This window comes from Hyperolius riggenbachi, chromosome 5, assembly GCF_040937935.1.
Source record: "Hyperolius riggenbachi isolate aHypRig1 chromosome 5, aHypRig1.pri, whole genome shotgun sequence".
Taxonomy (NCBI): Eukaryota; Metazoa; Chordata; class Amphibia; order Anura; family Hyperoliidae; genus Hyperolius; species Hyperolius riggenbachi.
In genome coordinates this window covers 373,958,438-374,171,481 of record NC_090650.1, presented here as the reverse complement: position 1 = coordinate 374,171,481, position 213,044 = coordinate 373,958,438, and the positions used below count along the sequence as shown (strand labels likewise).

At 44.6% G+C, this 213,044-nt stretch overlaps 4 protein-coding genes and 1 long non-coding RNA gene across 6 annotated transcripts in view; 2 read left to right on the top strand and 3 right to left on the bottom strand.

Moving 5' to 3' along the window:
* Nucleotides 1-35,165: 35,165 nt before the first annotated feature.
* LOC137519017 (carbonic anhydrase 3-like) lies at nt 35,166-104,738 on the bottom strand. 2 transcript variants are annotated; one of them, XM_068237592.1, is made up of 8 exons: nt 104,724-104,738; nt 100,736-100,811; nt 61,097-61,294; nt 59,537-59,655; nt 44,378-44,470; nt 42,349-42,411; nt 37,070-37,225; nt 35,166-35,488 (listed from the first exon to the last, which is right to left on the bottom strand). In XM_068237592.1, the coding sequence occupies exons 3-8, from the start codon at nt 61,284-61,286 to the stop codon at nt 35,369-35,371; spliced, it is 741 nt and encodes a 246-aa protein (XP_068093693.1). In that variant the 5' UTR covers nt 61,287-61,294; nt 100,736-100,811; nt 104,724-104,738; the 3' UTR covers nt 35,166-35,368. The 2 variants fall into 2 exon arrangements, with proteins under 2 accessions (XP_068093693.1, XP_068093692.1); XM_068237591.1 differs by lacking the exons at nt 100,736-100,811; nt 104,724-104,738 and adding an exon at nt 63,582-63,779.
* Nucleotides 103,988-126,324, top strand: LOC137519018 (carbonic anhydrase 1-like). Its single transcript, XM_068237593.1, has 7 exons — nt 103,988-104,070; nt 108,821-109,018; nt 114,461-114,579; nt 118,312-118,407; nt 121,758-121,820; nt 123,816-123,971; nt 126,112-126,324. The coding sequence occupies exons 1-7, from the start codon at nt 104,034-104,036 to the stop codon at nt 126,226-126,228; spliced, it is 786 nt and encodes a 261-aa protein (XP_068093694.1). The 5' UTR covers nt 103,988-104,033; the 3' UTR covers nt 126,229-126,324.
* A 3,841-nt stretch (nt 126,325-130,165) lies between these two features.
* On the bottom strand, nt 130,166-182,863 carry LOC137519014 (carbonic anhydrase 13-like). Its single transcript, XM_068237588.1, has 7 exons — nt 182,627-182,863; nt 156,672-156,869; nt 142,490-142,608; nt 140,296-140,391; nt 137,575-137,637; nt 133,042-133,197; nt 130,166-130,671 (listed from the first exon to the last, which is right to left on the bottom strand). Exons 1-7 carry the CDS (start codon nt 182,655-182,657, stop codon nt 130,546-130,548), a joined length of 789 nt encoding a protein of 262 aa, XP_068093689.1. The 5' UTR covers nt 182,658-182,863; the 3' UTR covers nt 130,166-130,545.
* On the top strand, nt 162,697-169,488 carry LOC137519013 (uncharacterized). Its single transcript, XR_011020944.1, has 2 exons — nt 162,697-165,012; nt 167,107-169,488. It is a non-coding gene; the product is annotated as an uncharacterized lncRNA (long non-coding RNA).
* Nucleotides 182,864-199,741: 16,878 nt separating the features above from the next.
* The window catches only part of LOC137519012 (carbonic anhydrase 13-like), a 204,168-nt gene continuing 190,865 nt past the window's right edge, over nt 199,742-213,044 (bottom strand). Inside the window, exons 3-7 of the mRNA XM_068237584.1 lie at nt 212,131-212,249; nt 209,630-209,725; nt 207,304-207,366; nt 204,040-204,195; nt 199,742-201,345 (exon numbers count right to left, since the gene is read on the bottom strand). Coding sequence (XP_068093685.1) covers nt 201,208-201,345; nt 204,040-204,195; nt 207,304-207,366; nt 209,630-209,725; nt 212,131-212,249 — 572 coding nt within the window. The 3' untranslated portion in view covers nt 199,742-201,207. The remainder of the gene's footprint in view (nt 201,346-204,039; nt 204,196-207,303; nt 207,367-209,629; nt 209,726-212,130; nt 212,250-213,044) is intronic.

Here is a 213,044-nt window from a genome sequence, read left to right as displayed (position 1 = left end):
CTGCCACTCTGTGTACACCGCTCAGCCAGACTATATAGCATTGTTTACTGCCACTCTGTGTACACCGCTCAGCCAGACTATATAGCATTGTGTGTACTGCCACTCTGTGTACACGGCTCAGCCACACTATATAGCATTGTGTTTACTGCCACTCTGTGTACACGGCTCAGCCACACTATATAGCATTGTGTGTATTGCCACTCTGTGTACACCGCTCAGCCAGACTATATAGCATTGTTTACTGCCACTCTGTGTACACGGCTCAGCCACCCTATATAGCATTGTTTACTGCCACTCTGTGTACACCGCTCAGCCAGACTATATAGCATTGTGTGTACTGCCACTCTGTGTACACGGCTCAGCCACACTATATAGCATTGTGTGTACTGCCACTCTGTGTACACGGCTCAGCCACACTATATAGCATTGTGTGTACTGCCACTCTGTGTACACGGCTCAGCCACACTATATAGCATTGTGTGTACTGCCACTCTGTGTACACGGCTCAGCCACACTATATAGCATTGTGTGTACTGCCACTCTGTGTACACCGCTCAGCCAGACTAAATAGCATTGTGTGTACTGCCACTCTGTGTACACCGCTCAGCCAGACTATATAGCATTGTTTACTGCCACTCTGTGTCTGCTGGGAACAGTAGTACACCGCTCACCCGCCACTGTATAGCATTGTGCTCTGTGTCGCTGCTGGCAATAGTGGTACACCGCTCACCCACCACTGTATAGCATTTCTGTACTGCCACTGTACTGCTGCCAGTCAGCGTGTACTTTAATGATAAGTGAAATGAGGAAGAAATCCGGTGAAAGAGGGATGGGCAAGGGAAGAGGTGTTTCCCCTGACGGTTCACGTACAGGCCACAGGGGAGCACCCAAGAAAACCCACTCAATACCGCCCATGTTGTCCAGGACAACAACCCTCACAGATCCAAAAGAACAGGATCAGATAATTACTTGCAGGGGCGTAGCAATAGGGGGTGCAGCGGTAGCAACCGCATCAGGGCCCTTGGGCCAAAGGGGCCCCGAAGGGCCCTCCCTCAACTACAGAATTAGCTCTATATTGGTCCTGTGCTCATAATAATCACTTCTATAGATACTTTGAATAGTGGTAATTATTAACAAACTGTTCCCCATCCCCTTCTTGCACCTCTGACACTGTAGTTGCCATTGGCAGGTTTTGGTGCGCTGTATCAATTGCTATGTATAGAGTGCTTTGGGGGCCCCAATGTAAAACTTGCATCGGGGCCCACAGCTCCTTTGCTACGCCACTGACGCTGCACGTTCTGCCGAAAGTGCGGCATGCTACGGCGTTACAGCGGCTTAAGCCGCGTGAGACTGTTTGCACATGCTCAGTCATGTTGGGGAGGAGCGGAGAGCGGCCAGGCACATGGCTAATTAATATTCACTGCATGTTGTGACGTGCAGTGTTTACTTCCTGGTGCGGCCGCTCTGTGCGGCGATTGGCCGGCGGGACCACGTGATGCCGCATGCGTCCAAGAGTACGCATCACGGCATCACGGATGCCAGAGTGAGCTGCACAACGCGGCTCACTCTGACGTCCACATCGAAGAGCACCAGGCCTTGCATTAGGTGCACGTTATGCGACCTTAACGTAGCACCTAACGCAACGTCTTGGTGCGCAAGTAGCCTAAAGTCCACAGCTTTAATACAGATTTAAGATAATACAATCTAGAAAAACAATTAAATCAATCATGCATTAAGCAATAATAATAAGAATAACTTGTGTAAACCGCGCTCTGACAGGTCCCGTAACAATGCCTTTCCTCTTCGTCAGAGGCCAGAGACTTCTGCCAGGTGAGTAAATGCTTTCTTTTCCAGGTGAAATGTTTGCCCGCATTGCGTTTATTTTCTGGTGAAGTGTTTGCCCGCATTGCGTTAATTTTCTGGTGAAATGTTTGCCCGCATTGCGTTAATTTTCTGGTGAAATGTTTGCCCGCATTGCGATAATTTTCTGGTGAAATGTTTGCCTGCATTGCGTTAATTTTCTGGAGAAATGTTTGCCCGCATTGCGTTTATTTTCTGGTGAAATGTTTGCCCGCATTGCGTTTATTTTCTGGTGAAATGTTTTCCCGCATTGCGTTTATTTTCTGGTGAAATGTTTGCCCGCATTGCGTTAATTTTCTGGTGAAATGTTTGCCCGCATTGCGTTAATTTTCTGGAGAAATGTTTGCCCGCATTGCGTTTATTTTCTGGTGAAATGTTTGGCCGCATTGCGTTTATTTTCTGGTGAAATGTTTTCCCGCATTGCGTTTATTTTCTGGTGAAATGTTTGCCCGCATTGCGTTTATTTTCTGGTGAAATGTTTGCCCGCATTGCGTTAATTTTCTGGTGAAATGTTTGCCCGCATTGCGTTAATTTTCTGGTGAAATTTTTGCCCGCATTGCGTTAATTTTCTGGTGAAATGTTTGCCCGCATTGCGTTTATTTGCTGGTGAAATGTTTGCCCACATTGCGTTTATTTTCTGGTGAAATGTTTGCCCGCATTGCGTTTATTTTGAACTGACATGTTGCCCGCATTGCGTTTATTTTGTACTGACATGTTGGCCGCATTGCGTTTATTTTGTACTGACATGTTGCCCGCATTGCGTTTATTTTGAACTGACATGTTGCCCGCATTGCGTTTATTTTGTACTGACATGTTGCCCGCATTGCGTTTATTTTGTACTGACATGTTGCCCGCATTGCGTTTATTTTGTACTGACATGTTTGCTCGCATTGCGTTTATTTTGTACTGACATGTTGCTCGCATTGCGTTTATTTTATACTGACATGTTGCCCGCTTTGCGTTTATTTTGTGCTGACATGTTGCCCATTGCGTTTATTTTCTGGTGTCCGGGGTAACTGTTACTGCATTTATTATTTAATGGTCATAGATGGCTATGTTTGCTGCTTTGGGGTTACGGTATACTATTAGCATCACACAGTTTCTGCACACCCATGAAGCAAAGTCTCGTTTGACCACATCATGCCGTAAACACTGCTTTCTTATGCCTCTGCTGTTACATCATTACGTTAGCTCCGCCCATACGATGTCATGGCCATGCCCATTTTTTGCCGCCACCCCCAGTCTTCGTCACTGCGCACTCCTCAGTCCCCCCACTTTTCACCCCCTCCCCGTCCCAGGTTGGACCCACAGAAATCTGGTCACTCTATTTTAAGCCCTTTATCCCTTCCAGGTGGTTCTGGGACACCGTGAACTGTCTGGGTATTCCTCCATATTTTAATTATTTTATTCAAGAATTAGTACTAAAGTTGGCCTTAGCATACTAGTTGCTAAACAAGTCCAATAAATGATCAGCAATCTGCCAAGTGGTTCTAATCTCAAAAAATGTGACAGCAGGAACGCAAAGGGTCAGGACAGTGGCACCGCGCATTTTGTTCACATTGCGTTAGATACAGTGAAGCATACATAGCAGTGCAGTAAGCCGCATTACAAAGCGGCCATTACACCGCAACACACCACTGTGAACGTTGTCTCAGGATTTCAAAAGTCATTTAGCTGTATTCAAAATGTGCATTCCTTTGTGAGATCTGATTACAGCATAATCCTTTGATTTGTACCTGCACAGTAGCTCAGATTGTAAAATACTTCAGTGTTAAAAAGTTGAGTCCCACTTTAATAGCAATAAAATATGTTTGGCTTTACCAAGCTAACATTTTGAATATTTTAAACCAAAACCAACAAACTATACTGTGAAACAGGATTGTGTTTGCAAAAAATTAGACAGTTCTCAGCAGTGACAGTTTATAATGAAATAAGTGATGAGTGGTTTCTTGAGTATATGCAAGTAGCAGGGCAACCCCAAGTTTTTCAGGGGGGGGGGGGGATTCCTGAAAGGTCTCCCTCAGCCACACACAACACAATGCAGTATATTAATTTGGTAGGACATTATGCTGGGTGCACACAATGCAATTTCCTGTCCGACCGACAACAGGATCGATCAGGAGCAGTTTGGATACAGATAATGACAACTGATATTGATAATGAAGGGGAACGTAAAGCATTCACACAGCAGGGAACAGGGCTGTGCTCATACCTGACTCTGTTGAGTTCCCCAGAGCTGCTCCATGCTCTGCACACACACTGCTGCTCCATGCTCTTTACACACGCTGCTGCTACATTCAAAGTCAACTGTAGCTGGGAAAGAAGGGGGCAGTGCTGTGAGCTGCAGAATGTCTGTCTCAACTTGGTGTTTCAACTTGTGCTTGTCTCAACACACTGCACCAGCCCTGGTCTGAGGGGGGATTCTGGGCAGCTGTAATCCCCCCCCCCATGCGTTTGCCTATGAGTAGGGTCTCCTCTCTTCAAACAATATGGTACTTGTACCCCATCATCTCTCACAGAGTAGTTGTAATCTCTCTCACTAGAGAGACTAGTAGGCCTGACTGTATGCTTTATTAACAATCACTCCAACAGAGGAGTTTACAAAACATAGACACATGGCAAATTGGGAAATCTGTTTAGATAAAACACTAGAAGTGACACAGTGAGAAATTATAGTGATGAATGCAAGAAAGACCTCTATTGTACCTAAACTAAAGAAAATATTCACAAATTCTTCTTCCAATGGTATAGGACTCCAAACAGAATTATTCAAATATACTCCGGAACTTCCAGTAGATGCTGGAGAGAATGTGGACACAAGGTCACTATTGACAATATTTTCTGGCTCTATTCTGAGTTCCAGGCCATACTGTATATATATATATATATATATATATATATATATATATATATACACATACAAATACATATATAGGGCCGGTTGAAGCAAGGTTGAGGCACTGGGGAAAGTTTAATCTGGGGGTGCCCCTGAACCTGACCCCCACTCCCGACCCAGCACCCCCCTTTCCTGCTTCAAGAATGCTGTCCCAGGGGCCACTATAGTCTTATGAGCAATATCAACTCTCCGGTCCTGGGGTTGGTCCGTCAATGCTCCCATCTTATATCCATCCATGCTGGCTGCCCCTTCTTATCTCTATTACCCCCTTGTCACCCACGCTGTGGCTGGTTTTCCACAAAAAACATGGGAACCTACCATGGTGGGTCTCCACCTCATCAGCAATATTAGCAGACATGGACCAGAACATTTAGAGTATTCTTTTCAAGTAGCCCCACCTTTTGCAGCGCAGTTGTTAAATGAATAAGGAGCTCATTCCCAACTTGTGCTCAGGGACAAGAGGTAGAGGTAACTACACCCCTAGTCCTGCTTAGAGGTGTACCGAACGGTTCGCCGGCGAACGGTTCCAGGCGAACATTGGGGGTTCGCGTTCGCCTGCGCCAGGCGAACTTTTCCGGAAGTTCGATTCACCCCATAATGCACTATGAGGGTCAACTTTGACCCTCTGCATCACAGTCAGCAGGCACATTGTAGCCATTCAGGCTACAGTAAGCCCTGGAGCCCCACCCCCCCTTATATAAGGCAGCCTCCGGCGGCCATTACAGTCACTCGTGTGCCTGCTAGAGAGAGGAAAGGGACAGCTGCTGCAGACTTTTTCTCTTAGGGACAGATTAGTTAGGTTCTAGGCTGCTTTGCTTGTTCCTGACTGATTAATATTGCTTTTAAAGCACACAGCAACAGCTCTTTTCAGAGCTCAACCTGTACATTTTTTTTTCTGACACTTTTGTTGCATGCACAGCCTTGCTAATTGATAGTGTGTGTGCCACTGCCAGCAGCCCAGCACATTCAGTGACTGACTGCCTGTGTGTGTGACAGGGAGCTGCACATTGTACTACCCAGTACTGCATATACCCCAGTACCTGTTGTGTTTACTTAACCCACCTCATCACTGCATATACCTAGCTTTGTGTTGAGTGAACCCAGCTCACTGCATCTAACTACCCAGTACCTGTTGTGTTTACTTAACCCACCTCATCACTGCATATACCTAGCGTTGTGTTGAGTGAACCCAGCTCACTGCATCTAAGTCTAACTACCTGTTGTGTTGAGTGAGAACCCACCTCACTGCATCTTAAGTACCTTTACTGTATACTGTTCAGTGAACCCAGCTCACTGCATCTAACTACCCAGTACCTGTTGTGTTTACTTAACCCACATCATCACTGCATATACCTAGCGTGGTGTTGAGTGAACCCAGCTCACTGCATCTAACTACCTGTTGTGTTGAGTGTGAACCCACCTGGCCACCTCACTGCATCTAACTACCTGTTGTGTTGAGTGAGAACCCACCTCACTGCATCTTAAGTACCTTTACTGTTGAGTGAACCCAGCTCACTGCATCTAACTACCTGTTGTGTTGAGTGTGAACCAACCTGGCCACCTCACTGCATCTAACTACCTGTTGTGTTGAGTGAGAACCCACCTCACTGCATCTTAAGTACCTTTACTGTTGAGTGAACCCAGCTCACTGCATCTAACTACCCAGTACCTGTTGTGTTTACTTAACCCACCTCATCACTGCATATACCCAGCCTTGTGTTGAGTGAACCCACCTCACTGCATCTTAAGTACCTTTACTGTTGAGTGAACCCAGCTCACTGCATCTAACTACCCAGTACCTGTTGTGTTTACTTAACCCACCTCATCACTGCATATACCTAGCGTTGTGTTGAGTGAACCCAGCTCACTGCATCTAAGTCTAACTACCTGTTGTGTTGAGTGAGAACCCACCTCACTGCATCTTAAGTACCTTTACTGTATACTGTTCAGTGAACCCAGCTCACTGCATCTAACTACCCAGTACCTGTTGTGTTTACTTAACCCACATCATCACTGCATATACCTAGCGTGGTGTTGAGTGAACCCAGCTCACTGCATCTAACTACCTGTTGTGTTGAGTGTGAACCCACCTGGCCACCTCACTGCATCTAACTACCTGTTGTGTTGAGTGAGAACCCACCTCACTGCATCTTAAGTACCTTTACTGTTGAGTGAACCCAGCTCACTGCATCTAACTACCTGTTGTGTTGAGTGTGAACCCACCTGGCCACCTCACTGCATCTAACTACCTGTTGTGTTGAGTGAGAACCCACCTCACTGCATCTTAAGTACCTTTACTGTTGAGTGAACCCAGCTCACTGCATCTAACTACCTGTTGTGTTGAGTGAGAACCCACCTCACTGCATATAGCTAGCATACCCCCGAGATGGACAAAATGGACAAACCAGGTAGAGGAAGAGGTAGAGGCAGACCCAGAGGAAGGCCACCAGGCACCGGCAGGTCTGTGACTGTGCGAGGTGGTGTTGCTGTGATTTCATGCGGACCTGCCCCAAAATACAGTGCTCAGAAGAAGGCACGTGCCATCACTTCCCAAAATCGTGAGGAGGTGATTGAGTATTTAACACAGAACACCTCATCTCCCGCAGCCACCAGCGCTACAACAAGCACCACATCCGCTGCATTTGACACTTCGCAGGAGTTATTTGGTGGTGGTGGTGAAATCACTGATTCCCAGCCACTACTGCAACAACAACAAGAAGGCGCAGGTACACCACCTCATACGTCTGAGTTAGGTGGCGATAGTATGGACGTAACGTGTGTGGATGGGGATGATGGTGGACCACCTGAAGTTGGTGCACTTGAGGAGGTGTCTGAGGAAAGCGCAGCTGGCCAGGAGGATTATGATGACGATTATACGGATAGCACATATGTTCCCGGTAGAGGAGATGACCAGGGGGACAGTTCAGAGGAGGAGTCAGAGAGGAGTAGGAGGAGACGACTCCATGATAGAAGCAGAGGGAGCTCGTCCTCAGAAACAGCTGGGGGCAGTGTCCGGTGCCATGTATCGCCAGCTATGGCCAGGGAGCACACATGCCCTTCAACGTCAGCTGCTGCTGATGCCACCGTAGCGCCATCACCCCAGGGGGCCTCAGCGGTTTGGAAATTTTTTCACGTGTGTGTCTCAGATCGGAGCAAAGCCATCTGTTGTCTCTGCCAGCAAAAATTGAGCCGTGGAAAGGCCAACTCTCACGTAGGGACAAGTGCTTTACGAAGGCACCTGGAGAGAAGGCACAAACAGCTATGGCAAGAACACCTGAGGAAAAGAAGCATCCCTCAAAAGACAAGCAGCGGAGAACAACCGTGGCAGCCGTCACAGGGGGCTTCTGCTGCTCCACGTTCCCATGGTATTGTTCGTGGCTGGGGGGGAGGAAGAATGGATACACTTTTAAACAATTTAAAAATACAACCATCTAAACTTTCAAACAATTTAAAAATACAACCATCTAAACTTTCAATCAATTTAAAAATACAACCATCTATCATTTTCAAAAAATTTAAAAAAAGGGCAAAAAAACTTGCCCTCCGTAAAACATTCTTGGCAAATGCTTTCGACTTGGTTTGTCTTCCGCTGGCTCAAGGGTCCATCTGACCACAGATGCCTGGTCTGCAAAGCACGGTCAGGGCAGCTACAGCATGGGTCTCAGCAGGCTCCCACTTCGGGCCGCAATCCAACCTTCATTCCCCGCGGTGACAATGGCAGACTTGCCCTCCATAACGGATTCCCATTAAAAGATTTAAAGTTAATTCATTTCAAATACACAGCAGGGCCTCGAAAGTCCGCCTCCTGTATTGTTATTTTTGATCACTACCTCGGGGCGGGCGTGCATGCCTACCTGCTGCCCTCCTTGGATGTGTAGTGGTAGCCGTTTCTCAGGCTCCACACCGGATTCCATCTCTCATTTCCCGGCCATTACCCGGGGTCACAAATGACAGACTTGCCCGCCTCCATATGATTCTCGTGAAAGGAATGTGGTGTCATCTTTGCCCGCCATAACTGGTTCTCGTTAAAGGATTTAAAGTACATTCATTTCAAATACACAGCAGGGCCTCGAAAGTCCTCCTCCTGTATTGTTATTTTTGGTCACTACCTCGGGGCAGGCGGGCGTGCATGCCTGCCCGCTGCCCTCCTTGGATGTGTAGTGGTAGCCGTTGCTCAGGCTCCACACCGGATTCAAACCTCTCATTCCCCGGCCATTACCCGGGGTCACAATGGCAGACTTGCCCGCCTCCACAGGATTCTCATTGTAGCGGTACTGAACAAGTACACAGCAAGTAGAAAATGTAAATTAAAAACAAAACGTAAGCTTTTTAACAATGCCATGGAAAGTTGAGAAGGAGGTCACACATTACCTGACATCACTGAGTGAGGAAGAGCAATCACGCCATGTTGCGCAGTAGTCCAGCATGGCCGTCACTACACAAACAGCTGTTTGCGGTGCGTTACACAGTGAGTTTGGTGTGTCAGTGTGAAGCAGTACTCTAATTACACTCCCTGTTTGATGTATACACATGCAAGATGTTGTAAAGCACTTTATGCCTCCAATTTAGCATTCAATGTGATTTCTGCCCTTAAAACGCTGCTTTGCGTCACATCCAGATTTTTCACCGGGACTTTTGTCATGTATCCCACTCCGCCATGCCCCCCTCCAGGTGTTAGACCCCTTGAAACATCTTTTCCATCACTTTTGTGGCCAGCATAATTTTTTCTATTTTTCAAAGTTCGCCTCCCCATTGAAGTCTATTGCGGTTCGCGAATTTTTCCGCGAACCAAACCTTCTGCGGAAGTTCGCGAACCCGGTTCGCAAACCGAAAATCGGAGGTTCGCGACATCTCTAGTCCTGCTAGTAGCCTCTGGTGAGGACCTATGGTGAAATCTGAGAATAAGGGGACCTTAAGATGTCCATGCCCTTCATGTAAAATAAGTTTTCTTTTTTTAATCCGTATACTTCGATTTTCTTCAAGAATTTTCATCTGTATACTTCTCCACCTTCACTTTTTTTAACCTCCCTGGTGGTATGATTATTTCTGGATTTGGGGTCTAAAAACGGTGCATTTTTTTCACAAGTTCTGGACCCTAAAAACAGGGGGGAAAAAACAGCAAAGAGAGATCTGCAGCAGATCCTGCATATACCTCGCTCAGGCACTGGATTACAGCTCTGAGCAGCGGATTTCCGTCCCAAGCCTGACTCGGGATTACTGCTGAGCAATATTAGCAGACATGGACCAGAACATTTAGAGTATTCTTTTCAAGTAGCCCCACCTTTTGCAGCGCAGTTGTTAAATGAATAAGGAGCTCATTCCCAACTTGTGCTCAGGGACAAGAGGTAGAGGTAACTACACCCCTAGTCCTGCTAGTAGCCTCTGGTGAGTAGTGATGCTCAAATACCCCTATTTAAAATTCGAGTTTGGTCGAATTCGAATAGTAAATTATTCGAGGTCAGTCGAATATTCGAGTCGAATAATTTTTACTATTCGATTCGACCTCGGACTTCGAGCTCACTATTCGAGTCGGTATTCGAGCTCACTATTCGAGCTGACTATTCGAATTGGCCTTAAATAGCTTCCAACACTTGTTTTGAGGGTGAATGATGCAAGAAACATCTTTTTTTCCAAGTAACAACAGCAAGTGATTATGTGGGGATGTTCCTTTAAAAAAAAATGTGGAAAGAGAAGTTGTGTCCTAAATTTTGTTCAGTAGTGTTACTGTATATACTTGTTCTTCTTCTTCTTTATCTTTCTTCTTCTTCTAGATCTTCTTCTTCTATATCTTCTTCTTCTTCTTCTTCTTCTTCTTCATCATCTTCTTCTTCTTCTTCTTCTTCTTCATCATCTTCTTCTTCATCTTCTTCTTCATCTTCATCTTCATCTTCTTCTTCATCTTCATCTTCTTCATCTTCTTCTTCTTCATCTTCTTCTTCTTCTTCTTCTTCATCTTCTTCTTCTTCATCTTCTTCTTCTTCATCTTCTTCTTCTTCATCTTCTTCATCTTCTTCTTCTTCATCTTCTTCATCTTCTTCTTCTTCTTCTTCATCTTCTTCTTCTTCATCTTCTTCTTCTTCATCTTCTTCATCTTCTTCTTCTTTTTCATCTTCTTTTTCATCTTCTTCTTCATCTTCTTCTTCATCTTCTTCTTCATCTTCTTCTTCTTCATCTTCTTCATCTTCTTCTTCTTTATCTTCTTCTTCTTTTTCATCTTCTTCTTCATCATCTTCACGTATTTCTCTTTTCAATTTTTTTTTAAAGAAATGCAGCTATTTTTGAGCGTAACAAATAGCTGGTGGGCGCACGCATGTTGGAAGCGCCATTGTATGTGCTCCCTGGCAGTGGAAACACAAAGACAGCAGGAGGTAAATTCAGCAGCAGGAGGAGGAGGATGAGTGTGTGGCAGCAGGCAGTCAATGAGGCAGGCAGCTCGCCGTGACATAATAGCCCTGGTACCTAGCGGTGATACCAGGGCTGTAAATAAACACAACAGGAGGTCCCAGACAGCGGTCGTGCAGCCCACATTGTGTCCAATACACAACTGGGACAACACAGTTTTCAACCCGGGCACCTCAGAAAAATTAAACCTTTTTTTTTTTTTAATGGTTTTTTGGTTTTTGGTTTTACAACCAATATAGCTATTGTTTGACGTAATAGCTGGTGGCAGAGTGGCAGCAGAAGAAGGTAATGCTGTGTACCCTGGCAGTGGGAAACACAGACAGACAGCAGCAGCAGGAGGAGGAATGGAGGAGTAGGCGAGCAGCTATTGTTTGACGTAATAGCTGGTGGCAGAGTGGCAGCAGAAGGTAAATCATCTGTGTACCCTGGCAGTGGGAAACACAGACAGACAGCAGCAGCAGCAGCAGGAGGAGGTGTGGAGGAGCAGTGTGAGTGTGGCAGCAGGTAGGCAGCGTGACATAATAGCCCTGGTACCTAGCGGTGATACCAGGGCTGTAAATAAACACAACAGGAGGTCCCAGACAGCGGTCGTGCAGCCCACATTGTGTCCAATACACAACTGGGACAACACAGTTTTCAACCCGGGCACCTCAGAAAAATTAAACCTTTTTTTTTTTTTAATGGTTTTTTGGTTTTTGGTTTTACAACCAATATAGCTATTGTTTGACGTAATAGCTGGTGGCAGAGTGGCAGCAGAAGAAGGTAATGCTGTGTACCCTGGCAGTGGGAAACACAGACAGACAGCAGCAGCAGGAGGAGGAATGGAGGAGTAGGCGAGCAGCTATTGTTTGACGTAATAGCTGGTGGCAGAGTGGCAGCAGAAGGTAAATCATCTGTGTACCCTGGCAGTGGGAAACACAGACAGACAGCAGCAGCAGCAGCAGGAGGAGGTGTGGAGGAGCAGTGTGAGTGTGGCAGCAGGTAGGCAGCGTGACATAATAGCCCTGGTACCTAGCGGTGATACCAGGGCTGTAAATAAACACAACAGGAGGTCCCAGACAGCGGTCGTGCAGCCCACATTGTGTCCAATACACAACTGGGACAACACAGTTTTCAACCCGGGCACCTCAGAAAAATTAAACCTTTTTTTTTTTTTAATGGTTTTTTGGTTTTTGGTTTTACAACCAATATAGCTATTGTTTGACGTAATAGCTGGTGGCAGAGTGGCAGCAGAAGAAGGTAATGCTGTGTACCCTGGCAGTGGGAAACACAGACAGACAGCAGCAGCAGGAGGAGGAATGGAGGAGTAGGCGAGCAGCTATTGTTTGACGTAATAGCTGGTGGCAGAGTGGCAGCAGAAGGTAAATCATCTGTGTACCCTGGCAGTGGGAAACACAGACAGACAGCAGCAGCAGCAGCAGGAGGAGGTGTGGAGGAGCAGTGTGAGTGTGGCAGCAGGTAGGCAGCGTGACATAATAGCCCTGGTACCTAGCGGTGATACCAGGGCTGTAAATAAACACAACAGGAGGTCCCAGACAGCGGTCGTGCAGCCCACATTGTGTCCAATACACAACTGGGACAACACAGTTTTCAACCCGGGCACCTCAGAAAAATTAAACCTTTTTTTTTTTAAATGGTTTTTTGGTTTTTGGTTTTACAACCAATATAGCTATTGTTTGACGTAATAGCTGGTGGCAGAGTGGCAGCAGAAGAAGGTAATGCTGTGTACCCTGGCAGTGGGAAACACAGACAGACAGCAGCAGCAGGAGGAGGAATGGAGGAGTAGGCGAGCAGCTATTGTTTGACGTAATAGCTGGTGGCAGAGTGGCAGCAGAAGGTAAATCATCTGTGTACCCTGGCAGTGGGAAACACAGACAGACAGCAGCAGCAGCAGCAGGAGGAGGTGTGGAGGAGCAGTGTGAGTGTGGCAGCAGGTAGGCAGCGTGACATAATAGCCCTGGTACCTAGCGGTGATACCAGGGCTGTAAATAAACACAACAGGAGGTCCCAGACAGCGGTCGTGCAGCCCACATTGTGTCCAATACACAACTGGGACAACACAGTTTTCAACCCGGGCACCTCAGAAAAATTAAACCTTTTTTTTTTTTTAATGGTTTTTTGGTTTTGGTTTTGCAACCAATATAGCTATTGTTTGACGTAATAGCTGGTGGCAGAGTGGCAGCAGAAGAAGGTAATTCTGTGTACCCTGGCAGTGGGAAACACAGACAGACAGCAGAAGGGCAGTACACAGCAGCCCACTGTAGGTGTAAAATGTGTGGCTGCAGGCGACGTAATAGTCAAAGTGAACCAGGCTGGCTTAGTGAGCAGGAGCCAGGAGGTGGTAAAGGGTGGTAAGGCACATTAACGATGGTTCCGGCAGCCAGTTCATGTCCCCCTCTCGCCGACAACAGGGGCCAGGAACTCGCCTTCCACCCACGCCTGGTTCATCTTGAGAAACGTCAGTCTGTCCACAGACTTGTGAGACAGACGTGAGCGTTTCTCGGTGACCACGCCACCAGCTGCACTGAAGCAGCGCTCGGACAGCACGCTGGAAGGGGGGCAGGACAGCACTTCCAGGGCGTACTGCGCCAGCTCGCTCCAGATCTCCATGCGCTTGACCCAATACTCCATGGGATCAACAGGGGCATCGCTGTCAAGCCCGCTGTACGACCCCATGTAGTCAGCCACCATGCGGGTCAGGCGCTGGCTGTGACCGGAGGAGGATGCTGCTGCATGCATCTCCTCTCTAGTCACTGCTGCCGGAGCCTCTACAGTCCTGTAGAGCTCGTGGCTGAGAGACAGCAGGTCTGTGGGGCGCTTGCTGCTGCTGGATGCAGGCACCTGCTGCTGCCTCTGTGCTGGCTGCTGGACAGTGGGGGCGGAAGGCTGGGGGAAGGCTTCCTCCAAGCGCTCAACAAGGGCCTGCTGCAAGCTCCTTATTTGTTGCGCTGGGTCTCCTCCTGCAGGCGGCAGGAACTGGCTCAACTTCCCCTTGAGGCGTGGGTCCAACATCATGCTGATCCAGATCTCCTCCCTCTGCTTCATCTGGATCACCCTGGGGTCCCTGCGCAGGCACGTCAGCATGTGCGCTGCCATTGGGAAGAGGCGGGCCACGTCTGCTGGCACATCGACGTCAGTGCTGTCCTCATCCTCCTCCTCTGCCGCCTCATCCTCTCTCCACCCCCGCACCAACTCAGCTGCGCTGTGCTGATCCCCCTCATCAGCAGCCAGGTCAGGGACCTCCACCAAGTCCTCCTCCTCCTCCCCCTCAGAGGTGGACTGTGCAGCTGGTTGCCGCTCCTGCTGGTCCAAGGCTGCCGCTCCCTGTTCCAGCAAAGCATCGAGGGCCCTGTTCAGCAGAGAAACCAGGGGCACCCACTCGCAGACCATAGCATGGTCCCTGCTCACCATGTTTGTGGCCTGCAGGAAGGGAGCCAGCACAAAGCACACCTGCTGCATGTGCCTCCAGTCATCATCGGGGACGATGGACGGGATGTTGCTGGTCTTGTCCCTTCTCTGAGCTGCGGAAACAGTGGCCAGGGCAAGGTACTGTTTGACAGCGCGCCTCTGTTCAACCAGACGCTCCAACATCGCCAGGGTGGAGTTCCAGCGAGTCGGAACGTCAAGGATCAGCCGATGGCGTGGCAGATCCAGCTCCTTTTGCACGTCTTCCAGGCTCGCACAGGCTGCAGCCGAGCGCCGGAAGTGACGCACAACATTCCTTGCCGTTTCCAGCAGTTCGCCCATCCCCTGGTAGGTGCGCAGGAACTTCTGCACCACCAGGTTCAGCACGTGGGCAAGACAGGGGATGTGGGTCAGGTTTCCCCTGTCTATTGCGGCAACCAGATTGGCCCCATTGTCGGCCACCACCTCTCCGACTCTGAGGCCTCTGGGGGTCAGCCAAATCCTCTCCTGCTCCTGGAGTTTTGCCAACACATGGGTTGCCGTCAGCTTGGTCTTCCCAAGGCTGACCAAGTGCAGCAGCGCTTGGCAGTGGCGGGCCTTCACGCTGCTGCTGAGGCGGGGGGTTTGGCCAGGTGTGCCGGAGGATGGCAGAGGATCAGAGGAACCTGCTGCAGTTCCCCTGAGCCTGCGGGGTGGCACCACCCACTGTGTTGCTGCTGCTGCTGTGCCCGCTGCTGCTCTCCCATCCTCACCCCCTTCCACCAAGCTGACCCAGTGGACAGTGAAGGACAGGTAGCGGCCTGTCCCGAAGCGGCTGCTCCAGGAGTCCATGGTGACGTGGACCCTTTCACCAACCGCGTGCTCCAGCCCTCGCTCCACATTGGCCATCACAAAGCGGTGCAGTGCAGGAATGGCCTTGCGGGCAAAGAAGTGTCTGCTGGGGAGCTGCCAGTCTGGGGCTGCGCAAGCAAGCAGCGCACGAATGTCGCTCCCCTCCTGCACGAGCGTGTACGGCAGGAGTTGGGAGCACATGGCCCGTGCCAGCAAGCCGTTCAGCTGCCGCACGCGACGGCTGCTGGGAGGCAGAGCCCTAACCACCCCCTGGAAGGACTCGCTCAAAAGGCTCTGGCGTGGCCTTTTGCTGACACGGGAATCAGCAGACACAGCGGAGGAGGCCACTGAGGACTGGCTGCCAGAACAGGCCTCAGTGTCGGCGGCAGGAGTTGCAGAGGGGGGAGGAGCAGTGCGTTTCCGCACTCCTGCTGGTGCTGCTGGAGGAGCAGGAGGGCGGGTGGCTGCTGTTGCTGCTGCTGCTGCTGCTGAAGGCTGTGCAGTGATGGGTGTGGTGCCACTGCCAGCACCAGATGCCTTCAGCCTCTGGAACTCCTCATGCTGGTGGAAATGTTTAGCCGCAAGGTGGTTGATGAGCGAGCTGGTGCAGAACTTTAAGGGGTCTGCACCTCTGCTCAACTTCCGCTGACAGTGGTTGCAAGTGGCGTACTTGCTGTACACAGTGGGCATGGTGAAATATCGCCAGATTGGTGACTTAAACATCCCCCTACGGCATGGAAGCGCTGCTGCCTGTCTCCCTGTGGTGGTTGGGGGGGGGGGCTTGGGTGCGGCTGGTGGTGGTACTGGCAGATGCTGCTGCTGCTGAGCCTGAGACACCAGCAGGCTGTGGGACCTGCCTACTGCTGCTGCCAATGCTTGCAATGATGCGCCTCCTTGCAAGGCCCACAAGAGCATCCTCCTCCTCCTCCTCAGAGCTGCTGAGGACGACATCCCCTGGAGGTGGTGGCACCCAGTCTCTGTCTGTCACCGGGTCATCATCATCCTCCCCCTCCTGAAACATGTCCTGCTGGGATGAGGACCCCCCAAACTCCTCTCCTGATGCATGGATGGGCTGCTTGACTGTCGCCACAGTCTTGCTGTCCAATCCCTCATCCCCCAAAGTGCCCATCAGCATCTCCTCCTCAAGATCGCCAACAACAGCAGACAATTTACTCATGATGCCTGGGGTCAAAAGACTGCTGAATGACAGGTCGGCGAGTGACGGTGAACTGGCCTCCTCCCCAGACCCTGCTGGGCGGCTGCTGCGAACAGGGGTGGTGGTGGTGGTGAGGGTGGAGGCCTCGGATGCAGAGCTGATGGCGGGCTGCTCATCCTCCGTCATGAGTTGCACCACAGTGTCTGCATCCTTTTCCTCAATGGGACGTTTCCGACCCGGCTGGAGGAAAATGGGAGCAGGTGCTACACGCTGCTGCTGCTGTGTCTCTGCAGCGTGAGTTGCAGATGCTCCTGCTGGGCGGCGCCCAAGGCGTCCACGGCCAGTGGCTATGGGAGGAATGTTAGCCACTGACGCTGCTGCTGCTGCTGCGGAACTGTGCATGGTGGCGCGCCCGCGGCCGCGGCTTGCCACAATGCTGCTCCCTCTCCTCCTGATTCCCTTGCTGCCCTTCCCCTTGCCCAAACCGCGCTGGCTGCCACTTCCAGACATCTTAAATGTTTTGGGCGTATAGACAAAAGTTTTGTAAAAGGGCGGGTGAAAAGTGGGGTACTTTAATGGAGTGGGTTGGTTGGTGAGGTGACTGAGTGAGTGTCCCCTAGTACAGTAAGTAAGTAGTAACAGTCAGGAAGTACAACTAGCAGTTACAATAATCAGTAGTAATCACAAGTAAATTTAGTGTGTGTACACTCAGACAGTGAGTGCACGCACGCAGGAGCTAGTAGCCTATGAACACAGTGACTGAGTGTCCTAGACTCCTAGTACAGTAAGAGTAAGTAGTAACAGTAAGTACAACTAACTAATTACAATAATCAATCAGCGATCAGAAGGAAATGGAGTGTGGGTGGTGTGTGTACACTCAGACAGTGAGTGACCGCACGCAGGAGCTAGTAGCCTATGAACACAGTGACTGAGTGTCCTAGACTCCTAGTACAGTAAGAGTAAGTAGTAACAGTAAGTACAACTAACTAATTACAATAATCAATCAGCGATCAGAAGGAAATGGAGTGTGGGTGGTGTGTGTACACTCAGACAGTGAGTGACCGCACGCAGGAGCTAGTAGCCTATGAACACAGTGACTGAGTGTCCTAGACTCCTAGTACAGTAAGAGTAAGTAGTAACAGTAAGTAGAACTAACTAATTACAATAATCAATCAGCGATCAGAAGGAAATGGAGTGTGGGTGGTGTGTGTACACTCAGACAGTGAGTGACCGCACGCAGGAGCTAGTAGCCTATGAACACAGTGACTGAGTGTCCTAGACTCCTAGTACAGTAAGCGTAAGTAGTAACAGTAAGTACAACTAACTAATTACAATAATCAATCAGCGATCAGAAGGAAATGGAGTGTGGGTGGTGTGTGTACACTCAGACAGTGAGTGACCGCACGCAGGAGCTAGTAGCCTATGAACACAGTGACTGAGTGTCCTAGACTCCTAGTACAGTAAGAGTAAGTAGTAACAGTAAGTACAACTAACTAATTACAATAATCAATCAGCGATCAGAAGGAAATGGAGTGTGGGTGGTGTGTGTACACTCAGACAGTGAGTGACCGCACGCAGGAGCTAGTAGCCTATGAACACAGTGACTGAGTGTCCTAGACTCCTAGTACAGTAAGAGTAAGTAGTAACAGTAAGTAGAACTAACTAATTACAATAATCAATCAGCGATCAGAAGGAAATGGAGTGTGGGTGGTGTGTGTACACTCAGACAGTGAGTGACCGCACGCAGGAGCTAGTAGCCTATGAACACAGTGACTGAGTGTCCTAGACTCCTAGTACAGTAAGAGTGAGTAGTAACAGTAAGTACAACTAACTAATTACAATAATCAATCAGCGATCAGAAGGAAATGGAGTGTGGGTGGTGTGTGTACACTCAGACAGTGAGTGACCGCACGCAGGAGCTAGTAGCCTATGAACACAGTGACTGAGTGTCCTAGACTCCTAGTACAGTAAGAGTAAGTAGTAACAGTAAGTACAACTAACTAATTACAATAATCAATCAGCGATCAGAAGGAAATGGAGTGTGGGTGGTGTGTGTACACTCAGACAGTGAGTGACCGCACGCAGGAGCTAGTAGCCTATGAACACAGTGACTGAGTGTCCTAGACTCCTAGTACAGTAAGAGTAAGTAGTAACAGTAAGTAGAACTAACTAATTACAATAATCAATCAGCGATCAGAAGGAAATGGAGTGTGGGTGGTGTGTGTACACTCAGACAGTGAGTGACCGCACGCAGGAGCTAGTAGCCTATGAACACAGTGACTGAGTGTCCTAGACTCCTAGTACAGTAAGAGTAAGTAGTAACAGTAAGTAGAACTAACTAATTACAATAATCAATCAGCGATCAGAAGGAAATGGAGTGTGGGTGGTGTGTGTACACTCAGACAGTGAGTGACCGCACGCAGGAGCTAGTAGCCTATGAACACAGTGACTGAGTGTCCTAGACTCCTAGTACAGTAAGAGTAAGTAGTAACAGTAAGTACAACTAACTAATTACAATAATCAATCAGCGATCAGAAGGAAATGGAGTGTGGGTGGTGTGTGTACACTCAGACAGTGAGTGACCGCACGCAGGAGCTAGTAGCCTATGAACACAGTGACTGTCTGACTGAGTGTCCTAGACTCCTAGTACAGTAAGAGTAAGTAGTAACAGTAAGTACAACTAACTAACAATAATCTATCAGTAATCAGAAGGAAATAGAGTGTGTGTACACACAGACAGTGAGTGAGTGCACACACGCAGGAGCTAGCTAGTAGCCTATAAACAGTGACAGTCAGTGAGTGTCCTACTCCTAGTACAGTATAACTACAATACTATTAGTAAAGGACAGCAGAAATACTGGTATAGATGAGAGAAATAAACAGAGGACAGCTGCCCACAGAGGCAAGGCCCCCCTGAGGCCTAAACCTGTAAGCTTGCAGCAGCTGCCTGTCTCTAATGTAACACACAAGCTACTAACTAAAATACAATGTCTATCTAACTAACAACAATATAGGTGTATATGGCAGGTGTAGGTGAGCAAAAACGCTAGGTAAATGATCACAATAGAGCACTTGCTAAGCCAAAGCACAAAGGAGCAACTCTCTCTCTGTACAAGTCTCAGGCAAGCATGGAGAAACGGAACATGGCGGCCGCTATTTATAGGGTAGGGGCTGGCCAGGGTCCCCCTCTGTGATTGGCTGCCGTCAGAGGGCCTGGGAGCCCTCTGATTGGCTCTAAGGACATCAATCTGGGCTATGACGCTATTCGAGCTCGGTACCGAGCTCGAATAGCGCCGTTTGCTCGAATAGCTCGAATAGTGAATGGGCTATTCGAGTGTACTCGGATAGCCCATTCGAATAGCTACAGCTATTCGGAGCTCGAATACCGAGCTCGGATAGCTGAAAAAGAGCTCGAATATTCGAGCTACTCGAATATTCGAGCTCTGCTGAGCACCACTGCTGGTGAGGACCTATGGTGAAATCTGAGAATAAGGGGACCTTAAGATGTCCATGCCCTTCATGTAAAATAAGTTTTCTTTTTTTAATCCGTATACTTCGATTTTCTTCAAGAATTTTCATCTGTATACTTCTCCACCTTCACTTTTTTTAACCTCCCTGGTGGTATGATTATTTCTGGATTTGGGGTCTAAAAACGGTGCATTTTTTTCACAAGTTCGGGACCCTAAAAACAGGGGGGAAAAAACAGCAAAGAGAGATCTGCAGCAGATCCTGCATATACCTCGCTCAGGCACTGGATTACAGCTCTGAGCAGCGGATTTCCGTCCCAAGCCTGACTCGGGATTACTGCTGAGGAGGTTAAAGTCTCTTTAATTCTTCTTGTTTCTGTCTTCTTTGATCATCACTTTTTTTCTGTTCACCTTCTTTTCCTATTATCTTGACTGCAGTGCTGTCTGTTCTTGCCCCGTGTTGTTGCAATAATGATCAAGATATAATGATCAATTTGCACCTTATTTTAGCTTCTTCCCTCCAGGGTTACCTATTGGTTCAATCAGTTATGAATCAACTGGGATAAGATTCTGCAGGCAAAAAAACCCTAGCAGAAAATGTAGTTCTTGAATTTACTTCCAAGCATTCATGTTGGTTCATTCAGCTTGTTGGACATGTTTATTTCCTCTTCCAAAAGACATCAAGACCCCAGCCAGAAGCCCCAGCGTGTTGTCACCATCAGGGACGGATCAAGACCAAGTTGCACCTGGGGCAAGGTCAGGTTTTGGCGCCTAAAGGTCAGGTTTTGGCGCCTAAACTGCCATTCATTTTGCCGCCTTTTTAAGAATTCAACAAACTGCGCCTGGGGCAAGATACCCGCTTGCCCCTCCCTAGATCCGTCCCTGGTCACCATTGGGACCTCAGTGGCATCTAGAGAATATCTGGGGAGTGTAAACATTGGGGACTCCTTAATAGTGTTTTGTTCTGTTTGTTGGAGTAGATAAGTTCTGAAAATGTCCTTTAACTTGTTGAACTTGACTGATATTCTTAACTCTAAAATGTGCTGCATGGTTGGCACTATCTGCACAGCAAAGTCTGCTACAACAGCAAACTTTACAAAAGTAGCAGATCTCTGTGGGGCACCTAAAAGAGGAGCAGCGTGGAAATACGAAATAATAAATTACAGTAAATAAATAAAATATAAATATTTTTAATACACAGCATATGTTAAATGGGAAAAGGTAAACTTGTGGTAAAACTTGCTTAAGAAGCCACACAAGTTCTGAGGTGATGTCTGCTGATCTACTTCACTGAAAATTAGGTATGCAACTGATGGTCTGAGGACTACTGCAGCCAGAGGCCGAGCATACAAGTAACATAGGGGCTGATTCACAGAACCCCATGAATTATGTCACCTTCATGAGATAAGAAGATAACAGAAGTAGAAAATGTGGGTGCTTGCGGCTAATGGACAAATCGGGTGCCCCATAGACACTAGTGCAAATATCGGCTATTGAGTGCCTTTAGCAGAAATTTGGACACCCAACAAATAGAGGCTGCAAAGCCCATCTCACAGAAATGTTTCATTTTTTAAAATGAGAATGTTACAGTTTTTGAACTTTTTTGGCTTGTCTTTGTATTTACAAATTTTTCGTTTTTGAAAATTATCCTTTTGAAATGTATCGTTTTGAAAATGATACAGTTAGTAGGGGTTGTTGTAAGGTTAGGTATAGTTTTGAAATGTTTGATTTAAAAATTATATGGTTAGGAAGGAAGGTGGGTTTTAAGGTTAGGTGTCAGGAAGGTTGGTTTCAGGGTTAAGCATCAAGGGGGGGGGGGGGGGGTGAGTTCTGTGTGAGAGTAGGGTTAGGTAGAAAAATATTGGTAACATTTACCAGTGTTTTACTATTGTCATTACCACTGTAAATATGTGTTCATTTTGATTTGGCGCAAAATTTACAACAGTATTTATCATTTAGACTTATACCGGCTTCACCCGGGGTCCAATATATTTATTGTTTAGACTTATACCGGCGGCTTCACCGGGGGGCCAATATATTTATTGTTTAGACTTATACCGGCGGCTTCACCTGGGGGCCAATATATTTATTGTTTAGACTTATACCGGCTTCACCTGGCAGTCATTCATTTATCGTTTAGACTTATATCAGCTTCATCCCGTGCACATTTTCCTCACGCCTCTTTTTCATGCACACCAGATATCCCCTAGCAAAGGTTCTAAAAAGTAGGTAAAAATAATATCAAACTTATATTCATAGTTTGTCCTTGCTTTTCTAGGGGCTTTAAAGGGCCCCAGTTGTTAAAAATGAAATTGGTACTTACCTGGGGCTTCCTCCAGCCCACCGTAGGGCGCGAGGACCCTCAGCGTCCTCCTGGCTCCTCTCCCGGTCCCGATGGCATCTCTGTTAATGGCGACTATTGGGCTGAAAATAGTCCATATACTTCCTGGAAGTCCACGCTCCGCATCATCACGCTGCCTGCTACGCGTCATCACGACGGCCGACGTGACAGTCCTGCGCAAGTGCGGTTTTCTAACTCTGAACCGTGCATGTGCAGGACTGTCACGCCGGCCGGCATGATGATGCGTAGTAAGCGGCGTGATGACGCGGAGCGTTGACTTCCAGGAAGTATATGGACGACTTTCAGCCCAAAAGTTGCCGTTAACGGAGCTGCCAGCGGGACCAGGAGGACGCCGCGGGAGCTTGCAGCCTACGGTGGGCTGGAGAATCCCCAAGTAAGTACGAATTTCACTTTTAACGACTGCTCAGTGTTCCTTTGAGGTATTTTAATAATTGGGTGTGAAAATACTGCCTGTGAGGAAAAACTAATATATATATATATATATATATATATATATATATATATATATATATATACATATATATATATACATATATATATATATATATACTAGCTGGTCGCCCGGCGTTGCCCGGGTATGTAATTGGCTAATGTTACCTCTGCCCACTTTTTCTAATCCTAACACACAATTAATCAAGGATGACCTAGTTTGTGAGCTGTGCAGTCTTCGGCATCAATAATTGGCATTGAAATGAAATAAATCTAATTGGCTGTGGCTCCACTCCTTTGAAAATAAATAGGTGAATTTTGATTAGCTTTTGTAGGCTTCACCCACTTTTCTGAATATTAATCCCAGTCACCCAGTGACCAACTGTGCAAAGTTTAAGAAACCTGCCATTGACAGAGTAAGAAAAACAAAAGTTTGCTTTCTTAAAACAGAAAGAATTTGCGATACTTCAGGGTGGAGTGAGCTTAAAATGTCTCCCAGTGCATCACTGCTGAATATATGCAAATTAACCATTGTTACTCTTGAGAGCTAAACACACCTCCAGAACTGCTGGAATGAAATGATGTGTCAGCTTGTTAATTTGTACAGAGCCATAAAAATCCAACATGCATACAGACTGTTTTGGATTGTTTGATCCTCATCAGTGCATAGAATGGATTAATTTGGCTCTATGCAGTAGGGCTTGTAACACCGAGAGGTACAGACTAACCAGCAAGCTCATGGTGACCCAGAACTCATTGGAGTGTGTAAGGGACTACAATGGTCCTAAAAGCCCCCTTACTAAGATGTTAAGAAAAACAAAAGTTTGCTTTCTTAAAACAGAAAGAATTTGCGATAATTCAGGTTGGAGTGAGCTTGAGATGTCTCCCAGTGCATCACTGCTGAATATATGCAAATTAACCATTGTGCACATAGAAGCTAAACACACTTCCAGTGTAACAGTGTAAGAATGGCTGCAGTTTACATTTTCCAGTGAAATTTGTATTTGTCTCCACCCCCTTTTTGGTTATGGGAATAAAAAGTATCCTATACTTTTTCTCCACCCACTGATGTCCTAATGTTTCCCGGGTATGTATTTGGCTGCTGTTGGCTGTGGCCACTTTTTCTAACCCTAACACACAATTGTCAATAGTCAATGACCAAGTTTGTGAGATTTGTGGTCTTTGGCATGAATAATTTTCATTGAAATGAAACACATCTGATTCGCTGTTTGTGGCCCTACCCCTTTTCTAAATATTTAACCCCAGTCACCCAATGATCAACTGTACCAGGTTTGAGGCTTGTGCCATTAACAGTGCAAAAATGGCAGCAATTAAATATTTGCCTTGAAAATCAATAGGTGAATTGTGTTGGGTTTTTGTAGGCTCCACCCACTTTTCTGAATATTAATCTCAGTCGCCCAGTGACCAACTGTGCAAAGTTTGAGAACCCTACCATTAATAGTGTAAGAATTGCTGCAGTTTACAATTTCTCAGTGAAATTTGTATTTGTCTCCGCCTACTGATGTCCCGGCATTGCCCGATTATGTATTTGGCTGGTGTTGGCTGCGCCCACTTTTCCTAACCCTAACACACAATTACTCAATGACCAAGTTTGTGAGCTTTGCGGTCTTTGGCATCAATAACCAGCATTAAAGTGAAACAAATCAGATTGGCTGTTTGGGGCTCCACCCCCTTATATAAATGTAAACCCCAGTCACGCAATGATCAACTGTACCAGGTTTGAGGCTTGTGCCATTAACAGTGCAAGAATGGCAGCAATGAAATATTCCCCTGAAAAATCAATAGGTAATTTTTGATTGTTTTTTGTAGGCTCCACCCACTTTTCTGAATATTAATCCCAGTCACCCAGTAACCAACTGTGCAAAGTTTGAGAACCCTACCATTAACAGTGTAAGAATGGCTGCTGTTTACATTTTCCCAGTAAAATTTGTATTTGTCTCCGCCCACTTATGACCCTGCGTTGCCTGATTATGTATTTGGCTGGTGTTGGCTGTGCCCACTTTCCTAACCCTAACACAAAATTAATCAATTACTCAATTACCAAGTTTGTGAGCTTTGCGATGTTTGGCAACAATAATTTGCATTGGAATGAAACAAATCTGATTGGCTATCTGTGGCTCCACCCCCTTTCTGAAATTGAACCCCAGTCACCCAATGATCAACTATACCAGGTTTGAGGCTTGTGCCATTAACAGTGCAAGAATGGCAGGTTTGAGGCTTGTGCCATTAACAGTGCAAGAATGGCAGAAATATTCCCCTTGAAAATCAACCAACTGTGCAAAGTTTGAGAACCCTACCATTAACAGTGTAAGAAAAACAAAAGTTTGCTTTCTTAAAACAGAAAGAATTTGCGATAATTCAGGTTGGAGTGAGCTTAAAATGTCTCCCAGTGCATCACTGTTGAATATATGCAAATTAACCATTGTTACCGTTAAAAGCTAAACACACATCCAGAACTGCTGGAATGCAATGATGTGTCAGCTTGTTAATTTGTACAGCACCATAACAATCCAACATGCATACAGACTGTTTTGGATTGTTTGATACTCATCAGTACATGGCATGGATTAATTTGGCTCTATGCAGTAGGGCTTGTACACCGAGAGGTACAGACTAACCAGCAAGCTCATGGTGACCCAGAACTCATTGGAGTGTGTAAGGGACTACAATGGTCCTAAAAGCCCCCTTACTAAGATGTTAAGAAAATAAAAGTGTGCTTTCTTAAAACAGAAAGAATTTGCGATAATTCAGATTGGAGTGAGCTTGAGATGTCTCCCAGTGCATCACTGCTGAATATATGCAAATTAACCATTGTGCACATAGAAGCTAAACACACCTCCAGTGTAACAGTGTAAGAATGGCTGCAGTTTACATTTTCCAGTGAAATTTGTATTTGTCTCTTTTTGGTTATGAGAATAAAAAGTATCCTACACTTTATTCCAGGTACTGTACTATGTGTGTGCCAAATTTCATTCAAATCCGTTCAGCCGTTTTTGCGTGATCGAGTAACAAACATCCAAACATCCAAACATCCAAACTTTCCCATTTATTATATTAGTAGGATATACAGTATAGCTCACTAATATTATAAACGCAAAAGTCTGGATGTTTGTTACTCAATCACACAACAATGGCTGAACGGATTTGAATGAAATTTGGCACACACATAGTACATTACCTGGAATAACATATAGGATACTTTTTATCCCCATAACCAAAAAGTGGGCATAAACAAATACAAATTTCACTTGGAAAAAGTAAACTGCACTGTTAAACTGTTGGCAGGGTTCTCAAACTTTTCACAGTTGGTCAATGGGTGACTGGGCTTAATATTCAGAAAAGTGGGTGGAGCCTACAAAAGCCAATCAAAATTCACCTATTGATTTTTAAGGGGAATATTTAATTGCTGCCATTCTTGCACTGTTAATGGCACAAGCCTCAAACCTGGTACAGTAGGTCATTGGGTGACTGGGGTTCAAATTCAGAAAAGGCGGTGGAGCCACAGCCAATCAGATTTGTTTCGTTTGAATGCAAATTATTGATGCCAAAGACCGCAAAGCTCACAAACTAGGTCATTGAGTAATTGAGTAATTGTGTGTTAGGGTTAGAAAAAGTGGGCGGAGCCAACACCAGCCAAATACATAATCGGGCAATGCTGGGCCATCAGCTAGTATATAATATGCACAGATTCTTTTTTCTGCAATCTTTAATGAGGGAATTTTACATGTGTTTGTATAGGAAAATTTGTAAAGCCAATTCTGCATGAATTCCAATTAAGTTAATTTGTGTGTAAAACACATTTGTTTAAGTTATACAAATCACATGCCAAAAAAGCTGAACTGCCATCTAAATTTTAAACACAGAGGCCCATATGCAATTATTTTTTTCACCCAAGTTATCTCCAAGGAGATAATTTTCAGCTTCTCTTTAAACTAAATTTTCAGCATTTTACAAGTGAAAAAGTACCCAAAAGTTGGTGAAAAAGTGACATCAAATTTATATTGGGCATTTTCTTGCTTGCTGGTGGCTTATTATTATTATTATTATTATTTATTAGATTTATATAGCGCCAACATATTACGCAGCGCTGTACAATAAATAAGGTTACAGACAATGATAACAGGGGTGACAGAACAATACAGGTAATCGACAATAGATACAACAATACAGGTGATAGCAAAAAGATACACAACACAATGCAGACAGTAGTACAATGCCAGATCATACACTGGAGTGGTAGTGGTAACAAGTTCCAAATTCTGGGTAAAGTGCACACAGTCATGTATGATACACAAGGGGAGAGGGCCCTGCCAAAGGCTTACAATCTAGAGGGAGGGGGTGGTAGCTTAAAAGGCATTTTATGACAACTTGGGAAAATATCACCTAGGAGACAACTCGGGTGAAGAAGGGAATTGCATATGGGCCAGAGTGTCCGCTCATGCAGATTTGCCTGGAAACATTGGCCTCAATTCACTAAGATCATGTTGGAGATAATAAGGCAAGAGAAAACTTACCTCCACACAGTGAGAGAGTTATCTTATCTCTTCATTCCTTAAGTTACCTCCTCTGTAGTTATTTTACCTCCTCTGTAGTTAATTTACCTCCTCTGTAGTTATTTTCACACGCTTATCTTTAACTCTGGAGTTATTTTAAGGATTGGAAAGTTAACTTAAAGACAGAAGAGTTAACTTTAGGCTTGCCTGAGGTAAAATGTTTCCTGAATACTACATGCCTTATCACCATGGTAACAACTCTAGAAGAGTTATTAAAGACAGGAGATAAGCTTAGTGAATTGAGGCCTAAGAGAGTTATCTTATCTCTTCATTCCTTAAGTTACCTCCTCTGTAGTTATTTTCACACGCAGCAATTAACAGCCTGTCTTTAACTTAAGAATTCTGGAGTTATTTTAAGGATTGAAGAGTTACCTTTAGGTTTGCCTGAGGTATACTACATGCCTTATCACCATAATGATAACTCTAGAAACGTTATTAAAGACAGGAGATAAGCTTAGTGAATTGAGGCGAATGTGATGTTATTGCAGCACATTACATCTGCGATGAACATGTTTTCCACCTGCCTTAGGTAAAAGCCTGATTAATTAATAAGGACTAGCAAATCATTAAATTAACACATAATAATACATAATTAAAAAGCAAAGTGCTAAATAATAAATAATAGTCAATCTATTAACAATTCATTAGTGGGTTATTCATTATAATTTCTTCTTCCTGCAGTTGCACCATTAGGGTCCTATGTGTCATGCAGAAAAAGGTTGACATATCCATAAATCTATTGCAGCAAATTCCTAGTAATAGCCCTGATAAATATCCAGTAGAGAAACACGAATAAAAGAGTTGTTTTTTTCATAATCAAAGCTGACAAATCTTATCAGTGTTGCTACCAAATTTTAGGCAAAGGCATTTTCGCATCAAAAAAGCTATTTTTGATTTTGAGAAAAAATGTGCGAAAAATACACTGTATTTTTGCAAAATAGTCAAAGGAAATGAATTTGCATAAAATGCTACAAAACATTACATTATTGCAAAAAAAATCACAAAAAGTATTTTTTTAACATAAAAATTCATGAAAACTGCAAAAAAAAAATAAAAATAAAAAAAAAAACTTCTTACAAAATGATTTTCAATGGCATTTTCGCTCAAAAATCGAATTTAGCATTATTTTCGCAAAAATTTATGCAAAAAGAATATCGGCATTTTCGATCATCACTGAATCTTATCAATCGGTAGAATACTAAATATAAAATCTCAGCAAATAATGAGGGCATTAGCTGTAGTGGAACACCCATTATTTTGCTTAATACAGCCGCCCAGCTCTCCACTTGCTTGAGTGAGCTGCTCAACTCCTTTAAGCAAAATAACATTTTCCTTAAAGGAGTTGTCAGCCATAAAATGCTGCCCCCCTGATATACTTACCTGGGGCTTCTTCCAGCATCTCCCTTGCAGCCGACATGCCCCACGGCGCTTCTCTGCTCGCAACTGCCAGCCCGGGGTCTCCACCGGTGTAAAGGTCGACCTCCTCTAGTGCGCCTGAGCGAGCGCCACTGTCAATCAAGCTCATGTTGTCCACGGTGTACTGTGCTGGCGCAGTAGTTCTGCGCCTGCGCAGTACACCGTGGACAACGTGGGCTTGATTGGCAGTGGCACTCTCACAGGTGCAGTAAAGGACAACCTCGAGGGGACCCCAGGTCGTCGGCTGCGAGCGGAGATGCTGCGTGGGACATGTTGGCCGCAAGGGGCTAGAGGAAGCCCCAGGTATGTATATCAGGGGGCATCATTTTATGGCTGACAACTTATTTAAAAACCACATAACGACCGCCTAACGCCGATAGGCGGCGGCTGGTCGTTTGTGGTTTTACATAGAAACGGCAACTCGTTCGAGTGGCCGTTCCATGTCAGTTCACGGAGGGTGTCTCCGTGAACAGCCTGTGAGCCTCTGATCGCGGCTCGCAGGCTAAATGTAAACACGTGGGGAAGAAATCCCTTGTGTTTACCTCATACGGCGCTGCTGTTGGAGATCGGCGATCCCCGGCCTCTGATTGGCCAGGGATAGCCGGCATCTGATAGGCTGAAACCTATCAGAGGCGGCGCAGGACGGATCGCCGTCCTGTGCTGCCCATACGAAGGAGGGGAGGGAGGGAAGGAGAGGGAGGCTGGGAATTGCTGCAGAGGGGGGCTTTGAGGAGCCCCCTCCCCTCCCCACTCGGCCACACAGAGTGGCGGCGATCAGACACCCCCAGCAGGACATCCCACTAGTGGGGAAAAAAGGGGGGGGAAGTCTGATCGCCCTGCGTGCCTGCTGATCTGTGCTGAGGGCTAAAGAGCCCGCGCAGCACAGATCAGACATACAGTAAGCAGCCCGGTTGCTGCATTTATAATCTTAGTAAAAATGGAAGGAGACAAGTTGTCCAGGAATCACAGAGCTCTGCTTACTTAAAGAATACATCTGAGGATTGGAATTTTAAAAAATGAGAGCTATTTACATGGGGCTTCTTTCAGTCCCCTGGCAGCCGATCTGTCTCTCGCCGAAACTCCGGGAACCCGGGGTCCCAGGATCCCCTCCGTTGGCATTGGCTCGCCAGGTCGGGATCTTCTGTGGCTGCGCAAGATGTAAAATACATTTATACACACCTGAAACAAGCATATGGCTAATCCAGCCAGACTTCAGCCAGAGCATCTGATCTGCTGCATGCTTGTTTTAGGGTCTATACCTAAAAGTATTAGAGGCAGAGGATCAGCAGAGCAGCCAGGCAATGTGCACTGATGATTTAAAAGAAATACGGTACATTTGTCAGCCGCCATATCCATCTGCCTTCAGGTGTGCTTTAAAGGGAATTTTACAGAATATAGCGTAAGGAATACAATGAATTACTTTTTACAATATTTATATGGTTCTCCTGACACAAATTTAAAGAGGCACTGTAGCAAAAATAACACCATGAATAAAATTGCTTATTTTTTACATTCATTTATAGATTATTTAGTGTTTGCCCATTCTAAAATCTTTCCTCTCCCTGATTTACCTTCTGAAATGTATCACTGGTGGTGACAGCTTTAGTTCTGCCAGGTGATCTGTACGGAGTGTTCGTTACTTAGAGTTCTGTGCACAGAGGGAGATATTGCATACTTGGCATTTGGAAAATTTCCCACAATGCAATCAGGCCACTGTCAGGAACTTGGTCATGACATCACACTGTGGGAGGGGTTTTCACCACAATATCAGCCATATAAACCCCCCTGATGATCTATTTGAGAAAAGGTAAAACATTTTCTTGGGAAGTTAAATCCTGGGTTAAAGTTCCTCTTTAAACCTGGGGCCAACAGGACATTAGAATAGTAACAGATGTGAATGCCTTAATATTGTAAGTAAATCATTGCATTTTTAGTAACATAAATGTAAGATAAAGATACATCCATGTTATTCATCTTGCTTACCTCTTTTCTAATTACAAAGTCTTTCTGTAACAAAAATCAGTTGCTGCATGCCTAGGAGCAAATCCTGTAACATGATGTGACATTATTTAAAGTGACTATACATTTCCTTCAGATACATTATCCCACCAAGGTTCAGTAATACCATAATCCATGTCTCAGCGTTGCTGTATACAACAATGAAATTAGCTCAGCAGTCATTAAGCAAATCATACCTCAAACTTTCCTTTGCGTTCTCTGTAAATGCCACTTTATCCTTAAAAGAATTTAGAAAACTTGTAGGAATAAAGCATGTTGCTTAATTTTAGTACATGTGAAAAGGAGAAAACCAAACTAAGGTGTTCTGCTGCCATCTAGTGGTGACATTCAAACAAGCAAATGCCTCTTGTGTACACTGTGTTCTCATGGGCATATTGTAGTTTGCCTTCTTAAAACAGAAGGTATTTGTGATAATTCAGCTTTAAGTGAGTGACTGTGGACTCCCACAATGCATCACTGTTGATGTTGAATATGCAAATTATCTCTTTATGCCCATGGAGCCAGGCTTACACCCAGCACTGCTGATGTATAGCAAGCCTATAGCTTATACATTTTACAGAGCCACATCAACTCAACATGCAGACAGCCTGTTTTGGACTGTTGGTCCAGTACAACAGCGTAACAGCAGCTCAGGGTTACCCAAAACCACTAGGAAAGTATAGCGGACTAAACTAAACATGTCTGCATGTTGGGTTTATGTGGCTCTGTAATATTTTGCTGGTAAGTGACGGTAACTGATTGTTCAGCAGTAGTGATGAGCACACATTTAGGAAAGTCCTAATTTTGCATCATAATTCACGTAATTCATAATTACAATACAACACCATAGTGCAAATTTTTTAGAAAAAAAATTATAATTTCGTATGTAAACGTTATCAGGGACCGTAATTTCTCAATTTGGCTTACTGTATTTTTCGGACTATAAGACGCTCCTGACCATAGCATGCACCTAGGTTTAGAGGACAAAAACCAGGGGGAAAATATATACTAAATCTGGTGCATGGTTAAGGAGCATCTTGTATATTATGCCCCCTTTGTACTCCATGCTCCCTTGTACCTCTTGTGTCCCAGTGTCCTCCTCTGTCCCCCTTGTGTCCTCTTGTGTCCCCTATGTGTCTGCCTCTGACCTCCTTGTTTCCCCCTCTATGCCCCTTTGTGTCCCCCTCTGTACTCCTCTGTGTCCCCCTTGTGTCCTCCGTTTGTCCCCGTGTCCTCCTCTGCATGGGCACAGTACAGGGAGTCCCCAACATAGCAGCGAGTTGGAGGTTCATACTGCCAGGAGTTTACAAGTCAAGAAAACTCCCTGCATTTAGGCTATAAGACGCAGTGACTCCCCCCCCCCACACACACACTTTTGCGGGAGAAAAAGTGAGTCTTATAATTTTGCTATTGCAATACATGCTATTGTCACCAAATTTGCTATGTTTGTTAATGAAATAGTGTGAACAAGTCAAAAACACCTTGTAGCTTTTGAGATAATTGATATTGATTTTGAAAATGCATAGGAAAAATGTTTTTAAACTGTAATTTCTCTGAGTTTAAAAAACTTTATATTTTTAAAATTGATTTTCTTGAAAACAACAAGTTTTTTTTGAATTTTTTTGTAGATTTTTGAATTTTTTTGTAGATTTGTTTCAACTATTCCCCTTAACATATGTACAGTAGCTTGCAAAGGTATTCGGCCCCCTTGAAGTTTTCCACATTTTGTCATATTACTGCCACAAACATGAATCAATTGTATTGGAATTACACGTGAAAGACCAAATACAAAGTGGTGTACACATGAGAAGTGGAACGAAAATCATACATGATTCCAAACATTTTTTACAAATAAAGAACTGCAAAGTGGGGTGTGCGTAATTATTCAGCCCCCTGAATCAATACTTTCTAGAACCACCTTTTGCTGCAATTACAGCTGCCAGTCTTTTAGGGTATGTCTCTACCAGCTTTGCACATCTAGAAACTAAAATCCTTGCCCATTCTTCTTTGCAAAACAGCTCCAGCTCAGTCAGATTAGATGGACAGCGTTTGTGAACAGCAGTTTTCAGATCTTGCCACAGATTCTCGATTGGAGTTAGATCTGGCCTTTGACTGGGCCATTCTAACACATGGATATGTTTTGTTTTTAACCATTCCATTGTTGCCCTGGCTTTATGTTTAGGGTTGTTGTCCTGATAGAAGGTGAACCTCCGCCCCAGTCTCAAGTCTTTTGCAAACTCCAAGAGGTTTTCTTCCAAGATTGCCCTGTATTTGGCTCCGTCCATCTTCCCATCAACTCTTACCACCATCCCTGTCCCTGCTGAAGAGATGCACTCCCAGAGCATGATGCTGCCACCACCATATTTGACAGTGGGGATGGTGTGTTCAGAGTGATGTGCAATGCTTGTTTTCCGCCACACATAGCTTTTTGCATTTTGGCCAAAACGTTCTATTTTGGTGTCATCTGACCAGAGCACCTTCTTCCACATGTTTGCTGTGTGACTTGTGGCAAACTGCAAACGGGACTTCTTATGCTTTTTGTAACAGTGGCTTTCTTCTTGCCACTCTTCCATAAAGGCCAACTTTGTGCAATGCACGACTAATAGTTGTCCTATGGACAGATTCCCCCACCTGAGCTGTAGATCTCTGCAGCTCGTCCAGAGTCACCATTAGTGTTGGGCGAACAGTGTTCGCCACTGTTCGGGTTCTGCAGAACATCACCCTGTTCGGGTGATGTTCGAGTTCGGCCGAACACCTGGTGGTGTTCGGCCAAACTGTTCGCGTTCGCCCGAACGGCTCAATTCCTGGCCGAACCTGGCCGAACAGGGCCCCTGTTCGGCCGAACAGGGCCCTGTTCGGCCGAATACGGCCCCCCTATGGGGTCGCAGGCATAAGGGGGGAGCATGCCCCGATCGCGGAGGGGGGTGTCGGAAATTTCCCCCACCCCCTCCGCTAGCGCTCCCCCCTCTGCCCGCTTCCCCATACAAAAGTTTAAGGAAAGTACCGGTGGTAGTGGATGGCCTGGCAGTGGCACTGTGGAGTGAGGAGGAGGAGTCCGGAGAGTGACGCGTTGAGGGAGGCCGGGCAGCGGGCGTGAGGTCAGAGAAAGGGCGGAAGTACCACAAGGGTACTACCGCTGAACCGCCCGCTGCCCGGCCTCCCTCAACACGTCACTCTCCGGACTCCTCCTCCTCACTCCACAGTGCCACTGCCAGGCCATCCACTACCACCGGTACTTTCCTTAAATTTTTGTATGGGGAAGCGGGCAGAGGGGGGAGCGCTAGCGGAGGGGGTGGGGGGAATTTCCGACCCCCCCCCCCCCCGCGATCGGGGCATGCTCCCCCCTTATGCCTGCGACCCCATAGGGCCCCCAAAAGCGGGATGTTCGGGGAGTTCGGGGTTCGGCCCGAACATGCCGAACATCGCCGTCATGTTCGGCGAACTTTCCCGAACCCGAACATCCAGGTGTTCGCCCAACACTAGTCACCATGGGCCTCTTGACTGCATTTTTGATCAGCGCTATCCTTGTTCGGCCTGTGAGTTTAGGTGGACGGCCTTGTCTTGGTAGGTTTACAGTTGTGCCATACTCCTTCCATTTCTGAATGATCGTTTAAACAGTGCTCCGTGGGATGTTCAAGGCTTTGGAAATCTTTTTGTAGCCTAAGCCTGCTTTAAATTTCTCAATAACTTTATCTCTGACCTGTCTGGTGTGTTCTTTGAACTTCATGGTGTTGTTGCTCCCAAGATTATATTAGACAACCTCTGAGGCCGTCACAGAGCAGCTGAATGTGTACTGACATTAGATTACACACAGGTGCACCCCATTTAGTCATTAGCACTCATCAGGCAATGTCTATGGGCAACTGGCTGCACTCAGACCAAAGGGGGCTGAATAATTACGCACACCCCAATTTGCAGTTATTTATTTGTAAAAAATGTTTGGAATCATGTATGATTTTTTGTTCCACTTCTCACGTGTACACCACTTTGTATTGGTCTTTCATGTGGAATTCCGACAAAATTGATTCATGTTTGTGGCAGTAATGTGACAAAATGTGGAAAACTTCAAGGGGGCCGAATACTTTTGCAAGCCACTGTAGCAATTTTGGTGATGATAGCATGTATGGGGGCATGTATTAACCGCTAAAGTCGGCACAAAATTAAGCAAACTTTTGTGTAACTGTAAAACTACGATTGGATTACGCAAAATCAACTGAATTCTCTCCCAGAACCATTTGTCACATGACTGCAGAATGCTGGAATCTGTTTGTTTAGCGGCATTAACGTGTAGCCCCCACAATGATTGAATCATCCAACCCATAGGTAATGAGTGTGATTCTACAACAACAAGGGGATTGAAAACCTTGAAGAAAGATATATTCACATCTTTTATTTAAGAATTTAGTATGTCTCAAATACCATAAGCATAAACAATGTGACTACACGAGAACAGGCATATGGAAGAGGATGTAGTGCATTTTATTGCCTTTGTCCTTTAGCAGACATTTACAGAGCAGTGTATGTTCATTCTTGTATTGTTGTCATTTGTAGTGTGTCGGCCAGTACAGAAGTTTAGTCGAAAGACGCTCTGACTTCTCTCCCGTTCAGGGGTTGGGTGGGGCGGTAGTTGTCCGCCATACGTGTGGGAACTTCACATTCCATAGTGGAACAGATACTCCGGAATTTCTCCATCTGTCACAGAAGGATTGAGAAGCACACCCGTTAGACTTGTAACTTTGGCATAGTACTATGCTGTATGTATTTGGACACAAAAACCTTTTTTGAAATTACTTGTATACGCTGGTCTACCTGCTGTGTAAAATGCCATTATTGCCTATGAGATTGTGTTTTAGAGACACCTAATCCTGCACCTATGACCAACCATTTCCCATTCATTCCCAGTCTTTCTTACAATGTAATAATGAACACGATTAAAGCAGTTAAATTGAAACGTTGGCAACAGCCCATGTGATCTTATTGACTGCCTTAATTTCATTTTGTTGTATCATTTTTTGTTATGTTAAAGTACCAAATCTGTATAATAGCAGAGTAATATACTTAGAATGGATACTAGAAAGAATGGATACCTTAGGTAATCCCTTATCAGGGGCATTTTTAGGAAAAGGCATTCCAGGCCACTATCTGGAGTGCTATTGGTGCCTGGGGGGTGCCATGACCCTGATTAAGCCATGCCCCCCAAATGGAGCCCTACCCCGAACTAAGCCATGCCTCCAGATTGAAGCTACACCCCAAAGGGTGTGTTTGTGCCTCCTTCTGTCCCCTTGTGCCTTCTTCTTTCTCCTTATGCCAACTCTGCCTAGTGATGATTGTAATCAGCTAATTACGATTACATGAAATTTCGCGTACACCTATACAGAAATTACGATTTGTAAATTCAGTTGATTTTGTATAATGCTTTGCAATTTCGCATAAATTTCCACATAATTTTGGTGTAACTTTGTGCCGATTTTAGCAGTGAATAGCACCTCATGGAGCTAGAGGAAGCCCCAGCTAAGTATAAGTACACCATTAAAGGTTTCCTTTAAAGGAAACGAGTGCTGTTATGTATGCAAAAGTGGCAAGTCAAGCAGAAAGTCAAATTTAGTCCAATGTGCTGAAAAGTAAACAGTATAGCAATGGTTTTACACACATGGACTTGCTAACTACAGCAATACTTCCCTCTTGATTTAGTTATTATTAAAATTATAGAAAGGTGAAATGTGTGGGTGTGACAGTCCATGAAAATTGCAGGCAACTTAAAGTGTACTCGGGTTGACATGTGACTTGATGAGATAAACGTGTATGCACAGTATCAAACATATAAATAACTAGGCTGTGTTTCATTTTTATTTATTTTTTTTGCCTGAAAGAGTTAACCTTCAGGCATGCAAGTGACTGCTTCCCTCTTGTTGGACCCTTGTTGGATTATAGCGTAACCCTCACTGATAAGGAATCACAGCCCAAAAACTCTTTCCTAGCAGAGAAGAGCTGCTAACTGCAGGATAAAAAGGTCAATAGTTCATGTATTTTAGCTCTGGGACACTTCATAGATTACCATTGAGAAGAGACAATAAAACATATCTACTTCGTAAATGTTTAAACATAAAATAAAGACATGGGATATCTAAGAAAAATTCATTCTTAAGAGTATGAGCATAGATACCATTGTTTATATTATCGGTTTATTTTCACCCCTGGTTCACTTTAATAAATCTATCAATTCTGCTTTGACAAGGTTGACCGCAGTATTACTAGAAGCAGCATGACTTGTACCTGTTCTGGGCTGAGGGTGAGTGGCTCTCTCAGGAGTATCCAGGTGACACATTCTTCACATGGAGGGGTTGTGAAGGAGCCTTGATACGTCCAGTATTCATGGGAGATGGGAAACAGAACTGAAGGGTCAAAATCTGTGAAATGGGCTTTCTTCCCCTAGGAATGGTAAATCACATGAAACTCAGACAGTAGACTGCACTGCATGTTCCCTAATCTGTATCTGAAAAAGTACAGTTGTACTTACAACCAGTTATTTCTTTATTTGTTGTGACTTAGACGACCAATGAATTTTGTAAACAGAAGTATCTACCTCTGATAACCAGGTCAAGCTCCCCAGCAGCCTGTGTGGTAGCAGAGCAATACATATCATGGATCCCATGAAGAGAGAGTAAGGGAAAGGCAAATAGTACCACAGACAGGAGTGTAACTACAGGGGAGCAGCCACGGTGACCACAGGGGGTCCCAGTGCTGTAAGGGGTCAACTACTACACTACTACAGGTGTTTTTGTGGCTACACTTGTTATGGGTTTGAAGATCATGTTGACCACACTTGTTTTATGACCCTTGCGAGATGTGCCCCAAGGCTGTGAGGGTCACCAGGGGTAGGCAAGAGAAGGGGTTTGAACATTGGGGGCCCTATCAAAATTTTATGTAGCTACGTAATTTACGTAGCTTAACTACCTAACGACCGCGTCACACCAATGGGTGCGAACGTGGCAGCAGCCCCAGGACCGCCTAACGCCGATTGGCGTGAAGTCCTGGAGCTGCAGTTTAGCAGGGAATGCGCGCGCGATTGTTCCATGCTGGTTCATGGAGCTCCGCTTCCTGATCAGCCCACTAGCTGCGATCGCTGCTAGCAGGCCATTAGTAAATGAAAGGGGAAAGAAATCCCCTTTGTTTACATGCGTATAGCGCTGCTATCTAGTGCAGCACTGTACGGGGGACACGTGGCTGTCCCTCCAGAGCAGCTGGGAATCTAAGCCCTCCACTGATGCCTATGAGAGGCGGAGAAGAGGACGGATCGCCGTCCTAGTCAATTCAGGATGGGGGGGGGGGGGGAGAGGGGGGGGGGGAGGGAGGGAAAATCAGGCGCTGTAAGCCTGTTAAAAAAAAAAAAAAAGGATCGTAGGAGCGATCAGACACCTCCAAAACAATGCCCTGTAAAGGACAATAAAAGGAGGTAAGATTCATTTGTGTGCTTTAGTTGTAGGGCTGTGCAGCAACCTGACAAAGTTGCACAGCCCTGTTTTGTGAAAAATTGCCTAGTCACTAGAGGGGTGTAAGCCTGTGGTCCTGAAGTGGTTAAAGGACAACTGAAGTGAGATGAATATGGAGGCTTCAATATTTATTTCCTGTTAAACAATACCAGTTTCCTGGCATCCCTGCTGATCTATTTGGCTGCAGTAGTGTCTGAATCGCACCAGAAACAAGCATGCAGCTAACCTTGTCAGATCTGACAATAATGTCAGAAATACCTGATCTGCTGCGTGCTTGTTCAGAGTCTGTGACTAAAAGTATTAAAAGCAGAGGATCAGCAGGAATGCCATGCAGGCAGGCAACTGGTATTGCTTAAAAGGAAATAAATATGGCAGCCTCCACATCCCTCTGGTTTCAGTTGTCCTTAAAAAAATCTTGACTTGACTCTTGGAAAATTGTCTGCTATAAGTGGGTTCTACCTTCAACTGGTGGTTCGTATTGAAATATAGTGGGAGCTTGGAAGGCTTGGAAAATTTAGGGGTCACACAGGTATGAACTAAGCAACCTTTAAATCTTTACTTGAGAGCAGGTAAAAAGGCCTAAGTGAACTGTAAACTGTAAGGCACCATAAGTCCCGTTGTGACTCCTGTGACTGTCCCTGGTCCCATTATCAGTGCAAGTCTCTTCCTGTCAGTTCTGCAGCCAGCCAGCCACTGGAGTCCCCCTTATGCCATGGAGTGTCCCCAACACACTGCAATAAGTAAAAGTGTCCCTCTGTCGCTTAATACAGTATACTAAGGTGTCTCCATGTAGCATATAAAGGTTCCCCTGACCAGAGCTGGAACAATGCTCTCCAGACCAGCACCCAAGGCTGAGACACCAAAGTGGGCCCCTCTATCCCTCCTACCCCAACCGTCACACACTGATTGCTATTAGACTAAGAGGCTCTAGTTATCTGGCTTGCAGTCACTGCCATGTATCCTCTTTTTTTATTTCTCACCTGACCTGTGGTCCTCCACTTAATGCAGTTTAAAAGTGGAGTGGAGAATGGTGGTATAGCTACCAATCCTGCTTTCCACCAACTGTGTTTCTCTCTGTGGCCTCCCACATCTTCTTCCTCCCACATCTTCTGTCCACAGCCAATATGTCTACTGGGTGTTGTCTCTGCTGCTGGTGTGTTCCCTCCAAGTGGCAGACAGGTCATGTGTATGCTCAGTGTGTATTTTATCCCATAAGTGGGGCTTGCACTCTTTTGCAGGTAAGCATTCATCTGTTTTTAAGTAGCGCTGTTCATTTCTTTGCTATGTTATAATTTATTTCTGGTCAGCTGCTCCCACTTAACAGTTTTGCCTTTGGTGTATATGCAGAGCCTCTGTTTGGGTTCAAGGTGCATTTGTAGTTTCTGGGGGGGCTCAGCGCATCTCTGAGCTGAGGCCATTCAGAGGCGGCCTGGTGATGCGCTGATCCCACTTTTTTGCGCAATTTTCAATTTTACTTGGTAGCGCGCCCAGGCTGTGCATATGCATAGGTAGGATTTAGTTAGTGTTAGGTCCCCTCCCAAGGAGGAAAGACTTCTTCGACAGTGGGAGGGACGAGTACTTAACAAGTTGCATGCAAGCTGTTACAGGAAACTAACATCCTCCAAGTGGCAGACAGGTCATGTGTATGCTCAGTGTGTATTTTATCCCATAAGTGGGGCTTGCACTCTTTTGCAGGTAAGCATTCATCTGTTTTTAAGTAGCGCTGTTCATTTCTTTGCTATGTTATAATTTATTTCTGGTCAGCTGCTCCCACTTAACAGTTTTGCCTTTGGTGTATATGCAGAGCCTCTGTTTGGGTTCAAGGGGCTTGATTTACAAAACGGTGCTAACTGTAGCACTGGCCCTTAGCACGTCTAAACTCAATTGAAATGTCAGAAGTAGTGATCGTGCGCAAAGTATCGCGCGCAAAGTTTTGCGCGCGCACTGCACAGAGCGCAGGGCGCTCCGCACGAAGTGCCCACTAAAGCCTATGGGACTTAGCGCGCGCATAGGAGTTTGCGCGCGCAAAACTTTGCGCGCGGTACTTAGCGCACGATCTGATTGAGAAAACTGGTGCTAACCTACTTAGCACCCTGGTTAGCGCGCCTTAAGACTTTAGACGTGCTAAGTAGGTTAGCACCTCTTAGTAAATCAAGCCCAAGGTGCGTTTGTAGTTTCTGGGGGGGCTCAGCGCATCTCTGAGCAGAGGCCATTCAGAGGCGGCCTGGTGATGCGCTGATCCCACTTTTTTGCGCAATTTTCAATTTTACTTGGTAGCGCTCCCAGGCTGTGCATATGCATAGGTAGGATTTAGTTAGTGTTAGGTCCCCTCCCAAGGAGGAAAGACTTCTTCGACAGTGGGAGGGACGAGTACTTAACAAGTTGCATGCAAGCTGTTACAGGAAACTAACATCCTCCAAGTGACAGACAGGTCATGTGTATGCTCAGTGTGTATTTTATCCCATAAGTGGGGCTTGCACTCTTTTGCAGGTAAGCATTCATCTGTTTTTAAGTAGCGCTGTTCATTTCTTTGCTGGTGTGTTCCCGTCTAGTTCTGCATGCCGCTTTCCATTGCTGATTATCAGCAGAAGCACTAAAACTTTACCCAAGACAACTTTTTGCAAAACACACCCACAATTTGAAAACCAGTTCTGGCTGTTGTGGCTTAATGGAGTATGGCCTGCTGATTGGCTGTCTACATAACAGACAGTGGACTAGTTGCCATCACTACGGTGGGGGCTATTTTTCTCCCTATTTTAATACTACACAGGTGCATTGACATGAAGGCTTAATTAAAAACTGTGCTCACCTTGCATCCATGAACCATTTTTTTGTTATTATTCCATAATGTAAGTTTCCCGCTCAAAATGCAGTGCTATGCCATAGGCGATGGGTTATTTTCATTCGGATTGGGCTTTTGAAATGCAGAGAACCACGGTAACCTATACTTCTCTACTTCTAGATGCATGCCAGGCTGGAAGTGGCTGCTGAAAAAAGAAGAAAGCTCTTCTATGGTGCAATACTTTTAATTCAGTTTTCAAATTACAAAAGAAATGCATGTACAAGATTGCAAAAATTTACAAGTATATCTCACATGCCCAGTGTTCCACTCGTTGGATGTCGACCGTGGCCAACGTGGGGACATCAACAAGAGTATGTGGTAGGTCTGGAGTTCAGGCAAGCTCTGTGTGCCGTGTGATAATGACTTTCTTGACACACCAGTGTTTCTTTGTCAATTCAGGATTCACTTTCAAATTTTTGCGATCTTATATGTGCATTTCTTTTGCAATTTCCAAACTGAACTAAAGGTATTGCACCATAGAACTGCTCTCTTCTCTCTCTTTCTAACACAGACTCCTGTCAAATCCCACCACTGAGAGAGCTGCTCTGGACGCTACCTTTCCTCCTTTCATTGTCTTAATGGGGGGGGAGGCAGTAGCAGTGTTAGGGAGACTTGCCCAAGTTCTCCTACTGAATTGGTGCAGGCTTACTGAACAGGAAGAGCCAAGATTCGAACATTGGTTGCCTGTGTCAGAGGCAGAGCCCTTAACCAGTACACTATCCAGCCACTCCTGCTCCTAAGTAACGGCCACTCCACTGAACCCGCCCTGAGCCTTGGTGGGTCCAGTGGCTTTAATGGACGTGATCCCTGCACGATGATTGGCCCAACAGGCTGCCTGTCAAGTGACACACATATAATTGTCTATTGGAAGTGGTTGCTGCCTGACTAGCATGCAATCCCTGGGTGTGGCAAGCTGAATGATTTTAAATCATAATTTCGAGGCTTTAGTAAATCAGCCTCAATGTATTTATACATGTTTTTTTTACCTTAGAGATGAATTAAGATTTAATGGGGACCTAAGCAAGGTAGTAGATTTGGGCCAATCTTGTGGTCCTTTTGGTAAGCTGAAGTGGAAGAAGGTCAAAGAAGGTGTCAGATGTGCCCCTTTACAGCAACTGTTCCCCAAGCACCTGCCTAGGTTGCCTAGTGGATGATACTGCTATGAACATATAGACAACGTTGCTGAATTGTTTCCTATTAGACAGCATGTTGATTCTTACCTTTGCCTTGATACAGTCCAGTGCTTCTACAATCGATTTCAGATGAGGTCTGGCCTTTCCTATCTATTGGTAAATATGAAATACAAAATTAAATACCTAATTTATTTATGAAATAAAACCATTACATTCTTATTGCAAATCTCATTATTATTACTATTATTATTCAATTTATCCGCACATTTTTATTCCTGAATGAGTTCCCGCAGTAGATCTCTACTTCCTGCTCTTGTGACAGAAATCTTTTAGACAATGGATCAAGAACATATACAAGCGCTCCAATAAAGCTTCAGCAAAAAGATCGCCTGACGACGGTGCAACATTGAAACCGGTAGGGAAGAGAGACTGGGCATTGCCCCTCATGACGGCATTTCCCCTGACGACAGTGCAACACCAAAACTGGTAGGGAAGAGAGACTGGGCATTGCCCCTCATGACGGCATTTCCCCTGACGACAGTGCAATGCTGAAACTGGTAGGGAAGAGAGACTGGGCATTGCCCCTCATGACGGCATTTCCCCTGACGACAGTGCAATGCTGAAACTGGTAGGGAAGAGAGACTGGGCATTCTTTCAAGTAGACTACGGTGCGTATGTGTACTTTGGTCACGCTCAAGGCAATAATTTACATTCGGGTCCTTGCCACAGGGGCCCACAATGTGAGTGCTACACGTCATTTTTTTATCTATCATTTGTTTTAATAATAGCAGTAGGGTATTGTACCATGTTAGCCATCAGTAAAAGCAAGAAGTTTTAAACCAGGATGATAATTTACGGTTACAGCAGACTCTTATAAGATTATTCCGTATTCTCTCCGAGCTCCTCCTGCAGATTTCTTAAATTAGTGAGCATTCGTATAGAGCTGACAATTCTCTGTCTGGTGGTTTTGGGGATATTCACTTGCTTACTACTACTTGTTAGGCACTGGATGGCTACAGGTCATCCAGGAATGGTCTCAATATATATATATATATATATATATATATATATATATATATATATATATATATATATATATATATATATATATATATATATATATATATATATATATATATATATATACAGTGGCTTGCAGAAGTATTCGGCCCCCTTGAAGTTTTCCACATTTTGTCACATTACTGCCACAAACATGTATCAATTTTATTGGAATTTCACATGAAAGACCAATACAAAGTGCTGTACACGTGAGAAGTGGAATGAAAATCATACATGATTCCAAACATTTTTTACAAATAAATAACTGCAAAGTGAGGTGTGCGCAATTATTCAGCCCCTTTTGGTCTGAGTGCAGTCAGTTGCCTATAGACATTGCCTGATGAGTGCTAATGACTAAATAGAGTGCACCTGTGTGTGTGTGTGTATATATATATATATATATATATATATATATATATATATATATATATATATATATATATATATATATATATATATATATATATATATCTCAGGGTAATTGGAATGTTTTAGAACAGCTTGGACTATTTTGAATGATATATAGTAGAACTGTGGATTTTCCCACAGACTGTGACAGTGTGTGAAGGGTATGAATAATTTTGGACTGGACACTTTTTGCTCAAATGTAAATAAAAGCTGAAAAAGGTTTTTTTTCCCACAATAATGCCTCTTGTACACTGTCTTTTTATCTTTTGGGAGACACATATGTCATTTGCAATCAAAAAATTAGTTGCTGGTTGAATAAAAGTAACCTTAAGTCAAAATTTGCCAGAGGTATGAATAGTTATAGGAAGCACTGTGTATGTATATATATATATATATATATATATATATATATATATATATATATATCATAAAAAAATGAAAATTAGATGTCATCACTGCAATGTAGGCACAAACAGGAAATATAACAAAAAAAAATATGAAAAAAACTCTTTTATATTAGAGGGAAGGGTTGAACGATTGAATTGATTACCCCAGTGGTAATACAGACACCAATAAGACCTCCATACTTATTATCAGAATATAAAATGACATTTTTAGCCTGAATTTCACTTTTAGAAAGGACTCTTACTTTTAAGAACACTGCGACAATGGCCACTCCGTCAGGGTTTTTCTTCGCTTCTGTAATATTGTCATATTTTGAATTCCAGTGCAAAAAATGAATCTGTAATAATAAAAAGCATTAATTCATATTATGAAGCTATGACTGTGCGCCTGAGACTAGATTAGTAAATACTGGCACGCTGCTCCCTCCAGCTACATGCCTGGGTATTACAGATGAATTGTATAGTAACCGGGACCAACACACTTTTACAGTAAGAGAATCAAAATAAACTTCCAGTAAGACTATTATTATCTTCATTTCTTTCCTGGTTGGTGATACAGAAGAAGCCTGAAACAAGCATTTCTGCAGATAGCATCAGCACATAATATGTGTTTGGTAGTGGTGTAGCTACAGACAAAGGGCCACAAGTGTACACTCTTCATCTATATCTACTCTATATCCTAGGTTCTCAATGTGTGGTAGTATGCGTACCCCAGGGGGTACTTCTGATGGTTCCAGGAGGTACTTGGGCTTGATATACTTAACTAATAATAAAAAATGTAGAGTTTTAGAAAATGATAAATCTTATTTAACCACTTAAGGACTGCAGTCATAAAACCCCTTAAGGACCAGAGCCTTTTTTTCCATTCAGACCACTGCAGCTTTAACGGTTTATTGCTCGGTCATACAACCTACCATCTAAATGAATTTTACCTCCTTTTCTTGCCACTAATACAGCTTTCTTTTGGTGCTATTTGATTGCTGCTGTGAGTTTTAGTTTTTATTATATTCATCAAAAAAAGACATGAATTTTGTTAAAAAAAATATTTTTTTTTTTACTTTCTGTGCCGGCCTTTTTTCAAATAAAGTAAAATTTCTGTATACATGCAGCACGAAAAATGTGGACAAACATGTTTTTGTTAAAAAAAAAACCCATTCAGCCTATATTTATTGGTTTGGGTAAAAGTTATAGCGTTTACAAACTATGGTGCCAAAAGTGAATTTTCCCATTTTGAAGCATCTCTGACTTTTCTGACCACCTGTCATGTTTCATGAGGTGCTAAAATTCCAGGATGTTATAAATACCCCCCAAATGACCCCATTTTGGAAAGAAGACATCCCAAAGTATTCACTGAGAGGCATGGTGAGTTCATAGAAGATTTTATTTTTTTGTCACAAGTTAGCGGAAAATGACACTTTGTGACAAAAAAAGAAAAAAAAAGTATAAAAAAAGTTTCCATTTCTTCTAACTTGCGACAAAAAAAAATGAAATCTGCCACGGACTCACTATGCCCCTTTCTGAATACCTTGAAGTGTCTTCTTTACAAAATGGGGTCATTTGTGGGGTGTGTTTACTGTCCTGGCATTTTGGGGGGTGCTAAATTGTAAGCACCCCTGTAAAGCCTAAAGGTGCTCATTGGACTTTGGGCCCCTTAGCGCAGTTAGGCTGCAAAAAAGTGCCACACATGTGGTATTGCCGTACTCAGGAGAAGTAGTATAATGTGTTTTGGGGTGTATTTTTACACATACCCATTCTGGGTGGGAGAAATATGACAATTTTTTTATTTTTTTTTACACACAATTGTCCATTTACAGAGATATTTCTCCCACCCAGCATGGATATGTGTAAAAATACACCCCAAAACACATTATACTACTTCTCCTGAGTACGGCAATACCACATGTGTGGCACTTTTTTGCACCCTAACTGCGCTAAGGGGGCGTGGCTATGCACGCAGTCTGAGCGGACGCTAACCTTCAGAGCTCCCGTCTGAACCTCTCCCAACCGGCTCTAAATCCTGTACTTTTACCGGCCTTGAGCAACATAAAGCCGGCGGAACTATCCCTGATATCGGTGGAGAGACTATGACGAAAGGGGCGACCGGAGAGGTCCCGCTGGAGAAGAAAACCAAACCAGGCAAGTCACGAGGCATCCAGACCTGCGCCATCTTGCCTGCAGCCCGGGTGAAGGCCACACAGACCCCAGCACCAATGGCGGCGGAAGAGCAGCCGGATCTCATACAGCTCATGGCTGCTATAACAGCGTGCAAAGACCTGATCAGCTCCACAGGGGACACCCTTGGTACCAAAATCGACTACCTGCAGTCCCAAATGACAACGCTCCGTCAGGATGTTTCTACTATCCGCGAAAGAGTCACGCAGACCGAGCGGAGAATAAGCGACCTTGAGGACTCCTCTGCCAAAGCTTCAACAACCTCGACCGAACTAATACGTAAAGTCAAACGATTAGAAGAAAGGGCCGAGGACTCCGAGAACAGGAACAGACGCAGTAACGTCCGCATTATGGGCCTCCTGGAGGGAAGCGAAGGGGACAATCCGGTAACTTTCATCATGGCCTTACTCACACGCCTAATGCCTGACGCTAATTTCTCTACATGCTTTGTAGTGGAGAGGGCACACCGCATACCATCGAAACCTCTCCCTCCTGGCTCCCCCGCACGCCCATTTATCTTCAAGCTACTTAACTTCCACGACCGAGACACGGTCCTCCGAGAGGCCAGAAGACTCCAGGACATAACGTATGAGAATACCCGACTGATGTTCTTCCTGGACTTCTCCCCAGAGACCCAGAAAAAGAGGAAGACCTTCGAGAACGTTAAAACTCGTCTGCGCACCAAAGGCCTACCCTACGCCATGCTCTTTCCAGCACGCCTGAGAGTGCAGGACGGAGAAACGCTACGCTTCTTCCAGTCGCCTGATGCTGCCACTGCCTGGCTTGATACCTTGCAAGGTTGAGGATCTGGGCTTTTTCCTAACCGGCGGACTCTCCCCCCCCCCCCCCCCCGCAAATCCCACCTGCTTAAAGGTCACAGTGAGTACCCGCACATTCTCACTAAAGTAAAGCTAACCTGAGTTCGGCACTGCATAACCCCGGGCCCCCGACTTTGTAGCAGGAGAACATACTTTTAGTTGCCGTTACTGTAGGGTGGGGTGAACTTATACAAGCAACATTTCCCTCCACTACTGGAACTCTGCCCTGATCTTTGCGAACAATGCCTTCGGATCTTAGGCTTAACAGCAACAGGCCTGGGACTTGCCTATCTGATTACCCGGGCTTGGCCCTTAACAACACATGACAGTTGCGGACTCTCTGTGCACCCTGCAGGGAAAATCCTCCTGCACCGGTAAAACCTCTGTATGAGAGGGGAAGGCTGAGGTTCCTCCCAGCTGTTTAAGCTATTAATCACAGCTTATAGTTATAGTTAGTGGAGTGTATAGCCACCACAGTTTAGTAAGTTCAGGGACTAAGCTTCAGCTAGTTTTAGGGTTGAGGCAGGGTGGGTTAGGGAGCGAGGATATGAAGACGCAGACTCGGTCTTCATTGGGTGTAAATAGGTTGTATTGTATGCATGTAAGTATACTGTCTTTACTGCAGCAGTTCAAAGTACCCGGGGTTTTCCCACCCCACTTTAATAATCCTGTGTCTGAGATATTGCGATACCATGCTATAACATGTTTCTCTTCCTATCACTAATACCAAGGTAATTCTCTGGAATGTCAGAGGTCTCAATGACAAAATCAAGAGAGCTTTAGTATTTAATTATTTACGTGACTACCAACCTGACATAGCTGTCCTTCTGGAAACTCACCTTACGGGCAGCAGAGTCCTGTCACTAAAGAAGCCATATATATCAGCCTACTATTCCTCTACCTTATCTAACTATGCAAGAGGTGTGTCAATCCTTATCCACAAGAAGTGCCCTTTCCAACTCCTAGATCTAAAAATAGACACATTTGGCAGGTATGTCATAATCCATGCCAACATCCACGGCACTGAGGTAAATTTAGTAGGCCTATACCTGCCTCCTCCTGCGGACATTCAACTCCTGCGAGACATTATAGAACATACCAATAGATGGCCCGGTGGCAGGACCCTGCTGTGCGGAGACTTTAATATGGTGGTTTCCTCCCAGAGGGACAGGCTTACACCCTCTAATAAAGATTCACAAGTATTTAAACACTGGATTGACTCCTCAGGCTTGGTAGATATATGGAGGGAAAGATACCCTTCCACTAAGGGTTTTACATGCCATTCATCCTCATACCAGACCCTCTCCAGAATAGACATGTTCTTAACCTCTTCGGACTTGGCCCCTGGGGTGGCTGCTCTCAGGCTCCTCCCTCGAGGAGTCTCGGACCATGCCCCCCTGGAGCTAACTCTAAAGATTGGGGGTCCGGTGTCCCGCCCAATGTGGAAATTATCGCCTATCTGGCTGAATAATCATTTTGTAGAAGAAGTTATTAAGAAGCCTATAGCCCATTACTGGCAAGAAAATGAAAAGACAGCTGAATCGCAAGTGGTGTGGGATGCATACAAGGCCGTGGTAAGAGGTTCCTTTACCTCAGGCATAAAATATGCTAGAGACCAGACAAGAATGCTCCTTTCAAATGCAGAAACGGCGGCTAAAGCTGCAGAGGACAACTACATTAGTAAGCAAACTCCAGAATCCTACTCTGAATGGCAGACAGCTCTTTCTGTACTTGCAACAAAACAATCTAATATGGCTCACTCTAATCTTAAACTACAGAGAATTCGTATTTATGAGCAAGGTGATAATACTGGCCGCTTGCTAGCCCGCCTCATAGGTCAGGAAAGATTTATCCCACATATCTCTGTCATCACCGACCGACACAATACCCTTATCTATGACGCTCAAACAATTAACCAGGTTTTCAAGGAATACTATTCGGCCTTGTATGCATCCTCAATCCAATATACTGACTCCATGATGTCTGACTCTGATTATTTGAATGGTATCCATTTTCCCACGCTTACTCCCTCTGAGAGGGAATATCTAGAGGGGGACATCTCCAGAGAGGAACTAGACATTGCACTAGACCTTATGCCCACAAATAAGTCACCAGGTACGGATGGCCTCCCACTTGAATTCTTCAAAAAATATCGAAGCACTTTAGCTCCCCGTCTATTAAACCTCTACCATCTCCCTCAAAGGGACAAGCCACTACCCAAATCAATGGCAGAGGCACTCATAATAATAATCCCTAAGCCAGGGAAAGACCCTACTAGCTGTTCATCGTACAGACCAATCTCTCTCCTGAGCACAGACTACAAATTACTAGCCAAAATACTATCCATAAGAATTAACAAAGTCCTCCCTTCTTTAATCCATCCTGACCAATCAGGATTTGTCCCGGGGAAGGGAACTGATATCAACATTCGCCGATTAATGACCAACCTCAGTATCAAACACGATAACTCAGGAACCAGGGTAATCGCTTCCCTGGACGCTGAAAAAGCGTTTGATTCAGTAGAATGGAAATACCTCATAGAGTCGCTACGTCGGTTGGGGTTTGGGCCCAAATTTCTGAAATGGATCCAAGTGCTCTACTACCTACCTGTAGCTAGAGTCAAAACTGGTCTTCTAACCTCAGAGACCTTTCCACTGGGGAGAGGGACAAGGCAGGGGTGCCCCCTGTCTCCCTCCCTCTTCGCACTGGCAATAGAACCTCTGGCCATTAAGATTAGAGCTAACAGTATAATCAAAGGCCTGCAGATAGGGGAACTACAAGAAAAGATTTCGCTATATGCAGACGACCTGCTATTGTACCTCAGTGACCCGAGTCCCTCTCTGGAGATGTCCCTTAGGGTTATCCAAGAATTTGGCCTCTTCTCTGGCCTTAAAATAAACTGGTCCAAATCTTTGATCCTTCCAATTGACCCTGTCCCCCCTCCCTCCGGGGGTCAATCTCAACTACTATGGGTATCTGTAATAAAATATCTTGGAATTAAGTTTACTACAAACGTTTTAGACTTTCCAAAACTCAATGTAGAACCCGCTATGGAGACACTAAGGGACAAATGTAAGGCGTGGCGGAATCTCCCTCTCACTCTTTTAGGAAGGGCCAACGCCATCAAAATGAACCTCCTCCCCAAATTTAATTACATATTCCGTAATTCCCCGGTTGTAATCAAAAACCAAACTTTTAAAGAAATAGACTCCGCAATTACCTCGTGCCTCTGGGACGCCAAAACCCCTAAAATAGCATTAAAAACCCTCCAATTACCTAAAGAAGCAGGAGGGATTAGCCTTCCTGCATTTAAATACTACTACTGGGCTGCTATTTTAGTATCCGCCCGCTGGTGGTTCTCTCGCTCACCAGACAACCCCGCCACAGCTATCGAGGCAGCAGTTATGGGCTCCTATACGGCTCTGGCTAGCCTTCCATATAGGGGAATGAAATGCTCACCTAAATTAACACCATCTATGAAGACGGTAATTTCCGTCTGGGAGTCAGTCAAAAAAATTCAATGTCCTATTGGACAGGTATCTCCATACCTTTCCTTATGGAATAATACTTCCCTTCCTCAGTTTCTCTCAATCCCTGACCCTTCAATCTGGGCAGATAGGGGAATTTATAGACTTAAGGATATTGTGGAAGACAACCAATTAATGTCCTTTGACCAACTTAAATCTCATTACCAACTCACGAACAAATATTTCTTTAGATACCTGCAGGCGTGGCGCCTTCCAAGCTCAATTTTATTCCAATGACACCCCCCTCATGCTCTCTACCTTCCCCATAGAAACCAAAACAGCCCTTAAAGATCTCCCTAAAGCCCTCTCATCACTGTATAAAACAATCCTCCCGGTCACCAATCCCTCCATGTCCAAACTTTATGAAAAATGGAAAGCTGACATCCCAGACTTAGAACCTCTGGAATGGGAAGAAGCTTTGCAATACACCTATGCTTCATGTGTCTCGGCCAGAAACAAGATGATAGCCCTTAAGATGCTACACAGGGCATACCTCACCCCAGCCAAATTACACTGCTTTAGCCCACAAACCTCTAGCTCTTGCAATAGATGTGGGCAGCAAGATGCTGGTTTTATACATATCATATGGAGCTGTCCGCACCTTTCAACCTACTGGGCAGAAATCGAGCAATGGGTCCTTAAGCTATTCCCAAGAGCCTCCATTCCCTGCTCACCTAAGTACTACCTTCTCTGTGTTATAAACACAGATCTTGGCAGCCCCCAAGCAACTCCTATTCCGCAACCTGTTATTCTATGCCAAAAAACTAATTACTCTACACTGGAACCAGCCTAGCCCACCCAAGGAGTCAGAATGGGTCACCTATGTAAATAAAGAAGTCAGCACTCTTAAAGAAGTCTATGAAAGGCGAGGGGCAAATAAAAAATTTGAAAAAATCTGGTTCCGCTGGCTAAATGCAACTGACTTAGACCTCAGTTAAGTAAACAACAGCATTCAGGTATCTGAGATTCTCAGCTACTACATCCTAGACAATGTCCTGATTGGGGGGGGTATCTTTGTTCTGCTGCAGCAGTTTAAATGTTTTATGGTGTTAATGTGGTTGTAATGTTCAGGCGGACTGTTCCGTCCTGTGTTGTTCATTAAAATGGAAAACTCAATAAATACTGACTTTAAAAAAAAAAAAACTGCGCTAAGGGGCCCAAAGTCCAATGAGTACCTTTAGGATTTCACAGGTCATTTTGCGACATTTGGTTTCAAGACTACTCCTCACGGTTTAGGGCCCCTAAAATGCCAGGGCAGTATAGGAACCCCACAAATGACCCCATTTTAGAAAGAAGACACCCCAAGGTATTTGGTTAGGAGTATGGTGAGCTCATAGAAGATTTTATCTTTTGTCACAAGTAAGCGGAAATTGTATTTAATTGTTTTTTTTTTCACAAAGTGTCATTTTCCGCTAACTTGTGACAAAAAATAAAATCTTCTATGAACTCACCATACTCCTAACGGAATACCTTGGGGTGTCTTCTTTATAAAATGGGGTCATTTGTGGGGTTCCTATACTGCCCTGGCATTTTAGGTAGAGATGAGCATAATGGCGTAATTACGATTTCGCGAAATTTCGCGTAATTAGTGTAATTACGTTTATGGCCGTAAGTACATAATCGTAATGAAAAAGGATTTCGCGAAATTTCGCGTAAGCGTAATTTTCGCATTGCAACGGGTATTACGAAATTAATGCGTATGGCCATGCTCCCGAAGCGGAAAAGTTGACGCATGGATCAATGTTAGGTAGCCGCCGACTTTAAGGGTTAATAGCAAAGCCCCCTTAAATGCTAAGAGCCTCAAATTTGGAGAATATATTAAGGAGATCAGAAGGAATAAGAGGAAAAATTTTTTTTTCAAAAAGACCTTATAGTTTTTGAGAAAATCGATGTTAAAGTTTCAAAGGAAAAATGGAAACATTTAAAAACCCGCCGACTTTAACGGTTAATAGCAAAGTTATTAAAGTTTAGGAACACCAAATTCCCAGGGTATATTAAGGGGATCAGTGGGAATAAGAGGAAAACCATTTTTTTTCAAAAAGACCTTATAGTTTTTGAGAAAATCGATTTTTAAGTTTCAAGGGCGAAAATGTCTTTTAAATGCGGAAAATGTCAGTTTTTTTTGCACAGGTAACAATAGTGTATTATTTTCATAGATTCCCCCAAGTGGGAAGAGTTTTACTTACTTCGTTCTGAGTGTGGGAAATATAAAAAAAAACGACGTGGGGTCCCCCCTCCCAGACCTCTTTAACCCCTTGTCCCCCATGCAGGCTGGGATAGCCAGAATGCGGAGCACCGGACGCGTGGGGCAGCCAAGCTTTCCCCTCCCCCTCCGAGCCCTTGTCCAATCCAAGGACAAGGGGCTCTTCTCCACCTCCGATGGGCGGTGGAGGTGGAGGCCGCGATTTCCTGGGGGGGTTCATGGTGGAATCTGGGAGTCCCCTTTAAAAAGGGGTCCCCCAGATGCCCACCCCCCCTCCCAGGAGAAATGAGTATAGAGGTACTTGTACCCCTTACCCATTTCCTTTAAGAGTTAAAAGTAAATAAACACACAAACACTTAGAAAAAGTATTTTAATTGAACAAAAAACATAACCACGAAAAAAGTCCTTTAATATTCTTAATTAACCATTAATACTTACCTGTCCCTTTAAATAAATGATCCCTCGAAATAGCCTCGGAAATGTTCTATCAGTTACAATGTAACAACTTTGTTACATTGTAACTACGCCGCACCCGACGTCACTCGCCGCCGCCGCATACACGTCTGCGCTGCACAGACCCGACAGAGCTCTGAGCTATATAGCTCAGAGCTCTCTAAAGCATCTTTGTATTTTGGCTCCAAGGAGCCCCATTGGTCCTTAGCAGACCAATGAGGTTCCTTCTGATTTGAAGGAACCCCATTGGTCTGCTAAGGACCAATGGGGCTCCTTGGAGCCAAAATACAAAGATGCTTTAGAGAGCTCTGAGCTATATAGCTCAGAGCTCTGTCAGGTCTGTGCAGCGCAGACGCGTATGCGGCGGCGGCGAGTGACGTCGGGTGCGGCGTAGTTACAATGTAACAAAGTTGTTACATTGTAATAACTTTGTTACATTGTAACTGATAGAACATTTCCGAGGCTATTTCGAGGGATCATTTATTTAAAGGGACAGGTAAGTATTAATGGTTAATTAAGAATATTAAAGGACTTTTTTCATGGTTATGTTTTTTGTTCAATCAAAATACTTTTTCTAAGTGTTTGTGTGTTTATTTACTTTTAACTCTTAAAGGAAATGGGTAAGGGGTACAAGTACCTCTATACTCATCTCTCCTGGGAGGGGGGGTGGGCATCTGGGGGACCCCTTTTTAAAGGGGACTCCCAGATTCCACCATGAACCCCCCCCAGGAAATCGCGGCCTCCACGTCCACCGCCCATCGGAGGTGGAGAAGAGCCCCTTGTCCTTGGATTGGACAAGGGCTCGGAGGGGGAGGGGAAAGCTTGGCTGCCCCTCCCCTTCCGAGACCCCCCAATCCATGGACCATGCGGGCTGGTATAGTCAGGGTGCGGAGCCCCACGCGTCCGGTGCTCCGCATTCTGGCTATCCCAGCCTGCATGGGGGACAAGGGGTTAAAGAGGTCTGGGAGGGGGGACCCCACGTCGTTTTTTTTATATTTCCCACACTCAGAACGAAGTAAGTAAAACTCTTCCCACTTGGGGGAATCTATGAAAATATTACACTATTGTTACCTGTGCAAAAAAACCTGACATTTTCTGCATTTAAAAGACATTTTCGCCCTTGAAATTTAAAAATCAATTTTCTCAAAAACTATAAGGTCTTTTTGAAAAAAAAAAATTTCCTCTTATTCCCACTGATCCCCTTAATATACCCTGGGAATTTGGTGTTCCTAAACTTTAAGCAGGCTTTGCTAATTACCGTTAAATTCGGCGGGTTTTTAAATGTTTACATTTTTCCTTTGAAACTTTAACATCGATTTTCTCAAAAACTATAAGGTCTTTTTGAAAAAAAAAAATTCCCTTTTATTCCTCCTGATCTCCTTAATACATTCTCCAAATTTGAGGCTCTTAGCATTTAAGGGGGCTTTGCTATTAACCCTTAAAGTCGGCGGCTTTTTTATATTATACGGAGCGGTACGGTTTAATGCGAAATTACGGTAGCGTTTAATGCGAAATTACGGCATGAACGAAACGCGAAATTACACGTTGAAAATTACGCTTACGGTATTTTCAATTACAATTTTAATGGCAATTACGCTACTGTAATTTCGCATCGTAATCGCAAATTTCGCATGCGTAATTTTAGTAATGCGAAATTACGAAAATTTCAGCTCAACTCTAATTTTAGGGGCCCTAAACCGTGAGGAGTAGTCTTGAAACCAAATGTCGCAAAATGACGTGTGAAATCCTAAAGGTACTCATTGGACTTTGGGCCCCTTAGCGCACTTAGGGTGCAAAAAAGTGCCACACATGTTGTACCGCTGTACTCAGGAGAAGTAGTATAATGTGTTTTGTGATGTATTTTTACACATATCCATGCTGGGTGGGAGAAATATCTCTGTAAATGACAATTTTTTGATTTTTTTTTACACACAATTGTCCATTTACAGAGAGATTTCTCCCACCCAGCATGGGTATGTGTAAAAATATACCCCAAAACACATTATACTACTTCTTCTGAGTACGGCGATACCACATGTGTGACACTTTTTTGCAACCTAGGTGCGCTAAGGGGCCTAACGTCCTATTCACAGGTCATTTTGAGGCATTTGGATTCTAGACTACTCCTCACGGTTTAGGGCCCCTAAAATGCCAGGGCAGTATAGGAACCCCACAAGTGACCCCATTTTAGAAAGAAGACACCCCAAGATATTCTGTTAGGAGTATGGTGAGTTCATAGAAGATTTTTTTTTGTCACAAGTTAGCGGAAATTGACACTTGTGGAAAAAAAAAACAATACAAATCAATTTCCGCTAACTTGTGACAAAAAATAAAATCTTCTATGAACTCGTCATACACCTAACAGAATACCTTGGGGTGTCTTCTTTCTAAAATGGGGTCACTTGTGGGGTTCCTATACTGCCCTGGCATTTTAGGGGCCCTAAATCGTGAGGAGTAGTCTTGAACCCAAATGTCTCAAAATGACCTGTGAAATCCGAAAGGTACTCATTGGACTTCGGGGCCCTTAGCGCAGTTAGGCTGCAAAAAAGTGCCACACATGTGGTACTGCTGTGCTCAGAAGAAGTAGTATAATGTGTTTTGTGGTGTATTTTCACATATACCCATGCTGGGTGGGAGAAATATCTCTGTAAATGACAAATTTTAGATTTTTTTTACACAGAATTGTCCATTTACAGAGAGATTTCTACCACCCAGCATGGGTATGTGTAAAAATACACCCCAAAACACATTATACTACTTCTCCTGAGTACGGCGATATCACATGTGTGACACTTTTTTGCAGCCTAGGTGCGCTAAGGGGCCCAACGTCCTATTCACAGGTCATTTTGAGGCATTTGTTTTCTAGACTACTCCTCACGGTTTAGGGCCCCTAAAATTCCAGGGCAGTATAGGAACCCCACAACTGACCCAATTTTAGAAAGAAGACACCCCAAGGTATTCCGCTAGGTGTATGGTGAGTTCATAGAAAATTTTATTTTTTGTCACAAGTTAGTGAAAAATTAAACTTTGTGAAAAAACAAAAAAAATCAATTTCCGCTAACTTTTGCCAAAAAATAAAATCTTCTATGAACTCTTCATACACCTAACAGAATACCTTGGGGTGTCTTTTTTCTAAAAAGGGGTCACTTGTGGAGTTCCTATACTGCCCTTGCATTTTACGGGCCCAAAACCGTGAGTAGTCTTGAAATCAAATGTCTCAAAATGACTGTTCAGGGGTATAAGCATCTGCAAATTTTGATGGCAGGTGGTCTATGAGGGGGCGAATTTTGTGGAACCAGTCATAAGCAGGGTGGCCTCTTACATGACAGGTTGTATTGGGCCTGATCTGATGGATAGGAGTGTTAGGGGGGTGACAGGAGGTGATTGATGGGTGTCTCAGGTGGTGGTTAGAGGGGAAAATAGATGCAATCAATGCACTGGGGAGGTGATCGGAAGGGGGTCTGAGGGGGATCTGAGGGTTTGGCCGAGTGATCAGGAGCCCACACGGGGCAAATTAGGGCCTGATTTGATGGGTAGGTGTGCTAGGGGGTGACAGGTGGTGACAGGAGGTGATTGATGGGTGTCTCAAGGTGTGATTAGTGGGGGGAATAGATGCAAGCAATGCACTGGCGAGGTGATCAGGGCTGGGGTCTGAGGGCGTTCTGAGGGTGTGGGTGGGTGATTGGGTGCCCTAGGGGCAGATAGGGGTCTAATCTGATGGGTAGCAGTGACAGGTGGTGACAGGGGGTGATTGATGGGTAATTAGTGGGTGTTTAGAGGAGAGAACAGATGTAAACAATGCACTTGGGAGGTGATCTGATGGCAGGTCTGCAGGCGATCTGATGGTGTGGGTGGGTGATCAGATTGCCCCGCAAGGGGCTGATTAGGGGCTGATTGATGGGTGGCAGTGACAGGGGGTGATTGATGGGTGGCAGTGACAGGGCGTGATTGATGGGTGATTGATAGGTGATTGACAGGTGATCAGTGGGTTATTACAGGGAAGAACAGATGTAAATAATGCACTGGCGAATTGATAAGGGGGGGTCTGAGGGCAATCTGAGCGTGTGGGCGGGTGATTGGGTGCCCGCAAGGGGCAGATTAGGGTCTAATCTGATGGGTAACAGTGACAGGTGGTAAAAGAGGGTGATTGATGAGTAATTAGTGGGTGTTTAGAGGCGAGAACAGATGTAAACAGTGCACTTGGGAGGTGATCTGACGTCGGGTCTGCAGGCGATCTAATGGTGTGGGTGGGTGATCATATTGCCCACAAGGGGCAGGTTAGGGGCTGATTGATGGGTGGCAGTGACAGGGGGTGCTTGATGGGTGATTGACAGGTGATTGACAGGTGATCAGGGGGGATAGATGCTTACAGTACACAGGGGGGAGTCTGGGGGGGGGGGTCTGGGGAGAATCTGAGGGGTGGGGGTGATCAGGAGTCCCCAGGGGGCAGTTTAGGGACTGAAAAAAAAAATAGCGTTGACAGATAGTGACGGGGAGTGATTGATGGGTGATTAGGGGGGTGATTGGGTGCAAACAGTGGTCTGGGGGGTGGGCAGGGGGGGGTCTGAGGGGTGCTGTGGACGATCAGGGGGCAGGGGGGGCCAGATCAGTGTGTTTGGGTGCAGACTAGGGTGGCTGCAGCCTGCCCTGGTGGTCCCTCGGACACTGGGACCACCAGGGCAGGAGGCAGCCTGTATAATACACTTTGTAAACATTACAAAGCGTATTATACACTTCCTATGCGGCGATCGTCGGGTTAACAACCCGCCGGCGCTTCCGATTGGCCGGAGGGTTGACGACGCGGGTGGGCGGGGCCTATTGCTGGAGGATGCCCGGCAACACAGTGTCCCAGGACCCGACGCCAATGTGCGTTACATGGTCCTGGGGCTGCCACTTTTCTGCCGCCAATGTGCAGTGGGCGGTCGGCAAGTGGTTAAACAACACCAAATTAGTATTTTATTGAAATAGAAAGCAATAGTAAATGCTGGGAAATTGTTTAGAACCAATGATCATGCACTACGATTAAATATATATTTGTCAAGGGGGTGAAAATGTTTACTATGCTAGGGGATACTTGGTGAGTACAGGGTTTTCAAAAGGGGTACATACCAATAAAATGTTGAGAAACACTGCTCTATATCACACTCTTCATCTAAATTCATCTAAATCCCAAACATGTTATGTTCCAAGCGACATAAATATATGAGCATAGCCATGCAGCCAGTTAGCTGTGGCAGTATGTTGTCACACATTTACTGCTGAGCAGGTATCAAGCTTCCTGTGCCATATAGTCCTAAGCTTCTTGTTCACCCGGGCCTACAGGATAGAAAGTGAGCCGATAGACCATCAAGTAGCAAGGGTGTGCTCAGTGAGCCGCATACATCAACTGCCTGTGGGCTGCAGCGGCATGCACACTGTCTCACCACTCAAGCAACCAAGGGCACCGCAAGCACCACTGGCCAGTGTAGGGACGTGACCCCGCCCAGCACTCTGCATCTAACCTCACCCCATTCAAGTAGTGCCCTCCATTTCAGCTTGCTATTGAAGTTCCTCCAGAGGCCTCTTGAAGTTCCCTCTACAGCACCCTGTTTTGCTTCCATTGCTCCCTGTAGTGCCCAATTCCCCTTTGTAGCACTGCTGCCCCTGCCTCCTAATACTGAGTACAGCAGCACAGAGTATAAGCATTTGGTTATCTTACCTGTCCTATCGCTTTCCTCCTTGCCCTCCATTGACTGGCCAGCCTCCAAGTGGCATCCAACTGGAAAGCATCACTCATTCACCATGAAAGTCAATGGAAGGAAGCGCGTCAATGGGAGGTAGCATCATCAAATACTTCTGCCTGACATTTACCGTGGTACTATCTAGACTTGTTTCCACTATTTCCATCCATCAACATATTTCTGCTAGAAGTTATTCAATAATGCAACAGCTTACTTCACTTTAGTACTATCATTGAAGATTTATAAATACTACAGTATGATAAAGGCAAAGAGAAGTGGAGTAATATAACAGAAAATGTCAGTGGTAATTTACTCTTATTATCTTGGTTTTACAAACGTAGGAGCTCAGATAGTAGCAATGTTTGTACTGTATTATTTGGTGTTAGTGAGCTTTGGCGCTCTAAGGTTATAGTTTGTGATTGGCAAGCAAAATGGTGGACTGATCTCACATTCTACATAAGTTCCTGTGCTTCTTTACTCAACACTGAGCCGGGTATATTATATCCAGTACCTCTCCTGAGTATCTCAGGCCATCTATGACATGCTCAGACCCTTGGTCATCAGAAGAGCCCCAGTGAAACTGCACCTGTCGAAGTCTGTAGGTTCCATTAAGTGGGCCGCCTCGTATCACTAAGAGACAAAACAATGGAATCCAGAATTATTTCATAACCAGGGATACTACAAATGTTTGTTCGCACATTCACAAGTAGCCTTACTGATCAAATGAACATGTAAATGGTCAATATAGGTATACATGCTGCACCACAGGTTCTGACTCATCCTGTTCTGCTGCATGACAAGTGACCTCATGCGATACATACAACACTTGGCTGCAGGATGGAGGCAGAGGAGGACATATTGGACCCTGCTCTGAAGGAGGTAAGATACTACCGCATAGAGAGGATTACATGGTGTCTGGCTGATTTTTTTGTGGAGAACGGTGCACATATATGCCACGAGGATAAAAAGGACCACATATGTTATGGGGAAAAGAATAGCCGCGTATGTTATTGAGGGATGGCTGACTGCAGGTATTATTGGGGGAGTGGGGAGGGGGGGGGGGTGACGACATATTTTAATGGATGGATAGCATGTAGGCAGCCGCAGTAGGCATATGCACATGTTATGAGGGAAGGTAGCCACACATGTCACTCTGGTAAATTTGATAGTCAAACTTTATTGGTTGAAATGATCACTGGTGAATGGGCTCACTTTCATTGCTTTGCCCTCTAACAAGTTAAACCCTAGCTTTTCCAAAGTGGAATCTCCCCTTGCTTAGGATACCTGTGAAGATCAAGTCAGTCCAAGTCCTATAAAGAAGGTACAGTCAAGAGTGTCTTACCTTGTTCCCTTTTAGCGTTGTCTTATTATGTGGTTGAAGTTTTTGCCTAACATTGTTTTGGGAGGAAACTTTAGCCCACTGCCATTGAGTTACACTGTTGCATTACAGTTGGTCCCACCCCCATCCTGTTATGGCCATGTCAGTTTTTCGATGCAGCACACACTCTACATTTATTCCCCCGCCCCAGGGTGCCCCAGATCTTTCAGGATCCTAGCAACATCCCTGTAGATTTCAAAGACATAAAAATGTAGGTCTGCATTAACACATTTGGCAGCAGTGGGTTTGGCATAGGTTACTTGCAGCTTGGTTTTTCTAAGCAGATGTTCAACGTCATGGTGGCTGAGTAAACAAATATAAAGAGAGTCCCTTTTACATTTTGCTGTCCTTAAGAGCCATTCAATACAATGCAGTACAATGATTTGCACAAGGGCCACTTTAAATGATTGTATTCAGTCCCTTTAAAAAGTTCAATACTGTTTTCATGAGTTTGCCCAACAGAGGCAATATTTTAGGTTGGGATTCCTCACCAACCCACTCTAATTCCCACCTTTATGAACCCTGTCAAACAGTGCAGTGACGCCTTTTTCTGTAGGAATACCCCAAAAAGGGGCAGCAGTGTGAAACTGTTGGCACCCCTAGAGGTCTCTGTTGGTATTACAGCTTCCACCTCATCTTCATGATTTGAATGTCACTGTGCATAAAATTCCAGAGCATAATGTAAACAATCACCTGATTTGTCTGAAGAATCATCAAAGATCACCTTGACAACGTTGCCATCGTTGGCGATTGTTAAGGATGTGGAAGGGTTATAAGTGTGCTTCCATGGCTTCAGGCTACCATCATGCTTGATGTACCGTGTGTGGAGTTCAATAGGAGACTGACGATCTCCTTTGGAAGATGGGAAGTAGTCCGCCCACATGTCAGGACCTAAAACAATGCAAAATAAGTGTAAAATATAAACAATGTTACTGAAAGGTCTGTATACGCTCTTAAAGTGGACCTGAACTCTTGCACAGGACAGAAGGAAAACAAACGGAAATGCACCCTGTATGTATTTGGAGAGTTTAGCTTGTCTAATTCCCCCCTCATCTGTGACTAATCCTAATTGTAATTTTCTCTCCCAGCTGTGTCAGATGAGCAGCTAATTTGTAAACACAGGATGTTCACCCTATGTCTGCTTCCATGAAAGCAGGAAGTAGACACACTGCAGCTTTATTGCTGGATTTGTATCAGCTGTAACAAAGAAATGTTTTTCTTTAAAGGTTATTATGCTGTTGCTTCCATTTTAGAGCAGAGAGGAAGTTCTGAGTTCTGGTCCGATTTAAGCCATCAGAAAACCTACAAACCGCTAGAAGGCAAACATGTCGCAATTAAAGGTTAACCTCACTTATAATTAATCATTTATCTCTGTGTATTTGGCACATGTGCATGCATAACATCGATACTTACCCTCTTAGCAATTGTAGTGATTCCACTAATCTGGCTAATATGACTTTTTTTTGGAGGGGGGGGGGCATACAAAACAAAACACAAGATGCATTTTCCCGGCACCAGAGGGTGATGTGAGTATAAACAAATTGGATCTTATTTGTTAATGAAGAAAACATCTTAACATTTTTAAAGTTATTTTTATATGTTGCCCAAACTAATTTGGACACCTTTAAAACTGATTAGTTGAAAAAAATACTACTAATGTCCAAAGTGTCTGTCGAGTTATTTATCCACTGTCTTCACAGGAAGTAGTCACATCTCCTCAGTGTCTGATTGGAAACTCTAGATATGATGGGTTTATGCTTTGCCAGAGAAATCGCCGCTGGGAGACTTGGGTGCAGGATACAGCAGATATACAGCTTACCCTGCTCCTGCACAAGTCCCGGCAGTGTTAATTACTATTCCCCCTCCAGGTCCACGTGGACGGTGGCAAATAATGTAATTTGGCTTCCTGCTAATGCTGGCAGCCGAATTACAGTGTTTTAAAAGTAACTTCAGCTCCGTCTTCTGACAGCGCCGTAGTTAGTCACTGTACGCCCCTACAGCCATAATTCCTATTATGGTCTATGGTGGTGCCGGCTGCGCTCAAATCTCCTGCGCTATAATCCATGTGCCAGAGAGCTTCCAGGAAAACAGAGGGCAGGTCCAGCTTGGACGAAACTACGGACATAGCTGCAGCATACCTCCCAGCAATTTGAGACAAGAAAGACACGTTTAAGACACGCCCCTGCCACACCACTACTCACACCTACACCACAGCCCTACTCCCACCCCCACCACACTAGTCACACATACCACAAAGAATTCATAAGCAAAAATAAGCAAAAAACATATTGATATAATTCAAACCACAGTGGTCCAAGCTGACACAATTAGTTTTCCTTCACATTTGAAAATAAGAAATATATCTATTTTTGGAGGATAGGAATAAAGTTTGGAGTTCATTAAACACATTTTCAGTAGAAAAATAGATAAATTTACATAGATCTGTACACCAGCCCTGAAAGAGGGACAAATGAGGAAGTAAGGGGAACAGAAGTAGACATCATAATCTTCACACTCATAACAAGTGTAGTCACAAAAACACCTGATCTGAGCTATGGACCCCTTTATCAGGCGTTAAAGGGGTCCATAGTAGTTGGGGGACCCCTTACAGTTTTGGACCCCTGTGGTTGCAGGGGCTGCTCTCCTGTAGTTATGCCCCTGCTGAGGGATGTGGTTCCCAAAGAGGGACTGTCTCTCTGAAAAAGGGACAGGTGGGAGCTATATCAACTAGGAGGGAAGTCCCAGTTAGATTGGGCCCACAAGGTTGATTTACAAAAACAGGCTTAAAAGAAAAAAATGAGAAAAAAGTTTCCTGAAGCAGCCTACAAGGGCTAAATGAGACAAGCATTATCTGTGACTGTTTATGACAAATGCTGTACTTTCTTTGCAACAATTTTGATCTATTAAACAGACCATCTTCATAGGTCCACAAAGAAGCTGCTTTTGGTACGTTTTAAGGCAATAAAAAATGGTATTTCAAAATAAACTGCAATAACTGACAGCTTTACAGATGCTTTCCCATAATGCAACAGTGAATCCTTTATAAGTTACTGGATTCTATACCTGAACTAATAAGCATGTGTGAGTAAAATTCATATATTTGATATGCTTTATGAGTATACATTTAGATACATGCCATACATCACATTGGAATATGAAGTTAATCAGAAGCACTCACCATTGGCCGGACCATATCCCCATGCATATCTTCGTGACATCACCTTAATGATTGCGTCTCCTTGTTATAGCTCATTCAGTAAGGATGTGGATGTACCACTATGTGTGTCTGCGAATTCTCCTGCTATGTCATTTATAGACTTGTACAAAGCCTGTGAGACTGGAATGGTACAGCCCTCCCCTCATGGCTGCTGCTCTGTGAGGGAATTACACAGTTATCTGGACTAACAAGTCGGGGTGCCCCGTGGGACCACATTGGAGGTATCCTGATTCCATCTCATATTTGGAGAGAGCAAATCTAATCTGGTCACAAGAATACATCAGCCAGGCAACATTCAGGCACATCCCCTGACAGTCTGACAGAAACCCAATCACTGCAGATGATGTGAGAAAATGCTTCACTCAAGCCGTTTAGTGCTGTGAGAGCTTTACACATACATGATTAGAACATTTATAAGTTCATCTTGTCATTAGAAAAAGGCGAGTGCTGGAACTAAGATGAATGTACTAGAAGCAGGATAGGCTGCATTGCCTGAAGAACAGAGCAATTGGCAGGTCTGCTTCTATAACAAATGTGTTTACTGGTAATTATGTTTATAGTTGTTGGGGTCATTGTGTCACAGGAAGTACTGGAGAGTCAGTGGCGTACCTAGGGCATTTGACACCCGGTGCTGGGTATTATAAGACACCCCCCCCCCCCCCAAAAAGTAAAGGGGCAAAAAATGGGTGGCGCTACAACATGCGGCGCGCAAAGCGCGCCGCGGCAAAAAAATGGGCGTGGCCATGACCGGATGAGGGCGGAGCTAACTGTAATTTGACGTGAACCCGGGTGAGAGTGATATGGAGGCTGCCATATTTATTTCCTTTTAAACAATACTAGTTGCCCTGCTAATCTATTTGGCTGCAGTAGTGAACTGAATCACACCAGAAACAAGCATGCTTGTTCAGGGTCTGTGGTTGAAAGAATTAGAGGCAGAGGACCAGCACGGCAGCCAGGCAACTGGTATTGCTTAAAAGGAGATAAATATGGCAGCCTCAATATTATTCTCACCTCGGGTTCCCTTTAAAAGTGCAATGCAAAGACAGTGGGCCCAAGTTTTGGTGACCCTTTCCCCAGAAAATTCACATAATTGTGCAGGTTTTCTCAAGAAAATACACGTAATGTGTGCAGATTTGCCCAGAGAATACGTTCAATCATGTCGGCAGATTTGCCCAGAAAATACATGCAATCATGTCTGCAGATTTGCCCAGAGAATACGTTCAATCATGTCTGCAGATTTGCCCAGAAAATACATGCAATCATGTCTGCTGATTTGCCCAGAGAATACGTTCAATCATGTCTGCAGATTTGCCCAGAGAATACGTTCAATCATGTCGGCAGATTTGCCCAGAAAATACATGCAATCATGTCTGCAGATTTGCCCAGAGAATACGTTCAATCATGTCGGCAGATTTGCCCAGAAAATACATGCAATCATGTCTGCAGATTTGCCCAGAGAATACGTTCAATCATGTCGGCAGATTTGTCCAGAAAATACATGCAATCATGTCGGCAGATTTGCCCAGAAAATACATGCAATCATGTCGGCAGATTTGCCCAGAAAATACATGCAATCATGTCGGCAGATTTGCCCAGAAATTACATGCAATCATGTCTGCAGATTTGCCCAGAGAATACGTTCAATCATGTCGGCAGATTTGCCCAGAAAATACATGCAATCATGTCGGCAGATTTGCCCAGAGAATACGTTCAATCATGTCGGCAGATTTGCCCAGAAAATACATGCAATCATGTCGGCAGATTTGCCCAGAAAATACATGCAATCATGTAGCAGATTTGACCAGAAAATACATGCAATCGTGTGGCAGACCTGTCCACAAAACACTTCAATCATCAATAGTTGCCCCCAGTATAGCTAGTATAGTTGCCCCCTGTATAGCTAGTATATTTGCCCCCTGTATAGCTAGTATATTTGCCCCCTGTATAGCTGCCCCCAGTATAGCTAGTATAGCTGCCCCCAGTATAGCTAGTATAGCTGCCCCCAGTATAGCTAGTATAGCTGCCCCCAGTATAGCTAGTATAGTTGCCCCCAGTATAGCTAGTATAGTTGCCCCCAGTATAGCTGCCCCCAGTATAGCTCCCCCCAGTATAGCTAGTATAGCTGCCCCCAGTATAGCTGCCCCCAGTATAGCTAGTATAGCTGCCCCCCAGTATAGCTGCCCCCAGTATAGCTAGTATAGCTGCCCCCAGTATAGCTAGTATAGCTGCCCCCAGTATAGCTAGTATAGCTGCCCCCAGTATAGCTAGTATAGTTGCCCCCAGTATAGCTAGTATAGTTGCCCCCAGTATAGCTGCCCCCAGTATAGCTCCCCCCAGTATAGCTAGTATAGTTGCCCCCAGTATAGCTGCCCCCAGTATAGCTAGTATAGCTCCCCCCCAGTATAGCTGCCCCCAGTATAGCTAGTATAGCTGCCCCCAGTATAGCTAGTATAGCTGCCCCCAGTATAGCTAGTATAGCTGCCCCCAGTATAGCTAGTATAGCTGCCCCCAGTATAGCTAGTATAGCTGCCCCCAGTATAGCTAGTATAGCTGCCCCCAGTATAGCTAGTATAGTTGCCCCCAGTATAGCTAGTATAGCTGCCCCCAGTATAGCTGTCCCCAGTATAGCTAGTATAGCTGCCCCAGTATAGCTAGTATAGCTGCCCCCAGTATAGCTAGTTTAGTTGCCCCCAGTATAGCTGGCCCCCAGTATAGCTGCCCCCAGTATAGCTAGTTTAGTTGCCCCCAGTATAGCTAGTTTAGTTGCCCCCAGTATAGCTAGTTTAGTTGCCCCCAGTATAGCTGCCCCCAGTATAGCTAGTTTAGTTGCCCCCAGTATAGCTAGTATAGCTGCCCCAAGTATAGCTGCCCCCAGTATAGCTAGTTTAGTTGCCCCCAGTATAGCTAGTTTAGTTGCCCCCAGTATAGCCAGTACAGTTGCCCCCAGAATAGCTAGTATAATTGCCCCCAGAATAGCTAGTATAATTGCCCCCAGAATAGCTAGTATAATTGCCCCCAGTATAGCTAGTTTAGTTGCCCCCAATGTGAGGAAAGCCTGGAAGGAGGGGTGGCGGGGAGGGGGGCCGGACCCCCCACCTCCCTCACCTGGGTCCCCCTCCTTCTGGCGCTTCCCCCTCCTAATTAGCAGCAGCGGGCAGGAGCGGCGAAGAAGACTCACTCACCTGCTCCTGGCGATACCGGCGGCGCATAACGTCATCCTCACGCGACGCTGGTCTCCGACTTCTCTGTTGCTCACTGTGCTTCCGCCAATCAGGAAGCACAGTGAGCGGTGGAGAAGGCGGAGACCAGCGTCACGTGACGATGACGCTATTTGCCATCGCCTGGAACGCAGGAAGGAGGTGAGTAAGTCCTCTTGCCCGCTGCTGCCCGCTGCTGCTAATTAGGAGGGGGAAGCGCCAGAAGGAGGGGACCCAGGTGAGGGAGGTGGGGGGTCCGGCCCCCCTCCACGCCGCTTTCCCCGCCACCCCTCCTTTCCGTGCTGCTTCCCCCTCCTGTCCTGCACAGGCCTCTGTGGGAGGCCTTGATGACACCCCCTGGGGCGCCCGACACCCGGTGCGGGGCGCCCCCTGCCGCCCTATGGTAGGGACGCTACTGTGGAGAGTAATGAGTGAATGAACAGGAAGAGGTCCTACAAAGTAAACCTGTACTATCGGGCTGAGCTTAGGAGGAAGTGAAGGATGAGATTGAACTCACCGCTAACTGACATAGGCCTCAATTCACTAAGCTTTATCAAACACTTTATCGAACGTTTGATAATTTACCTCATGAGTAAAATTTTATTTTGAATTCACTAAGGTGTTATAGATTTATTGAATGTTTTATTGATAAAATGTTTAATAAATCTATAACACTTTAGTGAATTCAAAATTAGATTTTACTCACGAGATAAATTATCAAACGTTGAGACCATCTACAACAGCAACTGTTAAAGTGAATGGTTACCGATTTAAGAATAAAAAACTCAGATACTCACCTAAGTAGAGGGAAGGCTCTACTAATGAGCCTTCCCTCTCCTCTCCCGGTGCCCTCAGGATCCTCCGTTCAAATCCCCCGCCGCGGGGGACTTCGGAAGTCTTCGAGAGCACTCGGGTTCCCGAAGACGGGCCGCTCCATACTGCGCACGCGCGAGTGTGTCATAGACCCGCATGAGTGCGTCATAGAGGGCACTCGCGAATGCGCAGTATGGAGTGGCCCGTCTTCGGGAGCCCGAGTGCTCCCGTAGACTTCCAAAACCTCCCTTTGGCGGCGGAAGTTGCAGTATTTGACCGAACTGGTCGATTACTGCTACGGGGGATCCTGAGCGGGACCGGGCACCGGGACAGGAAAGGGAAGTCTCATTAGGACCGAGCCTTCCCTCTCCTTAGGTGAGTATCTGACTTTTTTTTTTTTTTAAATCGGTACCCATTGGCTTTAAGGTGGCCACTAACGATCCAATTTCTAACAAAATCATTCGAGCAATCAGATAATTCTGATCAGAAATGAAATATCATAATATATTGTTCGCTACACCATCAATGAAGCAAACTTTGCTTTCTATTTATCACAACCGACAAGGAAATTCAAATTTTGGTTTGACAAAAATCCAATCAGACGACTGTTTTTATAATCGTTCATAATCAGTTGTGCCCATCAACGTAGATTATTTCCAACTAATCCGATCACATTCAATCAGAATTATCTGATCGTTTGGACAATTTTTTGCTAGAAATTGGACCATTAGTGGCCACCTTTAGATAAGAAAAATAATAATTTAAGGAAGTCACGCAGGGGCATAACTAAGAGTGGAGAAGCCCCTGCAATTGCAGGGGGACCCAGAGCTGAAAGAGAACTACTACTTCACTCGTTCCGATAAAGAGGTCCATCCTTCAGGTCAGGGGCGTAACTAAGAGTGGAGAAGTCCCTGCAATTGCAGGGGGGCCCAGAGCTGAAAGAGAACTACTACTTCACTCGTTCCGATAAAGAGGTCCATCCTTCAGGTCAGGTGTTTTTGTGGCTACACTAGTTATAGGTGTGACGATTATGATGGCCACACGTGTTTTATGACCCTTGGAACATGGGCCCCGAGGCTGTGAGGGTTACCAGGGGCAGGCAAGGGAAATATTGTGAATATTGAGGGGCCCTATCACAATCTGCTGGGAAACCTCATGATTTGTAGTTACGCCCCTGAAGTCAGGTGGACAATGCAGTTTAAGATGTAGGTAATGATATTGTTCACACTGTTAAGTCCTAATTTTTTAATGACCCCATTATGAACACACAGACTTTAATTTATTTAAGCCGGGTACACACTTTCAATTATGATTGGCCAATAACTGAACCATTGTATATATCCTCCTACACCTGAAAATTACTTTTACTTTTATTCCGCGGCTCCCCTCTCCATCACCTATACAGGGTGCACCTACCTGGATAACCTATACTGGGGTACCTGTACCTACAGTATGTAACCTATGCTGGGGGGAACCTATACCTAGGTAACCTATACTGGCGGCACCTATAGCTGGCTACTTATACTGGGGGCCCCTATGTCTGGCCAATTATACTAGGGGCACCTATGCCTGGCTATCTATACTGGGCGCACCTATAGCTGGACACCAATACTGGGGGCACCTATGCCTGGCTTTCTATACTAGGGCCACTTATAACTGGCTATCTATACTGGGGGCACCTATGTCTGGCTACCTATACTGGGGGCACCTATGCCTGTCCATTTGTATGGGGGAAACCCATACCTGACTACCTACACTGGGGGCGTAGTATAGGTTCGCCAGTCCATGGGGGGGTGAGGGCAAAATTTTTACACCATCGCCATGGGTGCAATTTAGCCTAGAAACTGCCCTGAATATTAGCTTTATAAATAGGATATACATAAGTGTACTCCAGGGCCGGGCCGAGGCATAGGCTGGAGAGGCTCCAGCCTCAGGGTGCAGTGTAGGAGGGGGCGCACAATTCATTCAGCTGTCATTCCTAATTGTGTTTGAAGCAGAAAGTAATAAGAAAAGGGGATACATAGCAGTGACTGCAAGCCAGATAACTAGATATTAAGGTGTTGGGGAGGTTGTGGACCCTGTGGCGCCTCTTAGTCTAATAGCAATCAGTGTGTGACAGCTGGGGTGGGAGGGATGGAGGGGCGCACTTTGGTGTCTCAGCCTTGGGTGCTGGAGGACCTTGTCCCAGCTCTGGTGTACTCCGACTCTTACAGCGACTATTTTTTGTAGCCCTCGTCAACTGGGCACAATGGGTTGGGTGTTTAAGCTGTAGTAGAGCCTCCAGTCACATGAAGCCTTCTGGCACGACAATATCAGAGTCCCTGTGCCAAGATAACCAAAGCAAAATAAGCAATGCCAAAGGGACCTGCTGTGGATACATCCAGGCTTTATAAAACGCAGTAAGGTCTCTAATGCCCTTGTGTTGCAGTCAGTTTTGTAGGATCACTCTGGGTGATGAAAAGCTACTGTTTACAACTGGGCCTATTTTAAAGTAAAGCATGGCATTTAAGGGTTTGAGCTGTAATCCCTTCTGTGCACTCGTGTTCAGTGAGGTAATGCCCCAGACACGTTGGCATCTGTGAATTCTTACAGGCAGGATTTCTAGAAACATTGCTATGTTTGGTGGCATATACCAACCGATGTTTGTTTGCTAGGAATAAACTGCTCAATCCATTGATTTCGTAAAGTAGCGCTGTGGAAAGGCATTTGAGCTATTACTGTACAGTTGCCAGGGCGGTACTTAACTAAGCATACCAGCATTGTACGGATTTCCTGTAATACCCTGGGATACATGCTGGTAGTTTAGATAGCTGCACGGCAACTGCCATGTGATCAATGGTGTCCCAGTAGAAAGAGAGAGCCTAAGAGCCCTTTTACACTTAATCAGTTGCTCTCAGTTAAAACGGAAAGAAAACTGATTTTCAAAGTAATGCCCATGTTTTCCTATGGCACCTTTCACACTTAACGCGTTTTAACTGAAATCTTCTTCCCAATGCACTGCTGTGGAAAAAACGCAAACCAACGCGCACTAACGCGTACAAACGCATACCAACTGATTAAGTGTAAACAGGGCCTTAGGGCCCTTTTACACTTAATCTGTTGCGCTCAGTTAAAATGCAAAGAAAACTGATTTTCAAAGTAATGCCCATGTTTTCCTATGGCACCTTTCACACTTAACGCGTTTAACTGAAATCTTTGTCACAATGCACTGCAATGGAAAAAAAACGCGTACCATCGCGTACTAATGCACACTAAAGCACACCAACTGATTAAGTGTAAACGGGGCCTTACAGAAGGCGTGTGGCTTCAAATATAGTACTTTTCCTTTCTGATGTATATGCCATAGCATTGCAAAAACAATCTTACCCACTGAGTCACCTTGGATTTGTAAAACCGGCCACAGAACATAAGGTTTAAGTATTTCTTTTATTTGCATGTCTCAAGTCACGTCTCAGTCAGAGCCTTTGCATGCTTGTGCAGTTGTGTAGTTATCATCATTATATCAACCCTCCCTACTGATTCATTATCTTTTGGTCATTTTTTTTGTTTTTGGTTGTTGTTTTTTAGTATCGTTTTATGTAAAATCTTGTAAAACGAAAAGATTTAAAACACATTTCCCGTCATATATATATATATATATCAGATGTGACGTTTTTCTATCTGCACAGGGGTTGCCATCTTGCTGTCAATGTCGACTCGGCAGTATACACAGAACAGAAAGCCAACAAAATGTGCGTTAGGGAGTTGACTGAAGGTGTGGTAGGGATGTGGTTGAAGGTGTGGTGGGGATGTGGCTGAAGGTGTGATAGGGATGTGGCTGAAGGTGTGTTGGTGATGTGGCTGAAGGTGTGTTGGGGATGTGGCTGAAAGTGTGGTGGGGACGTGGCTGAAGGTGTGGTGGGGATGTGGCTGAATGTGTGGTGGGGAAGTGGCTTAATGTGTGGTGGGGATGTTACTTAAGGTGTGGTGGGGATGTTACTGAAGGTGTGGTAGGGATGTGGCTGAAGGTGTGGTAGAGATGTGGCTGAAAGTGTGGTGGGGATGTGGTTGAAGGTGTAGTAGGGATGTGGCTGAAGGTGTGCTGGGGATGTGGGTGAAGGTGTGCTGGGGATGTGGCTGAAGGTGTGGTAGGGATGTGGCTGAAGGTGTGAAGAGGATGTGGCTGAAGGTGTGATAGGGATGTGGCTGAAGGTGTCGTGGGGATGTGGCTGAAGGTGTGGTAGGGATGTGGCTGAAGGTGTGATGGGGATGTGGCTGAAGGTGTGATAGGGATGTGGTTGAAGGTGTCGTGGGGATGTGGCTGAAGGTGTGGTGGGGATGTGGCTGAAGGTGTGGTGGGGATGTTACTGGAGGTGCGGTGGGGATGTGGCTGAAGGTGTGGTAGGGATGTGGCTGAAGGTGTGGTGGGGATGTGGCTGAAGGTGTGGTGGGGATGTGGCTGAAGGTGTGATAGGGATGTGGTTTAAGGAGTCATGGGGATGTGGCTGAAGGTGTTGTAGGGATGTGGCTGAAGGTGTGGTGGGGATGTTACTGGAGGTGTGGTGGGGATGTGGCTGAAGGTGTGGTAGGGATGTGGTTGAAGGTGTTGTGGGGATGTGGCTGAAGGTGTGATGGGGATGTGGCTGAAGGTGTGATAGGGATGTGGTTGAAGGTGTCGTGGGGATGTGGCTGAAGGTGTGGTGGGGATGTGGCTGAAGGTGTGGTGGGGATGTTACTGGAGGTGCGGTGGGGATGTGGCTGAAGGTGTGGTAGGGATGTGGCTAAAGGTGTGGTGGGGATGTGGCTGAAGGTGTGGTGGGGATGTGGCTGAATGTGTGGTGGGGAAGTGGCTTAATGTGTGGTGGGGATGTTACTTAAGGTGTGGTGGGGATGTTACTGAAGGTGTGGTAGGGATGTGGCTGAAGGTGTGGTAGAGATGTGGCTGAAAGTGTGGTGGGGATGTGGTTGAAGGTGTAGTAGGGATGTGGCTGAAGGTGTGCTGGGGATGTGGGTGAAGGTGTGCTGGGGATGTGGCTGAAGGTGTGGTAGGGATGTGGCTGAAGGTGTGAAGAGGATGTGGCTGAAGGTGTGATAGGGATGTGGCTGAAGGTGTCGTGGGGATGTGGCTGAAGGTGTGGTAGGGATGTGGCTGAAGGTGTGATGGGGATGTGGCTGAAGGTGTGATAGGGATGTGGTTGAAGGTGTCGTGGGGATGTGGCTGAAGGTGTGGTGGGGATGTGGCTGAAGGTGTGGTGGGGATGTTACTGGAGGTGCGGTGGGGATGTGGCTGAAGGTGTGGTGGGGATGTGGCTGAAGGTGTGGTGGGGATGTTACTGGAGGTGCGGTGGGGATGTGGCTGAAGGTGTGGTAGGGATGTGGCTAAAGGTGTGGTGGGGATGTGGCTGAAGGTGTGGTGGGGATGTGGCTGAAGGTGTGATAGGGATGTGGTTTAAGGAGTCATGGGGATGTGGCTGAAGGTGTTGTAGGGATGTGGCTGAAGGTGTGGTGGGGATGTTACTGGAGGTGTGGTGGGGATGTGGCTGAAGGTGTGGTAGGGATGTGGTTGAAGGTGTTGTGGGGATGTGGCTGAAGGTGTGGTAAGGATATGGTTGAAGGTGTGGTAGGGATGTGGCTGAAGGTTTGGTAAGGATGTGGCTGAAGGTGTGGTGGTAGGGGTGTGGTTGAAGGTGTAGTAGGGATGTGGCTGAAGCTTTGGTAGGGATATGGTTGAAGGTGTGGAAGGAATGTGGCTGAAGGTGTGGTAGGGATCTGGCTGAAGGTGTAATAGGGAGGTGACTAAAGGTGTGATAGGGATGTGGCTGACGGTGTGGTGGGGATGTTACTGGAGGTGCGGTGGGGATGTGGCTGAAGGTGTGGTAGGGATGTGGCTGAAGGTTTGGCAGGAATGTGGCTGAAGGTGTGGTGGGGATGTGGCTGAAGGTGTGATAGGGATGTGGCTGAAGGTGTGGTAGGGATGTGGCTGAAGGTGTGGTGGGGAGGTGGCTGAAGGTGTGGTGGGGAGGTGGCTGAAGGTGTGGTGGGGATGTGGCTGAAGGTGTGATAGGGATGTGGCTGAAGGTGTGCTGGGGATGTGGCTGAAGGTGTGGTAGGGATGTGGCTGAAGGTATGGTGGGGATGTGACTGAAGGTGTGGTGGGGAAGTGGCTGAATGTGTGGTGGGGATGTGGCAGAAGGTGTGGTGGGGATTTGGCTGAAGGTGTGGTAGGGATGTGGCTGAAGGTGTGGTGGGGAAGTGGCTGAAGGTGTGGTAGGGATGTGGCTGAAGGTGTGGTGGGGATGCGACTGAAGGTGTGGTGGGGATGTGGCTGAAGGTGTGGTAGGGATGTGGGCGAAGGTGTGGTGGGATGTGGCTGAAGGTGTGGTAGGGATGTGATTGAATGTGTGGTGGGGATGTGACTGAAGGTGTGGTAGGGATGTGATTGAAGGTGTGGTGGGGATGTGGCTGAAGGTGTGGTGGGGATGTGACTGAAGGTGTGGTGGGGATGTGACTGAAGGTGTGGTGAGGATGTGGCTGAAGGTGTGGTAGGGATGTGGCTGAAGATGTGATAGGGATGTGGCTGAAGGTGTGTTGGGGATGTGGCTGAAGGTGTGCTGGGGATGTGGCTGAAGGTGTGGTAGGGATGTGACTGAAGGTGTGGTGGGGATGTGGCTGAAGGTGTGGTGGGGATGTGGCTGAAGGTGTGGTGGGGATGTGGGTGAAGGTGTGGTAAGGATGTGGGTGAATGTGTGGTGGGGATGTGACTGAAGGTGTGGTGGGGATGGGGCTGAATGTGTGGTGGGGACGTGGCTGAAGGTGTGGTAGGGATGTGGGTGAAGGTGTGGTAGGGGTGTGGGTGAAGGTGTGGTGGGGATGTGGCTGAAGGTGTGGTAGGGATGTGGCTGAAGGTGTGCTGGGGATGTGGCTGAAGGTGTGGTAGGGATGTGGCTGAAGGTATGGTGGGGATGTGACTGAAGGTGTGGTGGGGAAGTGGCTGAATGTGTGGTGGGGATGTGGCAGAAGGTGTGGTGGGGATTTGGCTGAAGGTGTGGTAGGGATGTGGCTGAAGGTGTGGTGGGGAAGTGGCTGAAGGTGTGGTAGGGATGTGGCTGAAGGTGTGGTGGGGATGCGACTGAAGGTGTGGTGGGGATGTGGCTGAAGGTGTGGTAGGGATGTGGGCGAAGGTGTGGTGGGATGTGGCTGAAGGTGTGGTAGGGATGTGATTGAATGTGTGGTGGGGATGCGACTGAAGGTGTGGTGGGGATGTGGCTGAAGGTGTGGTAGGGATGTGGGTGAAGGTGTGGTGGGATGTGGCTGAAGGTGTGGTGGGGATGTGATTGAAGGTGTGGTGGGGATGTGGCTGAAGGTGTGGTGGGGATGTGACTGAAGGTGTGGTGGGGATGTGACTGAAGGTGTGGTGAGGATGTGGCTGAAGGTGTGGTAGGGATGTGGCTGAAGATGTGATAGGGATGTGGCTGAAGGTGTGTTGGGGATGTGGCTGAAGGTGTGCTGGGGATGTGGCTGAAGGTGTGGTAGGGATGTGACTGAAGGTGTGGTGAGGATGTGGCTGAAGGTGTGGTGGGGATGTGGCTGAAGGTGTGGTGGGGATGTGGGTGAAGGTGTGGTAAGGATGTGGGTGAAGGTGTGGTGGGGATGTGGCTGAAGGTGTGGTAGGGATGTGGCTGAAGGTGTGGTGGGGATGTGGCTGAATGTGTGGTGGGGATGTGACTGAAGGTGTGGTGGGGATGTGGCTGAAGGTGTGATAGGGAGGTGACTGAAGGTGTGGTAGGGATGTTGCTGAAGGTGTGGTAGGGATTTGGCTGAAGTCGTGGTAGGGATGTGGCTGAAGGTGTGGTGGGGATGTGGCTGAAGGTGTGGTGGAGATGTGGCTGAAGGTGTGGTAGGGATGTGGCTGAAGGTGTGCTGGGGATGTGGCTGAAGGTGTGGTGAGGATGTGGCTGAAGGTGTGGTAGGGATGTGGCTGAAGGTGTGCTGGGGATGTGACTGAATGTGTGCTGGGGATGTGGCTGAAGGTGTGGTAGGGATGTGGCTGAAGGTGTGGTAGGGATGTGGCTGAAGGTGTAGTGGGGATGTGGCTGAATGTGTGGTGGGGATGTGACTGAATGTGTGGTGGGGATGTGACTGAAGGTGTGGTGGGGATGTGACTGAAGGTGTGGTGGGGATGTGGCTGAAGGTGTGATAGGGATGTAGCTGAAGGTGTGGTGGGGATGTTACTGAAGGTGTGGTAGGAATGTGGCTGAAGGTGTGGTGGGGAAGTGGTTGAAGGTGTGGTAGGGATGTGGCTGAAGATGTGGTGGGGATGTGGCTGAATGTGTGGTGGGGATGTGACTAAAGGTGTGGTGAGGATGTGGCTGAAGGTGTGTCACAGAATGTGCCTTGGGGCAGGGCCGGGCCGAGGCATAGGCTGGAGAGGCTCAAGCCTCAGGGCGCAGTGTAGGAGGGGGCGCAGAATTCATTCAGCTGTTATTCCTAATTGTGTTTGAAGCAGAAAGAAAGAAGAAAAGGGGATACATGGCAGTGACTGCAAGCCATATAACTAGATATTAAGGTGTTTGGGAGGTTGTGGGCCCTGTGGTGCCTCTTAGTCTAATAGCAATCAGTGTGTGATGGCTGGCGTGGCAGGGATGGTGGGGCGCACTTTGGTGTCTCAGCCTTGGGTGCTGGAGGACCTTGTCCCGGCTCTGCCTTGGGGATGTGACTAAATGTGTGGTGGGGTGTGACTGTTTGTGTGATTGGGGTGTGACTGGTTTTGTGGTGGGGATGTGACAGAATGTGTGGTGAAAGTTAGAATGACAGTTTGGCATGAGCATGGCATGAGTGTGACTACTAGACTAGTGCTGGAGGTTTGTCTGTTGCCCCAAATTTTCACAGTAAAATGTCCCATTTTGAAAACTCGAATACTTTGACAGTGCGCAATAAGCAAGAAATAACCAAAAATATTAAAAAAGCATACCTGCAAATCATGAGTTTTGGGCACGTGTTAGATATTTCTGAAGCACTCTGCAGCATTTTACATAACCTGGAAACTATGTGTATGGGGAGCGGGTAGGTATATAATCTTCCCAGCACATCCCTCTAATGTCTGTGGACAGAAGCCAGGACCTCATGCTTAGAGATTAAACTGCACTTAACATTTCCAACTCGGCTTTGAAAGCAAAGCTAACTATTAATCCTAAACAAACACTCAGCTGCTAGCTGTACAAAGCATCATACACTTCCTCTATCCTCTACATTCTGAAGAAAAGCAACATAATAATATGATATCACATTTTGATATCCGAACTACCCAGATAATCCGAACTTTTTCCACTATCCGAACTTTGAATAGCAATTCGGATATTTTTTTAAAATGCCAACAGATTATCCGAGCTATATTCCCTATATAACTATATTCCCATCTGAAATCCGAAATCCGGGCGGATAGTTAGTTCTGATATCCGAGCACAAGCCAAAATCACCTTCAATTGCCAAAATCCCTTTCTAAAGGCATCCAGGAAAAGAAGAGAGAGAGAGAGAGAGAGAGAGAGAGAGAGAGAGAGAGAGAGAGAGAGAGAAAGAGAGAGACCACCGAAAGGGTTTTTTGCCATTTTCAGGTCACTTCCGGTTTTCTATCCGGATATCCGAATCCGGCCGAATACTGAGGTCGGATATCTGATTCGGATTGGAAAATTTTAAACTCGGATATCTGACCCGGATCGGATATCTGGGTATCCGGAATCTGAATTAGATCCAGATAGTGAAAAGTGGTATCCGAGCAGCTCTGACGATAAAGTGTTTGGCCAGCTTTAGTAGAACTTGTTATGTATTGTATTGATCATGAACCATAGGAGCTCTACTCCTACTCTGAGTCCTCTAATGCTCCTCTCTATCGTTTTTTCCACTCGATTCTGCAGTCGATTCTCTTATCTTCCGCTTGATTTTCTTATCTTTTTCTATTCCATTCAGAAATCGAGTGGCGAAAGAGTCGAAAGGGAGACCAGACATGTCGGAAATTATCTATCGAATCATCTAATCTCCTAAAAAACGAACCGTGTATTCCCAGTATAATGCTATTGTTCCTTTTGAGTACAGTACATGGATGATACACATGGAAGAGGGGGCTGCACATGGAGTGGGAGGAGCGCTGCTGGACATGAAAGGGGAGCCACAAGGAGCGCTCTCCTTGTTCAGCCTGTGAGTTTAGGTGGACGGTCTTGTCTTGGTAGGTTTACAGTTGTGCCATACTCCTTCCATTTCTGAATGTTTGCTTGAACAATGCTCCGTGGGATGTTCAAGGTTTTGGAAATCTTTTTGTAGCCTAAGCCTGCTTTAAATTTCTCAATACTTTATCCCTGACCTGTCTGGTGTGTTCTTTGGACTTCATGGTGTTGTTGCTCCCAATATTCTCTTAGTCAACCTGTGAGGCCGTCACAGAGCAGCTGTATTTGTACTGACATTAGATTACACACAGGTGCACTCTATTTAGTCATTAGCACTCATCAGGCAATGTCTTTGGGCAACTGACTGCACTCAGACCAAAGGGGGCTAAATAATTATGCACACCCCACTTTGCAGTTATTTATTTGTAAAAAAAAAATTGTATGATTCTTGTTCCACTTCTCACGTGTGCACCACTTTGTATTGGTCTTTCACGTGGAATTCCAATAAAATTGATTTATGTTTGTGGCAGTTTTGGCTCTGCATACTTTTTCTAACCCTAACACAAAGTTACTTAATGACCAAGTTTGTGAGCTTTGCGGTCTTTGGCATCATTAATTTGCATTGAAATGAAAACAATCTGATTGGCTGTTTGTGGCTCCACCCCCTATTTCTGAATTTGAGCCCCAGTCACCCAATAACCAACTGTACCAGGTTTGAGGCCTGTGCCATTAACAGTGCAAGAATGGCAGCAGTTAAATATTCCTGTTGAAAAGCAATAGGTGAAGTTTGATTCACTTTTGTAGGCTCCACCCACTTTTCTGAATATTAAACCCAGTCACCCAGTGACCAACTGTGCAAAGTTTAAGAACCCTCCCATTAACAGTGTAAGAATGGCTGCAGTTTACATTTTCCCAGTGAAATTTGTATTTGTCTCCACCCACTGATGACCCGGCGTTGCCCGGGAATGTATTTGACTGGTGTTGGCTCCGCCCACCTTCTAACCCTAATGCACAAACACTCAATGACCAAGTTTGTGAGCTTTGGGGTCCTTGGCATCAATAATTTGTATATTCCAATAGAAATTAAACAAATCAGATTGGCTGTTTGTGGCTTCACCCCCTCTCCAGCATTTGAACCCCAGTCACTCAATGACCAGCTGTAGCAGGTTTGAGGCCTCTGCTATTAACAGTGTAAAAATGGCAGCAATTTAAATATTCCACTTGAAAATCAACAGGTGAATTTTGATTGGCTAGTATAGGCTCCACCCACTTCCCTGAATATTAATCTGGGCAAAGTTTGGGAACCCTGCCATAAACAGTGTAAGAATGGATGCAGTTTACATTTTCCCAGTGAAATTTGTTTTTTTGCTCCGCCCACTGTTTGTAACCTGGACACACAGTCATTCAGTGACCAAGTTTGTGAGCTTTCGGGTCCTTGGCATCAATAATTTGTATTTTCCCATGAAATGAAATGAAACAAATCTGATTCACTGTTTGTGGCTCTGTCTCCTTTTCTGAATTTGAACCCCAGTGACCCAATTACCAACTGTACCAGGTTTAAGGCTTGTGCCATTAACAGTGCAAGAATGGCAGCAATTTTAATACTCTCCTTGAAAAGCGACATGTGGTTTTTGATTGGCATTTTTAGGCTCCACCCACTTTTCTGAATATTAATCGCAGTCACCCATTAACCAGCTGTGCAAAGTTTGAGAACCCTGCCATTAACAGTGAAGAAAGGCTGCAGTTTACAATTTCCCAGAAAATCTGTTTTTAACTCCACCCACTTTTTGTAACCTTGACACAAGGTCACTCAATGACCAAGTTTGTGAGCTTTTGGGTTCCGGGCATCAAAATTGTGTGACTGGGAGCAGTTTATCCAGCAAAGAAATCAGGCTGTTTGTGGCTCCACCCCTTTACTGAATTTGAACCCAGACACTTAACGACCAACTGTAGCAGGTTTGAGGCCTCTGCCATTAGTTTCAGTATTCCCCTTGAAAATCAACAGGTGAATTTTGATTGGTTCTTGTAGGCTCCACCTACTTTTCCGAATATTAATCCTAGTCACCCAGTGACCAACTGTGCAAAGTTTGAGAACCCTGCCAATAACAGTGTAAGAAAAGCTGCAGTTTTTATTTTCCCATGAAAAAAGTTATGTGTTTTTGGCACCGTCCACTATTTATAATCTTGACATACAGTCACTCAATGACCAATTTTATGAGCTTTGGGGTTCTTGGCATCAATAAGTTGCATTTTACCATTGATAATAAACAAATCTGAGTGGCTGTTTTTGGCCCGCTCCCTTCAGAATTTAAACCCCAGTCTCCCAGTGACTGACTGTTGCAGATATTAGGCCTCTGCGATTAAGAGTGTAAGAATGGCAGCAATGTAAATATTCCCCTTGAAAATCAAAAGGTGAATTTTGATTAGCTGCTGTAGGCTCCACCCACTTTTCTGAATATTAGTCCCAGCCATCCAGTGACCAACTGTGTCACCCACCCATCCAGTTTGAGAATCCTGCCAATAACAGAATGGCTGAAATCAATCTAAAAAATCTGATTGGCTGTTTGTGGCTCCACCCCTTCAGTGAATTTGGACCCCAGTCACCCAATGACTGACTGTATCAGGTTTGAGGCCTCTGCCATTAACAGTGTAAGAATGGTAGCAATGTGAATATTCCTCTTGAAAATCAAAAGGTGAATTGTGATTAGCTGCTGTAGGCTCCACTCACTTTCCTGAATATTAGTCCCAGCCATCCAGTGACCAACTGTGTCACCTTGAGAATCCTGCCAATAACAGAATGGCTGAAATCAATCTAAAAAATCTGATTGGCTGTTTGTGGCTCCACCCCTTCAGTGAATTTGGACCCCAGTCACCCAATGACTGACTGTGCTTGAAAAGACAGAACACAAAGACCGAGAGCCGTATCTAGTGTAGTATGTTTCACCAATATGAGAAAAAATAATTTGAATGAGAATATACTCACAAGTGTGGGTCACCACATAGGCAACCACTGTAATGACAGGTGGGGAGAATTGTCTACCTGACCCCACTCAGGCATAAAAAGTCGCTCTCTAAAGTAGGAAAATGGGGATACACCCCTCCACCTGGGGTGGACAAGATATGCAAAGTAAAAATAGAGGCGCCAAAACAGGATAAGATAAATTTAAAAACCGTTTAAAATGAGGGGGTGGGTGGAACCAATACCCTCAAAAATGACCAGGCTAAATACAAGCCGTAATAACAAACAGATATTTATTGGTCTCCAGAAATAATGCAACGCGTTTCACGGGCACACATCCCGCTTCATCAGGCAATCTGAGGTAGGAGAACACTGGGGAAAAAAAGAAAACAGAAAAAACAATGCTAGGAGGTACTCAAATATCTTTTCATCACAATTTTTCATAACACCCTTATCATTCTAATAAACTTCCATCTGGTTCTATCAGTGAGTGGTAGTGATGTCTTATAGAGAAAAGACTAGCCCTGTGACAAAATAGGTCCAACCACCCCGTGGTGGGAAACGTTTATATGCATGTATATAGTCAGCAGCTAATGAGGCAATGTTGTCCATGCACGGCGGCATGTGAAAGTATTAGTGTAAAAACCCAATAACACTTACCAGATATAGGTCAATTGTGAGCTAGAGCGCCTCTGTAGTATGGGTGCGCACTCCTTGGATCCTTTTAATGAATGGCTGAGAACTGGAACTCCCGCCGAGCGGGTCTGGGGGCCGGAAAAGGATCTGACGCAAGGGCAGCACCATATGTCATGTGTACATTGCATCATTGTAAAGAATAGGGCCGCACAAAGACGCTTGCCCGGACGTACTTACGCAACGTGCGCACACGTCACGGTGTAGGAGGTGATGTGGGCGGGTGCGTATGCAAGCGGCGACGCCTGTATACAGGCGTCATAATATGGAGAGTGATGTGGGCAGATCTGTATGTGCAGGAGGCGGCGCATGCGTCTAGGCAGAGAGAGGCGCCGCCGTCACCATCAGAAGTAAGGGCGACTTGCCCTGCTTACTCGAAAAGGGGGGGGGTACAAACTAAAAACTCATATGGGAAGGAGGCAATCAACAACTGTTAGAGGCGAAAGGGGGTCCCTTTGTGATTGGGACTGAATCATCAATTAAATAGCTATAGGTAGCCTATATCGCTGTAGTGACAGTGTCGTGATGTAGCTAAGTGGCTGTCTAGATGTTCTGCTGCCTCCCGCTGGTTTAAAATTGTATTACACCTGTATCAGAACAATATCAAAAATAAAGTACTATGTTTAGTTTTGGGAGAAAACATTTTCTTCATGTAAATAATTCTTGTGGATGTTATTGATTCTTTGTTTTGCCGTCATGGTTTCCCTATATGTTGTTAAAAATATGGGAGGTACCCTCCAGAGTAGCATAAAATGTACAATGTATAAATTACTATAATACAGATTACAAATAACCTATAAAACTGAGCCATCAAAAGACTTCAAAAAACAACATAAGGTAAACAGGAAAATATTAAAAATTAGTTAAAAATAAAAAGAGGTAAAAAGAGGTAAAAGAGAGGACTAAAATGAAAACGTTTAGGCCTAATAATTCAGTACAGTTTTTCCAGCACTTCGTTTAACCCTTCTGGAATAAGGGTTCTTAGTGTCTGGATCCAATACATTTCTCTTGTCCGTATCGCCTCAGAAATATTAGTGGTTTGTATCTGCTCAATGAGTGTGACCCTGAGGGATTTGGGGTCTCCATTGTGATGGGTACTGTAATGCTTGGATACACTATGTGACAGAAATTTTTTAACAATATTTCTCTTGTGTTGTCCAATCCGGTCTCTAACCAGTTGTGTAGTACGTCCTACATACTGTACTTTGCAGGGGCAGGAAATGAGATATATAACGTTTTTTGATAGACAATTTAGTTTGTGTTTAATGTGAAAGGACACATTTGTGGAAGTGGACTGGAATTCTTCTGTAGGGTTTACAAACTGACAGGCTGTGCAACGTGAATGGTTGCATGGAGAAGAGCCGGGGGTTGTGGAATTCGTGTGAGGTGTGTTAAAAGTGGGAACGGATCTGAATTTGCTAGGGGCCAGAAGTCCACGTAAGTTGGGGGCTCTTCTAAATGTCAAAAGGGGGTCTTTGGGCAGGGTGGGTCTCAAGTATGGGTCTTGTGATAGTATTTCCCATCTATGCTTTAGAATGGAACGGATTTGTGTATGTTTAGAACGAGGGTACCCAAAGAAACTCATTCAGGATGCTAAACACAAAGCCACTATCATCCAGGATACCAATGGGACTTCTCATGGGTCCCCGGATCATCCGATCTTTCCGCGATTCATCACAGGGTATAGTACCCAACATACACAAATCCGTTCCATTCTAAAGCATAGATGGGAAATACTATCACAAGACCCATACTTGAGACCCACCCTGCCCAAAGACCCCCTTTTGACATTTAGAAGAGCCCCCAACTTACGTGGACTTCTGGCCCCTAGCAAATTCAGATCCGTTCCCACTTTTAACACACCTCACACGAATTCCACAACCCCCGGCTCTTCTCCATGCAACCATTCACGTTGCACAGCCTGTCAGTTTGTAAACCCTACAGAAGAATTCCAGTCCACTTCCACAAATGTGTCCTTTCACATTAAACACAAACTAAATTGTCTATCAAAAAACGTTATATATCTCATTTCCTGCCCCTGCAAAGTACAGTATGTAGGACGTACTACACAACTGGTTAGAGACCGGATTGGACAACACAAGAGAAATATTGTTAAAAAATTTCTGTCACATAGTGTATCCAAGCATTACAGTACCCATCACAATGGAGACCCCAAATCCCTCAGGGTCACACTCATTGAGCAGATACAAACCACTAATATTTCTGAGGCGATACGGACAAGAGAAATGTATTGGATCCAGACACTAAGAACCCTTATTCCAGAAGGGTTAAACGAAGTGCTGGAAAAACTGTACTGAATTATTAGGCCTAAACGTTTTCATTTTAGTCCTCTCTTTTACCTCTTTTTACCTCTTTTTATTTTTAACTAATTTTTAATATTTTCCTGTTTACCTTATGTTGTTTTTTGAAGTCTTTTGATGGCTCAGTTTTATAGGTTATTTGTAATCTGTATTATAGTAATTTATACATTGTACATTTTATGCTACTCTGGAGGGTACCTCCCATATTTTTAACAACATATAGGGAAACCATGACGGCAAAACAAAGAATCAATAACATCCACAAGAATTATTTACATGAAGAAAATGTTTTCTCCCAAAACTAAACATAGTACTTTATTTTTGATATTGTTCTGATACAGGTGTAATACAATTTTAATCCAGCGGGAGGCAGCAGAACATCTAGACAGCCACTTAGCTACATCACGACACTGTCACTACAGCGATATAGGCTACCTATAGCTATTTAATTGATGATTCAGTCCCAATCACAAAGGGACCCCCTTTCGCCTCTAACAGTTGTTGATTGCCTCCTTCCCATATGAGTTTTTAGTTTGTACCCCCCCCTTTTCGAGTAAGCAGGGCAAGTCGCCCTTACTTCTGATGGTGACGGCGGCGCCTCTCTCTGCCTAGACGCATGCGCCGCCTCCTGCACATACAGATCTGCCCACATCACTCTCCATATTATGACGCCTGTATACAGGCGTCGCCGCTTGCATACGCACCCGCCCACATCACCTCCTACACCGTGACGTGTGCGCACGTTGCGTAAGTACGTCCGGGCAAGCGTCTTTGTGCGGCCCTATTCTTTACAATGATGCAATGTACACATGACATATGGTGCTGCCCTTGCGTCAGATCCTTTTCCGGCCCCCAGACCCGCTCGGCGGGAGTTCCAGTTCTCAGCCATTCATTAAAAGGATCCAAGGAGTGCGCACCCATACTACAGAGGCGCTCTAGCTCACAATTGACCTATATCTGGTAAGTGTTATTGGGTTTTTACACTAATACTTTCACATGCCGCCGTGCATGGACAACATTGCCTCATTAGCTGCTGACTATATACATGCATATAAACGTTTCCCACCACGGGGTGGTTGGACCTATTTTGTCACAGGGCTAGTCTTTTCTCTATAAGACATCACTACCACTCACTGATAGAACCAGATGGAAGTTTATTAGAATGATAAGGGTGTTATGAAAAATTGTGATGAAAAGATATTTGAGTACCTCCTAGCATTGTTTTTTCTGTTTTCTTTTTTTCCCCAGTGTTCTCCTACCTCAGATTGCCTGATGAAGCGGGATGTGTGCCCGTGAAACGCGTTGCATTATTTCTGGAGACCAATAAATATCTGTTTGTTATTACGGCTTGTATTTAGCCTGGTCATTTTTGAGGGTATTGGTTCCACCCACCCCCTCATTTTAAACGGTTTTTAAATTTATCTTATCCTGTTTTGGCGCCTCTATTTTTACTTTGCAATGACTGACTGTATCAGGTTTGAGGCCTCTGCCATTAACAGTGTAAGAATGGTAGCAATGTGAATATTCCTCTTGAAAATCAATAGGTAAATTTTGATTGGCTGTTGTAGGCTCCACGTACATTTCTGAATACTCATCCCAGTCATCCAGTGGCCAATTGTGTCAAGTTTGGGAACCCTGCCATGTTAAAAATGTAGTTGTTGGCACCGCCCACTTTTTCTAATCTTGACATATAGTCACTCAATTATCAAGTTTTGGGGTCCTTGGTATCAATACTTTGTATATTCCCATTGAAAAATAAACAAATCTGTCTGTTTGTGGCTCCGCCCTCTTTCTGAATTTGAACCCAAGTCACCCAGTGACCAATTGTACCAGGTTTGAGGCATCTGCTATTAACAGTATAAGAGAATGGTAGCAGCTTAAATATTCCCTTTGAAAATAAAAAGGTGAATTTTTATTGGCTGTTGTAGGCTCCACCCACCTTCCAAAATCTTAATCTCATTCACCCAGTGACCAACTGTGCAAAGTTTGAGAACCCTCTCATTAACGGTGTAAGAATGGCTGCAGTTTATATTTTCCCAGTAAATGTTGTTTTTGGCTCCACCCACTTTTTGTAACCTGGACACACAGTCACTCAATGACCAAGTTTGTGAGCTTTCAGGTTCCTGGCATCAAAAATGTGTGAATGGAAGCAGTTTATCCACCAAGGAGATCTGATTGGCTGTTTGTGGCCCCGCCCCTTTAGTGATTTTGAACCCCAGTCACCCGATGACCGACTGTAGCAAGTTTGAATTCTCTGCCATTAAAAGTGTAAGAATAGCAGCAGTTTAAATATTCCCCTTGAAAATCAACAGGTGAATTTTGATTGGCTGTTGTAGGCTCCACCCACTTGCTTGAATCTTAATCGCATTCACCCAGTGACCAACTGTGTCAAGTTTGAGAACCCTGCAATTAACAGTCTAAGAATGGCTGCAGTTTACATTTTCACATTTAAAATGCATGACTGAAATTTGATAGGCTGTTTTATGCTCCGCCCACTTTTCCTGGATTTGTAACCTCGGTCACCAAGTGACCAACTGTGCCAAGTGTGGGGACTCTGGCTTGATTACTGTGAGAATGGCAGCCTTTTGCATTTTTTCCATTGACTTGAATGGGTGAAATCTGATTTGCTGTTTGTAGCTCCGCCCATGTGTGGAGGGGGGACGCGAGACCCCCAGAACATATCATCCCAGGTAGTAAGGGATCTGCATACCAAGTTTCGTTCAAATCGGTCAAGCCAATTTCGAGTGATCGTGGCACATACATACACACACACACACACACACACACACACACACATACATACAATCGATTTTATATATATAGATTGAAAGGATCAATCAGAATTAAAATCGCTAATCGCAAATCGCTATCACAATCGCTGGCAAAAAGCTTACACTTTTTAAAATCGCTACCAAAATCGCCAGAAAACACTCATGAAATGGCTTACAAAACGTTAATTAAAAACACTAGCGATTGCGTTCCAGGCCTCACATAAGGACACAATGCATTCACATACATGTCTGTGGTCCATCCACACAGTGTACATTTTTCTCAAAGGGGTTCTTCCGCGAATGAGGAAAAAATTAATAAGTGGTTTATGCATAAACTATTAAATATCCTTCTAAAATAGTGTAAAAAGTTTTTTTTTAAAATGAATGGTTTCATCAATATAACATGTATTGTAAATAGTGACATATGAAGGACTGGGAGGCTAATCCATTTGTTAGGGGTGTTTTTTTTTTTACTTTCTTTTACAACCATAACTGCTGCTTACATAGTTTTCAGTGGTATAACCCACTTCTAGCAGGAATCTATAACTGCCGAACTCTGCTGAGCTGCTGAATATGTGTTTACATTGTTGCTAGGCAACCAGAAGCTGCAGAGACTGGTTTTGTGAAAAGAGTTATAAGCTGCATGGAGAATCAGTCCCATCTACACCATATGGTTCTTTGTCAGATTCGATTCAATTTGATTCGATTCATTGATTTTATTTGATTCAATCTGACATGTCTGATTTTTGATTCGATTCAATTTGAATCGAATCATGAATCGGACATGTCAGATTGAATCAAATCATATCAATGAATCGAATCAAATTGAATCGTATCTGACAAAGAATCGTGGTGTAGATGGGACTGATTCTCCCTGCAGCTTATGACTCTTTTCACAAAAGGAGTCTCTGCATCCAGGGTCTGGTTGCCTAGCAACAATGTAAACACATATTCAGCAGCTCAGCTATTAGGGTTATAACGGCGATTCCTACTAGAAGTGGGTTATACCACTGAAAACTATGTAGGCAGCAGTTATGGTTGTGAAAAGAAAGTAAAAAAAAAAAAAAAAACACCCCTAACAAATGGTTTAGCCTCCCAGCCGTCATCCGTCACTATTTACAATACATGTTATATTGATGAAACCATTCATTTTTTTAAAAAAACTTTTTACACTATTTTACAAGGTTGTTTAATAGTTTATGCATAAACCACTTTTTATTTTTTCCTCATTCGTGAAAGAACCCCTTTAAACTAAACAAAAAGTAGTGGAAGTATGGAAGTAAATTATAACTATAATTGAGTCCTCATCCACCCCCAACCACCTTTCGATGAGAGTCCCCCAAGGCTCAGTCCTTGGCCCCCTACTGTTCTCCCTATGCACATCCTCCATTGGCAAGGTTATCTGTATCTGCATGTATTCCTGTATTGTCTTATTGCTGTCACCCCCAAATATTGTCTGTAACCTTAACTAATGTTCAGTGCTGCCTAATATGTTGGCGCTTTATAAATACAATACATAAATAAAATAAATATAACCTTTTTAGTAATAAGAAAAAATATGAAAGAGACAAATTGGTGAAAAGATTAGCAAAGAGGGCATATCACACTTTATAGATCACTATACAGCATGGAGAAATGCTTTGAACTTGTGTATGACGTAGAATTGCATGCACTGACATACATTATCTTTAGAATGGTGACAAGGATGTTTAGAACGCAGGCATTAGTGACCCGGCTTATCTGGGTAAATCCTCCAGTGACAGATGCAAGCACTGTGGGGAACAACTAATACATGTGTACCATTATTCAGGGTAAGACTGAATGTTGTAAATGAAAATGTAGTATTTGTCAGGGCCACAACCTATTTTGCTGGGCTTCAATTAAGGCACAGCTAAACTGAGAGGGATATGGAAGCTGACATATTGATTGCCTTATAAACAATGCAGATTGCCTGGCTGTCCTGCTAGCATACCTAATAAAAGGGTGCCTGAAATTTGGGCACCCAGTAAAGTCAATAGTAGAATATCAGTAAATTTACCAATATTCTGCTATAAAAGTGTAAAGAAGGATCGTAAAATATTGGTGTTAAATACCAGTATTTTACTACAACTAAACCTAACCCTACTCCCTGATGCCTAACCCTAACCACCTCCCCCCCCCACACACACACACCTGCAGCCTAATCCTAACCAACCCCCCCCCCCCCCCAAACACTGTACCTGATGTCTAACCCTAACCACCTCACCCCCCCCCCACACACACACACACACACACCTGCAGCCTAATCCTAACCACCCTCCCCCCCCAAACACTGTACCTGAAGTCTAACCCTAACCACCTCACCTCCCCCCCCCCACACACACACACCTGCAGCCTAATCCTAACCCCCCCCCCCCCCAACACTGTACCTGAAGTCTAACCCTAACCACCTCACCTCTCCCCCCCCACACACACACACACACCTGCAGCCTAATCCTACCCCCCCCCCCTCCCAAACACTGTACCTGATGTCTAACCCTGACCAGCCTGCCGAACAAACACCCTACCTGATGCCTAATCCTAACTAACCCCTGCACAAACACCCTACCTGATGCTTAACCCTAACCAGCCCAGTCGTCGTCCATGCCCCCTGCTTAACCTTAACCCCCCCCTATCACCAATCACCGCCCCATCACAAAAATAAAACAAAAACTTAATTTTCTTTTTTATTGTGGCATAGAGCAGTAATTTGGGCATCCACAGCCCCCAAGAGAAGTAGGGTGGGGTGGAGGGTTTGAGAAGAGAAAAGGGGTTATGCTAGAATTTGGTTAGTTGGCACAAATTAGTTTATCATGACTACAAGCATCGAGAGGGGAATACCAAGACAGGAATGACAATGATAGATGCACTACCACCTAGAGGGAAGAGTGTGTGCTTTCAGATTCTATAAATAAATATATGCTCAGTCATAAACAAAGAGAGTTGGCAGCCTGCTATAGCTAATTGGGGAAATCTTCTGTTAGGAGAACGTGGAAAGTTTCTGAGATCCAAGACTGATTCACTGTGACAAAGGGCAGGAGTTCCATATTGCCTGTGGACAGGTGGGTGCATCTGTAGGTCACAGACCCACACAGCTACACAGAAAACCTCTTCCAGTAAGGCACCACTTACAGCACAACAGGCAATCGCCTCTACCACGTCTTCTGAAATCTCTGATCACTGGTTTACGTTGGATACCCCGTAGTCCATGGAATCTTCAGTTCTGAGACTATAGATACTGTAGTTATTGAGTGACCATAATAGGCAAGCAATGCTTGTGAATGCTACCTATGACAAGGCCCTTCTGCTGAGGCCTGAAAACCTCTGCAGTGCCTCTGTTTGACATACTCTGCTAGTGGTGGTGCTAACCTCTAGTTGGGTGTGTATGGGGCACTAATGCAAAAAGGGCGTCGGGAAAAAAGGGCACGTGATGTAAACGATAAGCGGTAATAGCGTTTATAAAAATATTGTGTTGTATTTTGTTTACAATAATGTTTTACAAATGAAAACCTTTAAAAATGTCTATGAATACGCAAATTGTAGATACAATAATCTTCTCTATTTTGCGAGTGAAACTTATAATTACGTTTGTTAAAAACGATAATATATGTATAATCGTTACAGTTGTATAATATTGTGTATAAGTTTCATTTATCATTTTTTCATGTAATAAAATCTGAAAATATTGTTTATTACAATGAATGAAAAAAAATAATATAAGTATGTTCGTAATAACTGTAGTAAAACATTAGTAAATATTACTAACATTTTACTACAACTAAACCTAACCCTACTCTCACTCAGAACTCTCCCTCTACCTATCCCTAACCCTTAGACCCCCCCCCGGTGGTCCCTAACACTAAATCCCCCCTGGTGGTGCCTAACCCTAAGACTCACCTGGTGGTGCCTAATCCTAAGATCCCCTGGTGGTGCCTAACCCTAAGACCCTCCTGGTGGTGCCTAACCCTAAGACCCTCCTGGTGGTGTCTAACCCTAAGACCTCCCTGGTGATGCCTAACCCTAAACCCCCTCTGGTGGTGCCTAATCCTAAGACCCCAGGTGGTGCCTAGCCCTAAGACCCCCAGGGGGTGCCTAACCCTAAGACCCCCCTGGTGGTGCCTAACCCTAAGACCCTCCTGGTGGTGCCTAACCCTAAGACCCTCCTAGTGGTGCCTAAACCTAAGACCCCCCTGGTGGTGCCTAACCCTAAATCCCCCCCGTTGGTGCCTAACCCTAAGACCCCCCTTAGTGATTGCTTTATTATGTGGATAATAATGTTTTACACATAGTGACTGTAAAAATTATATTATGATTTACATACTGATCGTCGGGCGTCGGGAAAAAAGGGCACGTGATGTAAACGATAAGCGGTAATAGCGTTTATAAAAAATATTGTGTTGTATTTTGTTTACAATAATGTTTTACAAATGAAAACCTTTAAAAATGTCTATGAAATCGCAAATTGTAAATACAATAATCTTCTCTATTTTGCGAGTGAAACTTATAATTACGTTTGTTAAAAACGATAATATATGTATAATCGTTACAGTTGTATAATATTGTGTATAAGTTTCATTTATCATTTTTTCATGTAATAAAATCTGAAAATATTGTTTATTACAATGAATGAAAAAAAATAATATAAGTATGTTCGTAATAACTGTAGTAAAACATTAGTAAATATTACTAACATTTTACTACAACTAAACCTAACCCTACTCTCACTCAGAACTCTCCCTCTACCTATCCCTAACCCTTAGACCCCCCCCCCCGGTGGTCCCTAACACTAAATCCCCCCTGGTGGTGCCTAACCCTAAGACTCACCTGGTGGTGCCTAATCCTAAGATCCCCTGGTGGTGCCTAACCCTAAGACCCTCCTGGTGGTGCCTAACCCTAAGACCCTCCTGGTGGTGTCTAACCCTAAGACCTCCCTGGTGATGCCTAACCCTAAACCCCCTCTGGTGGTGCCTAATCCTAAGACCCCAGGTGGTGCCTAGCCCTAAGACCCCCAGGGGGTGCCTAACCCTAAGACCCCCCTGGTGGTGCCTAACCCTAAGACCCTCCTGGTGGTGCCTAACCCTAAGACCCTCCTAGTGGTGCCTAAACCTAAGACCCCCCTGGTGGTGCCTAACCCTAAATCCCCCCCGTTGGTGCCTAACCCTAAGACCCCCCTTAGTGATTGCTTTATTATGTGGATAATAATGTTTTACACATAGTGACTGTAAAAAATATATTATGATTTACATACTGATCGTCGGGAAAAAAGGGCACGTGATGTAAACGATAAGCGGTAATAGCGTTTATAAAAAATATTGTGTTGTATTTTGTTTACAATAATGTTTTACAAATGAAAACCTTTAAAAATGTCTATGAAATCGCAAATTGTAAATACAATAATCTTCTCTATTTTGCGAGTGAAACTTATAATTACGTTTGTTAAAAACGATAATATATGTATAATCGTTACAGTTGTATAATATTGTGTATAAGTTTCATTTATCATTTTTTCATGTAATAAACCCCCCCCCCCCCCCGGTGGTGCCTAACACTAAATCCCCCTGGTGGTGCCTAACCCTAAGACTCACCTGGTGGTGCCTAATCCTAAGATCCCCTGGTGGTGCCTAACCCTAAGAGCACCCTAGTGGCGCCTAACCCTAAGAGCCCCCTGGTGGCGCCTAACCCTAAACCCCCTCCGGTGGTGCCTAATCCTAAGACCCCCAGGTGGTGCCTAACCCTAAGATCCCCAGGTGGTGCCTAACCCTAAGACCCTCCTGGTGGTGCCTAACCCTAAGACCCTCCTGGTGGTGCCTAACCCTAAGACTCTCCTGGTGGTGTCTAACCCTAAGACCTCCCTGGTGATGCCTAACCCTAAATCCCCCTGGAGGTGCCTAAACCTAAGACTCACCTGGTGGTGCCTAATCCTAAGACCCCCTGGTGGTGCCTAACCCTAAGAGCCCCCTGGTGGTGCCTAACCCTAAGACCCCCCTGGTGGCACCTAACCCTAAGACCCTCCTGGTGGTGTCTAACGCTAAGACCCCCCAGGTGGTGTCTAAACCTAAGACCCCCCTAGTGGTGCCTAAACCTAAGACCCCCCTGGTGGTGCCTAACCCTAAATCCCCCCCGTTGGTGCCTAACTCTAAGACCCCCCTTAGTGATTGCTTTATTGTGTGGATAATAATGTATTACAAACAGTAAGTGATAAAATTTTAAATAACGGTTTAGTTAAATACGACAGATATGTTTAGTGTATTTGAAAACGTGATTCATCTCGGGCGCATTTTGTAAACTTAAATCACCACAAGCGCAGTTTGAAAAACGTTAATAATCTCCGGGTGCCCTTTTTTGCTGTTCGGTGCCTGTCAAATGATATTTAATATGGGAGTGAATGGCGGTGCCCTTGTTGTCCACTTGCCTCATGCGCCCAAATTTCCTGCCTCCGTGTATGTGAGTGTCAAGGAGTCAAGTGAATGTAGAGCTCTAACTTGCTGCAGTATGTGCGCACGTATGCTTATCATGGCCTGGAACTGTTCATGCTTAAAGGGAACCTGAACTGAGTAAAATTATTTTTTTTTGTAAATAAATCTTTATTGGAATTTTTAAACAAGTGGTCTAGTGGACCATATACAGATACGATGCTTCATAAACACATTCGTTTTGCTTAAATATGCATTACTATAAGTGTTCATCTCAAGATACATAGAGGGTCTACAATACTTATAGTAACATAAAACTCAAAACATATGATTGTAAACAGGTTCAATTGTACTTAGGTTGGAGTCTAGCACTGTAACTAAATAACAATATAACAAACACAGTAATAAGGTGTATCTAAAGAAGCCTTAGTATATTAGGATCAAAACTGCATAGGCCTCAGTCTACTTCTACCATGACTAGGGCATCCAGTTAGAAAAGAAAGTCGATCAGAGGGAGTATATAGGGGAGGGAGAAGGGGAGGTAAGGGGAACATTTCTGGTTATTGAGTTGATGGATATGGTTCATCGTAAACCATTCTAATGGCTATTAATGAATACTATCATACCAAGGACTAGATAGTAGTTAGTTTATTGCAAGGACGTTTTCCCAGTCAAAGGACCATTTATCCTGCCAAATGCTGATGTGACCTTGTCTTAGTCTGAGAAGATATTCCATTTTGAGATTATGATCTACTAGATTTAAGACTTGAGGAAGTGTGGGAATGTTGGTTTGTTTCCAGTTACTCAACAGTAGGTGCCTAGCAGCGCATAAAATGTGTGTGGTTACTAATCGAAGCTCAGTTGGGTAATGATCAATACCTATCGAAAATAAAGCTAGTTGGGGTGTCATGGAGGTGCTGATACCTGTTATGGCTGTTAGAAGATTGGATATCTGGTTCCAGAAGGGAGTTAATATAGGGCATGACCATAATATGTGTGAGATTGTACCGAGCTGCTGGCAATTCCTCCAACATTCAGATGTATAATTTAATGACATTTTAGATAATAAATGTGGAGACAAATACCATTTAAAAATGACTTTCCTAGCGGTCTCTGAGTGAGAAAGGCATTTGGAATATTTCTAAATTAATGCTCGAGAAGAGTAGAAATGTTGTATTGGAATAGATATCCATAGATCATATTCCCATATTCTAAGGTATCTCTGTAAGGGGGAGGCAGGGGCGTCGCTAGCCCTATTTTGGGGGGGCACGTGCCCCCAATCTGTCCTGGGGTGCCACGGATCTCCGCCCGCTACTCACCCCCTCTGTCAGCGCAGCCGCCGCCGCGTCACACTCAGTCAGACCTCAGCATCAGGCGGCGAGTCGGCGACCAATCGTGCGGGCGCTAGGACCCAGCGCCCGCACTGATATGCGGAAGTGACATCACTTCCGCATATCGAGCGGGTGCGTCCGGCGCCCGCTGGTACTGGTCGGGTCGCCGCTGATCCTGAGGTCTGCTGCAAGGTAAGGGGGGGAGCGGCGGCTAGAGGTTGAGCCTCCCTGTCACTCACTCACTCCCTAAAGGGGCTCCCTGGCACTCACTCACTTCCTAAAGGGGCTCCCTGTCACTCACTCCCTAGGGGGCCTCCCTGTCACTCAATCACTCCCTAAAGGGCCTCCCTGTCACTCACTCCCTAAAGGGGCTCCCTGGCACTCACTCACTGCCTAAAGGGGCTCCCTGGCACTCACTCACTGCCTAAAGGGCCTCACTGTCACTCACTCACTACCTAAAGGGCCTCCCTGTCACTCACTTACTTCCTAAAGGGGCTCCCTGGCACTCACTCACTGCCTAAAGGGGCTCCCTGGCACTCACTCACTACCTAAAGGGCCTCACTGTCACTCACTCACTAACTAAAGGGCCTCCCTGGCACTCACTCACTGCCTAAAGGGGCTCCCTGGCACTCACTCACTGCCTAAAGGGGATCCCTGTCACTCACTCACTGCCTAAAGGAGCTCCCTGGCACTCACTCACTGCCTAAAGGGGCCCTGTCACTCACTCACTGCCTAAAGGGCTCCCTGTCACTCACTCACTGCCTGAAGGGGCTCCCTGGCACTCACTCACTGCCTGAAGGGGCTCCCTGGCACTCACTCACTACCTAAAGGGCCTCCCTGTCACTCACTCACTACCTGAAGGGGCTCCCTGTCACTCACTTACTACCTAAAGGGCCTCCCTGTCACTCACTCACTGCCTGAAGGGGCTCCCTGGCACTCACTCACTGCCTGAAGGGGCTCCCTGGCACTCACTCACTACCTAAAGGGCCTCCCTGTCACTCACTCACTGCCTGAAAGGGCTCCCTGTCACTCACATCAGTGGCGTAGATAAGGAGTTGTGGGCCCCGATGCAAGTTTTACATGGGGCCCCCCAAGCACTCTATACATAGCAACTGATACGGCGCACCAAAACCTGCCATGGGCAACTACAGTGTTAGAGGTGCAGGAAGGGGTTGGGGAACAGTTTGTTAATTATTACCACTATTCAAAGTAGCTATAGAAGTTATTATTATGAGCACAGGACCAATATAGAGCTAATATTGTAGTTGAGGTAGGGCCCTTCGGGGCCCCTCTGGCCCAAGGGCCCCGATGCGGTCGCAACCTCTGCAACCCCTATTGCTACGCCCCTGACTCACACACTACCTAAAGGGCCTCCCTGTCACTCACTCACTGCCTGAAGGGGCTCCCTGGCACTCACTCAGTGCCTAAAGGGGCTCCCTGGCACTCACTCAGTGCCTAAAGGGGCTCCCTGGCACTCACTATCGGGGTCCCTGTCACTCACTACCAAACTGGAGGCGCCTGTCACTCACTAGCTAACCTGGGGGGTCCCTGTCACTCACTACCTAACTTGGAGGGCTACCATATTAAGCGGGCATTCTGCCTATTTATGTGAAATGCTGTCTATTTATGTGCCTCATGACTGCTGAATTTGTCTTGTTGGGAGCCTTATGATTTGTTGGGGGCCTCAAGATTGCTGAATTTGTCTTGTTGGGGGCCTCATGATTTGTTGGGGGCCTCATGATTGCTGAATTTGTCTTGTTGGGGGCCTCATGATTTGTTGGAGGCCTCATGATTGATGAATTTGTCTTGTTGGGGGCCTCATGATTTGTTGGGGGCCTCATGATTGCTGAATTTGTCTTGTTGGGGGTCACATGATTGCTAACTGCGAGACTATGGGAAAAGCTGAATCCTTATCATATGAGACAATAGCATTAAACCTACTTTTTTGGTGTCAGTTAAAAATGGCGCACAGCGCCAGGGGGATAAAAAGGGCGCCCCATAGACTTACATTATATAACGCTATTTAGCGTTATAAGTGTTAAAAAATGGCGCAGGCAGTGTGCCTTACACTTATAACGCTAAATAGCGTTATAAGTGGTCAATAATGCAGCGGGGGTCGGGGGAGGAGAGAGAGAGAGAGAGGCAGCGGGACGCTGGAGGGCATAGGCATCGGGGGAGGATGTGCAGAGCCATACGTTACCTTGTCCCGGCCGCCGATCGCTCCTTTCCTCCGCTCCTTCACTTCCTCTATTCATTTACTGTAGTCCTGCAGCCGGCCAATCACCATGTGGCTTCAGTCTCCGCATGGTGATTGGCCGGCTGCAGGAATACAGCAAACAAATGGAAGGAGCGGAGGGAAGGAGCGATCGCCGGCCCAGGACAAGGTAACGTATGCCTCTGCATACATCCGATACCTATGCCCTCCAGTGTCCCGCTGCCTCTCTCCTCCAGCCCCCCCCCCCCCCCGCTGCCTACACTAACAGCCCCCGCTGCCTGTACTACCGACCCCAGCCCCCTGCATGGTTTTTCATGGCGCACCGCTCTGCAAAACGGTAAATAGCGTTTTATTTATCGGCAGAACGGTGCGCCATTTTTCTCCCTGCGCCATTTTCGGATGTAAGCTACTTTTTTAGCTTTTTAAAACAGAAAATAAAACTGGGAGGTTCTAAAAAATTGAATACATTTTTCAGGAGTAGGATGGATGAAATTGTTTATCTTCACAGTTTATTTTCAACTTGGATTTTCCATAATGTTCATGTATGAGTTAAAACGTTAGTACAGTATTTAGTTTAAATTGCTGTTGCCACTTTGCGATAGATAAGTGACTTTTGGGTTGCAGTTTGGGCACTCGGCCTCCAAAAGGTTCGCCACCACTGTCATAATCTAATGTCCCACCATTGCTAGGTTCATGTAGATTTGTCTCCACCCGTTACCACACCTATATTCTGGTCCATGGCCCACCCATTTTTCGGTGCGGCGCGATAAGCACGCCGCACAACGTGATCCTCATATTTTTGGCACGCTAGCTGCAGTGTGCTGAATTCTGCTGCCTACAGTATGTACAGTATACGCTGTTCTCTAGTGCCTGCACTGTGTGCTGATTTACCTCCAGTGTGTACAGTGTAAGGTGTTACTCTGTGCCTTTACTGATTGTAAACCAGCTATATTGTATGCTGGCGTACGTACGAAAAGGGCGTCGGGAAAAAAGGGCGCGTGGTATAAACGATAAATAGAAATATCGTTTATAGAAATATTGTGTAGAATTTCATTTATAAATAGTGTTTTAAGAATTTATAAATCACTAAATAATGTGTATGAGATCGGCAATTCTTAAAACGTTAATCTTCCCTGTTTGTAAAGTGAAACTTATATTTACGTTTATTAAAAACCCTCCCTGTACCTATCCCTAACCCCTAGACCCCCTGTTGGTGCCTAAACCTAAGACCCCCCTGTTGGTGCCTAAACCTAAGACCCCCCAGTTGGTGCCTAAACCTAAGACCCCCCAGTTGGTGCCTAAACCTAAGACCCCCCTGTTGGTGCCTAAACCTAAGACCCCCCTGTTGGTGCCTAAACCTAAGACCCCCCAGTTGGTGCCTAAACCTAAGACCCCCCAGTTGGTGCCTAAACCTAAGACCCCCCTGTTGGTGCCTAAACCTAAGACCCCCCAGTTGGTGCCTAAACCTAAGACCCCCCTGTTGGTGCCTAAACCTAAAACCCCCTATGGATAATAATGTTTTACAGACATTAATAAATAAAAAATGTAAAGAAAAAAATGTAAATTCTTTTTTTGGGTGGATAATAATGTTTTAGAAATGTTTTAGAAATAGTGATTTAGTATCTTCATAAACGTTATTCGTCACGGGCTCATTTTGTAAACTTAAATCATCACAAACATAGTTATAAATCCTTAAAAATCTCCGGGCGCCGTTATAAATCCTTAAAAATCTCCGGGCGCCGTTTGTTAAAACGTTAATAATCTCCGGCGCCTTTTTTTCCCTGTTCAGCGCCAATTAAACGATATTTATAATGGAAGTGAATGGGGCGCCCTTTTTGTCCACTTGTCTCATGCGCCCAAATCTACTGCTTCCTGTATGCTGATCCCTGCTACTTTCAGTATGTACAGTATTAGCTGTAAAGCCTGGTACTCACATACAATTTTGATTAGTCAATTTTAGCTTTGTTCATAAAATTCATTGTCTGTTGGCCCACTTACTGCATGGGGGTGGTAAAATTGGGGGTCAGTGATTGACCAATCAAAATTGTATGTGCGTATACATCTTTGATCTATGCCTATACTGATTGTAAATTATCCAAATAAAGGACAGGGGGCTCCATCCAATATTTTGATGGGCAGGCCCGTTTTCTGTAGCTTACACTTCTGCTAAGTTCATGTACATTTGGCCCCACCCATGGCCACGCCCACTCACCTCATGGTGCCCACAGGTGCCCCCGATCTCCAAGGACCCTAGAAACGCCCCTGGGGGGAGGTATTGGAGAAGAGGAGTAAATTGTACCAAAAGGATATACCTCCTTTTCTGTATTTATCTGTGTAGAGGAAGTTCCAAATTTCTGGGTGAAAAGTGACTTTTTTGGGTTTAAGTGCAGCAAATAGGCGTGCTATTCTGAGACACGTAAGAGTAAAATTATTTTAAATAAGCACATGATATAGCTGCAAAGGAATATCACATACTTATCTCACTGTCACTTCCTCTCAGAAGCTCACCATTTTCTTCTTACAGTGATCACTTCCAGTTCTGACAAGATTTTGTCAGAACTGAAATATACCAGTTGCTGTCAGTTATATATCAGCAGCTGTCAGTTACAACTGAATGTGCAAGGTAAAGTCTATGTTTCCCTATGGCTCCAGTGGGAGATGTTACAGTTTAACAGCATACTGACCAGGAAGCTGTTATGGAGTAATGTCCATTTTCAAAATGGAGGACGGAGAATTCCATTGATCACGGTGGACAAATTGTATGCAGGAGAGGAGAAAGAGATTGATGAGTAGACTACATGGTAGGTAAGTATGACGTGTTTATGTTTATTTTGACTTTTAATTTTCAGTTCAGGTTCTCTTTAAAGATAATAAAGGTCAAACATATAAATCTTGCAGAACTAAGTATTTATTGTCTGGTGGTCCACAAGAAGTACTTATTTTAGTTACTTATGAGAGGCCTAATAGCTGTGTAATAGTGAAAACTTTCACAAGGGGGGAAATCAAGTTATAGGATACATCCAAGCTAATAAAAAAAAAAAAAGGATCCACTTACCTGAGGCTTCCTCCAGCCTGTGGCAGCCGTCCTGTGCCCACGCCGCAGCTCCGATGGCTCCCGGTCTTCTCCTCTCAGCTGACCTCAGTACCTGCGCAGTAGTTCTGTGCCTGCGCAGTACCGTCCTGATGACATCAGAGAGACCACGTGACCCGCAGAAGAAGCCGACCCGGAACCTAAACTGGTAAGGTTGGCTGCGCCAGCGGAGAAGACCAGGAGCCACCGGAGCTGCGGCGAGGGCACAGGACGGCTGCCACAGGCTGGAGGGAGTCCAAGGTAAGTGGATCTTTTTTTTTTTTTTTTTTTTTATATTAATAGCTTGGATCACTCATTTAAAGGAAACTGGGGGGGGGGAGGGGGTGTTAGAAAAAAAATTATACATACCTGGGGCTCCCTCCAGGTCCCTTCGGGCTGATCACTCCCTCACCGTCCTCCTGCGACACCTGGATCGTCCCCTACTCAGCCCAGTAATTCCTCTATTCCTCTAGTAGGGGGAGTTCTGCGCATGCGTGGCTCGGCCACGTGCACGCCCCCATTGAGCTCCTGTCAATCACCGGGAGCGTCCTGAGCCTGAACAGTACTACGCTTAGTGATGTGAGTACAATGGGGGGGGGGGGGAGTGTGCAGCCAGACATACTCCAACTGGCCCCGACTGAAGGAAATACTGGCCGAATTGCGGAGGACCCAGGTGGTGCGAGCGGATGGCTAGGGAGAGAACAGCCTGGAGAGGGTTGGAGGAAGCCCCGGGTATGTATAATTTTTTTATTTTCCCTACTTTAGATAGACTTTAAAGATGAAACCTGACACAGCTATTAACTGAGGGTGTGTTGCCTGTGAGTTTACAAACCTTGCCTTTTACTATACAAATATAGGTACTTCAGCAAAGGTAGGTTTATGCCTTTATTGCTTTAGACAGTTTTATATTTATATAATACCACTCATGCTTGAAAAACTGCATACAAATGACTTGACTGACTGCGTTTGATCTGTACAGACTGAAAAAAGACAAGGCCAATAAATTGGTTCTGGCTCTGTCATGTGCCAGGAAAAAGCCGGTCACAAAACGTCAGTAAATGCTTGTAAAATGTGAGGTTGAGAGTGCATCGGAATAAAGTACATTGCAGTCATTTAACTAGAATATGATGCAAAAACAAAAAAAAACATTGAAATTCATTTTAAAATACTGTATTCACCCCATTTCTATGTGTTGGTCAGGACTCTGCGACCTTCCACTTGTCTTTACTGTAGTAGTTCATGCTTCTATCCCTGCTGGTGTAAAACAAGCACCGTAAATGAACGCTGTGTAGACAAGACAAGACATTGAACATTTATATTGCGTTTTTTTCCTGGCGGACTCAAAGTGCCAGAGCAGCAGCTACTAGGACATGCAGGGCCGGTTCAAGTAACAATTGGGCCCTAGGGCAAAATTAGCCTGGGGCCCCCAAACAGACACCCCCTGACCAAAAAGCATCATTTGAGGCCCTTTGGTGCAGCCAAATTTCCCTCCTGGGCCCCTGAGCTGGCTGCTGACCCTCCCCCGACCACCTCCCAACTTAACAGACTCTACAGAGTCCCTGGGGAGCAATAGTTAAGATGGGAGAGGGACACCTTGGGGGCCCCTACAGGCTCTGGGGCCCTGGGGCAATTGCCCATTTTTTCCTATGGTAGCTCCGGCCCTGAGGACATGCTCTATAGGCAATAGCAGCGTTAGGGAGTCTTGCCCACGGTCTCCTACTGAATAGGTGCTGGCTTACTAAACAGCAAGCACCGAGATTTGAACCCTGGTTTCATGTGTCAGAGACTGAGCCAATAAAGTGGACCTGAACTCTTGCACAGGAAAGAAGGAAAGCAAAGAGGCCTGGCAGAGCATCAGCAGGTATAAAACCCAGCGTCTGGTGATGTCTATGCGTTCCAGAATTCAGACTGTAATTGACTGCAAAGGATTTTCATCCAAGTGTTAAAAAGTGAAAGTTTGATTTATGATTATTATTCTGTCCCGTTACTTTTGGTCAACAAGTGGGAGGCACATATGCAAACTGGTGTAATTCCTACACCGTTCACCTGATTTGGATGTGAATACCTTCAAATTAAAGCTGACTGTCTGCAGCTGCATTAACTTGATAAAGCGGAGACTGTATCTCCGCGAAACGCGTTGTTTTTATTAAAAACTTTATACTTTTATAGTATATGTGCTTCCTCCTTGCCTCCCGATGGAGCTTTGCAGCATTAACATCCAGTGACACGGAGCGCCAGCGACTCTGTACAGAGCGTTCTGGTGTTACTGGGCAACGGACTTTCCATTTCCTGGAGTGTATGACGTCACCTCCGCCCTGCGCCGGAGCTCAGTCCCCGGCTCGGCTAAGAGGGACAAAGCGTATCCGGGCTGTGTGCACGCTGTGCCGGCCGCTTCTTAAACCGGTGAGACCTGTCCTATTGTATTACATCAGTATCACTCAAAGGACTTAGCGCGCCCCTCTCCTCTCTTTGTCTGCAGTTAAAGCACATCATGTTCATTTCATTTCAAATCCATTGGGGTTGTGTATAGTAGAATTGTGTCGATGTCACAATATTTAAGTCTGAAGTTTTCTAAAAATGCTTTTTATTTGACATTTATCTTGAGTAATATCAGCATAGCTAAAATGCTGCATTCCCACAGCAGAACGAAGTAATTAAACCCCCCAAATACTGGGGCAAAATTCCATGACTTTCCAGGTAGTGGAGTTTGCTGCCCGGGGAGGCAGAGCTTAGTGCTGTAGCTCTGTCTCCATTAGCGTCTGTCTTCGCGCGGATCTCCACCTCTCCCTGCCACTTGCAGTGAAAGAAGACTGAGAGGGGCGGGTTGAGGTGGCGATTAGCGGGGATTGACGTGAGTAGAGGCAGAGCTAAGGCACAAAGCTCTGCCTCTACCAGGAAGCTATCACCGCAATTTTCCCCCGGGGATTTGGGGAGTCTAATTACATTGTTGCAAAGCAGGAATGCGGCGTTTTAGCACTGCTGATATTGCTCAAGATAACTGTCAAATAAAAAGAGCATTTTTAGAAGGCTTCAGACTCTCTTTCGGGGCCTGACTGTATGTGGATGTGGTGTTTTTGGGTTGCCACACTATTGATAATGTGAGTAAGTTGAGTAAAAAGTGTTCTTAAGCTCAGAATATCTATTCCTCTGTTCATCTTTCATACCGGTGATTTAAAAAAAACAAAAAAACGATGCAGCTTAATTGATACATATATTATGTTTTTCGATGCAACCCAGATTCATTTTATGGGATGTGTATTGGCAGTATTGCACTTGGGTTGGTAGCCCGAGGATCACAGCAATGTGATGGGTACATTGTGTCACACATTCTCACAACCTATATGTCGAGTGACACAGGAAGTGTGGCTAACTATCTTGCTTACCTGTACTACGCATGGTCCCTCCTGTTGTACTTACTGAGGCACTTGTATGTCACGTCACATACAGTTGCCTGGAGTAGATGTGACTGCTGAATTGGTGTGGAGTAGTGAGGATCAATGTGCCAAAACTATGGCTTTGTCCTGCCTTCCTGTACTATTTTGCCTATGAGGCGAGGAATGGAACATGTTGGAGTAGGCGCATTGGGGACATGCAAGGAAATATAATGTAATGCACAACAAAAACTTTGGTGGGACAAAATGATCACATAGGGAGCAAGATATTATTATGGGAGACCCAGTGGTAGCAAAGGGGTGCAAGGAAACATGAGGGGGCATGATGTCCACACAGGACTGCAAGGAAACATTGGGGGAGAGATGGACTGTGTTGGACACAGGGACGGATCTAGGGGGGGGAGGGGCAAGCGGGTCTCTTGCCCCAGGCGCAGTTTGTTGAATTCTTAAAAAGGCGGCAACATTTGGATGGGGAATGGCAGTTTAGGCGCCAAAACCTGACCTTGCCCCAGGCTCAACTTGGTCTAGATCCGTCCCTGGTTGGACCCACAGGAACACAAGGAAGCACTTCTGAGGACATATAAAATGTGCCAGGAAGCAAAAAAAAAGCCTTTAGGAAGACTGTACAGTGGTGCAAGGAAGCTCTGGTCATACTAGAAAGCACTGAGGGAGATATAAAGACTGTGCAGGGGTGCATGGCACCCCAAGGCAACTCGACCATGACCTATGGAAACTTGTCCACTTCCCTAAATTTTGCTGCCCCCTCCACCACCTCCCATTCTTGGAGATCTTCTTTGGAACTTCCATTTCTGAATTAGATCTTGGCCTCTTTAGGTTTGTCTATTCCCGTTTTAATCCTTAACCAGATAGAGGTCAAGTATAGGCCTATAAAACGTCCCTCATAATGTGTGGCACCATTGCAGTCTTTTATGAGAGAATGTCTTCATTTTGTTTGAATCTTTATTGCTCCATGTTACAAGTCACATAAATCAGATTGTAAAATGTTAGCAACAAGTCTATATAAATCGGGCCAGAAGAAAAGGAAAGAACTGCACTCACGGGAAGGAGAACTTGCTGCACAGCTATGAGCGGATTAAACTGGGGTTATGAGGCACACAATGGTAAGTGGACCTCAAGGGAGGCATAATACCATGAGTCCCTGCAAAACATAAGAATAGGAGAGAATATGGCAATACATGTTTACAGGGATGACACATGCAGGATGTCTTGGGATGGAGCATGAAATTTGGGCACCCGCATTTTTTATTGTTTTAAAAAATTGAACGTGATAGTTTTTGACATTTTTAATGCTTAGCATTAAATCCTTAATATCTGAAAGTTATTGTTTAAAAATGTATAGTTTTCAACATTATACAGTTAGGAAGGGGGGTTTTAGGGTTAGATGTCAGAAAAAGGGGTTTTAGGGTTAGGTGTCAGGAAGATGGTTTTAAGGGTTAGATGTCAGGAAGGTGGGTTTTTGGGTTAGGCATCAGGAAGGGAGGGTTCTGTGTGAGAGACGGGTTAGGTCAAGTTGTAGTGTATATAATTTTGTTAATATATACCGATATTTTATTATGATAATTTACCCTATTTACACCTTAAACAATGAAGAATATTGGTGTATATTAACTATAATTTTATTAACAAAATCGGGCGACCATTTTTCCTTGCGCCCCTTTTTCAGGAACGCGTCTTGGACCCCTTAACCCACCCTCTCTCAAGTTATCCAACATTTTGGAAACAAGAAACAAGTAGTGACATGGGAGCTACTTACTCGCATGAAGGGTGCCCTAGACCTCTAGGGGGAGCAGTGCGAGCAGCACCTGAAGCACTCTCACCACTTAAAGACCCCACCTGCAATAAAAAAAAAAAAATATACTGCAAAAGTATGAAGAGTAGACAAAAAAGCTCAAAAAAGCGCAAGACGCCCTAGGTGTGAACAAGCCCTTACTACATGATGAGTAGAGCAGAATGTTATACATTACATGCAATGCATTACTCTCTTCTCATCATGTGTAAGAAGTTACGTGCGCTAATTTCCTTACAGCAGCTTAGTGAATCTACCACATAGTTACATAGTTATTTGGCTGAAAAAAAGACATCTGTCCATCAGGTTCAACCAAGGAAAAATATACAAAGATATATAAAAATCAGGTACATTTCTGTTCTGCTCCCTTGTATATCCCAGTTGATCCAGGGAAAGGCAACAAAACCCTTAGAACCCGTTTCCACTTGTGCGGTGCAAATTAGTTGTAGAAAACGCAAAATTAATTCGCACGTGGATGCGAATTTTACCGTGAACTTTATCGCAACTTTGCGGGCGTTTTCGCATATGTTAGTAAGTATGCAGATTTAACCATGTCAGTGCCTGTGTCCTTTTACACTGATTTTAGGCGAAAACGCCTGCAGATTCGCGGTAAAATTCGCATACGAAAACGCATGTGAATTTTCTATTAAATACATTGTATGCGAATCGCACACCGCGAGGCGGTGTGTGAATTCTATTGATTTCTGACAAGTGGAAACAGGCCCATCCACTTGTATTGGTTATGCGAATCTGCATGCAGAAAACTTAACCCTTAGGGCTCGTTTCCACTGTTGCGGTGCGGAATCGCCTGGATTCCACCGCAGAAGAAATCGCATGCGGCTGCGTTTCCGCCTGCGGATTTAGCCGCGATTTCGCATGGCAAGGAGCCAGGCGAATTTAACCATGTCACTGCCTGAGTAAAGCTCCATAGCAAACCATGCGAAATCGCACGCAAAATCGCGGGGAAATCCGCATGACAAAGCCGCATGCGATTTCCCTATTAAATGCATTAGCGGCGATTCGTCCGCATTCCTCCCGCACGCGAAATCTGACGGCTCTGCCGTGCAGATTTCTGCCGCACCGAAAAACGCTCCCGCCACCGCACAAGTGGAAACAGCCCCATCCACTTACATTGACTTTGCGAATCCGCATGCAGTGCCCCATGCCGATTCGCTATAGTGGAAACAAGCCCTTACAATATTTGGCCAGTTACCCTTTAAAGGGGGAAAAAATCCTTCCTGACTCCAGGGGGCAGTAAAATAAAAATAAAATCCCTGGATCAACTATGCCAGGAATTATCTAGTAATAATAGCTGTTGATATTCTACAATGTAAGGAAAGCATCCAAGCCTCCTTTAAATGCAGATATAGAATTTGCCATAACAACTTCTTGGGGTGAAATATTCGACATTTTAATTACTCTTACTGTAAAGAATCTCTTCCTAAATAGATGGCATAGATAGAGTACATCTTTATATGCAGATCATGTCCCCTTGTCCTTTGTACAAGCCTAGGACCAAAAAGCTCATCTGCCAAGCTTACATACTGCCCTCTGATGTACAGTATGTTTACATATTATTCAGGTCACATCTTAGCCTTCTATTTTTACAAGCTTTCTAAGCCCAGTTTGTACAAGTTTTCCTTTCCTGGTAAGAGAGACCATTCCTCCCTCTAATCAATTCAGTTGTCCATCTTTATACCTGTTCTAGAAGGGTAATGCACTTCCTATAGTGTGGTGGCCAAAACTGTATTCTATACTGCCGATGTAGCGTCATTGCTTCTAGCCTCACATTTATATAGAGGGATCGAGTGGGCTCGATTCACAAAGCGGTGCTAACCCAGTTGGAGACTTTAGGCGTGATAACCATTGCACCAGTTTAGGCATGATAAGTTTAGGCATGCTTAGTTTAGATAAGTTTAGATCGCGCGCAAAGTCCTGCACGCAAAGCAGCGCCATTAAACTCTATGCGAAGTGCACCAGACTTTGCTAGCGCAAAACTTTTGATCAGCTGTGCACTGCGGTGCTAACCCAGTTGGTGCTTAAACTTATCACGCCTAAACTTATCACACCTAAACTTATCATGCCTAAACTTATCACACCTAAACTTATCATGCCTAAACTTATCACACCTGAACTTATCACACCTAAACTTATCATGCCTAAACTGAGTTTAGGCGTGATAAAGGGCTTTTCACCAGCGTGCTAACAGTTAGTACTGCTTTGTGAATCAGGCCCAGTATATACGCATCTCGTGATTTATTTCCCATTTTATGTTTCTCATTTTACAGAATTGTATTTGCTTTAGCTGCTGCTTGGCATTGAACATAGTTGCTTAACTTAGTATTAACCAGTATTCCCATGTTCTTTTCCAAGCCTCATGTTCCCAGCTGCATGCCATTTATCTTATAACTTTCAGTTCTATAGTTTCTTGGTTCTAATTTTTTTCCTTTCACAAATAATGGAAACACATCAGCTTTATGCCAGTCATAAAGAACTGATCCGCTTGAAAGAGACTCATTGAAAATGAAGTGGCCTATCAATAACTGAACTCAACTCCCTTAATACTCAGAGGTGGTCCTATCTGGGGCCAGGTGTCTCATCTATTTTGATTTTATTACTTGTTTTCATCTCCTGCAATTCCTGGTACTGCAGATACTATTGCTTTCCCTGAAGCCATTATTTAACCCGGTGATGCTTTTTAACCCCAAATAAGAAAAATCCTATTTAAGGTAGCCATACATCTAGCGATGATGGGCAGATTCAACAAAAAGACAAATCTCTCTCTAATTTAATCTGATTAGGGAGGGAGATTAGAGAGAGATCTGTTGGCTGCTCATAAACCGCAGGCCGATTCCCGTGTGCATAAAAAAGGGCGCAGTGAAAAAAGAGCCCGGCTAGCTAACGAAATGGTGCTGGTGGATAACGAAATCTGATAATGATAAACATCATTGTCAAACTTGGTTAACGATAAATACCGTCATAAAAACAGACAGAAAATAATAATGAAAAGATATTAACGTTAAAAATCATTATGTAATTCGACAATACAGTTTAACCCAATCCTACTCTCACACAGAACCCCCACCTGGTGGTGCCTAAAACTAACCAGTCCCCTGGTGGTGCCTAACCCTCCCCCCCCCCCGGTGGTGCCTAACCCTAACCACCCCCTGGTGTTACCTAAAACTAACCACTCCCTCTGCAGAAACACCATTTTCCACATAGAAACAATAATATCTTTGATAACATAAAATCTGTACATGCAAACAAAATAATATGATAAAAACTATAACTTTGCAAGCTTCTAAAACGATAACATACTTCAAAAACTTTAATGTTCTAATGTTGTTAATGATACTTATTGCGGCACGCTTTTTTCTGCTTTTTTTTTTGCCATATTAACGATAATTGCATTAGTCTATGGTGGCGCCGTTTTCGTTCACCCTCAGCCGGCGCACTTTTCGTTCACCCTTAGCCGGCGCCCTTTTTTCCTGCTACCAGATTCCTGATTGAATTCACGCTGAAATTGATTAGGAATCGGACTTGTAATGCCACATCTGCCACATCACCGGCCTGAAGCTGTCCCCCTTAATGTCCAATGTGCCCCCCGGTGCCCAGTACACTATACTTTACTTGTCCGTGTCTGCTACTGGCTCTGATGGGGCGCATGCATGGATGGAGGACAGATCTCAGAGCCATCGCCAGACACGGACGAGTATAGTGCACCGGTCACCAGGGGGCACATTTGAAATTAGGGGGGAGAGCGCCGGGGGTTTCGTCGCATTTGTAGCTCATTAACCTGCGCACCCAATCAACCACAACGGCCTGTCATCTTGCAGCATGTCTGATCGACATGGTCGGCCTGAAATTGGTTGCATCATTGATCGGGCATGCGCTTGGCGTAATAGATTTTCAATCGATAATAATTATCGAATTGGATAGTCGATCGGCTGCCAAGTCGATAGATATATGGCCACCTTTGAGATTAGGACAATTGACACAATTGTTCATCTGATTAGTTTACGCTTTGTAATGCATTGTAATGTAAAATACTTTGTTGTTTTCAGGGCCTGAGCAGTGGCACAAGCTTTACCCTATTGCTGAAGGAAATTTCCAATCTCCAGTTGACCTAAATGCAAAGGAAGCCAAATCTGATGCATCACTGAAGTCTCTCAGCATCCACTACAACCCAGCGTCTATCAAGTCTATTGTCAATGTTGGCCATTCATTTCAAGTCCTTTCTGAAGAGAAGGATGATGAGTCAGGTAATTATCCACACATTGAGCAGTACAGAACACGTTTAGCTTGGTAAGGAGTTCACGTGCATCTTTAGTTAGAGAAATAGGATAATATTGCTTTACATACGACCAGGGAGAAGTCCCGCAGTCTTTTATTATTACTGGTTATTGTTTTTAGAGTTGCTTGTGTCTAGCATAGCTCACAGGAGAGCATGTGATCAGTTTGCTCAGGTGGTGCATTTATAAGGGCCGGTTCACACTGTCCTAAAAAATGTTCCATGAAACAGTACAAAATGGAGCGGATACCAATGGATGTGAACGGATCCTACGTTAATCAATAGAATCACATCAGTCCCCGTAAAATGGATCCATCCAGTCTGTTCCGCTGTATGGACCACGATTATAGGGAGTCTACAATAATTACAGATCAAATGTGCCCCATTGACTATCGCTAGTGGAAGTCATGGATGAAAAACTGATGCCCAAGAAGAAATGAATTGTGTGATGGTTTTTACCCGGATCAGTTTTTGAGGGTAGAATTGGTGGTTGGGGGGAAGGGTTTAAGGTTAGGGGTAGGCATCAAGAAGGTGCTATTGTTGAAGGAGGTGGTAAGGTTTAGGCAAATACTGAGGAAAGGAGATAAGGGTTAGTTGTAAGGAGGTAATTAGCATTTGCTAGATTGGTTAGGGTTAGGCACCTTAGATTTCCACTGTATATTTCAGCAGCCATTGTGGTCTGGCTGCAGGCTGTAGCTCTCCTGTTCCTATTCCAGCACAGCCTATTTATATAATGGTGTAAGTAGTGCAGTTTGTCGCTCCCTGGAGTTTTTAGTTTTTATGTTCATGCATGTGTTCCATTCATAGGTAGAACCAGGGCAGTTTATAGGCTGAATTGCACACAGGGCAAAAGCGTAAAAATTGTGCCCCTTTCCCCCCCGCCCCGCCCCATGGACTCGCAAACCCTTACTCTTTAGGGACAGTCACACAGCCACAGGTCACAAGTAGATCTGCCTACCTACTAGTGACCAGCCGCTCATCTAGGAGGAAGCAGGGACCAGGAAAACAAAAAGGCGAAGAGAGCCTGGAAAGCTGACTCCTTCATGGGCGCCGCGCACTGACAGCCTGCAGTACCGCTACAGGACATCAGGTGTCCTCACGCAGTGGTGACGTGATGATGACTTGACGTCTGACGCAGGCAACCCAGGAGGAGTCAAGGAAGGTAATCTTCTTGCTTCTTCCATTTGACTGCACCATGAGTCACCAGCTCCCTAGCGGTTATGTCCTTCTGCCTGCGCCCCCCCTTCTTCTACTTGCTGGTCTGCACCCAGGGCAGTCGCCCTGCCTGCACTGCTCAAGAAACGGCCCTGGGTAGATCCTATAGACAAGCCTCAACGTGAATCTCAGGTTCAAGAGCACAAAATGTTTGCTTGCCTGCTGACTGGTGTGAGTTGAGCAGGGACCCTTTTGAACTGTGGAAACCCTAACACTGGTGAAAGGTTGTAGAGCAGAATGTTTTTCCATGTAATCAAATTTGTAAGCAAATATCCTCAATTAGTGCATCAGGCACAACTTGCGTTTGAGTTGATTTTTTTTTTGGGGGGGGGGGGGGGGGAGTTTTATCATTACTAGAGTTCCAGCTTGTTGTGAGTGTCTGAGTTCAGAAGGTTAACCTATTTTGGTTCCTGGACGTAGTTTCTATGTCCAGGAACCATGCGCGCTGTCGCGCGCCCCCGCAGCCGATCGTGCGCGTGCACGCGCACTCCCGGCCGCGGATTCGGTAGCCAAGGAATCAATGTATCGGGCTATGGAGCCCGATCATTGATTCCTCTCCCCCGCTGAAAAAGCGACAGCTTCTCTCGGAAGCTGCGCCTTTTCTGGCCGTTCCCTTCCCGATGTGTCACTCTAAGTGCGTGCTACGCTTAGAGTGACGTCATGTAAACAAACTCATGGCCGCCATCTTGTGGCCAAAAAGTAATACTTCACCTGAAAAAAAAAAAAAAACAGAATTAACACACATTTACATTATAAATCTATTGTTTACCTCCCACCTTCCCAAAAGTACCCTAATAAAATTTTTAGTATAAAAAAAAAAACCATTACAATAAAAAAAAAAAAACATGTAAATATTTACCTAAGGGTCTAAACTTTTTAAATATCAATGTAAAGATGAAATATTTCTATATATTTTTTTATTTTAAACTTGTAAATAGTGATAGATGCAAAATGGAAAAAATGCACCTTTATTTCCAAATAAAATATTGTCGCCATACATTGTAATAGGAACATAATTTTAACGGTGTAATAACCGGGACATATGGGCATATACAATACGTGAGTTTTAATTATGGAGGCATGTATTATTTTAAAACTATAATGGCTGAAAACTGAGAAATAATGAATTTTTCCATTTTTTTCTTATTCTTCCTGTTAAAATGCATTTACAGTAAAGTGGCTCTTAGCAAAATGTACCCCCCAAAGAAAGCCTAATTGGTGGCGGAAAAAACAAGATATAGATCAGTGCATTGTGATAAGTAGTGATAAAGTTATAGGCTAATGAATGGGAAGTGAACATTTCTCACGTGAAAACGACGGAACCTGAATGGGTTAAAGATTGTTTCTCATGTAAATTGACCACTCGCCTCAGCACCTCCTGTCCCCTTTAAAGAAACCCCGAGTAGGTTTAAAAATGACAATTTCCACTTTCCTGGGGCTACCTAGAGCCCATCATAGCCCGCGAGGTCCCCTGGCATCCTTCTGGCTCCTTTCCAAGTCCTGCTGGCAGCCCCGTTAATCGTCAACTTCCTCCTGAAAGTCGTCAGTCTTCTTCCTGGCCGAGCACGCTATGCGTCATCGCACCGACCAGCATGCGGCATCAAGTCAGCTGGCGTTAGAGTCCTGCGCATACACAGGTTCTCTAATTCTGAACCGCACATGCGCAGGACTCTCACGCCGGCCGACACGTGCCAGCTGGCGGGAAGAAGGGCAGTATGCTCGGCCAGGAAGAACACTGGTGACTTTCAGGAGAAGTTGAAGATTAACAGAGCCGCCAGCTTGCCAGGAGGACCTCGTGGGCTACGGTTGGCTGGAGGAAACCCCAGGTAAGTGGAAATTGTCATTTTTTAAACCTGTTCAAGGTCCCTTTAAATCCTGTGCCCTCAACAGATGAGCATAGCTACCATATATGCTTATTTATCACAATGGAATGTGATGGAATCTGCCCATTAAATTACATATCATGGAATCATGTTATTCAATCATAAAACTCAGATCAAAGGTGAATTGCTTTTCTTGGTATGTTGGTGATATTTCTTTGACAGTATTCCCTATCCACAGACATGTTATGTTCAGTGATGTAACTGAGGAGCTTGGGGGCCCATTGCAAGTTTTCCATGGGTCCCCAAGCACTCAATTGATATAGAGACCCAAAACCTATCAATGATAGCTGCAATGTCAGAGAGGTGTACTTAGAGTAAGGAAACAGTTTGTTAAAGGACCACTACTATCACAAAAAAATGTAAAATCTAAAATTTACACTTATAAAAAATACATTTTTCCCAGAGTAAAAAGCACTATAAACGACTTTTCTCCTATGTTGCTGTCGCTTGCAGTAGGCAGTAAAAATCTGACAGATCTGACAGGTTTTGGACTAGTCCATCTTCTCATGGGGAACTCTCAGTATTTCCTTTTTGCTTTCAAAAGCATTCACTGGAAAGGATCAATACAAAGATACTGGCCTGTCTCCCTACTCGCTTGCACACTATTTTGGCAGATGGACTGAGCAACTGCTGTCCAGGAAATGCTTTTGAAAAGAAAGAAAATCCATGAGAAGATGGACTAGCCTAAAACCTGTCAGATTTTTGCAACCTATTGTAAGTGACAGAAACATAGAAAAATATATATATTTTCAGTAAATTTTTCTCAAGGCAAAATGTACTTTTTATACATATGTAGACACATGCATTTTATATTGTACAATTGTTTGGTATAGTGGTTCTTTAAGGATTACCACTATGCAATGCACATGTAGAAGTGTTCATTACCATCATAGCATCAATGAAGAGCTTATAGAATGGATGGAAGAAGGCCCTTAATGGGCCCCTCTGCTCCAGGGACCCTGGTGTGGTCGCTGGAAGCGGGAAAAAAGGGCGCAGGCAGCTAGTGGACAAAAAGGGCGCCGCCATTCACTCTCATAATAAATAACGTTTAATGGGCGCCGAGCAGGAAAAAAGGGCGCCGGACATAAATAACGTTTACAAACGGCGCCCGGAGATTTTTAATGATTTATAAGTGTGCTTGTGGTGATTTACGTTTATAAAATGCACCCGTGCCGAATAACGTTTATAAAAATACTAAACATATTTATCTTATTTAACTAATTAAAACATTATTTAAAGTTTTATCCCTTACTGTTTGTAAAACATTATTATTCACAAAATAAAGCGATCAGTACGTCACGTAAATTGCAATATATTTTTTGCAGCCACAATTAGTAAAACATTATTATCCACATAATAAAGGGGGGTCTTAGGTTTAGGCACCACCAGGGGGGTCTTAGGTTTAGGCACCACCAGGGGGGTCTTAGGTTTAGGCACCACCAGGGGGGTCTTAGGTTTAGGCACCACCAGGGGGGTCTTAGGTTTAGGCACCACCAGGGGGGTCTTAGGGTTAGGCACCACCAGGGGGGTCATAGGGTTAGGCACCACCAGGGGGGTCTTAGGGTTAGGCACCACTAGGGGGGTCTTAGGGTTAGGCACCACCAGGGGGGTCTTAGGTTTAGGCACCACCAGGGGGGGTCTTAGGGTTAGGCACCACCAGGGGGGTCTAAGGGTTAGGCACCACCAGGGGGGTCTTAGGGTTAGGCACCACCAGGGGGGTCTTAGGTTTAGGCACCACCAGGGGGGTCTAGGGGTTAGGGATAGGTACAGGGAGGGTTCTGTGTAAGACAAGGCTTAGGTATAGTTTTAGTAAAATTTTAGTAATACTTACTAATGTTTTACAACACTTATTACGAACGTAGATATATTTATATCATCGTTATAAAGAATATTTTCAGATTTTAGAACAAACCATAAATGAAGGTTATTCACAATAATATACAATTATAACAATTAAACATATATTATTGTTTTTTTAATAAACGTAATTATAAGTTTAACTTTTGAAACAGGGAAGATTAACGTTTTCACAATTACCGATTTCATAAACATTATTTAATGATTTATAATTTTGTAAAACATTATTTGTGAACGAAATATAGCACACTATTTTTATAAACGCTATTAATGATTAATTATTAATTAGCGTTTACACCCCGCGCCCTTTTTGTCCGGGCGCCCTTTTTGTACGTATGCGTGGTCGCTATCTCTGCATCCCATATTGCTACACCACTAGTTATGTTAATGGCTGGGGTTTCTTGAAAAAAGGTCCCAGCTACACGTGATAAAATAAAGCTTCTTAATGTCACTTTCAGTGGTAAAAGGGGGTCCGCTCAAGGCAACTTACCGTCTAAACCAATTCCACTTCCACTGGGGACCATCAGATGACCACGGATCAGAACACACTGTGGATGGGAAGGCTTATTCTGCAGAGGTACTATGTCAGTTACATATTTCTCATCACAGCATGACGTTGGCTCAGCCTGGCAATTTCTCAGTTCTGGTATTTGCTAATAGGACAGTGTGTGAGAGACTGTGTGAGCTGATGTGAGCTCCTGTGAACTCTCCAGCCACAAATAGATCTCTTGTAATAAAACAAAACATCACTGTGGTCTATATATACAGAGCGCTCTCACTTTACATGAGCCGAGATTACACAACTCAGAAGTAACGGAATGGGCCAGAGCAGCTGTTTAAAGCCCGCTCCAGTCCCTATTGTGCTCATAGATTTGTGTAGGCACTCAGTGGCAGAGCTCTTTTTGTTTGTGCATAAGCAGTTGACGTTGAATAAGTCACACTGAATGTATCTGGTCAGGAGCCCAGCTATTAAGGCCCATACACACGGGGTACGGCCGTCGCCGCAACCACGTGGCACGCGCGTGTTGCGGCGACAGGTCGCCCGTGTGTATAACGCGCGCGCCCCGAACCGTCAACCGTCGGAGCTGTCGCCAGGCGATTGACATGTTCAATCGCCGGCTACAGCTGTCGCCGCAACTTCGCCGGAACTGTCGATAGTCCCACGTGAGTACGCGGGCTAGCGACAGGAGACCTACGCAAGTGAATGAAGCATCTGGCCGGAGGATGCTCCATTCACAAACAGCTTCTGCCGCGTCTCTGCCTTTCTGGCGAGACGTGTGGACAGCTGTCACTGGCAGGGAGTTGTCGCTCCCTGTTCACGTGCACGCATGCAATGGGGGACAATTGTCCCCCGTGTGTATGTAGCTTTAGCTACTTCCTTATCCACAGACATCATTGCTAATTGCTATAGGCTGCAGTCTTCTCAGAGACATTAGTCAGTTCCTGCCCCCCTGCAACCTGAACAGTTAAGCTAAGTACTCACGGGGGGACAATTGTAGCTGTCGCTGCACACGGGAGCGTGTGCGCGACAGTTCGTCAACAGTTCGGCGACAGCTCGTCGCCAAGTCCCTCTGCATCCACACTGCAGCAGAGCGATTAGCGATGCGGCGGAAGCTGTCGCCGAGGTTCCTCCCCCCCGCCGGAAGCTCCGTGTGCCGTGTGTGGGTAGCTGTCGCTAGCCCGCATACACATGCGGGACTAGCGACAGTTCCGGCGAGGTTGCGGCGACGGCTGTAGCCGGCGATTGAACATATCAATCGCCCGGCGACAGCTCCGACGGGCGACGGTTCGGGGCGCGCGCGTCATACACACGGGCGAACCGTCGCCGCAACACGCGCGTGCCACATGGTTGCGGCGACGGCCGTACCCCGTGTGTATGAGCCTTTAGATGACACAATCCAAGAAGGAGCACCTTCTGATCATGTGATCAGATATTTGCATGAACATTTTTAGTTGCAAAAGTTTAATTTCACACAAAAGAATTCTATTAAATAGCCAATATACATGGGGGTAGGTGGATTGACTAAAAGAGGGCATGGCCATTATGTCAAGCAGCATGGGAAGCTTTTCAGTGAACCTATTATGCCCCTGAGGCTCCATTACCATTTTAATAAAGTGGCCTTTTTCATTCAGTGTTCCCTTCATTATAGTTTCCCCCCTTAGTATTTCCTTTATAACAGTTCCCCATAGTGGCCCTTTTTTTTACTATGGCTGCCATTGTGCTCTCTTTCTTACAGTATCCTTGCTGTACTCCTTTTTAACATTGTCACCACAATTCCCCTTTATAACAGTGTCCCCAAGTGTTCTTTTACTACATGTCATCATAGTGCCCTGTTTTGCAGTGTCACCAGGGGCAAACCCAGGATTTTCAAGGGGGTGATTCCTAAAAGGTCTCCCTCAGCCACGCACTATACAGTATAATAATATAGTAGGACATCATGCTGGGGACACACAGTGCAATTTCCCATCCGACTGACAGGATCTGACGATTATTTCCAAAATGTCCGATCTGTTCCCGATTGACAACGGCATCGATCAAGAGCAGTTTGGATACAGATAATAATGAGGACAGGCGACATTGCTAATGAAGGGGAAAGTGAAGCATTCGCACAGCAGGGCACAGGGCTGTCCTCATACCTGACTCTGTGCTCTGTTTAGTTCCCCAGAGCTGCTCCATGCTCTGTATACACACTGCTGCTCCATGCTCTGTATACACACTGCTGCTCCATGCTCTGTACACATGCTGCTGCTCTATACTCTGTACGCACGCTGCTTCTCCATGCTCTGTACACACACTGCTTCTCTATGCTCTGTACACACGCTGCTGCTCCATGCTCTGCACACACTGCTGCTCCATGCTCTGTACACACACGCTGCTGCTTCATGTTCTGCACACACACTGCTGCTGCCCCATGCTCTTCACACACACTGCTGCTCCATGCTCTGTACACACACTGCTGCTCTATGCTCTGTACACACACTGCTGTTCCATGCTCTGTACACACGCTGCTGCTCCATGCTCTGTACACACGCTGCTGCTCCATGCTCTGTACACACACTGCTTCTCCATGCTCTGTACACACACTGCTTCTCCATGCTCTGTACACACACTGCTGCTCTATGCTCTGTACACATGCTGCTGCTCCATGCTTTGCACACACTGCTGCTCCATGCTCTGTACACACACTACTGCTCCATGCTTTGTACACACACTGCTGCTGCTCCATGCTCTGCACACACGCTGCTGCTCCATGCTTTGTACACACACTGCTGCTCCATGCTCTGCACACATGCTGCTGCTACATCCAAAGACAAATGTAGCATGGAAAGAAAGGGGGGCAGTGCTGTGAGCTGCAGGGTGCCTGCAGATATTCTGGTGTCTCAACTTGTACCTGTCCCCAGACACTGCACCGACCCTGGTCTGAGGGGGGATTCTGGGCAGCTGTGATCTCCCCTGAACTTGCCTATGGTCACCATTAATGCAGAGTATGCAAATAGAGGACATGTAGGCATGGTATATACAGTTTACTCTAAACACTCTCTCCAGCTCTGTGCACTTCATTTTCTGCCTCCCTGCCAACCTCCACTTAAAGGACAACTGTAGAGGGATATGGAGGCTGCGATATTTATTTCCTTTTGAATAATACCAGTTATCTGGCTATCCTGCTGATCTGTTTGGCTGCAGGAGTGTCTGAATTATACCAGAAACAAGCATAATGTCAGAAACACCTGATTTTCATGTGCTTTTTCAGTGTCTGTGGCGAAAAGTATTAGGGCCCATTCACACTTGCATATCGCAAAATGCTAGCATTTTTGCTAGCGTTTTGCTGAGGCAATTTTTTTGCCCTGAACGCAAAAAATCGCCATTCACACTTGGCGATTTTTTTAGCGATCGCGTTTAGCGCTTCTATAGTGCTGAAGCGCAATCGCCGGGAAATCGCCTGAAAATGGTGCAGGCTACACGTTTGCGTTTGGCGATTTGCGTTAATCGCCGCCGATTAACGCAAATCGCTCAAGTGAGAACGGGCCCATAGGATATTATTGCACTAGCGTTTTAAAAATCGCTAGCACATGAGCTTTTTTTGCCGGAATCGCCATCAAAACGCTCTAGTGTGAATGGATCCTTAGAGGCAGAGGATCAGCAGGATAGCCAGGCAATCGGTATTGCTTAAAAGGAAATAAATATGGCAGCCTCCATATCCCTCTGGCTTCAGTTGTCCTTTAATAATAGGAATAATATGTGAAATTAGCACATAGTTTAGCTACTCAATGACTGATTGTGTAACTGGTTTATATGTTTCTCTTGCAGCTACATCTAGTCCATTGGAATGCAGAGAAATACTCCAGCTTTGCTGAAGCCTCAAAAAATCTTGATGGATGTGCTGTGCTGACCGTATTCCTGAAGGTTTGGAATGGCTGTCGCAAATAAGAAGCTTGGCTTCACTACTCTCATTTATGCTCACATATTTCTAATAATAGCAGTAACGGATATTGTTAGGATTCATGCATGCAGGTGCTGGCTGCTGGGCGTCTGAATCTAGTGCTGGTGGATTTAGCACGAGCTACCTATAAGCACTATAAGCAGAGTATGAGCAATTCATTAACAACATTGCAGGAAGCTCCATGTCATAGCTGATGTTGATAGGGTTTCCGCAACCTACAGTGATCACAGCAGTCACATGATCCATTTGAGACGGATACCGCATCACCCCACACCGTCCCAGAATAATGCTCAACTGAGTCAGCAACACCCATGTAGCACAACAGAAGAAAGGGAGGTCCACACTTATCCGAAATTATTCTTTACTGCTGGACATATCCAAAGTTAAAATTTCACAAACATCAGCACATTCGGACAAATGTAGTCCTTAATCATAGCTGGTTACAAAATAGCACTATGACGCTTAACCATTTTGAGGACCACAGTGCTAAACCCCCCTAAAGACCAGGCCATATTTAGTAAAATTGGCCACTGCAGCTTTAAGGCCAAGCTGCAGGGCCGCACAACACAGCACACAAGTGATCCCCCCCCCCTTTCTCCCCACCAACCAATCATGGCGATCGGCTGTCATAGGCTTCAGCCGATCACTCTCTGGTGCCCTAGGGAGACAGCTGTGTCACAAGGCTGTCCCCAGTACAGCGCTGCCGTGGATCGCAATGCTGCACTTAGTTGAAAGACAGCGGTTTCGCCATCTAACAGTCTCCCCAGCAGCGATCGCCGCTTGGAGACTGAAGGCAGGGCGGAGCTCAGCCCCCCAAGCAGGAAATGCACGTGCAGCCTGTGCACGATCTCCTGCAGTAGTCGGCCCCAGGACTTGACGCCAATTGGCGTTAGGCGGTCCTGGGGCTGCTTCCCCAGTCACGCCCATTGGTGTGACGCGGTCGTTAGGTAGTTAAATAGGCCCTGAGTTCTAGACATCTCCCATCAGCAATCCCTGAAAGGGGAGGGGAAAATGCAAGTAATCCTGAAAATGTGGGTGGGTGAAGGCGAACACAATTACTGTTAGAATTAGGGCTTATCCTGCAGCGCAAATAAAAACCTCAGTGCACGCTACGGTCTGTGTAGCACGCACTTCTAACTTACGCGCTCTCCCAAAAAACATAAAAACAGAGAAGGGAGAGCAGGCAGCTTCCCGATTTATATGTTTAGTTGCAGAAACAAAGGTGAGCAGCAACATGTCTGTTTTTGTAATAATAGCAATAGCTGATTATATTAGGATTCATACGCATAGGTGCTGGCAGGTCTGAATCTAGTGCTGGTGGATTTAGCAACCTATAAGCACTATACAGAGTATGAGCAAATTCATTCACAAACTGCTATTTCAGGTTTGAGAAGTCATTTTTATTGGTTCTCCCCGTTCCTATCAATCTAAACCTCACATATTGATATTTACCCTTAACAATAAATTCCCTTCTCAGCGCCTACCGTAACTTCCTACAACAATGTCATCCACTTTATGATTCTTAACCTTACCACAAAACTTAACCCACTTCCTGACACCAAACACTAACCTCCCTAACTTTATCATACTTCCTAATGAGATGTGATGAGAAAGACGGACACACATGGCCTCAATTCACTAAGCAGTTTAGACTAGTCTACAGATGGTTTTTAGTCTACTGATGGTTTGGTGTAATGTTTTAGGCCTGTTTTTAGACCTGGTCTAACATTCAGTAATTACACAATTCACAAAGCCAAACAAGGAGTAACCACGCCCACTTTTTCTGACAGAGATTAGACCAGCTGATTTCTGTAGGTAAAGTAATTCTGTGAGGTATTTTAGATGTGAGGATGGAATCTTTTAAATTAATTATTCAGGAGTTTAATTGTATGCAGAGGAGAGCTCATCAGAGGAGAAGGATGTCAGTCATAGCTACTCGTTTGGGAATTGCATCTTTTGATCATTTCCCCTGCTTTACCCACCTAATTACCAAATGGTTTAGACCAGGTCTAAAACATTTTATAATAGTGAATTACCCTTTGATGCAACTGACCAAACCATCAGTAGACTAAAAACCATCTGTAGACCAGTCTAAACTGCCTAGTGAATTGAGGCCATATTTGGGCAAAGAGACACATCCCCACCAAACCTCCAGTCACAACTCCTCTGTGCCCCATGTGCTTCCTCTTAGCCATTTGTGTACCTCCTGTGCCCCTGTTTATGCGCTTCCTCTGTCAGTGTTTGTGTACCCTTTATGCTAGCATTGCCTCCTCTGCCGACTTAATATACAGTGTACAGTAAATATTTACCGGCGAACTGTCCCACTTAACTTCCATTCTGTCAGCATTGTCCGCACTGCATTGTAGCAGCCGTTTCTCATTCATATCTATGAGATGCCCATAACTTGGAGAAATGAGACGGGGACTACCTGTATTGATACAAATCCCTAATCCTGCCTCCCATAATGGTAACCCCTGTCTGATTCCCTAGCGTTATCTTCCTCCTTAATGTTGACCCTGCAAAACCTCTCCCACCTATCCTCTAATTCACAACTGTTGAACGCCAGTCCTCGTGGGCCATATCCATGCCAGTGTTTAGGATGGACTAAAAAATAGAGAAATGTATTCTACTTGTTGTACAACATCCTTCCTGATTAAGTCCCATCAATTCATATGTCTTCCTCCAAGGGCTGGATTTACCATAAGGCACTGTAGGCACGTGCCTACAGGCGTCTAGTGATGGAGAGGCAGCTCACTCCCCTCCCTGAGCGCCTCCCTCTCTCCTTCCCTATGTAGAGTCCTGATGAGAGTGTAAATGAGAGGTTACTTACCCTGCTCTCCGCATTCCACTGACAAGATCTTCAATCAGGGGAATCTCTAGTTTCTTAATACGGAGCTTCCTCTGGCTACATAATATTGAGGGAACTTCTGGCTACCTTATACTAAGCAGCACTAAGCTACCTATGATGGGCAAGGGAAGTAAGGGAGAAGTGACAGCTGGCCCAGCCAGCACACTTACGATGCAGTTCAGCGGGGGTTTGTAAGTTCATGGTGGCAAAGTCTAGGGTGCCAGGACATCTGTGTCAATAGGCTGCTGTGAAGTAAATCCTGCTTCCTCCTAATGTTTAATATACACAAACTACAAAAATGTTCAAATATGAAAGATGTATCACCTATCTATCTATTTATCTATTTATCATCTATCCAAAAAATTTCATGAAATATTGGCACATTACCATAGCTGGTTAGTTAAAAAGCATATTCCTTGATTAACTGCAATGAGGTTTAAGCAGTATAATTTCCTTTTTTTGTAGGTTGGCAATGCCCATGCAGGTCTTCAGAAAGTGGTGGATGCACTAAGCCAAGTTAGAACAAAGGTGAATAGTGTATTTGTCTTTTACTGGTGTTAAATCCATTCTTCATTGTAGCTACAAATTACTGAAAGAAAAATATTGAGCATTAAAGTTTCTGCAATGTGGTGAAGGTCATGGGATGATTTGTGAGTCACTCATGTAGGATTCTGCTTGTTATACCTGAAAGCAGTGTAAATCTACCTAAAGTACATTTTTGCTGATTTAAAAAAACAGCCCTTTTTTAAATCAAAAAAGAAAAGCTAAATATCTGAAATACCTGAGTTGAACCAAAAGGTGGCAGTTTTGAAGTCCTCTTTCAGTCCTGCGGACTTTGTGTGCGTACACACATTCAATTTTGATTGGCCAATCACTTGTCAAGGTGGCCACCTCCATGTTGTATGAAAGCTTACCTAGACAATCAGTTTATATTATAGGATTCAAAATCTGATGGCCCTCATACTACATGGAGGTAGTAAAATTTGCCATTTCAAAATTGAATGTGTGCAGGCACCCTTTAACTTGCCTAAGCAAATTGTGAAACCTACACCCAGCCCTGTCCAGCAATTAATTGCATGCTAAAATGTCCCAATAATAGGGAACTGCTACATGTATCTAGGAGTAGCACAGTTTAGATGCTGCACACATCCACTTTTGATTGGCCAAAGGTTGGGCAATGTTACCACTTCCTTGCAGTATGTCATCTTGCCCACACAATCTATTCCTGGTATTCAAAATCTGTAGTTCTACTAGGCAGTTGTCTAGCGTTGCAACAGAACACTAGTTTGGCAATTGAGTAGCTCCATCTAGTGACAATTCAGCAAACTGTGATATGCTTCAAATAAATGACGTGCCTGTGTTTGAAACCACATCTTGGTAGTAGTTGGTATCTTATGCTTCTGTCTTTTTCTTCAAGAAGCTAAGATTGTTTGCTTTTCATGGATACATATGTTTTATCTTTCCGATTTTATTATTATATTTGTATTTTAATTTCTAATTTAATTTACAGGAAATGTATGTTATTAATCTTTTTTGTCTCACATGCTGATCTTCCATACTCAGTGGCGTACCTACCATAGGGCTGAAGGTGCTCACAGCACCGGGTGTAGCCATGGCTAGGGATGCCACTGTGGTGCTCAACCACTGTGTTCTTCCACCTGGCACCTTTTCTCATAGTTTGGGCAACACTCAGGAAAATAGCAGGCAGTGCAGGGGACTGTACTACTTCCTGCACTAGATGTAGCACCCTTACCCCTTCCTGTCCCATGGGCAATGTGTCTCCTCGCTCTCTACACACAGCCTGAAGTGAGTAAATGTGTAGAGCAAGAGGGTGAGTAGAGAGAATGATTGCTGTGCTGCAGCTGGGGCATTAGCAGGGAGAGGTGGCAGGATGTGTTTTTAATGCTTCAGAAGTTGCCTGTCATTAGTAGCCATGTGCACTGGCTGCTGTAATACCAGAGTGCCCTGGACTTTTGATTATTTATCCTGATCAGAGTAATTCATCAATAATGCAACACAGTCTGTGAAGCCAGTGATACAGGTGCTGACAGCCGACTTCTGTAGTGAGCAGGGACCAAGCTCCAGGCAATTTAGATTAGCTTGATTTGCCTACTCCTCCTCCCACCCTGTTGACTTCCCCATGACCCTTTCCTCTTTTCAGATTTTAGTGGGGGGGGGGGGGTTAGCAGCATGTCCCTGCCAAACAGCACTGGTGATATCTGCAGTCCTGGTGAGAGGTCTTCCTGCCATTTCTCCTCTCCCACCAGGCTCTCTGTCTTGTGTTTGTACCTCTTTATCCCCCATTCCTCCTATGCACACACTCAGCCCCCCAACCCATCAATCCTCCCATCAAAAATATATTTTTGGGGGCACTATAAATGATCGGCACCGGGTATCAAATTCCCTAGGTACGCCACTGTCCATACTGTTCCACAAGAATATGATGATAGTATAATACTATAAAATTAAGCTTGCTAAATTGAATTCTCCTCTTACTACTGTTATTGGTTTTCTATTTTTTAGGGGAAGCAAGCTCCTTTTTCAGATTTCGATCCTTCATCCCTGCTTCCTGCATCAAAGGATTACTGGACATACATCGGATCTTTGACCCACCCTCCCCTGCTGGAGTGTGTCACCTGGATCATATTCAGGGAGCCTATCAGTGTCAGCCCTGACCAGGTAATGCAAATAAAGGAGTTAATTTTGTTCAGATGAGATAAAAACTACCATGTGATACCATACACCTCAACAACTCAACAATGCCTACTCTCTAATGACTGCCAGCCCATAGCACCCTGCGCTTCAGTCACCATACACCTCAACAATAACTACTCTCTAATGACTGCCAGCCCATAGCACCCTGCGCTTCAGTCACCATACACCTCAACAATGCCTACTCTCTAATGACTGCCAGCCCATAGCACCCTGCGCTTCAGTCACCAGACACCTCAACAATGCCTACTCTCTAATGACTGCCAGCCCATAGCACCCTGCGCTTCAGTCACCATACACCTCAACAATGCCTACTCTCTAATGACGGCCAGCCAGTGGCGTAGCTAAGGCGCTGTGGGCCCCGATGCAAGTTTTACAATGGGGCCCCCCAAGCACTCTATACATAACAATTGATACGCCGCACCAAAACCTGCCAATGGCAACTACAGTGTCAGAGGTAAAAGAAGGGAATGGGGAACAGTTTGTTAATAATTACCACTATTTAAAGTATCTATAGAAGTGGTTATTATGAGCACAGGACCAATACAGAGCTAATACTGTAGTTGAGGAAGGGCCCTTCGGGGTCCCTCTGGCCCAAGAGCCCCGATGCGGCCGCAACCTCTGCAACCCCTATTGCTACGCCCCTGCGGCCAGCACATAGCACCCTGCGCTTCAGTCACCTGTGCAGATTACTGACACAGTACAGAAGGAAACTGGAGAGAAGTGCTCCATAAACACAATGCAGTGATAGCAGTGTAGATGTTACTAGAGGATTGAGACACAGAGTAAGCCTACTTTTATTACCAAATTGATAATCCATGATTCATTACTACTGAATTCCTTTTTTGCAACTTAATGCTGCTAAAAAAAAAATCCCTTTACATCAAGTATGCAAAATCTATAACTGTCTAACACGGGTAACATTTTCAAACTAACCTTGCTAGAAACCATAGCCAGGGTCGGCGCTGCCATAGTGGCAATGGGGTCAATTGCCCCATGGTCCCCAACCTCTCCAGGGGCCCCTGTACCACCAGATCCCGCAAAGTTGTCTCCCTCCACTGCTTAGGCTTGAAGCCCATATTGCAATTCAAATGTGGACATTATAATGTTTACAGCCATAAAAGTGCTTCGTTTTTTTCAAAATTATTATGTATAAATTATTTAGTCAGTGTTTACCCATTGTAAAATCTTTCCTTTCCAATTTACATTCTGACATTTATCACATGGTGACATTTTTACTGCTGGCAGGTGATGTCAGTGGAAGGAGATGCTGCATGCATTTTTTGGCAGTTGGAAACAGCTGTTATTTCCCATAATGCAAAAAGGCTCCCACAGTGTGATGTCAGAACCATGGTCCTGGCATCACACTGTGGGAGGGGTTTCACCACAATATCAGCCATACAGAGTCCCCTGATGATCCGCTTGAGAAAAGGAATAGATTTCTCATGGGAGACGGGGTATCAGCTGCTGATTGGGATGAAGTTCAATTCTTAGTTACGGTTTCTCTTTAAAAAGTTGCCTTAGAAATCTGTGGATACTATCATGCCTATTGCAGCAGATTTTCCATTACTTTGACAGTTATAGGAAAAGTGGCAATCCTGTATGAAAGTAATAATTATTTAGCCTAATTGTCACTCTTAAGGTGACCATTAACAATACAATCCTCCAGATAATCGATCGTCCAATTCAATCATTTGGGCGCACTAATGGAAGGAAACATGCTAACCAATGTGATAAGATTAAGTCAATGGAATAGATCTGTTTTTTTTTTCAGATCAATTCTATTAATCTGATTGGATTGGCTAACAGTTTTTCTTGCAGTAGTGGGTCCGAATGATCGTTTCTGATTGATCATAAGGATCGAATTGGACAATTGATCATCCAGCGAATGTATTGTTAATAGCAACCTTTATAAGTATGAAGACAGGAGAAATGACATTGGTGTAGTAGCAATAATGCTGTTTTTCCAGTGAACAGGCTGTTCCCCCTTTTATGAATAAGCCCCATAGAAATAAATAGGAACAGTTCCTCTAGGATAATTATTACAATAAATGGCAGAACAGCAGACCATGAAATGTCATCTAAAGTAACTTCTCTCTTCCCTCAGCTGAGTAAATTCCGCAGCATCCTCTCTTCTGGGGAGGGGGAGAAGGAGTGTCCAATCCTGACCAATCACCGCCCACCCCAACCGCTGAAAGGCAGAGAACTCCGGACTTCCTTCTAAAAGGCACCCATGTCTGTTCCATCGCCAAATACATTACCAGCTGATAGTGACATGTATACTGTGTAATTAAACCAATAAAATGAATTTGAAATAGTATTTTATTTGTTGAATTAATGAATCAGTGTAGGTGTGTAACAATAGCCATAGCAGCTGCTATGGGGCCCTGGAGCAGAGTGGGCCCAGGTGGTACTTGATGTATTAACTATTAACTTTCTTGTGTTCCTTGAACCCTCTGACTTTGTCTCAGTGCCCATGGACTACATGCAGTGTAGAGTACATGAGAATGTAAATTGTCCAATTAACTCATATCCAGAGGAGTAGCTATGGGTGGGCAAAGGGGGACACATGTCCCCGGGTGCAGCACTGTGAGGGCGCTCAGCACGGCTGCCGCATCCCCACATGTGTGAGAGGCGGCTCGCTGAATGCCTGAAGTGCCCCTGCTTCTCTCCTTCCCTCTTCAGAGCAGTGCAAAAGCCTTAACAGCAGCAGAAAAAGCGGGGCACATCTGGCTATCGAAAGGGGAGCACATCTGGATATCTAAATGGGGAAAGGAGGCAGATCTGGCTATCTATAGGGGGGCACATTTGGTTATTTAAAGGGTAGCACATCTGGCTATCTGAACAGGGGAAGGGGGCACATTTGTACATTTGACCTCACCCATGAACACGTCCACATTCTGATGTGTGGCCATGCACATTTTGTCCAGGGAGGGGGGGGCGCAAAAACTGTCTCTGTCAAAGGGCGCTGAAAACCCTAACTACGCCTCTGCTCATATCCATAGGGTAGGAGCAGGTGGCATTGCTCAAGAGTGCCTGCATCGGATGGCCCCATGAAAATTTCGCTATGGGGACCCATTATCTCTAGCTACGGCACTGAATCAGTGAGAATAAAATGCCCTAAAAATGCATTGCCGGGAAGCAGGACCACTTTATTTGCAAATGTTTTATCTATGCAGTATGTAATCTGCAGAAGTGGCTTCTGGGTATTGCAAACAATAATGCCAGTCTTCTGGACCACCTCTCTCTCCCCATTTGTTACTCAGGTGTGGATTCCAGCATTCTGGCCGTTCTGTCCCTGCCAAAGCAAACTTCATTAATAATGTTGTGGAAAGGACTTCATGTAATTTCTCATATTTTGGAAGCCATGGGCTCCCTGATCTCTTCAAGGGACAGAATCAGAAGTGTGCTATACTGGCATTATCAATCAGTGAATCATTTCAGGCCTGGAACCCATTACAAATCACAAAGCGATATCACTAGCGGTCCTAATTAGCATTTTGTAAGCGATTTTTTAATGAGCGTTTTCCGGCAATTCTGGTAGTTATTTTAAAAAGTGCAAGCTTTTTGCTAGCGATTGTGATAGCGATGTTGTGATTAGCGATTTTAATTCTGATTGGTCCCTTCAAATTATTTTAATTTTTTTTACAATTTGCAGTAACTTAAAATCACACACAAATCACTATGTGTATCGAGTTATGAGTGATTTGCCAGCACTTATATACTTTACACTGAAGCACAAACGCTCCCAAAATGCTGCATGTCCTGCAATTTTTCTAATCGCAATCACTACCGTGGAATTTGTTACATTTATTTACATTGGCAGAGCGTTTAGGGAAATCAAAAAATTGCTCTAGTGGGTTCCAGCCTGACATAATAAATCACCTTGGCCTTTCAAATAGACCAGAGCCACTGAATAAGAATATGGCAGCGTTATCCAGAATGCAGCAAACTTGTCCGGTGAACACAAGCTATGTTATTAAAAGGATGCGTTCACACTGTCAATTGGAATGTGAACACAATGCAAACCGTCTGGACCACATATAAGTCCCGGCCTGCTGTATTTTTCTGCAATCATATCTCGGTCGTGCCGCAAATCAGACGCAATGGAAGCCTATGGCAATGGATGGTGTCTGTTCCCACTGGTGTCGCCGCATGGAGAACACTCACCTGTCCTGTGGATTCAGTTCCACCGCCGCCGCTCGGTCCACTGCAGGGGATCGGAGACCAGCTGAAGCATGGGGCATCCTACTGGTTTGGAGAAGACCAATGGGAATCCTGCCTCAACAGGGAAAATTCTCACTGCTTCATGGTAGACCAGTGAGAATACTACCTGTTGCTAGTTAGGACTCACATTGATTTTTTTTACAATCCAACAGGAAGCCCCAGGCTTCTTCTGGTCTCTGATAGGTTTCGGGATAGGCAGTATGACGGACAAGCGGACAGGTGGCAGGGCGAACGCAGTGCACGGAGACAGTAAGTAATGTTGTAAATGACACAGCGCATTCTGAGTGGACGCACTTACCGCACTGCTTCCGCATCCACTGCAGTGTGAACCAGACCTAATGCTGCAGTAGCTGTAGTCTTACCATTCCATAATTCCAACTTGCAAAATGTATCAATATATAAACCCCAGTAGTACACCATAGATCTAGGCAGTCAAAAAATGTTTAGGCAGGGTTCACGATTGTCAAAAAACATGCCGGCATGCAAATTTGCATTAGAACTTACAGCCAATGTAAGTCAACGGGCTCAGTGATTTACATCGCTTGTTTGTTTTAATGTGAATTCGGCATGTAGGAAAAAACTGACGGCATGCCACAAAAGCGCGCATTTAGTTATATTTATAACATTAGCTTAGGGCCGGATTTACCATAAGGCACAGTGGGCTTGTGTCTATTGGCGCCTGGTGATGGAAAGGCGGCTCACTCTACTCCTAGAGCTCCTCCCTCCTGTCTGTTCTATGCAGAGTCCTGATGAGAGTGAGTTTACTCAGTCTGCTCCTGGCATTTCACTGACAAGATCTATCTTCATCTGGTGGCATCTCTGGCTACCTAATACACCTCAAGTTACGCCAGGACATCTGTGCCTACAGGCTCCTGTGAGGTAAATTATCCGGGCCAGAATTAGCTACAGAATATTCAAGCAGCTCGGGGTGACCCAAACTACAAGGAAAGTATAGGGAACTAAAAGAGACCAAAAAGCCCTCCTACTAAAATGCAATGCTCAGTGTAGATTGCCTTCTTAAAACAGAAGGTATTTGAAATAATTCAGCTTTAAGTGAGCGGCTGTGAGCTCCCACAATGGATCACTAATGAATATCAATCCCTGCCATGCACTGATACAGGCTGTCTGCATGTTGGGTTGATGTGGCTCTGTAAATTCTATAAGCTATAGGCTTGCTATACATCAGCGATTCTGGATGCAAGCCTGGCTTCTGGGGCATAAGGAGATAATTTGCATATTCAGCAGTGATGCATTGTGGGAGAACATAGTTGCTCACTTAAAGTGAATGTTTACCGTTTAAAAAATAAAAAAAGTCAGATACTCACCTAAGGAGAGGGAAGGCTCGGTCCTAATGAGCCTTCCCTCTCCTCTCCCAGTGCCCGATCCCGCGCAGGATCCCCCGTGGCAGTAATCGACCAGTCCGGTCAAATACTGCCACTTCCGCATGCCGAAAGGAGCTTTCGGAAGCCTTCGGGAGCACTCGGGCTCCCGAAGACAGGCGGCTCCATACTACGCATGCGCGAGCGCCCTCTATGACGCACTCGCGCGTGCGTAGTATGGAGCGGCCCGTCTTCGGAAGCCCGAGTGCTCCCGAAGACTTCCGAAGTCCCTGTGGCGGCGGACGCGAATGGGGGAGCCAGTGCAGCACTGAGGGCACCGGGAGAGGAGAGGGAAGGCTCATTAGGACCGAGCCTTCCCTCTCCTTAGGTGAGTATCTGACTTTCTTATTTTTTAAACGGTACCCATTGGCTTTAAAGCTGAATTATCGCAAATGTGTACCTTCTGTTTTAATATTAGCTATTTTGCCAAAATGCGAGTGTTTTAACACATACAAACGCGTGGTGCAGGAAAACACAAACAAACAAGTATGGACCCTCCTTTTGTGATAGGCAAATGTTTTTACCTTTTTTGAGGATAGAATTATTTTAACTGGCAAGGATTCTCAGGGCTTTTTATTATCCCGGCCAGGGATAGGTTTCTTTATAGTCTTTGGTAAACAGACCTCGGAGTGCAGAAGTTTTTACAACACAATGCGCAAAACAAGAATCAATAACACAGATCACTCAGAGAAAAACACAAACGATACATAAATATTAGGAATTGCATTGCACAATAATCTTCAAGAATTCTATTTAAAGAATGTTATCGAAACGCAGCCTGGTTATTTTAAGCTTCTGTACAAAGTCTATTATAGCCTATTATACATCAGTTATTGGACACACACTGCAGATCTGGCAGCCTCTTCACTGGTGCCCTGAGGGAAAGAAATGTCCTCAGCTCACTCTTCCCTGTTAGCAGTTACATAAGAGAGTCCTCATAAGAAAGATGCTCTGACTGTCCTTCCTCGGTGCGGCTGGACCGGACGGTGATTAGTTTCCATGCAGCACGATTCAATTTCATCCGCTTCGCTGGTCCTCAATAGACTGCGAAACTGCGAAAGCTGAAAAACATTTATGACATCCGCATCAAATCACCAGGTGGATTTAAAGGGGACTTGTACTCAAAACAAGTCACACAGAACAGTGGATCGTGTACTGCCATGCCTGGAAGTGGACTAGTAAGAAGAAGAGTGCACTCCCTTGTCTTGATCTGTTCTACTCCCCCTGGCACCCCCCAGGTTTGCAGAGCAGTGGCAGCTAAAGTCGGCGTACATACAAAAAAGGCACACTGAAATTTGGGTGCCCAGTAATACCAACAGTAAAATATTGATATTTGATACCAATATTTTGCTTGCTATTAAAGTGTAAAATATCGGTATTAAATACTGATATTTTACTATGGCTAAACCTAAGCCTACTCTCACACAGAACCCTGGCTCTGGTGCGTACCTTCTCCCCCCCAACACAAACTACCTGCCTAGCTTAGCCCTAAGACTGCCCCTGCACAAACTACGTGCCTGACTCCTAGCCCTAAAGCTCCGCCTGCCGCACAAACTACCTGCCTGACGCCCAACCCTAAGACTGCTCCAGCACAAACTACCTGCCTAGCCTAGCCCTAAGACCGCCTCCACACAAACTACGTGCCTGATGCCTAGCCCTAAAGCGCCGCCCGCTGCACAAACTACCTGCATCAGGCCCAACCCTAAGACTACCTGGCACAAACGACCTGCCTGACGCCCAACCCTAAGACTGCCCCGGCACAAACTACCTGCCTAATGCCTAACCCTAACAGCTCAATGCCGAAATTTCTATAGGCGCCTATGGCGGCGCCCAAACTTTCGCCACTAGCGGGCACCCAAATTGCATGCTTTGGCTGCAGCAAAGCATAATACTTTACCTCAATCTGGCGGGACAGGTCCTCTTCACTCCTCTGTGTAGCAGCATCATGCAGCCTATTAGCTTGTGGCTCCCGACACAGCACGTCATCTGACAGGAAGCCACAAGCTCATAGGCTGCACGGTGCAGCTACACAAAGGAGTGAAGAGGACCTGACTCAGTAGACTCAGGTTTTACTGGATTAGCCATATGCTTGTACCAGGGTTTTGACTTAGACACTACTTATGCCAGAAGATCAACAGGGCTGCCAGGCAACTGGCATTGTTTACAAGGAAATATGGCAGCCTCCACATCCTTCTCACCTCGGGTTCCCTTTAAGGTGGTCATGCATTCTGTCGGTTGTATTTCATGCTCGTTAAGCACAAAAGATGTTAGTTCTCTGCATTATTTGGCACTTTGTGGAATTTTTTTAAAGGGACTCCAAGCACCTCTCATGGGTATGCCTAGCGACTCCCACCAGTACTGCAAAGTACTTAAAGAGAATCTGTATTGTTAAAATCACACAAAAGTAAACATACCAGTGCGTTAGGGGACATCTCCTATTACCCTCTGTCACAATTTCGCCGCTCCCCGCCGCATTAAAAGTGGTCAAAAACAGTTTTAAAAAGTTTGTTTATAAACAAACAAAATGGCCACCAAAACAGGAAGTAGGTTGATGTACAGCATGTCCACACAAAGAAAATACATCCATACACAAGCAGGCTGTATACAGCCTTACTTCTGAATCTCAAGAGATCACTTGTGTGTGTTTACCTTATGTCCCCAGCTTCTCTCATGCACTGAACATTACAGGCTTCCTGCAGACAGCTCTGCCTATGTCCTTAATTCCTCAGTATGTGACAGACCAGCTCCTTTCACAGCCTCCAGAGGAGGATTTTTATCCAGCTCTCTTCTATCACTGATAAGATAGCAGAGAAGCTGCTGGCTTATGTAAATAAAACACACACTGGAGTGTGCATAGAGGAACAGTTCAACACTGAAGAACTTGGCAGCCTTCCAGGCACAGGCCGACAAGTCTGACAGGGGAAAGATACATTGATTTATTACAGAGATGGTTATAGTAGAAAGAGCTACAGTAAGCCAGAACACATAAGAATAGGTTTAGGAACTTGTAGGATGGTAGAAAAAACGTTGTAATTTTTGTTACAGAGTCACTTTAAAGATGCATACCTTTCTGTAGCTTGTGCTCTCCTCTTTCATGTGATGCCTGAATCACCATTCTACACCAAACAGTTTTCCTTCGATTTCAATTTAAAAATCGAGGCTGCCATCTTGGCTATGTTATAACTTCCAGGTCACCCCTGTCTTCTCTGTTAGAGAAGTGCATCACTGAATGAAGCAGGAAGAGAAAGTGACACGCATGGCCATTGCTAGAGGCTCCTCTGGAGGGACCATAGCACGACTTTGTTGGAAGTCGTCTGGCTTAAAGGCATGCCCATGAGAGGTGCTTGGAGTCCCTTTAACGAAGTGTCCACGTTATGTATAGAGTTGTATTGCATGCAATTTAGATACATATCAAACAACTACATTCCCACCTGTCTGGAGCTAATGGGTATTGGCTCCTTGAGAACAGCCCATATGACGCTCTCTAGCAGTGGTGGGACGGTAAGTGATCCTGGGTAGGTCCAGAAGTCCTTGCATTCAGGAAGCAATCTCGAAGGATCAAAGTTTGTAAAAGAGGACTGTTTGCCCTGCAATGTAGATATTCCAGATGTCATTTTACTGCATTGGATTATCTAATATATATATACTGTATAAGGGCTACACTGAGAAAACATTTACACAACATAAGTACAATTTCATATAGCTATGTAACCAATGGCTTATACCTGTCCTTTCCAGAATATGTAGAATCCATAGTGCCAGCAATAAAGGAGTACCGTATATAAGAGGATGGTAAAATAACAACTGTATATTACTCCTACCAGAAAAGCATTCGCCAATAGTTACCAGCATTTTGTTGTCACATCTCGTTTTGAGATATGGAAGCTCCAATCTAAACCCGATCCTGAACACTACATGCAGCATCCAGGATGAGATGAGACGATGGATCTAGTGCAGAATTCAAGGCCGGAGTGATACTTTTTGTGCCCATGGGCACAGTTTGTTGTGACTCCCCTTTCTTGTGCCACAGCGTCCCTCCCATGCCATGTGCAGCCCCATCTTCTATGTGTATCATCCATGTTTCTTTCATGAACAGCTCCCTTCAGCATTAGTTTCATTTTTCATGGGTTGCTCCCATTTTCACCCTCCTCTTTCATATGTAGTAACCACTCCTTCATGTCTAGGGGTCCCTTTGGCCTACAGCCACCCAGGGCCCTGGCCTTTGTGGCCTTTCCAGAAATCCGGCCCTGGCGGCATTCACATGAACAACTCGAAAAGGCATAACCATCAGTTAAAAAGCACTTCCAGTCATTTTAATGGACTGCGCTTCAATACATTTACGTTACGAAAGCCGCATCCACCTCGTTTAGGCATCCATGTGAACTGGCCCTAACTGACTATAAACTTAGAAAGAGTGGGCGGGGATGGGTGCATTGCTTCTTGCCGGCACTGTACCGTCCTATTAATTGTCCTCCCCCAAATTAATACTAGAGTGTGGGTGGGATATTACTCTATGACATACCTCCCAACTTTTTGAGATGAGAAAGAGAAACAGTTAAGCCACGCCCCTGCCACACCCCTAACCATGCCCCCAGAACACTCCCTATACCATAAAGATTTAATGAAAAATATATGCTGTTTTATAATTCAAAGCACACTGGTCCTTTCTATCCTGGTTCATTTTCCTTCATATTAACATTTGAAAATAAGAACAAAAAATCAACTCAAAGGATGAAGTTTCGAAGTCAATTTCAGTAGAAAAATACAAATATTTACATAGATCAGTGCATGAGTCCTGAAAGAGGGACAAATGAGGAAACATGAGGTACAGAGGGACTGGGTCCCCAAAGAGGGACTGACAGTTGGGAGCTACTGTATGTACTATATTGTGAGTTCCTGTGAGTGAACCATTCAGTGTACTCTGGACTGTAGAAAAGATCAGTGCTGTACAAACACATACTGTAATAATGATATTAATAATAAATATGTGCTTATATGTATGAATGTTCTTACTGAACTATGCATAAGCTGGGCATTTATTTAGATACTTGCATTGATGGAAGTTCCCACTGTAATAGGGATGAATTATGTTTACACAGTTGTCTATTTCTCACTCTGCACAGCTGCATAGAAGATGATGGCACTATAAAAAATAAACAGATAATGACATCTTCCAAATTCCTCAGTGTGTATTTCTGTATACGACACCGGTGCATAACATATAGAAACATTGTAATAAAGAAACCAATACATATATAACAGCAGATTGTAACAGCAGTTCGCATTCGCATTGCCTATAGTTGTAAAATAGCTTCCATATTATATGTAACTAGACAAATGGGTGTTAGGTCTCGGACCCCCCCCCCCCCCCCACACACACACGCATGTTTGCGACCCATACGCATGCACAAGCCCGTCCGTACCCCTGCGCCTGTCCTCCTCCGCTCTCTGAAGTCCATCCGTGTGCCACCATGGACACAGGAGGATGCAGTGACAAGGACAAGGACTTTATAATATAGGATGTAACATAAATAAATACATGGTGAGGGAAAGAAGTATTTGATCTCCAGCTGATTTTGTTCATTTCATCATTTGTCCTCTGACCAAGAAATGACCAGTCTAAAATTGTAATGATAGGCTATAGTAGCTACAAAAGAATCCTCAAAAACCAAAAACACTGACCTTGATGCAATATACACAACTTGACCAGCATTACAACTCAATTTTGTGTCACCCTCCACCACCAACACCAAATGGAGAGCGACTCACCAGATCTGTAGAACCACTACCAAAATGGTCATATGCACGTCTGGGGCATTCAAAAAGGCTCCCCCGCCTTACTCGATGCACTCCAGATTATGCAGCAGTCACCATGTGTCAGAAGACTCACTATATATCATCAGTCTTTAAACATAGGTAAACCTCAGAATGAAAGGTGGGGGGAAAGGCTGCGTATCCCTAAACACATGTTGCAATTGAATGGTTAATCGCACAGTTACTTTGTAACTATGTAACTGTCAGGTTAGCTGCTCCCAGCCCCTCCTCCTGAGTTTCCTGTTTGCATGATAAGTAGTAGCAAATTTGCATATGATTTGCATCTGAATTGAATGCGAAGTGTGCAGAAAATCTATTTAGGTGCTGCACACTGAGCTGGTGGTCATTTCAGATGCAGCCTTAGTGGTATGCGCTGGTGTTCTCCTCGCTGTTCAACCAAATGTAAGTTACACATTTGTTTTGCTTAGCTGCTCCCAAGGTTTTAAATTTAGGTTAGGTCACTTGCCCGGAGGTTTGCCTCACCGTGGCACAAGTGTCTAGTATAATATACTTTGCATGCAAACCATATTGGAAGCTAAAGTACCTCCTAGTTTAATAAATGTTAGCACTTGTCTTGGATGCAGGGCATGCATTTTTCAGTCTGGCAGAGGCGGTGTATACCTGTGCGATTAACCATTCAATTGCAACATTTGTTTAGGGATGCGCAGCCTTCACCCCCCACCTTTCCTTAACTTTGTAACTATGTAACTGTCAGGTTAGCTGCTCCCAGACCCTCCTCCTGAGTTTCCTGTTTGCATGATAAGTAGTAGCAGATTTGCATATGATTTGCATTTGAATTGAATGCGAAGTGTGCAGAAAATCTATTTAGGTGCTGCACACTGAGCTGGTGGTCATTTCAGATGCAGCCTTAGTGGTATGCGCTGGCGTTCTCCTCGCTGTTTAACCAAATGTAAGTTACACATTTTTTTTGCTTAGCTGCTCCCAAGGTTTTGAATTTAGGTTAGGTCACTTGCCCGGAGGTTTGCCTCATCGTGGCGCAAGTGTCTAGTATAATATACTTTGCATGCAAACCATATTAGAAGCTAAAGTTCCTCCTAGTTTAATAAATGTTAGCACTTGTCTCGGATGCAGGGCATGCATTTTTCAGTCTGGCAGAGGCGGTGTATGCCTGTGCGATTAACCATTCAATTGCAACATGTGTTTAGGGATGCGCAGCCTTTCCCCCCCACCTTTACATTGGGCTTTACATTTGCAAATTATCGCACCAACTGTTGTCACCTTCTCACCAAGCTGCTTGCCGATTTGGTCTTGTGGCCTGGGCTAGCCTTGTGCAGGTCTACAAGCTTGTCCTTGACATCCTTGGACAGTTCTATAGTCTTGGACATGGTGGCTAGTTGTGAATCTGATTGACTGATTGCTGTTGTGGATAGGTGTCTTTTTTCACAGGGCCTGTAAAAGCTGGGACTAGGCGCACTCAATTACAGACGGTTGTCTTAATCTCAGATAGTGACCTGCATCCAGTGAAGACACCTGAGATCTTGCTGGTTGATTGGGGATCAAATACTCATCATAACAATGCACATCAAGCTCTGACTTTGGAATACTGGGTTCTTGGGGGCGTTCTTCTGTTGGTATTCTGTCTCTCACAGCTACAATAAACTTAGGGCTGGTTCACACGGACGCTTGGCAGCGTTTACCTCCAAGCGTTCGGAACACGTCGGCTAAATGCTCCCAATCAAGTGAATGGGAACGTTTAGCATCGCAGGGTTACTGCGATAACCGTTGATTGCGCAAACGCGGCGTTTCGATCCTGATTTAACGCGTCATTTCAGCCGGCCCTAGAAGCGCATGCGGCTTCTAGGGTCGCTTAGCCGCCACGTCTTCATATTCCCTTGAAGGCATGACAAACACTGATTGCGGCTGGAAGCCGACGCATACCGCCGCCCCCGAACAAGCCGTCACAGGACAACGCGGCTTACGGCCGCTCTGACCGCCGCCAAGCGTCCATGTAAACCAGCCCTTACCATTATAATTACAGACTAGTCATTTCTTGGTCAGAGGACAAATAAGCAGCGGATCAAAAACCTTTTTCTCTCAAAATAAATACTAAAGATAATAATAATATATACATATATAATATATCTCACCAACACCATTCAAATCAGAAATAGAGAGGAATAGATGAATACCTTAGTACTGATGGCTTTAAATGCATCTGTAACCCTCTCCAGGGTTTTGTTATGCTCTCCGACCTAAAAAGCAATAAATACCAATGTGAAATATATGAATGAAATATTGTATATGATCATCCTCTGCCAGTGATTTGATATAATGGCCACTATGCAAAAATAACAAGCTGGTTTGATAGTGTCCCTAAACACCCATTACAATAACAATGAATAAACAAATGATTGTATAATATAATACTTGAACTATTGATATAGGAGTTTATAAATTTGACCATGAAAATATGAGACATTACCATTTATTCCAATATTGTACTCTTTAAAGTCGAATTAAATTAATGTATTGTATATATAAAGCCAGTAATAGTGTACAATTCAGTTAAAGGAGTTCTTTCGCGAAAAAAGTAGGCAGTTAAAAAATGTGACAGATGACAGGTTTTGGGCCAGTCCATCTTTTTAAGGGGGATTCTCAGGGCTTTCTTTGTTTTCAACAGCATTTCCTGAACAACAGTTGCAATATCTAACTGACATAATAGTGTGCAAGTGATTAGGGAGGCCGGCTGGTATCTTGCTATTTTGGCAGTTAAACTGCTGTTCAGGAAATGCTGTTGAAAACAAAGAAAGCCCTGAGAATCCCCCTTAAAAAGATGGACTGGCCCAAAACCTGTCATCTGTCACATTTTTTAACTGCCTACTTTTTTCGCGAAAGAACCCCTTTAATGAATCATCATGTAATCCTTGCACAGCTGCTCACACAGATTGGAAGGGGGAGGCTGCAGTGTGATACAGTCAAGTTTGACTGCATTGCACAGCACTGTCAGTATAACAGTATAAGCATGATTGCAGAAAGAAAGAGTATAATGATGTCAACAACAAGAACAATGTCTTGAGAGATGTGAAAGCCTAGCCTACACAATCCAATCATCGGACCGTGGAGAGAAGAGCTCACACCCAGGCAACCTCACAGAGTGTTACACACATTGGAGTATATTCACTAAACTACGTTAAGCAGAATAATGTGCACAAACTCTTAACGTACAATGAGTAGAGTGTAATGCAGTATATTGTATGCAATGCATTATACTCATCATGCACTCACAAAAATGACCTCGCTTAGGAGAGAAGAGCGCCGTAAAAGGGACCTGAAGAAATGGGATTGGAGTCTAGCAGCATCCTTACTGATGGAATAATTGAAGGTGGCAGAATAATAAAGATAGAGAATTCAATTGATCACAGTGGACAAACAGGATGCAGGAGAGGAGAAAGAGATTGATGAGTAGATTAAACGGGAGGTAAGTATGACGTATGTATGTTTATTTTGACTTTTAATTTTCAGTTCAGGTTTTGTAACGATTAGATGTCTGCAGTATCACCAATAATAAGACACTATACCTGATTATATGGTGATCTGCAGAATCACCAATAATGCAAGTATAGCTAACACGGTAATAGCAAGTGTATAGTGCTTGGTGCAACAGTAATACTGAATAGTTTTGGCAGAACCTCACCAGAAGAGCTGGTGGGTACTATCAGTAATGAACCTCACCAGTGGCAAGGGCTCACTAGTGAGTGGAGTGGTCAGACAGATCGGTTCGGCAACAGACAGGAAGATACAGTACAAAATCGGCAGGCAAAAGGATAGAGATAATTCAGGCAGAGTCAGCAACAGGATCAGATGGGTTAAAGTACAGAATCATTAGCGTAGGAATAGTCAGAAGAGAGCCAGAGTCATACACAAGTAATCAAGCAATAATAACAATAGTAATAATAATTCCTAGTCTTGCGTGAAATCCCTGGTTTCCTCCCAGATCAAAGCACACCGGATCTATCTAAGGTCTGAGTGCTCACACGAAGCATTCGCAACAGCAGACAGTTTGCAAGTGATTCTCGGAGGCTTAAAGAGAAACTCCAACCAAGAATTGAACTTTATCCCAATCAGTAGCTGATACCCCCTTTTACATGAGAAATATATTCCTTTTCACAAACAGACCATCAGGGGGCGCTGTATGACTGATTTTGTGCTGAAATTCCTCCCACAAGAAGCTCTGGGACTGCAGTACTCTGGGCAAACTGCCACAATGTAACAAGGCTCACAGACAGGAATTAGCTGTTTACAGCTGTCTCTAACAGCCAAAACAGCTAGCAGCAGCTACATAACCTGCCCACAGTAAAAATGTCACCATGTAATAAATGTCAGAATATAAATCAGGGATGTAAAAGATTTTACAATGGCCAAACACTGACTAAATCATTTATACATAATAATTGTAAAAATGAAGAACTTTTTTTTTTATTACATTATTTTACTGGAGTTCCTCTTTAAGAAGCGGAGGAGACCCCCTCGGCCACGCCCATCAGCCAATCAGGACTGCCGAGAGTCACCTCTGACGTCAGCCGACCGGCAGTTCAGCTGACGTGCCTTCTCCCCGCATAAAGGTCCTGTCTGTCCGCTCACGCGACAAAGCCACTCTATGAGCCACTGACAATCCCCTCCTCGGTGTGCTAGACGCCGAGGGGACAGGGGAAGCACCCGACAGGGAAAGTGAAGCAGCTGCGGGGGCATACTGACTGCCCGCAGCTGCGTCCACAGCGAATGTTACAGGTTTGCTTTAAGTGCACTTAGAGGTGGTTGGGTGGTATAAATGCTTATCTAGACAAATGAATCAATGCTTTTTAGGTTCCGTCGCCATTGATAAAAAATAGTTAGAAGTTCATAAATCATACCTTCAAAAACACTCCTACAACGCCCAACCCATCGGGCTTGTATACCGCATCAATAAATGATGGGTATTTCTGTGAGTTCCAGTGAACAATGTGCAGCTGTAAAACACAACATAATTAGAGTTAAATATATCAGTCAGGTCTTACATCATGATTTACAGTATGATGTCACTGCAGGAAGCTCTTTGGGTATCATCACACAACCAAAAGTGAAGACTATAAAAAAAGGAACGCGTGATATCTTAGCAGTGTCCCATTTAGAAAGCTACTTTAGGGAGAATATATATTTTTGTTTTAGATAAAACCGACAAGGATAAAAAACTCTTTGAAATTTTAAAAGTGGTCTGAAAGTCAGCATTTCTACTTTGATCTTAAAGATTCCATACAGCTTCAAAGCTACTATCCCAGAATTTTTTTTTAAGCAGAACATCACTGAAATGGTTAAACAAAGCACTTTCTCCTGCTATTCAGCTTCAAAACTATAGATAACAAGATATTTTTTACGTGTTATGCTGGGGATACACGGTACGTTTCTGTACCGTGTATCGAGCCGCTGATGCTCCCAGCTGATAATTTCCGACAGGTCCGATGACCCGCCTGATCGATTCCCCGCTCGATCCCTGCAGGTGGACAATAGCGGGGAATTGAGCGGAAAATAATGAGCGCCCGCGGGGATGAGCGGGAATCGATCCGGACAGCGGCGGGGACGAGCGGGGACGTGGCGGGAGTCGATCCGGTGGCTAATCGAGCCACCGGGTCGACTCATGTATGCCCAGCATTAAACACAAATGTATCAGCACTGGAATGTAAACAAACACTCTCTGAAAAACTTCAAGCAGACTCAGTGTTCAGAATAACTCATAAGATTTTAATATATAATAAAAAGCAGTTATAATAGAAAAATAATAAAATGCAATGCCAGCTTTCAGGGCAAGAAAAACTGCACTTTGGAAACTTGTAATTTGTAAACAGACAATATTACATGTGCACAAAAGCAAATATGATAACTGTATGAGTAATAAAAAGTAGGAAAACACATTTTTATTGAATGTTATGTCAGAGTTTCAGACCACTTTAATGCTGTCAATATCATCGTCTGAGAATGTCCCACACTGTCTGTCTTTCTAGGAAGTTGGTATATATGTACCTACAAGCAGTGAGAAATAACACCAACAGGGCCCATATGCAATTCACCGTTTTTCCTAAGTTTTATCCTAGGTGATATTTTCACACTTTATCAATAAAATGCCTTTTAATCCACCAGCAGGAAAGAAATATTTTAGCGGTACCTTTTCAACCACTTTTTGCTACTTTTTTCAATTGCAGAGTGCTGGAAAGTTATTGTAAACAGAAGATGGAGAATGATCTCTTTGGAGAAAACTTAGGAGAAAAAGTCAATGGAATGCCCAATTTTGGGTGAAGAGTTGGAACTGCCATCAAATGTTTATTGTTTTCCCTTATTTATTAAAAAAAAGGTTCATGAATGTCTCAAGAATAGAAAGTAAGGACGAATCTCCCTGATTGGTACACATACAGAAATTATATTTTGGCATAGAAATTTGCATTTTATGACTCAATATTTTCCGAAGCATATAATGTATTTTTTTTACAAGATACACATTTTTACGAAAATCCGAACTTTCTTGAAAATCTTTCTTATGCTTGTAGACTTCATGGGCTCTGTGCAATTCACAAACTTGCCAGCGATAAGCACTGGCAAGTTCTTAAATTAGGTAATGGGAGCTTCGCCTAATTCAATTCAACTTAACAGGTGAATACTTAGTTATGCTCTTAATGCGCCAACATCGCTCAGGTGAAACAGGCAATTGAATTTGCCGGTGAATCCCAAGTGCTGTGAGGTGATAAGAAGCTTGCTTGTTTTGAGCCTCTTATTACCTTGAATTAGATATGGCCCGATGTGTTTTTGCATGCATGCCCATACATTTTTACACATATTCTGGAGTTGGTCAAGGAGCAGAGCCCCACACTCATGAACTGGCTTAACCAAGCTTAGCATAGCATGTGTACACTCCTTTGCATCTATTCATTGCTTACTCTATTCCTGATATCTTCTGTTCCCCCTACTGCAGGAAGCAGTTTTGTTTTATACTTGTGCTCTTCGGGGGATGGAAGTAGCAAAAAGTGAAACATACTTTTTCCAGTAGTCGCCCAACACCAGAACCAGATGAATCCTTACCTCAGCTGCATAGTCTCTTCCATCCACCTTATGCTCTGCTCCATAGTCATCACACGGCCCCCAATGAAAGTGAAACTGCCGTAGCCTGTAGCTTCCATGAAACGGACCACCCCTTACCACTGCAAGGAAATAAGGAGAAGATCTGTCTTACTAAGCATTCTTTATTTAATCTTTTATTTTATTTTTTTTGAAAAGGAGAGGAAACTTAAATAAATAATATCTTGACATTTAGCAGCTACAACACGTAGCAATGTTTAACATCTGTGCTCCTGCGCAGGTGCAGTAGAATCAGAATCAGAGTCATTTATCAGAATCATTTATTTATTTTGGCAAGAATGACAGGGTCGTGCCCAGAATTAGGCTTGGCATACAGGGCTGAAAAAATGGCAATACATCAATATAAGTACAGTTCCAACTTGAACAATTAAGCAAAGCAAAATACAGCAGTTCCAACATGAACGATTCTGCAACTTTAACCCAAGGTTTGCATAAGGTGCTTAGGTGCAATTCAAGTTCTATCAAGCCTCGCTTGTAAGGGGAGAATGATCAACGGGTGTAGGGAGTGTGTTAAGTGGATAAAGAGAGTTGACAGCTGAGGGGGAGAAGCTGTTCCTGTGCCTTGAGGTCCTGGTGGCTATGGACTGAAACCTCCGGCCTGAACGTGTCGACTGAAAAAGCGGAAGCCTGGATGAGAGGGATCGTTGGTGATCCTTAATGCTCTGGAATGCAGTGTGGAATCGTAGAGGAGGTCCAGAGGGGGGAGTGGTTTCCTGATTATCCTCTCCACAGTAGTGGCTTTCCAATGGGCTCTGATGGAAACAGCCAAACCCGATTGGATCCACTCTACAGTGCAGGGGCGAGTCGCCTGTGCAGTCCCCAATGGAGCTTGTCTACTTCTGCTGGGGCCCATCAGAAAGTAGTTACAGCACCTACGCAGGAGCACAGATGGTAAATATTGACATGTGTGCTGTTCGGGGGCCTGCTAGCGCTGAATCACCGAGGCTTAGGAGGATGGGGCATCCTCATTAGGATCCAAAGGCTTCCCCTCCCAAGGAAAGTACTCCACTCCCACCGGGAGATTTTCTTTATCACAGGTTTGGTGCACTACTGCTCCCAGCGTGCAGCTATATAGATGGTCAAAATCATACAACCACTGCTGTCCCTGCACACACCGCAGGCCTATTTCAATTATGTGTCATTATTTAGCGAACAGACCCCTTTTGGCCCAAGTTATCTTCTGGGCCACAAATCATGCCTGGAGTAGATAAATAGTGCAAGCACAATGTTTTTCACTATTATACAATGGCAACTCACATTATTTATACACAATATTTGTATTTCTAACCTGTCACTGTGCTCATAGGTGTCCTCCAAGAAGTGCTGTCATTTTTTTACTTAAAAAAACAAAAACATATTTGTTTAATATGTTTGATTTACTTTCATGTTCAAATGTTGATGTCACTGCGGTAGGGGGTGACAATTTCCAAATAATAACAAAGATCTGAATTGGGACGATACCATTTATTGGCTAACTTAAAAAAAATAAGAGTAACCTTACAGCAGTTCCACTTTCATCAGACTCGAACCCTGTATGCTGACAAGTTGTTAGATCACACAGCTATTTACATGCAACATCAAAAAGGGATACTTAGGTTTTTTGGGAAACATAAATATATGCCATAAAGATGACTTAATCGGAGCAAAACATCCAAATTAGGGTCTTGAGAGGATGTTAGCTGATTTATGTTGAATAGATAAGTCCCTTTGTTTACTCAATCCTACAGTGTAATTTGCCTTCTAAAAACACAAGCCATATCAATCCCTTGCATGCATTGAGGAGGACCAAAAGTTCAAAACAGTTTGTCTGCATGTTGGGTTGATATGGCTGTGTAAAGTGTATAAGCTATAGGCTTGCTATACACCAGCAGTTCTGGATGTAAGCCTGGCTTCTGGGGCATAGAGAGATACTTTGCACATTCAGGCCCATATGCAATTCACTTTTTCACCTAAGTTTTCTCCTAGGTGATAATTTTTAATCTTCTGGTTAAAATAATTTTTTCAGCACTTTGCAATTGAAAAAATACCAAAAGTAGATGGAAAAGAACAGAACTAAATTATTCAGTGTATTTTCTTGCTTCCTGGTTGCTTAAAAAGCATTTTTATTGACAAAGGGGTATAAATATCAACTTGGACAAAACTAAGGAGAAAAAGTGAATTGCATATGGGCCTCAGTAGTGATGCATTTTGGGTAACCACATTTGCTCACTTCTATTTTAAGAAGGGAAATTACACTGAGCATTTACTTTTAGTAGGCGGGCTTTTCGGTCTCTTTTAGTCCCCTATACTTTCCTAGTGGTTCTGGGTCACCCTGAGCTGCTTGGGTATTCTGTTTACTATATCCGCACCTAACTGAGACTCGGCCTGACTCTACTGCTACAAATATTACAAAACACATTTCTTTTGATACTGCACTAATTCAAAGAAAGCACTAGATGGCACTGGCATCACTAGAATTATAAGCTGGTCTTCTATACAGATTCATGTCCACAGATTACTTGCAAAGTATCAAACTCAGAGCAAGAGATTCAGATTGCCAGTGATGATCAAAGAATTCTCATGCAAATTTACACAGGACATGAAACTGAACCAATCAAATCCAACTGCTGTTTGTCAATTAGTTGGGAGCTGCTTAATTAACCAGTACAGCTAGAGGCTTTAACTAGTTGAATTTAATTTGGCCAAGTTTGCTGGATCATTCATACTCTCCAATGTAACTTGGCACTCACTGCAATTTACCATTGCTTTGTCACTCACTGCTCCGTATCACCTACTGTTACTTGGCACCTATTACATGTCTGTTACTCTCTATTTACTACTAATCTTAAAGGACAACTGAAGTGAGAGGTATATGGCGGCTGCCATATTTATTTCATTTTAAGCAATACCAGTTACCTGGCAGCCATGCTGATGTATTTGACTGCAGTAGTGTCCTAATCACACCAGAAACAAGCACGCATATAATCTTGTCAAATCTGACAATAATGTCAGAGATACCTGATCTGCTGCATGCTTCTTCAGGGTCTATGGCTAAGAGTATTAGAGGCAGAGGACCAGCAGGACAGCCAGGCAATTGGTATTGCTTAAAAGGAAATAAATATGGCAGCCTCCATGTACCTCTCACTTCAGGAGTCCTTGATGCTCTGAACACAACAAGTGATTGCTGTTGCCCGGCAGTGATTGGGACTTGAACCCTCGGGTAACAAACACATAGCCAATACTGTACACATGCGTCACTAGCCTGCAGGCTAGAGTAGTTATTCGTCTGTTTCTATGGAGGGGGTGTTGCTAGGGAGGGAGGGACGATGAGCTGCGCCTGACGGAGCAGTTTACTGAGGGCGGGGGAGAGCAATGCACTTGTTGCTCACTCAGGGGCCAGTGATCTTTAATGATCCGGCATGCAGGATTTTTACCAGACGTTGGGTGGCCATTCACTGGATTCCCTCAAGGCAGTCTTTATCATCTCCACGAGTTGAATCCAACGTGTGTACGTAGCTTTAGTATCCATCATTGATTGTCAACTACTATATGTCACCTGCTAGCTGCTTGTCATTACCAGTCTTCCACTAGAATCTACCGATCACTATCTGCTTAGAATCTAACTATCGCTACCTATCACTATCTAACAACCACAAGAGTCTGAATATTACCACCTATTTGCCACTAGTGTCTATCACTACAATTTTCTATCACTAGTATAATAATCCGATCCGAACATTTGTATAGCGCTTTTCTCCTGTCGGACTCAAAGCGCTCAAGAGCTGCAGCCACTGGGACGCGCTCAAGAGGCCACCCTGCAGTGTTAGGGAGTCTTGCCTTGAACTCCTTACTGAATTTTGAGTACTTGACCTAGCCAGGATTCGAACTCTGGTCTCCCATGTCAAAGGCAGAGCCATTAACCAGTACTCTATTCAGCCATAGTATCTATCTATCTATCTATCTATCTATCTATCTATCTATCTATCTATCTATCTATCATAAATATCACTACCCACCTGCCACTAAAGAATCTATTAATACCAGTCTGTCACTTAAAGGACCACGGCAGTTAAAATCTGACAGAACCGACGGGTTTTGGGCCAGTCCATCTCCTCATGGGGGATTCTCAGGGTTTTCTTTGTTTTCAACAGCATTTTCTGAACAGCAGTTTAACTGCCAATATAGTAAGATACCAGCCGGCCTCCCTAATCACTTGCACACTATTTTGTCAGTTAGACTTTGCAACTGCTGTTCGGGAAATACTGTTGAAAACAAAGAAAACCCTGAGAATCCCCCATGAGGAGATGGACTGGCCCAAAACCTGTTGGTTCTGTCAGATTTTAACTGCCTAAATTTACTGAACCTACAATTTCCAAAAAGTGTTTGATTTATTGTTCAGTAGGGCTGTGGTAAACTACTTAAATTATGTTGACAAAGCTCCTAACTGTCCTAACAGGCTGTAGGATGCTGTAGTTCTACATACCTCCCAACTTTTTGAGATGATAAAGAGGGACACTTAAGCCATGCCCCGTCCCACTCCTAGTCATGCATACCGTAAAGATTTCATAAGAAAAATATGTTGTTTTATAATTCAAACCACACTAGTCCTTTCTATCCTGGTTCATTTTCCTTCATATTAACATTAAAATTAGTGATATATCAGTTTAACCTCCTTGCCGGTTATCCCGAGCTCAGCTCGGGGTAACCTGCGCAGGAGGATTTCTCAGGCCCCGCTGGGCCGATTTGCATAATTTGTTTTTTATTGCACGCAGCTAGCACTTTGCTAGCTGCGTGTATATTACGATCGCCGCCGCTCGCCGCCGATTCGCCGCTACCCGCCGCGCAGCGCTACATGATTTTACAGAAAAAATTTAAAAGAAAGTGCTGCGCTGCCCCCTTGCCGTGGGAATTGGACCGGCAAGGGGGTTAAAGGATGGGAATAAAGTTTAGAGTCAATTAAGCACATTTTGAGTAGATTAATATATATATTTACATAGAAAGAGGGACAAATGAGGAGGAAAGAGGGACAGAGGGACAGGGCTCCCAAAGAGGAACTTGTCACAGACCGCTAGGCCGGTCTGCGGGTGGGTCAGTCGATCAGCGTCAGAAATCCTCTCACACGGTCATTTGTTCATCACGAAGGGTAACCCGCGTTCGCAATTTGATGAACTGACTCACGAAGGGAGCGTTCTGATACCAACCGAATCACTCCACACACATACAATTCAAAGATCTGCCACCAAGCGAGTTACACAGCCCGCTACTGTAATTATACTAGGATTTGGAGAACGCTCTATTAACCTTTAGCAGTATGCAGGAACCTGGGTCAGATCGTTATATCTGGGCCGGGTTCTCGCATATGGGTTATAAGTGTATACTTCTATTAAACACAGGGTAGCGATTTCAGGAGAATAGGTACGATTGTGTATGTTTAGCAACAGGTCATAACCGCTAAACGATTTTTAAACGTTTAATAACAAAAATGCATTACATACAGTTATATACACCTATTAACACATAAACACAGACCTTAAAAATAAAAGGAATAAAATCAGAAAGTTCTTACTTAGTTAGCTGAGCGGTCCATTTGAATCATGAAGAAAAATAGTCCAGTTTAAAGGTAGGCATTCAGGTTAAAAGTCCTTTGTACACAACATGCGCCCGGTTCTTCTTGAGCACATGTCTGGACCTCCCTAGTCGATGGAAATTGAAGAACTGAGGCGGAGTTCCTCGCAAACACTTTTTACTGACCTCAGTTTTGGGGCGGTTACTACCTGGAAAGTAGGTGTGTTTAAGGCAGGGTTCCCTCCTGGAAGCCAGGTTGCCACCCTCAGACTTAGAGCAAGAAATGTACCAATTTATTAATAATTTGTGTGACTCGGCCCAAGATTAGTGTTTCGCAAATCTGAGCCCATATTCATAAGCAGCATGCGACTCTGTATTAAATGAGGCTATTCATGCCTAGTCTAACGAATTCGTTCTACGCATGCCGGATAAAGTGGTTTCTCTATTGATTCCTGATAGCTAGAGAATGATAATTCATGTGAATTATAGACCTGTTTCCTAGGTATCAGGAAATGTAATTTTGGTCTTGCTGTGCCAAACCTATTTTGATTTATTAATAAAGTAAATGTTCCCATTGTGTGAAGCTATGAGCTTGGAGGGAAATTTTGAATCTCAACCAGTTTGAGCTGGTTTGGTGGAGATGAGCTGAGCGATCAAATGGCTGCTCCCCAGGGGAGTTAGCCACTTGCTAAATTCCTTCCTGACCTGAACAGGATGTGGGGGGAAGGTCACTGTACTCTCTGCAATGCTCTCAGAAGAAGAGCAAAAGAAAGGTATTTGTTATTATACCCAGGGCTGACAGTAACTGTGCACGACCATGCGAAAATCGTTGGCGTTTACACGCACGACTTTCCGTAATGTTCGTCACATCTCTCCCCTACCAGTCGGACGCACAGAGTGGGTCTGCCAGACCCGCTCTACGCGCCGCTTAGCTACTGAACGGGTTATCTGACTGCCCTTTAGACAACTCACCAGAAGCATAAGGCCTCATGGTCCGGTGTGTCCCAGTGTCCGCTTTGCGGACGGTGCGATGCACACCAACAGGCTTACCTCTAAAGGCCTGGCTGGGTTTGCATAGCGCTTCCTGTAAGGGAGAGAGTCGCTGGCTGACATCCGGGTCACTTCCTGACTCTCGGGTGTCAGCCTGCGAATCTGGAAGCAGCGTGGCATACCCTTGCTCTAACTGACTACACCTTGGCACAACATTTTGGTCAGCACAACCTAGGTGGACATTAGAGCACCTTTTAAAAAACGAATCAGCCTTCACCTGGGTGGCGAGGCTTGCCCCTTCTCCAGGAAGGATATAGGGTGGACCTCTGGGCAGTTTTGCACTGGGTTGCTTCTGCAAGGGGAAGACATGCAAGGGTGAGACAGGGAAGGCATGGCCTGTCTCCACCAGCTGTTTGTTAACAGCAGGCAATGGTGGAGCACTCTGGCTGTCATAGCAGGAGGGGAGGTCTAGGCCCCCAGCTGCCTGCTCTGACACCTGGCCTGCTTCCACTGCCCTGCACGGATATGACCCAGGCAAAACAAGACTGTTACCTCTTAGATTAGAGACTGTCACATTTAAACATACATCATTTTTAGCACTGTGAGATTCAGCATGAAAGCTATTGGCAACATCTGGTACAACATTAACATCACAGTTACGTTCATTTTTCACATCATGTACACAGGTATCTGGAACAACAGTGACAGGTTTAGAATCAGACAAACCGTGATTAGACAGCTGTCCATTAGAAACAGGTACCGCTTCCTTGCCTCCTTACCTAGGAGAGCTAGGTACCATTACCCTGGCTGCCTCCCTCTGTCCCACCCCAAGCTTGTACAGTACTTGAGTGGGTCTAGACTGGCAATCCGGGGTGTTGGTCACAGGTTCATAAAAGGATCGTAGGGTGCCAAGATCGGTGCCCAGCAGCACAGGCACTGGGATGTCATCTGTCACCCCCACAACTTTTGACTGGCGGCCCCTTCCCCAATCGAGAACAACACGAGCTTTGGCGATGCGTGCGTGTGCGCCACCAACTCCCACAAGTGTGACACTCTCATTAGGCAGGAAATTCTCCCTAGCTACAAGATGAGAGTGAACCAAGGTAAGCTCTGCGCCTGTGTCGCGGAAACCAACAGCGATCTGGTCGTTAACTTCCATGACTTGATGATTTCCGGAAAGTCGAGGATTTGCTGCTCCCATGACGAGGTATGCGTGTGCAGTAGAGGATGCGCTAGCCACTTCTGCGCTAGGCTCTGGAGACGGCGTCCTCACCTCGGGGCAGGCAGACTTGAGGTGTCCTCGCTGTCCACAGTGCGGTAACACTTCGGAACATATGTGGCATCAGGCGAAGGAGTAGCAGGTGCAGCATCGGCCTCTGTGGCTGTGGGACCCGATTCCCACGGTTAGCAGGGGGAGGAGAGCTGGGTTGCATAGGTCTCCCCCCTCTCCAGCTCTGGGCTGGAGGTTTGCAGCTGTCCGGCACACGGGTGGCCACAAAAGTGTCTGCAAGTTCTGCGGCAGTTTTGGCGGATTCAGGCTTCCGCTCCAAGACAAACTGCCGGACATCTGGAGTGCAGCAGTTCAGCAACTGCTCCTGCACGATGAGGTCCTAAAGACCTTGGTGAGAGTCTTTTTTGAGGCCCGGCGACCACTGCCTGAACACGGTCAGCAGGCGACTCTCCAGGTCGGTGTAAGAGTCGGTGTGGCCTTTCTGCAGGGAGCGAAACTTTTTGCGATAGACCTCTGGGGTCAACTGGTATTTGGCGATAATTGCAGCTTTTATCGCAGCATAGTCATTGTCTTTCTCAGCGGGTAAGTCCACAAACGCCTCAAGCACTTTGTCCCGCAAGTTGGGTGTCAGATATCTCGCCCACTGCTCCTGGGGCAGATGATGCTGACGACAAGTCTTTTCAAAGGAGTGTAAATAAGTGTCCGGGTCGGTTCCCTTCTCCATTTCTGGGAATTTAAACTTTGGAGTCCCAAACGGGCCTGCTGTGGGCCGGGTTTCCGGAGCACTTTGCGAGGGATTTTGGCCTGGCCCTCGCAGTTTGGCCATTTCCAGGTCGTGTCGGCGGGCGGATTCTCTCTCTGCCGCCTCCTTCTCAGCAAGCCACCGGCGCTCTGCCGCTTCCCTTTCTGCCTGCTCCCGGCGTTCTGAGGATTCCTGTTCAGCCTGGCGTTCTAAACGGTCAGCGTCTCGTTCTGCTCTGTCAGCGTTTTCTCTGACAATCTGCATGTACAGCTCAGGATTTGTCTCCAACAGCCTTTGTAATCCAGGTTGCATTCCAGCATCAGGAAGACAGAACAGGTTGGCATGGGCGGGCTCCTGCCGGCCACCATGCTCCTCAGCAGTTACAGCGACTGGTTCAGACGCGGTCCCGTTTTCCTCTGGGTCTGGAAGTGGGTTGCTTTGCTCCAACCGCTCACTTCCCTCTGCCCCAGTTACAGCACCGTCTGAACCAGGAGTGTGCTCTCCCAGCATCTGCTCCGGCTGGGTATTCAGTCGATACAAGTCCTCGATCAATTGCGATTTCTTTTTTCTATAAGTCACAATGCCTTTTTCCTCACACAAGTTTACTAGGTCTGCCACTGACATTTTCTTGTATCTTGCTGCAGCCATTTTTGCCAAATAAAAGATAGGATAGCAAAAGAGATTGGGGGGGAACTCTGTGCTACACGTTTAGTCTATATAAATGGTAATGCACCGGTTATCGACCACAGATTTTTGATCTGTTCTGGCAGGTTAATCAAATAACGTTGCCGTTGATGTTCTGAACATACACAAATCCCAGTAAGCTGCCAAACAATGTCACAGACCGCTAGGCCGGTCTGCGGGTGGGTCAGTCGATCAACGTCAGAAATCCTCTCACACGGTCATTTGTTCATCACGAAGGGTAACCCGCGTTCGCAATTTGATGAACTGACTCACGAAGGGAGCGTTCTGATACCAACCGAATCACTCCACACACATACAATTCAAAGATCTGCCACCAAGCGAGTTACACAGCCCGCTACTGTAATTATACTAGGACTTGGAGAACGCTCTATTAACCCTTAGCAGTATGCAGGAACCTGGGTCAGATCGTTATATCTGGGACGGGTTCTCGCATACGGGTTATAAGTGTATACTTCTATTAAACACAGGGTAGCGATTTCAGGAGAATAGGTACGATTGTGTATGTTCAGCAACAGGTCATAACCGCTAAACGATTTTTAAACGTTTAATAACAAAAATGCATTACATACAGTTATATACACCTATTAACACATAAACACAGAGCTTAAAAATAAAAGGAATAAAATCAGAAAGTTCATACTTAGTTAGCTGAGCAGTCCATTTGAATCATAAAGAAAAAAAGTCCAGTTTAAAGGTAGGCATTCAGGTTAAAAGTCCTTTGTACACAACATGCGCCCGGTTCTTCTTGAGCACATGTCTGGACCTCCCTAGTCGATGGAAATTGAAGAACTGAGGCGGAGTTCCTCGCAAACACTTTTTACTGACCTCAGTTTTGGGGCGGTTACTACCTGGAAAGTAGGTGTGTTTAAGGCAGGGTTCCCTCCTGGAAGCCAGGTTGCCACCCTCAGACTTAGAGCAAGAAATGTACCAATTTATTAATAATTTGTGTGACTCGGCCCAAGATTAGTGTCTCGCAAATCTGAGCCCATATTCATAAGCAGCATGCGACTCTGTATTAAATGAGGCTATACATGCCTAGTCTAACGAATTCGCTCCACGCATGCCGGATAAAGTGGTTTCTCTATTGATTCCTGATAGCTAGAGAATGATAATTCATGTGAATTATAGACCTGTTTCCTAGGTATCAGGAAATGTAATTTTGGTCTTGCTGTGCCAAACCTATTTTGATTTATTAATAAAGTAAATGTTCCCATTGTGTGAAGCTACGAGCTTGGAGGGAAATTTTGAATCTCAACCAGTTTGAGCTGGTTTGGTGGAGATGAGCTGAGCGACCAAATGGCTGCTCCCCAGGGGAGTTAGCCACTTGCTAAATTCCTTCCTGACCTGAACAGGATGTGGGGGGAAGGTCACTGTACTCTCTGCAATGCTCTCAGAAGAAGAGCAAAAGAAAGGTATTTGTTATTCTACCCAGGGCTGACAGTAACTGTGCACGACCATGCGAAAATCGTTGGCGTTTACGCGCACGACTTTCCGTAATGTTCGTCACATCACTGTCCCTCCAAAAGAGGGACAGTTGGGAGCTATGGTTTTAATCAGTGTTATAATGAAATATGGAAAATATTTTTACGTACATATGTAATATAAAACGTAATACGTTATATACCTTGCGGGGCAGAAGACCATAGCCTTATAAGGAAAGGTGTCCGAAGACCACTAAGGATTGGCTGCAACTGTGTCTTTGTCTGTACGGGTATAAAAGGTGGCCAACACCCCTATATCACTAGCACCATGACTACTGTTGCTAGCAGCTTTGCCTGGGCCCCCGACCCTGAGATGTCTATCAGGGCATATGGGCCCCTCAGGACTATTTGTGAACTTCTCGAGCTAAAAGACGTCTGGACATTTGACCATCATTCTGTAGCTAAGTATTTATTTATTAAATGTAAATGCTGTTTTTGAGTTATTTTTATGTGCTATGAAACTACGAACCTACTTGGTGACAATTAGGTGCTTTGTTTACATGTTTTGTGAATACAGGTAGGTTACTGAACGAGATAGGGACTGTAGGTTCATTCTTAACCTGAATCTGTTCTTAAGTCAGAACATTGTGCCATCTCTGTCCCCTTTACCTCCTCTGTGCCCCCCTGTGCCTCCAGTGCCCCCCTCTGTGTCACATCTGCCCATTGTACCTGTTTATACAAGTTTAAAAGCCATTTTTTCTTTGATTTTTTTAAAATCAATTTTCTCAAAAACTACAAGTCCAATTTGAAATTTTTTTTACTTGTTCCCATGGAAACAGAGAATCCATGCCGTTCGTATCGGCGGGTAGTTCGTAAATTGGGCGTTCATAAGTCAGGGACTACCTGTACACATTACACGGGCCCTGTGTGGGCCTCTCATATGCAGGGGCCCTGGTGCAGTTGCAACCTCTACATTGCCTATTGCTGCTACACTACTGCATCTTTATTATTTTATGAAATCCACAGAAGTTTGTGATAATAAGTGTGTGATGCTAAGTTTGTGATAATAAGAGATTAAATAATTATTTGAAAGTGAATTTCCCACTTGCCAGGCTGATAAGTGTGTTGTCTCTACTTCTGTATTGTTAGCCCTCTGCATTAATGACCTTACATAGCATCTGACACAGCAGATAAGAAAGTTATTGATTTATGCCGGTTTTATGGTATGATTGAAATGCAGCAGAACCCAACATGGTCAACAGTCAAGGACAGAATGTGCCAATGTGGTCTGCTGAATGCAACAATAAAATAACTCCTTTTATAACGCAACTTCTTTTATGTTTGTAGTTCTTTATCAAGTGCAAGTATAAAAAGTTACACATTTTGAATTAAATACCTAATAGGTTTTAATTTACAAAAACGTTTTATTGTTAAAGCCAGACAGCATTGAATAGGATGCAATTTTGGATTCTTTACCTTAAATAAAAAGGGAATACACAATGTGGGGTTGCATCCATTAAAGTGCTAATGCAGACATTGGAAGAGGGCACAATGTGGACCACTGAGGTCCAGGAACCCTGGTGCAGTCACAACCCTTTTATCACTATGCTACTGGGTTAGACCTGGCAAAGGTTTACCACCAGTGGAAGTGACTGGCTGGAGGGGAGCTGGGAAAAAAGGGCGCAGGCAGCTAGTGGACAAAAAGGGCGCCGCCATTCACTCCCATAATAAATAACGTTTAATGGGCGCAGAGCAGGAAAAAAGGGCGCCGGAGCTAAATAAAGTTTACAAACGGCGCCCGGAGCTAAATAAAGTTTACAAACGGCGCCCGGAGCTGTTTAATGATTTATAACTGAGCTTGTGTTCATTTACGTTTATAAAATGCACCCGTGCCGAATAACGTTTATGAAAATACTAAATATATTTATCTTATTTAAATAATTAAAACATTATTTAAAGTTTTATCCCTTACTGTTTTTAAAACATTATTCACAAAACAAAGCGATCAGTACGTAATGTAAATTGGAATATATTTTTTTATTTAAAGTTTTATCCCTTACTGTTTTTAGAACATTATTCACAAAATAAAGCGATCAGTACGTAATGTAAATTGGAATATATTTTTTGCATCCATAATTAGTAAAACATTATTATCCACATAATAAAGGGGGGTCTTAGGTTTAGGCACCAACAGGGGGGTCTTAGGTTTAGGCACCACCAGGGGGGTCTTAGGTTTAGGCACCACCAGGGGGGTCTTAGGTTTAGGCACTAACAGGGGGGTCTTAGGTTTAGGCACCACCAGGGGGGTCTTAGGTTTAGGCACTAACAGGGGGGTCTTAGGTTTAGGCACCAACAGGGGGGTCTTAGGTTTAGGCACTAACAGGGGGGTCTTAGGTTTAGGCACCACCAGGGGGGTCTTAGGTTTAGGCACCAACAGGGGGGTCTTAGGTTTAGGCACTAACAGGGGGGTCTTAGGTTTAGGCACCACCAGGGGGGTCTTAGGTTTAGGCACCAACAGGGGGGTCTTAGGTTTAGGCACCAACAGGGGGGTCTTAGGTTTAGGCACCAACAGGGGGGTCTAGGGGTTAGGGGTAGGTACAGGGAGGGTTACTTAGGCACCAACAGGGGGGGTCTTAGGTTTAGGCACCAACAGGGGGGTCTTAGGTTTAGGCACCAACAGGGGGGTCTTAGGTTTAGGCACCAACAGGGGAGTCTTAGGTTTAGGCACCAACAGGGGGGTCTAGGGGTTAGGGATAGGTACAGGGAGGGTTCTGTGTAAGAGTAGGCTTAGGTATAGTTTTAGTAAAATTTTAGTAATAATTACTAATGTTTTACAACACTTATTACGAACGTACTTATATTTATATCATCGTTATAAAGAATATTTTCAGATTTTATTATAAGAACAAACCATAAATGAAGGTTATTCACAATAATATACAATTATAACAATTAAACATATATTATTGTTTTTTTAATAAAAGTAATTATAAGTTTAACTTTAGAAATAGGGAAGATTAACGTTTTCACAATTTCCGATTTTATAAAAATTATTTAATGATTTATAATTTTGTTAAACTTTATTTGTAAACAAAATATAGCACACTATTTTTATAAACCCTATTAATGATTAATTATTATTTAGAGTTTACACCCCGCGCCCTTTTTGTCCAGGCGCCCTTTTTGTACGTACGCGGCTGGAGGAGCTGTTTCCATTTAGCTCAGAGCAGTTCTGCTACCATTTACTATTATTAGCATACGCAAACATCCTCATGATTGATAGTAGGAGGCGGAGCATGACCACTGAGACAGAAGCGGCACTGTGTGCAAAAATCCTTTACTTACAACATCTACAAACCTTTCCATCAAGTTTTAGGTAGGCTTGGTAAACACTGAAGACCTGCCACAATAAATAATGGAAAGGGCTGAGAGTAACATACCCTAATGTTCTGTTAGAAACAAAAGCATGCGCACACAAACTGCCCATCATACCTGATCTGTCTTCTCCATCATCAAACTCCACAGTGAATGTATGGCCGCTGTTCATAATAACCTTTGCTGATGATGGGTCATAATCGAAGTGCAGAGGCGTCAGACTGGGATCATACTTGGCATCCTGCGTTATGATGTCGATGGGTGATTGGCGGTCTCCATTGGCAAGGGGAAACAACTCATGCCAGACTTCAGGGCCTGCATTAAAAAAAAAGTAAACAGAATATGGTGACATGGTGTGGAAAAGTAAGTATCACTGTTTTCTTTTTGGGCTTTTTACCACCTAGTAGAATTTGCCTCACTCAACACCTTACTGTAATCACTTTTCTCCTACATGATATTTCACTCCTTTCAATACATCTACCAGAAACCAAGAAAATCCTCAGAATTATTTTGAAAGTACTTTTTCATTTGCTTTTTAGTACTTTTCAACTGCAGAGTGCTGAAAAGCAATCTTAAACAGAAGATGAAAAATTGTGGAATTTCCTAGGAGAAAACTAAGGAGAAAAAGTGAATTGAATAAGATCCTGGGCCCATATACAATTGACTTTCTCTTGAGTTTTCTCCTGGGACATAATTTTTCAACTTCTTTTTAAAATAACTTTTCAGTACTTTGCAATTGAAAAAGTACCAAAAACTAGTTGAAAAATTATTATCAAGATTATTTTGAATATTTTTTTGCTTGCTGGTGGTTTAAAGGGCATTTTATGACAAGATATGAAAATATCACTTAGGAGAAAACACAGGAGGAAAGGTGAATTGCATATGGGTCCCAGCGTCTGGAATGGTAGTGGTAAATTTCTCCAACAGGAATAATAAGAGCAACAAATTAACATTTTTTGGGGGACTAGGAAAGAGTTAGAATGCACAACAAACCATTACTTCTTTCCCTCATTCTCTTTTCATATAGTACTTATCCTACTAGTAACAAGGGACCCTTTTTTTACATTTCAAGGGCTAAAAACTAGTTATTCTATCAAACTAGGCAGTTTAAAGCACTCCAATGCAGCCACGGCTCTCTTGAAAAGTAAACATGAGCCAAAACCCTTCTATTTGACTGAGGAAACACTGCTGATAACAAGACAGGGCTGTAAACTTCAGATATCTATTACTTTTTTTTTGGTTTACAGTACAGTGGAGTTTTATAGACTAACATGGCTGCTGCTTAGAATTTAGTCTTACAAATTCAGCCCTTAAACTGAAAATAAAAAATATGAGACTTTAGGAATGTTCCATTTATCATTGTCGCTACACATATAAGTTTATTTTCAGTTTATGCTTGCTTTAAGCCATAACAGTTCATGAAGGCTCCAGGGAATGTAAATAAAGGATTAATGTAATTACCTCCACTTTCTTTCCCCCACATAATCACATCTAGGAGAAATGCACAGCAACAAAAAGGTTTCGTGCTGAGAAGATCAGGACTGAGATTACACAGTCAAGTGCATGATCTCAGCACAGGGCGAAAAATGTGGTCCAGGTCAGTTATGGTAGCCATACATATAGCGATGTATGAGCAGATTCGATCAAAAAATAAATCTTTCTCTTATCGAATCTGATAAGAGAGAGATCTGTCAGCTGCCCATATACCACAGGCCAATTCCCGTTCAATTTCATGCTGAAATCGATCTGGAATCGGCCCTGTATGCTGCCTCATCACTGTGCCCCCTAATGCCCGCCATGCCAAAATGTAGGCAACCACGTGGGGCATGCGTGTTTGCGGAAGAGCAGAATGTGCCCGGAGCAGCAGGGGACAAGCAGAGGCCGTGGACAGGTAATGTATACACTTTGGCATGGCGGGCATTAGGTGGGCACATCGGCAATGCGGCGTATGGTTTCATCGATCGTCGGGTAATTGCACCCAATTAACTATGGCCCGACATCTTGCAGCATACGCTATCGACAATGTGACCAATTTCCGTCCCGAAATTGGTTGCTTTGTCGGTCGGGCATGTACTTGGCTGCTTTCATCCAATTCGATTATAATAATCATATTGGATGGTGGATCGGCCGCCAAGTCGTCTGAGTAATGGCCACCTTTAGTCTCTGCTCCTGAGTCTATTTGAGCAAGGGTCAATAATCTTAAAAGGAGCAGTTCTGCCATGGAAAGAAAGGCACTTAGGGGCGGTTAGGGCTTGATTCATCAAGCTGTGCTGCTAAAGGGCAGCGTAGTGTACACTGGTAACTTATGCACGCTCCACTCATCCCACCCTGAGCCCCTTTTGGTCGAGTGTCTTTATAGGATGTGATCCATGCATGTTGATTGGCACAATCGGTTGACTGTCAAGTGACAGGCAGCCTATTGGGCATATCAATTCTCTAGAAAGCTACTAGACTTGACGGTGCTCAGGGCCGGATGAGTGGAGCGGCCGTTAGTTACAAGGAGTGGGCGTAAGTTACCAGCGCACGCTGCGCTGCACTACCGCAGCATAGCGTGCGCTGAGCTCGCACTCTTCTCATTAAGCTGCACTGCTTTAAGAGCGCAGCTTGATAAATTAAGCCCATAGGGCGAAAGTGGCCCGAACCTGTCCTGAATCGGCATTTCCTTGCAGGCGAGTCGAGCATTGAAATCACACTGAGGTGTGTATTTGATTTCTGCAGCCCACACCTGAATCCCTAGCTGTGCGTGACACATCTAAGCGATTTGTATGTGTGCCTGCACCACTTCAAATGCTGGTATGCGTCCTGCAAGACACACACCGGATAGTGGAAACTGGCCCTAATGGGCTCTACTTTGAAAAAATATCAGGTTATCAGCAGAACAGGAGTTGGTAATAAACCTCTCAGGGGAGATGCCTGTTTCTGTAATATGCATTGTGTGTCTTCAGGAAGTGAAATACTACCTGGTTCAATATAATACTTGAATTATTGATTAAACTAAGTGGTTAGACTTGCTGCGCAAGTAGCTGACAAGGTACAATACTTTGCTACTGAAACAAAAGTTTCTGACTCGGGATTATAAATCACACAATGATAACCTTGGTATATGAAAACGTAACTTTTAATAGATAATTGATTAAAAACGAGTTATGGGAAATGGTGACTATTTCCCAATGTAGCTAACTAGACATGTAAATGTTAGTAAAGGCAGTTGGGTAGAGCCCCAGCTCTCAGCCTTACTACTCCAGCAATAAGTTAGTGCAAAACACCCCTCAAAGACCCAACACGTTTCACCTCCCTAAATGGGGGCTTTGTCGGGGATACTGTAACGTGTCTATAGTGCAAAGGTGAAAGCGAAACATTTAAAACAGCTTTTTTAGCTGTAGATATAGCAATGTTCTGATTTTGTATTCTCAATACTCTTGCCTTCTGCAGTGAGAGTGTTATGCATGTGGTAGGACTGTTTACAGCTAGAGGTACAGTATATCAGGATTCAAAATATCTGTTCACAGGCCTTGTGCAGCCATATCCATTTCAGTTTCCTGTCAGTATATATGTGCTCCCAGCTGAGGCACACAAAGCAAAGTGTATTGATATAATCATAAGCCAGATGTGGAACAGCACTCAAAATTGATAATTGGAGTGACATACAAGTGTACCTTGGCCCCAAACCCCTCCATACCTCTAGGCATATAGAGGAATATACAACCATGCATGTTGTAAGGATTGGCACCACTTTTGTGATTATAAAAGCTCTTTTTATTGAATGATAGCTCTAAAATTCAGCCCTGCTGGATGCATGCAAAGATCCCCATCAGGTCCATAAGGCTCTCTTTTGATTGGCCGGCTCCAAATTCTCATTTACATGATGAGGTATGTAAACGGGACTGTTTGAAACTGTTTCAGCCATATGGCTGCACGGCTTGTAGAAGGGTTATTCCTGAAACATCGGGCTGTCACTGTGTAGACATGCCATTGTATTTATTACAGCCTTGCAGGACTGAGTTTGAGAGTAAGGATTCAATAAAAAGAGCTTTTATAATTACTAAGTGAGGCGATCCTTACAACTTGCATTGAAATGATCAAGCACCTGTGATAAACGTATGCTGTACTACATCCATCTCTAATATGGCCAGGGCCGGATTTCTGGAATAGGCACAAAGGCCCGGGCCTTGGGCGGCTGCAGATCAAGGGGGCACCTAATAAAGGCTGCAAATGAAGCAATACATGAAAAAGGGAAGCTGGTGTCTAAGAGAGCCATACATAAAATAAAAATGCTGCAGTACATGGATGTTACACATGGATGGGGAGGGGCTACACATGGAATGGGAGGTGCGCTGCTGCACATAACATACAGAAGAATTATAAATCCAGTCTTGAATATGGCAAACTCTTTCATGTGCTGAAAACAGCATATCAAACATAAGCTTGGTAAAGTCATACAAATATAGTCAATAGATGTAAATGATGTAACTTACTCTATCGTGGAGATAAAACTCAGTGTATTGATTATCGAGCGGTAAAGCACTGCCTGTCACATGCAGTGCTATCTAATCGGCTCCTGCGCACATTGCATTTTACAATAATCTTTAAAAGACTATATCAAGTTAACAGGGTTAACACTATTGATTATTTCTATCTGGAGATAGTGTTAGGCACTGCAGTGGGGGGAAAAAAAATCATTTTTAGTGTCTGGAAAGAAGCAACTAGTTTTGTCACCTCCCAGTCTCATGGTGACAGTTTACAGGTCAATAGCAGCCAGATCCGGCAAACAATCAATTACTTCCCCAATGGAAATCACTTGAGCAATAGTGATCGCCTTGCGCCCTTTGACCTCATCAATCACATTTCTGCTGAGGATCAGCTGGACCAACAACACTGTAGCCTATCAATGTTATAGAGCAGTGGCATAGCTAAGGAGGTATGGACCGCAGTGCGAGTTAAACATTGCCTCCCCAAGCGCTCTACTGTATACATAAATATTGATATGGAGCACTAAAACCTGTCCAGGACCGTCAGTGTCAGAGGTGTAAGCAGAGGAGGAAGAACAGTTTTTTCATTACAGTGATTACTACTATTGAAAGCTTCTATGGAAGTGATTATTACCAGCACAGGACCAATAAAGAGCTAATATTGCGCTTGAGGGAGGGTCTCCCTCAGGGGCAAATCCTGGATTTTCAAAGGGGTGAATCTTGAAAAGTCTCCCTCAGCCAAACACAATACAGTATAATAATATGGTAGGACATCATGCAGGGTACACGTAATGCAATTTCCCGTCCAACTGACCGACAACGGGTTCGATCAGGAGCAATTTGGATACAGATAATAATGAGGACAGCTGACATTGGTAATGAAGGGGAAAGTGAAGCATTCACACAGCAGGGCACAGGGCTGAGCTCATACCTGACTCTGTTCAGTTCCCCAAATCTGCTCCATGCTCTGTACACACGCTGCTGCTCCATCCAAAGTCAACTGTAGCATGGAAAGAAAGGGGACAGTGCTGTGAGCTGCAGGATGCCTGCAGATATTCTGGTGTCTCAACTTGAGCCTGTCCCCAGACCCTACACCAGCCCTGGTCTGAGGGGGGATTCTGGGCAGCTGTAATCCCCCTTGCGTTTGCCTATGTCCCTCCCAAGGGCCCCAGTGCGGTCCCAGCCCCTGCATCCCCTATTGCTACACCATTGTTATAAGCCAACCTGCAGATAGCAGCTGTTTCAGGCTAAATCAACCTTCATCAGTGCAAGGCATGGATGAATATGGCTCTATGGGTAGAACTTGGCAAGTACTTAGCTAGGCCTTTGTGAACAAGAACTTCTAAGATTTTGTAAAGGACTAAAAACTAAATATAAATGTGCCTTCTTAAAGGGAACCAAAGAAGGCCAGAGACAGAAAATGCAAAAAAGATTTTATACATACCTGGGGCTCCCTCCAGCCCCATTTGCATGGATCGCTCCCACACCGCCGTCCTCCGCTGCCTCTATTGCCGGTAACGGGTCCCGTTACTTCCGCCGGACGCAGCCATTTGTATGCATCCACAGGGACTCCCTCTGTCTCGCCGGCGCCTGCTTTACGCATGCGCCTGCGCAGTACGGAGGGAGCGCACTGCGCTTGCGTCAACTGGCCGAAGTGACGGATCCCGGTGTGATACAAGTCTGAAGAGTCTGTGTGAATGACTGGCTGTTAGGTAAGAAACACATTAGCAAGCTAGTCAGTAGGTAGAGAGGACATATTTTGCATCTTTTAGTAGTGATGGACCATTCTCCATAGAAAATCATTGGCAAGAACACAAGGTTACTGCAAGTTATAAAAACATACGGCTGTGCGCTGCGGTCACGCAGTGGGCATGAGGGATGAATCATACTTCCAAGTTGTGGATAGGCTGATGGTCGACTATACCCTCTGCAAACAAGTACTGAGCATGCGTGGCACGTGATATGGTTATATAACATTGTGTTGCAATAAGCGCGTAACCCTGAATTAACTGTTTCAGGAATTGCACGTTCACACGGGACTTAACCAGAACTAGTCCTGTTCATGAGAATATTGACTATAAGTCATCCAATCATAGCAAGGCTCGTGCCTGAGCATCCCCAGGATGCAATAGGGAAAATGGGTGGAGCTATGAGTATAAGAAAGAGAGATTTCCCTTGCTCTGATGGGACTCTCCACTACTGACGAGTTGTGTGATGTTGTGTATGCGCTGCCTCCTGACGATCGCTGGTCCCCCGATACGGAGTGATGATGCAATATCCGGTAATGTATTGATTCTTTACTCTATTACTTATCCATGATTCACTGCTATACCTGTAAATAATGTAAATAATTGAATAAATATCCTACTACAGTGTGAAGTCGTAAGCTATGTATTTACCTAGTCTGTGTGCTAGTGTGAGTCGAGTGTGAGGCCTTAGCAACGCCAAAAACATAGCATTACATAAATGGCGACGAGGATGACTTTTGACCTCTGAAATATATTGCCTATGATTCTGTGGGTCTCTGGGTGTAATTTTGCAAAATTTGGCATTTTGCCAGTTAGTGGGGCAAGTAATCTAAATCTTTGTAAAATTGCCCCTGTATGGTATATTGACTTGATACTTGATATATATATATCTTAGGACAGATTACAGGTGTGGGAAAAGTTTGGAGTCGATAGCTCCTCCCACTTAGTTTCAAGTCAAGATATCTTTTGAACTAAGCAAAATTTATCTGTGGGAAGTTTGACCATTGGTGTCTAGAAATTGAGGGGCACCTCTGGTCAAAGCCACGCCCAGTTGGCAGTGTGCCAAAAGTAAGGCAATATGTTTAAGAAAAAGGCCAAATGCCTAAAAGAACCTGCGGAGATCCCCGGCTGGACCGAGTCTCCGTATAATATTATAGCAGTAGAATTAGCTAGCCATGGGTTGGTAGAATTGTGGGATAAGCAGTTGAAAGAATCAGAACCGGTTGATTTAGTTCAAGTACTTGAGAAACTCCCTACCAAGGTAGGTGATGCAGTTACCCCAGCTAGAATTAGCTGGGTGTTGGCCTCTGCATATCGTGGTGTGCACAAGCGATTGCAGAAGGCGTTCCAGGATCAAGAAAAGGCGGAACAGGCTCAACTTGAAGTTGAGGGACGCTGCCTGATGCTGGAATATAGTGGTTCCCCGTTAAAGCGGGTGATGTTGCTCTCTCTAGATGTAGATAAGACTCTAGAGGGGGGCCCTGTTAAGGCGGGGCATGATGTCGCTCTCGGGCGGCATAGTGGGATGTTGTTGACAGCTTATAGAAAGCTTCAACAAAGATTGTGTAAGTTGAAAGAATCAGAATCCCTCAATGTTGTTACTTTACTTGAGGGTATTCCTGTTGGAAAAAGGGTAGTCCTGTTAGAAAAAGGAACTAGAGTAGGATGACAGAGTGATAGTTGCACAAGTGTCATCACAGGCAGCTGCAGATAAATACCAACATGTAACAGAATCTGCAGCTGGTAAAATAAATGTGCTGGAGGAAGTAGCTGGGGAAGAGGCTCCTGTGATGACACATTTTGGATTGTTATCAGTGGAGCAGGGAGCTTCTGTAAATAAAAGGAAGCCAAACTCTGCCACTGATCATTGCACAAGAAATAGGACAATGTGCATTGAACTGGAATTGGAAGTGTTTAGCACAAAAGTATTTTGTTCCATTTGAAAAGATTAGGAATAGCTGGGAACTTTCTTTAGGTTGTTACTGCTGTTTTTGTCCCTCTTAAGGAAAACCCCATATTTTTAATGATAAAATATGGATGGGAAAAAGGGGCAGAGAGTAACCTGACAGTGAATCTCAGCTTTTACTACTACGGTTTTTAATACAGTCTGTGTCTTTGTTGGTAGATTTCGGAGTATAATCTTGGAGTGCTGTGTTTAAACTTGTAAAGCAAATTCCTTAAAGTGACAGTATCTGACTGCACTTGCAGAGTTGAAATGGTAATATAATCTGGACAAGACAGGTGGGTTAACATTGTTGTTTCTAGTGAATGTTTTATATGGTGAATCCGTTATAGCGAGTCCTGATTAATCGTGTATTCATATGTCTGTTTTTTGTTTAATTGAATGCATAGAGGAATGTTTTTTTTTTAAAATGCATTTGTGCACGGGCGGTGAGTGCTCCTAGGGAATGTGTGCGAGCCAGTGAGTGTTTGAGATGCTGCTCTCCTCAGCTGGGGGCGCTTGGCAAGCATTATTTTTTTTTTTTTTCATTCAGGAGTACATGTTGTAAAAAAAATATTGACCTTTAACTCTTACTTCATGGGACATGCATCTTGTTTGATAAAATAAATGGTTAAAGAGGTGAGAAATAGTAAAGCAACTTTCTTGTGTGCGTTGTGTGTTGTGCTGGGTTTTGCTAGAACTTCCAAATCCCTGCAAATGCTCATTTTTTTTTTTTTTTTGGGTTACAGGGTTAAATGTGATTATGATGTCACGGTGACATCTGTGCCAGCAAAACTTTTCCCCTGGTTTCTAGCTATAATTGTGCAGGAGTGAAATTGTTTACCTGTTGAGCTGAAAGCTAGATTAGATGAGACTGTGTGAAAGAAATAGAACTGTGAAGTCTATTATGGCAATGTAGCATGAAAATATTGCGTAATTAGACTGGAAAACCTTTTTATATAATATCCCTGTGTCTCTGCGTCTATTCAGAGTTTTTTTTTTTTAGCACTGCACATGTGCAGGGAGGGGCGCAGAAACACTGGGGAAAAGTTGAGGGGGGATAGGGCCAGAGGCGGCCAGCGTGTGCGCAACGGTGTATGAGGGCACGCGCGTGGCGGGTGCATGTGCACAGCGGGCACATGCATGCGCAGCGAAAGGCCTAGCTTGGTTTTTTTTTTTAAACGGGCCAAGGTCATTAGTTACTAAATGAGATTTGTTTGTCTTGCAGAGAAATGTCTGGTTTCTCTAGGGTTGAATGTTGTACTGATTAGCTGAATGGCGTGAAGTGGCAGAATGTGTTGATGATGAAGTGTGAATTGAGTTGTTTCTAATGAATTGTATGAAGTTTGCTTTGAGACCTTACTGATATAGTGTATTATATGTTTAAGAATACCTCTGTTAAAGATGCTAGAATGTATGCATATGCTAGTTTAGAATAATACAAACTGTGAAGATAACAGATTTTTGTTTATACCAGAAACTAGCTGGTGGGGTGGTTAAAGTAGAAACGATTCCTTATTGGAAAATGCATAAGGATGCGGTAGCTCCATATAGGGGAACACCTGTGTCAGCTGGGTTGGATTTGCATGTTTTAGAAGTTGTTATCATTAACCCCTCACAGGTTACAACCATTCCCACAGGTATAGGATGTAAAATACCTGACTAACATTATGGGCAAATAGCTACCCAATTCAGTTTTGCTCAGAAAGGAGCTATAGTAATAGGAGGAGTAATTGACTCCGACTATCAAGAATAAATTAAAGTGATCATGATTAACCTGGGAAATAGTGAGTTAATTATTGGAAGAGGAGAGAGGATGGGTTAAAGTTTTTAGGGGAGGACACTGTGTATACACAGGCCAAAGAGTTGTATAGCCCAGGTTCTCCTGAGGGCCCTTTTACACTTAATGCGCTGGTATGCATTAGTAGTAGTACGCATACAATTTTGTTGTTGTTTGTTTTTTCTTGTTTTTTGTTGTTGTTGTTTTTTCCCCAATGGCAATGCACTGTGAAAAGATTTCAATGTTTTTTCAGTGTATGGTGTGAAAGAGGCCATAGGGGGACACGGACGCTGGACTGTACATCAGTTGTTATTTTTTGATTACAGTTAACAGCAGCTGATTAAGTGTAAAGGGACCCTAATTCCTTTATTTGTAGAGAGGGAAGCCCATCAGTAAAGGGTGATGAATATTTTGGTTCTACTAATACAGTAAATGTTGGAGCTAAAATGTGGGTCAGAATCCCCAAGGACCGCCTCCTCCAGCAGATGTGATTGCAGTAAGCAAGGACCGAACTCTGCTGGTAATGAGGCCAGAACAGGAAAAGTGGGAATATATCCTACAGGAAAAAATGTTATTTGCAAGAATAAGTCACACTTGTTTGGGTTTTTTGCAGATTGATCTCCATGTCTATGGCATTGTCCTTGGAATCCTTGGTATCGTGTGGTTGGAAAGTTGTGGCGTTAATGCACGGACATCAGGTATTCGAGTAACCGATACAGGGGATCCACGGTGACTTTCGTGTGGGGAAATAAAACCAAGAGTTGTCTACAGAGAAACTTTACCGGTAATGCTAGGCAAGCATGTGACGTTCTCAATGTTACTTTCAATGGACCATGTCTCGGTGGGGCCTACTTTGATATTTGTGGATATGATGGATGCTAAAGTGGACCCTGGGCATATAAAGAGACTACCTTCCACTTGTGTAAAGGTGGGCAACATGCCTAAAAGACTGTGATTCATGCTAAAATCACGTTTCCAGCTGCCATAAACTGTTCTAAACCACACCAAATACGGAGAGAGTGGTATGACACTTTGTTAGATGGATATGGGACATTGACTGGAACTCTTAATAGTTTTGATATTGAAACATTAGCAAATAGATTGCATAACGTTGGAAGTAAAATAAATGATGTTTTAAAATTACAAGCTAAATGGATGCCAACTATATGGGCGCCATTTAAAATTACAAGCTAAAATAGATGATGATTTGCTTGGCTTAATTAACGCAAGTGCCTCTGTTATGTATGAAACAGATGTTAATATAACTAGAATTGTAAACTGGACTATCTGTTCCATGCAAACCTTACAACAGCAACAACAGAAAGAGTTATTTCAAACTATGTTGTTGACTGGAAATGAGGAGGTTTGGAGGACCGTGTTCAGTTCCATGATAAGAACTGATCACTGGATAGATATCAAAGCACCTAAAGTGATGTGCAATGATACATTTTGCATGGGACAATTGACACTTTACAATGTTACTAAAAGTAGTATAATGTGTAAGAATGTTATTTTGCCATTATTAATTGGGCCAGAAGGTGATCAGCACTTCTGGGTACCTACGTTTTATGGACAGGTTATTGATGACAGCAACAGAACAGATGATTTGACTTTTTGTGATAATACTTTAAACAGTAAAATATGTAAGTTACAGTCTACTGCATATGAACCTTGTTTGTTACAGAACACTGTAAACAAATGTGGGCGGACCATAATGCCTATAACATACCGCTGGATGGTGGAAATAACACCTCAAGTGGTATGTGTAGTGACAGATCGTCAGGTGGTCCCTAAAATGAGGGTGCCTTTTGCAGGATGTATACACAATATCACTGTATTCCAATGGGAAAATGAAACTTTTATGTTAATGCCAGACATAGCGTTAACTACAAAGGTTTCCTGGCAAGGCCAAGGTTTGGAAGTTCCCAATTGGGTTCTAAACCTGACTAAACTAAAGCGGATTGTTGAAAAATCTAATGAAGTGAAAAGTGCTACTAAAAAGTTGAATAGAAGTATAATCGTACACCAGCTCAGTACTACCGTGATTGCAAATAAAATTGTTAAAGTGGGCTCTGCCATAGCAGATGCCACCTCCCACCATTGGTGGGATGTATTTATGGGTTATTCGCCATCAGCAGAAACAATGATGAAGTGTATAGTTCATCCTATTTTTTGATTGTAATGATTGTTATAGTTATCCTATCCAGATGGAACTGGTATGTGGCATATGGGATCTGTTGTAAGAGGAAAAAAGTTGTCATGGTTAATGGTCATCACTAAGGACCGAATGTGATACAAGTCTGAAGAGTCTGTGTGAATGACTGGCTGTTAGGTAAGAAACACATTAGCAAGCTAGTCAGTAGGTAGAGAGGACATATTTTGCATCTTTTAGTAGTGATGGACCATTCTCCATAGAAAATCATTGGCAAGAACACAAGGTTACTGCAAGTTATAAAAACATACGGCTGTGCGCTGCGGTCACGCAGTGGGCATGAGGGATGAATCATACTTCCAAGTTGTGGATAGGCTGATGGTCGACTATACCCTCTGCAAACAAGTACTGAGCATGCGTGGCACGTGATATGGTTATATAACATTGTGTTGCAATAAGCGCGTAACCCTGAATTAACTGTTTCAGGAATTGCACGTTCACACGGGACTTAACCAGAACTAGTCCTGTTCATGAGAATATTGACTATAAGTCATCCAATCATAGCAAGGCTCGTGCCTGAGCATCCCCAGGATGCAATAGGGAAAATGGGTGGAGCTATGAGTATAAGAAAGAGAGATTTCCCTTGCTCTGATGGGACTCTCCACTACTGACGAGTTGTGTGATGTTGTGTATGCGCTGCCTCCTGACGATCGCTGGTCCCCCGATACGGAGTGATGATGCAATATCCGGTAATGTATTGATTCTTTACTCTATTACTTATCCATGATTCACTGCTATACCTGTAAATAATGTAAATAATTGAATAAATATCCTACTACAGTGTGAAGTCGTAAGCTATGTATTTACCTAGTCTGTGTGCTAGTGTGAGTCGAGTGTGAGGCCTTAGCAACGCCAAAAACATAGCATTACACCCGGTACTGGCGATAGAGGCAGCGGAGGACGGCAGCGTGGGAGCGATCCATGCAAATGGGGCTGGAGGAAGCCCCAGGTATGTATAAATCTATTAGGTCGTTTTTCTCTGGTTCTCTTTAAAACAGAAGGTATTTGCAATTCTTCAGCTTCCTGTGAGCAGAAGGAGCTCCCATCATGGTAGTGAACCATTCTCCCAAGTCTTTTGGACAACAGATGCACCTTTTTACTGGCAAATTGGCAATGAATAAGGAAGAATGGCTATTTATACTTTATCTGCACAGTTGTAAACGTGATGTGACACAGTGGGGGGCAGAGTTGACACAGAGGGGGACACTGGAGGCACAGGGGGCATAGAGAAAGTACAGGGGACAGAGTTGGCACAGTGATCTGACTTAAGAACGGATTTAGGATAGGAACGAACCTACAGTTCTTATCTTGTTCGTTAACTGGGGACTACCTGTACATATCTTGCTTAGGATTTATTTTATGCTGTGTATCTTTTCTTCCCTTCCTAATAGAGTTACATTACAAATAACTTTGCAAAATGTGTGATGAAGCAGTATGCATAAGGAGCCTTGATGAGATAAGCATATCTGTCTACTTTCTTTATTAAATATTCATAAAGCAGATAGTATTTTTTATCAAGCTCTGGAAATAATAAACACACTTCATTGATCTTGCTGTGTTGAAGATGTCGTCTACAAGGTGCACATAACGCTACATACACTTATCTATGCTAACCAGGGTAGCTCTGCACCAGCTGATAATGACACTGTAGAGTTCAAGGACAAAAGAATAAAAAAAAAAGTTACAAATTAATTAGCTGCGACACTGTCTCTGCAACAAGCGTGAACAGATAACATTCCTTAAGCCAGAATAAACACAAGGGCATTCGCCTTTTTGGAAAAACAATGTGTCGCTGTAAACACATGTAACAATATACAGCAGAAGAAATAATGTTGCAAGTTTTTTAAAGCTAATGCACATAAAAATGAAGCAATAGGTCCCCACAGCAACCAAACAACTTTCTCAAATCTGTCATCCAGGGGCGTTGCTAGCCTAGCCCCAAAGATCAGTGGCACATTCCACGGATCTATTCTGGGGTGCCTTGATGTCCTCCAGGCAGCGGGTTACAGTGTAGTGGCTGCATAGTGTAATGGTTAAGGGCCCAGCACCCAGCATGCCCCAAAGAGGCACCACAGCATCCAGCATGGCACAACAGCACACAACATGCCTCATAGAGGCACCACAGCATTCAGCATGGCAAAACAGCACCCAGCATGCCCCCATAGAGGAAACATAGTACCCAGCATTCCCCCATAGATTCACCACAGCACCTAGCATGCCCCCCATTGAGGCACCACAGCTCCCAGGATGTTGCCATAGAGGCACCACAGCTTCCTGTATACCCCCCATAGAGCTGTGGAGCCTTTATGGGGCATATTGGATGCTGTGGTGCCTCAATGGGGGGCATGCTGGGAGCTGTGGTGCCTCAATGGGGGCATGCTGGGAGCTGTGGTGCCTCAATGGGGGGCATGCTGGGAGCTGTGGTGCCTCAATGGGGGCATGCTGGGAGCTGTCGTGGCTCAATGGGGGGCAAGCTGGGAGCTGTGGTGCCTCTATGGGGGCATACTGAGCACTGTGGTGCCATGCTGGGTGCTGTGGTGCCTCTATGAGGCATGCTGTGTGTTGTGCGATGCCATTTTTTGACGGGCAGTCCTACTTAGTCTCCTGTTAAAGGGATACTGTAGGGGGGTCGGGGGAAAATGAGCTGAACTTACCCGGGGCTTCTAATGGTCCCCCGCAGACATCCTGTGCCCGCGCAGCCACTCCCCAATGCTCCGGCCCCGCCTCTGGGCCACTTCTGGAATTTCTGACTTTAAAGTCAGAAAACCACTGCGCCTGCACGCCCGTGTCCTCGCTCCCGCTGATGTCACCAGGGGTGTACTGCGCAGACACAGACCATACTGGGCCTGCGCTGTGCGCTCTTGATGACATCAGCGGGATCGAGGACACGGCAACGCAGGCGCAGTGGTTTTCAGACTTTAAAGTCTGAAATTCCAGAAGTGAACCGGAGGTGGGGCCGGAGCATCGGTGAGTGGCTGCGCGGGCACAGGATGTCTGCGGGGGACCGTTAGAAGCCCCGGGTAAGTTCAACTCATTTTCCCCTGACCCCCCTACAGTATCCCTTTAAGGTCATGTAAATTTGGCTACACCCATATTCTGGTGCGAAGCCACACCCATTTTTCATCTAGAGTGCCCCAAAATGCTCCGGATCTCTTAGGATCCTAGCAATGCCCCTGCTATCATCTATATGCTAAATCAGCATTGGCCTGAGCCCACTAATGCAGTTGTGTCCGCTTCGGTCTGCTTTTCAGCATCTGTAACATAACTGAAAAGTGGACACAACTGCGTCACTGGGCTCAGGCCCTTATAAATTGTTTTGGTATCACAGAACAGTATGTAATATATACAAAGAAACAGTATGTGTATTTTTAAAAATGGACCAACCCCGCCCAAGTGTTGTGGTTTTTTTTTTTTTGTGCATTTAGAGCAGGAGTGCAATGAGTATATTTTACGGTACTTTAAAAACCAGGAGTGCCCTTTTTCACTAGGACATTTTAATTTGTGAGATTTTTTTTTCATCCTTGTGTGCCAATATGTAAGGGGTCAGTGGTAGGACTTCTTTATGCATTCACCCATGTGGGGGTGACTATCTGGTCCTACCATCAATTAGTTGACTAGATTGCACATAACTAAAGACTTCTTCGGGGACAAGGAGGTGAGGAGAAGCCAGTCCCTTGAAATTGGACAAGGGATTTTTGCAAACTTACGCTGAAGTGGAACGCACACTGAAGCCCTGAACCCACACCATGCTGCCGAGCACAAAGCTACAGCAGTAAAAGCTGGATTCGATGTCAATGCAGTTATACAAACACTGCTGTTATTATTAAGAAACATGGAACACTTTTGCCTTCAACAAAAGGTTCCTTTTGGGGTGCTTGTATTCCCTTGATTTGTTTGGCTATGGATACCAGCAGACAGTTTGCATTCTCTAATAAGCCAGCAATAGTACTCCCGAAGAAGTAAAGACTATTTGTTCACGAAACGCGTAGGGTTTGTGTGAAACTCGGCTAATTTATAATATATGTGATATTATTTCAACATACAGGAATTTCTATACAATGTGAGCCGGTCTAACACTACAAACTGGCCATAGATATTTAACCCATGGGTTTGTTTCCTATTTAAAAGAGACAAATCATATTTATGTACTCTGTTTACCTTGCAAAGATGTAATAGGCTATACATGCCTATGTCTGTATTGTATATACAATTTAATATGTTTGTATAAATAAAGTGTTCATTTTTTTTATTGATATGTGGATGACTTGACTCATTACCTACTTTTCTCTATGAATACCCATATATACTCGCATATAAGCCGACCCGCGTATAAACGGAGGTACCCACTTTTCCCTAAGAAAACAGGGAAAAGTGATTGACTCGTGTATAAGCCCCCTCCCCAGTGCATACATTTGAAATCGGCGACTTGGGCACAAGATACAGCCGGTATATGGCTGATCATGCTTCTGCACAAGTCCAGGCTGTGTTAATTACTATTCCCCCTCCAGGCCACCATGGATAGTGGGGGAATGATATAATTCAGCTTCCAGCGATTGCTGGAGGCCAAATTATTGTGTTTTTTAAGCAACTTCGGCTCCGTCTTCTGACAGCGCCGACGTTACTCACTGAGCGCCGCTGTAGATGTGGTTCCCATTATAGTCTATGGTGGCGCCGGCTGCGCCCAAATCTAGCAGCTCTGAAAAGCACTGCTCCGCTCCCCAGTATAGCCCCCTCCACTGTAGCCAGATGTGCCCCTAGTACAAGTCATGATACAGCTGTGACTCAAGATGCCGCACAGGAAAAATTCTTGATCATTGCACTGCTGAAAGGTTGCTGGCATGCTCTACTCCACAAGCTGGGGTACACAGGTAGTCTTGAGCAGCGCACTCTGCATACTATGTTGCAGGGGATAGGGGGCATGGAAACAGCAGGGAGCCACATGGCAAGAGCAGGATCACTAGTACATGATCCTTATGCTCCAATGCCAGTAACAAAACCTGCTCCACCATCCGTTCTGCTCCACTGACTCTCATATAAGCCAAGGTGGTAACTTTTCAGCACATTTTTTTGTGCTGAAAAATTAGGCTTTTACGCGAGCATATACAGTATTTAGTAAGTACCTTCACCCCCAGACTAGCATCTTTTGGGATGTGGAAAACCCTATTCATTTATTTATAATATTATTATTGGACCTATTGAGATCTACTTAGGTCAAAAACTGGCTAAATGAATCAGCAAATGTATCACCCATATCTTAAAGCAGCATTTATAAATTGTTTTGGTATCACAGAACAGTATGTAATATATACAAAGAAACAGTATGTGTATTTTAAAAAAGGGGCCAATGCCTCTCAAGTGCTTTTTCATTTGGTGCAGGAGTGCAATGAGAACAGACAAACAGGGCAATATAGGTCTCTTCAATCAAGCAAGAAGGACTCAGATAAAACTAAACTCAGGAGTGTGCCCTTCTTCACTAGGACATTTTAATTTGTGAGGTTTTTTTTAGTATTTCATCCTTGTGTGTCATTGTTTATGCAGTCACCCACATGGGGGTGACTATCTGGTCCTACCGACAATTGGTTGACTAGATTGTGCATGACCCAAAACCTCTCCAGGGATGAAGGAGGTGGGGAAAAGCAATTGACCCTTGAAACTGGACAAGGGATTTTTGCAAGGGTGTAGCAGCCGCCCTCCCAAGGCGATATTCCAGTGGTAATGTGCGAAAAAAACATAGAAAGGGAGAGGGTTTTTTTCTTAGTGTTTCCCTAAAATACATTTTTAAAGGCATACTATTGATTCACATATTTTTTTCAATTGACACAGGAATTGTTTGGGAAGTGCTGCTAAGTACTGGTGTATACATTTTAGTAGCAACTTCTTTGTTTCCTGTTAGCAAAATACTTTCAAAGTTTACTGACGCCAAAACTGACGGCTGACTGAGCCATGAGGAGAGGGGAATTTCCCCTCACTCTTGATCAGTTAACTCTATGTGTAGCTCTGTGTGTGACAGAGAGAGAGAGCTGCAGCTCCTGTGTCCTGTGTTTCTGACTGAAGTGTCTGAAGAGAGCAGAGGAAATGTAACTGTAATTGTCACAGCTTTTCATACTGTTTTTGCTTTCAGAGTTTGATATGGTTGATATTTGCTTTCTGTAGTCCGATATGCAACTCTGGCTGTGCATTGAAGCAGACACCCCTTCTGCAATTGATTTGTCCCATTATAGCTAAATCCTACCCTCAATAAATTACAGTTTTTGCCTCTGATATTTAACATGAAAAGTAGGAAAATGCTTACACAGCTACTTAGACATTATTTGTACACTGTCATTTTAGTACACTTGGGTATCGATAGTATTCCTTTAAGGCCATTGGTCCCACACAGGAATCCAATGGAATTCCAAAAGTCATATATGGTTTGAAAACTAAAGTTACAGTACACATTTATTTAAAAAGTAAAAATGAAGAAAAACCACTGCCTTAGTGAGGTTCAATTCAAACATTTGTATAGTACCATATTTTTTACCATATACCGGACTATAAGACAATCCTGACCATAAGACGCTGCTAGGTTTAGAGTACAAAAACCAGGGTAAAAAATACATACAGTGCTTTGCAAAAGTATTCGGCCCCCTTGAAGTTTTCCACATTTTGTCATATTACTGTCACAAACATGAATCAATTTTTGTTGGAATTCCACATGAAAGACCAACACAAAGTGGTGTACATGTGAGATGTGGAACGGAAATCATACATGATTCCAAACATTTTTTACAAATAAATAACTGCAAAGTGGGGTGTGCATAATCATTCAGCCCCCTTTGATCTGAGTGCAGTCAGTTGCCTATAGACATTGCCTGATGAGTGCTAATGACTAAATAGAGTGCACCTGTTGTGTGTAATCTAATGTCAGTACAATTACAGCTGCTCTGTGAGGGCCTCAGAGGTTGTCCAAGAGAATATTGGGAGCAACAACACCGTGAAGTCCAAAGAACACACAAGACAGGTCAGGGATCAAGTTATTGAGAAATTTAAAGCAGGCTTAGGCTACAAAAAGATTTCCAAAGCCTTGAACATCCCACGGAGCACTGTTCAAGCGATCATTCAGAAATGGAAGGAGTATGGCACAACTGTAAACCTACCAAGACAAGGCCATCCACCTAAACTCATGGGCCAAACAAGGAGAGCGCTGATCAGAAATGCAGCCAAGAGGCCCATGGTGACTCTGGATGAGCAGCAGAGATCTACAGCTCAGGTGGGAGACTCTTAGACTATTAGTCATGCACGGTACAAAGTTGGCCTTTATGGAAGAGTGGCAAGAAGAAAGGCATTGTTAACAGAAAGCATAAGAAATCCCGTTTGCAGTTTGCCACAAGCTATGTGGGGGACACAGCAAACATGTGGAAGAAGGTGCTCTGGTCAGATGAGACCAAAATGGAACTCTTTGGCCAAAATGCAAAACGATATGGGCTCGATTCACAAAGCGGTGATAACCCAGTTAAAGACTTTAGGCGTGATAACCATTTTTATCATGCCTAAACTCAGTTTAGGCATGATAAGTTTAGGCATGATAAGTTTAGGCATGATAAGTTTAGATAAGTTTAGATCACGCGCAAAGTCCCGCACGCAAAGCAGCGCCATTAAACTCTATGCAAAGTGCACCAGACTTTGCTAGCGCAAAACTTTTGATCAGCTGTGCACTGCGGTGCTAACCCAGTTGGTGCTTAAACTTATCACGCCTAAAAACTTATCACACCTAAACTTATCATGCCTAAACTTATCACACCTAAACTTATCATGCCTAAACGTATCACACCTAAACTTATCATGCCTAAACTTATCATGCCTAAACAGAGTTTAGGTGTGATAAAGGGCTTTTCACCAGCGTGCTAACTGTTAGCACCGCTTTGTGAATCAGGCCCTATGTGTGTAGCGGAAAACTAACAATGCACATCACTCTGAACACACCATCCCCACTGTCAAATATGGTGGTGGCAGCATCATGCTTGGGGGGTGCATCTCTTCAGCAGGGACAGGGAAACTGGTCAGAGTTAATGGGAAGATGGATGGAGCCAAATACAGGGCAATCTTGGAAAAATAACTCTTGGAGACTGCAAAAGACTTGAGACTGGGGCGGAGGTTCACCTTACAGCAGGACAATGACCCTAAACATAAAGCCAGGGCAACAATGGAATGGTTTAAAACAAAACATATCTATGTGTTAGAATGGCCCAGTCAAAGTCCAGATCTAAATCCAATCGAGAATATGTGGCAAGATCTGAAAACTGCTGTTCACAAACGCTGTCCATCTAATCTGACTGAGCTGGAGCTGTTTTGCAAAGAAGAATGGGCAAGGATTTCAGTCTCTAGATGTGCAAAGCTGGTAGAGACATACCCTAAAAGACTGGCAGCTGTAATTGCAGCAAAAGGTGGTTCTACAAAGTATTGACTCAGGGGGCCGAATAATTACGCACACCCCACTTTGCAGTTATTTATTTGTAAAAAATGTTTGGAATGATGTATGATTTTCGATCCTCTTCTCACATGTACACCACTTTGTGTTGGTCTTTCACGTGGAATTCCAATAAAATTTATTCATGTTTGTGGCAGTAATGTGACAAAATGTGGAAAACTTCAAGGGGGCCGAATACTTTTGCGACCCACTGTATATGCATCCATGGTGAAGGGGCATCTTGTGGATTATGCCCCCTTTCTACCTCATGCCCCTTGTGTCTCCCTGTGTTCTCCCCTGTCCCCCATGTGTCCTCCCGTGTCCCCCATGTGTCCGCCGCTGTCCTCCTTGTGTCCTCCTCTATGCCCCTTTGTGTCCCCTTGTGTCCTCTATGCCCCTTTGTATCCTCCTGTGTCCCCCATTTGTTCCCCTGTGTCCTACTCTGCATGGGCACAGTACAGGGAGTCCCCGACATTGCGGCGGGTTGGAGGATCGTGTTGGCAAGCGTTCAAAAGTCAGGAACTGCATTTGAACTATACGACGCAGTGACTTTTCCTCCACTTTTTGGGGAGAAAAAGTGAGTCTTATAGTCCAAATAATACAGTACTTTTCTCCTGTCAGCCTCAATGCTTTTGAGAGCTGCAGTCACTTAGGGAGCACTTCCACCCTGGAGCACTATGGAGACTTGCTCAGGTACTCATTACTGGTTAGGTACTGACTCCAGCCAGGATTCAAGCGGATAATGCTCTTCCCACTACACTATCGAGCTGCGCTGGTGGTCAGATAAGAAATTCCAGCAAGTGTGAGTACCTCCTTCACTTAACCAAGGCAACCACTCACTTTTCTGCACTACTGGTGCCATATTGGAATGGGGGATGGCAAAGCCTACACCCACACAAAGAACCTTTGTCCTAATGCTGAAGGACAAGGGCATTTCCCTCAAATCTGTCTCCAAAGAAACAGGTAGCTGCTAATATTAATTTAAAATTGGGGAACTAGTGCAATTTGGTAGACCCCTTTCGTAATAAAGGGGGCCCCAAAGAGTTTCCATTACCAATTTGATAAAGTGTTGGGGTCTTTGCAGACTCACAAAGGGTTGAAATTCAAAAACACACAAAAAAAAAAAATGGAAAAGTTCTTTTGTTGAAAATAATCAGAAAAAAACAAAATATTTGAAATCCCATACCATAATTCAAATTGTACCACTGCCCCAATCATTTTAATAAATTGTTGTCAATTTGCATTGCAAGAGCCTCAATAAGATTTCAGAACAATGTTTGGGACACTCGTATTGATTGGATTACAACATGGCAAATTCATTTTACTTTTTTTCCATACTTTCAGCCTTTTATGAAGACAAGGGGTCTGCAATGATCCATGGACCTATTCACATGGGTGGTGTTGGATAAATGGAGACCCCTTTTTTCAAAAGGGGCTTCCAATTTCCACCCTACATCCCCCCCCCCCCATTTCCCCCACTTCCTCTTGGGCACCAGAGGCTGCAAAGGGCCCCTTGTTCTAATATTAGGGAAGGGTGCTGTGCAAATAATATAGTATTTCCATCATAACCTACATCAGCCTGCATGGGGTAGGGGTTGGGGTAAGAGTGTTGATAAAGATCTAGATTGGGGACCTAATACTGTATTTTTGTATTGTTTTATGGGCACTATCACTTTACAGTACATTTTTGAAGTTTCACCAATCAACTCTATTTATGGAAAAGGTGTAGATACATACCTCTCATCGAGGTATGCTATGTTAAGACCCCATCACTAGCGAGAGCAACAAAAGGGAGAAAAGATCTCACAATGCACCAACTGTATGTAGTAGAAATATAGCTTTATTATGGTTCTCAGAAAGTAATAAAATACACAACAATCACATAGGGAAAAAATAGGGAAAAGACAATTAAAATGACCCTTAAAATAAGGGGTGGGGTGGCTGATGGGGTAATCAAAAAATAGCGTAAGGACTAGGTCTATAATATTTAGTTACCAATAATTATACCTCGACCAGTACTAAAGTGCAAACAATGCCAATATGATTCACTAAAAAAAAACAATATGATAAACAATTATAATATGAGGATTGTTACAGTCATTAATAAACAATATCAAAAGATGAGCCGCAGTTGGTCCAAAAAGAGTATTCTCAGCCTATTAAAGTGCCAAATATCATAAGCAATATATCAAGGTGCTGGTGCAAATAAATACAAACTATAAATAAGGATGCGCAGCTTCTCTAATGACAGCAAGGCAACCTGTGTATATAGTCAGTCAAAAGTACCAAGAGAACGTGAGCTAAATATAGTAATATAGTCCTAGGGCCTGCAGCAGGGTGGCTGCGGGTCGTGATTTCTTATTACTAGGACAGCTAATAGGCGGTTTTATCCTACCTATATTCAGCTCACGTTCTCTTGGTACTTTTGACTGACTATATACACAGGTTGCCTTGCTGTCATTAGAGAAGCTGCGCATCCTTATTTATAGTTTGTATTTATTTGCACCAGCACCTTGATATATTGTTTATGATATTTGGCACTTTAATAGGCTGAGAATACTCTTTTTAGTACCAACTGCGGCTCATCTTTTGATATTGTTTATGAATGACTGTAACAATCCTCATATTATAATTGTTTATCATATTGTTTTTTTTTAGTGAATCATATTGGCATTGTTTGCACTTCAGTACTGGTCGAGGTATAATTATTGATAACTAAATATTATAGACCTAGTCCTTACGCTATTTTCTGATTGCCCCATCAGCCACCCCACCCCTTATTTTAAGGGTCATTTTTAATTGTCTTTTCCCTATTTTTTCCCTATGTGATTGGTGTGTATTTTATTACTTTTTGAGACCCATAATAAAGCTATATTTCTACTAAATACAATTGGTGCATTGTCAGATCTTTTCTCCTTTTTGTTTATTTAGTATTCTGCTCTAGATATGCACAACTATATAGCTTATTGCATACTTGGATATTGCGGTGCTCTCTGGGCAAATCTGGGTTAACCCATCACTAGCGAGAGATCGCCATGGCCAGTGAAAGAAAAAGCTTTGGCAAGTGACCGATCAGGCAGGGGGTGCTGGCACCAGACACAGCCGCCCACTGTTCTATTTTGCTAACTGGTGCCAATGGTCTCACGGGTGGGACCACAGCACAGTCATTGAGCCAATCACCGCATTTGATCAGTAGCAGTGACATCTGATAGGTCACGGCTATTGATCGAGTGCAGCAATCGGTACTAGTTAGCAAAAGGAGAAGAGGGGGTATATGGGGGGTATATGAGGTATATATGATGGGGGTATACTGTATATATACAGTATATATTTATATATATATATATACTGTGTATATGTATATATATATATATATATAAGCATTTCTGGGGAGGGGAGGCACAACCTCCAAAGTTTGCTTCTGGCAGCAAACAATCACCAAAAATCATTACCAATATCAGACATGCGTACAAAGAAACGACCTGTACTGGCACTTTCAGAATCTGGGGCAGATGTTATTTATTCACATTATGACTTTTTGGCAATTTAAAAGCAGGATGATTCCAATGTTCATATGACTATTGGTGAGCAAGGGCACATATCGCAGTTAGACCTTATAATAAGGCAATAAATGATCAGATCTAAAATAAATCTTAATAGACACCTGAAGCGAAAGGTATATGGAGGCTGCCATAGTTATTTCCTTTTAAACAATGCAAATTGCCTGGCTGTCCTGCTAATCTTCTGCCTCTAATACTTGTAGCCCTAGACCCTGAACAAAGAAACAGATCAGATGTTTGACTGAAGTCTGACTGGATTTGCTGCATGCTTGTTTCAGGTGTGTGATTCAGTTGCTACTGCAGCCAAAGAGATCAGCAGGATGCCAGGCGACTGGTATTTTGTAAAATATGGCAGCCTCCATATCCTTCTCACTTCAGGTGTCCATTAAACCAGCGTAGCAAATTCACTGGACACTGGACAGTATATTAGGCTGAATGAACAAGCTGTAACACACCTGCTGATTTCTGCATAACTCTGTGGGACAATAACTTATTGTATGAACTTTCCCACAGAAGATCACCAGTGCTCAGGAGCTTAGTGGGGCAGATCGGATTGCTTTCTCTACAGAGTCACACTGAAATCAAAGTATTGAGAATGAGAGAACGGGGAGGTTAAAAACTGTCCACGAAACTTAAAGATACAACTAGATAGTTGCTGGACAGACAAAGTCCACTTCAAAAGCTGTACTAATGAACCCATACATTCAGCTCAGCACAGCGAGCTCATACTGTCATGTTTGGAAAGATCCTACCTGTCGGAATACAGAAATTAGCCTAATGTGAACTGTAAAGCAATTGTTTAGTCACAAGCAGACTTGCAATGTGACCTTATAACTGCTAGATTGCTGCAGGAATCCTGTCTGATATCAGAGGTGTGACTGGAAGTTCATGCACGCTGGGTACACATGTTCTGATGACAGCTCCTCTTCCAGGTCATTTCAGACTACCTAACCTTTGCTTTACACTCTAGCTCAGGAGTCTAAAACTGAGATAGACAGTAGGCTAAAAGTAAAAATGTAGTCAAGGGACAATATTGATATATGTTGAAAAAATGGTTCAAATTACATTTTTGTTTTTACTTTTAGCTTTGCGCACCAATCACCTCCACATAGAAATGCACCAATCACCCACGCATATGAAATGCACTAATCAACTCCACATATGAAATGCACCAATCACCCCCACATATGTAACACACCAATCACCCCCACATATATAACACACCAATCACCTCCACATATGAAATGCACCAATCATCCCCACATATGAAATGCACCAATCACCCCCATTTATGGCATCTCTTGACCAATCTACCTACCATTTGCGAGTAAATCCTGCTTACTAATCATTAGCACACAAAACAACCACCAGGCTACTGATGGCTGCACTATAGCCAAGTGCCAACAGCAAATTTTTCTACACTCAAATCTACTCACTCCCATCATTCTTAGCAGTTCAAAGAGTCTAATTTCTTATAGGGGAAGATGTCTTTTATAGGGGAAGATGTCTTTAAAGGACACCTGAAGTGAGGGACATATGGAGGTTGCCATATTTATCTCATTTCAAACAATGCACATTGCCTTGCTTTCCTGCAGATCCTTTGCCTCTAATACTTTTAGCCATAGAACCTGAGCAAGCATGCAGATCAGATGTTTCTGACTGAAATCTGACTGGATTTGCTGCATGCTTGTTTCAGGTGGGGGATCCAGATACTACTGTAGCCAAAAGAATCAGCAGGACTGCCAGGCAACTGGTATTTTTTAAAATGAAATAAATATGGCAGCCTCCATATCCCTCTCACTTCAGGTGTCCTTTAAGATGTTGTTAATGTTGATGTTGTAGATGTTGTCCAGTACAGTCCACACAGGTCTCAATTAACAATCAGCGTTGAGAATAATGCTGGAAGGGAACTCACCATTATGTTCTGCATAGCCCCAGTTGTTCATTCCTCTGCAGTTTAAACAAAAGTCAGCAGGAGAAAGTCTCTGAAGTTTTGTGCAGAGAGAGGAATCTAGCAGCAAAATTCAGTCACTTGATCCTATTTGTTGAGTTAAATTCCAGGAGAGGTCAGCGATGTCTGTAGTATTTGCTTCACTTAGCAGTCAGCAGCTCTTCGCAGCATGCTGGCTAATGGGAAGTAGCTATCTAAACTCCAAGTAATGTTCTGTGCTTTTATCTGCACTGGATCCTGCCCACATGTTTATTGTGTGTCAATACAGCGAGTGGAGATATGGTGACACTGAGTTCTTTCATCTTAGGTTAGATCATTTACTTTTACACACATGTATATTATGCAAATAAAAATAATCATATCTCTATGTTCTTAGTAGAAAAATGTTCTGTCTGTATCTAACCTAATTAACACAATTTTCAGCTTTCCGCTAGGAAGGGCTTCTAACTAATCAAAACACAGGTTAATATCCTTACCAGTGGGATAGCTCCCAGTGCACCTAGGGATAACAGAAACAAGCAACAGCATGGGTGGGGCCACTAGTATTGCTGTTTGTGTTCAGGCTCATGTCCAACTCGACTTGAACATCACACACTCGAAATCCAAAACTGATCTAGATGCTCACAGTGACAAATCCAGTGGGCAGCCCCTTAACAATGGGCCCTGCAAGAGCCAAACTGCAGGCAAGGCCATAAAAATCTTTGTGGGTAGGAATATGCCAGTGCTATTGTGATTTAACAATAAAACCTCTGGAGGTTATTTTAATCTTAAAAACCAAAAACTATGTTATGACCTTCCCACTGTTTTAAAACATATTCTCCAGTTACAAAGGGAGACTGTCAATTTGCTAATGCCTGTTGCTACAAATTTGTATTACTGCTGGAAACACAAATATTGCTCTCTTGAAAGTAAAGGGCCTATTTGGATGAGAAGGATGCCTATTAGTTGGAATTTGCGGAACATGCCCCAAAAGTGCCGGTCTGTCCTGCTGCAAGTCAGAAAGTGTAATGAGCACAGTTGGAAGGTTGATGACCAAATGATTCATCCACCTGTCCATAGTCAATATTGTCTGTGTCAAAGAAAACTAGACTTGGATCTCAGGTGAATCTCAGGTGACTTTCACAGTGCCCTGGCAGATTCCAATACAGTCTTTGTCAAAGTAAATGCATTCAACACAGTATTTGACAGAGCAAAGTAGACGTGAGTCCCAGTTACCCTTCACAGTGCTCTGGCAGAACCTACCAATTACCTTCAGCCTCTTGGACTATGAAGGAGCATATCTTCCCTGTAAGTGATGGTGCTGGTTCTACTGCTGCCTTCTTATTCCAGTCACTACAGTTTATCTATAATAATTGATTAACATGAAAGGTGCCAGTGCCAACCTAGCCAGTAACTGACATATCCTCTTCCTCCTCCACCTACATCTAACACATTAACCTCTCCATCTCCACCCCTATTTTTCCCCCTTACTAGACTTTCTGCCTCTAGCATGATATATACTAAAAACACTGGTGGAGGCAGCCTTGAAGATATGATACCACTAGATGTTGTATATATGAGAAACATGATTTCTTACCTTCTCATGTTCTCCCTGACGTCTGTGTGGGTTTCCTCCCCATCCCAAAAACATACAGAGTGACCAAAAGTTCTACAGGCACTTGTATTGACCTGAGGAAGCAGGCCTAGACCCATGAAACGTGCTGCGTACCATGCATGAATAAACATTAATTTTCTATTAAATAATAGTTTCGCCTTCTGACATCTAGTAGTAATATATCATCAAAGGTGCCTCCACCTGCGTTTTTTAGTATAGTCCATACCCCATAGGATTTTTTTAGTCATGAGGACCTTTAGTCTTCACAACTAATCCAGGAGTGCGACCGACCAGCATTTGCACCAACAGACCTGGGACACAGAGCGGGGACGGTTCCTGCAGGCTCAGACGGTGGTTGCAAGTTTTGCAACCCACCCTTGTGAGTATAATACTTATTTGCAATGTGAAGAAGTGGGTGATCGGCACTAGATGCTTCCCGGCAGACCTCTAGGGGGTAGCTCGGCAGCTCACTGTGCCTCGGGATAGGTAGACAATCATTCAAGAAGGTAGAAAAGAGGTCTGGGCACCACATTAGTTGCAAAAATTCCAACAATTTATGGTCTCTGAGGAAGCAAGCGGCTGCTTGCGAAACAGCTGTCAGGCCTTTGTTTATCAATTCGTATCTGCATATTCTGGGTACACACGATGCGTTTTTTTCTGTCAATTTACCGATTTTCAATTCTTTTTTCCGCTCTATTTCCCGCTCGATTCTCTTATGTTTTCTTATATGTTTCCATTCACTTCTACGAGAAATCAAACAGAAAAACGATCGAAAATAAGATCAGACATGTCGGAAATTATCTATCGAACCATCTATCTGCCGAAAAACATATGGTGTATTCCCAGCATAATACTTTTACATATGTGCTTACATCCCGTTGTCCAACCATACTGCACCATTCGACTCCTGGTCACTCTCTTTCTCACTTTTTGACTCTAGTATGAGACTGAGCTACTTTTTTTAGGAAGAACCTCTACAAAGGACCTTGACCCTGTGCTGAGACTTGGCTAATTTTGGTGGAAGACCACTCCAAGGTCCTTTGCTTGACCTTTAAACTTCTTAGTGTTCCCATCAACCAATGGTTGATTAAAATGTCTACTAATATATACCCAGAGGCTGAGGATCTATTTTTATTACTATTAGTTGTTTGTGGTTTGCCTCATGGCATTCAGGTGTTTCTGCAATGCAGATGGGCTGCCACACATTTACAATTCCCTTATTTCCATGAGGTTGATCGCAGCTCCTGATGTGCAGAAAACTGTGGGAGTCACGTTATTGCTTGCATGGGATGGGATTGCATCCTGCTTGTCAATCCCTGACAGAAATGACATACTAAACTGTAGGATTAAAAACTGCAGTCTCCAGCTGATATGCAGTCTGAGAAATTGGGCAGATCAGCTGTGTCTGCATGAATGTTTCTGGTGCGTGACTTAGAAACTGCTGAAGCCAGCAGATGAGGATGACATAAAGATGACAAATTCCATATTCCTCTCAGTTCTCTTTCCATCAATGTGCAGCCCTGCATAATAACTGTATAAATAACCAGAAGAATAATATACAGCCTGTATGTGGGCAATTAGACTGTAAGATAAGATGGCCAATGTAACTGTGGCTTCTCTGTGGGTGAGGTTGCATGGCCAGGGGCGTAGCAATAGGGGTTGCAGAGGTAGCGACCGCATCGGGGCCCTTGTGCTAGAGGGGCCCGAAGAGCCCTCCCTCAACTACAGTATTAGCTCTCTATTAGTCCTGTGCTCATAATAATCACTTCTATAGATACTTTGAATAGTTGTAATCATAAACAAACTGTCCCTTATCCCCTTCTTGCATCTCTGACACTGTAGTTGCCATTGGCAGGTTTTGGTGCACTGTATCAATTGTTATGTATAGAGTGCTTGGGGGGCCCCACTGTAAAACTTGCATCGGGGCCTGCAGCTCCTTAGCTACGCCACTGTGCATGGCTGCTTGTTCTGTTAGTCATACATGACAAATATGACAAATATCACACATAAATATTATTATTTCATATTTATATAAAACTGTCTGCAGTGCTTTTACAGCATAAATAGTCTTGTCATTAACTGTCCCTCAGAGGAGCTAACAATGTAATCCCTACCATAGTCATATGTTCATCGTAGTCTAGGGCTAATTTAGGGGGAAGCCAAATAACTCAACTTCTTGAGATGGTGGAGGAAACTGGAGTGTCTGGAGGAAACCCATGCAGACACAGGGAGAACATACAAACTCCGTGCAGATAGTGTCCTGGCTGGGATTCAAACCAGGGGCCCAGTGCTGCAAGGTGAGAGTTCTAGGCACTAGACCTCCATTCACGTCTTAAAGGGACACTTAAGCCAGAAAAAAATATTTAGTTTTACTCACCTGGGGCTTCTACCAGCACCCTGCAGCAGTCCTGTGCCCTCGCAGCCACTCACTAATCCTCTGGTCCCCCGCTGCCAGCTAGTTTCGTTTTTGCCGACAGGACTGACTTCCCGACTGTAATTAGCGCTATTGCAGGCTGCAATGCGTACAAAAATACACGTTTGCAGGGGCGTAGGAATAGGCCCTGCAGCCCCTGCGCCCGCGGGGGGGCCCGCCCCCCCCCCCCCCTGGGGCCCGCTCGGGGCCGTTTTGGGGGTGCTGGAGGGGTGGCAGCATGAGGGGAAAGCCTTGCCCACAGTCGGCGGGGAGAGGGGTAGTTCCCCCCTCTCCCTCACCTCGGGGCTCTCCCCTCTGCGCTCCCCTCCAGCTCGTAAGTGTCTGTGGGGCTGTGGTGGGCAGCGAGCGGCGGGCAGATACATACCTGCTTCCGTGCGTTCCATCGGAGACTTCTCCCTCTAGCGGCTGACGTCACTTCCGGAAGTGACGTCAGCCGCTAGAGGGAGAAGTCTCCGATGGAACGCACGGAAGCAGGTATGTATCTGCCCGCCGCTCGCTGCCCACCACAGCCCCACAGACACTTACGAGCTGGAGGGGAGCGCAGAGGGGAGAGCCCCGAGGTGAGGGAGAGGGGGGAACTACCCCTCTCCCCGCCGACTGTGGGCAAGGCTTTCCCCTCATGCTGCCACCCCTCCAGCACCCACAAAACGGCCGCGAGCGGGCCCTGGGGGGGGGGGGGGCCCGCTCAGAAAATCTGCAGGGGGGCCCGGTGGGGCCTAGTTACGCCCCTGCACGTTTGTACGCATTGTGGGCCCGCAATAGCGCTAATTACAGTCGGGAATGCGGAGAAAGCTATGCGTGGCCAGTCCTGTTGGGCCTGTTGGCAAAAACGAAACTAGCTGGCAGTGGGGAACCAGAGGATTAGTGAGTGGCTGCCAGGGCACAGGACTGCTGCAGGGGGCTGATAGAAGCCCCAGGTGAGTAAAACTGATTTTTTTTTCTGGCTTAAGTGTCCCTTTAAGACCTTCCATTTTAAACTTTGATTCCCCCACTGCCTCCCTCAAAACCCCAACAGTGTATTAGGTCAAAAATAAATATTACAAAAATTGTTCTTAATATTTTAGATTGCCAGCCTAGTCACATGACACACACTGTCATTGCCATAAGAGTGAGCTGTTATTATTCCCTGACAGGCAGGGTACGCGCAGCCTGCAGCTGGAGCTATGACCACACTCACCCAGCTGTCCATGCCACCATTGTCCATTCACCCCAAGAGAAGCGGTGGGGAGTACCAGTCATGGTCATATGGTTATGGTCTTATCCCTGTGAGTGTGTTCTCATTGGTGCCTAATCCCTTCCCACCACCCTATGCAAAGCTCCTCAACCCAAAGAGGAGAAGAAGCCTTGGGTCATGTGACTGTGCTGACTATGCTGCTCATCCGAAATTTCATTAAGTTATTTTTTTTTCAACAAAAGGTGTTTTGAACAAGGCAAGAAAACCCTACAATCATGCTAAAAATAAATGTCAATAGAAACAGATGTATGCAATACGAAATAGAACACCAACTATACTCACCTCATAAGGTTCTTCTTATCTTAAAGTGGGATGAAACTCTGACATAAAATTCAATAAAAATGTGTTTTCCGACTTTTTATTACCCGTGCAGTTACCATATTTGCTTTTGTGCACAAGTAATATTGTCTGTTTACAAATTACAAGTTCCCAAAAGTACAGCTTATATGCTCTGAAAGCTGTTGTTGCATTTTCTTGCATAGCTGCTGTATTTTGATATGAATATGTATCTAGTGATCACTTCTCAGCTCTTCTACAGCAGAGAGAGCTAATTTTCAACACAGCAAGGAATGTAGCAGACAAAGGAATGTATACAAAAGATAATGTTATCACCTCTTCAGATGCAATCAGAAGTTGTCCACTGAAGCAAGGAGCTTTTTACTAAACAGCAAGTGATGTGTTTAACTGTTTGAATGCTGTTCTGCTATAAAACAAATTGTGGTAGTATATTTTATGCTGTAAATAATCTTTTAGAGCAAAGAAGAAATGCTGAGTTTCATACAACTTAAATAACTGGAAGGTGGAGGAGGCAGCAGGGAAAAAAAGGATAGGTAGACAGAAAGTGGAAAGAAAAGTAGAGAGGCTAGGAATCCAAGGACGGCCTGAAGCAGGGACGAATGAGAGGTGGGAAATTATGAAAAAAAAAAAGGGACAGAGTGCATTTTAGTCTACTTGATCAGTACATTTAATCTGCTTGTGGCATTCTCTGCTATGTTCATGGAAGAACGCCAGGTGAAGGGACAAAGGTACAGATATATTGCCTTCCAAGTGATACCGGAAATTAAACCTTTACCCACAAACCTAAACTGAATGGACGGTTTTAGCCTAATTGATCCATCTATTAAAATACACATAAGCTCATATATGGAATTAAAATACCTTCATAAGTCACATGTGACGATTTATATACAAGTAAACGCACTGCAGCTGAAAATCCCTTAACTATGAAAAGTTGGGGATTTAATGGAAAGGAGACAAACAACGAAAGCATTCAGACATGTGACTTGCTGTGTGCAACTGAGGTGGCTAACTTAAGCCCTTTCTTATGGATTGCTGTAAAACTACAGGAATGTCTTAAGGCAACTTCATGTAGTTCTAACATGTCCTACATGATGCAGAAGATATGACTGTGTAAATCCTTGTACTCACGCCTGACTAAAGTCAGCTATGGCAGCTGATTATGACCTCCTCGGCTGATAGTCAGGCAGGTGTACAGAGGCCCTGAGCAGCGACGGCCACTTGATAAGTAATCCGCCTGGTGGATAAGCTTTCCAACTTCTTTTAAGACACCGCTCCTCCGCCCGCCGCATTATGTCACACACGTGCCGCTCTTTTTACCTTGCAGATGCAAATAACTTCGAGTTGATGTAAATTTATGCAAATTGTATGCAAATTAATGCAGCTTGAAAATTAACCAATCAAATCCTGCTGAGATAAAATTCAATTAGTTCATTTTCAAGCTGTATAAATTTGCATCAACTCAACGTTATTTGCATCAACTTCACCATCACTATTCCATAATCCAGTTCTGGGGCTCATGTGCCTATTGTAATAATTCCTAAATTTGTACAGTGCTTTTCTCCTGTCAGACTCAAAGCGCTTGCGAGGCAGCCACTAGAGTGCACTCCCAGAGTTAGGGAATCTCACCCAAGAACTCCTTACTGAACAGGAAGAAGCCAATATTTGAACCCAGGTCTCCTGTGTCAGAGGCAGAGCCCTTACCCATTACACTATCCAGCACTTTAGGCAGACACCAGGAGTCAGTATGGACTGTGACTGATCTGCAGTAATGCAGCCCCATATGCAGCAAGCTGTAAAGCACTGTGAGTTCTGATGCCTCTCTCTCATATTACATATTTTTTAAAGATTTGTCTTACAGTAGCACTGTAATGGGATCAGAGGGAGTGGACAAGCCTTCATTCCCCAAGTGCATCAATGGCCTTGGGAATCCACAACCGTGTTGCCAGTTCACTGGCTGTCCTTCTTTGGCCCATTTTTGAAAGTTACTATCTACTTTCCTGGAACAAGTCAAAAGACTGGAGCACATCTGCAGTTAACTTTTTGTCCTGCATTTTCTCCTGGGTGATATTTTCACAACTTGTCAATAAAAAGCACTTTGAAACACCAGCAAGCTTGAAAATACTCAAAATAACTGACAGTACTTTCTCACCTACTTTTTGATATGTAGTTGCAAAGTGCTGAAAAGCTATATTAAGGCCGACTTTACACTTGAGGCGAGTGTTGCAGTGCGATGCTCTGCCCCCTCACATCGCACCGCAACAACAAAAAATCGATTCATATGATCCTGCGTCAGAGTGTGTCAACAAGGTCATATGCCTAGTGCCGCCCCTCCGCACGCTACTTACACGCCCCCCACCACCCGTCGCCCAGTGACGTCCTGCTTTCTGGACAGGAAGTACATCACTGGGATTCCTGGCTTCCCCATCGTATTTGCGACATTCCACGCATGCAAGGAAACGCTGCTGCCATGAAATTTAACATTTCTGCATCGCCCATTGACTTCTATACATTCCACCGCTGCTGTGTCACAGCGGAAGTCGCATAGTAATGTACTGTTGACTTTGCGCTGGGTTGGCAGCGACTCAGAACCTTCCGGTGTGCCGGAGTTAGTGTACTAGGCCTCATAAACCTTTGCTGTTGCATTTCCCTGTGTGCAGAAAGGGTAATACAATGCAAAAAAAAGTTACTAAGTGTAAAGCGAGCTTCTAGAGAAAATGAAAAACCATCTCCTATGCCAGTGGTTTTCAAACCTGTCCTCATGGCTCCCCAACGGTGCATGTTTTGCAGGCAACCTCAAATGTGCACAGGTGGGGTAATTAGTATCTCAGTTACATGGAATCCACCTAACTGAAACACTGATTACCCCACCTGTACATAGAAGAGGGTGCCTGTAAAACATGCACTGTTGGGGAGTCACAAGGACAAGTTTGAGAGACACTGTCCTAGGAAAAAACTCAGGAGAAAAATATTGCATATGAGCCCTGCAGTCTGGACATGCTCTGACCCAGTTGCAGGGCCACTGCTACCATAGGGGTAACCTGAGCAATTGCCCCAGGGCCCTGATCCAGCTGCCAGGCCCCCTTAGGTCTTCACCCACATTAACTGTTGCTGCTAGGGGCCCCTGCATAGTCTTCGACAGAGTAGCATTTCACCTGAGTGATCAAGAGTGATCAACCCTGCCGTCTCCTGGACCTCCTGCACACCCTCAGAATGAGGTCCAGGAGACGCAGGATATTAGATGACCCCAGTCACCCAGGCAGTCACTACTTCAAACGCCTCCCTTCAGGCCGTCGCTACAGAACCATTCCCTCCAAAACCTCCAGGCACAGGAGCTAGTCCTTCCCCCAGGCTGTTCTCCTCCTGAACTCTAGCCCCCTCCTCTACAAAAGCCCCTAGCCACCCACTGCTGCTTTCCATGTGCCCCTTGCGTTGCTATGTCAGACATGTCTGGACGCTATCATTATGTCGTAAACGCTAGCCCTGAAATCTGGTCCCCTCCTGCGATAACTCTGCTAAAACTTGTACGTTTAAAACGTTTCTATTCTTTATGCCTAAAATGTCTCAATGCCTGTTCGTAACATCTGTCAACTGCAGTACTGTCAATGACGCGTGTACCAGAAATAATTCCGGGCGCATCCTTCGCGAATAACGCTGATTCTGATTCTGACAAGATGCCAGAAAACAGGTCTCGTCCAGAACATCTACATGCTTATCCCCGTCCAAGAAAAGGAGAGATGTAGACATCAAAGGATCCATAGTAGGGGTTTCAGTAAACATTTTAGCAGACTTCGCTTGATTTCCTACTGTGAGACGCTGAACTAGGAGCCATAAAGATTCTGTAGTTCTAAAATATAATCTTGATATCATGGCCTAGGATATAGTTATAGCCCAGCTATTTACAGTATCAGAAGCCCTGAGAAGGCATGGGGAGAAAGAACTCTTGTTCTGATCTTTACAGCTCAACTAAATTCAATTCTGAAAGTGCATGTTATCTAGTGTAAATTATAAGTAATAGTTTTTCCATTGCATTTGGAAGATCTGTGTTCTATAGTTGTATTTCCCTGTACCTGTACACCTTCAGTCCTGGGGCCCACTTGCGGCACTTTTTGGGAAATTGCAAAATGCTTGCAATTTCCGAATTGGAGAAGTCACAATTTTCACTGTGATTTCCGCCGTGATCGTGATTTGGTTCTGCAGCCATTAATGTGATCGCTCCCGAAATTTTGAATGTTGCGCTTTGTAGTCGCTGCAACTGGAATCATGCCCAAAGAGTTCCACTGCTTTAGCGCTTTGCTTGTCGCCAGCGCTCTGCAAGCATTGCAAAAGCACTGTCCGTGGGCATCTGACCATACAGACACATATCAGATGCCACCATTTTACTGTCTTGCGGTCTAAAAAGTGGGGTTTAAACTGATGCTTCCTGTAAAATAGACCACCTAGATGTACAGCAGGCTGCATCTGCATAGAGACCAGGGATAAGCTATATAGGAGAGGGACGGGGGCACTTGACACCAGGGAACTACATAGGGGAGGGAAGGGGGCCTCTAGACACTGGGGAACGGTATAGGGGAGGGAAGGGGGCCACTAGACACCAGGGAACTATATAGGGGAGAGAAGGGGGCACTAGACACCAGGGAACTATAAAGGGAAGGGAAGAGGACCACTAGACAAACCTCTGTTTCTTCCCAGGTCAACAGAAATCCATTCAGGATCTTCAGTTTTATGGATTTAGTATAAATATGGGTTGTCATGACCCCATTAACTGTGAAAGACGGGTTTTATTTCTGCTTGTGCATAATGGGCTGTGAACAGGCCTAATAACAGGAACATAAGATGCCATTCTGAACATCAAAAGTCCTCAAACATAGAATTCTACTTTTGTTAAAAATCATTAAATGCATTTTCACATACAGCTATTGGAGTCCCCTAATCTGTCTGTAGTACCCCACACTGAGTGAGACTGGTAGAGGAGAGAAGCTTGGTGCTGCTAGTCTAACGAGTATGGCACACGGCCAATTCCTCACACAGGGACATCGCGATTTCCATAATGCAAAAACATGAGGATTATTCTTGGCGAGTGTCTTGCTGATGAAAAGAGCAACGTTATTCCTTCATTGCCTGAAATTATGTTATCCACATTACATCTTGCAACAAAGCAACAATGCTCACATCAGAGTGAGGTCATTTCCCTATATTGTTACATTAATTATCTAGACTATTTCCCACTAGCAATGATGTAGCGATGCAGGAGATGGCTTAAGGCCCTTTTCCATTAGCAAAATTGATGCGATGCAGCTATGCATCACTTTCGCCGGCGCACGCGTCACTTCTGCATCTCCCGATGCGGAAGTCAATTGCAGAGATGGAACACAGCTGCGGGCGGATGCGGCCGTGCGAGAATCTGCAGCATGCTGCAGATCCTCAGATCGCGCTGCACCGCTCTGCACAACATGCACGCAACACATTTCTTTAAAATGCCCTACCCCACATCTTCCACACTCTAACTCTCTCAGTCAATCATCTTTTCCACAGCCCTACCTTATGTCCCCCCCCACCCTTTAGATTGTAAGCCTTGGCAGGGTCTCTCCCTTCCCTTAGTGTGTCCTTCTTAACCACTCCACCCCAAGGCGTTTTTACCCTAACGGACAAGAGCGATTTTCACCATTCAGTGTTCATCCCTTTCATTTGCCAATAGCTTAATCACTACTAATCACAATTAAATGATCTATAGCTTGTTTTTTTCACCGCCAATTGGGTTTTTTGAGGTTGATATTTGTTTTCAGTAATTACTTTATTTTCTATGCATTTTAAAGGAGAAAAAAACAAGGAAAAAATAAAAAAAATACACAATTTCATCCCCTATATTTTTAATATAAACACTGCTACTGTACATAAAACCCACACATTTTATCTGCCTATTTGTCCTGGTTATCACAACATTTTTAATTATGTCCCTAGTACAAAGTATGATGACAAAATAGTATTTGGAAATAAAGGTGTATTTTTTTTGAGTGGGTTTTTTCACTATTTTCACATCAGATGCACAGGAATGCACGTGCACGTGTGGGAGCGCACGTGGGAGCACGCATGTGCGCACGGGAGCAGGAACAGCAGCAGCAGCAGTGCATGACGTTTTAAAACATCCTGGAGCCATTAAGAGGCTCCAGCAGGACGTTTTAATACGTCTGCATGTCACTAAGTGGTTAATTTTACTACCCCAGCAATGACACCCTTCTCATGGACTAACTCGTACTTGTTTTGCCGAGTCTCTGTAAAACGCATTTCATACCCTGATTGTATGTATAACCATCTGCTACCTCTCTGTCTGTCACCCCTTGTTGCAATGTATGTATCCCTATTTATTGTCCAGCGCAACGTAATATGTTGGCGCTTTATAAATACAATAAACAATAATAATAATGCACGCAGTGGAGATTATTCCATTGCCGTGCATGTGTTTCAGCATACCCGCGGTGCGATGCGGCTATGTAGCCACATCGCACCGCTTCTAGTGGAAACGCTGGTTAGAGGGGAGATGAATGAATGGGAATGCAGTTCGTTAACCTCCTTGGAGGTATGGACGAGCTCAGCTCATCCATAACCGCCGCAGGGCACCGCTCAGGCCCTGGTGGGCCGATTTTCGTAATTTTTCTTTAAAACACGCAGTTAGCCGATGCGCCGCTACCCGCCGCGTAACAGGCCTCCCCCCCCCCAGACCCCGTGCGCTGAGGGGTGGATCGGGACTCCCTGTGATGTCACGATGCCATGGCGACCTGGGAAGTCCTAAAGGAAATCCCGTTCAGAACGGGATTTCCGGATGGGCTTGATCGCCGGCGGCGATCGGAGGGGTGGGAGGGATGCCGCAGGGAGGGGGGAATCATGTAGCTAGTGCTAGGCTAGCTACATGATTTGAAAAAATAAATCAAAAAATACTGCTGCACAGCCACCCTGGTGCAATCAATAGAACGCCAGGGTGGTTAATCTAATTCCCCGTGTCAATGGCCACCAGCATCAATGAGACGCCGTGACCATTGTAACTATTGAAGAAACATGTCCACGCATGTCTTCCTGTTCACGTAGTTATAGTAGGAATAGTAGACATCTTGGGACTAAATAGTAAAATTACACCTACATTCATTTATTTGAATAAAAACGACCCACATATACATTTGAAATTAATTCTTCCCTCCCACACTCTGCCATAGTACCCAAATAAATTATATGCATATAATACAAAAAAAAGTTACAAATAAAAAAATACATAAATAGTTGCCTCAGGGACTGAACTTTTTTAATATGTACTGTATGTCGAAAGGGTATATTCATGTTATTTATAAAACTATGAGCTTGTAATTAGTGATGGATGCAAAATTGAAAAAAAATGCACCTTCCAAATAAAATATTGGCGCCATATATTGTACTAGATAATATTTTAAACGCTCTATAAATAGGGACAAATGAAATGTGTGGGTTTTAATTACGGTAGCATGTATTATTTTAAAGAAGAACTCCAGTGAAAAAAATGTAATATAAAAAGTGCTTCATTTTTACAATAATTATGTATAAATGATTTAGTCAGTGTTTGCCCATTGTAAAAGCTTTCCTCTCCCTGATTTACATTCTGACATTTATCACATGGTGACATTTTTACTGCAGGCAGGTGAAGGAGATGCTGCTTGCTTTTTGGGAGTTGGAAAAAGCTGTAAACAGCTATTTCCCACAATGCAATGAGGTTCAAAGACAGGAAACTGTCATGACCATGGCAATAGAGCCCCCCTGATGATCCGTTTGAGAAAAGGAATAGATGTCTCATGGGAAAGGGGGTATCAGCTACTGATAGGGATGAAGTTCAATTCTTGGTTACAGTTTCTCTTTAAAGTATAACGGCAAAAAACAGAAATAATGATTTTTTTCCCATTTTTTTCCTTATTTTTCCCTTTAAATTGCATTTAGAATAAAATAATTCTTAGCAAAATGTACCGCCCAAAGAAAGCCTCATTGGTGGCAAAAAAACAAGATATAGATAATTTAATTGTGATAATTAGTAATAAAGTTGTAGGCGAATGAATGGGAGGACCACTGAAAGGTGAAAATTGCTCTAGTACAGAAGGGGAAAAACCCCTCAGTAGTGAAGTAATTAAGTACCAGAGCTGGTCAGGAGCCGATTTCATTGGCTCCTGACCCTGTGACCACTGTGAGCCAATCGCATATGCTCAACAATCACAGGATCAGTAGCCAATGAAGTCAGCTCCTGACTGGCTCACAGTGCTCTGTTGTCATAGCGACGGCAGAGCGAGTGGGCTGCAAAGGCAGGAGAGTGGTGCAATTGGCAGTAGAGAGAGTGTGTGGCGCGCTTATTGAATTCTTTGTCCTCGCAGGGATAACAGGTCCCAAACATGGTGTAGATTTCAATGAGCCTGGTTCCAGAAGCGGTTAAAGAGAAATAGAAAAGGAGAAGCTGCGCAGCTTAAATTGAGCAGCGCAAGTTAAAAATCCTGTGCGCACGCTACACGCTGTAGTGCTGCTTAGCATGCTAACTTACGCCTGCTCCTCTTTAAGTATCTGCTGCTCATTTAATCTCACTCTGAGCCCGTTGGATCTAGTGTCTTTCTAGGACATGGTCCCCGCACTTTGATTGGCCCAATAGACTGCTTGTTACGCTTTCGCAACACAGCTTAGTGAATCAAGGCCAATGGCTCTTATTCAAAACACCTTGGCCCATATGCAATTAACTTTTACCCTGAGTTATCTCCTAGGACAGGGGTCCCCAACCTTTTCCGGTTTTCCGGCCCGGGGACCACTTTCTGACCAAATTTTTCTCCGGGGCCCGCGAGGGGGGGGGGGGGGGGGTGTAGCGTCCTAGTGGACAGTGTCGTGCACAGCGGGTTACCGGGGGGGGGGGTCATAGCTAGCATAGTTGCCTCAGTATAGGGAGTTTGGTTGCCCCAGTATGGCTAGTACAGTTACCCCAGTATAGCTAGTAGAGTGCCCAGTAAAGCTAGTATAGTGCCCAGTAAAGCTAATAGAGTGCCCAGTGTAGCTAGTATAGTGCCCAGTATGGGTAGGTAGTGCCCCAGTATAGCTAGTATGCCCCAGTATAGTTAGTATGCCCCAGTATAGCTAGTATAGTGCCTCAGTATAGCTAGTATGCCCCAGTATAGCTAGTATAGTGCCCCAGTATAGCTAGTAAAGCCCCAGTACAGCCAGTATAGTGCCCAGTATAGCTAGTAAAGCCCCAGTACAGCCAGTATAGTGCCCAGTATAGCAAGTATAGTGCCTCAGTATAGCTAGTATGCCCCAGTATAGCGCCCCAGTATAGCTAGTATGCCCCAGTATAGCTAGTATAGTGCCCCAGTATAGCTAGTATGCCCCAGTACAGCCAGCATAGTGCCCACTACGCCTAGTATAGTGCCCAGTATAGCTAGTATAGTGCCCCAGTATAGCTAGTATAGTGCCCCAGTATAGCTAGTATAGTGCCCCAGTATAGTGCCCCAGTATAGCAAGTATAGTGCCCCAGTATAGCAAGTATAGTGCCCCAGTATAGCAAGTATAGTGCCCCAGTATAGCAAGTATAGTGCCCCAGTATAGCAAGTATAGTGCCCCAGTATAGCGCCTCAGTATAGCTAGTATAGTGCCCCAGTATAGCAAGTATAGTGCCCCAGTATTGCAGCACACACCTCCTCCTCTCCCCCCCCCCCCTGCTGCCGCCGCTGCCGCTGCAGTTACCTTGGCCAGCAGTCTCTCTTATTCCCCTCTCTCTCTCTTCCCAGCGTGTGAGTAACAGCGCGCCCTACGGCTGCTGTGATAGAGAGGGAGGAAGCAGGAAGGTGAGAGCGGTTCCCATAGTAACGGCGCGCCGCTACAGGAAGCCGCTCTTTCTCTCCTGTTTTCCTCCCTCTCTATCACAGCAGCCGCAGGGCGCGCTGTTGTGACACACACTGGGAAGAGAGAGAAGGGAGAATATAAGAGACCACGCAGCCGCCAGAGGTAATGGAGCGGCGGCCGCGGAGGGGGCGGGGCGGGCAGACAAGAGGACAGTCCCGCGGCCCAACTGGAAACGTCCTGCGGACCACCAGTGGGCCGCGGACCACAGGTTGGGGATCCCTGTCCTAGGAGATAATTTTTATATTGTCCTTAGAATAACTTTTAAAGGGGTTCTGTGGGGGTTGTGCAAGAGAAAACCGGACACTTACCTTGGGCTTCTATCAGCCCCGTGCAGCGGTAATGTCCCACGCCGTCCTCCTCCCATCTGCCGTTCTCCGCCGCCGGCCCCGGTCTAAGCGGCATGGAATCCAACTGCGGCTGCGCTAGAGTGGCCGCGCACCCGCTCGCTTCCACCTGCGTCATCGGAAGCTTACTGCGCAAGCGCAGTACAAGGCTCCGTTGTCCTGCGCCTGCGCAGTAAGCCTCAGATGACGCGAGCGGAGGCACGGCAACGCGCAATTTTCGTCTGCATGTCAGACGAATAATAGCCCGGTGCCGGCTGCGGGGAACGGCGGATGGGAGCAGGACGTCGTGGGACATTACCGCTGCACGGGGCTGATAGAAGCCCAAGGTAAGTGTCAGTTTTTCTCTTCCACAACCCCCACAGAACCCCTTTAAGCATTTTACAATTAAAAAAATACCTAAAAGTAGGTGAAAACGTACTGTCAAAATTACTCTGTTGCAAAGAGGCATATAAACTACATGTAAGCCAATTATTATGGGCTCCACAATGTGCTATATTTTTTGGACTATAAGACTCACGTTTCTCCTCCAAAAGTGTGGGGGGGGGGAAGTCACTGCGTCTTATAGTACAAATGTAGGGAGTTCCTGATTTGTGAACATCTGCCAATCCGAACCTTCAACCCGCCGTAATATCGAGGACTCCCTGTACTGTAGCCATACAGAGGAGGACACAGGGGGACAAATGGAGGAAACAGGGGTGCACAAAAGGGCATAGAGGAGGACACAAGGAAGAGAGAGGCGGAAACATGGGGGACATAGGAGGACACAAGGGGGACAGAGGAGGCCACAAGGAGAAGAGACACAAGAGGGACAAGGGGGCAAGAGGTACAAACGGGGCATAATCCACAAGATGCCCCTTCACCATCAATGCACCAGGTTTTGTATATATTTTTTCCCGTTTTTTTTTTGTCCTCTAAACCTAGGTGCATCTTATAGTCAGGAGCGTCTTATAGTCCGAAAAATATGGTAATTCCAAAGATGTCTAGCTGTTCTTTACAGTCCAATCTTTAGTGCAGAAAAGTTATAACAGCACATGCAGCCTGGCTACATATAGAGTTGTTATGGCCACAGAACTGGCTAGAGACAGTTCTAGATCTTTTGTAAGGTCAGACATTTCACATACTGTATTTCCACTTGTGTGTCTGTTCACCTTGCACTTCAATAATTAAAGCTATTCAAGCAAAATAAATATTTGCCACTCCATTCTAGAAATAATACATCAATATTTATTGAACACTTAATGAGCATGTAAAAATATACAGTATATCTATATCACATAATCAGTGCAAGTAACAATATCATTCCATAATAGAAAGTCTTATATAAATGTTCCACCATGCTTGCGATAAAAGCCCACCTCAAGTGTAAGGGACATAGAGGCTGACATATTTATTTCAATGCAAATTTTAATTAATGCAAATTTTCTTGCTGCCCTGCTGATCCTCTGCCCCTGATCTTTTTATGCTAGGTACACACCATACAATCTTTTTCCAATCGATTTTTGATTTTCAGATTGATTTTCCAATAATTTTCCAATTGATTTCCATTCACTTCTATGAAAATTGATTAGAAAAATCAATCGGAAAATCGAAAATTGATCGGAAAAATTATCGAAATTCAGATCAGACATGTTGGAAATAATCGATCTGGCAGGTAAATCTGCCAGAAAATTGTATGGTGTGTGCCTAGTATTAGCTTTAGACCCTGATTCAGAGCCGTATCATCCACAAGGCAGTTGCCTGGCAGGGCAGTTTCTAATCTAAATTGATACCAGAGCAAGAGCAAGGGTGTAAAAATTGAGCCCCCCCTTCCCGACTCGAGAACATTATTTGCGATGTGGTATTTAGCCCAGGAATCAAGAATCCAGGTATAGGTGCCCACAATATAGGTATCCAGGCATAGGTGCCCTCAGTATAGGCAGCCAGGTATAGTTGACCCAGTATAGATAGCCAGGTATAGGTCCCCTCAGTATAGGTAGCCAGGTAAAATTGTCCCCAGTATACCTAGCCAGGTATAGGTGCCCCAGTGCTCCAGTATAGGTAGCCAACTATAGGTACCCCAGTATAGGTAGCCAGGTATAGGTCCTCTCAGTATAGGTAGCCAGGTAAAATTGTCCCCAGTATACCTAGCCAGGTATAGGTGCTCCAGTATAGGTAGCCAGCTATAGGTGCCCCACTATAGGTAGCCAACTATAGGTGCCCCAGTATGGGTAGCCAGCTATAGATGCCCCCAATATGGGCAGCCAACTATAGGTACCCCAGTATAGGTAGCCAGCTATAGGTGCCCCAGTATAGGTAGCTTGGTGTAGGTGCCCCAGTAGAGGTAGCCAACCATAGGTGCCTCAGAATAGGTAGCCAGCTATAGGTTCCCCACTCTAGGTAGCCAGGCATGGGTGCCCCTTCCCGGCTGGGGATTACAGTGAGCGAGGGGGGAGCAGCGGCACACTAGGACTCAGCTGTTGGGAGGGGGGCCTGACTCCTCCCTCCCTCTCCTTGGGTCCCCCTCCATGCTTAGCTTGGTAACACCCTTCCGACCTGAATCTGGCCAGTCTGCAGGTTGGAAGTGCACTGAACTCACCAGTAGGGGCACAACTGCAAACCTGGGGCCTCCCAGCAAAATACTGATGGGGTCCTCAAGTGTTTACAACCCTTCCCCGTGGTGATCCCCACTCACTGGAAGCCACCATAATTTTCTCCCATAACAGTGTGGCCACAGTGACTCAGCAGTGTATTTGCTGGTCTGGAGGGAGTTCAGCTTTAGGGTCTGTGTCCGGTGTTTTTACAGGATGATCTGATGATTCTGCCTTCAAGTGGTTGGAGCTTCCGGTGGTTCTCTAATACAAACTCTGGCTTTTCAGCCTCAGATGAACACCGCAATTCACGGAAGTGTTGCAGCTGGGGGTGGAAGACAAGAGGTTAGTTCTCATATAAAATATTTATTATGCAGTGTGTAAGCACTTAAACATATTGAGATGGTTTAATGATTTTGTGCTAGTGCACAGGCGTCAACCATCTGCACCGGCGCAGTATGGCCAAGCTCTGTCGACATGCTCTTGTTGACAGGCTTGGAGAGGTCTCAGTGCTGGAGCAGCAAGGAGTAGGGTGACGGATGAAACCTCCGCAGGATCCAGAGGCTTCCCTTGGTAAGTATCCAAATTGGGCACTTTTTTCACTTCAGGTTCTCTTTAAGAGGGCTTTCATAAAGTGGCTGGATAGTGTACTGGTTAGTGCTCTGCCTATTCAGTAAGAAGTCCTTAAAGGGACACTTAAGTCAAAAAAAAAATGAGTTTTACTCACCTAGGGCTTCCAATAGCCCCCTGCAGCTCTCCGGTGCCCTCGCCGTCTTCCTCCGATCCTCCTGGCCCTGCCGGCAGCCACTTCCTGTTTCGGTGACAGGAGCTGACAGGCTGGGGACGCGAGTGATTCTTCGTGTTCCCAGACACATTAGCACCCTCTATGCTGCTATATGGTATATGATATATGCTATAGCAGCATAGATGGCGCTATTGTGGCCAGGAACGCGAAGAATCACTCGCGTCCCCAGCCTGTCAGCTCCTGTCACCGAAACAGGAAGTGGCTGCCGGCGGGGCCAGGAAGATCGGAGGGAGACGGCGAGGGCACCGGACAGCTGCAGGGGGCTATTGGAAGCCCCAGGTGAGTAAAACTCATTTTTTTTTTTTACTTAAGTGTCCCTTTAAGCAAGACTTCCTAACTATGCAGGGGGTCCCCTTGAGCTGCAGCTTTTTTTTTGAGTCCAACAGGAGAAAATCGCTATACAAATGTTAGTATTAGGATTATTTTTCAGAATTCACAAAAATTCCCTGCCTGGTGCCTACAATTACAAGCATAGTTACCCCTTGGGCAAGGGTGCTCTGTGGAGGAGTGGGAGGCTTCACCCCCTTCCTTCTGGAGGGTAACCCGCGTACGTTAAAAAGGGGCACTGGGAAAAAAGGGCGCCGGGTTTTAAACGATAAACATGGATAACGTTTAAAAATATAATGTACTATATTTCGTTTAAAAATAATGTTTTATAAAGTTATAAATCATTAAATAATGTGCATGAAATTGGCAATTGTGAAAACGTTAATCTTCCGTTTTAAAAGTGAAACGTATAATAACGTTTAAAAAAAAATAGTAAGTAACCCTCCCTGTACCTACCCCTAACCCCTAGACCCCCGTGTTGGTGCCTAAACCTAAGACCCCCCTGGTGGTGCCTAAACCTAAGACTCCCCTGATGGTGCCTAAACCTAAGACTCCCCTGGTGGTGCCTAAACCTAAGACCCCCCTGTTGATGCCTAAACCTAAGACCCCCCTGGTGGTGCCTAAACCTAAGACCCCCCTGTGATAAGCATTAATAACGTGTGAAAAAAATATTGTGCTGTTTTTCGTTTAAAAATAATGTTTTAAAAAAGATTGTACTGTTTTTCGTTTAAAAATAATGTTTAAAAAATTATAAATCATAAAATAATGTGTAATCATGAGAAGCAGTTATAAAACAGTAAAAGTCTCCGGGCGCCGCTTATAAAACGTTATTTTTCTCCCGCGCCCTTTTTTCCTGTCGGGCGCCCATTAAACGATATTTATTATGGGAGTGAATGGCGGCGCCCGATTTGTCCACTTGCCTCAGGCGCCCGAATTTACTGTTACCGGGTAACCCCTAATCCTATGGAACATGTGGGCAGGTATCACTGGGGGAGGAGATACCCATGCTGATGGGCTCCAAATTCCCTGGAAAATACAAGCATGTTTGGCAGACAAGAAGTTAACAGTGCTTTGGAAAGGGGGGGGGGGGGGGGTTGCTCTTCATTTTCACAGTTTTTAAAGAAAATATGTAGTGTCACTTTAAATTTTAAAAGTTTCCCCAGATAATTCAGGAACATAGGATTTTATGGATTGAAGGGGAAGCTAATGAGTTAAACAAAAATGATGCAAACTGACACAGCACACAAGGCGCAGAAAGCACTTTTCCCTGCTATAGCAAATTGAAGGCTCGTTTCCACTTGTGCAGTGCGAATTAGTCGCCGAAAACACAAAAACGAATACGCACGTGGATGCAAATTTTACCGCGAATTTGCGGGCGTTTTCGCATATGTTAATGAGTATACGAATTTAACCATGTCAGTGACTGTATGCTTTTACATTGATTTTATGTGAAAACGGCCGCGAATTCACGACAAAATTCGCATACGAAAACGCCTGCAAATTTCCTATTAAATACATTGTATGCGAATCGCACACCGCAAGTCGGTGTGCGAATTCTGATGGCTCTGCCGTGCAGATTTTTTCTGCACAGAAAAACGCTCAGAAATCCTGACAAGTGAAAACAATTCCATCCACTTGTATTGTCTATGCGAATCTGCATGCAGGAAACGCATTCAGATTCGCTCTAGTGGAAACTGGCCCTTAGTGATGATGCATGTTTGAGGGCTTTCCTGACATACTTGCGCTATACAATTCAATGCAAAATGTGCCTGCCCTTAGGCAAAGTATTTGTAATAAGCGGTAGATTTGTGAAAATTTCGCAAATCTAGTAAAACAGATTCACTTATCTCTAATCAGGAGGAGGTCTGTTTACAAGGAGCGACCCACCTGTTCAGAACTGACAGTGATCGCCTCCTGCAGGACAATCCAGGTCACGCATTCCAGGAAAGGACTTGTAGTGAGTGATCCGAGGTATGTCCAGTAAATTATGTCTTTAGGCAGCAAATCTGTAGCATTAAATTTTGCAAGAGAGCATTCTTTACTCTAGAAAGATAAAAACAAAAACAATCACACATTCCTGTAAAGAGAAAAAGAAAAACAATGACAACAACAATAAACTACATTTGTAAAGTGATTTGTTTTCTCGTAGGACTCAAAGTGCATAAGCATGGTTCAGACCAGTATTTTGTTGATTTTGGTACAGAGGAAGAATTCTACAAGACTGTAAATGGCAGGCTAAACAGGTAGCTTTCAGTCTGGATTTGAATAACTCCAGGGATGGGGCTGTCTTTACTAAGTGTGTTAGGGAATTCCAAAGGGTAGGGGCAGCATGACAGAAAGCTCTGGCTCCAAAGGTTTTGAGGTGCACTCTCGGAGTGACCAAGTTTATGGATCCTGTCAGGGGCGTAACTAGAAGTCACCTGGCCCCCCTGCAAGAGTTTGGATGCCCCCCCCCCCCCCCCCGGGTGCCTGCTCAGGGCCATTTTGGGGGGCAGGAGGGGATGCAGCATTAGGGGAGAGGATTGGACATCAGTGGGGAGGTGGAACAGTCCCCCCCTCCCTCACCTCGGGTTCTCCTCTCAGCACTCCCCCTCCAGCATCTATCACTAGCAGCACTGGCGACGTCAATACATACCTCCATCCATCCATGGAGGTTCCGCTCTCTAAGTGTCTGACACTACTTCCTGTTTAAACAGGAAGTAGCATGAGGCTCTTAGAGATCGGTGACCTCTGGCGGTGGATGGAGGTACGTATTGCTGCCGCTGCCAGTGATATATGCTGGAGGGGGATCACTGAGAGGAGAGCCTGAGGTGTGTGTGGGGGGGGGGCTGTACCCTCTCCCCACCGATGTCTAATGCTCTCCCCTCATGCTGTGACCCCTCCTGCCCCCCAAAACGGCCCTGAGCGGGCCCTCCCGCCGCTGCATGGTTTGCAGCCCCTATTGTTACACCCCTGAATCCTGCTGATCTGAGGTTGTGAGAGGTGTGGTGCAGTTTCAGCAAGTGTAGAAAGTTGAATGTCAACAGTCCAATCGTGAAGAGTATTTTCCATTTTACTGGTAGCCACTGCAGTGAGCGAAGAATCTGTAAAATGCGACAGCTGCGAGGCAGGTTTGTTAGCAATCTGGCAGTAGCATTCTGCACTAATTGCAGGAGGTAAAGGATCTTGTTTGGAAAGCCTGCATAGAGGGCATTGTAGTAGTAGTAGAAGATCCTCTGGGGGAATGAGATGTTTAATTTTTGCAATGTTCCACAGATGAAAGTAGGAATATTTGACAGCCAAGATTTAGTTTCTGAAGCTCAATTCCCCATCGATCAGTACACCAAGGCTGCGCACAAGGTCAGAGCTATTTATGTCTAAATTCCCTATCCTGATTGGTGTTTATTTAGAATAGAGTTGTTTTGATGCCAAGCATTGCCCTTGGACAACAAAGACCTAAGTTTTGTCAGCATTCAGTTTCAGCCAGTTGTCATTCACCCATTCTTGTAGCTCAGCTAATCAAGAATTTATTTTTGGAATAGGATTGTTCCTGCAGGTTTGAAGGACAGTTATAGCTGTGTGTCATCAGCATAGCAGTGGTACTTTAGGCCATGTTGTTGGGTAATTGTACCAAGTGGTAGCATGTAAATTGCAAATAGAAGATTGCAAAAACAGTATAGTAGATTGCAAAAACAATCTGCCAGGTTATGAGAAGCTCGTTTTATATTACAGACATATTAACTTGGTGCAATCACTACTTTCAGCCGAAGCAGCAGTATAATTGCTGAGGGTTCTGCAGAGTGCTGAGCATACATAGTTATATGTCTATGATGAGAGGAAGAACAAGGGCCACTTATTAGGTCAGTAAAAACGTACAAGGAAGGTACGCAAGTAATAGGAACATCCCCATCCCATCTCCTTAGGCTATTTGGGATGCAATGTTTGCAATAAAAATCAGGGTTCTGGATCATTTCTGACACTTCCTTAGGGCTAGTTCTAATTCCCCATTTTCACGGTACAAAGCGGTCCCACTCCCCCAGTTATGCCATCGGCAGATCAACATAGACCACGGCACATCATCCCTTGCTTAGGCCTAGATTGGCACACGTGATGTTGGAGACAAAGATGCGATGTCAGGGGCAATGATATAGAGAGATGAGGAGAGAAGGCTAAAGACAAGATAGGTGAGTTACAAGAGGTGGCAGTTCAAGGTTTTAGTGAGTATAATTGGGGGATAATGGCTGCACTATGGATGGGAAGGGGGAACAGGCCGCACAAGAGGCATAGGGCCTGATTCACATAGCTCCGGTAATAATGTTGTGCATTATCCAGTATGGGTAGCCAGATGACTTCTCCACAACATAGGCTGCCAGTGTATATAGTCAGATGATTCTCATAGGCTGCAAGATGCCCCTCAGTAAAGTATAGTTAGCTAGAACCCCCCCCCCCAGTATAGATAGCCAGATGCCCCCCAGTAAAGGTAGCCAAATTATTCCCCCCAATTTAGGTAGGAAACCAGATACCCCCTGCCCCACTAGTGGTAGCCAGATCATTTCTCCAAGTACAGGTTGCCAGATGCCTCTCCCCCATTATGGGTAGCCAGATTTCCCCCACCAGTCTAGGTAGCGAAATGGTTCCTTCCAGTATAGGTTGCAAGATCCCCCCCTCCTTAGTATAGACAGCCAGTTGACCTCACCCATTGTAAATTGCCAGTATAGGTAGCCAGATGATTCTCCCTCAGTACAGGTAGCCAGATGATGCAGTAGAGGAGTGAAGTAACTCACCTCTCCAAGATCCCTGAGGTTGCACACAACCAGTCTTCCTCCTCTCAGGTGTACCATTTGAATGTTGCAGCACCACCGGTCACATGATGATAGGTGGCACTGCACCATAGAGATGGAATGCCTGGGAGGAGGAAGAAGGGTTGTGTGCATCCTTATGGCTCCATTCCTGGAGTACTTCACACCTCTGCTGACCACTCTACATACTCCAGTTTCTCCACCTGCCGCAACTTTGCCCGGGGAGTTGACCAACTCCTCAAAACTGTCGGCTGTGCTTAGAGTGCCAGCTCTGGTGTCTGTTCTCAGCATCAGGATACAACACATATCCAGATATCTCTTCCAGCTTCCAGCTTATCTTCTCTTCCAGCTTAGCCATATTTGTAAAACTTACCCTTGTTTTTATTTCATCCAGATGATCGATTAGACTTTGTATTGCAGGATTTGCATCTCCAATCTGCAATTAAATACACAGTTCAGGTACACGACGTTAATTACCATTTCAGCTGTAATAATAACAAATGTGTCATTACCAAAGTGCAAAGAAAATATGACCTGATCTAAACTAAGCTTTGCGGATACAGGAAGTCAATTAAACTAAGTACAGCATCTTGTATCATTTTAATAATATGTTTTATTAGGTTGTTTACTTGCAGGCTAAAAATATTCATTCATTATGGAAGGACATTTTGAACATCTCTAATACCCGCTGCTATAACTAGATGTATTGATCTTCCTGTGGCAGACATTCCTTCCTCAAAAGTACAAAGCTGTTGATCAAAATCAAGGTCAAATTAATACATTTATTTTGAATTCTTATTATATTTTGTGCTGCATCCTTGTTCCATGTACTGCAATCTTTTCTTTATAGAGTATTATCTCGTTTTAGTAAACTGTGATATAATAAAGCTTCTGGTATAGTAAACTGAATGCCCAGATCCCAGTTAAGCATCATTATACGTGTATGAGTAACGTCTGGTACAGTAAACCTTGATGTAATACAACTTATGTTATAGTAAACCTGTGGAATTCTGTATACAGTACAGCTATAGTGGAAAGTGGGCAGGTGCATACATCATACGTCAGTCGCAGAGACCCATGAGCCTGCTGGCTGCCACTTGTAGCCGAGCGCTGTTAAAACAGCGCAGGAGATTTGGGCGCAGCTGGCGCCACCATAGGTTGTGATACGGCTATAGCTGCACTCAAAAGACAGAGCTCAAATTACTTTTAAAACACTGTAATTCGGCCCCCAGCAATAGCTGGAAGCCAAATTACATAATTCCCCACTATCCATGGTGGCCTGGAGGGGGAATAGTAATTAACGCCACCGGGACTTGTGCAGGAGCAGTGTGAACCATATATCGGCTTTATCCTGCGGCCAAATCCTGGCGGCAGGTTCATAGGTATGCCTTGGAGCATGCTCGCTATCTGCACACTACTCTGGGCCTGCATGGATTACCTCAAAGGTGAGACCTCTGCTTCCTGTGTAAGCTGCTTTTTGATTACTGAGGGAATTATCTATCATCTGTGACTTGCTTGTGCATGGCTGCAATGTTACAGTATCATCCAGGCTGTACATGGCTGCAATGCTACAGAATCTTCCAGGCTGCACAGAAATGTAGACAGAGGAGCGTACTATCAGTACCGTACCTGCATTAACTAGTATTTCTTCCTGTGCAAGTGGTTGCACTGTGCATCTTCATCTAGCTTAGATACTGTCTGTGCTCACTTGCTGAAGCATTGAAAAGAAAAAAAAGTACTATAGTATACTTTATGTGCTTGAGTATGACCATTTCTGATATAGTAAACTTCTGATATTTTGCCTGGTCCCTTGGAAATTACTATAAAGGGATTCTACTGTATGTGCTGAAAGCGCTCTCACTTCCAGATGCAGCCCTACCAACCTACCTGTGTTGTGCAATTCAGCCTCTCTTCCATGTATAGCAGACCCCACACATGCAAAACAAGGGGGGCGCACAGCTCTGGGGACCGATCAGGGCCGGGTGTAGGGGCAGGAGGGGGCACAGTGCAGGAATGGGGAGCAACAGGTACAGACAGCGGCGGGAAGGGCACCCCGACTCCCCCCTCTAACCTTGGGCTCCCCCATCAGCGCTCCCCCCTCCAGCAATGAAAGCAGCGGGCAGTGAATGCAGACTCACCTCTTCCGTGTTCCATCTATACCATTACCTATTATATACTTACTCAATTTTGCTAATACTGTGCAGTACAACCCCCCCCCCCTTTACAACCCCCCCGTTTATAGCGAGTCTTGCCGTGGTGGGTGGCACCCTGCTCCAGTGGCTCTTCCAACCAGGGGCGTAACATGAAGTCACCGGGCCCCCCTGCAAGAATTTGAGCAGGAGAGGTCGCAGCATGATAGGAAAGCGTGGCCGCACATCGGTGGGAAGGGGGAACAGTCTCCCCTCCCACTCACCTCGGGCTCTCCCCTCCTGCATCTATCACTGGCAGCATCAGCAGGAAGGACACATACCTCCATCCAATGCTGCAGGTTCTGATCTCTAAGTGCTTCACACTACTTCCTGTTTAAACTGCTTAAACTGCGACCCCTTCTGCCCCCCCCAAAATGGCCCTGAGCAGGCCCCAGAGGGGCCCCAGGCCCACCGCGGGTGCAGGGGCTGCATCCCCTATTGTTACGCCCCTGCCTCCAACTCTATGCAAATTGTTAATATAAAAACACATATTCAAGGTGGTCAAAATACCTTTAACAGTACTGCTACTACTGCCAAGCCATCGCAGTTCTTAGTGGCTTCCTCAAAGGAACCATACTTCTCTGAATTCCAATGGACGATGTGCAGCTTTAAGCATGAAAAAATAAAAATGTTACAAGGTTATAACTTATGATTCATCTGTAATAGATAGTGAAATGCTAATTTTACAGGCTGATGCAAATGTTGTTGCAAATCATATGCAGCTTGGAACCGAGTCAGTGCAAAGCAACAGCAACTGCTTTTGCCAAAATAATAAGAGCGTGTCCGGTATGACAAGGTCAGTGTGGAACTCCAGTGGACGAAAAGAAAAAGAGACAGAGAAACCGACCAGGAGCAACAATAGTGTAGTATTTTCATAAAAGTAAAAATAATAAACAATAATACCACTTTCAAACAGAACTTAGAAACAAAACTGTTTAGAGCATGTGAAGAAAACCGTCTCCACATGGATGGAAAGCCCTCTTCCGGACTTGGGTCGCACTCCAATCGAAAAGGTCCACTAGAACCACTGGATATCAGTTGCAGGGATAACCCTTAACAGGCGGACTACACTTTACAGGGTGGAAGGAGGAGCCCCAGTGTGATAAACGCTGCCCTCCCGCGGCAGAATGAGGGGTCTTTACCCCCCAAATCCCCCCCTGCAAAATCCACTACCAACTTGGTCGTAGATTTTGCTGCTCCTGGAGGCAGAGCTTTTGGCTGTAGCTCTGCCTCCATGCGTGTCTATCAGCGGCGGATCTCCGCCTCTCCCCCGCCCCTCTCAGTGAAGGAAGACTTAGAGGGGCGGGGAGAGGCGGCGATCAGTGCTGATAGACGCGCTGAGAGGCAGGGCTTCGGCCGTTAGCCCTGCCTCAAGCAGGAAGCGATCCCCGGGCACTACGGAGGGGATTTGAGGGGTAAAGACCCCTAGTTCTGCCGCAGGAGAGCGGCGTTCTAGCAGGGGCAAACATGCCCATGTAGAATATAAGGTAAAAAGCTGTTTTAAAAGTCGCTTCAGAGTCTCTTTAAGCACCAGGCATTTTACATACGTCAATACAGCGGGGGTGCCGTCCAGAGGGGAAGGGATCGTCGGGGGAACGGCAGAAAGGTGAGAAGATCCTCTTCCTTTCCCCCCTACTGCTGCAGCTCTGTAAGTGATCACTATGATCCGCCGGCGTTCATAGTGATCACGTGATCAGAAGCCATACGCGATGGCTTCTGATCACTGAGGGGAGGTGTCAGCTGTCATATGATCTCACCGCTCCGGTGCGCACGATCGCGTCGGGGCGGTTCGTTATCATGGACTTTTGAATCTACGTCCAGTTAGGGCAGCAGCACCACCTGCTGGACGTAGATTCAAACTACGTTGGTCCCCAAAAAGTTAAAGAATAATTTATTGGACATCGAAAACAAATAATGCATTTCTCGGATTTCACCCTCTTTTTCAGGTTAATAACACAATGAGGTTGATTCACTAAGCTGCTACAGCAATTTTTTTTTTAACACAACTATGTAACGTTCAGAAAATGAATGCCCAATCAAAGTGCAGGAATATCGTTCTTTGAAGCTACTGGACCTGCCGGGCTCCGGGCGGGTTCATTAGAGGAAAGGTGGGGGGAAAGGCTGCGCATCCCTAAACACATGTTGCAATTGAATGGTTAATCGTACAGGCAGACTGAAAAATGCATGCCCTGCATCCAAGACAAGTGCTAACATTTATTAAACTAGGAGGTACTTTAGCTTCCAATATGGTTTGCATGCAAAGTATATTATACTAGACACTTGCGCCACGGTGAGGCAAACCTCCGGGCAAGTGACCTAACCTAAATTTAAAACCTCGGGAGCAGCTAAGCAAGAAAAATGTGTAACTTACATTTGGTAGAACAGCGAGGAGAACGCCAGCGCATACCACTAAGGCTGCATCTGAAATGACCACCAGCTCAGTGTGCAGCACCTATATAGACTCTCTGCACACTTCGCATTCATTAGAGCGCTCATTAAGTTTAATGACGTGCTTGTTAAACCTTCAGAGGAGGGCATAATTTAGCAGCGCACGCTATGACTGCATCACGTACGCTGAGAATTATTACCAAGCACTGTTGTCATTAAGCAGCGCTGCTGTAGCAGCACAGCTTAGTAAATCAACCTCAGTGTCTTTAATCTCTAACTTAAGTAAGGAGCACCTTTAACTGCTTGCCCACCGGGCGTGGCCGCGACGGCAGCCCCAGGACCGCCTAACGCCGATTGGCGTAAAGTCCTGGGGCTTCGTTTTGCAGGAGATCGCACACACGCTGTGTGCGCATCTCCTGCTTGGTAGGTGTAGCGGCGCTCCGCCTTCAGTCTCCCAGCAACGATCACCGTCTAAATAGCATGTACAGCGCTGCGATCCAAGACAGCGCTGTACTGGGGTTAAGACTTACTTTTAAATCTTCATGAACTCAGAAAATTAGCCTCTAATCTCTAATCCATAACAATGGTGATAATAATTTTCTCTTGGTATAGGGCTCTCTTACCTCAGCAGGGTAGGTTTTCCCATCTATCACATGTTCCGAGCCGTCTCTGTCTGATGAGCCCCAGTGGAAATGGAATTGTCGTAGGCGGTAAAAGCTGGTCAAAGGGCCTTCACTCAGCACTATAAAAGTGATCAGTAAAAATGGGCCACAGTTAATCTACTGCCTCTTGGCACATTATCAACTAGCAGTATTCAACAGATATCTTTGCCCGATAGGCTTAAGAGAGCCAGACACTTATAGATGGCCACCAGATAGTTAGACCATCAAATAAATTCTTCTCTCTCTGATCGAATCTGATCAGAGAGGGATCTATTGGCTGCCCACACACTGTACACAGACTTTCAATCGGTTGAATCGGTTGTGTCCAGTGGCTTGTTTTCTCCATGTCTCCTCCATGTGTCTTCTTCTCTCCGTGTCATATGACAAAATCTGGAGTTCAAACACTAGAGGTCTGAACACCAAGTGTATCATATAGACTATTCAGGATATTTTGTAGCAGCGCAGTGTTATTTTTTTATTTATTTTTTGATGCATGCGCATTACATAGCTGACTGGTGGGACTGAAAGAGAATCTGTACTCTGAAATTCTTACAATAAAAAGCATACCATTCTATTCATTATGTTCTCCTGGGCCCCTCTGTGCCGTTTCTGCCACTCCCTGCTGCAATCCTGGCTTGTAATTGCCAGTTTTTGGCAGTGTTAACAAACAAAAGACATGGCTGCTAACTAGCTTGTGATAGGCTGAGAGGAGCTCAGTCTGTGACTCATACAGAGCCTGCAGGGGGCGTGGTGAGTGTGTGCATACCTTCTATCCTATCACAGCAGAGCAGCACATTTCTGCCCGAGTGCCTTAGCCCGACAAAGCTGACAAAGGAAAGAAGATTAGGTTATATAACAGAGATAATACAGCCACT

Bases quoted from the DNA above. Each gene is read 5' to 3' on its own strand.
- LOC137519014 (XM_068237588.1), bottom strand. From the start codon at position 182,657: ATGAACAACTGGGGCTATGCAGAACATAATG. The intron at 156,870-182,626 runs GTGAGTTCCCTT...TTTTTAATGCAG, and splicing joins GGGCTATGCAGAACATAATG to GCCCTGAAGTCTGGCATGAG. The intron at 137,638-140,295 runs GTATGATTTATG...ATTGCTTTTTAG, and splicing joins TTGTAGGAGTGTTTTTGAAG to GTCGGAGAGCATAACAAAAC.
- LOC137519018 (XM_068237593.1), top strand. From the start codon at position 104,034: ATGAGCGGATTAAACTGGGGTTATGAGGCACACAATG. The intron at 118,408-121,757 runs GTTTGGAATGGC...CTTTTTTTGTAG, and splicing joins TGCTGACCGTATTCCTGAAG to GTTGGCAATGCCCATGCAGG. The intron at 123,972-126,111 runs GTAATGCAAATA...CTCTTCCCTCAG, and splicing joins TCAGTGTCAGCCCTGACCAG to CTGAGTAAATTCCGCAGCAT.
- LOC137519017 (XM_068237591.1), bottom strand. From the start codon at position 63,621: ATGTCACGAAGATATGCATGGGGATATGGTCCGGCCAATG. The intron at 61,295-63,581 runs GTGAGTGCTTCT...GCATTGTTTTAG, and splicing joins GGGATATGGTCCGGCCAATG to GTCCTGACATGTGGGCGGAC. The intron at 44,471-59,536 runs GTACTGGATATA...TTATTATTACAG, and splicing joins GCCTGAGATACTCAGGAGAG to ATTCATTTTTTGCACTGGAA.